The sequence below is a fragment of the Cibotium barometz genome, chromosome 24 (genome assembly GCF_041138505.1).
Source record: "Cibotium barometz isolate CiBa-2024 chromosome 24, ASM4113850v1, whole genome shotgun sequence".
Classification (NCBI taxonomy): domain Eukaryota; kingdom Viridiplantae; phylum Streptophyta; class Polypodiopsida; order Cyatheales; family Cibotiaceae; genus Cibotium; species Cibotium barometz.
Genome location: NC_141069.1, coordinates 41171860 through 41446764, shown reverse-complemented (window position 1 = coordinate 41446764; position 274905 = coordinate 41171860). Strand labels below are relative to the sequence as shown.

The 274905-nt window shown below is 41.9% G+C and overlaps 4 protein-coding genes and 2 pseudogenes across 10 annotated transcripts; 2 read left to right on the top strand and 4 right to left on the bottom strand.

Moving 5' to 3' along the window:
• Positions 1-51594: 51594 nt before the first annotated feature.
• LOC147625307 (uncharacterized) lies at positions 51595-150839 on the bottom strand. Of its 3 annotated transcripts, none has more exons than XM_086818635.1 (15): positions 150305-150839; positions 149676-149894; positions 135172-135409; positions 134880-135075; positions 134682-134736; positions 133481-133631; positions 133082-133381; positions 109032-109399; positions 108550-108735; positions 107975-108454; positions 85840-85950; positions 85445-85630; positions 84971-85333; positions 52106-52226; positions 51595-52020 (listed from the first exon to the last, which is right to left on the bottom strand). In XM_086818635.1, the coding sequence occupies exons 1-15, from the start codon at positions 150587-150589 to the stop codon at positions 51902-51904; spliced, it is 3378 nt and encodes a 1125-aa protein (XP_086674761.1). In that variant the 5' UTR covers positions 150590-150839; the 3' UTR covers positions 51595-51901. The 3 variants fall into 3 exon arrangements, with proteins under 3 accessions (XP_086674761.1, XP_086674762.1, XP_086674763.1); XM_086818636.1 differs by having other exon boundaries at positions 135172-135446; positions 150305-150803; XM_086818637.1 differs by lacking the exons at positions 51595-52020; positions 52106-52226 and having other exon boundaries at positions 84987-85124; positions 85259-85333.
• Positions 59175-60065, bottom strand: LOC147625309 (uncharacterized; annotated as a pseudogene).
• On the bottom strand, positions 87649-88474 carry LOC147625308 (uncharacterized). Its single transcript, XM_086818639.1, has 2 exons — positions 88100-88474; positions 87649-87976 (listed from the first exon to the last, which is right to left on the bottom strand). The coding sequence occupies exons 1-2, from the start codon at positions 88342-88344 to the stop codon at positions 87712-87714; spliced, it is 510 nt and encodes a 169-aa protein (XP_086674765.1). The 5' UTR covers positions 88345-88474; the 3' UTR covers positions 87649-87711.
• Positions 150840-163465: 12626 nt separating the features above from the next.
• On the bottom strand, positions 163466-165133 carry LOC147625306 (protein translation factor SUI1 homolog 2-like). 5 transcript variants are annotated; one of them, XM_086818634.1, is made up of 6 exons: positions 164946-165032; positions 164730-164778; positions 164267-164375; positions 163975-164180; positions 163793-163846; positions 163466-163704 (listed from the first exon to the last, which is right to left on the bottom strand). In XM_086818634.1, the coding sequence occupies exons 3-6, from the start codon at positions 164301-164303 to the stop codon at positions 163618-163620; spliced, it is 384 nt and encodes a 127-aa protein (XP_086674760.1). In that variant the 5' UTR covers positions 164304-164375; positions 164730-164778; positions 164946-165032; the 3' UTR covers positions 163466-163617. The 5 variants fall into 5 exon arrangements, with proteins under 5 accessions (XP_086674760.1, XP_086674759.1, XP_086674758.1 ...); XM_086818633.1 differs by lacking the exons at positions 164730-164778; positions 164946-165032 and adding an exon at positions 165107-165133 and having other exon boundaries at positions 163466-163693; XM_086818632.1 differs by lacking the exons at positions 164730-164778; positions 164946-165032 and adding an exon at positions 165107-165125.
• Positions 165134-215969: 50836 nt separating this feature from the next.
• Positions 215970-218905, top strand: LOC147625305 (uncharacterized; annotated as a pseudogene).
• Positions 218906-223035: 4130 nt separating this feature from the next.
• On the top strand, positions 223036-224785 carry LOC147625304 (uncharacterized). Its single transcript, XM_086818979.1, has 2 exons — positions 223036-223250; positions 223843-224785. The coding sequence occupies exons 1-2, from the start codon at positions 223077-223079 to the stop codon at positions 224368-224370; spliced, it is 702 nt and encodes a 233-aa protein (XP_086675105.1). The 5' UTR covers positions 223036-223076; the 3' UTR covers positions 224371-224785.
• Positions 224786-274905: the final 50120 nt, after the last annotated feature.

Here is a 274905-nt window from a genome sequence, read left to right as displayed (position 1 = left end):
TTAGTCACATGTCCGGATATCCGTGGGCGAGGCCCCGAGTGTGGGACCCTGCCCTACGCAAGATGTGCTACTTCCACTGCTAGCACCCCGAATCCGTTGCGCGGTGGGGATAGGGATCTCACAGTTGGTATCAGAGCTATTTGGCTAATGAGGATCAACCGAGAAGCCAAAAATGTCAAAAATTTATCAAGAGGCACTAAAAGGTTGTAATTGTGTGATAAAATGCATACAATTTGATATTCAAACTGAAATTCGTAAATCGGTAATTGGGTCTTCAGATGGAAGTACCGCAATTGTATGGAATCCCTGACTTGCTTGAGGCCTAGATATGATGGTATTTACCTTATAGTTCCAAGAACCATGACTACCCGTATATACCGAGGGTATAACTGCAGCTCTTTACTGGCAGTTATATCGAGGGTATAACTGCAGCTCTTTACTGGCAGTATATACGAGTAAATCTAAGACTTGAAATTATAAGCATTAATGCTATCCAGATGATGAATTCGAATGTGGTTGATATGATTTTTAAATTCTGGTTGAGAACTGATGAGTTGATTTGGATTCTGATTGAAAAATGATGATCCCTAAAATTTGGTTGAAATGTAATAAGCTGAGCGAAACCGCAATGAGGATGAATGGGACGAAGCCCTGTGATGATGTTCTTAACTGGAATGACGTTAATGACTTCAGCCAATCACTATGAGATTAGTGGATTGTGCTGGCACATTGCTATTATTAACTTTTGTCCAGTGGATCAAGTTAAGGGATGATAAATTAAAAATTTGAAAAATTGAAATCCCCATGGAGGACTGTTGGAGGCCTGTTCAGATGGAAAAATTCAGTCTATTGGACCATTATTGTGTTAAAGATACGAATAAGATATTCTGAATGAACTGTTATTTGATAATGTGTTCTATATGAGTATCTTTATCCCTTGATTCTGTGGGGAGCCGACCTATTTAAAGAACCCCAGAATCAATTGAATCAAAAATCAGATTGAATCATAAATAAAGAGACTTAACAAGAATTTTAGTATTGATAGGAACATGGACCAAGGTCGTCGTGGTAGAAATGTTAACCCCTAACTCGATGAAGAAGAGCTCGACCTGGATGTTCGTAAAACTCTTCATAGTTCGCAGCCTGGACCTTTCAAGGGTGAAGGGAAAAACTTGGGCGAGACTGTGGAGAAGTGGATCGAATCAATGGAAGAATACTTTGATGTCACCGGTTACAAGAGCAAAATGGCTCTTGCAAGGCTGAAGATAGTGGAGACAGCTTGAGTGGCGTGGAGAAACCACTACGAGACAAACCGTCTCAACCGAAATACCCAAACCTTGACCGATCTCAAGGCTTACCTCAGAAAGAGGTTTTGTCCCCCAGGCTTTCTTGAAACTAAGATGAATGAGTTCTTGGAACTAAAGCAGGAAAACCACACAATTGAAGAGTACCATCAGGCTTTTGCCCTTCTCCTTAAATATTCCTCTCAATTGGATGAAGAGCAGCTGATGGCCAGGTTCATTCGGGGAATGAACGAGCCATTAGATACTTTAGTCAAGAAAGCCAAACCTATTTCCATGGCCGAAGCAGTTCGGATGGCGAAGGATTTCGCCAAAGCCTTTGATGTCAAAGTCCCGCCAAAGCCAGCACCATCACCCTTCAAAAGGTTTTTATTCCCAGAAGGTGATTCCAACCTTCCTCCACTTAAGAGATATCAGGGTCAAACCAAGGATATGGGAAGTTCCAAAATGGAAGAAATGTCCTTTTCCCGAAACTCAATCCCCTGGAATTCAACTTCAGAAATTCCACCCTTGAAATGCTATAACTGTCAAGGATTTGGACATCGCAGTATGGGTTGCCCAACTCCTTTTGGATCAAGGTTTTCAGGGCAAGGAAATCAGGTGTCAAGATTCCAGACTCCAGCCATTTCCGTCCAGAGTAATCACGGTTCTATCCGCCAAAATCAGGGAAATCCCAGAGGTAGACCCTCTATCCAACCTGCAGTTTCAACCCAATCTAATGCAAAACCTCCAACTCAAAATAGGGGAAGTCAAAGAGAGTTGTTCCCAAATCGGCCGTCCACTTCCAAGGTAGTAACGCTGGAAGTGATTGAAGAAGAAGAAGAAGATGAAAAAGATCATACTCCACCTCTGAGATGAGGACATCTCGCGTTTTTTAAGTGGGGTAGAATGTAAGATTCCTCCCCCAGGCCCTCATGATGTCCAGTATCTTCCTCTGTAATCAATTCCCTCTTCAAAAATATAAAAGATCTTGTTTCTACCTGTTTTGGCCTAGAGAGAGAAAATATTCTAGAGATATAATATTCAGATTTTAAATATTTTTGGATAGAAAAATACCTCATCTTATTAAAATAAGTTTCCCTGAAATAGAAGTTCAAAAAGATTTTTAGAAGGTGCATTAAAAATTAAGTTGTTCAAGAGGCATTATCTTGGGGGTGAAGATTTTTTTTGAAATTTTAAATTAAGGTTCCTATGGACCAATAAGATTCATCCAAATGTAGGGAGGAGATAAATGAAGAAATAAAAGAAAAATCCCCCAAAAATGAGTAAATACTCACATAAGATGAAGAGTTGACTAAGGACAAGGTTAATAGTTAAAAAAGAGAGATATTTAGAAGTAATGATGCATTTTTGACACCTCTGCATGGGGGAATTCCCCTCATGAAGGAGGCGCCTATTTCACATGCTTGAATGAGTTTTAAACTCCCAAATAATGAGATATTTTTATCTCTCCTCTCTCCTGTTTCAACTAGATCCAAAAAGTGAGCAAAACTGACCTAAAAATGGTTAAAAATTGACCAAACTGATCTGAGAAATTCTAGAATCAGTTGGTTTGGTTAGAAGCTCACTTTTTTCTATAAATAGAAGCCCTCCCCTTTGTTGAAACTTAATAGTGTTTTATGCATTGTTACTCTGCTTCTCCTAAGCCAAGAACTGTGAATTTATTAACAATTCACTAGTTTTTGACATTTCCCTCTTCCAAAGATTGGTGGCCACTCTTGTTACAAACAAGAGTTGAACCCTCAAACCATCAAGCCAAAGGAAAGTTCCAAGAAATTATGTAAGTAGAGATTCTTGTATTTTTTCTTATTGATTTTATGTTTTCTAATGTTTATGATTGTTTGAAGTGATAAATGGATGTTATGCCTTGATCGAAAGGCTTTTCCCCTCTCTCTTCTTAGAATTAACCCTTATTTATCCTAGTTAAGTGAAGATTGTTGGAATTAAACTTTTTATAATGTTTTCTCTTTTATAAGTGAATTTTGATTAGTATAGATTACTTTAAATCAATTAGAGTTAATTTTTAAGACAAAATTAAGTAGAAAAATTCAAAAAATGGTCAGCCATACAAAGGAGGTTATGGCAAAATTTTTGGAAATAAGAATTATCTTTTTTTATGCTAAAAGAGTAATTCCTATCACTTCTATACTCTAAAAGTGTCATTTTCATGCATAGAAGATGCATATTGATTATTATTATTTTTATGCAAAAAGAAATAATTTTCTTTTATTATGAAAGTGTTACTTTCATCAAAATAGATTTTTATGCATAAAGGAATAATTTTCTTATGAAAGTGTTACTTTCATCAAAATGGATTTTTATTGTAAAAGTGTTACTTTTATCATATTTGAATTTCATGCATAGAGGTATGCATAAAAGATTATTATTTTATTGTAAAAGTGTTACTTTTATCATATTTGAATTTCATGCATAGAGGTATGCATAAAAGATTATTATTTTATTGTAAAAGTGTTACTTTTATCATATTTGATTTTCATGCATAGAAGTATGCATAAAAGATTATTTTTTTATTATTATAAAAGTGTTACTTTTATCATATTTGATTTTCATGCATAGAAGTATGCATAAAAGATTTTTATTATTTTTTATTATAAAAGTGTTACTTTTATCATATTTAATTTTCATCTAAACGATTATATGCATAATCGTATGCATATAAAAGATATTTTTATATTAAAAGAGTGATTTTCATCATAAATGATTGTATGCATAAACATATGCATAAAAGATATTTTTTTAAATATATTAAAAGTGTGATTTTCATCATAAGTGATTTTATGCATAAATAGGATGCATAAGAAAAATTCTTTTATTCTAAAAGTGTAATTCCTACTAAATTGGATTTATGTATGGAAAGATGCATAAAGAAATCTATTTTTAATTCAAAAGAGTTATTTTCATCAATTTTAATTTTATGCATAGAAAGATGCATAAAGAAATCTATTTTTAGTTCAAAAGAGTTTTTCTCATCAATTTTGATTTTATGCATAGGAAGATGCATAAAAGATTGATTTTTAATTCAAAAGTATCATTTTTCATTTAAAATGAATTTATGCATAAGAAGATGCATAAAAGATTGATTTTTATTTCGAAAGTGTTATTCTCCTTAAAATGGAATTTATGCATAAATAGATGTGTAAAGAAATCTTATACTAAAATAAGAATTCTCTTGTATTCTATAAATAGATATGAGGATGTGAAACGAATCAGATAGATGAAAATGAACGAGGAATAGATGGAGATGTATGTATGTGAAAGAATGGATGTAAGAATGTAGATGTATGTGAATGTGAATGTGGATATGAGAATGTGGCTATGGATGTAAGAATGTGGATGTATGTGAATGTGAATGTGGATATGGATGTAAGGATGTGGATGTATGTGAATGTGAATGTGGATATGGATGTATGGATGTGGATGTATGAAAGTAAATGCGGTTGTGAATGTATGATATAGATGTATGGATGTGAATATGTATGTGAATGTGGATGTATGAATGTAGATGTGGACGTATGAATGTGGATGTGGACGTATGAATGTGGATGTGGAAATGGACGTATGGATGTGGATGTGAATCCGGATGTATGAATGTGGATGAGGAAATGGACGTATGGATGTGTATGTATGATGTAGATGTGGATGTGGATGTATGGATGTGGATGTATGAATATGGATGTGGAGATGGATGTACGAATGTGAATGTGTATGTGGAATAATGAATGCGAATATGTATGTGACTGAATGAATGATATAAGATGTGAATGAATGAGATGTAATGAGAAATGGATATGATGAGACGTAATGTAATTTAAGAAAGTTAGGAATGGATGTATGTGAAGTGAATGAATCTGATGTGATGGGATGAAAAATGATGTATTTGGTTAAGAATGGATACGCATATGATTTGGATTTTGGATAAGTAATATGGATTGATGTGGAACAATGTGGAAAGACGAGAATTCAATATAGAAACTGTATTTGTGACCTGTTTGTAAATGACTGTTTTATGTCATGAATGCTGGGGAAGCATTTTGACCGTCTTGTGATTAAAGTCGTAGAGACCTAACTGATAAAGTTGCAACTGCTGACGGAGAGTCATTGGAGGACGTCTTGCGTAGCAAGGTCGGCCAAGGTCTTGACCAGCCTCGGTTCGATTTAAATGGTGAGCTTCCGGTACGGTGGATGAGGGATCAAGGAAGCGGCCTATGAGTGAAGCGCTAGGTGACCTGCGAGAAGGATCCTAGAGGGTGCTAACCATACAGTGCTCGGGCTCTGGATCGCCAAAGATACCCACACGTGCGTTGTGGAAGATATTGGAATAAGGAGTAAAAGTTATTTTCTGAAACCGGGCATGGATCTGGTTGATTGACCTTGCTGGTCCTCAAACAACGGATAAGTCCATGGCTCTTTTATATGGATCTGTTGGTTGATTTTACTGATCTTCCACGGAGATTCCATTTTGTTATGTGAATATATTGCCGGTTACTATGAGCTAGGAACTATCGAAAAGGCCCCTGAGTGAACAGGTGGTGAGCGTTCTGGTTGCCAATGATGCCATAAGTACACCGATGAATGAATGATTAGAAATATGGATTCAACCAGAGATTTTGAGGATAGTGATCAATGACATAATGGTCATAAAGTTAGCTGATGCTGAGAAAAAGGCAATTTCATATCGGGTGCGTAAGTGGTGTGACTAGTTTATGTTTGCATGAACATCCGGCTAGGGAGCCTGGGAACTCTTTTTCCTGGTACCCGGGACAAAACCTAACCAAATTCTAAATTGGATCCCATCACTACAGTGGTTGGGCGGTTGGCTAACCCATGGGACTGGATGGGGTTAGGCTGGACTGATGGATCCATAAATCGAGACTAAATTTCTGTTTAGTTCGATAGATGAAGTAAATCCCGGACAAAAATTGTTCTATGGAAAAAGGATCAACGGCTGTGCCTCTCGATGAGGAAAAAAGCGTTGGTCTCTATGATCCAAGTGCAATCTGTCCCTTGAATCTGACTATGGAACTTACGAGTTCGGTCAGATCAGTTCAGTTAAGTAAGGCTTTTGACTACGTTAGGGAAAAGCTATCCTGGTGGAATCGCCCGTGCTTTCCGGGCAAGAGAAGTTTTTCCAAGTTCGGTTTGGAAGAATCGAGGAATTAGTCACCTCTCCGGATATTTGTGGGCGAGGCCCCAAGTGTGGGACCCTGCCCCACGCAAGATGTGCTACTTTCGCTGCTAGCACCCCGAATCCGTTGCGCGGTGGGGACAGGGATCTCACATTCTTTGTGCTCTAGAGGAGGACCATATCTCCCTCACCCATTTCCTTATCCTTAAGTTAGTCATCAAACCACTATTTATGCCTTAGCTTTTCTACGATCATGCTGTACACGGCTATGAGGTGTGTTTCATCAAGCCTTTCAAGTTTCAAAAGTTGATTTCCGGTGAGTTTTTTCTGTACCGCTACCCTTAAGCTAGGTACTAAGAATTCCATAAGCATGACAACGTGAGTGCCATAGGTTAAATTGAAGGGTGTTGCATTTGTGGCTACTTTGTATGCTATGCGATTAGCCTAGAGTGAGGTTCGCAACTTTTGTTCCCAATCATTTCAGCTAGCCTCTATTGTCTTGGCCAGAATAGCACATAGGGTTGTATTCATGCTTTCAGCTTGGCCATTGGCTTGAGGGTAGTAGGGGGAGGATTTCCTGTGAGTGACTAAGAGTTCTTGTAGCAAGGATTGTATCACTTCATTGATGATGTGTGTGCATGCATGACATATGGTCAGCCAAGACATGCTATGAGCCTTTTCGCACCGTGTGACAATAAAGTCAAATTCTAGCAGAATTAGCAGGCTATCTGATGATTCTACTAGTGGTACATGGTTTATTTACAAGGTATAGGAAAGCTTGATGGTCCATAAAGAAAATGAACTTAGTCGCCAAAAGATATGGAAAAACTTTTTAACTGTGTAGACCATGGCTAACCCCTCCCTTTTTGTGGTGGTATAGTTTCATTCTGCCTTGTTTGGTTGGTAGCTGGCAAACCTAATAGGGAAATCCTTATTGTGTTCCACAGGGTTGAGCTAGTACACACCCAATTGCAAAGGCGGAGACACCAATGTGAACGTGAAATATGATTTATGAATCTGGAGACCTCAAGATGGGAGTGCTTGCCAAGGCTTTCGTCAGGGGGTAAAAGCATGTATAGGTGGTACCAAAAAGGAGTGTCTTGGACACTCCTTTTAGCCACCCCTTTGGGAGGAGAAAGAGGCTTAAATTTGAAATAGAGGCGGGCTTGAAAATGCAACTGATCATTCATTAAAGGAATGGCGTGCCCATTAAACGCTTCTGAATATTCTCTCTCCTCCAATCAGTCTGCATTCGTCCTACAATCCATTGGCCTGCCGTGACTCTCTCTCTCTCACTCTCTGACTCTCTCTCTCTCTGCCATAGCCTCTGCTTCCCACCTACACAAAAGGGCCTCTCTTCCCGCCTGAGCGCAAGCTGTATTCATCTGTACTATCTCCCTCTCTCCCTCTCTCTCTCTCTCTTCATGAAGACTACAGTTGTGCTTTAATGGTCTTCTTTGCAACAATGACCTCAGCTCCTAGCTCCCTCATAACTGCTTTAATGGTCTTCTTTTGCAATAACCTCAGCCTCCTAGCTCCCTCATATAACTGGCTCCACATGGAGTCTCATAGTGTACAGAATGGCAATACAGGCTCCGTATATCTTCCCCCATTGTCTATCACACAACACATCCCGAGAGAACTTCTGCCAGGTCTTCGAAACTACTGGGTTGCAAAGAAGAGGGAACAAAGAAGCATTGAGAAGAGGATGGCACGTACGCGCGAGGATGGTGACATTGATGAGCGAGAGGCAAAGAAAATCTGCAGAGCAGTTTCTCAGTGCTGGCGCAAACAAACAAACGGGCTTTCCGAGGGCCTTCAAACAAAGATTTTACAATAGCTCCTCTGTCATCCAACGTTCTCAGTGTTGCAGCACACGTCAGAGACAGTTGAGAGACTCATTTTCTCTAACATTTGTCATACATTATTTGAGGTGAAGACACCCCATTCAAATAATTAGTTGTTTTTAAAGCGGGCTACTGTCGTGGCATGCCTCAATGGCGCATCTGGTATTGACAATCAAATGAGTGGTAGAGAAGTTGCCAAGGCTTTAGGAGTTCATCGAAGGAATGTCATTGCGGCCAATTTTCGGCTGCAACATGAAGCAGAGGAAGGGTCACTTCCCTTGGATTCTTGTCACCGCACCGTTAATTGCATAGGGCAAGCACCATCACCAATGAAATCAGGGAAATTGTGTTTCAGTTTTGGTCGGTGGAAACTCGCATCTCCCCAAACAAGAAAGATGTTGTTTGAAAGAGGATAGGCAAGAGTGCGCATGTACTGCATCCAGTGCATCTACTCGATTTGCCTCAGGTATATCACTGTGTTGAGAGTGTGTTGTAAGAGCTACACAATTGCTCGCATATGATTGATAGTGTATTCGGATATGCTCTTCTATACGATACTGATTTCTAAATGTCAGTGGTTTAGAGTGCTTGACAGTACTAAAATTTTGTATGATAGGGCATTAGAGTGCTTTACCATGCTTCCAAATGTTTGCATGTGCCTCACAGTGCATTACAATGCTTAACCATGCATTATAGTGCTTTATGAAGCTTTACAATTGATTTCAGATGCTTTTGAGTGCCTTATGGTGATTCCAAGAAATTCCAAGTCATGAGTGCATCTTAGTGCTTCTGAGCATTTTCAGACCACTTCTGAGTGCCCGACAGTGCACTATATGGCTTAACCATGCTTTATAGTGCTTGACATACTTCTTCAAGTGATCACAAGTGCTTATAAGTGGTTCATAGTGGTTCTAAATGTTTATGTGTGCTTCTAAGTGCCCTTTGTTGCTTCTGAGTGCTTAATAGTGCTTCAAAAAGCTGCCAGTGGCCTGAGAGTTCTTCCAAATGCTTCCAAGTGCTTATGCTCGTAATGGCTTAACAGAGCTTCAGAAGTGATAACAGGAGCTTCTAACTGCTTCCAAGTGCTTGTAAGTGCTTCCAAGTGCATCTAAATGTTTCTGTGTGCTTGTAAGTGCTTGTAAGTGCTTCCAAGTGCATCTAAATGTTTCTGTGTGCTTCTAAGTGCCTTTTGTTGCTTCTGAGTGCTTAATAGTGCTTCAAAAAGTTGCCAGCAGGTGCCTGAGAGTTCTTCCAAATGCTTCCAAAAGTGCTTAAGCTCGTAATGGCTTAATAGAGCTTAAGAAGTGATAACAGGAGCTTCTAACTGCTTCCAAGTGTTTGTAAGTGCTTGTAAGTGCATCTAAATGTTTTTGTGTGCTTCTAAGTGCCTTTTGTTGCTTCTGAGTGCTTCAAAAAGCTGCTAGGTGCCTGAGAGTTCTTCTAAACTCTTCTAAGTGCTTATGCTCGTAATGGCTTAACAGAGCTTTAAAAGTGATAACAGGAGCTTCTAACTGCTTCCAAGTGCTTGTAAGTGCTTCCAAGTGCTTGCTAGGGCTTCTAAATGCTTGCTACATGCTTGCTAGTGCTTCTAAGTGCTTGCAAGTGCTTCCAAGTGCTTCTAGTGCTCGCTAGTGCTTCCATGTGCTTCCATGTGCTTCTAAGTGCTTGCTAGTGGTTCCAAGTGTTTGCTAGTGGTTCTAAGTGCTTCCAAGTGCTTCTAAGTGCTTGCTAGTGATTCCATATGTCTCTAAGTGCTTCCATGTGCTTCTAAGTGCTTCCAAGTGCTTCCAAGTGCTTCCACATGCTTTACTTGCTTCTAAGTGTTTGCTAGTGTTTCCAAGTGCTTCTAAGTGCTTCCAAGTGCTTCCAAGAAATTCCATGTTATTCCAAGTTCATCTAAATGGATCCTCAAGCTTCTAAGTGCTTGCAAGTGCCTGAGAGTGCTTTATAGTGCTTTACAACCATTTACAAGTGCTGCGCCAGGTGTGCAGAAAGTGCTACTAAGTGCGTCTAAGAGCTTTACCCAATGAGTGTCATACCTTTACACTAATTGAAAGTGCGTCATAATGCTTACCAATGCTATAGGTTGCTTCCGAATGTTTTATAATGCTTGATAGTGTGTCTAAATTTGTCTTCTTTGTCACAGAGGGACTTCTATATGCGGTTCCAAGTGGCTCATCCTAACATAAGGAACTCCCTTAGATGTTTTGAGGGTCTAAAGCCATACTTCGTACGCAAGTTGAAGGTCCACAACACTTGTTTGCTGTGAATACCATGTGCAGCTTGTCTACTTCAAGGAAGCTCTTAATCAGATGCGCTAGGGAAGATATGGGCTACATGGCTGGCCATGCAGTTTTGCAAGTGCCTTGTTTGCAGTTCTCATGATCGCAGTGCGCGGCCTCCAATGCCACATTTCCAAGCTTAACAGACCTGTGGGAGTCTATATTGTGCCCAAAACCCATTGACTGTGCTTATCACCGTAGACAATGTCTTTTGGGTACATGCCAACATTGTGGCATTAAACAGATCTCCTTGTGTCCACATGAAAAAAGCGATGACATCTCTATGATGACTGTCAAGCTTTTTGACGACGTTCCTACATAGGAAGTGGATGAGCGGTCAAGCAAAAACTCGAAAAGATCTTGTTGTTCGCTAAGTCAGCCCGAGGACTTTCACTTCTTGCTTCAAAGCAAATTGGGAAACTTCATCAAACATAATTATAAGTACAGATGGCAAGCTGAACAATTCAAAGAGTGTTTGGATAAATTTCCAGATGATGTAGTAGTGTCGGTAGTGGATTTTGCAGAGAATTACTCCTTCAAGGTGCAGAATGAAATTCAGTCAATGCATTGGTATTCAACTCAGGTGACAATCTTGGTCCACATTTCGTACCTGTGTGATGTGCTTGGTACCATTCGGAAGGCAACCCACTTCTACATCTCTGATGACAAAATCCACGACACTTTGTTTGTGCAGCACTGCTTTATTTTGCACAATGAGTGGCTGAAAGCTCAAGGATGCAGTGTCAAGCGACACTGGGTGTGGTCTAATGGCGCTGCTTCACAATTCAAAGCAAGGCGCCCTTTCTATTTTGTAGCCCGATACTTCAATATGACAGGTATTGAGATGATGCACAATTTCTTCGCATCCGGCCATGGAAAGGGCGAGCATGATGGGGCTGGTGCGGTGCTCAAAAGAGCTCTCACACAGGAGCAGCTGAAATCTGACGGATGGGTGTTACATAACGCTTCAAGTGTGGTGGCATTCCTCAACGCAACCCTCAGGAAAGAATGTCCATTGATGACAGGGAAGAAAGTCGATCGTAGATTCTAGGAGGTCAAGCTCAGTGATGTAGACAGAGATAGAGAGTGGGATTGCATGCGGATCAAAGGGTCTCGATCCTTCCACTGTGTCAACAGCTACAGTCAATCAAATATGCACGGGCTACGGTGCAGACCATTGTCCTGCTTTTGCCATGCGTGCATGAAAGGCCAATGGAGGAGATGTGTAAACAAGGACCACGTTGAGAGGTGACAGTACTTGCGAATACAACTGACTGTCAATGTTCAAAACGATGGAGAAGCATCCAGCGATGATGAGTTACCAGGAGCCCCCATGTATGCTGGCCACCATGACGACCTGAGTGATGCCTTGATGGATGGCCAGTGAATGCAGAAGAGCCAGGTGCAGACTTCTACATCTTGAAGTGCACTAAAACCAAGCACTTGACCCCATCAAATCTGAGAGGGATGAATGGCATAACCGTATTCAAAAGAACTCATTTGTCGTTGAGGGACTCTTCTACGACAAGGTAAATGGCCAAGATGACACCTACGTTCTTTTGGATGACAAGCCCCTTGCTTTTATCTACTCCCACTTGCTCCGATGCATTAGGTTTCCGATGTGCTCGGTAGAAGGTGAGCCTAATGTATATGAATTGTCAAATGATGTATTTGAACAAATCTATAATAGCATGCGCCTAGAGGAGAACTTGTAAGTTCTAACTTTCAAGCTAGCACAATGCGTCCTCCTAAGAAGCACTATTTCGCACGTTCAACTCTTTGACAGCACTTTCAGTAGTAGACAAGCACTTTAAGACCACTTGACAAGCACTTCTAGTACCTACACAAGCACTTCTAGGATCTACACAAGCACTTTCAGATTACTTGAAAAGCACTTTAAGTACCTAGACAAGCACTTTAAGTAACTAGACAAGCACTTTCAGACCACTTGACCAGCACTTCCCAAACAATTGAAGTACCTACACAAGCACTTGACAAGCACTTGGAGGCCACATGGTAATAAGCACCTGTCAGGTACTTTTAGTACCTAGACAAGCATTCCAGACCACTTGACAAGCGCTTTAAGCACCTTGACAAACACTTTTAGATTACCTGACCACCCAGCAGTTAGCCAGCACTTTCTAGTACCTAGACAAGCACATGTTTAGTACTTTCAGACCACTTGAGAAATTTTTGTCAAGCACTTCAGTACCTGGACAAGCACTTTTAGTATCTAGACAAGCACTTTCAAACCACTTGACAAGCACTTCAATACCTAGACAAGCACTTTCAAACCACTTGACAAGCACTTTTAGTGTCTAGACCAGCACTTTTAAACCACTTGAAAAGCACTTCAGTACCTAGACAAGCACTTTCAAACCATCACTTTCTTAAGAGTCCATAAAAGACAACCACAGTATAAACTAAAGAAAATGACACGAGATCGACACAAAATCGTTCTACACACAGTAAGGGCATGGTGTCATGGCAATGAAGGGGCTACAGGCAGTCCTCTGTAAAATGGGAAAAATGCCAGCAAAAGCACTTCTAATTTGCTGTTTTACTCTTTGGACGCTTATACTTTCTTTCTTTAGGATCCAGGTTGGGGGCTTCAATTTCTTTCATTTCCTCAACATTGTTCTGCACGATTCTCCAATTCGACCGTTGCAAGGCATCATCCTTGACATCAAAAGGGCACTCTCTGACAGTTTTTGCTTTGTCAGCACTTTCTGCCCACTGCATCACAAAGTCAGCCACATCCTGTTTCAAAAAATTTTCCCACTGCCCCTCAGTCTGCTTCTCCACTTCACGAAGGATCACATAGCATGCAGGATCATTAGAGTACATTTTATACAATGAGTCATCTAGCACAAGTGTATTTGTCTTATTGAATTTCGGGAAAAGATGCCAGAAGGTATCCAGGTTTTTCAAGAACATTGGCCTATGAGGAATATCAAAGCACCAACAAGTGTAAACATGGCAAGCGGTTTGCGACAGCCATCCACTCATGCATTTCTTGGCTTGAGGCAGGCACTTATCTATGGCTGTCTCCAATTCCCTGCCTCTGTGGGAGGTCCACACAAATACCTCTGCAACCTGACTCAATGCAAGTAAGAACACCTCTGCATCCTGTCGTACGTAATAGGTGATGTTCTCATCCTCACGGATTTTGGAAAAGTACAGCATTGAGACATTTGGGGGAATCTCTGTCCTGCGCTTATCGTGCACGCACAAAAGAACCTTGAAGTCAACAACGACTGCCAGGTCTCGAGAGTCATTGAAGCGTCGAAACTGATAGCGTGGAGGATAGTGCTCAATGTGCTCTACCTCATCAGTGTGGGTGGTAGGGTTTTCGAGCCAACAACTTGAATTTTAACTACATGCACAACAATTAAGATGGTCAGGACACGCACAGACACTGAGACAAAGGACTTATATATTATATTGCCGCAAAATAATGCGGCTTGCATGAGCAAAAAGCTACAAAGTTGCAAGAAGCTAAAGCTTCTTGCATGCTCGGGCTTTGGGGAAAATTGGGTTAGTACTTTTCTTGGGGTCCCGAAGAGGCCCATCCTCCACCTGCCTTTTCTTCTTCTTCTACAGCTCTCCTGCAACAAATTGGAGGGTCTCTTCCATATCTGGGTCCAACTCCTCTTCAGTATGTACACCTTTGTCGACGCGGCTTGGCTCTCCAGTTGGAGCACTAACATGACTTAATGTCTTAATGACATCAGTACTTGGGATAGCAATAGGAAATCAAGTTAGGAGCACAGGTAGTTAATATGATCACAATGATCATGGATAATCATGTCTGAGGATAACATGTTACAGCAACCAAAATTACCTTGTGTGATCTCAGAACCAGGTGTCTCCCTCAGCATATCAGTTTTTTCAGCACAGACTACAACCACCCACCATGTTTTTGTATTTCATCATCAAGGCATCTAGGTTGAAGGGGGCGTCCACATCATGCATGGACGAGGTGGAAGCGGCTGGGTCCACCCCCTCGCCAGCCTCTGGCTCACCTGAGACATAACAGACAATTACTGTACATATCAAAAGTAGCATGAATCCTGTCCTATGAAAGAGGCATGCCTTACCTATGGACTCCTCATATGCATTCCCAAGTGCCCAACATCTTGCTACAAGTGGTATCTCCCACGAACAGTCCGGAACAATGCACTTGGGCTCAGTCACACAGACAATGGAAAAGCAAAAGGGGTGGTACTTATGGGCACATGGCAGATAATAAACGCCGGCCGCATGTTTGCTTGACAGCATCTGGCTACAGGCCACACAAGATCCACCAATGAGGACAGTGTTAGCACCTAGGACAGACTTGGCAGGCGGGGTAGGCACTAGAAGGGCTCTCCCCTCTCTCTTCAAGAAAGTGCATGCCTCCTTCACGAAGGAGGCCTGTCTCCTCAGCTCACATAACACATGCTCCATTTCCTCAACCGAAGCTTGCACATAATGAAAAACAACCAGCCATCAGAACTTTCAAGCATGTGTAAGTGGTTTGAGCACCTGTCAGTGGTTTGTGCAGTGCCCTAAGGTCTAAGCACCAGTGAGTGGTCTAAGCACTTGCAAATGATGCAACCACTTGCAAGTGGCTCTTCCAAGTGTTCTAAGCACGTGTTAAAGGTCTTAGAAATTGTATGTGCTTTGTGATTTTGCTAGTGTTTTAAGCACTTGCAAGTGGTATGAGCACTTGAAAGCGGTATGAACACTTGCAAGTGGTCTTGAACTTCACTAGTGGCAAGTGGTATGAACACTTGCAAGTGGTCTTAGAACTTGTAAAAGGCATGAACACTTATAAGTGGCCTTAGCACTTGCAAGTGGTATGACCACTTACAAGTGGTCTTAGCACCTTCAAGTGGTCTAAGCACTTGCAAGTGGTATGAGCACTTGAAAGCGGTATGAACACTAGCAAGTGGTCTTGAACTTCGCTAGTGGCCTAGGCACTTGCAAGTGGTATGAACACTTGTAAGTGGTCTTAGAACTTGCAAAAGGCATGAACACTTACAAGTGGCCTTAGCACTTGCAAGTGGTATGACCACTTGCAAGTGGTCATACCACTTGCAAGTGGTCTTAGCACCTTCAAGTGGTCTAAGCACTTGCAAGTGGTATGAGCACTTTAAAGCGGTATGAACACTTGCAAGTGGTCTTAGTGGCCTAGGCACTTGCAAGTGGTATGAACACTTGCAAGTGGTCTTAGAACTTGCAAAAGGCATGAACACTTACAAGTGGCCTTAGCACTTTTGCAAGTGGTATGACCACTTGCAAAAGGTATGACCACTTGCAAGTGGTCTTAGCACCTTCAAGTGGTCTAAGCACTTGTTAAACTTCTAAGAACTTGCATGATTTCTATGCACTTGCTAGTGATGTAAGCACTTACAGTGGTATAACACTTGCAAGTGGTCACAGCACTTGCAAGTGGTCTCAATACTTATGAGTGGTCTATGAACTCGATGACCTCTAAGCACTTGCAAGTGATGCAAGTCAAACCAGCACTTGCGAGTGGTGTAAATGCTACACCACTTTCAAGTGCTTAAATCACTTGCAAGTGCATATATCACTTGCAAGTGCATATATCACTTGCAAGTGCTTCGACCACTACTTAAAGGATAGAAAAATGCTTGAGTTTTCAAAAGTACCTGCATAGTAGACACCTCCTCCTTCATCTCTGAAGCAGCAGACGTCACAGCACCAGAAGCCACTGAGACCACCCTCTCCAGCACTCCTATCTCAGCTTCCTTCTTCAAAATGAGAGCTTCATTTTCTAGGGGAGATGCTTTTAATATCTCCATGTCTGCTCTAAGTCTCTCCATCTCTACTATAAGCGGGGCATAGGCCGAATAGGTGCCTTCGTTGTGTAGCCACAAATCCCTCTTCTCTGCTAAGACCAATTTAGCAGAACCAACCTTCGCTTCAGCAATATGGGCCTACCCATCAAGATCTTCAACAATTCTACCTAACCATTCTATGTATAGGGGCTGGGATGCAACCTCAGTCGGTTTTGCAGGGTGATTAGACACTGTCAAGGCGTAGGAGTCAACAGCATGCTCTGTTTGTCCATATAAGACAGAAACACCGTAATCAGACATGAACTTCCTCACTTTGCTATTCAAACCTCCCCGTTGAGCCTTCACATTCTCCAAGACCATACCACCCACCACAACCCATGCAATCTTGTGACTTTCGGGTTGAGCTTTAGCAGCTGCACAATTCTCAAAGGCAAACCCCCTAGCAAACTTTGTCATTAGTTCCCCATTAGAGGGGGCAGCCTGGTACACTTTCTGATACAAAAGATGGCAAGCGTCGTATAGGTGATCCTGCACCATATGCAGGAAGACCTTTGTCTTCTTCTTTTCGGGAACTTTGAAGACAGTTAGCTACTCCTCTCAGCAGGTGGCAAATCCTCGACAGTAAGGTCTTTGGACAGCTTGCCCTCCATGCTCAAGCCGTACTCAGCATGCATCTCAGATGACGATGTCAATAAGAGAACAAGCAAACGTTAGTTCTCAAGGGGAGCATGCATTGACAAGAAAACAATGTGCAAATAAAAGCCAATGGAGGAGATGTGTAAGAAGGATATGTGCATGCAGCAGACATGGAAGAGGAGCACAATACCTTTTCGAGCGGACTTTTCTGTTGGGGGGCCGCATGTTGTCTGGGAAGCTTCACCTTGCTCCGGCATCGGTGAAGGGGTCTGCACGACTGAGTCAGCATCTGCAAAGGGTCTCTTGCACCTCCTAGGGGGGGTGTTCTTCTTGGGGGTGGGATCACTCATCTCTGCGCACACGGCTGTGAAACGGTGAAACCGTGAGTGATGCGAGGCAGCAGAGGGATAAATGGGCAGGAAGCTCACTTGGTGAGAGGGAATGCAGGAACGGAGCAAAGGGAGAAGGGGGGCGCGTGCGACAGGCCAAATCAATGCATGCTTAAAAGAGGGTGGCCCGTTTCCTTTTCATGACGGCCCACTATTTTCCATATTAAGAGAAGGGGGGCGCCAAATCATTGCATGCTTTGAAGAGGGGGGCCAATTAATTTTATGATGGCCCACTATTTTCCATATTACTAATTTTAAAAACACTAAGCTTCCCTCCTTTTAGGGGCTATTGGTGGTACCACCAAAAGGTGAAAAAAGTGGTACCACCTATACATGCTTTCACCCCAGGGTATCATATGCCTTTTGGCACTCTTCTGTCCATTCAAAGATTATGATGACGAGTCCATAGAGGGGACGAGTAATGTCGGCGTACATGAAGATGGTCATGGTCACGACTCCCCATCGTGGAATCTTTGGGCTGTGTCACATTCTCGTCATGTTGTATAAAACGATCAGTGACCTTGAAGGCCCTGAAGTGTTTGGGGACTTGTTTAGTCTCTTCGAATTTAGTGCTTTCTTCTTTAATCTAAATTTTGGCCTCTTTTTCAATGAGATCGCTAACTTTTTGTTTCGTGCTTTGCGCTTTAAGTTGGGAATCAGCAATTTCTTTTAGTTTTGAGGTGACCGTATTGACCGGAACGGGGACGTTGGTGAGCTCCTTTTGCCAAACTTGGTAGAAGTAAGCATGCATGTTGACAGCCCTAACATATTTCCGTCAATTTTCTTCCAACTTAATCAGGAAGACGTATGCATTTTTTTCGGAAAAACCGTTGGGTTTACGAGTTTTGTGCAAATGGTCTCCCAATAATGGTTCTTTGTCAACCACCACTCTCAGGCTCATGGTTTGTTGCATCGGGCATGCAAGCAGTGCTTAGCATATAGAGGGATGGGATTTTTTGCCCCTTAGCCACCATAGCAAATATGGTACCCATGCGCCTTGGAAGTATGTCCAAGGTAGAAAGGATATGCATCTAATTCATCGAGTCTTATGGCTTTGGAAGGGGTGCAAATTCTTCACTCTCTAGCTCATCATCGATCGTCTTATGGCATGTTTGGCACAAGTAAACTGTAGTGGATCGAGTCTTGTGACTGAATCTTCAACTAAAGGTCAGTCACTCATAGGATGGACTTTCCAAGTGCGCATGTTGACCTTTATCATTTGATCTTTCTTTCGGATGTAAATATGATCCATGTCCCAATCGTGGATCATTTTAGTTTCTCTCATGAAGGGACGTCCTAAGATGCAATCATAGGAAATAGGTTGTTGGCAAAAGTTCATCACCATGAAGTTGTGTCAGAAGTTGGTACTAGGGATCTTTATCTTCAAATCCCACAGAAGGGCTATGGGCCTTGCAGTGGCTCCATCATTAGCAAGTTTCACAAGTAAAGCCGTGTCATCCATGGCAGGTACTCCCCATTTCTCCCAGCATTGTTTAGTAACAATGCTCACTCCTTCTACTTCATCTAGGATGGCGGTGACTTGAAGGCCATATCAAAGGTTAGGGGTAGTGTTGTGTTGAGTTCGTCTCCTTCAAAGTATTGCCCTAGTTTGTTGACTTGGACAATGGGGTCATTGGTGATTCGTTGTGGTTCTATGAATTCATCCTCATCAGTTTGGTCAGAGCTTGCTAATTCCATGGGCTCTTGCATTCCTGCTAGGAGTCCTTTGATCCAATCCTTCAAATCTTTGCATAGACTCGGGCTGCGTTGGAGTAAGGTGCCAATGAGGATTTGGATTTGAGAAGAAAGGAAAGAGGAGAGACTTGCAATGTCTCTAGGAATGGATACAATTTCCTAAGCTAGATCACCCTTGATTGTGTTTCAGCTCCTGGTGTAGGGTATTAGAACCTGGACTTCCGTGTCCATTGTTTTTGGGTGATCATCTCTTAGGTCTTTAAGATACTCCGCAACCGGGTTTCCCTGGTGATGAGGAGTATCCATAGTTGTTGGTTCTACCATTTGAGGGGGTCTCTCAGAGGGTGCTTGATCATCAAAACCCTTGTTATATTCTTGGGTTTCCTCAATTGGTCTTACGTCAGGGATAAGAGGACATTCTCCAAGGTGTGCTATTTGAGGTTCCTCCTCTAATTGAGCTTAACAGTCCCTGACCAGCTCCTGAAGCGACCTTCAGTGTTTCTTTCTCTTCAATGGGGTTTGGATATTTAGCTAACTTCCAGGGCAGCTGGTGGGGATCTATTTGTCCTTTGACAAAAGGGGTTGAAGGTAGCATCTTCTCATCATCAGATGAGGAGGTCGATGCATTGGTGGTTGTCCCATTATTGGACCCACAATTTATGACTACTTGGCTATCCCCTTTGCCTATCTTCTTGGCCTTTTTCTTTCATGAGCGCCTTGTTGTGTGTGCTTGTTTCGGGAATTCCTTACGGGATAGAATCCGTGCATGCTCTGGGGCGCCCCTGCCTTTGCGAGGTCGATGCCTCAGTAGCAGCATGGGCTGCGGCCCTTCTTCTACTTTACATTATGGTAACTGCATTAAGAGGGACCGTATGCATGAAGCCATCTTGTACACTTGGCAAGTTAATGCTAGTGCTAGAATTAGCCTCATGTGCCTTCCCCATTGTGCTTGTTCTCAAAAGACAATCCTTATAAATATGGTCTATTCCACACCCTGTGCATAAGGGAGTTAATGTGGAGGTACTCACATGATTACTAGCCATCCCTTTTTTGATTGGACACTTAGCTATTCGGTGAGGTCTTGCACAATGATAGCATTGCATGGGTAGTCGTTTGGCCATGTTATTCAAGGCATGTCCCCGTGGGCTTGGGGTTGCTAGGTACATGGGGTACATTTGATCTCCCTCCATACATAGTGACTTAGGATCTGGGAGGGTGGACTATTTGACTCGAAGGGCTCAAAGGTGGTACCATCATTTGTTTCCCCCTCATCACCCTCTTTGAAGATCTGTGTCAAGGTTAACTAGAAAATGGGGGTGATTCGAGGTAGTGGCGACTATGGTGGTAGTACCGAGGGCAGTAAGGGCACTTCAGGTACCCTAAGGATTCCTCTCTCAGAGCCACTTCATAGCCTGGTTGAGGTGCATTGTGTAGTGCTGGTGCTAGCAAGGCCAACAGCTGTCTAGGGTTTACTGGCAAGGCTTGGGGTAGGGCTCATGCTTGCACAACTCTTTGGTGGTAGCAATTGGTGGTCTCATGATTGCCCCACCTTTGGCAGTAAGCACAGTAGAGAGTGGGTCGTAGTCTCAAATGTGAACACTCCGTGCTAGTATGGTTAGCTCAACAAATCAAGCACCATACTGATTCCCTCTTTGGGTAAAGATGAGGTTGCCCAACTTGATCCTGCTGCTCTCCAATTCTGAATCATTTGTTTGTTGCATATCAAGGCTGCTGCTAGCTATTGCACCTATTGTACTGAAGAGGACTCTTTCCCTTTCCCTTTGGATCTTGTACTAGTAGTTTTGAAGGATGCCTTAGATGTGCCCTCATGCAATTCTCGGGAGCAATTTCCCTTGAAATTTCCCTCAAAGTCTATAGCACTCTTGCAGCATTGCTTAAAGGAGGTGTGGGCTAGAGCGTATAGGGAGTTGTGCAAGGGTACATCTTCAAGGCCCTTGAGGAACCTCCCAATCAACCTTTTGTCTGAGAACTTGTCTCTGTCATTATACAGAAAGAAGAAGAGTTGGCGACGAAGGATTACCCCCACTTTGCGAGATGAGGACGAGAGGATGTAAGATTCCTCCTCAGCCTGAATATCAAATAAGCCTCTACTTCAATGCCTTGTAATCATTCTATGTTTTTGAATACAAGAAAATATCATTGTTCCTCGTATTGATAGGATCATGGATCGAGGTTGTTGTGGTAGAAATGATAACCCCCAACTTGATGAGGAAGAGCTCGACTTGGATGTTCGTATTGATAGGATCATGGATCGAGGTCGTTGTGGTAGAAATGATAACCCCTAACTCGATGAGGAAGAGCTCGACTTGGATGTTCGTAAAACTCTTCATAGATCGCAGCCTGGACCTTTCAAGGGTGAAGGGGAAAACTTAGGCGAGGCTGTGGAGAAGTGGATCGAAGCAATGGAAGAGTACTTCGATGTCACCGGGTGCGATGAGAAGAGCAAAATGGCTCTTGCAAGGCTGAAGATAGTAGAAACAGCCAGAGTGGCATGGAGAAACCACCGCGAGACAAACCGTCTGGATCAGAATACCTAGACATGGAATGATCTCAAAATTTACCCAAGGACGAGGTTCTGTCCTCCGGGCTTTTCGAAAACAAAGATGAACGAATTCTTAGAGAGTTTACCCAGGGGAGCAAAACTATTAAAATATATCACCAAGCGTTCGCTCTCCTCCTCAAATACTCGCCACCACCACTGGATGAAGAATAGCTGATGGTGGCCAGGTTCATTTGGGGACTGAACAAACCTTTGAATATCTTGGTGAAGAATGCCAAGCCAGTTTCCATGGCCGAAGCAGTGCAGATGGCGAAGAATTTTCGCCAAGGCCTTTGATGTCAAGGTCTCGCCGAAGCTAGCACCATCACCTTTCAAAAGGTTTTTAGTTCCAGAAGGTGATTCCAACCTTCCACCGCCTAAGAGATATCAGGGTCAAGCCTAGGATATGGGAAGTTCCAGAATGGAAGAAATGTCCTTTTCCCGAAACTCAATCCTGGAATTCAACTTCATAAGTTCCACCCTAAAACAAGGGAGTGAAATGCTATAACTGTCAAGGATTTGGACATCGCAATATGGATTGCCCAAATCCTTTTGGATCAAGCTTTTCGGGGCAGGAAAATCAGGGATCAAGATTCCAAACTCCAGCTCCTTCCTTCCAGAGTAATCAGGTTTCTTTCTGCCAAAATCAAGGAAATCCTAGAGGTAGACCCTCTAACCAACCCGTAGTTTCAATCCAAAGTAATGCAAGACCTCTACCTCAGAATAGGGGAAGTCAAAGAGAGATGTTCCCAAATCGACCGTCCACTTTCAAGGCAGTAACGCTGGAAGTGATTGAAGAAGAAGAAGAAGACGAAAGAGATCATACTCCACCTACGAGATGAGGACATCTCGCGTTTTTTAAGTGGGGTAGGATGTAAGATTCCTCCCCAGCCCCTCAAGATGTCCAGTTTCTTCCCCTATAATCAATCCCCTTTTCAGAATAATAAAAGATCTTGTTTCTACCTGTTTTGGCCTAGAGAGAGAAAATATTCTAGAGAGAGATAATTCAGTTTTTAGATACCTTTGGATGGAAAAATATCCCTTCTTATTAAAATAAATTCCCCCGAAATACAAGTTCAAAGAGAAATTCCCAAAGTGCATTAGAAATAAAATATAATGTGCACAAAAGACCTTAGCCTAAGGGTCTAAATTTTCTGAAAATTTTGGATTAAGGTTCCTATGGACCAATAAGATTAATCCAAATGTAGGGAGGAGATAAATTGAAGAATAAAAGAAAAACCCCCCAAAAATGAGTAAATGCTCACATAAGATGCAGAGTGGACTAAGGACCAAAGAAAACAATTAAAAAACTGAATTTTGACACCTTAGAGTGGGGATCTCCCCTCTTGAAGGAGGCGCCTTTTTTTCTCATCATTACCCCCAATTTTAAATCAATAAAATGAGATATTTCATCTCTCCTCTCTCCTATTTCAAAACTAGATTCAAAAAGTAAGCTGAACTGACCCAAAAATGGTCAAAAATTGACCAAACTGATCTGGAAAATTCTAGAATCAGTTTGCTTGGTTAGAGGCTCAATTTTTCCTATAAATAGAAGCCTCCCCCTTTGTAAAAAGTTTAATTGTGTTTATACACTCTTACTCTACTCCTGTCCTGAGCCATCTACATTGAATTTCTTAATAATTCAATTGTTTTTGGTCTAATCCTCTCCAAAGTGAATTGGTGGCCACTCTTGCTTTAAACAAGAGTAGAACCCTCAATCCCTCAATCCAAAGGAGAGCTTACAAGCTCCATGTAAGCTAATTTTCTTATCCATGTAAGCTAATTTTCTTACTTATTTATAATTTTTAAATCTATGGTTTTCTTGATTTTTATGTTTTACCATTGATTGAATTAAATTCAAATGCTATGCCTTGATGAAAAGGCCACCCCCCTTCTCTACCTTTTCGAGAAAGATAGTTAAGGAAAAATCTTATCAGACTCAAACCGTGAATCAGACTATGACCAAGAACAAACTCTTTTGTCAATTTTGAGGAAAAGAATGGATGTGGATGTATGTGAAAGAATGGATGTAGATGTGTATTTGAAAGAATATGATATGATGTAAAGAGATGTGATGTGACATGAATATATGTGGATGTGAAGTGATATGAATATATGTGGATGTGATGTGACATGAATATATGTGGATGTGATGTGACATGAATATATGTGGATGTGAAGTGATAGATATGAATGTATGGATAGATGTGAGTAGTCATACATGTGAACGATTGGATGGATGTGGATGAATGAGATGAGATGTGTATGAATGAGACATGATGTGGATGTGATGTAATGTGGATGGGATGAATGAGATATGATGTGGATAGATGTGATGTGATGTAATGTGGATAGAATGTATGTGATGAGATGGTGATGGAATGAATGTGATGGATATGAAAGAATGTGATGTGATGGATGTGAATGGATGGAGGTGATGTGATGTGAAATGGATAGATGTGAGTGAATGAGATGTGATGTAATGTGATGTGAATCGGGATGTGAATGAATGAGATGTGATGCCATGTGAATCGGGATGTGAATGAATGATATGGGATGTGAATGGATGAGATGTGATGTGTTGTGAATCCGGATAGATGTGAATGAATGAGATGTGAGGTGAAATGGATGTGATGTGAGGTGATGTGGATCGGGGTAGATATGAATGGATGAGATGTGAATGGATGAGATGTGAATGAATGTGATGTGATGAGATGTGGATATGGGTAGATGTGAGTGGATGAGATGTGGATGAATGTGATGTGATGAGATGTGGATATGGGTAGATGCGAGTGGATGAGATGTGGATATGGGTAGATGCGAGTGGATGAGATCTGATGAGGATAAATGAGGAAAGAAGTGATGAGATGGAAAATGATGTGATTGGATGAGATGGAAAATGATGTGATTGGATGAGAATGGGAATACATATGAAATGGATGTGGATTAAATAACGTGGATTGATGTGGATTAAATAACATGGATTGATGTGGAACAATGTGGAAAGACGAGAGTTCGTTATAGAAACTGTATTTATGAATTGTTTTTAAATGACTGACGGAGAGCCAACAGAGGACGTCTCGCATAGCAAGGTCGACTGAGGTCTTGACCAGCCTCAGTTTGATTTAAATGGTGAGCTTCCGGTACGGTGGATGAGGGACCAAGGAAGCGGCCTATGAGTGAAGTGCTAAGTGACCTACGAAGGATCCTAGAGGGTGCTGAGCATACGGTGCTCGGGCTCTAGGTCACCGAAGATACCCACACATACGTCGGGGAAGTTATTAGAACAAGGAGTAAGAGTTGTTTTCTGAATTCGGGCATGGATCTGGTTGATTGACCTTGCTAGTCCATGGCTCTTTTATATGGATCTATTGGTTGATCTTGCTGATCTTCAACAAAGATTCCATTTTGATTTTTATAATAAGTGAATATATTGCCGAGTACTATGAGCTAGGAACTATCGAAAAGGCCCCTGAGTGGACAAGTGGTGAGCGTTCTGGTTGCCAATGATGCCATAGATACACCGATGAAGGATTGATTGAAAATTAGGATTCAACCAGATATTTTGGAGGATTATGATCAGTGACACTATGGTTTCATTAAATGATTATTTTAAAGACAGTTGAATCTCTGAAAAAGGCAATTTCATATTGGGTGTGTAAGTGGTGTGACTAGTTTTAAGTTTGCATGAATATCCGGCTAGGGAGCCTGGTAACTCTTTTCCTTGGTACCCGAGAGGACAAAACCTAACCAAATTCCTAATTGGATCCCATCACTATAGTGGTTGGGTGGTTGGCTAACCCATGGGACTGGATGGGGTTAGGCTGGACTGATGGATCCCTAAAATAAGACTCAATTCTGTTATGGTATGATAGATGAAGTAAATCTCGGATAAAAATTGTTCTATGGAAAAGAATCAATGGCTATGCCTCTATGAGGAAAAAAGCATTGGTCTCTATGATCCAAGTGCAAGTTTCTTTCTTGATCTGATCGAGTGTCTTTACAGGTTCGGTGTCGGATCAGTTGGTCTAATGCATTTGTAGATAGAATATACAAATAAAGAATGTTCACATCTAGGGCCTGATGTATGTGCACATTATATACAGTTAGGAAATCATGATACTAGTATGTGCCATTACCCCTGCAGCCACAACAACCATCGCAATTTGCACAACTTTTGCCACCCTTGACATTACTAGTAGCAACCCCTTATCCATGGGGATGTTTAGGGAAATCATGGGTATAACATGCAAAACCAATATAGCGGGATGTGTAGGTTACCAGAGGTACCTATACCACAAATATTACTGCCCACAAGCACCCGTCATGCCTAAACTGATGCCTATTAACTAGATGTCTATAAAGGATTTGTCAAGATGATGAAGACCTCTCTAGGGAGCTAATGATGAGTGTTGTTTAATATGGCTTTGCACAGTGATTTTACTTGTCAAGATACATATGTTCACAAGATTTGGTCTGTAAGAAGTCACTTTTGCCTTTTATTTTTGAAAGATCCCTGTCCCCACCGCGCAACGAATTCAGGGGTGCTAGCAGCGAAAGTAGCACTTCTTGCGCGAGGCAGGGTCCCTCACTCGGGGCCCACGTATATACAGACAAGAGACTAATCCCTCGGTTCTTCCAAAACTGAACCCGGAAAAACTTCCCTCACCTGGAAAACATGGGCGATTCCTCTAAGATAATTTTACTCTAACGTAGTCAAAAGCCTTAACTAACTGAACCAATCTGACCGAACCCGTAAGTCCCATAGTCATATCAAGGAAAAGATTGCACTTGGATCATAGAGACCAACACTTTTTTCCATAGAACAATTTTTATCCCGGATTTACTTCATCTATCGTACCATAACAGAATTTAGTCTCATTTTAGGGATCTATCAGTCCAGCCTAATCCCATCCAGTCCCGTGGGTTAGCCAACCACGCCCAACCACTATAGTGATGGGATCCATTTAAGAATTTGGTTAGGTTTTGTCTTGGGTACCAAGGAAAAGAGTTCCTAGGCCCCCTAGCTGGATCTTCATGCAAATTTCAAGCTAGTCACACCACTTACACACCCAATATGAAATTGCCTTTTTCACATATTCAACTGTCTTTAAAACAATCTTTTAATGAAACCATAGTATCACTGATCATAATCCTCTAAAATATCCAGTTGAATTCTAATTTCCAATCATTCCTTCATCGGTGTACCTATGGCATCATTGGCAACTAGAACGCTCACACCTGTCCACATAGGGGCCTTTTTAATAGTTTCTAGTTCATAGTACCCGGAAATATTTTCACTTATAAAAATCCTGATGGACTCTCCGTTGAAGATCAGCAAGATCAACCAACAGATCCATATAAAAGAGCCATGGAATCATCCGTTGAGGACCAGCAAGGTCAATCAACCAGATCCAAGCCCGAATTCAAAAAACAACTCTTACTCCTTGTTCTTCGAATATCTTCCTCGACGCACGTGTGGGTATCTTTGACGACCCAAAGCCTGAGCACCGTATGGTCAGCACCCTCTAGGATCCTTCGCGCAGGTCACCTAGCGCTTCACTCATAGGCCGCTTCCTTGGTTCCTCATCCACCGTATCGAAAGCTCACCATTTAAATTGAACCGAGGCTGGTCAAGACCTCGGCCGACCTTGCTACGCGAGACATCCTCCGTTGACTCTCCGCCAGCTATTGCAACTTTATTAGTTAGGTCTCCACGACCTCATTCACAAGACAGTCAAAATGCTTCCCCAGCATTATTGACATGAAACAGTAAATTAAAAACAAGTCATAAATACAGTTTCTATAACAAACTCTCGTCTTTCCACATTGTTCCACATCTATAACGAACTCTCGTCTTTCCACATTGTTCCACATCAATCCACATTATTCAATCCACATCCATTTCATATGTATTTCCATTCTCATCCAATTTTCCAACTCATCACTTCTTTCCTCATTTATCCTCATCAGATATCATCCACTTGCATCTACCCACTTGCATCCACTTGCATCTACCCATATACACATCTCATCATATCACATCGCATCTACCCATATACACATCACATCACATTCATTCACACCTCATCCATTTATATCTACCCCGATCCACATCACCTCACATCACATCCATTTCACCTCACATCTCATTCATTCACATCTATCCCGATTCACATCACATCACATCACATATCATCCATTCACATCTATCCCAATTTATTTCACATCTCATCTCATCACATATCACCCATTCACATCTATCCCAATTTATTTCACATCTCATCTCATCCATTCACATCCCATATCATTCATTCACATTACATCACATTCATTCACATCCATCACATTCATTCTCATCACCATCTCATCACATACATTCTATCCACATTACATCACATCACATCTATTTCACATCACATCATATCTATTCTAATTTATTTCACATCTCATCTCATCTCATCCATTTCACATCACATCTCATTCATTCACATCCCAATTCACAACACATCACATCTCATCCATTCACATCCCATATCATTCATTCACATTACATCACATTCATTCACATCCATCACATTCATTCTCATCACCATCTCATCACATACATTCTATCCACATTACATCACATCACATCACATCTATCCACATCATATCTCATTCATTCACATCCCATATCATTCATTCACATCCCGATTCACATCACATTACATCTCATTCATCATATCACATTCTTTCACATACACATCCACATCCATTCTTTCACATACATCCACATCCATTCTTCACATACACATCCACATCCATTCTTTCACATACACATCCACATCCATTCTTCAAATACACATCCACATCCATTCTTTCACATACACATCCACAACCATTCTTCACATACACATCCACATCCATTCTTCACATACGCATTCACATCCATTCTTTCACATACACATCCACATCTTCACATATGCATTCACATCCATTCTTTCACATACACATCCACATCCATTCTTTACATACACATCCACATCCATTCTTCACATACACATCCACATCCATTTTCATCACATATCATGCACTTACAAACCATATCATTCATTTACATCCTGATTCACATGACATCTCATCACATCTATTCACATCACATCCATTCTGGCGTAAGACGGTCCTTTAAGAAAACAGGATTTCTAAGCAAGTTTTCAGTTTGATTTTCTTTTGAATACAAGGAGTATTTCTTAAATCAGTATCCCTAAAATGCCTTGATCGGAATTCTGAATTTCATACCAGAATTCCTCGAATTCTATAACCTTGATACACAGATCAATTTGAGGGGTTTCAAACTTAGTTTCAGATTTGGCGGAGTTTTGAGTGTATTTTTCTAAACTGGTCACACCTTCGTTCCTTGAAACTGACGAAAGAGTTTAGTCTTGGTCATAGGCTGATTCACGGTTCGAGTCGGATAAGATTTTTCCTGAACTATCTTTCTCAAAAAGGTTTGATAATTCAATTACTATTTTTCTGAATTTCTTTCTTTGAATATTCCCTTAACTGATTTCTAAATTAATTACGAATTCTAATGAGGAATAAATTTATCATTTATCGAAATATTTCGATCTCAATAGATCTCGTGAATTTTCTTTTTACAATTCGGGTGAATATAAAACGATAGAAATTTCTCTCTTAGAGTATTTAATTATTCATTTATCAAATACTCATAGAATTTAAGAGAATTTTAATTTTGATATAAAAATTCTTTATGCATCTATTTATGCATAAAAATCAACTTCAATGGGAATAACACTTTTATAAAAAAAATTCTTTTATGCATCTATTTATGCATAAAATCAAATTTAATAAGAATAACACTTTTAAAATAAAAAGAATTTCTTTATGCATCTTACTATGCATAAAAATCAATTTTAATGAGAATAACACTTTTGAAATAAAAATAAATCCTTTATACATCTTTCTATGCATAAAAATCAATTTTAATGAGAATAACACTTTTGAAATAAAAATAATTCCTTTATGCATCTTTCTATGCATAAAAATCAATTTTAATGAGAATAACACTTTTGAAATAAAAATAATTCCTATATGCATCTTTCTATGCATAAAAATAAATTTTAATGAGAATAACACTTTTGAAATAAAAATAATTCCTTTATGCATCTTTCTATGCATAAAAATCAATTTTAATGAGAATAACACTTTTGAAATAAAAATAATTCCTTTATGCATCTTTCTATGCATAAAAATCAATTTTAATGAGAATAACACTTTTGAAAAAAAAATAATTCCTTTATGCATCTTTCTATGCATAAAAATCAATTTTAATAATTAATATCAGTGATATCCATGCATATTCATAGGTGAATATGTACATGGAGTAATTAGAATATTTCTTTTAGATGCAAAAATGGTGGGAATTACTCTTTTGGAATAACATAAAAACAAACTTTCTTTTTCAAAAAAATTTAAAAAATTTTACCATAACCTCCTTTGTATGGCTGACCATTTCTCATTTTTATCATTCTATTTTAACTTAAATTAATCCAAATTAGATTCATAGAACTCTAATCTACACAATTTTCTAAAATTCAAGAGAGTAAACAATAAGAAGAGTTTAGTTAATCTCTCAATTAATCTTTCTAGGATTAAGAAAGGCTGGAATGTAAAGAAGAGAAGGGGGTGGCCTTTTCATCAAGGCGTAGCGTAGCATTTGAATTTAATTCAATCAACTGTAAAACATAAAAATCAAGAAAACCATAGATTTAAAATTCATAAATAAGTAAGAAAATTAGCTTACATGGAGCTTGTAAGCCCTCCTTTGGCTTGAGGGATTGAGGGTTCTACTCTTGTTTGAAGCAAGAGTGGCCACCAATTCACTTTGGAGAGGATTAGGCCAAAAACAATTGAATTATTAAAAAATTCAATGTAGATGGCTTAGGATAGGAGCAAACTAACAGTGCATAAATACCATTAAGATTTTACAAAGGGGGAGGCTTCTATTTATAGGAAAAAGTGAGCCTCTAACCAAGCAAACTGATTCTAGAATTTTCCAGATCAGTTTGGTCAATTTTGACTATTTTTTCAGCTTACTTTTTGGATCTAGTTTTGAAATAGGAGAGAGGAAAGATAAAATATCTCATTTTATTGATTTAAAATTGGGGTAATGATGAGAAAAAGGCACCTCCTTCATGAGGGGAGATCCCCACACTGAGGTGTCAAAATTTAATTTTTTAATTGTTTTCTTTGGTCCTTAGTCCACTCTTCATCTTATGTGAGCATTTACTCAATTTTTGGGGGGTTTTCCTTTTATTCTTCAATTTATCTCCTCCCTAGATTTGGATTAATCTTATTGGTCCATGGGAACCTTAATCCAAAATTTTTAGAAAATCTAGACCCTTAGGCTAAGGTCCTTTTTACCTATTTTCAATTAATTCTAATTGCACATTAGAAAGTTCTTTTTGAATTTCTGTTTCAGGGAAAATCATTTTAGATACTAGGAGGATTTTTATATCCAAAAATATCTCAATTTTGAATTACCTCCCTCTAGACATTTTCTCTCTCCAAGCCAAAACAGGGTAAAACAGGATCTTTCTTTTATTTCAGAGAGGAGAATAATTATAAGATCAGAAGGGGAGGTTCTTACACTTGCACACCTCAAAAGCTGGAGGGAGGAATCTTACATCCTACCCCACTTAAAAAACGCGAGATGTCCTTATCTCGCAAACTAGAGGACAACTCTTTCCCTTAAGATCCAACTGATTCTGGGGTTCCTTATAGTCTGGTGAACCCATCAAAATCTAGGGATAAAGATCCCTTATATAGAACTCATCATCAGATAACAATTCTTTCAGATCATATCATTCATATCCTTAACACAATAATGGTCCATTAGACCGAAATTTTCATCTGAACATTCCTTCATGGGAATTTCAATTATACAGGTTTTTAATTTGTCATCCCTTAACTTGATACACATCCACATCCATTCTTCACATACACATTCACATCCATTCTTCACATACACATTCACATCCATTTTCATCACATATCATCCACTCACAACCCATATCATTCATTTACATCCTGATTCACATGACATCTCATCACATCCATTCTGGCATAAGACGGTCCTTTAAGAAAACACGGTTTCTAATCAAGTTTTTAGTTTGATTTTCTTTTGAATACAAGGAGTATTTCTTGAATCAGTATCCTCAAAACTCCTTGATCGAAATTCTAAATTTCACACCAGAGTTCCTCGAATTCTATAACCTTGATCCACATATTAATTGGAGGGGTCTCAAACTTAGTTTCAGATTTGGCAGAGTTTTGAGTGTATTTTTCTATACTGGTCACACCTTCTTTCCTTGAAACTGACGAAAGAGTTTGGTCTTGGTCCTAGTCCGATTCACGGTTCGAGTCGGATAAGATTTTTCCTGAACTATCTTTCTCGAAAAGGTTTGATAATTCACTTACTATTTTACTGAATTTCTTTCTTTGAATATTCCCTTAATTGATTTCTAAATTAATTACGAATTCCAATGAGGAATAAATTTATCATTTATTTGAATATTTGGATCTCAAAAGATCTCGTGAATTTTCTTTTTACAATCTGGGTGAATATAAAACGATAGAAATTTCTCTCTTAGAGTATATAATTATTTATTTATCAGATACTAATAGAATTTAAACATAGAATTTAAGAAAATTCTAATTTTGATATAAAAATTCTTTATGCATCTATTTATGCATAAAAATCAACTTCAATGGGAATAACACTTTTATAAAAAAATCATTTTATGCATCTATTTATGCATAAAATCAAATTTAATAAGAATAATACTCTTAAAATAAAAAGAATTTCTTTATGCATCTTTCTATGCATAAAAATCAATTTTAATGAGAATAACACTTTTGAAATAAAAATAAATCCTTTATACATCTTTCTACGCATAAAAATCAATTTTAATGAGAATAACACTTTTGAAATAAAAATAATTCCTTTATGCATCTTTCTACGCATAAAAATCAATTTTAATGAGAATAACACTTTTGAAATAAAAATAATTCCTTTATGCATCTTTCTACGCATAAAAATCAATTTTAATGAGAATAACACTTTTGAAATAAAAATAACTCCTTTATGCATCTTTCTATGCATAAAAATAAATTTTAATGATAATAACACTTTTGAAATAAAAATAATGATAACACTTGTTAATGATAACACCAAAACTTGGCTAGAATAAGTTGGAGCTAATGGGGAAGGGATTAAAGTCAGAGTGGTCATGAGAATAGGTTAAGGGAGGATACTTAGGTGTTCACCATGTCCCAGAATGTTATCAAATTCTACAAGAATAGGGAGTAATCAAAAATCTCAGGGAGACAAGACTTGGAGCAATCACCACTATCGACTTTGATTATAATACTTTTATAATTACCAATTTCATTGGGAAAATTACCACTATGGACTTTGATTATAATCCTTTTATAATTATTAATTTCCTTGACTCTTTTGATCCAAATAATGACACAGGAAAAGTACTGAGTGGATGGACAAGTGAAAGTATTGCACACAAAAGAATTGGGTGGAAGCACTTGGATGGCCCAACAAACTAAGTCTAAAATATATTAACCTCAGCCCTTATGTCCAAGGATGGAAAAAAATTTATAGTGAAGAGTGAATCTTGGAAAATGCGAGCTGAGCATAGAATGCTGACATAGGTCAAATACTTAGACATGCATAATAGGGAAATACCTTGTTAGTTCTTGTTAGTTATATGTCCTAGCCTAGGGAATAGTGGAAGATTGGGCACACCAAATTTTCAAGGATATAAGAGCATATTACAAGGATCACACGGACTTTTTTGTTGCATTGAATTTTTAGATATGGAGCTAGAAAATCTCTAGGGTTTCCTCGAAGCACTTAAGAGCTAAATAAAGACGCTACATTGAAGTCACAAAAGTAGAAGTTGAAAAAGGAGAAACAGAAAAAGGTCACACTAAATAGATGTCTTCTCAAGTAAGCACTTTGTTAGAGAAGATATTGGAGGTCTCACAAAGCAAAACAAAGGAGGTGACGCTAGCCTTGATAGGACAGTTCGATCCAGTAAGACAATTTGTAGTGGAAAAATCAATGGTTATGGATGGAAAGAAACAGAGTTTACATTTGTAACTTTTCCTTTGAGCTTCTTTTCTTCTTCTTGGAGGGAGCTGATGGTCCCTTCAAGGGTTGGAGAAGGTAGATTCTTGAGAGTAGTGACAAGATTATCATACTCCTTAGGCATGCTCTTCAAGAGCACCAACAATCGCATCATCATCTTCTACTAGAGCTCCATTATACAAGTTGGGTTATAAGACTCCTTAGATGGTTGATATGGGTAACAAAAGAATCACGAGAATTCAGCTTTAGTTCAAAGAACTCAATCTTCAATGCTATCTTAGAGGGTCACAAAACTCCTCATATGTTTGAAATGGGTAGTAAAAGAATCACAAGAATTCCGCTTTAGTTCAAAGAACTCAATCTTTAATGCTATCTTAGAGTTCTTCCCTTTTGCACTAAACAAATTTTCAAGTTCTTCCCATGATTTGAGAGAAAAATCAAGGTTAGAGATGTGATGAATATAGTTGTCATTAAGTGCCAATGTAATAATAGGCAATGCTTTATCATCTTTAGTGACCCATGCAAGCTCATCACTAGTGGTAGAAGGTTTTTTTTCCTTCCATTTTACCACACTCCAAAGAATTTCCCTCATAAGATGAAACTTGACCTTCATTTTCCAAGTGTGGAACCCATTCCCATCCAAATTCATTGAGCGATATGTCATTATAAAAATCAAGGAAGGTCTTATCAACCGCTTTTTGGTTTAGTGGCTGAAAACTTTTGGCACTTGGAGCATAAGATAGGGGCCCAAATCAAGGGGGATTTAGAAAGTAATAGCAACTCATAAACTCATTATTTTTTACCTAAAATATCTAGAAAACCCAAAGTGACTAGTACTAATCACTTGGTAGTGGTGGGTAGAATTTGAAGAATACATTGGTTCTCCTCAATTGGTAGATGGAATGCTTCAAGATTTGAGATGCGTGTATCTTGTACCATCAGTTAATGACCCCTAAGAGAGTTTTGACCAATTCATTGAGAGGGTGCCATTTTTATGTTTTTGTCTTAATAGGCCATTTTTTAATGCAATTTGGTTACAATTGGGTTGAGCACTTTGAGATGCTAGTAGAGCTAGGCGTTAGCTACAATGTGATTTTAAAAGTTTTTCTAATGATGCTATATGGAGGGAGAACAAGGCAGAATACCACAAGCTGCATTTTTCCAAATGAGCTTATGGGCTAATGAAGATTAATGGAGCTAAATGAAGCTTAATGATGAGAAGTAGATATATCATGGATCAATGCTCTAATATCATGTAGGAAATTAGGGTTACTGAAGCTAATTTAGTTGGAAATGAAGATTAAGCATCACACATAGGAACAAGCTAGTGGAAATGAAGACTAAGCATCACACATAGAAACACGCACACACACACACACATCAACTATGAAATTCTTACTTTAAATATTCAAAATCTTCTAATCTCTCTCTCTCTCTCTTACTAGTGTTTTCCTCTCTCTAACATGCTAAATGGTGTACAAGAATAGGTCGTATATTGCCTAAAATAGGCCACAACACAGTGCCTAGGTAGAAGAAAAGGACTAGTTGTTTTTAGAAAAAAGCACTTAGGTGTTTTTTGCCCATAAAAGGGGAATCCTTAGATCATTTGTCCTCAACACATGGTGAAACCAATTGATGGTAGCCCATTTTGCAAGGATGCTCAGCCCGCTCTTTATCTTTCATGCATGGAGCACATGTGGGTCACCTTGTTTTGCATGCTTTTCTCTACTTTTGCATCTTAAACGTATGTTTTCTTCCCCACTTTTTTGAATTTCAAAATCGCACATATAGGTATCTTGTGGAAACAAACCTTTCTTTCTTCTACTTCTAGAACCCTTTATTATGGCAGCATGACTTCACTTTATTGGAGGAAGATCATTCTCAAGGGTTATGGGAACACATGGAGGTGCAACACGAGGTGGGTGGAGAAAATCTACTTTGAGGAGTAGATGGCACAACTTTGGGTAGAGTTTTGGGAAGATATCTAGTTTCTACGGGCTTAAGCGATTTTACTTTAGTGGGTTGTGCACAGCAGCTCCTACAACATTGACATTAATTACTCCTTGTTTTGCACTAGAGGCTTTTATGGGCGAGAAAAAGGGGAGGACCCAAGAGGTGTCTCTAGGTTCAAACGTCACTAGAACATACACTCTAAGCTCCACCCATTCTCGAAAGCTTGGAAGATTAAGATGGTTTAGGGTCTCCTAAATGAAAAATGTTAGAAAATATGGTCTCGTTTGACTAGTATCTAGTGGCATAAGTGCAAAGGCTATCACCCAGGTGAGTCATCAATGTCTGCGTAGCACTAGTTGAGCTCGATATCTCAACACGCTTCGAGCTCAACTCTACACACTACACTCCAAGTAAGCTCCTAAACATGTGGAGCTTCTCTATGCCTAATGCCTTCGTGGATGTCAACCACCTAATCCTCTGTGCTGACATATACCAGATCTACATCACCTACTAGAACCTTCTCCCTCACAAAGTGGTAGTGCACCTCAATGTGCTTCGTTCTAGCATGATATATTGGGTTAGTGTGGCCAACTGTATGCTACTCATGTTGTCACAATAAATGAAAAATTTCCTATCCACCATGGGCTCATCCATATCACCAAGTAGCTTCTAAAACCAAGCTACCTCCACAAGCTGCCCATAGCAGCCCCATGTACTCTGCCTCTGTACTCGACAAGGCAACTGTTGGCTGCTTCTTTCTACTCCAACTCATATCAACACTCCCAAATGAGAACATAAAACCACTAGTAGATCTCCTATCTGAAACACTACCAACCCAATCAGCATCTGTGTACCCATGTAGTTGTATCTCTATACCAGCCTCATAGAAAAATCCATAATCAACTATGGACTTTATGTACCTAAGAATTTGTCTACCCTCATCTAAGTGTGGCTTCCTAGGGGCCTGCATAAACTACCTCACAAGTCCAACACCATAGCTCAAGTTTGGCCTAGTAATGGTCATGTAGATTAAGCTACCCACTATGTGCCTGTACGTAGTAGGGTCCTCCAAAAGCTCACCTGCATCTTCGGAAAGCTTTATGTTATGCTCCAATGGCACTGAAATAGGCTTATAGCCTATCATACCATACTTGGACAACATGTCCAAGCCATATTTCCTCTACAATAACAAAATGCCATGAGGTGATCTCACCACCTCTATGCCCAAGAAATACCGTAGATCACCCAAATCCTTCATCTCAAACTTCTACTTCAAAAACCTCCTGACATCATGTATGTTAGCATCACTATCACCAGTGATAATCAAGTTATCCACATATATGACTAATAGCATGATCCCTCTATCTATCTTTTTCACATAAAGTGAAAATCTGCATTGGATATCTAAAATCCAATTGTAATAAGATACTCCCCGATCTTGTTTGACCATGCACTGAGTTCTTGCTTCAAGCCATAAAGAGGCTTTGTGTAACCTGCACACAAAATCTTGGTGTGCATCACTCTCATATCCTGGTGACTGCATTGTGTATACTTCTGCTTGCAAATCACCATGTAAGAAGGAATTATTTACATCCATATGATGTAAAGACCAATCCTTCGTTGTTGTAGCCATAGCACAATGATAGCTCTCATGGTTTCCATTATGGCAACCAAGCTGATTGTCTCCTCATAGTCAATGCCATAAGTCTGTGCATAACCCTTGGCAACCAATCTTGCCTTATACCTTCTCTCACTGAGCCATCAATATTATGCTTGACTTTATACACCCACTTACATCCAATTTCCTTCTTTTCATTAGGCAAAGGCACTAACTCCCATGTTGCATTTGCATCCAATGCTGCCATCTCCTCATTTATGACATCTTTCCATTTCTTATTTCCAAGTGTCTACTCAAAACAAGTGGGCTCAAACTCTTGTATTTCTTTAACCATGTAAGCATAATGATGGGCTGTATATCCATCATATCTCAACCTATCAATAGGGTACCCTTGTAGACCTGCGTACACTTGGGTCATGCCAGGTGTCCCCAAAACAGCCCTAATTCTCCTTACACTTGGAGTAACCACCACAGACGGAATGCCAAGCTCCTCATGAAGGCTCTACTCATCAAAGAGCCACTTCTAGAATCACCATCCACATATGAGTGACTTGTTGACAAATCAGGCAGAAAAGGTTGATCTACCTCTTCCTTCTCTTTGCAAGACGATTCTTTCATGATTATTCAGAGAGGGTTGATATCATCATGGTGATGGATGTCCAGATAGTGGATTACTCGGGTTGTTGCCTCAATGAAGGGATTTGGTGGAATCGGCGCATGGTGGGGTCGCACAGGCAGTAGCCGTTTATTGGCTTTTGGAACCTTTCGCCGTTGAGCATGCCAAGTAAGAAGGTGCCGTCATAGAAATTTTCCACTATCCAAAACGGTTCGGTCCACTGGACCTGTCCATTGGAGCTTCAGTTTTTCGAGATGCAAACCCATGTGAGACTGAAATAATAGGATTGGGTCTTCTTCCTTGAACATGCAGAACTTGGAGTGGCAGTCAACCCACTTCTTTCTTATTTTATGGATGACTGTGGTGACAAATAAACTCTTGAAGCGTGCTTTATCCAGCGTGAGGAGTTAGTCCAAGCGATGCTGCTGGGACTCTTCCGGGCTTAACATTTCTGCAATGGAAATGCGGAGACTTGGTACTAGGAATTCAGTTCATGTACAACTGCCTCTGTGCCATATACTAGTTTGAATGGGGTCATTCTGGTCGAGATCTTGTATGCTGTGCAGAATGCCCATAAAGCTAAATACAGCTTTTCATCCTAGTCATTTGCGATTTTGATTTACCAACTTTGTGAGAGGATCTGCTTGAGGATTTTGTTGGTTGAGTCAGCTTGGCTTCCGAGTAGTACAGGAGCATTTATGGATGATGAGATGCTGGGTGACCGGTTTTTTGATGACATCATTGACAAAATGCTTGCCCGATCGAACACCCGAAATGAGTGATTATCATCTCATAAAGGAATTTGGTAGTTGACTTTGCTGTGTTATCTCGAAGAGCACAAGCTTCTACCCATTTAGTGCTGTAGTATGTGGCCACTAGGATATACTTGTGAGTGATGAAACGGGCTAGTGGCTTAAATGGGCCCACAAAGTCGAGGCCCCATTTTTGGAATGGTTCCAAGGGGAGGATTGGGTTGTGCGGCATCCTGTCTCTATTTGTTAGTGACCAAGGCGTTGGCATACATCACACTACTTGGCCCACCATCTAAAGGCATCACCAAGTATTGTCAGCCACCAGAGTCCTGCTTGGAGGATTTTCCTTCCGGTGACTTCTCCAGATAAGTGTCCTCCACTAATTCCCTGATGAGCTTCTCGGAAAGGATAACTTCCTGCTCATGTGGTGGGATGCACCTTTAGAGAATTTGGTTAATTCCCTTGTGTTATAACTGACTGGCTATGACTTGGAATTGCCAATTTTGCAAACTGCAATTCGCTTCCACTGATCTCTGGAAAGAGTATCCTCCTCTCCATGAGACCTATGACAAAAAAAATTTAGCATTTCATCATACCATGTCTAGGGGATAGGGATGACTGTGTCAGTTGTGAACAACTCAGCATTCGATAGGTCATCCGTTACTCTGCTTAGGGCTTCGTCGAACTCCAATTGGGATAGATAATCTACCCCCACTGTATGATTGACACCCGAGGGGTGCACTATTATGAACTCAATTTCTTGGAGCATTAGCATCCATCTACCTAATTTTCTTGCTAAACTATGCTTATCCACCAAATACAATAAAGCGGAGTGATCCACATGAAATATGAACTTATTACCCAGTAAGTAGTGCCGAAACTTGGTGACTGAGTAGGTCATGCCAAGGGCTTCTTTGTGTGTGGTTGAGTAGTTCCACTTGGCATTGGAGAGCCTTCAACTGGCATAGTAGATAGGCTAGAACCATTTCTTCTTAGCCTCTTGCATCGGAACACTACCAATTGCCACACCAGAGGCATCCACAAAGATGTGAAAGGGAAGTTCCCAGTTTGGGGCTTGGACAATAGGCACTTTTGACAGCATGAGCTTGAGACGCTGGAACACGATGTCACATTCTGTTATCCAGTTAAAATTTTCCTACCTCAACTACTTGGTCAAGGTGTTTTGATCTACACCATCTATTGGTGTAAGGGAACCGCTACATGGGCGAGGTATCTGAGCATTCAACTGTGCCATCTGACTTGTCCCAAAAATATTCTCAGCTCTTTCTCATTGGTTAGAGTTGTGGTTTTTCGGATCACCTAAACCTTGGCTAGGTTGACTGCTATTCCTTATTCGGAGATGATGTGGCATAATAGCATTCCACTTTGGACAACAAAGGCACATTTGGACAGATTCAAGCTTAATATGGAGAGTCTGCATTTGGCCAAGAACAATTTTAGTTGCATCAAATGTTGAGATGTTTTTCCAAAAACACTCAAGTCGTCAATGAATACCTGCATGAAGGTGGTTAGAAAATCTACAAAAAACTTATTGGACCATGCGTTGAAATGTAGCGGGAGAATTCTTGAGGCCAAAGGTCATGATGTTTGATGCAAATGCTCCCCATTCTGTGATGAGAGTTGTTTTCTGCCACTCTTTCGGGGCCATTTGAACTTGATTATATCCACTGAACCCACCTAGGAATGAGTGCATTTCATGGCCTACATTTTTGGCATCAAGCAAGGAATCCGTGAATGGCAAAGGAAAAGGATCTGAGACGGTTGCAACATTCAGCTTCCAATAATCTACATAGATCCATAACCTTTTGTTTTTCTTGGGCACAATCATGATCGAGGACAACCATGTCACCCGATTAATTAGATATATAAATCCGACTTGTAGCAGCTTGTCTATTTCTTCCTTCACCCTTTTGACGTAGTTTGGGTTCATCCGCCTGGTATCTTTGTTGCTAGATCAGGATGGCATCCTCCTTCAGATTGATTCGGGGGGGCTGGTAGAAGTTGGGATCAATCCTTTTCATCTTGATGTACCTCCATGCAAACACATCCTTGAAGGATGTGAGCAACACCCGAATTTCCTCTCGGAACTCAGTGTCCATCTTGGCACTAACCCGGACTATCTTGGGGTCGTCATCAATTCCGAGGTTCATTTCCATTATTAATTGATCCTCTTTGACCCTCTTGGAGTGCTTGAGATCTTTGTCAAAAGCCTTTTCTCTGCTGCAATGAGCTATTGTAGGCTTGGAGTAGTGCCATCCTCGGCCAGAGCCTCATACAAATCTTTTTCTTTTCCTGGACTGTCCTTCAGTCCGCGGAGTGGACTGATCCTTGGGAACCTCATCCTTGATTGGATTGCTTGGTCGATATTTAGCCATTATCCGGACTATATTAACCTCAAACAAGCTGATCAAACTAGCATTTTGTTGGAGATACTCCTCCTCCTCTCGTCGAGAGCCCTTCTAGCATGTTGACTCCTTAAGCTATTTCCAGCCGAGATGGTTTCTCCACCTTCCACCTACTGCGCGGAGATCTTTAATTTCTTCTTTCCACTCCGGATAGTGATTATATCCACATCCCAATCTTGCTTGATCTATGCTTTCCGAAGCCAGGGTCTGCCGAGCAACATTAGGTAAGCACCTTTGATATCCTCCATCCGGAGCACCACAACTATAATCTAGAAAATCTATCTGGATACCGAGCTCAGGGATTAATCCAAGTGGTTGCACTCGCTGACGTTGATCTGCCATTTTGACAATGAACAACATGGGCTCCCATCTACTCAACCAAAGCATATGGCATGTTGCATCTCTGATAGGATATTTACTCTGGAACCGCCATCCAACATAACTTCTGCTATATCCACTCAACTTGACCTGGATCATTGGGATGACTTCATCATAGATAGGGGCTTCCCTTGGTGGGGTATCTGCCTTCTCAATATTCAGAGCTTCTAGGGCGGCTGCTTCTGCAAGGGTGGTGTCTCCTCTTCGTGAGGTTTTAAGCGACCTATCAGCTGCTCTCTGAAACTTGGCACCAATGTGAGTAACTATTCCACTGACATGTGTATTGGTTGCCGCTTCAGATCTTCCCATAGATTGTACGGCTGGTGTTCTGCTTCTGTCATCCTTCTTGGGTAATCCACCCGCTTCTGTGCTTCCACACATTCTTCTGACTATGGTGTCTCCACACCATGCATTGGCCGTTGCATCTTGACTAGTGAGGACACTTTACCTTCTTCTAGGCTCATCTCCGAGAATCTGATTTGTGATTCCACTGACTGTTTGGCCTAGGCTTTTTCGGGTCATTTTTTTGCAACGCCTCTCAAGCCTTCTGCTCTCTTCCACCTAAGCGGGTACTTTCTATCCGGACTTTGTGTTGTTCCTGCTAGGTGACCCCTTTCTGCTTTCCCTTCTTATCCGTGATCGGTTTCTTCACCGTCTCCAGAGTCTTGGGTTGCATGGATCTGCTATGGCTGATGATTCATTCGCTTGTGTGGTTAGTCGAGTTACTACTTGCTCATCGAGAGCTTAGATCTCCACCGTGTTTACTAGAGGTTAGCCAGATGCGGAAGCAATTCCTTATCTGTCTTCCCTACCTTCTTGCTCTTTGACCTAGCCTTGCGGTCTTCCTCCTCCTCCAATTTGTAGCTCTAGAACCATCGGAATTATCCTCCTCGTCTGAAGATTCGGATGAGGACTTTTTTGATTTCCTCTTACTCTTGGACTTTCCCTTGCTTTTGAAAGAGCCTACCAACACCCACTCTGCTCTGAGAGCTGAGTCTATGAGCTGCTCCATGGTGATGCTAATCAAGTCGGCACCAACAATAGAGCGTTTGAGCTGCGTGTTGAGGTCCTACACGAAATAAGAATTGATAATTTCCTCCACGGGCCAATTAGCTGCATCCAGTCTGCGGAGAAGTTTTCAAAACTTTGCAGCATAATCCTCCACTGTCATGCTCTTCTGGTTCATTCTGCACAGCTTATCCAGCACATGCACGGATGTCTAGTCTTCTCTGAAGCATTGAAGGAATGCATCATGAATGGCATCATGTGGGGAAATGGGCGTACTCATACTGAGCAACCCAAAGAGCGGCACTCTTCTGGAGTGTGGGGACAAAGGCGGCCTTTTTGAGGTGTTGGTCCACCAGGCCAGGTACATTGACATGCCAAGTGGTGTCAAACATCAAGATGTGAGCATTTACATCATCTGAGGATTCCCCAGAGAATTTGGGATAGTTCACAGTGATAGGTGGTCGCTACATCATGTTGTAGTGGAGGGGATGAGGCTGCGGGGTTGGTGGTGGTGGAGGTGGTATGAATAGTGGTGGTGAGGTCGGGGTAGTAGGGGTGAGTGGTTCTTCTTTGGAGTGGGATGCATGTTGTTCTAGTCTAGATTCGACGGGTTGGTCTTCAGGATTGGCGACAAGAATTGCCGAGCTTGGTTGCGCTCCAAGTAGCACCTTTCATGTGCTGACATGAGGGACGGATTTGAAAACAAGGGGAAGAGATTCAAACACAACGATGATCAGGTAGTAAACGAAATGGCAACAACAAGGAGCAGCAAAAAGCATCATGGTCACCAAAGTCTTGGTTGGCAAGGAAAATGACTGCTTATTCTCTCAGCAACCTACTGAGAGTCTCTGGCTATGCACACAGCATACACCAGGCAGATACGGATCTAACACAAAATAGACACAACACACAAACCACTGAAAACTGCTGGAATGACTACCTAATAAACAGTGCAAGAACATGATAACTTAATAAATAACTCTACTGACCATAACATATGAAATGGAAATGAATACACAAAGAAAAAACAAGAAGACGCATGTACAGAGAAGAAAGAACAAAAGAACGGTCTTGCTTATTTCAATCAAAAAGAAATATGATACAATCGACAGCCAGCCTTTACAAAGCTCAAGATCCATCCTTTTATATTGCCTGCTTGCAGTATCCGTCACAGTATTGTGATTCCTTTGGTGATAAGATGCCCCGGTTGGGTGTTAAGTAAGCGTCGTTCTTGTAATAAAGTACTCTAGTTACCATTCGGCTAGCCTTGACAATTGGTGGTGTTGACATGCGACTGTCTAGCTGCTGTTGTGCAGCACTAGTCCGCAGCGGCACATGCTAGCCTACAACTAATAATGAAGAACAGTAAGTATTCCTAACTCCTATCTAAAATAATTTTGGATAGTCCTCTACCTTATCTAGACTTATGATCTGTTTATGAAGACCAGTGCTCGATATATTTTCCCCACTTATACCATTGGGCATAGATAAAGCGCTTAGCTAGATGATGTTGGGTAGGTAGTTTGAAAGCACTAAAGTGTTGGGATTGACCGGTAGAACGACATGCCAAAAGATAAGCAAGCAACAAGAGAAAGAGGGGGAGAAATAAAGGAAGTGGGAAGTAGTAGAGAGAGAGCCCAAATTTTTGAAAGCACTAAAGTGTTGGGATTGACCGGTAGAACGACATGCCAAAAGATAAGCAAGCAACAAGAGAAAGAGGGGGAGAAATAAAGGAAGTGGGAAGTAGTAGAGAGAGAGCCCAAATTTTTCACAAAAAATTTTCCACATGAAGAAGCCTGAGAAACCCACACACATAAACACAATCAGGCACAAAAAGAAAAAGATGGCTAAGAGGAACAACAAGTTGAATGGGAATCTGCCAGGAATAACAAAAGTTGGGAAAGAAAAAATGAGTTGAGAACTTGTTATAGAACCTTATCTCTCAACAAAATGGTAATACACCTTAATGTGCTTTGTGTCCTAGCATGATAGATAGGGTTACTGGCCAACTATATGTACTCATATTATTACAATAAATGACAATGGCCCTATCCACAAGCTCACCCATATCAACAAGTAGCTTATGAAACTAAGCTACTTGTTAAGCTACCATAGCAGTGCCCATGTACTCTACCTCTATACTCAATAAGAAAATTATCGTAGCTATTTATTGATGTTCTAACTCATAGGAGCACTCCCAAATAAAACATAAAGCCGATGGTAGATCCTCTCTCTTGATTCCTTGCTTTCTTAAGAAATCACTAAACTTATTAGAGAAATATTCTCTCTCACCATCTGATCTTAGATATTTGATCTCCATATCTTTTTTATTTCTCAACCAGGTTTTAAATCTGTGAAAGTGAGCACACACCTCACTTTTATTCTTCATGAAGTAAACCCACACTTTCCTAGTGTGATCATCTCATCAACAATCAATGTAACATAGTACTTTCAACCTGTAATTATTGTAGTCTTGGTTGGTCTCCATATATCAAAATGTATAACATCCAATGGCCTTACAACACTAGACATGATTTTCATGTGGGAAAGCATGTTTGGCTTGCTTACCGAGCCATCATGTTTCACATACTTTATGCATCAACCTTAAACTTCGGCAAAATTGTAATAATATTTTGGGGCTGTATAGACTTCAGCCATTATATATTTACATAACCAATGCACTTGTATCATCATACGTCAATATCTATAATGACACATGTCCCATGCATAAACATCAATTTCCTCACCTTAGACATATTAACATCTAAAGTACACACCTTGCCATTTCTATTATCCTAGCTATGAAAATTTATGTAACAAATTCAAGTAGTAAATTAAGAAAACTCTCAATCAATACAATCACCCTGTATGACCCATTTGCAACCAAGCGGCACTAATTTTTAAAGTTTTCCACAAAGCACCCTGGGGTTTGAACCTCAGTTCCATACCTTGCTCAACCATCTATCCAACAGAGATCAAATTTTTTTAAAATATTAGGAACATGAAGTACATGTATTAGCATGTACTTCATTTTTCCATCCTACATAATAGAGAGTGGCACTTTACCAACATGCGCAATGGGGTGCGTAGTATCATCACATGTTTCCACATACCATAGTTTTTTCATTTTTCTACATATCTCTAAACCACTCATTATGATTGGTTATGTGGTTTGAGGCACTAGAATCTACATACCAAATATCTCCTGATCTTGACACATACCATGTTGTGGAGTAGGCCTTCTACTTAGATACATGTAAGATTGTCATTTAGAGGACTCGATCAAAATCGACACTTTCATAGATTGTCTACAAAGAACTTGCAGAGTTGAATGGGGCCCTAAAATGGCCTCGAATCCAAATTTTAAAATCTCTATGGTCCTACAGATCTCTCTGGTATAATATAATGCCCCTTTCTCACCTCGAAGGGTGTCCCAAGATGTGACACTGCACCTTACTGTTATACGTGTCTACTACTCTTGCATTACACCCACCTGCTGGCCACTCTTGTTACCTGTACTTAAAACCAAAGAAAAACATTTCCACACGCACTCCCCCACCTTGCCAGCATGAGTGCCAATGTCGAAACGGGACTGACGAAAAGAAAAACGATGGAAGTAGCAAAGCCACTTGCGATGGGCGAGCCATGCCGAGCCAACGGGCCGACGAGGTTGGCCCGACGGGATCATGAAACCGAGATTGAACGAATGATCCGAGCCTATAATGGCCATTGCAGATACATTAGATGGATGTGACCCAACAAGGTGAAATGCACGATGATGCACTAGACGGGCCAATGGAGCCGAGTTGCGTGGCGAGATAGAAGGATGGATTGCCTTGTGGCCCGATGTCCAGGTGCCACATTTTTGGATCCATGACACTTTATAAGTCTTTAACACATTAATAATTGGTTGGTGAAATATTAGATATACCTACCTCTAAACTCACGTCAGGTTGACTCACGTCTCTAGACTCATGGCTCATGTCTCACGTCCCCAAGCTTACAGCTTGAGGACACCTCACATCTCAAGGCTTACGTGTATTGACTCTCATGTGTTTGACTCACGTCTTTTTTTATGGGAGGATAAGCTTATTGAGTGCTCATTTGGCCTTATTTTTAGAGTGTTTTGAGATTTTTTGGACTTGATAGGGGATGCTTAAGATCTTATTACTAGTTAATGGTTATTATGTAAGAGATTTTTTTAATGTTTTTTTATTGCATGCTTCTAAGATACCAATTTAAACAATGCATGAAAAAATATGAAATACATGAACAAAAATTACCTATCCCACACCTAATAGACCTTAATGCTCATGTTTTCAAAGTGAATTCTTCTAATTTCTAAGCTACTCCTTAGCTCAATCTAAACCTTTTAGGCTAAAAAATTATACAAATCACCAAGAAACCAAGATTTTTTCCTTCCAAGGTATGAAAATAGTTTCTTAATTCATATAAACTTAAAATCAAATTAAAAAAACAATAACCTAAACATATCCAAGAATCCAAAACCATATGTTTTTCGAGTGTGACCTCCTAATCAACACCAAGCAATATTAGGTAATCCCAATAGCTTATGATTGAAAGGTAAACAGAGCTAAGCCCTAGGCTAATTCTCGGTCGAAGAGTGCCAAATAAGAAGAAAAGAGCTCACAAGCATTCTAGCAAGGAAATGATTGTGTATTGCTTATTGTCAAAAATGACACATACACAAGTGACTAGTTACTCTGTCTCTCTCTCTCTCTCTCTCTCTCTCTCTCTCACACACACACACACATTTTTGCTTTCTTTTTTTAGGGTTCGACTCCACATTGGTAGAGATGATGGCCTTTATTTTTATCAAATGATACATAAAGCGAAAAAGGAAAGTTATATTAAAATTAAACATGTACAACCTATTAACTTAAAAAATAGTGGGTGTACCTACGCAGCTAAGGACTATGTTACTTCAAAAATTGTAACTAAGGGCTATGTCAAAGATAAAAAAAGGCTATAACAATGTCTTTGTGGAAGAATACGTTTGAGCTAGAATGTCTGAGAGCAATAAGAAGGGAAAAAACTTCCACTTGACCTCTGCAAATGCTTTCTTATAAGGGGACAGATTCCACTTGACTACCGCAAGGAAGGAAGGTCTGAGAGCAAAACCAAGAGGGCAAAGACTTTCACTTAACCTCTACAAACAATTCCCTAAAATGGGGTTTTTTTGCATCGTTTGTGCTCAATATTCACATCAAGATATCCTTTATGATTTTTTTAAATAATTAAAATCAAAGAATCACAAGACAGATAGCCCAAACACTACTTAAGTAACAACTCAATGTTAAATTTTAGCTTTTAAAAAGCATATATTTTGACGCCAACATCAAACAAAACAATGGCACTAAAACAATTACAATTTTGGTTCAACTCACAGGAGAAGTAGACAGATACAAGAACTAGCCACGGTATTGTGCAAACCCAAGTTGAACTTGATTAATTACATACAAAGAGAACCCTTTAAATACTATGAAGTCCTCGTGGAGAGAATGCTTTCAAGCCCACTCTTTACACGTTCAAACCTAGGAACTCCTTTTATATTTCGTGTTAAACCAATATCGATGTATGGTGAGCCATATTAGGCTATGGACATCTTTCAAGTAAATTAGATTTAGATAGAGAAACTACAAAGAATGATGCTGTCATGCCTTATTCCTTATCAGTTCCCTATCCCATGTCACAATCTTACCAAAGTTTGTAGCACATCCAATGCTCACGTAGATACATTATTTCAATTGGTTACATGCATTATTTCAATTGGTTACATGCATCATTCACGAGATTCATCACAATGCATAGGCACTAGAGGACACAAAGAACTTACCATGGCAATGCCCTATTTTCCTCGTACAATTAGTTGCCCAACGTGACACTCATAGTTGATATGCACACACCAAATTGTAAGACATTTATGGAATTTCTATGGATGTTTTACCACCTTTCCAACACACTAAATTATAAGCAACCATACCAAACAAGAGAAAATAAGAATTATACTGATGATTTTGGCCTCAACTCAATACTATCCAATACAAAATTTGGTCTACATAGAAACCACTTTTTCACATAGGGTTTTTGTTAAGATGCCCGGATATTTGGGTATTCACTTCTCTCTCTCTCTCTCTCTCTCTCTCTCTCTCTCACACACACACACACACACACACACACACACACACAATTGGGGTGGGGGTAGGTTGTGTGTGTGTGTTTGTGTGTGCGTGTTTCATTGCATAAGTTAGCCACCAAGTGGAACTCACGAGGGAATGTAGAGAGCTCTAAAATTTCATGGTATGCTTTATATAGGAGGTCGAGATACAAGGCATGCTTTACTTCCTTGTTTAGCATACTATGAGAATTGGATTTTATCATTGTTTGTTCTTCGACAAGTTTGGTCCTTTATACATCATGTGAAAACCAAAGATGTGTGGCTCTCTCTATGTGCATGAGGGTGCTATCATAGTTTTTTCAAGGAGAGGTTCTCCTCCATGGATAATGATCAAATCATCATCGTGTATGAGAGCCATGCGTGGCTCTAAAAGTGCACGAGGTTTGTAGCATAGGGAGTTAGTCTTGAATTACCATTGTTGCACATGAGGGCAACTGAAGATTTCCTACTACTTTGTTTCAAGGGATTTGGGGAGACATATAGCAACCCATAAGACCACCTAGTGAGAGCTTGTTGGCTTGAGACCCACCCATAGAGAACTTGTCTCGAGATACCCTTGATGCAACATTCTACAAGCCCAAGATTCATGGATCCATATCTATAGCCTAGAAGAGATAAGAAAAGGGCTAAAAGAGATAGTAGTCAACCATTTTGTTAAGGCAAAGAAAAAGCTTTCATATGTTCCATGGATACATGGAGCATTCACCCTCTAGCCCTTCAAATGATGAAATAACTTTAAACCACTTTCTAGCTCTTTTCGTTAATCATAGTGTATGGGTTCCATAAATGTGTGGCTCTATATGTGTAGGAAGTTTGTAAGCATAAGAAGCAACTCTTGAAATACCATTGTTGCACAAATGAAGACCATTGCTAGAAACACTTCTTTGTTTCAAGGATTCATCAACATGGATTGAGGAAGGCGCATGACCCCACCCCATAGGAATACCCAAGAAAATCTTTGATGTGTGTTATGGGCACATGACACGTTCACCATCTAAGCCCTCAAAATATAGAATTCTTCCCAACTTCTTAGCCCTATTATTGGACATGCATCTTTAGCTTGGGGAACATATGTTCAAAGTTCACTAGTAATCACACATCTTTTTTGAGGTTAGAACACATTTCTTAAATATCTCTTTGTTGCAATAGCATTTAAAGAAGCTTTATTTTGAACGGTCTCCTTTTTTCATTCAAGCCTTAAGCAAATGTTGGTAGGCCTCTCTCTCTCTCTCTCTCTCTCTCTCAATCAATAACGTAGACAACTTTATTTCAAAACTCCAAACGAGGAGCTATCAAGCCACAAAATCAAGGGATTTCCAATCAAGCAAATGAAGAAAATATCAGATGATTAATACAGGCTAACACACAGGATAGCACAAGAATACCACCCCAGCCTAGTACATTATTAGGCACATGCGCTAAGTATACTAACTGATACACAGTTACTGGGGGGTAGCGCAAGGCCATATGTAAAAGTCGTGTTAACGCATACAAAAAATCTTAATAAAAGCTCCTTTTTTTCTCATTGGCTCTACAATTAACTCCCTACTTTGATTCTTGTATGTAATGCTCAAGGTGACAAAAGAGCAAGCACAGGACTCATAGCAAGCATAGGTGCAAACATAATAAAAAGTTGTGAGCTACGAAAACAAACTAGGAGCTAATTGTGTTGGCTTACGAGATTTTCATTGGGAGTAGAGAGCTTGGTAATCTGTGGGTCACGAGAAGGAATGAACAGGAAAAGTAGGAAATAGACACACATTATTCATCAACACTATCACAAAAAAGCTTAAAAACTAAGCAACAAGTCAAGTTTGAATCTCCTTCGTGACAGCAAGGAGAGGCAGTTTAATAGGCCATCATTAAAAACGGTGCGAGTAGCCCTTTGAGTAGGAAAGAATGAACAAACACTAGGTTAGGAAATAGACAAGTTACACATCAATAATATATTTTACAAAACCTTATAAACTAAGCAGCAGGTCAAGTTTGATTCTCCTTTGTGAGAGCAAGGAGAGGGAGTCAAATGAGCAATTCTTACATACCGTGCAAATAGCCCTTTGAATAGGTGAGAATAAACAAATAATAGGTTAGGAATAGATAAAAAGTCATACATTACCAAAGAAAACTTTAATACTAAGTAACAAGTTTGAGAAATGCGAGCTCAATGGGCCACCCAATGCTTCACCAAGCTCTAGGATGACCTTTCCATGCTCCTCCACAATACCAAAATACAGATCTCTGATAGGGAGGATTCCGATGGGCCATCCCAGACCTTCAAAGCTCGACCACAACAATTGAAGAAAGTGAAGCTGAACTCCGGGACAAGGTAATTCGTTAGGCCCTGTGCAGACTAGGTTAACCACACTACTGGATGAGTTCATCACACCCTGTACAAACCAGGCTAACAGCAACAGACAGTATTATATGCTCATGCACACCACCACCACCATGCCCAAGAAAAACAAAAATAGTCAATCTGATGATGGATGCTAGAACAAACATCCTAAGGGCTGCATGGTAATGTAAGGAGGGGTTCAATTTTAAGTTAGAGCCCCTTCTCTAAGGAAGCTTTATTGATGTTATTGCTGGATCATGAAAAGTTCTTGGTATAATTTCCTAGCAAACTTGATGTCATACTAGGATTGCCAGCGCATGGGGTGTTAATTTCTTAACACGTAATAGCTTATTACCTATTTATTTCTTAACATCTAATAGCTTATACTCCTCCCGATTCCCTATAGGACGTGCCAAAACTCGTCAATCACTCTCTGCTCTCATCTTTTAAACTCCCTCTCATGTTGACTCCCACTTTGAAATTCATATCAATTTCAGCGAGATACGCTATCCACAGATTGTTGCTCTCTTTGACCCTGTCGGAAATCAATGTCCTATAGGGAATCGGGAGGAGTATAAGCTATAGGGAAAGGCAAGTATGAATGATCATTTGTGTAGATACTAGCTTCTTGAGATGGCCCTCACAACATATAAGATACACAAAAAATTGCTGTGACTCTCCTTCAAAGCTGTAGAGTCAAAGCGGTGTATCACAAGCATGCGTTAGAACAAAGGTGATTGAGTAAATCCAAGAGATGGATCCACCTTTTTACAACAATATCCCCCTACAATGGAGATGGCCTGGCCAAAACATATGGGCAAGCTGGATCCATCAATATATGCAACTCCAAAACCACCGCATCCATTGGAGGCCCCTCATATTTTAACGGCCGCTCCCAGAAACCTGTACCAATCAGTCCCACGGATTGCATCAAAGATTGCTTGCTTTGTACATTCAAAAATTAAGTATGTGCCAGTTTAACGCATACCAGGTATAAGTTTCTGTTGCCTGTGTAAAATCTGTGCAAAAGGCATAGCAGCCCAAGTAGAAACAGCTACTTGATTTAATGGTTGAAACCCCAAAAAAGTGCCATCTCTTGAAAGAACAACCTTCAGTTCCCAAACTAAACCAGTTACTGACAGAAGTAGCTTCTCTCTCTCTCTCTCTCTCTCTCTCTCTCTCTCTATATATATATATATATATATATATATATATATATGTATATAAGTATATATTATATATATATGTATATAACATATATATATGTATATATGTATATATATATATGTATATATTATATATATAATATATACATATATATGTATATGTATATATATACATATAATATATACATATATATGTATGTATATATATATATATATATATATATATATATACATATATACATATATATATGTTATATACATATATATATAATATATACATGTATATATGTATATATATATATATATATATATATACATGTATACATGTATATACATATATGTATACATGTATATACATGTATATTATATATATACATGTATATTATATATATATATATATATATATATATATATGTATATACATGTATATACATGTATATACATATATATATATATGTATATACATATATATGTATACATGTATATACATATATATATGTATATATATACATATATATATGTATATACATATATACATATATGTATGTATATATACATATGCAGGCAGATGGGTATCACAGGAACTCCCTTCACAGATGCGGGGAAATATGAGGAGGGAACACCCCCTCATTCTGACATTAAAGGCCACAAATAGCGGACTGATTTCCTCAAGAACCAAGATATACTTGTGAGATGACCTCGCACCCTTACAGGAGGAATATAGAAGAACAGGAATGGCCCTCGTGATGGAAACTCTAAGGCCATCAACTGGGCAGTTTACTGTGATGGTAGGGTCATCATCACAGGTAAACTTCCTGCATGATGGCACCGGGTCTATGAGACCATACGCAAACCCCATATGACAGTTTGGATAGCAATGGCACTCTATGGTTAGATCCAGGAGGCTTTGCAGAGACATATACAGGAAGGGATGTTGTTTTGTACAGACTCAGCAAAGCCCTGAGAGACGGCTACCTGATGTGTCAGTATATGTATGGGAGTTGGCTTTTAGAGGACAGACACGCACCACCCCAGTGGTGCGTGGTTCAGGAGAAGTGGCATGCTTGTTTCAACCTCATCTGACACACATGCTCACAGTAGTCAAACAGGATGAGGATGCCCACTTTATGTGGGCATGGTTAGCAAGACCTGGCTTGAGAGTGATGCATATTGCAGTATGCTACTTCTGGCCTGAGAAAGTAGCATTTACACACAATGTGACAGAGAAAGGGGAGTCCTCCTATGTGCCATTATTTCCAGATATTGCAGACTTCTCCCAGCAAGGATAAGTCCTCTTGTTGGGAGACTTTAACGCACGGTCAGCGGGGGAACAGCAGGTACATATCTGACTTCCAGGTAGATGCCATTATGCTGTCAAGAGATTGACTAAGCCAAGATGGGCCTACAGAGGACCAACCAAGATACAGGAAGGTAACAGCATCTGGTAGACACTATGCATGAGCTGGTTATATATAATAATGGGATGTCCAGATGACCACAATCAGATGGCCTTACATGATTCCCACATTGCAGAGTCTCTAGTATGGTGGATAACCTCATGGGGTCTCTCCTCATACCACATATCTTAAACTTCACCACGTGCTGCTAGCCAAAATGTGAAAACAACATTTCTCACGAATCATCATTTTCATTTCCCGCTTTCTAATCTCCTCCCAAGAATTTCTCCACAATTTTTTCCTTCTAAGTTTTGATTTTTCCCAAATTTCCTTAACATCTACTCTACATTATATCCACCCCAAGTTCCTCTTCTGTTTCTCTCAACTTATCCCTCATGTATATTTAGTTTCTGTTCTGTTTCTCTCAACTTATCCCTCATGTCTATTTGGTTTACTTTTTGCTAGTGTACATAAGTCATAATCTGAGGTGTTATTATTTGTTAACACTGATTTGCAGCTCCTACTGAATGGAAACCCTAATTTAATGCTGCTATACACAATCCCTAATCCAAGGTACAGTTCAATAATCCCTATTTCCTAATTTATTGTTGCTGATTGGAAACCCTAACTAAAGCTATTGCACCGGCTTGATTTTGAGCATTTGAAACTGCCAGATGGCTGCCCAAGACAATTTGGGAACTCATGTGGGGCATTTGAAACTGCCCAAGAACCGTAGACAGATTTGGAAGCTCATTCGGGGCATTTGCAGGCGCCCAATGGTTGTCCAAGACCTACGGAAAGATTTGGAAGCTCATATGGATTGTTTAGAGATGGACCAAGCTGCTGCTCGGGAATCTTCACAAGCTGCCCGGCCTGTACGTGTGGTCATTCAGAGGACTTGTACCTATGTAGGGGGCTCTCCACCGATTTGAAGACTGTTGCAGCAATATTGAAGACTCTTGGAAAGAGTTTGGATCATTTGGAAGACTTGGATCGTCTTGAAGGTTGCCCATGTGATGAAAAGCATGTGACACTTGATCCTTATGTTGAGGAGTCCATACGTGCATTGGGAGTCCGTGTACACAATTAAAGACCCTTGATGAAGATTATAGAAAGCCCTTGAAAACCTTGTGAAGACCTGAAGGCTGAACCATTGGCTTTGACCTTCTTGGGAGTTGCATAGGGCTGCCCTACTGCTGTTTGGAGGTTCTCTAAGCTTGTGGCTTTGTTTCAAGGGTTAAGGCAGGTTGCCCAAAGCCTGTGGACAGTGGAAGCTGATTTGACCCTTGTTCAAGCCCAAGAGAGGAGGAAGAAGATGCACATGTCACATGCACCCATGCACTGAGGTGCCATGAGGCACACTGGCTGATCATCAGTCACATACTTGTGCAGAGCTAGTACCTTTTTTAGGATTATGTCGTACGCCGTGACCCCATTGTGAGCCCTTGTCTAGAAACCTGTTGGGCGTAGGTCTTTCCAAGCCTTAGGTGTCAGAGTCCATCACTTAACCCACTTGGAGAACAATCAGTTCATGTAGGTTACCCTAGCATTGATAGCAAGCATGTAAAAGCTTTTGTTAGCAAAGGGATTCAAGGCTCTATGCCAGCCCTATGAGCCGTGCATATGGGCCACCATGGCCAACAAAAAAAGGCATGCAAGTGAGTCCATAGTCACATGAAAACGCGTTTCTGGAGTGAGAAACACCGAAACCCCGAAACCCCGAAAAGCAAGAAACGTTTCGAAACGTTTCAGAAACTCTTGATTTTTTTGGTTTCTCAAAAAAAAAAAAGTTTCTCAAAGTTAAAAGGTCCTATTTTTTGGAACTTTAGCAATGCAAAATTATATCGAAAAAAATCCGAAACCTTGACGTTTCTTAGCCGAAGGCCGAAACGTTTTGCCCCGAAACCTCAAAAACCCCAAAACGTTTCTGGTGACTATGCAAGTGACCTATACCCAGTCAGCAGCTCTACAAAGGCTTAGACCACCAGTTGGGCAGCAGCACAACAGCCAACTCACACATGTGACTCTGTGGGATGCTGATTTGCTGGAGTCATGAGCATTTAAAGCAGGCCGACAGCCTTTTCTGATAACCGACCAGAAAATGGGTATGAATATATAAATGCTCCTCAATCCCAAGCATAAATTATCTCATTCTCACACAATTCAGCAGTGATACAAGTGCATAAGTATGTGTATATATACCAACATAAGACCATATGAATCTGAACTTACGAATAATTTCAAAAGAAAGAAGAGAATCACTAAAAACAAACAAATCGAAAATAGGAAAGCTTAATATAGAACACCCGAGAAGAAATAATAATAATAATAATAAGTATGTGTGCTTAAGTCCTAGGGCTAGTGCATACATCATCTCAGCCAAGCACTTCATTGTGCTTCAGTCCAAGGCAGCCCGAAGTTCTCTTCAGCATTCACCCTTCATTCTTGCATCTCCCTCCGCAGATCTGGATGTGCATAAGGCTTCCGAAGTGGCTTCACAGTTGTCTTCACTCCGTTTGATGGTTCAACCGACGTTGGGTCTACGTCATACTTGTGTTTGGCAGTCTTCAATCACCCGTCTTCAGTAAGTTTTGTACATTGTAAAGTTGTTCTCCAAAGCAATAAAGCAAATACTCTTGCTTGCGAGAGGGGGGCCTTAAGTAGGTAGATTGGGACCCAATCTCATGTCTTCTCTCTACAGCTCTGCCTCCTGTGAATAAAGATTGGGACCCAATCTCATGTCTTCTCTCTACAGCAATAAAGCAAATACTCTTGCTTGCGAGAGGGGGGCCTTAAGTAGGTAGATTGGGACCCAATCTCATGTCTTCTCTACATTCTCTCTCTACAGCTCTGCCTCCTGTGAATAAAGATTAAAGTGGATTGCTTCATGCTCACTAACATAAAGGTATAAAGAAGGCCTTGTTGTGCGTTACACGATCATACCAAATGCATGTTACATTGGTATCGGAGCTTTTGGTTGTGACCCAACTTGGCTACCTACAATGAGAGCATTCCGTGAATGGTAAAAGTGAGGTAAAGAAAAACCGGCCAGCCATTCACCATGTCAAGAGAGGAAGAAAGAAGCCATCATCCCAGAAGAAAGTGTCCACAAAAGGACACTACAAAGGAAGAAATGCCTCCATAAAGCACTAACATTTTCCTTCAAGTGTTGAAGGAACACTAACATTCTCTCTCTACAGCTCTGCCTCCTGTGAATAAAGATTAAAGTGGATTGCTTCATGCTCACTAACATAAAGGTATAAAGAAGGCCTTGTTGTGCGTTACACGATCATACCAAATGCATGTTACATTGGTATCGGAGCTTCTAGTTGTGACCCAACTTGGCTACCTACAATGAGAGCATTCCGTGAATGGTAAAAGTGAGGTCTGGAAAAACCGGCCAGCCATTCACCATGTCAAGAGAGAAAGAAAGAAGCCATCACCCCAGAAGAAAGTGTCCACACAAAGACACTACAAAGGAAGAAATGCCTCCATAAAGCACTAACATTTTCCTTCAAGTGTTGATGGAACAAAACACACTACTATAGGAGCATTCCTGGAATCCCACTAATTTCACATATCTAGCCAGGCTCAGCAAGCATTCAAACAAGGAGATAAGTGTGTGTTGATCTATGTCCACGCCCAACGATCTATTGTTCAACCAACAACACCCTTAGAGAAAAGGTTGGCATGTCTCCTTCCATGGTTCCAAGACATCGTGTTGAGGGACGACCTCCCACCAAAGCTCCCACCCATTCATCTTGAGAATCATCGCATTGAGTTGGTCCCCAGACAAAGCCACCCAATATTGGAGGGTGAACTAGAACAACAATTATCTTAGTTACTCCGGGCTCGATTTATTCGCCCATCATCCTCGCCGTTCGCTACACCCATCTTATTCGAGTAGAAGAAAGACAAGACCACAAGTTGATGTGTGGACAATAGGGCACTGAATAAGCTCATCTTAAAAGACAAGACCACATGTTTATGTGTGGACTATAGGGCAATGAAAAAGCTCACCATCAAAAACAAGTTCCCAAGATTGAGTACTTTTTGAAGCGTCTCAGTGGTGCTTAATATTTTTCCAAAATAGACCTCAAGAGTGGCTACCATCAAGTTTGGATTTTGACAGAGCTGACATTCCAAAATTTCTTATGTGAGCTTGTGAAAAAAGCTTGTAGTTTGTTTTACCGGTGGCAGTTCATGATCGCTCGACTCCTCACCTCCGTTCAACCATATACAAGTTGTCATCCCTTGTTTGATGGATTTCATAGTAGAAAGAGATTCCCATTTCTTCCATCGAACAAGACAAGCATAACTCAATAGAAGGAGTTTGTCTTCTTGAGAAGTACTTTTCGACAAGCATCCTAACAATCCAAGTGCATCAACTAGTACATGTGGTGGACAAAGTATCTATAACAAGTACTGTACATAACTGTTGGATGTTTTTCTTGGAAAGATTCATGAAAACTTTTCGGATCAAACGTGGCCATTATGAGTTCGTGGTGATGTCGTTCAATCTCACCAATGCACTAGTGACGTTTGATAAAATAATGTCTCAGGTATCCATGGAGCTCATTCAAGTGTATTCATCTTCATGGATGACATACTTATCTTTTCTACCACTGCAGAGCAGCATGAGCAGGATGCAAAGGACGTCTTGCAACTTTTGAGAAACAATGAGCTCTACATCAATGAAAAGAAGAGCGCATTTGGCCTATTAGAGGTCCGTTATATGGGATCATAGTTGTCACGGTACGAAAATACGATACCGTACGGGAATATTCGGTACGATATGAAATTTTGGGATACGGTACGATAAAATACGGTTTTTTTAATTAAAGAAAAACCTACAAACATAGACATTTTCAATTTGGAAGGGTAGGGTCTAGAGAAGTTGTTTCAAACCAAAATATCATTAAAAACAACTAAACAAGTTTGAAGTGACAAACAAAAGTACATAAAGTATAGAGGTGCGATGCGATCATGCGCGCTAGGCGCGAGTACAAAAAGAGAGGCTAGAGCCAAGGCCCAAGGAGAGACTAGACAAAGGCATCACTATCAGAGCTCTCGCTGAAATCATCCTCATGAGAAGAGGACACATCAGTGGTCTCGCCGAAGTCGCCGTCGCTAAGAAGGTTGCCCTCATCATCGAACTCGGGCTCTCTAAGCTCATGTGAGAAGCCAAAGGGAGCATCCTCATCTGCAAGAGCGAGTGTGGAGCTACCCGATCCACGCCGCACATAGGTATGCACTATGTCCCTGGGAGCACCACGAACCGTGCATCCAGGGCTTCCTACTTGCACTCCTCTGCCACTACCTCCACGCCCACGACGGGTGCGAGTAGGTCATCGATCAAACGACTCGAGCTCTCGATAGATCTCTGCATAGATCCTCTCCTCCTCCTCATCCTGCACTTTGTTTACACTCTGAAGAGTGCCTCCTATGAGCTTGAATGCATCCACATTCACCTACATTGTACAATGATCAAGTGACAAGCAATGTATTAGAATTTGGTTCCAAATTTCAATAAACATTGAAGTTTGAAATTTGAATGCTTATAACTTATAACTTATAAGTTGTAACTTATACTTGTCTTGCCGATTCCATCTTTTGCATTGCGTGCACCATGCGCAAGTTAGCGCGGCAATACACTAGCCGCTCTAACTGTTGCGTGCTCAAGCGATTACGTAACTTCGTGTGTACAAGTGAGTAGGAACTCCAGTTCCTCTCACATGCACTTGAAGAGCAATCCTGAGCTAGGATTCTCAAAGCCACCTTTTGGAGGCTTGAGAGCGCATACCCAAATGTCTCCCACCAAAAGAGGGGCTTCACAAGGGATTCCCTCTTCCAACAGGTAGTAGATGCAAATGCGGCTCCTCCCCTTTGGTCATTGTAGCTTATGACCTCCTCAAGGAACTTCCCATGGCGATCCTCCGGCAATGCTTTGGGCAAGTAAGCATCTCAGGCTTCAAGTAGCTCCACGTTGGTGAAGAGGGCGGGTGATTTGTAAGCCGGATGCAATAAAGCGGCAAGACCATGGATAGGTCTTCGCATCCACTTCCATCTCTTCTCCACAATGGCCAACATACCATCGCGCTTCTCCTCGTCGATGGAAGGAGAAACGCGTAACTCTGCTATGGCCTCTCTCATGAAGTGAACAAGAAGGCCCATGGTGGCTCCCTCCATGTCGGTCATCCGCAATACCCTATAGAAGGGCGTGACCGCAATGACAATAGTGCGGACCGACTGCCAAAACTCCTCCTTTAGGCAAAGCCGTTGCATGGCTTTGGCCTCCGCCGATTCTCGCTCATCCCACTCATTCCACATTGTGGAGACCACTGTTTGGCGAAGGGAGGATTTCACATCGTGGAGGCGCTCCAAGAGGAGCTACATGTAGGCGAAGCGTGTCGATGAAGGCTTCTTCAATTCCAACTTGCTATGTTTGCGGAACATGGCAAGCACCTTCACCTTTGTGGTGAAGAAGGTGACAATAGAGATAGCTTCGGTCATTACTTCCTTCATCCACACTAACTTGCCCATATCCTCCATGAGCAAGTCAATGCAATGGGAGGCACAAGGCGTCCATACTATGGAGGGATAGTCCTCCTCAAGCAACTTCCCCATCCGACGGCAATTTGAAGCGTTGTCGGTGATGACTTGCACCACGTTCTTCGATCCAACCTACATGTCACAATGCACATGAATGGATGCAATGAGCGTATGCGGTATGAGACTTGAGTCATGACTCGTGATATAGCCACATATGATCATATCACATATACTAAAGCCTAAACTTTAAAGACTTTAGTGCAATTTGAAAGTTGAAACTTACCTTCATGATGGCTTGCTTGATATGGCGATATATGAATGCACCCGATGTTTTCCTCCCCGCCTTTCCGGAATCCACGCCCCGCACAAAGTATGTGCCAAGAGGGCAAGAGACAAGTATATTGATGATGCCTCTCTTCTTCCGGTCACTCCATCCGTCAGAGAGGATGCTACACCCATACTTGGACCATGCCGCCCGCACCGGATTGAGAGATCTATCGATTCTCTCCCTCTCATCCACAAGCCTCTTCGTGCACATGTCATGATAGGAGACGCCGGTCCATCCTTCACATGGGCCCACATTTGCAATGGCTTTCACCATTGACTTCCATTGATCTACCTTGAGCACATGGAATGAGAGATTGCACTCACTAATGGTGCGTGCAATCTCTATATCCGCTAGCCGTTGCCGTTCTCGGAGATGTGATAGAGAAGAAGAGAACCCCCCGGTGGCTTGGGCTAGAGTGGCTTGCCTCATGGGAGACTCAAGCCTTTGTCTCTTTGAGGAGGCGGAGGCGGCACCGATGGAGGCGGCGGGGGAGGATGTATCACAAGGCGGGGAAATGACCTCATCATCCGCCCTTGAGCTTCTACCACTATCATAATCCACCCTTGATCTTGTTGTAGATCTCATCGGATATAGCAAGGGGGACTTCCTTGCATGGCGCAACTTGCCCCCCACCTTTCCAACATGTTGGAGAAGCCTAGTAACTCCACTTGTGTATTGTTTGCCACAATACTTACAAGTCCACCTATATGACTTGGACTTTCCATCGGCTTTCTCTACATGGATAGCATGCACATTGAAGGCTTCATTCTTCTCCCTTCTCATTGTAATAGAGAGAGAGAAGTTAGAAGATTCAAGAGATGGATAGGCTTGAGAGAGAGAGAGAGAGAGAGAGAGAGAGAGGCTTGAGAAAATGAGAGAGTGAGGCTTGAGTCTTGACTCTTGAGAGAGAGAGAGCCTAAAGGCTTGAGAGAGGGCCTATGGGGGAGAGAGTGGCTTGAAAGTTGAGAGTTGAGAGAGAGAGAGAGAGAGAGAGAAAGAGAGAGGGGGCTTGATGGTCACTTGAGCAAGACTCAAGAGGGGGGGGCTTGATGGTCACGACTCACTTAAGTAATGAGAGGCTAGAGCTTTGAGAGAAGCTTAGGGGGTGGGCATTTTATCAGCATGTAGCATGTCCAATGGGCCAAGCAAACACATGGGCCACAAAGCATGCCAAAAACGGCCAGCAAACGGCTACTACAACGGCTACAAAACTGCGAAAGAAACGGCGCAGGCGGCGGCGCAACGGCTAAAAACGGGCATATCGTACCGTACGAATTCGTACGGTATCGTACCGTACGAACCGTACCGTACGAACAGGTTCGTACGCGTACGAGAAACAACTATGTATGGGATACATGATTAGTGCTTCCAGTATTCATCTTGACCCCAAAAAGGTGTAGGCTGTACTTGATTGGGATTGCTCAAGAAATGGGTCTTTGCCAGAGCTCCAAAACCCATATGGACAAGTTTTTTGATCTTGCATCACCTCTCACAAATCTACTCAAGGGAGTAAAGACGCGCCGTCAAAAAGTGTCTGTTACGGACAAGGCTCTCGTGACCTTCCTTGCATTGAAGAAAGTGGCCTCAGAAGCACCAATTCTCAAGCTGGCATCATGGGATGACCCATTTGAGGTTATCACTAGCCCTAGAAATCTTGCCATTGGTGCTATTTTACAGCAAGATGACAAACCAATGGGTTATTACAACCGCAAGCAGAATGATGCTGAGAAGAATTATTTGGTGTATGACAAGGAGCTATTTGGGTTCATCACAACTCTGAAGCATTGGAAACCTTTCCTTTATGGGAGGAAATTCACAATGAAGACTAATCATTGTTAGCTCTGGTGTGAATAGCCCTACACATGAGCACTTCTTACCATGTGCTGGCAAGGGTTTTTTCCCTTCATGAACACTCTAGTGTGTCAGCCACATCAGCCCTAGGGCTAGGGCTACTAGTACTTTGTACTCCACTCATTTCATATGATTATCATCGAGCACTTCCAGCTATCGCAACTCGTATCTCTCACTCTCTGAGCTCGTGTGTGACTGTGTGTGTGTCTGCGCACAACATCTACTCCCTTATCCAACATTGGTATCAGAGCTTGGTACTAGAGCTGTGTTTCACAGTCTGGTTTCAACCACGCCATTATTCTCTAGAGCGGTATCATTATTTCGTGTCGTCGTACATTCTAGGTACGTTCATGCCCTTTCATACTTTGCAAGTGTCATTAATCTTCGTTGCCGTCGTTCTGGATAAGCTCTCACACTTTCCACAGATCTAGGGTTTCTACCTCCTCCTAAGTTTATAAGTGTTTAGAAAAAACCCGTATTTTATCATTCGTACTGTGACAACAAAGATCCTAGTGATGATCCGGACTCAAATGATTATTCTTTATAGGAGTTGTCACCTGAGTTGTCTCTGTGGGGCTGTTGCATTTGAGGGGGGACACATGTTGTGTATTGCTATCGGTGATGTTCGTGGTCACTTATGCACTTGACCTCTCAATTGTGCTATGTCTTGGAGACATACCTTTATGCAGTGATGCTTACTTATGGAGATGTATAACTATCTTTTCTTGCTTCATGTCCCCTTTGCAGCTCATTTACATGGATGCTAATGGAGTCAGAATGTTACATTGTCTTCAGCTTGGTTGCCTTGTCACTATGCATAATCCAGGGTTTCTTTACATCAATCTATGTGGGATCCCACATCCAACGTATTTTGCCATACAAACCATAGAGCATGGTGTTGCTGAGAGGTTGCTTTATCCTCTCATAGTAATGGCTGGATGTATGCCTTGCTATCCCCACTTGACAAATTTGTTATATCAGCATGCTTCCATTGGTGATTATCACCTTGTCGGCTTGACCATTAACTAAGGTTCCTTTATTGAAGTATTGGCATTCATTGGACCTTGACAGCTTAAGCATTATTGCTGACCATAGTGCTTACATCTTCATGCCATTATTTGGTACAGGTGCTGAATCAACTGAGCTTGCTTTGGCTCTGAATCAGCCTTCTACTGCTACTGACAATCTATCAATTCAGCAACCCAACTTTCCCATATTGCTCCAGCTCAGCCACACTTTGATCAGGATGCCATGGGTGATGCATAAATTGAAGAGGATGCAACAATTTGTGACTCACAGAGGGTTCCCCCGTTGATAGCAGTCAGGTCAGACATGCGCTGCCTCTTCACATGCATCTCATTTTCCTGATTCTTCCCTTGTTGCTTCCACATAAATGAGACGCCACTTTCTCCGTTTGATGCATTGGAGGACAATAATTGGGTTGAAGGGCTCGGGACATTTCAGCTTTCATTGTTGACTTACAACATGCATTTGATGTTACAGACATGGGGCTTTTGCATTATTATTTGGGTATCCAGCTTATACCAGTTAAAAACGGCATCATGCTATCACTTGAGGACTCTTCCAAGCCTTCTGATGCAGCCACTTATCAGCAGGTTGTCGGATGCTATCACTTGAGGACTCTTCCAAGCCTTCTGATGATGCAGCCTTCTCATGCAACCACTTATCAGCAGGTTGTCGGATGCCCTATGTATCTATACACTATCTGTCTTCATATTCACTATGCAGTGTCACAGTTAAGCAAATTTATGCATTGCTCCGGCACTCGGCATTGGCAAGTAGTGAAGCAGCGATGCGTTTTCTTTATGCTTGTCCACCTACACTAACACTGACCGGGCAGAATGTTATGACACTTGGGTATGTTGGCTTGGGTCAAGGACATTTTGGCCCAAGCAACCACCATTGTGACCTTCTTCACTAAGAAGGTGAAACCCTTGGCCATCTTCCATGTTCATTCGCGATTGGAGTTCGTGAAGCCCTCCAAAACAAGGTTTGCCTACATGTGGATTGTTTTGGAGAGACATGCCGTTCGTAGCGAGCTTCAACGCACGGTGGTGTCCCAAGAGTGGGAAGAATGGGATTCTCATCTAAGCCCTAAGGCTTATGCGGTGTAACGCAAGTGCTTGGATCCTTCCTTTTGGGATGATGCACAGGCCGTCGTAGTTGCGATGACTCCATTGTACCGAGTACTTTGCATGTCGGACATGGAGGGATCCACTTTGGGCCTTCTCACACACTTCATGAGAAATGCAATTGAGGAGCTCCAAGCTTGCACGACACTTGATGCAAGAAGGTTAGTAAGTTATTTTAATTCATGTACTCTTGTGTACATAGTACTTGTAACTTGTAAGCTTGATTTTAATTTTTGCTATGTATAATGTGGCATGTGCTTTAATAGGCTTGATGAGATCAAGACCATTGTGGAGAGGAGGTGGCAATGGATGCGTAGGCCTATTCATGGTATGGCTGCATTCCTCCATCCTCTCAACAAAACACCGGAACTCTTCTCTTTCGGTCCAATGTAGACATCTACATGCATCATGTGCTTGATGATGAAGCACAAATCAAGATGGACGAGGAGCTCATTGCCTACAACAACTTGACCGGGCAATCGTACACTCGTCCTACTTCTAGAAGACGAGAGGTGATGGTGAAGCCACTCTCATGGTGGGAGACGTATGGCTATTCCACCCCATCTCTACAAGTTTTGCCATGAGGATCCTTGCCCAGGTGACGGTCATTTGCCATAGCCTCTTCTAATTCTTTATTCTATTTAGTCATATTATTAAAATTAAAATTTTTTGTTTTTTGCTCTTACGATTGCTCTTCGGGTGCATGCGAGAGGAATTGGAGTGCATACTCCCTCATGCACACGAAGATTAGGAACAAGCTTAGCACATCCCAGTTAGAGCGCCTCGTATATTGCCGCGCTAACTTGCGGACAAGGTTGTTAGAGGCATCAGAGGCGTTTGGTACGAGGCGGGTATGGTACGCGCCTCGAAAGACTCGTATTTTTTAGAGACGTTAGAAGCGTGTTAGAGGCGTCATATATATATATATATATATATATATATATATATATATATATATATATATATATATATAGTGATAGATAGATATAATATATATAGTGAAAGTTGAGAGAGAGAGAGAGACTAGAGTGTGCATGTATGAGCCTTGAGGGAGGGAGAGAGAGGGTGTGTATGAGAGGGAGAGAGAGTGTGTGTGAAAGAAAGAAAGCTGTATTAAACGTCTGCAAAAGGCCAAAATGACCTATGAGACCAAAATAGTCCATCATCATCATCTGGATACATCATCATGATTCAAGGGTACAAAGTAAAATGAAATGAACTGAAATGAACTGGTAGAGTATAGAGAGAGCTCCAAAAGTGGGTATAAAAAACATCATTATCCTAGTGTGTTTGAACTTTGAACTTTGAACTTTGGGTCTTGAGAAAGGCTTAAGGGAGGGAGGGAGAGAATGAGGGAGAGAGAGAGAGTGTGTGTGAGAGGGGCTGCCTTGGGCCCTTAAAGCCCCCGTCTAAAGACTCAATCAAACCAGCGTCCATATATATATATATATATATATATATATATATATATATATATATATATATATATATATATATATATATATATATATATATATATATATATATATGGACGCCTCGATCAGGCAGTCGTATGCCTCGAACGCCTCTAACCGTTAGAGGCGCGCCTCATAACAACTATGCTTGCGGATGGTGCGAAATCTTCAAGAGCTTCATGTAATCAGAAGGAACAACTAAACACGGAAAATCTAATCAATCATGAAATCTGAAAATACACATATGCATACCAGATAAAACAAGATGACAAAGCTGTACATTACACCACACTAGGGGCCAGAACATGGGCTGACCACCACCCCCCCCTCCCCCTTTATGGTTAAATTACCAAAAAGGAGCTGCTTCCAATACAACTTTGCGGGTGCCCAGGGTTCACCACTAGCTGCACCTATTTCTTCCAATACAATATGAAAACAAGAAAAACATCACAATATCTGAATTTGCTGACAATTTCAACACAAGTGAGCATTCCCAGCATCAAGCACATGCAGGACAACTATGGGCACTCCCACATCAGCCCGGGACAACTCAACATCATCATCTTCCTCCTGTCTGGCTCATAAAGCAAGTCGACCAGCCCTCAAAGACTGTTTTCAGCACTCGACCAGCCCTCGAAAGCCACAGAAGAAAGCGACCAGCAGTTGTGCACAAGCCTGCAAACCTCCGGTCGGAAGGAAAACTGTCTAGAAACCAACGACCAGCTCTTCCTCCCTGTTTTTAACCTTTGTCCAGCCTCTATTCAAGCTGTAAATCCACCAGCCATCAGTGGAGAACATGCAAAAGGAGTCGGCCAGCCTCTCCCATGCATCCGGTGAACTTTAGTCGCGATGGATGGCTGTAGAAACTTGCCAACTGGCTGAAAACCAGCCGACCAGCCCTCATGCACTCCTGAAAAGCATGCACCCCCCTCCAATCTGGAGTTTGGTCAATAATAGAGGCTTCCCCGCTGAAAATAGCCCACACGTGTGCTTTTTTGGTCCACAAAAGGGTGCCTACATGAAGGGAGTCCAAATAATGTCTAGTGCCCGGTCTTTGGCTGCTTTTTATTAAATAAGTCCTGCTCAATGTGTACTCACTTATAAGTTGTCCGATCACTTATAAGTGAGTGTGAACCTGCATCCAAAATTATAACATGTAAACTCATAAAGCTGTAAATTGAGTTTTTGGGAATACTTACCACCTTCAAAACACATGTAGACCACCTGTCAGTCCCAAACAGGTGTGCACATACACGTCCACAGGGTGCCCAGGCGTCCCCGGCCCCATGGACAACACAGGCAGAAATCTCACGCATTGTCCAGGCAAACAAGACAAGTCATCCAAAGATAAAATCAAAGTCATGCACACACATGAGTGCAATTATATTGGAAGAAACACCCATCTGCTCAATTGTATCCGATAAAATGTCCAAGACTCATGATCCTTCCAGAACCTTCCCAAAACATAAATACACAAGATCTCCAAGATAGCTCCATTTGAGATAGTCTATGGCAAGGTGGTGCTTCCACCTATCTTACGAACAAAAGACGAAATCTTTGCAGAGCAGATGAGTATGTCTGTGATTTGGATACTGCGTTTGCACAGGTTCGGACAGCCATAGAAAGATCTCAAGCTAAGCAGAAAAAGGCAGCTGACAAACATGTTGGAATTAGGGTTGCAGGAATGCACACACAACTTCAAGAAGATGAGGAAGCTTGAGCACAACACAGTAGTGTATTATGAGTGCCAAAAATGAAAAGATTACAAGCCCTAGAAGATAATGGGCGTATATACAATGCACGGGGGAAAAAACCTCCTAGTGAGGGAAAAAGTGCCCCGGCGGTCCTAAGTGTGTTCACACACATCACTACTATAATATGGTAACAAATCCCCCCTGGAGTGATGCGGTGAACAAGAGCTAGCACTCATGTATAGGGAAGTGTCTAGCTATGTGGACGAATCCACAAAAGGGAGTAAGCCCAAAGCTTTGCGAAAAGCTTCGAACTTCTCACGAGGCAGAGCCTTTGTGAAAAGGTCTGCAAGGTTATCCTGTGTTGGCACATAAGCCAAACTGATCTCTCCTGCAGAGAGTCTCTCCCTGACATAATGGTAGTGCACCTCAATGTGCTTCGTACGAGCATGGAACACTGGGTTCCGCGCAACTGCCAATGCGCTCTGACTGTCAGTGAAGATGGTGGTGGCAGATGGCTGCCCAACACCCAAATCAGCCATAAGGCGTCTGAGCCACACACACTCAACCGTAGCTGTGAAAGCTGCCCTGTACTCAGCTTCACAACTAGAAGTGGCCACAGTAGGCTGCTTCTTGCTCAACCATGATATGCATGAGCTTCCAAGCATGAAGCAAAAACCACTCGTGGACACGCGTGTGTCATAACAACCAGCCCAGTCAGAATCTGAAAAAGCATGTAAATCTGGCGGCAATGATCCCCCCTTGGGATAAAACAACCCAAGATGCCGAGTACCACTCAAATAGCGAAAGATACGCTTCACTGTTTGCCAATGCTTAATGCCTGGGCTATGCATAAATCTGCTCACCTGTGAGACTGCAAACTGAATGTCTGGCCTCGTAATGCATACATAAATGAGGCAACCAACAGCTGTCTGATAGAGTGTGACATCAAAGTGATCTCCAGCATCATGAAGACTCAACTTCAAACCTGTCTCCATTGGAGTAGCAATAGGCTTGCAGTCTTCAAGGCCAAATCTCCGCAACAATGTTTCAATATACTTTGTCTGACACAAAGCAATACCTCCATCACACTGCTTAAATTGTATCCCCAAATAATGATGCAAATGCCCCAAATCTGACATCTCAAAAGAGGCATTCAAATCAGCCTTAAAATCAGCAATATGACTCTCATTTGGTCCTGTGAGCAGCATGTCATCGACATAGAGAGCAATGATTAGATGTACACCATCCACACGTTTAGCATACAAAGTGCTTTCTGTTGGACTATTCTGAAACCCATGTGCAGTCAAATATGCATGTATTTTTTCATACCAAGCTCGTGGAGCTTGCTTTAAACCATATAAAGCCTTTTTTAACCTGCACACTTTGTTTTCCTGCCCTCTTTGAACAAAACCACGAGGCTGCGATACATACACCTCCTCATGCAAATCTCCATTTAAGAACGCAGTCTTTATGTCCAGCTGATGTACATTCCAACCATTATGAGCTGCTAATGCACAGATGCTACGAACAGTGGTCATACGACATGTGGGAGCAAAAGTCTCATCAAAATCAATGCCCTTCTCTTGAGCATAACCTTTTGCAACAAGCCTAGCCTTATGGCGATCCACTGTGCCATCAGGCTTACGCTTCAATTTGTATACCCACTTAGTGCCAATGGCCTTCTTGCCAGGGGGCAAGTCACATAAAGACCATGTACCATTCTTCATAATAGCATCGTATTCTGCTTGCATAGCAGCCATCCAATTTTCTGAACTTTGTGCCTCATCAAATGAAACAGGCTCACTTTCATCGCACATACTAGAAACAGCCAATGCATAACAATCTGACGCATAAGAGGCACCATGAGAGCCAGAACGAGTGCGACTAGACAAAGGGGCATCCAACTTGCTGTCACGCAAAGTCTGCACCAGCCATCTAGGCATATTCCTAGAGCCCTCAATCTCTTGTCTCTCATCCTCAAGTGCATCATGCACATCTGCATCAGATATAGGCTGATCTGTGCCATCATTTAAAACCTGCATAGGCTGAAAAACTGCCTCATGAGGTATTGCACTTGACTGTGCACCACTGAAAAGAGGCAACAATGTATCATAGACATCACGTGAGCTGATATCTGTCTCCTTAGTACATGAAACCAAGGGCTGAACTGCATCTTCCACAAATACGACATCACGGCTAACCAAAATGCGCTTTGTCTGTGGATGATACAAACGATAGCCTTTGCTCTCAGCACTATATCCAACAAAAATACATTTGACAGCTTTGTCATCCAATTTTCTGCGATGTTGCACAGGCACTAATGCATATGCCAGGCAACCAAAAACACGTAAATGGCCAACAGATGGCTTGCGGCCATGCCATGCCTCATATGGAGTGACAACCTGTAATGCTTTGGTGGGACACCTGTTTAGTACATAAGTGGCACACATGACAGCCTCAAGCCAAAAACCATGTGGTAGACTTTGACTCTTAACCATACATCTTGCCATTTCCATGAGAGACCTGTTTTTTCTCTCAGCCACACCATTTTGCTGTGGTGTATACGGCACTGTACATTGGTGTTTTATCCCACGCTCAGCCAGAAATGCATTAAATTCTGAAGACATATACTCCCCCCCTCGATCTGAACGGAGGGTGCCCATCTTACTTTCTGACACATTTTCAGCCATAACCAAAAACTGTTTGAAGCACAAAAACACTTCGGACTTTGCCTTCAAAGGATATACCCATGCATGCCTGGTAAAATCATCAATGAAAGTCACGAAGTAAAGGTAGTTTCCAAATGATGGAGTTTGCATGGGACCACAAACATCACTGTGAACAAGCTGCAATCTGCGTTCAGCTCTCACTGATCCATCTTTGGGAAAGGAAGCACGCTGCATTTTACCCAATATGCAGCCCTCACAAACATGCTTGACAGGTGCCTCAAGCTTAGGCAAAGAAGACACCATTTCAGATTTCTGCAGGCGCAGCAAACTTGCAAAATTCAGATGACCAAAACGTGCATGCCACAGTTTTGCATTTGAAATAGCCTGCGTATCCATAATAGCACATGCTGAATCCTCTACACATTTGCCATCCATATTGAGCTTATACAGCCCTCGACATAGTGAACCAGATGCTACAATGATGTCACCACAAGAGAGATCATGAACAGTACATCTGTCATCCACAAATTTTATAACCAAACCTGTTTTGGCAAATGCGGAGACTGACAGCAAATTCTTTTTGATCCCTGGCACATACAATGCATCAAAAAGTGTAAAGGTGTTGCCATTTGCAACATTCAGCACAATCTGTCCAACTCCTTTAACGGGATAAGAGGAGTTATTGGCACAAGTGACAGTATTCCCTGTGGGAGCAGACTCAAGGAAAGTGAATAAACTGCGCTGCGAGGTGATATGCTTAGTGGCACCACTGTCAAAGTACCATACATCTGAATCTACTGCAGACATACATGTGTCATGCAAAGATGGGTCATAACTGCACTGCGCATTGAATGCCCATTCTGTATCTAGCACAACATTAGCAGATTCATTGTTAGAAGGAGAGGCATCTGCAACAGCCATACCAGCCTCTTTCTTCTTAGCCTCTTTCGCAGCCAGCTTAGGACACGCTTTGATGACATGATCATTTCCCTTACAGTACTTGCAAAATGTCTTCTGTTTGTCACCCTTCTTCTCATCTTTGTCTTCCTTCTTTGGTTGCGCAGCATTTGCAGATTTCTGCTTACTAGAAGAAAAGCCAGCTTTACCTTTCCCGCTTCTCTGACTAGCACCGAAAGCTTGATCTGCGACACGCATACTATTCCTGTTTTGCCTTGACTGGTCTTCTTGCAGCAAAACAGAAACTAACTCCTCAAATGATAAGGCATTGGGATTGCCTTTCATCATCAAGCGAAGAGTGGAAGCAAAACCCTGATAAGAATCTGGTAGACCATTCAAAACAGTCTGCACAAGTGAACTGTCTGACAGGATTTCATCTGCAGAAATGAGCTGCTCTTTGAAATCCTTGATCTTTGTCAAAAAGCTATCCATAGAATCACCTTCGTTCATATGCTCATTCTCCAACTGTTTTCGGAGATAAGCAACACGAGCCTCATTTCTTGCCTGATACAATGTGGCAAGTACATCCCAAGCATCCTTAGAAGTCCTGCAGGAGCGAATATGTGGGATAATGGTACGTTTGACAGACAGCGCAATCAAGGCATGAGCCTGCGCATCTCTACCATCCCAACGAATCTGCTCTGCTGAAAGTGGTGGTTCCTGAACAGCTGCTACAGCACTTGTGCCTGCACCATCATCAACAGTACCTGTTTCTGATGTGTTTGCAGCATTTCCAGCCACAATAGGACGTGCATCAATACCCTGCACAATATTCCATAACCCCTTTGCTACCAATACATGTCGCATCATATATGCCCACAATGGATAGTTGGTGCCATCCAACTTATCCTCAGCAGCCAACATGCGGAATACATCATTGTTGTCAGCCATGGCCAATGACTGTACTACTAGATGTAAATGCTGTCTGCAAGAGGTAAACCTGTATAAAATCGACCTGTGCTATATAGCACAGCCCAAAACAGACGAATGGGCACCTGTCCTGCAGATTTTAATCTTGACAGAAAATCTGCACAGTAGGACGATTTTGCCTGCGCAGTACTTGGAATGCAAAAACGGAGGGCGAAATGACTTCAGATCAAAATTCTGAAACGACCAAGCCCTACAGGCTCTCCCACGGCATATACTAACCTGCAGACGCTCGTGAAACCTCGTTGCAATCGGAGGAGATGAAGCGGCAGGTGCCGGTGATGCTGCCCGGGAGGAGGAAGCCTGCTCTGATACCAATTGTTGGAATTAGGGTTGCAGGAATGCACACACAACTTCAAGAAGATGAGGAAGCTTGAGCACAACACAGTAGTGTATTATGAGTGCCAAAAATGAAAAGATTACAAGCCCTAGAAGATAATGGGCGTATATACAATGCACGGGGGAAAAAACCTCCTAGTGAGGGAAAAAGTGCCCCGGCGGTCCTAAGTGTGTTCACACACATCACTACTATAATATGGTAACAAAACACAGGCGAGAGGTGGTTTTCAAGGAAGGTGATTGGGTATTACTAAAGTTTGAGAAAGCACGTCTTCGGAAGCGGCCAGGTAAAGAAGGCCAGTTTCCTAAGCTTTTAAACAGGTATTACGGGCCATTCCAAATTTTGCAGAAAATAAATGAAGTGGCATATAGATTGGTATTGCCCGATCATTGGAATGCCTTTCATGTCAGTTTGTTAAGGCCTTACATGGGACCACCTCCTATGGAACCAGTTTTGGAAGATCCACCTGAAGTGGATGAACTTGAGAAGGTATTGCAACCTGAGCAGATAGTTTTTCATAAAGAGCGCAAGCATGTAGGTGGCAAGCTAGTGCGCAGGTATCTTGTGAAGTTTAAAAACTATTCGTCTATGGATGCAAAATGGAGGGACGAGGATTATTTCGCGGATTATCCGGAACTTCTGAAGGCCTACTCGGAAGCTTTTCAGTTGCAATCAACTGTTTAGAAGCCGGGGGGAATGTCACAAAATTCGTTACAGCTTCTATTTTTCTATTGTTCATGTGTGGCATGTGGAGCCTGACATGACATACATGTATGGCTGGTGTAGCTTGACATGGTGTGTCTGTGTGGCATATGGAGCTTGACATGACAGTACATGTATGGCTGGTGTAGCCTGACATGATAGTACATGTGTGGCTTGTGGGGCCTGACATGGTGTACATGTATGGCCATGGAGCTTGACATGATGAAAAATGCACTGTGTTATTGTATGCAAATTCAACCAATGGCAAATACTTTTCCCAATCTGACTTCTCCTCAGATACATAACATTTGATCAAATCAAGCACAACTATAATGGAAAGTTGGATACTACCAAGGCACTTGCTTTCATAAGGCAATTTGAAATAGCCTTTTGCACTGAGGAATTTACTAAGAGTATGCATCTTAAAGAGACAGCAAGTGATTGGTGGATGGCAAAGCTTTTGGATAGGACAGCTACCCGTACATGGAGTGCTTTCAAAGCACAATTTTATGATCACTTCCTTCCTCCTCACTTTGAGAAGGATGTACGAAAGGAATGGGATTGGCTAACACAAGATGAAGGCGAATCCGTTTCTTCTTATGTTTCAAAGTTTTGGCGGATTCTTCTCAAGGTCACACCTTTCATGACGATTAGTGAGGACGAGAAAAAAAGAAAGTTTGAGTCAAGGCTGCAACGAATCATTCAAAGAGCCTTGCAGTGTACCCCCACAACACTTTACAGGAGCTCATATACTCGACAACTATTTCTGAGGAGTTGCATGGCAAGGGAGCATCAAAAAGACAAGAATTCAGCTCATACAAGGGAAAATTCAGAGCTGAAAATGAGCAGAAAAAGGGTGAACAGCCACCTAAGTTTATGTCTCATGAGTCCAAGGATGCAAAAGGGGGCTCAGAAAAGAAGCCGGGGGGTAAAAAGGATGATCCTAAGCTGTCTTTCTAGACAGTATATCTTTGATTGCATGAGAGAGGGGAAGTGTTTCTCATGTGGGAGCAAAGATCGCATGAAAGCTCAATGCCCCCAGAATCTCAAAAAGAATAATGTGCAGGATGCCAAACCAAGCGTGAATGTTATACCCGATGTTTCCTTTTTGATAATGCCTCAACAGATAACTTCATATCCATACAAATGGCTGCTGCTCTTGGGTTAAAGCCTGAGGAATTGGGCATGGACTTTCATGCAGATGCTGCCTTTGAGGGCAAGAAAGTTAAGGTCACTCCCATCATTGGGAAGCTTCGCATACAGATTCACGGATATTTGGATCATGAAGACTTCCTCGTGGCACCACTTACAAGATGCGATGTGTTACTTGGGATGCCTTGACATTCCCGTTTGGATCCCAAGATTTTGCACAGAGAAAAGAAAGTTATGTTTACTCATAGGGGTAGGAAAGTTTGTATTGATGCGGGTACTACTGGGAGTACCATACCCGTTGTAAGCCATATATCTATTTCAAAGGCAATAAAGAAATCAGCTTGTTCTTACTTGGTCTTTGTACATGATAATGTTGAGCATGATGCTGTAGCTCCCATAGATCAAGATAAGATTAATTTCTTAAGTGAATATGCTGATTGTTTTGCCGATTCACTTCCAGGACAGTTACCTCCAGAGAGACCAAAGGATCATTGTATTGACATAATCCCTGTCTCCTCCTAACCGGCCTCCTTATAGGGTGAGTGCTGCCCAACAAGAGAAAATCATGACTCAAGTAAATGATTTACTTAAGAAGGGGTTAATAAGGCCAAGTTCTTCGCCTTATTGTTCGCCAGTTTTACTTGTACAAAAAAAAGGATGGGACATACATAATGTGTGTTGATTATAGGGCCCTTAACAAGATTACTATCAAGAACAGGTTTCCGATTCCCCGAATCGATGATATTCTTGATAAACTTGAAGAAGCTGCTTGTTTCAGTCGCATTGATCTTAAGAGTGGTTACCATCAAATTCGAGTGGTACCTCAAGATGTGCACAAAACGGCTTTTCGAATATCATTTGGATTATATGAGTATTTGGTTGTGCCATTTTTTCTTACGAATGCTCCCACCACTTTCAATAGGTCCATCATTTTTAGACCTCACCGCAAGTTCACAGAAACTTTCTTTGATGATATTATCATTTTCTCAAAGAGTGAGGCTGAACATAAAGAGCATCTTGCCATTGTTTTTGAAGAGCTAAGGAAACATAAGCTTTTCATCAATGGGAAGAAGAATGAATTCTTCTTGTCAGAAATTCACTATTTAGGGCATATTGTTTCCAAGGATGGAGTATGCAATCCCGCAAAGATTCAAGCAATCAAGGATCAGCCAGAATTGCAGAATGTGCATCAAGTTAGGAGCTTTATTGGTTTATGCTTGTACTATCGTCGATTCATTCGACACTTTGCTTTCTTAGCTTCACCGTTACATGATCTAACGAAGAAGAAAGTAGCATTCCGTTGGTCGGAACCCGAAAAGACAGCTTTTCAGAAGTTAAAGGATGCCATCATATCAGGGCCAGTTCTTATTATTCCAGATTTGCATAGGCCTTTTGTGGTCGAGTGTGATGCATGTGGAGATTGCTTGGGGGCTGTTTTGAACCAAGGGGGACATGCAGTGGCTTTTGAAAGCCGTCGCCTGCAACATGCAAAATTGTATTTGCAGGTTTATGAGAAAGAGTTGTTAGCCGTTATTCATGCCCTTCAAACATGGAAGCATTATCTTTTGGGGGCTAAATTTATGGTAAAACAGACCACTAGAGTTTACGGCACTTTCTTACACAGCCTAAACTCTCGGAAAAGCATCTAAGGTGGGCAAACATCTTGTCCATGTTTCATTTTCAGATTTTGCATACCCCGGACAAGAAGAATTTGGTGGCGGATGCTTTGTCACACAGGCCACAAGTACATGCCGTAACTACCGCCTACCACCAAGACTTATCAGGGATGCCAGATATGTATGCTTTGGACACAGATTTTCACCTTATTCGTATTTGTGTAGTGCGTGAATTACGCCAAAAGGTTATGGAAGAGTGTCATGCTCCGCCATATGCTGGTCATCGTGGTATTCTAGCTACTACACAGGCTTTGGAAAGATATTTCTTTTGGCCTGCTCTACGCAGGGATATTGAAGCTTATGTGCGAGAGTGCATAGTGTGTCAGAAAGTCAAGTTTGACAGACACAAGACACCTGGTTTGCTTCAGCCCTTACCCATTCCACAAGAACCATAGGAAAGCATTGCAATGGATTTCATTATGGATCTTCTGAAATCGGCACATGGAAATGATGCTATATAGACTATTATAGATCGTTTTAGCAAACAGGCACACTTTATTCTTGTGAGGAAAACAATCAAGCCAGAGCACATGGCAAAGTTGTTCTTAGCTCAGATTTTCAAACATCATGGCATGCCCAAGTCTATTGTGGGGGATAGATATCCTCGGACTACCAGTTTATTTTGGTGGGCATTGTTTGATAATATGGGCACAAAGTTGAGTTTTTCATCAGTCTATCATAACTCACTACAAAGAACCTTAGGAGGATTCAACCGAGGCAAGAGACACCGGAAGATGCTATCTATGCTAAGCTCCATAGAGAGCTAGAGGAGATAGATATGCGCGTCATCCGTACTCGAGGTCGTGAGCGCCTTACTGCTAGTGGTTCTCATTCCACCACCACGAGCAAAGGAGGCATTAGTGTGGCGAGTAGAGGCTACCAGATTAGACGGGGAGGAGCTCGACCACCCATCCAAACATATCTTATGCTGCAGATGAGGATGCATCACTTGGTCAAGATGGAGCCCTTGAGGATGTAGATACTCGGAGCCCCGAGTATGATGATGATGGCAATCTCATCTCAAATGGGGATTTTCATTTAGAATCTAGTGAAGAGCCTTCTCCCAGTAGTGATGAGTCTGATGACTCGAGTGAGGCTGCTAGTGGTAGATCCAATAGTTCAGACTCTGGAGTCTGAGTGAATCTTTATGATGATGATGGCATGTAATATGTATGAATCTTTTTGATGTATGAATCATGAATCTATTGTCTTTTGAGTGTTCAATCATTCTTAATTTTTGTAAAATTAAATGGTGATATCGTCTACAGTCTAGACTCTACCATCTAAGGTCTTGAAAGTTGACTCTCTCTCTCTCTCTCTCTCTCTCTCTCTCTCTCTCTCATAATATATCTATCTATCACTATATATATATATATATGTGTGTGTGTGTGTGTGTGTGTGTGTGTGTGTGTGTGTATGTATATCATGATTCATTATGTATGTATGTATGTATATAAAAGACGCCTCTAACGTCTCTAAAAAATACCAGTCTTTCGAGGCGCGTACCACACCCGCCTCATACCAAACGCCTCTGCTGCCTCTAACAACTATGGCCAGCAGTCTTCTACCACCATTTTCACTAACAGAAGAGTGCATTAGGAGTCACGTGGACTCTGATTCTTCATGCGTGGACACAGCACATTGAGGTGCATTATCATTATGTCAAGGAAATGCTCCATACAGGAGAGATTGACTTGACTTATGTGCCTACACAAGCCAATGTGTTCCATAAATTTTGCATGCTCATTCCGTGCAAGCAGACGGCCACAGCAAAAGATATTACTCATATGTTTATCGGACTTCGGTACCACATTTGTGGTACCAACCAAAACTTTCCCCAACTGTGAGAACTCCATAATGTCCCCATGTAATGGTAAGTGCACTGACTGGCCATGCTATTCAACGTAAGGGGACTGGCGCGGTGCAAAATAACACACAACAATGTGGATGACTTTGTCACCACTAGGTTGTAGCCGTACCGAAAGATATCGTGCATCCTTGTTTACTCCAAACAAAACTTCCGCCAACTATAGGATGCGGAACCTAGTCCCCCTACCCACCCTCACATGACAACTCACCACCATACTCCACATCTACCACCACTTCTTTCATCTGCTCGCGGTGATCTAAAAAGAGGATGAGTTATACCGACTTTTCTTAGGGCCAAACTGCAAAGAGGCCTGGAGGAAACTCCGAGAACATCGCCCCCCCACACATATCACCTGCCCAAACACATGGCACTCCTATGCACACTCCCTCTATTATATCCCCCATTAGCCAACTCCCACCCCCCCCACCTCCACCTTCTTCACAAAAGGCATGGTCCTCAAGGCCATTCGTAGACTACGTAATGGGCGAGCCTAAGATCACCAGGGACTCACTGCCGAGTACATCTCACGTGCCAATCATACTCTGGCGCCCCTACTAGCCTACATGTTCAATAGAGCCCTTTGTGAAGGATTTGGTCTTAATTACTTCCCGTCCCTTCACATCCAGATTGAGCTTCACAGACAGAGGGGATCCTGTGGAGATTGTGTCATCCTATGTCTTACCTTGGTGTCACTTTCAGTGCACTGCCCACACTTCACCATGCTTCCCGCAGCACATGCCAGAGTGACACGGGGATATGCAGCCTTGAGATTGCTTGAGGGGCAGTGCATCCAAGGACATTTCCATGAGCCCGGGAGAAAGGGTTGGCTTTTTGTCACCGTCATCACACCAGCCTTGATGTATGGAGCAGCCTTCTAGGGGCCAGATTTATCTACTGAGAATTAGCAATGAGTTGAGAGGCACCGGGTCATGATGTTCTCCCGTATGATCCGCAACAGACCATCAGTCCCACACCAGGTTATCCAGGCAAAGTTTGCTGCAGCCCCAATGGTAGTGGATGCACTCTCTCAGACATACCTCCATCACATCAGTCACATGGATCCCCACAGGTACCCGAGGCTTGCCCTAGAGTCCTCGAGACAACTAGCACTCCAGGGCTACTCTGGAGTATGGTATGCCTTAGTTTCCAGTTGGTTCTCAATATATGGGCACGGACCGCCTACCACCCCTTCAATATAGTTTGGACTCCCCTTTTCTCCAACTCTCTCATGAGGACACCAACCAGGTTGTCCAGTTAGACTTCTCAGCCTCTACACCGACTGCACATGGATCACACCTTCGGAGCTCCCAACGAAGATATACTTCTACATGCTCACCAAGGATGGATTAATCCAGCAACCGGGCTACCTGAGTGTTCACATGTTCCATGCCATGTGGAAAATGGGACCTTTAGGCCACGTACTGAATTCGAAGAAGGAGAAATTCAGCCATCCCTCAATGATGAGCTTAGAGAGCAAATGAAGACCCTCTAGGAACAAAAGGAGAAGAAGGCAAACGAGGCAACCACATGGGCCAAGATGATTAAGAAGACACAAATACAAGTGGAAGAAGTTGGCAGCTGGATTAAGGTTGCCAAGAAGCAACGGAACCCACCATCATCACCAAACATCATCAATGACACACTCGAAGAGGAGAAAAGAAGGAAGATTAGGGCATTGAATGTGAGAGTGGTGGGATGGAAGGAAGGAGCCTCGCCGAAAGAGTACGCCATAGCACTATGCAGAAAGACGGAAATCTTTGATACCCCCTTCGTCAAGGCATGGAGGGTGGGCAAAGACACCACCAAGGAATGCGCACTCATTCTCAAGTTTGCGGGGTTGGAGGCGAGGCAAGCATTCCTTGCCAAAAGGCGGGCACTAAAAGGAGAAAAGACTTACGCCTCGAAGACGATCTCACACTAGCCCAGGTGGCACACAGGAGGGAGTGCATGCCACGCATCTTGGATGCACGGAAGGCAGTGTACAAAGATGGGAGGGGGTGATCATCACCGAGTGACGTGCCCAATGATGGTGCGAGACCTATGAGACCAAGCTAGAGATTGCGGTTTGGAACTCCAATGGCGCCCTGAGGACAGATGCAGGTCTATTTGAGGAGACATTTAGAGGGAGAGACTTGGTCTTATACATGGCAGTCTGTTCACCGCCCACAACCACGCACAGTAGGGGGTACCGGGGGGTCGGGAGGGGTGGATTTCCTATACAGGGAGGAACTTCAGCATGTGATACAGGTGGTTGGGTGGGATGAGGCTGCATGGATTTTGTGGGTGAGGATCCAGACAGAAAGGGCCCAGGACATCTACCTTGCAGTGTGCTACTTTCCACCCTTCACTTCTAAATATGCCACCCATTGAGAGTCCTCGTACCTGCTCCTTTATGATGACATTATGAAGTTTTCCAATCTAGGGGACATCCTCCTGGCTGAAGACTTCAATGCCTGCACCACATGTGCATAGGTACCCTTCTTTGAGATAGATGATCCCATGTACCAGGAGGTTAACACAGTGTGGGTACGGATCTGGAGCGGACATCACAGGATACAACAGCCCGCACAGACTATGGAGAGTATCTCTTAGCCCTCGGCGGGGCTCATAGGCTAGCCATTTATAATGGCCTAGCCAGATGGCCTGGATCCAACTCCTTCACCTCCTACCCCTTCGGACACGGAGCCACTACACTGGACTATCTAATGGGATCCTTCTCTCTAATCCCACTCATTCCGGAGTTTACCATCTAGCCTTGCCCTATCAGTGTTGTAGCCGACCATGCATACCTGGCCTTCTCCCTCACATACCAATACACCACCCAACCACCTGCTTTGCCCCGTCACCGCCCCAGATACCACTTCAACAGAGAGACCTCTTCCATCTATTTTGATCACGTCTACCGCATCCTCTCTGACCTCAACCCCCACATCCCACTTGATGAGCTTACCACAGAACTCGCAGCCACCCTCCATACGTCCGCTGCAGCCGCTTCCCGCACTCCCAAGCCACCCCTACATCACCAAGAGGGACTGTCCCACTGAATAGCTGGTAGTACAACAAGGAATGTCGTGATACCCAAGCCCGTCTACATCGGGAGGTGGCACTAGGATCCACCACTCACCAGCAAGCGCAAGTGATCTTCCAACGTCTTACACGGAAAAAGAAGAGAGCCTACCTAGCCAAGCTTGAGCAGGAGCCATACCAGCTATTTCTTGGGAGTGACTGTAAGAAGGCCCCGAGGATCTTCCAGGATCATTGCCTACCGACTCTGATTACTTCACCCAGCACCTAGCACACCTATGCCACCTCTCTCTACCATACCCTCCAGCAGCCGCCTCTCACCCATCCACCTGCCTCATCCCCCACACTCTTCCTTCTTTCACTTGAGTATGGTGAGAGATGCTATTGACAAGATGCAGACTGGGAGAGCACAAGATCATGATGGACTCCTCACTGAGCATTTCTCTCATGCTAGGGATAGGCTAGCCCCTTTACTAGTTCACATTTTTAACAGGGCTCTATGTGAGGGCTTCCCCACCAGCTAGTCATCGAATACAATTGTACCTATCTTGAAAGTAGGTGACCCCATGGACCCCAGCAACTACAGGACTATCATGATTGGTCACACCCTCACAGTGGATAAGTAGATCTATAGTACAGTTTATATATAGTGAAGAGCCGGTGGAGTATCTTACCTCATATGTATACCTTGGGATCACTTCTGTTGGACCTCAATTCTCGATGCGGAAGGCGGCCGAAGCTAGGGGATATGTACCCTTGGCTAGCTACAGAGGCAATGCTCACATATTCAGGAGCCGACAACGAAGCTTTGGCTATTTGATACTCTAGTTACGCCTGCACTATTGTATGGTGCCCCCATCTAGAGTCCCAGCTTATACCACAGGAGGAGACAGTGGAGAGAGCTGGCCGAGACAGATACAGAGGAGGTATATGGGTGGAAGCCGATGGAGAGGCCCCTAGTGGCGATGATCTCGCGCATGATTAGGAGTAAGCCATCAGTGCCACATGAGATTGTGTGGGGAGATATGGGGGCTGCACCAATAGTGACAGAGGCTCTATTCCAAACAGTGACATATTGGCATAGGCTATGGGAGCTTCCACTAGATAGATACCCCCGGCTAGCCCTGGAGTCCTTGAGACAGCTGACACTCGAGGTGATACAGAGTGGTGGTATGCACAGGTAGGTACTTGGTTTTGCATGATGGAAGCACTCCCCCCGTTCCAGTACAGCATAGAGGCCCCGTCATTTGCTCTCAGACACACAGAGGGGAATAGGGTTATCAGGAAAGACATTGTCAGATTGGATACTCAAAGGACATGGAATTCATCTAGTCATCCACTGGGGACAAAGATGGCCTTCTACACAGATCACCTCCGATGCCTAATAGAGGATGGTTTCATCATCCGCCCACGCTACATGGACACACACCTATCTTTTGGGGTGAGATGTGCGATCGGACAGATCCGCACCCCGTTCCACCAGCTGAGAGTTTAGAGTGCCAGATATGGCCCAAGGCAGCAGCTCCAGAGGACAGGATATGCCAGCTCTATCACACAGAGCCCGAGACAGAGGATCATTACATATGCCGATGCCCTGAATACTATGAGATTCGGGGGAGGTTCCACTACCTCAATCCGAGCTAGGTTCGGACCACTTTCCAGGATCATGGACTTCCGGATCAGAGATGCCTGGGACTTTCTTCTAAGAGCCCCATTAACACACGGAGTCCTTAGTGAGATCCAGATCAGCTGTACTTGCTGGAGGACCAGCACGGAGAGCTCTCACCGACTTCTTCCATACCAGCACCCTGAGGGCCTCTCCACCCATCATACCTAGACCACAGGCTTGTGCAGGAGCTCAGCCGAGAGGTGTGACACTCGACAAAGCCACTGCATTATGCAGAGCTCGACGCCCGAGACCCCATGGCCCTCGCCCACAGCCACGCCACTACAGGGGGATCTCGGCCATCATCGCAGGACCTTCTCATGCCAGCACAGTTTTACTACCTTGAACACCATGTCACAGCTGCCCATGAGGGATGTATTAGGGTGATACAAGAGCTCTCTGCTTATGTACCTACACCAGATTTTATAGTTCCAGATTTTTGTTATCTTTCTTTATTACTATTTTGTACCTAGGATGATGTACCTCATGGATATGATGTAACCTTTTGGTCTCATAGGTCATTTTGGCCTTTCGAAGACGTTAATACAACTTTCTTTCTTTCTTGTGTCTCTCTCTCTCTCATGCGTGGGACTATATCTACTCGAGTTGAGACACCATAGAGTTAGACTATTGAGGCGGCAGCCCAAGATGCAGAATACCACATACACATCTATTAGACTTTTTTCACCCCTACTAGAGAGCCTGGATGACACTCAGCTTATACAAAGATTCATTGGGAAAAAGCTAGACGTCCCCATGGAGTGAGCACCCTCCAGACCTGCTGCAAGCTGGCACCAGTGACCACGCACCCGAAGAGTCCTCCCAGACAGAGCACAGTCTCTATAGAAAGCCAAACGCCCCCACTCCCGGCAACCCAGACCCTCCACTCGCCACCTCCCGATCCAGGACTTGCATTATAGAGAGGCAGCCCCACAGGTGGTGGATATTGAGGCAAGGTACATCGTTCATGATGCCGAGGATGACACGTGATGAGTCCGGCCGGACACATGAGCTTCTTTTGATGCCTACTTCACTGTAAACACAGGGTTTTTACTTTTTTCATGTTGTCTTGACATCCAATTTATTCATGATCACATGTAACAGCTTTTTGGTCACAGACCCTTCAGGTCTTTCATAGATGTTAATAACATCGTTCTTTCTTTCTCTCATGCAGCTTACACCAGACAGACAGAGCAGGTACTGGTACTCACCAGTAGTGAGCTCATTTGACAGGCTTTCAGATGGATTGCCTCCCCCCTATCAGTATCGTCTTGACTCACCATTCTTGGATCTCTCTAGGCAAGTGATCAACCGCCTTGTTTGCCTTGACTTGACAATGCTCTACACATGCCACACATGGATAGCCCCACCCGAGCTCCCCACAAAACTCCAGTTCTACAGAAAGCACTTCCTGCAAGTTTCAGATAATGGATTTGTTGTGTGCCAAGATACCTCTATCAACACACATTGGCCAGCTAAGAGTAACATCACTGTCTACATGTTGAGTCCGCAGAGCAAGGAGATCCCCCAAGAGGGAAGGATATGCTGGGCATGCATGACTGAAGAAGTAGGGACAGAGGAGCACTTTTATGTAATGCTCACCGTACTATGAGATTCGTGGGAGATTCCAGTGTCTTTTTTGAGATGAATTTGGCCCCCTCTCATGAATTATGCACTATGCGGATCAGTGATGCTTAGGTATGTATCCACTAGAGCTCTGTCAACATCGAGAAGCCCTACTCAGACACCAAGGGGTCACAGCCAGCAGGATGCTTTTCGGACCTCCATTACAGACTTTTTGACTGCCTCAGCCTACGTTAGAGGAGACCACTCAGGCCCCACATGGACAGAGTGATTATAAATGCCATTAGGCATACCAGAGCGTAGGGTCCTTTGGCCCCACGCACTCATGGAGTCAGTAGAGAGACAGACTGATCACTTTTGGGGGCCAAAGATCCAGGCTTTCCACCCATCATATGCAGATCCATGACGTATTCCAGAGACACGGACCACAACAGGTGGACTTCATCACAGCTATGCACTTGGTCATTGAGCAGGATGGTGCTATCATTAAATGAGGACACCACATGGCTGGTTGGGTTAATCACATTGTTCATGCAGGACTCAAGTAGCATGTGGGTCATGTTCTTTGGGTAGCTGCTATTTTTATGTAAAATCTCTCTCTCTCTATCTCTCTCTCTCTCTCTCTCTCTCTCTCTCTCTCTCTTATATACATGTATAGAAAATCTAGTAAATTTATAAGAGCCCATTTCACCTGATAGAGTAGTGTTTCCTGTCTACTTTGAGCATTATATCTTTGCAAATTTTCGCTTTGTTTTCCGATAAGAAGATCATCCTTATTCTCACGCGTTGATTGAGACAGCTTGTCAAAATCAGAAGCCGCCTTGCCTCGTTCAAAAGCATTTTCACTGAAGGCACCAGGAGTTTCAAGCACTATTTCAGAGGACCTTTGAACAGCATTGGACTCAGCACTTTGATTCTCTGTCCATGCACCTTTTCCCACACAGCTTTGAATTTGAACATCCCATGAAAAGGCCTTTACCAGCTTGGTGACAACTAACTTGCAAAGGTATTCCATTTCATCTGCAGGTAACTGTTCATTGACTGGGAGATCTGGCTGCAATCAGCATGCTTTTGGAGGTAAGGTGAAAAAATATCCATTTTCTTTTAAAAACCTAAATTTAGGCATGTTTCTAATAAGAAATAGAAAAAAGGGGAAGGGGGGTACTTCTCTATTTCTGCCAATGAAAGGCAGCTCAGATTTTGAAACAGCTGCTACATCTACAGTGTTTAGAACCAGGTTGCCAGCCAACATTCTAGAAGGCCTTCTCATGCGTACAGCCACAAGCCATGCAAAAATGCCAGCCCCCAGAATGATGCTACCAATTGCTGTAGCTTCCAGAAACCTAGACATCTTCAATTGATAAAAAGACATCATGAACACATGGGAGCAAAGCCGGTTTTTACATGATTCATCATTTGGAAGTTTAATTACTTAGAAATGTTATTTCATGTTAACATAACTGGGTTCTCCGCTTTTAGTTTGAAGTAATTGACAAGAGCAGCTATCAGAATTCGGCAGCTCAAACATATACACACAGCCTTGAACAGGGGGTGAAGCACCTTACTCCGGGATACACAATGAAAATCCAGCATGGCCCCTGACTGAAAGTTTTTATCTGAAAGAGTAAACCTGTCCTCATAGTACAGGTCCAATGCACCTGCCAAATCAACCTGCCACCACAAAGTAAAATTTCCCAGAATTAGTTTCTAAAACTCTTAGCAAACTCACAAAATCACATTAAAATATTTCACTCAGATGGTCAACCACTTCAGAACAGTTTCACTTGCATCTCCGCAGCACCAAAACTTCAAACACATCTGAGGTTATCAAGCATAACTCCACTGTACAGTCAATTTTGAGACTTGAGCAAAGCCACAATAAAGATTTCAATGGTAAGACCGTTGGGCTAATGCAACTGTTTAAATGAATGATATGCTAGTGGAAGACTTATACACACAAATGCAGGCATTCCCGTATATTAAAAATGCGAGCAAAAGCTCCAAATACAGAAGATTGTTCCACAACTATGACTGTAAACCTAACCAAAAGGTTACCAAAGACAAATGAAGCCCAAGTTGATGCAAGTGCTGACATCTTTCCAAACGCTGGCTGAAGATCCACTGCACCCCGCTTTCAGACACATGATTCAGAGTTCTAGCACCTGCTTGACTGCTGAAGAATGCACAATGCTTTGATTTTAAAGTTGTATTGGTGATGGTGGTTTTGGGGGGGAAGGGGGGGGCGGGGGGGCGGGGGGGTGTTGGCGGGCTGATTTATGAGCCCAGAAGCCCCTAATATTGCTGGTTGATTGTTCGGGCAGCAGGTTCCCCACCACCTGTTGAACCCTAAACATTGCGACTGACAGCCCAAATGTGGTCCGGCCCTGCCTTGGGATCCCCCAAAGGAGGCTGCTTAAACAAGTGTTAATCCTGATTATACTTGTGCAAGTGTGTCGCATCAGAAGTAAACATTGTGGCACCTTTTCTAAAGCAACTAGACACAGTATATGACTTGGTATCCATGACATCCACACACAAAACAGGTCGTGGACCATTAATGCTCGTCGTGTGGCCTCCAAAACAGGCTGATGGCCATTATGGTGCTTGACTGGGCATTTGTGCGGTATATAACCAGTAGTTAGTCCCTCAGTTAGATGACTCATCATTCAGAAGTATGAAGGTCTATGAAGAGCAGCCAAGGCCTCCCACAAGCTCCAACGAAGGGTGGGAATCAGCAGGAGACATCTTCCATCAGCAAGAAGGCATCTTCAGCAGTATGCTATGCATGTAGCAGTGTCTTGCACCGCATACGACAACAGATCTGTATTTGAGTCTATGAATTACATTATATATATTCATCTTTTGCAATATGGTCACGGTCATGCTCATCCTCCTCACTAACACTCCAATCACTAATGCTGGCCTCTCCCTCTGGCTCGGGCTCTGCCTCTGCCTCTGCCTCTACCTCTGCCCCTGCCTCTGTCTCAAGGCCCCTGCCTCTGCCCCTGCCTCTGCCTCTGCCTCTATCCCTGCCTCTGCCCCTGCCTATGGTGCCGGTCCTCGTGCGAGTCTGATGTGCAAAAGAGGCTCTCTCTGCTGCAAGGAAAGCCCACACTTCATCTTCTTCGTCTCACGAGGGTGCACTAGCTCCTCCATGCGAATCTCAACCTTGAAAGTGTCGGGATTGATCTCATTGATTGCTTTCATTTTTTCCCTCTTTCGAAGAAGCTTCAGATTGGAATTGACAAAGACAAGACGCTTTAATTGTGCAGGCAACAAGCAATTTCTTTTCTTTGTGTGTATGGCCGCAAACAAGCTCCAATTTCTCTCACAAGCGCCGGAGGAGCAATCTTGTGAGAGAACCCTCATAGCAATGCGCTGTAGCTCGGCACAGTCACCACCATACTTCTCCCACCAACTGACAGGGTTAAGCTAGGCATCTTGAAGACTAGCTCGTGGTGAGCCAAAATCAACATCATGCATATCGCGAAACCGAAGAAGCTGGGTCTCGAGAAGATCTTGCGTTACTGGGTCTCTCTCCACTTTGGTGGTGTACTCTCTCCATCCCACATTTAGCTCGCGATCATGTCTCTGAGCATCTTGTCTCCAAAGTGGATGCAAGATGTGGCTAACAGCATGAATTGGACGATGAAACCAATCCCATCGTGTTTGCCATATCTCCTTGATTTCATCCATCCTATTGACATAGAAGTTTAGAACAAAAGACAATAAATTAGAATCTAGAATATATTATAAGAAAAAAGACTCAAGAGTCAAAAGCAAAGAACGACTTACATCCTACAACTTGCAAGTAGCATACCTATCATCATCAAAGAGGTTGCTTGCATTGAAGGCCGTGCCCACCTTCTCCATGAACTCGTAGATGAGGCCCATGGTGCATCCCTCCGAGTCGCTAAGGCGTAGTGCTGCGATCAATGGCTCCATGAATGCTACAATGCACTCCGCATCATGCCAAAAGACTGCCTCATAGATGAGATCCTCAAATCTTTTGCCCTTTTCGGTGCGGCTACCATCCCATGAAATCCATCTGTCATCCGTAATCATACGCCGCAAACCACGTCGACATTTTACCAATTTTTGGAGGACAATGAAGAGGTAGGCAAAGCGGGTACTTCAAGGCTTTGCGAGCTCCGTCTCACAATTTGCCCGATAGATACCAAGAGCTCGTTGATTTCTTGTCACATAGTTTACCATAAACTCAGCCTTCTTCACCACATCCGCCACCCATGGTATGGCTCCCACATCTTCAATTAGAAGATCAATCGAATGCGAAGCACAAGGAACCCAACTGATTTGTGGATAGTCTCTCTCCACTAGTGCGCCGGCAGCCTTGCAATTGGATGCATTATCTGTGACTACCGCAACCACATTCTCGCTTCCCACTTGTTCTATAGCTGCCTTTAGATGCCCATAGATAAATTCGGCTGTATGTGCCTCCCCGGAGCCATCTATGGCAGTCAAGAACATGGTGCCGAGACAACAAGAGACAAGGATATTTAAGAGAGGGCGGCGTTTGGTGTCCGACCACCCGTCACACATAATAGTACACCCATACCTTGCCCATGCCGCCCGTATTGGTGCTAGCTCCTTCTCAATGTCCATGACCTCTGCCTTCAATTCTTTGGTGCGAAGAATCTCATATGATGGAGGCTTGAATGTAGGCCCCGCATCCGCCACCGCACTAAGCATGTGTAGAAAAGCCGGCTTGCGAGCATGGTCAAAGGGCACATTGCACTCGAAGAAGTATTGCCGAACTCTTCGTCTTGCATTCTCATGCTTGATTTTGGCCCAACTTTGTTGAAGAGACTTCTTTGGCACATTTGGAAGTGGAGGGCTTGTGGTGAAAGATGGATGTGCACCACCGCTATGTGGATGAAAAGAGGCTAGAGCTCGAGAAGAACCGGCAACTGATGATGCGGGAACATCCCATTGTGGTGAAGTCTGGGAGGAATCTATGATGGAAGGTGCCGTACCTTGAACCTCAACTCGGGCTCTCTTTCTGGCACGAACAACACTTGGATCTTCACCCAATTTCTGAATGACATCGTCGGGAATGTCGTTGGGACACACATCAACTCCCTGGCCAGTAATGTGGAGAAGGTGAGCTCTAACACGCGGTGCACTGCCGGTGTAGACAATGTTGCAAAGCTTGCACCGCCAATTTTTGTCAGCCTTGTTCTCGATCACTTCATCCCATACCGCTAATTTCTTTCTCCCCATGTTGCGTCCCACACGAGTGCCGCCGCCCGCGTAGCCTGTAGGTAGTAATAAGTATGCATGTGTGAGTGTGTATGTAGATAGTATGTAATATGTATTGAGACGAGAGAGTATGTTGCTGCCTTGGGGGCTTGAGCAAGGGTGGGTGGGGAAAGGGGGGCGACCAGCACAGCAAGGAGGCGAACAAAGGGAGAGAGGGGGAGCGGGGTGTGGGTGGGGAAAGGGGGGCGACCAGCACAGCGAGGAAGCGAACCAAGGGAGAGAGGGGGAGCGGCGAGCAGGGGCGAACGAGCAGAGATGAGAGAGAGAGAGAGTACCGTACCGTGTGAGGTTGGAACTTGGGCGTGCAGGTTCGGGAAGCAACAGAGCGCACCAAAGTGCACGCGGATCCCAAAAAAGCCCAGGCATAACGTTAAACGTTAGCTTGGCAAATTTTTTAATTAAAAAAAAAACCTCACGTTTTTTTTCAAAAGGACGTTTTTTATCCAAAAAAACGTCCCGTCGAGTATTTTTTATAAAAAACGCGTTTTATAGCTGCTATGTGTGGATCAGCTCCTGCCAAATCGCCCGAAGAGTCTCTGCTGGTGGCTCCAGTCTCCCCTCAAAGGCCCTGAAACACCGGGCCCTCCAGGTGAACCAGATGGTGAGGCTGCTGAGGAGCTCCCATCGTAGATCCCTCTCCTGTGTCCAGCTGGCGGACGAGAAATCCGGTGAAGGAACAAGGCGAGGCTGGCCCCTAATGAATCTGATGGCCTGGCTGTCCTGCTCCGTCTCATAGCCCATAGCAGGCCCTGACGAAGTCGACCAAGCAGCGGCTCCCCATGTATACATACCCTCTGGAGAGAGGGGGGCCAGAATGCGCAGCATCCGCAGCCAAATCTGCTGCGCCTTAGGGCAGTCCCATAGGCAATGTCTCTATGTCTCCAGAGGGTGGCCGCATCGGACGCAGGCCGCCGGAAGACCGCTGTAGACAAGCCAGGTGCCAACTGCTGAGCCCCTGTGGGCGACCAGCCACCACTGGAAAGTCGAGATCGCGACTAGCCCAGAGCCGGGTCCAAAAATCCTCCAGGAACTCCTGTGAGAGTCCCTGTAGCCGCCAGTGCCCCGATGCAGCTGAAGAGACCATCCTCCTCGCCGTCAAAATATGTCGCCCCAACCGAACAATATACTGGATCTCTGTGGCCTCAGGGGATGCATAAGGATCATGCCACTCCTACTCACCAGGGTCCCACTGGAGCCGGGCCAAGGGGCGCGCTGTATATGCCCATATGCGCCAATCAGGGAGCACATCTGCAGGGTCTGGGTCAACATGCCACTTCCGAGAAGCAGCGGCCACTACCCGTATCCTCTGAAAGATCCACTCTGCAACCAAAGGCGACTCCACCTCCACTCTCTGAAGTCTACCCTCATCCTGGATCTCATAGTAGAGGCATCTGCCATCCTCAGTGCAAGCTCGGACAGCAATCAGGATCTCCAACTGTGTAAAGGCTCCCATCCACCGTGGCGCCACTAGCTCGAGAGGCGTGAACCACTCCTCTGTGAGTGCCTCCTGAATGTCATCCCTCATAATCAACCCCCCTCTGAAGTGACTCAGCCTCTCCACCTGGATCTCCTCTGGGAGGCTGCAGAAGGCCTGCCAATCTCCAAAGCTACGTGCTGGGCCTGCCGCCAATGGTCCCCAGGCTAGACGAGGCCGAGAACCCAGCATATGACCTTGCTCTGTGCGAACCGTTGGGCTCCAGATGAGCGGCTGTCTGGCCCGCTCCTCAACACAAGAAGGCGGTCTCTAAGAGAGCCCCGGTCTCAGCAACTCCCAAGCTCTCAGGATGCTCAAGGCAAATCTGTCCTCCCATCCTCTACTGAGGCCTGTCCTCCTCATCTCTATGAAGATCCATCGTATCTCTGGTGCCCAAGTGTCCCCTGCTGGGGGAGCCCGAGCCTGCAACCGCTGCAAAAGAAGCTCTTTCCAAGGCTCAGCGCCTGGAAGCAGCCCCCGAACAATAAGCTTCCCCAATAAGGCTCTACTCTGATCAACTGGATCTATAATGCCCAAGTCTCCCTCGGCCAGCGGAGGTGTAATAACTGCCCAAGCAACCTTTGCCCGGGCTGGCTGACCATCCCTCCCAGACCAAAGAAAGTTCCTGATCAGCCTCTGTACCTGGCTGATGCAAGAGCTTGAGAAGATCCAGCAAGACGTAATGTACCACATGGTCGCTAAAAGCACCTGATTTGCCACCACCACCCTAAGGATAGCCGAGTTGTACTCCAATACAAAAGCTTCTTCCGAATGCTCAGAAGAAGCGGGGCAATCTGCTGCTCAGGTGACAAATCTAGTCCAATCTGGCATCCCAAATATCGCACTGCTGTGCCAGGAGGAATCCATCTAAAACCCGGGTCTGGGCTCCATGCCGGAGTGGGAGCACTACTGATCCAAAAGGCCACTGTCTTGCGCCAATTGATCAATGCTCCCGAAGCTGCACTAAAAACCTGGACCGCCTGCTCTGCCCGATGAAGATTGGCCTCCTGGCCATGCAAAAATAAGCCCGTGTCATCAGCAAACTCAGCATCAAGCAGGTCCTCCCCCCGGACTGGGAGCTCGAGTCCTCTCAAACAAACCTCCTCTGCCGTCAGATACATGCTCATAGCCTCAACAATCAGCACCTGGCTACGAGCTGTGGAATACAGAGCCGCCACCCCTCGAATCCAACCTGGCTCAAAGCCCAGGCGAAGCATAGTGCCCTCTAAGAAATCCCAATCGACTCTATCGTATGCCTTCTCAAAATCGAGAAGCATCACGACCAAGTCCTCACCAAGAAATCTAGCTCGGGCCGTCGCCTCCCAGAAGGTGAAAATGTTGTCAAGGATACTACGCTCCTTGACGAATCCTGTCTGGGTAGCATAAATCAACTCCCCCAGGAAGGGCTGGATCCTCAAACTCAAGGCCTTTGCTAAGACCTTGTAGACAGTATTGAGGATCGTAATAGGTCTCCAATGCCGAATATCATCTGATACTCCCTCCCCCTTGGGGATAAGAAAGATCAAGTCCTCTGAAAAGCTCTGTGGCATCACCCCAGTGTCCAAAACATACTGGAAGCCCCTGCAGAGGCCTGGCCCCAAAAGGTCCCAATAGCGCATAAAAAAGGCAGGCGTCAATCCGTCCTCCCCTGGGCAACTATGGCGCGGAAGGACCCTCAAGGCCTCACCAAGCTCAACCTCTGAAAGAGGCTCTCCCAGAACTGTACGCATACGATCTGTGACCCTCCTCTGCACATGGGCCCACGCAGTCTGTCTGCAAGCATCCCGAGCCTCAGTGGCTGGCTCCGCTGAAAGCAGGTCTCTATAGAACTCAGTGGCAATGGCTCTGATCTCCTCGGGCTCAGTAGCTACCGATCCGTCCGGCCTCCCAAGCTGGCGGACTCCTGCTCGAGCATGGCGGGGTCCAATAATCTCAAAAAACTCCCCAGTCACTCTATCACCAAGCAACGTCCACTGAGAGGCCTGGCAACGATAGTAGAACTCATGTCTCTGCTCCTCTGCCTCTCTAACCTCCTGGCGTGCCTGGCTCAGCTGGGACGCCACCCACTCACATGCAGGCTGCTGCTCCTAAAGGCGCTGAAGCGAATCAAGGCTGCGTCTCAACCGATGCTCCCGCTCACGAGTCTCTACCAGCCGTATCAAGGCTGCTGCGTGCAGAAAAGAGCTAAGCTCGATGAGTCCCTGGGCACACTGGCCTGCTGCATCCTGGTTAGAGCTTTGACTATCATGCCATATCCTCTCAATGTCCTCAGCGAGACTAGGATCTGTAAGAACCCTCTCTAGGATCCTCAACTGCAAGCTGGTCTCCCATGTCCTCTCCTCAAGTGTCAAAATAACTGGCGCATGGTCTCAAAAAGAGGTGCCAGCGAGAATGCCAACGGAGCCCCCTCGCTCCCCTAACCTGTCGCCCACATAGAAGCGATGAATCCGTGATAGATTAGTCCCTCCCTGCCGGCGATCCGACCGAGAGAAACTAAGACTGTCTTGAGAGCGTGAGAAGGCCCCATGCTGCCATGCATCAGTGATCCTCAGTGACATGCAAAATCGCTCCCAAGCTGCAAGCTCCGTGCCGTGCACTGTAACATGACTGCCTCCCACCCTATCGGCCGGGTCCTCAAGCATGTTGAAGTCTCCCCCGACACACCAATGTGCAACCTCTGGCAATGCATCCGTAACCTGGGTCCAGAACTCTGCTCTGGCACTAGCATGGTTGGGCGCATAGACATTGAGCACGCCAAAGAGCTCATCATGCATCCTTAGAATGACATACTGTGCTCTACCAGGCACAATGATCCCGGGATCCACAATGGCCTGCCGCCATACATCCGCAATGACCATACATACTCCTCCCTGCCCACCCAAAGGGCCAAACCCTGCAGACCAAAAGGTGTCCTATCTACCAGGCATCACCGAACCATATCTCCAGATCCTGCTCTCCCCCAAGTGGTGCTCCTGCATCATCAAAATATCAGATGATCCTCATGGATGACCTGCTGAGATGGATGCTGTCTTAGCCGTACGGCGGGCCTTCGCTAGCGGCTTGGATGGAGAATAGTCCCCATCCAAGCGGCTACGAATCTGCCCACCCGCTGTGCTGCAAGAATCATGGATTAGGCGCCAGTGGCTGTCCCATGGCGACTGCCTCCCGCTCAGACAGAGCAACCTCATGTATGCATACATATCCAGGGTCACGTGCTAAGTCTGCCACTATGCGAACGACCAAATGACGAATCCCTAAGGCATCCACACTCCCGGGATCCAAGAAAAAATGAGCCAACTCCCATAGTCGGCCTATCACATCTGTCACCTCCAGATCGCTCACATGGTGAGAAAACTCAACTGCCTGAGTCTTCAAAGTGCTAAGAGCGAGCTCCAGAGTCCAATCCCGGTCGCATGGGCCACAGAGAGGGAATGAGAAGGCCACTGCTGAATCAAGTGCCTCCTCCCCGCGGGCCGGAGGTATCACTACATGCACTCTGATGGGTGCTGGCTCATGGGGGCCCTCTGCTCCAAAAAGCTGTGTGAAGGAGTAATCAAAAGCCTCCGAGCACTGTCTAGTGCCGAGACGACTCAGCCGACTGTGGATAGATGATATCCGTGAAGCCCGAGTCTCCTCTGCGGTGCTCGAGCAAGGTCGGTGCTCAGAGCCCTCCGGACTGCAGGTGAATGCCAGGGGACTACCAGGGCCTCCCGGGGAGCTGAGGCGGGCGGGGGGGGAGGAGGAGGGGGAGAAGGGGGTGGAGAAGGAGCCGCTGCCGAAACCGGAGCGGGGACGGGAGGAGGCGAAGGTGGAAGCGAGGCGGGAGGGGGGGACGGGGAAGGGGGGGGTGGGGGCGAAGGAGGGAGTGCTGGCATCTTCTGGTCCTCAGTCGGCGCTGGGGTCTCCTCCTGGAGGGGAGCAAAGCTGTTCCTCACGGGAACCCAGTGATGCTGAGACTGTGGCTGTTGCAGCATCGGTCTCTGGGCGTGCTGCTGTGGCTGTCTCCCTCGACGGCACCCCTGCCCAGGCTGCCACTCCGAGGTCTCTGTGGGCTGAGCAGGTGTCCCGCAGGCTGCTGCCGAGCCACATCTGTGGGCGGGCCATCAGGGGCCTACTGCTGCGGTGAAGGTCGGGGCCTCCTGCGAGGGCAAGCCTTGGCCAGGTGGCCGACCTGCCTGCAAATAAAGCACTGGTTCGGGAGTCCCGAGAACTCCACTCTCTGATCAATCCATCCCCCCCCCCCTATCCTAGGTAGCTGAATGACCTTCGGAAGGGAGGAGATGTCAGGAACCAAAACTCTGACTGAAGGTAGCCCAGCTGCTCTAGCCACCACTGAAGCTGCTGTGGGGCCAATCTCGAGCACCGAGCCCACCAGTGCTCCTAGCCTCGAAAGGAGCGGAAGGTACTCGCGGCGGAGTCCAGGGAAGCAAACTGTACATGGAAAAGGCGCTCTCCCTGCTCGGCCGCTGCTGGGTCAAAGCCATGCTGCCAAGGTCTGAAGAATGCCCGAGCGCCCTTGATGTCAAGGGGGCTCATGGCAAGGACCTGGGCCACGCTCTGGGCTGTCTCGAACTCGATCTGGTAGTGTCCACGGCCCAGTAGCTGAACGTCCAGGATCTTGCCCACATCTGCAAGCAGGCGAGCCTGGAGAAGATCCCGGATCTCCCCTCTGCTGGGGCGAGTGCCGACTATACGACAGATAGTGGAATGTGCCTAGAGGCATTGCACCTCTGCGACGAGGCTCGTTTCCTCTTCTGGCGAAAGAGAAAGCCTGATGGGGGTATCCTCAGGGGTGGGCGAGGGGGCTGCGGAAGAGTCCCTCTGACGTGGGGCAAGAGGAGCCTCCATCAGAGTCTGAAGCTATGGCGAAGGCGGAGCGAATGCGGAGAGACCTGCAAGAACCAAGCTGCACACGAAGGGCGGAGGGGGAAGGCGGAAGGTAAAAAAAAGGAAAAAAACCCCAGGGGCGGAAAAACCAGAAAGACAGGGAGGGAGGGGTAAGGCGGCGAAGAAAAACCCGGGGGGGGGGGGGGGGAGCAGCGCGATAGAGGGGCGGGGGGAAAAGAGGGCTGGCGAAGGGGGGGGACGGGGCGCTGAAGAGGGGAGGGGGGGCGCGAAGGCGAGGAGATTGGGGGGGCGCTTCAGGGCAAGAGAGCCAGGCAGAGGGGGGGCACATAAGCGAGGGCAGGCGGGAGGGAGAGGGCGCGTGGGTGGGAAGGGGGGAAGGGCGAGCAAGCAGCGCAAGCAGGGGGGGGAAGAGCGGGAGCTTCAGCGAGCGTTTTCTGACCTGAAGCACCAAAAGTGGAGTAATATTTTATTAATAAAAGTAAAAAGAGCGAAAGCAAAGGAAAAAAGAGGAAAGCAAAGGGAAAAAAGACAAAAGCAAAAGCTTGGGTAAGCTTTGGACAAAAAGCAAAGCCCTCTTCAAGTATAAAAAGGCTTGAACCTCTCTTATAGTACCATGAACAAGATCATTGAAGATTGAAGGAGATCGTGGAATGTATCTGTGGGCATCATTATGATCATGGAGAGCTTCTTCTTCGCCATCAACGCCTTCTCCAACTTGCTTTTCAAATGTACGGTTAGCCCTAGACTTGTATGGGCATATGCATGGGTGATACGGATGCGTGTACGGAGCTATACGGACAGAAACCCTAAAAATTTCAAAAACCCTAAAACTGCTTTTCGGATGTTTTTATCGCCCAAAAACCATTAAAACAGGTTTTATCTCAGTTTTCTTGCCAGAAAGAGCTTTCCCATGGTTTTCTTTATCGACAAAGTTGTAGGAGTTGTGGAGATTACTCATGGGAACTACTTGAACTTGGATTTGAACTTGGATATGAACTTGGACATAGAGCTTGGACATGGAACATAGAACTTCGACATGAACATGGAGAACTTGGACATGGGCATGGAACTTAGACATGAACATGGAGAACTTGGACATAGAGCTTGGGCATGGAACTTAGACATGAACATGGAATCTGGACTTGGATCTGGACTTGGACTTGGATTTGGATATTGGATCTGGTACTAGCCCGGTGAGAGATACTTGTGGGTTATCCCCGTGGTGTGCTCGGCATCAGAGATCTTGTGCGTCGACATCGACATCGACTTGGATATCCTACATTGGCATATTTGTTTGTTTTGTATCCATTGATTGTATTGGTCCTGGCCAGTGTGCCCGTGGATTGTTCCTAAATAAATTCCTGAAAGGGGACAGGGCCTGTTCCCCGCTCGATGTGGTGTACTGTGCAAGACCCCCATTCCCTTTTCTCTCTCCTCTCTCTTTATATTTTTATCTCTTGGACACGTGGTTGAGTCTGTCACTGCACGCCCCGCTGGGCTTACAGTGGTATCAGAGCAGGATTTCTCTTGAAGATACTTTCTTGGGGTGATAGAGCCATGTCGACAGCCATGTCATCAAAAGAGTACCATGACTTTCAGCAGTTTAGACAATTTCTCAGAGGCGAAGAATTCCTTGCATGGAGAACCAAGAGGGAACGGGACCAAAGAAGGGCTCAAATGTTTGAAGATTTCATCAAGGATCGAGCCACCGAAGCCGAAGGAGTTGAAGTTGCTAAAGCCAATCTTCGGGCCAAAGGAGTCACCATTGCAAGAGGATCTAGAGCTACCCATTCTATTTCTTATGGAGGATGCACGGAAGCTACTCCTAGGCGTGTTCTCTCACATGCAGCTTCCTCAGGACAAGTAAGGGTAAGGAAGACAAAGACGCCAGAGGGATTGAACTGCATGTAATCCACATCAATGCTCTGTAACTGCACCAGTGATAAGCATAAGAAGAGGTGGCAGATATACGCATGTGTAAAGGCAACAGGATCCAAAAGTCATGCCTGTGAGACATGCAATGTAAGCTGCAAAAGTCAAACTCATCAATGGAGGATCCGATGAGGAAAAACAGCAATGGTAGGGCTGATAAAAGTAAAAATTCAGCAATGGGAAAAGCTGAAAATGTGGAGAAAAAGTGGGGGCGCAAGGCGGGCATCAGCCAATGCTATGAGAGGATAGGTAAACTCTCAGCGATGCCATGATCAGTGGCATGTATGGCAAGTGTAAAGATGCATAATCCCACAATGAATAATATACATGTGACATGTCAAAACCATGAGAGCAAGCCAACACTGGCCAAGTGTGTAAAAGGAACTCCCAGTAAACATCGCATGTGAGAAAGTGACAATGTCAACACTATAGAAACAATCCCTCTGCAAGGGAAAACACCATAAAAGGCATCTCTACTAGACATCACATCAGAGAAAGCATCTAGCATAGACTAGCATAAGGGTCAACAAGCATAAGTGACCATGAGGCATCACCAACTGCATGTGGACAAGTAAAATCCCCCCCTGAAATGCATCTGCCAGACAATGCATATCATGGAGTACAGACTATAGAGCAGAGTCATCAAAAGCAACGGCATCAAAAGACATCTCTACAGGTGATGAAGACGTAAGGGTCAAGGCTGACACATGTGTAGCCAAATTGACCTAATCTGCACCTGTGGAAGAAGTTGCCAGCTTCTTCTTTTTTTCACTCTCAATACGCTTCCTGCATTCCTCTATGGTGTGCCCTGTTTTCTTGCAATAGTTACAACGCTTTTTCTTTTCAAGCTTGTCCTCTGTCTTGGGAGGCTCCGATGGGCTAGGTTTAGGCCCAGATCTATTCCCACGAAAGGGAGCAGCCATTGCTGACTCAGCAGACATCATGTTGTTCCTGTTGGAACGAGATTGCTCTTCACTAAGCAAGAGAGTCACAAGGTTGTCAACCAACATTGCCAACCAACAACCGCAAAGTGGTGCCAAATGCCAACCAACAACCGCAAAGTGGTACATTGCCAACCAACAACTGCAAAGTGGTGCATTGCCAACCAACAACCGCAAAGTGGTGCCAAATGCCTGATAAGAGTCAGGAAGTTACGCAAAATTGTCTGAACAAGATAGCTATCTGTGAAGACCTCATCAATGTTAATGAGCTGCTCTCGTAGGTCTTTCACATGCGTAAGGTACTAATCCATAGAGTCACCTTCAAGCATGCGGTCAAAGCTTGCCCCGAAGGTAAGCTACATGAGCCTCATTGCGACCTGAATATACAATGCCGCCAAGGTATCCCAAGCACCCTTTGCACGCACGAGAGAGCAATCAATGCATGGACCTGAGCATCCCTAGCATCCCAAGTATGCTAGTGCTGAGTAGGAGGAAGACGAGGAGGTGGACCTGCATGAGGGTGAGCGGGAATCACTTCACTTTCTGCTAGAGCAGGTGCAAGAGGACGCGCCTCAGTGCCATCCACATACAGCCATACATTTTTGGCAACCAAAACATGACGCATCATATAAGCCCACATAGGGTAGTTGTCCCCATTGAGCTTGTCCTCTTGAGATAGCATTCCAAAGAGGTCATTATTACCGTTGGCCATGATAGTACAGCAAATCTGTCACAAGTCACCAAGAGTAGGCAATGCCCAGCAAAACCGTAAGAATGCGGGAGATAAATAGCAGGATAACCAATGGACTGAAAGGGAACTCCTTCAAAACGAGAAATACATATGCATGTCCCAAATCTGCAAGTGTACTGCACGATGATGCAAAGCTATCAAAGTGTCCACAATGGCATACATATACTACAGCAAACCACCAATGTATACATGTGCCGTGAAAAACACAATCAGCTGACACCTCTAAGAGCTGCAAGTGCACAAATCCTGTAAATCTGCCAATGCGATTGTCACCTGTACCAAATGATATAATGCCCAAAAATTGAGGGAAATGCCCCAATGCCAACCAAATGTGCTTGTAATACCCAAAAAATTGGGGGAAATGCCCAAATGCCAACCAAATGTTCCTGTAATACCCAGAAAATTGGGGGAAATGTCCCAATGCCAACCAAATGTGCCTGTACTACCCAAAAATTTGGGGAAAATGCCCAATGCTAACCAAATATGCCTATAATACCCAAAATTGCTTGCAAATAGTGCCAATTTTTGCAAAATCCCCAAATTTCTAGTGCAATTATGCACCAAATCTGCTAAAATCAATGCCAATGTTGCAATTGCAGGCTCAATGGTGAAAAGCCCCAAAATTAATGCAACTAATTTGCTAATTTTTAGCAATTTTAGGTCAAAATTTGCAAATTTCACAAACCTGAAATCTGTAAGGGATTTGGAGTTGCAGTTGGGCAGCAGCAATAGGCAGGTGGTGTACAGATCTGAGGGCAAGACATGCAGATCTGACAGATCTGAGGCAGCTGCTGTAAGGTCGTACGGCAACGCAGGTGAAGGTGCAAGCGACAATCGATGCAGAGGCGGCGGCGCACAAGGCGGAAGGCGCTGTGCAGAGGACAGGCGGCACCAGATCTGGGGCGGCGTGAAGCAGATCAGGGCGGCCCGAAGTAAATTTGGGGCGGCTGACGGAGGCGCAGGCGACGCACAGTCGGCAAGAAGCGCACAGATCTGAGGTGCAAGGGGCGCCGGCAGATCTAAGAGGCCATGCAGGGCCAGATCTGAGCGGCGAACGGTAGCGGCGGATCTGAAGGCAACTGCAAAGGCGTCTAAGGGCAGCGACCTAGAGAGGCGGCTGAGGGCGGCAATGGCGGGCAGTTGAGGGCGGCGGCAGGGCGGCTACAGGGCAGGTGAGGACAAAACCCTAACCCTAACCTAATGCAGCAAAACCCTAATGCCAATAGGCTGAAGCTCAAGGGCTGAAGAGCAAAAGTGGGCAAACCCTAACCCTAACCAGGCTCTGATACCAATGTTGGGTAGGAGGGAAGCTATAGCCTGCACACACAGACACACAACCTCAAGCACAGAGAAACGTGAGAGTGCTGGAAAAGATGTACTCAATAATGATCTGAAATGAAAGTACAAGTGAGTACTAAAAGGCCTACGGAAAAGTGCCCAGCACACATAAGTGTGTTCACACGAGGAAAAAACCTGTGTCCTGTCACAGGGAAAAAGTGCCCGTGAGTAAGCTGGGTTCACACCTGAACTAGCCGGGAGTGGACATGACCAACAGCTCATGCCTAACCAATATGGTAGCACCAGAAAAAGTATGATTACCCCCATAAAAGATACAGAAACCCACACAGCAACCTTCCCTCCCAACAAAGGAATGTTGGTTGTGTTCTTGCAAGCAAACTATGTGCCGCGGAGTTCTATGTATGTAAAGCCCAAATCAGCCTCCATTTATTTGTTTGACAAAGGCCTTGTACATTATATGTCAAACATCTAAGTGGTGTATACATATTTACATGTTTTGTAATGGCAGCAACAGCTCTTAAGTTTCCACCAACACGGCTGCCTCGCTTCCCGCATAGCCATGCTCAACATTAACCATAGCATCTGAATCACTTGCATTTCTAGGGTCATGCGCAACATTTGCAAGAAGTAGTGCTTGGGTTTGCTCATATAATGGATCAACCCTCACAATTACTGACCAACACCCATAACATCATTAGCTATTTCATTAGTGTGGCATCCACTAGTCGAAGCAACCTCTGTCCAATTGCGCAAGACAACAGGTCTCGGTCTTCCCCTTTTGGAGTGGTTGCAATAGCACAATCGGACACTCTGACTGCATATCACCAAATTTGTCACAAGTGAAGCAAGAGCCAGCAAATATTCCCCATTTAAGTTTAAAAGAGACATCCTGCGAGGGCATGCCAATCATCTCCACCTCAAAGGCAACATCTAGCGGTGTGGGTTTATCAATATCACACAATATGCAAAACTTACTGACATTTCCATTTGAGCGTGGGGTGAATACAACTTTGCCCAATGCTTCTGCCAAAAATCGTAGTGCAACCCGGCAATAAAACGGGAAGTCAACTACCTCCACCCATGTGCCTTATGACACTCTGATAGTCCTTAATTGGCAGCCAAGGGTAAACATGCACTAGTTGCCGACCATAAAAGAAAGGCGATTTTTCCAAGAGTGTTTGCTTGTTATGGGAATCTCTGAATATCACTTCAAAAAAGCCACAGTCAATTTTTTGCACACTGGCTACAAAACAGCCCCCAAGCAACTGCATTGTCAAATTTTAGAAACACTAGGAGAGGCTCATAAGATTCACATACTTTAGTATATTCGGTGTGGTGTCGTGAGCGCATCCTGAGCTCCCCCTCGTTGCCTATGTCTACCTGCGCCCTCCCCTTTGCAAGCTTCGCCTCCCCCTCCTTCACTTCTGTACGCCCTCCTCTCCCGCTGTGCTGCCCTGTGGTCGCACCCCCCCCCCTCTCCCTCCGTGGCCTCTGCCCGCCTTCTTTTCTTTGCTGCGCACAAAGCCCCCCTCTATCCGCCCTATCCTTCGCCTACCCTGGCAGTGGATACCAAGATGGTAGCAGCTGCCATCCAGGGCCAGGCAGTCGAGCTCTACCAGCCACCTTCAGGATCTTCGCATCACCGACATTCTGGCCCTTGGCTAGGATGGAGCTTGGAGGTTCTGCTCAGCAAGGCCAGGGCGGGGAGATGGTAGTCTTAGTGGATTAGTGCCCACCTAGCACCTTCGCCCCCGCACGAATTGTGATTATTCCCCGTCTAAACCCTCGCCCAAGACTCTTCAAGTGGAGGGCATTTCTGCTAGTGCCGCATCACACAGAGACTGATATGCGGATTGTTACATGGAACATTCAAGGTTTAGGGAGGCCTCAGTGCTTTCATGGACGAGGTGTCCTACAAGGCGAGCTCCAGAGAGCCATGGTTGGGGGACCCATAGACATTTTATTCCTCCAGGAGCATCACCTCTCAGAGGGGCGCACCCGCAAATGCGGGAAGATTCTTCCAGGCAAGAGTCACACTTTTTGGTCCCCATCTTTCGGCCCCTCTGGGAGGCACAAGGAGGGGTGTGTATTTCTGTCAATGAGCAGCTGCTTCCAGCAATATCTGGCTAAGAAGTCATCGTCCCCGGACGTGCACAATGGGTTACCATTACTATCGGAGAGGATAGCGTTGGCTTCCTCAATGTTTACCCTCCGAACGCCGCTGCAGGTAGAGCCCTCTTTTGGAGCTCAGTACGGTAGGCCCTCCCTTAGGCTGACTTTTTTGGTGATTGGGTGGTGACTTCAACATGATAGAGGCAGCACAGGACAGACTTAGGGGTGGCACGGCCATAGTTTCAGGAGCACAGTACTCAGCCTGGGAGGAGATGGCTCTTGTAGTCAGGGGACAGGACCCATGGCATCTTCCAAAGTTTGGGCGTACAGCCTTAGCTTCTCGAGATCGGATAGGAGGAGCACCGGTACCAACCTCTCTAGTCTTGACAGATTTTACGTGGATGAGTGGGCTTGCAGCCGAGGGTTATGATTGGTATTTTGGCAGGCACTACATTTTCTCACCACGCCCCAGTTATTCTGTCCTTAGAGGACCCTTGGAGGCATGACAGACAGATGAGCTCAAGGATCTCGGATAGTCTCATTCAAGACCCAGAGATTTGCAGCAGGATAGAGCAGCTATGGGCAGGTTTGGATTTTCTTTCAAGCTCTGTTGCGCGTACAGTGGACAAGGGCTTAGGTGAGATGAGTTGTTTCTTGCAAGAGGCAGCCCAGAGCCGATTAGAGGGCTTTAGGGAGCAGGAGAGGAGTTTGCGGAGCTTCCTACTGGGCATTTTCTCAAGCATGCATAGGTGCAGATACTATGCTCACCACAGGACCCGCTCAGTCTTTGGGAGAGTAGGCAGGCCAACTTCACGAGGCACCCCCCAAAGACACAAGACAACGCATTGCTCAGATCTAGGGCCGGAAGTAGACCCTCTCCCATGGTGGACAGACCCCACTGTAGGATCCTCCCCCCCCCACGCCAAAGAGTGGTTAGGCTCCTTCACTCCCCGTGATATACGCAATCCTCCGTACTCATCTTGTCAATAGGTGCTCAGGGCCGGCTCACCCTCTCCCCCACTGAGAATTTCAACGGGCGGATCTTTTGAACGGGTGAGGATTATTGCTTACCATGATTACCAACTTCACATTACAATCCACCGACCAAGGTGACCCATGACAGATCTTGGTGACTTTGGCTCTCGAAGAGCCAACCTTTGACACGTTTGACACCTGTCTAGTGCAGACTAGGGCCAATGGGAGTGATAGACCCATCTAGCCTGGAGAGCCCAACCAGCCCCTTTTTTCTACTATGCGGCAATGATGGGTCATCAGATCTAGATGCATGAAATTGATGGTACCCCAGTTGCGGCAACTCACATGGCCTCCAAAGGCATCTGTCCCAGAGATTTCTAGAAGCCCCTGTGGGACATCTTTCGACCAAGAAAGATCACACTATTCCTTTCACACTTATTCCACCACAACCTCGTTGTCGGCACTTGGTTGGTTTTATGTACCTAGAGCGAATCCTCGGATTAGCAAGCCAACCCAACAAGGTTAGGGGACTCTGGGATTAGGATATAGCAGGGAGATACAAAGGCCTAAGGTTCATAATTAATAATACTAGGCTACTGGTAGAACAAAGATGGCAAGATTTTTACTCACAAGGAAAACAATAACGGCTCCAAAATGGTACAGCAGTTTGTTGAGCAACTTTTCAAGTTATATGGTTTACCTTGTGACATAGTGCATGATAGGGACTCAAAGTTTCCTAGACACTTCTGACAACTAGTCTTCCAAAAATTGGAGACCAAGCTGAGTTTGAGTTCCTTTGATCATTCTCAATCCGATGGGCTGAAGGAGAGGGTGAATCAAATTTAAGAGGATATTCTTCGTCCATACATCCCCAAGAGACCATTAGGCTAGGAGCAAGGTTGTTAGAGACGTCAGAGGCGTTTGGTACGAGGCGGGTATGGTACGCGCCTCGAAAGACTTGTATTTTTTCGAGACGTTAGAGGCGTTATATATATATATATATATATATATATATATATATATATATATATATATATATATATATATATATATATATATATATATAGTGAAAGCTGGGAGAGAGAGAGAGAGAGAGAGAGAGAGAGAGAGAAATGAAATGAAATGAAATGATATATTAACGTCTTCAGAAGGCCAAAATGACCTATGAGACCAAAAAGGTTACAACAATTGGTGGATCTGATACAATGTCTGTGTAAGAAAAGCTAAAAACAACTAAACAACTAACTGAAACTGAAACAACTATGAGGAAAAGTACGGTACTAGGAGCTCCTAATGGATAACATCAAAGAGAGACTACAGTGTGTACGTATGAGCCTTGAGGGAGGGAGAGAGAGGGTGTGTATGAGAGGGAGAGAGAGTGTGTGTGAAAGAAAGAAAGCTGTATTAAACGTCTACAAAAGGCCAAAATGACCTATGAGACCAAAATAGTCCATCATCATCATCTGGTTACATCATCAAGATTCAAGGGTACAAAGTAAAATGAAATGAACCGGTAGAGTATAGAGAGAGCTCAGAGCTCCAAAAGTGGGTATAAAAAACATCCTCATCCTAGTATGTTTGAAGTTTGAACTTTGAACTTTGGGTCTTGAGAAAGGCTTAAGGGAGGGAGGGAGAGAATGAGAGAGAGAGAGAGTGTGTGTGTGTGTGTGTGTGTGAGAGGGGTTGCCTTGGGCCCTTAAAGCCCCGTCTAAAGACTCAAACCAGCAAAAATATTTATTTATTTATTTATATTTTTTGGTGGACGCCTCGATCAGGCAGTCGTACGCCTCGAACGCCTCTAACCGTTAGAGACGCGCCTCGTAACAACTATGGCTGGGAGAGGCACATCCCGATGGTTGAGTTTGCCCATAATATTGCTAAGCATGCAGCCGCTCATTACCATACATTTATGCTGATGTATGGATACCAACCTAGATCTCAGGTAGCTATGGGACTCAAGGGTATTCATAATGATGCCGCTAGGGATTTCTTGGCAGATATGCAGGAGATGCTAGCCCGAGCTAGAGATTCTATCAAGAGTGCTCAAGATAGAGCACGGTTATATGCTTATAGACAGTGTTTGCCGAGGAAATGCTGGTGTATTTACGAATACCCAAGAGTTCAAGGACGTTACCAACGGGCAAGGTTGGAAAGTTTCCCCCTAGGCACTGTGGACCTTTGCGGATCCTTAAAAAGATCGGCAGAGAGGTAGCCTATAAACTAGAACTGTCTCCAAGTATGAAAGTTCATCCAGACTTTCATGTCCGCAAACCAAAAGAGATGCATGGAGCTGAGGATAGCATTGTGACTCCAATTGAGCTTGTTGAGGTTGAGGACTGGTCCTATGTTCCATATGAACTAAAAGCGGTGATGGGTTTCAGGGAAAGGCAACTTAGAAATAAGTTGATTCTTAAGTATAAAATTAAGTGGAAAGATAGGGCAGAGGAGGATTCGACTTGGGAGACAATTGCTAGTTGATTTCTCGATTTCCTTTCTTAGACAAATTTTGTTGCCAAGAGTGGAAATGTCTAGGGAGGAGAAGTATGTTATGTACCTCGAACTAACCATTGGATTAGGAGGCCCAATCCATCAGGGTTATGTGACCCTGGGATTAGGAAATAGCAAGCAGATACAGAGGACTAAGGTTCAAAATTAATAAAATTAGGCTATTGGCTGTCGATAGCAGGTTAGCTATTTATAGCGGCAATTATCACTATATGAGTGATAACTGCCACTATAAGTGATGCCTTGGGTTATTATTTGGCAGTCAATTGTGCAGTGCACTCTTGATGGATATGTGCTTGGACGAGCATTTCTACTCCTGCCGTGGACATGGCAGATCACAGATAGTTTTGCGGAGGGCCCGCGTGGGTAGGCACTAGTGGTATGGGATGCCAGTGCTGACTAGAGTCTGGCATGTATCTGTGGAGTGGAACTTTAGTCCCTGGTGGATCAAAGTACTGATCCTACGGTTGGGTAGTGAGCTGGCCTGCACCCCCTTTATTTGGTTTCCGTTGGACAGTGTTGAAAAGATCTTGGTTAGACAGGCCTCGGAGGCCTCTTACAGTTGGCCGTCAGAGGACGGCCAGCACACTACGCGGTGCAGCGATCCCACGGAGTCACAGTGGGGCAGTGTCGTTATGCTTTGGCACGCAACAAGTTTGGGAGAGGATCCTTCGCCTCTACACGACGGTATGGTCTGTGCCCCATGCCATCACCTGGGAGGCAGTAACCTGGGTGACTGAGACCAGCCTTGCTCTTTCCTATGAGGAGGCAGCAGGACAGGCTATCCGACTCTCTGACTGCAGGATTGATACAGTACCAACTGCTGACAGATCATCAGAGCCTTGGTCTCCGAGGACTAATCAAAGCTGGGAGATCATCAACAGCATAGCTGCACGGCATATATGACGGACCCATTGCAACGAGACCATTGAGGGCACTCTCAACCCCCGCCAGCCCAGCTGAGTCCATCCATTCTATTTGCACTGACATCATTCATACCCTCTGCGGCGAGTGCGGGAAGCTTCAAGGTGGATCAGAACGCATGCATAGACGGTGTGAGGCCTTCTGGTGCACATGGCACCAGGGCCCCTCTCTCTGTGATCGGGTTGGTGAAATGCCGCCGGTGTGACTATCCCCCCCCCCCCGAGGTATTTTCCTCCGAGAGCAGCCAGCCATGGAAGGAACCACCCTCCCCATTTTCTTTTACCTCTTATGAGGGTTCTGAGCATGTAAACTTAGCCTATGGCTACTGTTTTTAACTAATAGAAGGAACTTTTTTCCAGGGGGGAAAAAACAGGGCTCCCATACACCAAACAGAATCGTGACATGGCTCTTGTAACAAAATATTGAGGCAAAGGTATTAAAACAACCAGACAAGAGAGTAGAATGATCCAATTCAAAAACAAGAACTGTCAATAGCTTCCCCCCTAAAATGAGTGAAGGCAACTAGGGGTACACCGCAAAGTTATGAACCTCATTTCCAAGCACAACACCACCCCACCCCCCACCCCCCAAAAAAAGGGACTTCCAATATGTGCATGCTTAACCTTTTCAGTAAAAAGTTTTGAAAAGCCTTACCAATTGCGCATGGGTCAGAAGAACTTCTTTCAATTGCCCTGATATTGTGCAGCCTCCGACTACTTTGGCATCCAGCATACTCAGATCAATGTGTAACTTATGCATGGGCATGTACTCATGGATCCAATCCTCGGTGGCTTTATCCACACACCTTTTTGCAGAGTCCATTACCGAGGCTGGTGCTGGCCACCAAGAATGATCAGGCCTACTATAGCTGGTCGCATTTTCAAGTAAATCAGTTACATCTGCAAAAGATTTTGCTTGACTTTGGATCTCTTCTGTTGAAAGCATACAAAACCTCACAGGTGATAGTTGGCTAGGAATCCATCCACTTTTGTTCCATATCTTTTTTAAATAGCCTGAAAAGGTGCTGCCACTGGCATTTTCCTTTATGCCAGAGATTGCATACAAAGCAACGGCTTTGCCAAATTGATCAAGGGTGCTTTTGTTTGAGGCCTCAAAACTGCAAGCTGTTTGCACCTACAAACCAGAATACTGTGAATGTGGCACACTTGAAAAGGACAGATGAGATTGTATAGAATGAGCAAAATGCATTAAAAAAGGGTAACATTTACCATCTCTTCTCTCTCCAATGCACTCATATCCCTTGTAGTTCCAGGAGCATGGAACTCAATGTAGAACTTAGAAAGTTGCAGCATCTGGACAGCTTGAAAAAAGTTATGCACAAACTCCCTAGCAGATAATCCCTTTGGCAGCGACAACTTCTTTGCTCTCTCAACAACTTGGAGACTAGGTGCAAACTGCAGAAAAATGAACACTCATCATTTGCTAAGGATATATACGACCCAAAACAGGATTTGGCATATCATGCCTTCAATTTCCATTGTTGTCTTCTCAGCATACTCCATATTTTCATTTTCGTTATGCTTAGTTTAGGTTATAGGGAATGCCCTAAACATTTCCCACACACAGTACATAATGATCTCTAGTCAATATAAACCCAGTTCCACTGCTACTAATCACCACCAATCCAAAAAGTACAAGTTCACATCCAAAACACCTTTTTGCACAACAAAAATTACACCACATGGCTTACAAGTTTTGTCGAGACTGTACTGTGATCACCCAAGCTACCAGGGAGAACAGTTTGGAGCACTGTCAAACGTCGGCCAATCAACAAATTTGAAGCTGCCGTGAAGCTTCCATCTGATGCCATTGCAGTAAGTACTGATGCACGTAGAGCACTACCACAGATCTCTAGTGTGCACAAATCATTCCTGTAAGTCCTTATTATTGGATAGAAATCCTTGAAGCCTTCCATCAATCTCAGCATCTCATCATCACTATCCACACTCCATTTATCATCTGTCTGCCGTCTGAACCCATAGGTATTCTTTTCAGCAGCCCAGTCTGCCTCATGTTTACTGTCATCCGAAGCTGTGGCTGAGTCTGGGTTTGAATACGCTGCATGCAGATTACACCTGTTTTTTATTGCCCCAAGGGCCTATTTTACATTGTGGAAAAGAAAAAAAGAAGCATCATTCTGTGTTCTTTGAATAGCTAAGCATATACCCGGATCTCTTAGATATGCGGTGTTCCAATGTACATGACTGTTGATGTGAGAGTGCACAATATGAGTTTCCTGCTCATTTTTCAGCACATATATGCATTCTCTTTTGAGTATCTTCACCTAAGAAACCCCTAGGAAGAATGCAAAGTTCAAACCCAAGGTATCATGTGTCTGACCCAGGTGTAGTGACACAACAAGTAGGTATAAAGCAAGAGAACAAACGTGATCTCAAAGGTTACAATTTATCAGTATTGCAATAGGCTAGACCATTATTATCATTCTTAGGCAGAGAACACCATGCTTTCAATCTTCAAATGTTCTTGATATGCTTTTGAGCTCCAATGCAATCCATCCCCCTTCAAGTCTCCATGGAGAAGAGAGGTCATCAATTTAGGGAGGGCTGAATACTGGGATTTTGTTCCGCTGGGCTCTCGCACAACCAGCGAGACCGAGAAATGAAGAAGATCCATCACACAAGCCTCCGGCTACCTATCAGGTCCAAATCTCAATACATCTAACGGGTGGTTATACGCATCCACCTAGACAGACCATGCTTTCATGTTTACGCATATTTTAATACTCATGCAAAAGCTTTTGTTGCAATGTCAATACAAACTCGAAAGTGACTCCCTTTATTGTTTTTTGTTCTAACCCATGGCAGACTGGGTGTTCAACCTCTTTTGAGTACTCCCTCAAATTTACTAAGGAATTTTCAATTATCATTTTTTATGGGCCTATGTCTTTCCTAGTATATATAGGCAAGAATAAATAATGTTTACAACTCTCCATGATTGGATTACTGATTGGCAGAGCTGAGGATATCCCACATGAGGAGAGGACATGCACAGTATGCATCACAGGAGCAGTAGAGGATGAGGCCCATTATATGCTCAGTTGCCCGGCTTACTATGAGATACAGAGGAGATTCCACTGCCTCTTCCGAGAGGGATTCGGACCACTCACATGGGTGATACAGTTTGAGGATCAGAGATGCTTGGGCATGTACTTGATGGAGCTCAGACAACACAGGGATGTGTTGTTGAGGCAGCAAGCTGAGAGACAGCCCCGGCTCCAATAGGACACCTCACAGAGAGCCATCACAGATTTCTTTGTGGTACATACATCCACATCGGAACCCACTGCCCACAACAGTTCCTCTACTACGACATCAGAGCCCACCACCCGTACCCACGCCCCAGAGGAGTTCTTAGTGAGAGAACTCGATCCATTCTGCGAGCTACACGTCCCCGATCCAGAGCATCGGGACCCTCCACCACACAGACACAGATTCGTGAGGTTCTCCGCCGACATGTCACGCTCCCATCACAGAGGCCTGACATTCACTCCACCATCAGATCAATTCTGGCCTAGACGGGTTTTGTCATTAGCTGATCACAGCATATCTCACTGTACACATCATCTGCTTATCACATGTACTATCATATGTTTTTCATGTTACTTTTTCTTTCAGTTTTCCATGACTCAGTATATCCATGGTACCATTGTATTACTTTTGGTCTCATAGGCCCTTGGGGTCTTCTGTAGACGTTAATATAACTCTCTCTCTCTCTCTCTTGCGGTTACCTCAGATAGGGGGGCCGCCTTGTCATAGCTGATGATACAGATGCAGGTGGTACAGACGACCTAGCCCTACCAGCGATCGACGATGCCAAAGAAGTCGTACGCTTGTGCCTTGGTAACACCGACCAAAACCCTAACCAGTCAAAGCTCGAGTTCATGGGAGGTGTTCCTCCTAACAGAAATCGATAAGCTGCGAGAGGAGAATGGCAAGCTGAAGGATCAGCTCACCGAAATTGAAACCCGACTAGCCTCCCTTGAGGGCAAGCCCGACCCAGTTCAGGCAGTTCAGGAGCAGATTCATGCAACCAAAGCAGAGTTCATTGAAGCTACAGAAGGTATGGAGCAACATCTTACCGCAAATATCATGTCAACCATCAAGGAAGAAGAACTCCGAGAAAGCATTGCTGAGCATCTCTAAGTAGGTGGACTCCCAGAGGGTTGGGACAAGCAAGAAGTCAAAGAGCAAACGGAAATTGATGAAGATGAATACATCTCAGACATGGAGATTATGAGGAGGCGACTCAATAAGGCCCTCCCCCTCATTGACATAGGCAACCCATGGACCATTGTCAAGAAAGGGAAGCATGCCATTGCGAAAAATCACAACAAACAGGACAAGATCCAAGTTCTCCGACAGTCCAAATCATTACAGGGCATCAGGCTCTGGTTAGCTGATGAACTCACTCCCCTACAGCTTAAAAACAAAAGTGCAGAACTCACCAAAGTCCGAGCAGCCCGCCAAGCTCGAAAGTGGGTAGTCTACCGTGACGGAAGGGCAATAATCGAGGACTTCCGTAAGCCTAAACCCAATTGACTAGCATTCTAATGTGCCATCGGCATTTTTTGTATCACAGATAGTTGTTTATCATCCTAGGGTTTTCATTAATCTTTTGCTTGTGCCTAAGTGCACCCCGAAGTGCATTGTAATGACTGTGAGGTACCGGCTTTTGGTCCCATATGCCTTCAAGGCATTCCGTGGACGTTAATATGACTTTCTTTCCAGACAGTGTATCAGATGTCACATGGTTTAACTTTGGTCTCATAGGTCACTTTGGCCTTTTGAAGACGTTAATATAACATTTCATTTCATTTCATTTCTCTCTCTCTCTCTCTCTCTCTCTCTCTCTCTCTCTCTCTCTCTCTCTCTCTCTCTCATGATGAATGCTGGGCCACACGCCCCGTCTTAAGCATGAGGTACGGATTGGGTAAATCACGAAGCGCCAAGTGCAACGGATTTCTCAATGGCTGACGCAAGAAACGGGAGTTCTACGCTCCGAAAGAGGATGATTTATACCGACTTTTCTTAGGGCCGGACTGCAAAGAGGCCTGGAGGAAACTCCGATAACATCACCCTCCTACACCTATCACCTGCCCAGACACATGGCACACCTATGCACGCTCCCTATCCCCGATCAGCCACCAGTACCCCTACCACCAGATCTGTCACCAATTGGCCGACCCTCCAGATTTTGAGTCTCGTTCACTTGAGGCCAGGCCGGTGTCTCATGTGAAGAGGCCAGTATTTTGTTGACATGGACGAGAGCCAGACTGGTGCCACCCGTGTGTTAGCGGGATGGTGTCGTATGGACGGGAGCCAAACTGGTGCCACCCGTGTATGACCTGGACTGTGTTCGACCCATGGGATTGTCACGCCATGGAAGAGCCAGTATTCGTGCCGTGTTTTGCCTATGGGATTGTCACACCATAGGGAGACTCGTGCCTGGAACTGCGTCTTACCTATGGGACTGTCACTCCATAGGAAGACCAGGTTTTTATGTTTTACGTCGTGCCAGTTTTGTGCCGACAGATATTTTGTACTCGTTCCATGAACGGGAGATATGTCCATGTTACTATTTGCACATGCACACATGATTTGCATGTTTGAAACTGCTTTCGCATGACATGTATTTTTGTGTTTGCTTGCTTGACGTGTTACTTACTGAGCGGGGACGCCTGCCAGTGAGTCGTGAAGTCTGCTCTGTATTCTGACGAGTTTTGGTGCATGTGAACAGGTGGCAAGTATATCGCACATGTTGTTTTTAATATTTTATTTCTAACCTTTTGTTTTATAAGGTTAAGTGTTCACATTCATTTAAAAGTGGGCACCCCCTTTGGGCACCCATTTAGGGGCCAAGGTGGGGAGCCCCACTTAAGTGAGTGTGGGGGTGGGCATGGCCACCTACCCACACTAATCACCCACATGCAAGCGTGGAAAACACTAAGGTTAAACTTCACTTTAATTTTTATAAAAAAAACCTTCTCCTTCAAGCGTAGAGATCACCGCTTCCACCTTGTTACGTAAGACAACCGGCGCTTCATCTCTTCGCTCCTTCAGGCTGCGCTTGTACTCGGGCAAACCACTTCTACACTTCTGTACGGACTGCTCACGGGCTGCACTACCCTCCGTACAGGTGACTGTACTTGCAGCAGGTGTTTACTCTGCAGGCGGCCAAAACAGGCTGCGCATGCTCTACCTATTCAACAGGCGGCTGCCCCACCTGAAGCAGCCAGGCGGCTGTGGCTGTGCTCCTCCAAACAGGCAGCCAATACAGTAGCGCCTGTGTGTGTGTACACGACTCCAGATGGGCAGCCAAATAGGCTGCGCTGCCCACCACAGCAGGCGGCTGTGGGCTCATCTCCCGCGGCGGTGCTTTTACAGCTAGGTGACTGGCGGCCGAACTCTGCAAACTTTGTTAACAAGCGGCCTCATCTCCATCTTCTGCAGGCTGCTCATCCTCTCCTCAGGCGGCTGTACCTTCCATACGTGGCTGCTGCTCCTCCTGTTGATGTTTGGGCTCCTGTAGCCAAAAGGCTATAGTCTATTCCAAGCAGTCACTTCCCTCGACATGCTACTATACCTCGGTATCTTTCTCAAGTGACTGCACACATGGGTATTGGACTTCCTTCTGTCATCCACAACAAGTAAGTGAATTTTCAGATTTAAATAAAGTACTGTGTGTTAAATCTGCTAAGGGATTCATTCCCCACGGTAACACCCGTTCGGTGCCGGGTTGTCCAAGCTCTATTGGAGAACCTCGGTCCAAAGGTGCTGAGATCGGGAGAGTCAGGCGTTAGTACGAGAGCGCCTGTTTGTGCGTGGTCTCGGAACACCAGTGAGGCGCTCTTCGTGGAGTCCAGTGAAAGCACAGGACCGTAGAGACTCGACCACGCTAGTGGTCGTTCTGCTTCGAGCATCTACATCAAATTTCGACTTCGAGCCTATTTGTTTGGTACTGTTTTCATATGTACATGGACATCATCTGGTTCTTGGAACCCATGGAGCATTGTATTTGTGAAATACTCCCAATAAATACATCATATATTGAGGGGGGGGTCGGCCCGTTCCGGCCCCAGTGCTGGTGTCCATCTTTCCATTTCATTTCATTTCAAATTCAAGTTGTATTAAGTTGTTCATTTCAAATTTGTGGTTTTAAAGTTGTGCTATTAAGCGTGTGGGTGTCCAACGGAGTCTTCCCACTTGACGGGATCGGTTTCATTGGTATCAGAGCCCAGTTGTTTCCCTCTTCCTAGTGGGGAAACAAACCTGTGTACTGGACATCCCGCTTTTAGCACACTTTAAACACAATGGACAGCCAAGGCAACCCTTTGGAAGTGCCTAATTCGAGGGGTCCATCTAGTGCCTCTCGTGGGTCTGACGCCCTGTGAGGAAGACACAAGCCCCTTGAAAGGGTTAATGATAGTGAATCAAAGGGTCAACTGTCTCCAGGAAAGACAATCATGCTTGAACAAGAGCCTGATGCTATGAGGGCTGAAATGGAACATATGAGAAAACTTTTGCAGGCTCAAGAGCAAGAGTTAAAGTTTTTGCATGAAGATCCCCATGTGCAAAGTGCTATTGAAGCCAGGAAGGCTGATGCAATGGTAGATGTAACTTTCGAGTCCATGGCACGGGAAACCAAGGGAGTTGGCACTTGCCTACCTCCTCCGCAAAGGTGATATCAAAGAGGGGGATGACGGAGAGCTGAAATTCAGAAATCCACCTCGTTTGAAGCATGGAGATCCCACATCTCAAAGGCTGAAATCTTTTATGCAAAAAGGAAGAGGTGACAGTCACCTCTCGTCATGCATCTTCTCCACAAGGCACTAAGCCTGACAGATATATGTATGCCAGTGCTCATGGAGGGCATGAAAGTCACATGCATGCAAGACATGTATCTCATGGTAAGGGTGACAGGTCTGCTTCCAGAAAAATTTTGCCTTCTAAGTTGTCTCATGGAGAGACATTGCCATATGCAGGTAAGTCACATGCATCTGAGTTTCGAGTTCGTGGAGCACATGCCACTGTGCCCCATGAAACTTCTATGATGGCCCATGAAGCCCATGCAGATAGGGCTGCCCCATTGGATAAGGGAAAAAGAAAAAGAGAAGACCATGAGCCTCATGTCAAGAAGCTCAAGGAATTCAAAGCAGGTGACAAATCTGTTAAATTTGATGTCTTTCATGGTGAACATGATGCTTCTAAGGTGTTAGCATTTGTGGCACAGTTCGACATTGCTTTTAGCGATGAGGACTTTACTGAAAAGTCAAAGGTACGCCATGCTAGCATGTTTTTGAAAGGCACTGCTGCTCATTGGTGGATCACTGAAAAGATCACCAAGGATCCCATTTCCACTTGGAAGGAATTTAAAGACAGATTCTATGCTCAATTTTTGCCACCAAATGCGGAGCAAACTCTCACTCAAAAGTGGGACAGGCTGGAACAAAGAGACAATGAAAGCGTGCAACAGTATGTTAACAAGTTCTGGAAAGTGTTGCTGGAAGTGACCTTTATGCAAATCACTGAGGATGAAAGAAAGAGGAAGTTTCGTTCTGGACTGCAACCAGCATATAGATCGGGCATTGAATTGCACCCGAAACATACTTTGCAACAACTCACAGCTTCTGCTCTTGCTACGGAGCAATTGGTGCTCAAGATTAAACAGGATCAAGGAGGTTCCAAGGGGAAAGACAAGGCTGTCCCAAATCAGCAAAAGGATGGACAGCCACCTAAAAAGAACTTCCGGGACACCTACAAGAGTGCTAAAGCTGAAAATAACACATCTAAAGATCAGGGCCCAAGGAAGAACAAATTCGGCTTAACCCCGGAGCAAAGAGAGCAATATGCCAAGGATGGAAAATGCTTTTCTTGTGGTAGCAAAGACCACATGTTTCAACAATGCCTAGATCGCAAACCAAAGCACGAGGACAAGCACACCAGGGCTAATGTACATGCGGTTCCTGATGTGCAAGGAAATACAGGTCATGATGCAAAAGAGCGAATGGTTTGCAAGGCTTGGGGGCAAATCAAGGATCAGCCCGCCTTATTCATGTTTGATGGCTGTGCAACTGACAACTTCATCTCTATGCAAATGGCAACTGCATTGGGTATTGAGGTTGAGAACATGGGACCTCAGATTGAAGCCGAAGCTGCATTTATTGGTAAAGAGGTGCAGGTTACCCCATTGATAGGGAAGTTGCGTATCCATATCCAGGGCTACCTTGATAATGAGCATTTCCTAGTTGCTCCACTGAATGGATGTGATGTGTTGTTAGGCAAGCCGTGGCACCATAGGCTTGAGCCCCACAAAGACTACAAGTCTAATATGATTTCTTTTATGCATAAAGGCCGCATGCATTTTATTGATGCTGGCAAAGAAGGGGATTCCATCCCACTTGTATCACACATCCAAATTAACAAAGCAATGAAAAAGAGTCTTTCAGCGTACTTGGTTTTTGTTCGTGATAGCCTTGTGCCAAATCATCAAAATGTGGATGCTATGTCTAATGATAGGCTGAATTTTCTTTATGCATTCAACGACTGTTTTGCTCATTCATTGCCAGGTGAATTACTTCCCCAAAGGCCCGAAGATCATCGCATAGATCTTGTGCCAGGTAGTTCTCCTCCTAACAAACCCGCATACCGAGTGAGTGCTGCACAACAAGAAGAAATCATGAAGCAGGTAAACGAGCTTTTAGAGAAAGCTTTGGTTCAGCCCAGTTCCTCACCTTACTGCTCTCCTGTGCTTCTTGTTCAAAAGAAGGACGGATCATTCCGTATGTGTGTGGACTATAGAGCTTTGAACAAGCTTACCATCAAGAACAGATTCCCAATTCCGCGTATTGATGATATCTTGGATAAGCTTGATGGTTCGGCTTGCTTTAGCAGACTTGATTTGAAGAGTGGTTATCACCAGATCCGAGTGGTGCCACAAGATGTCCATAAAATTGCTTTCAGGACAGCCTTCGGATTATATGAATTTTTGGTAATGCCTTTTGGTCTCACCAATGCTCCTGCTACTTTTAATCGTATGATGGATAGGATATTCCGACCCCATCGCAAGTTCACAGGAGTCTTCTTTGATGATATCTTGGTTTTCTCCAAGAATGAGCAGGAACACAGAACTCATTTGGTCACAGTGTTCGAAGAGTTGCAAAAGCATAAACTTTTCGTTAATGCCAAGAAAAGTGAGTTCTTCCTTTCAGAAATTCATTATTTGGGTCATATTGTATCCAAAGGAGGAGTTACAATGGATCCTGCAAAGATAGAGACCATTCGCAATTGGCCCGAATTACAAAACGTACATCAAGTACGTAGTTTTCTGGGATTATGTTCGTATTACAGGCGTTTCATAAGGCATTTTGCTATGATTGCCACTCCTTTACATGATCTCACGAAGAAGAAAACTGCTTTCAAATGGACTTCAAAGGAACAGGATGCTTTCTTGTAGCTCAAGCATGCTATCATATGTGGACCCGTTTTGATTGTTCCTGACTTGCACAAGTCATTCGTGGTTGAATGTGATGCTTGTGGTGATTGCATAGGAGCTGTCCTAAATCAAGAAGGACATGCAGTTGCATACGAGAGCCGTCGTTTGCATGATGCTGAGCTTCATATGGATATCTATGAGAAAGAGCTCTTGGCTGTAATTCACGCCTTAAAGATATGGAAACATTATCTTCTTGGGGCTGAATTTGTCGTCAAGACAGATCATCAAAGCTTGAGATACTTTCTATCTCAAACAAAGCTTTCAGAGAAGCAGATGAGAATGGCAAACTTTCTTTCCATGTTTCATTTTCAGATTGTGCATACTCCAGGAAAGAAAAATGTGGTGACCGATGCACTATCCATGAGGCCTTATGTTGCTGCAGTCTCAATGGCCTCTCATGGCAACCTATCTGCTATGCGAGATTTGTATCATTTGGATGCTGATTTTTGCCATATATGGACTGATTTGATGGCTGGTCATTCACATGCCTCTTATGTTATCAACGAGGGTTATCTTATGAAAGATAATTGCCTATGTGTAGTGAAGGATTTGCGTCCAAAGGTTATGGACGAATGTCACGCTCCACCTTATGCTGGTCATAGAGGTATTATGCCCACTACACGCATGATTCAGAGATATTTCTTTTGGCCAAGCATGCGTAAAGACATTGAGGCTTATGTGCGTGCATGTATTACTTGCCAAAAAGTGAAATTTGATAGGCAAAAACCTCCAGGTTTGCTTCAGCCATTGCCAATTCCCTCGCAACCTTGGGAAACCATTACTATGGATTTTATTATGGATTTGCCGAGATCCCAACATGGGAATGATGCTATTTGAACCATTGTGGACAGGTTTAGCAAGCAAGCTCATTTCTTGCCCGTCAAGAAAACCATCAAAGCTGATCATATGGTAAAGCTTTTTCTTGCTAATATTTTCAAGCATCATGGTATGCCTAAATCCATTGTTGGGGATAGAGATCCCAGGACTACGAGCCTCTTTTGGAGGGCTTTGTTTGATAATATGGGTACTAAACTTGAGTTTTCATCAGCTTATCATCCCCAAACAGATGGCCAAAGTGAGGCTGCAAATTCAGTGTTATGTGGCAGATCAAAAGAGTGCATGGGAGAAATATCTTCCACTTGTTGAGTTTGCCTACAACAATACAATCCATGCTTCCACGGGAAAGGCTCCGTTTGAGATTATCTATGGCAGAGTGGTTTTGCCACCCATCCTTCGTACCAAGGATGAGATTTTTGCAGCTGATGAATATGTTCGTGACTTGGATGTTGCCTTTGGTCAGGTCCGGACAGCCATTGCAAGATCTCAGGATAAGCATAAAATGGCTGCTGACAAGCACAGAAGGGACATGGAAGTCAAAGAAGGTGATTGGGTTTTGCTGAAATTTGAGAAGGCTAGGCTTCGGAAGAGGCCAGGACGAGAAGGATCATATCCTAAGCTTTCTCCTCGCTATTATGGACCCTTCAAGGTGATTTTCAAGATCAATGAAGTGTCATACCGGCTTGCTTTACCTAGTCATTAGAAGATTCACAATGCTTTTCATGTGAGTCTATTTCGGAAATATGTGGGGCCAGATCCTGATGAGCCTGTCACAGAAGATCCGCCAGAGATTGAAGAGCTTGAGGAGATCCTCCAGCCAGAACAGATTGTTTTTCACAAGGAGAGAAAGCTACCTGCAGGAAAGCTTTCCAGGAGATACCTTGTGAAGTTTAAGAATTATTTGCCTATTGATTACCCACAGTTGTTGCAGGCATATCTTGAGGCTTTTCAGTTGAGGTCAACTCTTTAGAAGCCCGGGGGGATGTCACCAATTGGCCGACCCTCCAGATTTTGAGTCTCGTTCACTTGAGGCCAGGCCGGTGTCTCATGTGAAGAGGCCAGTATTTTGCTAACATGGACGGGAGCCAGACTGGTGCCACCCGTGTATGACCTGGACTGTGTTCGACCCATGGGATTGTCACGCCATGGAAGAGCCAGTATTCGTGCCGTGTTTTGCCTATGGGATTGTCACGCCATAGGGAGACTCGTGCCTGGAACTACGTCTTATCCATGGGACTGTTACTCCATAGGAAGACCAGGTTTTTATGTTTTACGTCGTGCCAGTTTTGTGCCGACAGATATTTTGTACTCGTTCCATGAACGGGAGATATGTCCATGTTACTATTTGCACATGCACACATGATTTGCATGTTTGAAATTGTTTTCGCATGACATGTATTTTTGTGTTTGCTTGCTTGACGTGTTACTTACTGAGCGGGGACGCCTGCCAGTGAGTCGTGAAGTCTGCTCTGTATTCTGACGAGTTTTGGTGCATGTGAACAGGTGGTAAGTATATCGCACATGTTGTTTTTAATATTTTATTTCTAACCTTTTGTTTTATAAGGTTAAGTGTTCACGTTCATTTAAAAGTGGGCACCCCCTTTGGGCACCCATTTAGGGGCCAAGGTGGGGAGCCCCACTTAAGTGAGTGTGGGGGTGGGCATAGTCACCTACCCACACTAATCACCCACATGCAAGCGTGGAAAACACTAAGGTTAAACTTCACTTTAATTTTTATAAAAAAAACCTTCTCCTTCAAGCGTAGAGATCACCGCTTCCACCTTGTTACGTAAGACAACCGGCGCTTCATCTCTTCGCTCCTTCAGGTACTCGACAAACCACTTCTACACTTCTGTACGGACTGCTCACAGGCTGCACTACCCTCCATACAGGTGACTGTACTTGCAGCAGGTGTTTACTCTGCAGGCGGCCAAAACAGGCTGCGCATGCTCTACTTATTCAACAGGCGGCTGCCCCACCTGAAGCAGCCAGGCGGCTGTGGCTGTGCTCCTCCAGACAGGCAGCCAATACAGTAGCGCCTGTGTGTGTGTACACGACTCCAGATGGGCAGCCAAATAGGCTGCGCTGCCCACCACCACAGCAGGCGGCTGTGGGCTCATCTCCCGCGGCGGTGCTTTTACAGCTAGGTGACTGGCGGCCGAACTCTGCAAACTTTGTTAACAAGCGGCCTCATCTCCATCTTCTGCAGGCTGCTCATCCTCTCCTCAGGCGGCTGTACCTTCCATACGTGGCTGCTGTTCCTCCTGTTGATGTTTGGGCTCCTGTAGCCAAAAGGCTATAGTCTATTCCAAGCAATCACTTCCCTCGACATGCTACTATACCTCGGTATCTTTCTCAAGTGACTACACACATGGGTATTGGACTTCCTTCTGTCATCCACAACGAGTAAGTGAATTTTCAGATTTAAATAAAGTACTGTGTGTTAAATCTGCTAAGGGATTCATTCCCCACGGTAACACCCGTTCAGTGCCGGGTTGTCCAAGCTGTATTGGAGAACCTCGGTCCAAAGGTGCTGAGATCAGGAGAGCCAGGCGTTAGTACGAGAGCGCCTGTTTGTGCGTGGTCTCGGAACACCAGTGAGGCGCTCTCCGCGGAGTCCAGTGAAAGCATAGGACCGTAGAGACTCGACCACGCTAGTGGTCGTTCTACTTCGAGCATCTACATCGAATTTCGACTTCGAGCCTATTTGTTTGGTACTGTTTTCATATGTACATGGACATCATCTGGTTCTTGGAACCCATGGAGCATTGTATTTGTTAAATACTCCCAATAAATATATCATATATTGAGGGGGGGGTCGGCCCGTTCCGGCCCCAGTGCTGGTGTCCATCTTTCCATTTCATTTCATTTCAAATTCAAGTTGTATTAAGTTGTTCATTTCAAATTTGTGGTTTTAAAGTTGTGCTATTAAGCGTGTGGGTGTCCAACGGAGTCTTCCCACTTGACGGGATCGGTTTCAAGATCCCTGCCCCACCACCTCCACCTTCTTCACAAAGGGCATGGTCCTCCAGGCCATCCGTAGACTACGTAATGGGCGAGCCCAAGATCACGAGGGACTCACTGCCGGGTACATCTCGCATGCCAATGATACCTTGGCGACCTACTAGCCTACATGTTCAATAGAGCCCTTTGAGAAGGATTTCCACCCTCTTGGTCCACCAACACCATCACCCCCATCCTCAAAGCCGGAGATCCACTTGATCCTAATAATTACACGATGATCATGATTGGCCACACATTGGCCAAACTCTATGGATCGGTGCTAGAGGTGGAGCTGAGTTCATTTACGGAGAGAGAGAGAGGGATGCAAAGCCTGAGGACAAGCGGCTTTCCGAGGAGCTACTCTACCCTTGACCACATTTTCACCCTCCATCACATCATCAAGGAGGGTAGAGCACGACGTCAGAGGATTTATTGTTGCTTTGTGGATTTCCGCAAAGCTTTTGACACTGTACCCTGAGCCCGCCTCCTACACTCTCTACAAGAGATAGGAGTCAAATCTGACATGATTTGGAGCATCATCGCTCTCTATGAGTCCGTCACTGGACGAGTGAGAGCCCCAAGAGGTACATCACAAGAGATTTCCAGCACCATTGGCGTGAAACAGGGCTAAACTCTATCACCCACTCTTTTTGGCCTCTACATTGATGAGAGCTCGAGCTTTATTGACGGATTAGGCGGGGCTGGTCCCACACTGGCAGGCATATTGATCCCCATACCACTTTATGTAGACGACATTGTCCTCCTCTCAGATTCAGCCAAGGGGTTTCAAAGATAGTAGGATGCCTCACAGGACTTTTGCACTCAGCGGGACCTCTGTTAACCTTGGTAAAACCAAGGTAATGGTCTTCAATACTTCTCGCCCCTTCACATCCACATTGAGCTTCACATATAGAGGGGATCCTATGGAGATTGTCTCATCCTATGTCTGCCTTGGTGTCACTTTCAGTGGCCCACACTTCACCATGCTTCTCGCAGCACATGCCAGAGTGACACAGGGACATGCAGCCTTGAGCTTACATGAGCGGCAGTGCTTCCAGGCACATTTCCAAGAGCTCAGAACAAAGGGTTGGCTTTTTGACACCCTCGTCACACCAACCTTGATGTATGGAGCAGCCTTTTGGGACCAGATTTATCCGATGAGGATTGGCAACGAGTTGAGAGGCCCAAGGTCATGATGTTCTCCCGTACGATCCATAGTTAGTGAACCATCAGTCCCACACCAAATCATCCAGGCACAGTTTGCTTCAGCCTCGATGGTAGTGGATGCACTCTTCCAGACAGTCACCTACCTCCATCGCATCAGTCACATGGACCCCCACAGATACCCGAGGCTTGCCATGGAGTCTTGGAGACAGCTAGCACTTGAGAGCAACTCTGGAGTATGGTATGCATTGGTTTCCACTTGGTTCTCAGTATAAGGGCTCCACATGGACCGCCTACCACCCCTTCACTATAGGTTGGACTCCCCTTTTCTCCGGCTCTCTCACGAGGATACCAACTAGGTTATCCGGTTAGATCTTCTTAGCCTCTACACCCATTGTACATGGATCACAGCTCCGGAGCACCCAACGAAGATGAACTTCTACAGAGATCACTTCCTCATGCTCACTGAGGATGGATTCATCAAGCAGCCAGGCGACCTGAGTGTTCACATGTCTCATGCCATGCGGATTGCGATTGGCCAGTTCCGGGTTTCATCCCACCGCCTCAAAGTGGAGACAAGTAGAGCTGAGCGCATGTTCAAAGCCGGGAAGCTCATACGGAGGCCTAGAGAGGAGAGGGTCTGTCGATTATGCACACACAGAGGTTGAGATGGAGGAGCATTACACATGCTACTGCCCAGTATACTCTGAGATCCCCGAGAGGTTTCACTATCTGTTTCGTAAGGGATTTCGTTCACTCTCCAAGATCATTGACTTCCCAGACCAGCGTTGCCTAGGTCTCTTCTTGCTTGAGCTCCACAGACACAAGGACAATTGCTTGAGAGCTTCGGCCCCAGCCACCCCGCCCCCTCCCCACTGAGTTTCCATGATGAGTTTCAATGGACAGTTTTGTATCACCCCAGTGAGATAGCTATGTTTATGTTTTGTTTATGTTTTAATTTCCATTGCACGATGAGATATGCCACATGGACATTCTTGTATCACTTTGGTCTCATAGGCCCATTGTTGTTTCAGTTTTAGTTAGTTGTTTAGTTGTTTTTAACTTTTCTTACACAGACATTGTCCCAGCCCCTACGCAGCAGGGAATTACTCTGTAGAGAGCAGAGACACTCAGAGCCCACAAGAGACAGAGGACACCTGGCTTTCGGACACCACGCGTATACCAGAGAGAGATGACAGAGATCAAAGCTCAATTTCACAGAGAGGGTGCGGAGCAACTGGCTCGCTTCAGAGCAGACCCAGGCATGTTCTTCAGGGAGCTGTGGAAACCCCTTCATTGATGTATACCATTCTATACCCCCAGTATGGTACAGGATGGAGCTAGCTAGGTTGCATATCATGATTGTATACTCCATGCATATAGCTTTGCATTCTCCTAGTAGTAGAGCTCCATCACCTCCCCCACTCATTGTACTTATTGCACACCCAGATTCAGCTTTTTTAGTTCAGTACTTTTTCATTTTGTTGGGATGACAGAGGATACCCCACACACGTACACTGATTTGTCTCATAGGCCGAGTTCGGTCTTTTGGAAGACGTTAATAAAATCTTTCTTTCTTTCTTTCTCTCTGTAGAGAAACTGATGGAGTATACACCGCAGAGATCTACAGCTTAATGAGTGCAAAGGATCCACAGAGGCCATTAGAGCAGAGCTCACACAGATCCTGACAGAGGCTTTACATACAATTGCAGCAACGGCCTTCCCACACACGCAGCCCACAGTACGACCACGTCCTGGGAGCATGCCCCAAAATAGTTGGTATGATGATGACTGTAGGGAGCTCAGAGCCCGGCTACAGAGAGAGAGGGCCACAGGTGTTACTACATATAGACAGTCACGCATCATCTTCCGATCCCTCATTCGGCGGAATAAGAGAGCATTCTTAGCTCGGCTGGAGAGAGAAGGCCTGGAGATTGCTTAGAGTGCACCCCCCGCCTCCGGCCATTACCTCTCCAGATACATGGGTCGAGTATGCAACCTCCCTCTACACAGTACCAGAGCAGCCACAACTACTGAACCCTCCAGAGCCTTGTCCACCCACTTCTACCTTCTTCACAGCAGAGATGGTGAGGAGGACCATCAACAGATTGCATACAGGGAGGGCACAGTATCATGAGGGCATTGTAGCCGAGCATTTCATACATGCTAGAGATATGATTGCAGACTTGCTAGCTCTCATGTTTAATAGAGCCATGTGTGAGGGGTTTCCTAGGACTTGGAGTACTTCCACAATTGTGCCGGTACTCAAGTCTGGAGATCCGAGCCTGCCGACTAACTACCGCACCATTATGATTGGTCACTTGCTGACCAAGCTATATGCCTCTACTCTTGAGCATGAGTTGAGCAGATGGGCAGAGAGACAAGGGGTCCGAGCTCAGAGACAGGCCGGTTTCAGGAGGAGATTCTCTACTTTGGATCATATCTTTACCCTCAGGGCTATCATTGAGGAGGGCAGAGCACATGGGAGGAGGATCTACTGTGGCTTTGTGGATTTCCCCAAGGCCTTTGACACAGTGCCCAAAGCTAGACTGATGCGCAGGCTGCAAGACTTGGGGGTTCCATGTGAGCTCATTTGGGGTATTATGGAACTTTATGAGACAGTAGTTGGGCAGGTGCGGACTTCAGAGGGTCTCTCCCAGCCAGTACACTCCACTATAGGGGTGAAACAGGGCTGCCCGCTCTCTCCGACTCTATTTGGGCTATACATTGATGAGATCTCTGATTATATTGGGACACGAGGGGACATAGGAGCCCAGTTGGCTGGCACTTGGACTCTGCTCTTATATGCTGATGATATTGTGCTTATACCAGACTCACCAGAGGGTATGCAGAGGCACTTGGATACTTTACCTGCTTATGCACAGGACAGTGGGCTCTCAGTTAACCTTGGTAAGACCAAGGTTATGGTGTTTAACAGATCAGCGCCTATTTTCACATATGGGTAGGAGACAGTGGAGTATGTTGACTCATACACATATCTTGGAGTGGTGTTCACTGGGCCCACATTTTCCATGAGGGGGGCAGCAGAGGCCAGATTGACTAGAGGATATGCAGCACTAGGAGGTCTAGAGAGGATGTGCTCACAGGTACAGTTTCAGGAGCCACGCACTAAGCTGTGGCTTTTTGACACGCTGGTCACATCGGCTATGCTATATGGAGTACAGATCTGGGGGCCTAGCCTAGATCGTCACAGTCGATCAGGACGCACATACAATGGATGGAGATCGATGGAGAGACCACTTGTGTCCATGATCTCCAGGATGATTCGGGCTAAGGCCTCGGTACCCCATGAGATTATCCGAGCCGAGATGGGAGCACCACCGATCGTAGTCGAGGCTCTTGCCAGATCAGTGTCCATTCATAGCACCTGGGAGCTTCCCCGACACCGGTATGCACAACTTGCTTTATAGTCCTCTCATCAGCTAGCCATGGAGGGAGACACTTCATGTTGGTATGCGTAGATAGCATCCTGGTTTGAGCTCCACGGGTTCAGCTTAGACAGACTTCCACCCTTCCAGTACTCTATAGAGGGCCGAGGCACCCTCTCTCACCTTGACACATTCTGAGATTAGCAGTCATCAGACAGGACCTCATTCAATTGGACACTACGAGGACATGGCTAGAGCCCTCACAGGAGTTAGGGACGAAGATGGCTTTCTATAGAGACCATCTTCTCCGCACCATTGAGGATGGCTTTATACTTAGACCGAGCTACATGGATACCCATTTGTCTCATAGATTGAGGTGCACCATTGGGCAGATCCGCACCTCTTCACATCAGTTAGAGATAGAGACAGGCAGATTTAGAGGCATACCTCCAGGGGACAGGATATGTCAGATTTGTTGGATAGAGCCAGAGACGGAGGAGCACTACATCTATCGCTGCACAGCATATTATGAGATTCGAGGGCGCTACCATTGCCTTTTCAGAGAGGGATTTGGACCACTGGCTAGAGTCATGGACTATTGTGATCAGCGATGCTTGGGTTTTTATCTCCTGGAGATCCGCGGGCTCAGAGAGTCCATTATGAGGTGCAGACGCCCGACTAGCAGGGAGTCCACACAGAGACAGATTACTGACTTCTTTAGAGGGACTACCCGGGAGGACACACAGTCGACAGCCCAACTGTGGGCACCCCGTGGGACTCTAGTTGAGAGAGCTATCCAGTTGGGCAGATCCAGACGCCCGAGGGTTCACAAATCCTTACATCAGAGACGGTGCCTACACCGGAGGATTCAGAGCATCATTGCGAGGCATCGGGCTCGTCCGACCAGGCATCTCGATATCCACGCCATCCGGCAAAGACCCATGCTAGAGCTCCTAGGATGATTACCACTCCAGCCATATACTGTTGTACTCACTGTCACTTTTGTACTCCCCCATATTCATGTATTCATGTAATCCATGTACCCCATTTTGACTAGTAGCATTAGCTTCCCACTCTCCCTAGTTGCTGCTTCCGGATGCTCCCTACTGATGTATTGTAGGGCTAGATACTTACCTTCATTTCTTTTCTTTTCCAGATACTGTATCAGATGTCATATGGTTGTAACTTTGGTCTCATAGGTCACTTTGGCCTTTTAAAGACGTTAATATAACATTTCATTTCATTTCTCTCCCATTTTCTTAGAGGGAGCTCCTATTTTGTTGGATGATGATCTCACGAGGATGCAGCTAGAGCATAGGAGAGCTTGCATGCCACGAGTCTTACACGCGAGGAGAGAAGGCAAGAAGGCCTTCTATCGAGATGGTCGGGTCATCATTGATGGCCGGCCCATGGATTAGCGGTTTGGGGCCTATGGGACACAGACCCGGCCACTGACAAAGATACACATGGCAGTATGGAACTGTAATGGTTCACTCTGGGTGCAGCCTGGACGACTCGAGCATGTTATGATGAGGAGAGACATCATACTTCTGACAGAGACACATCAGAGCCCAGAGAGAAGGCTACCTCGAGTAGAGGGATTCCAGTGGGAGTCATCATACAGGAGGACCACACGCCAGGGTACCTCGAGAGGGTCGAGAAGAGTAGCATTTCTATTCAGACAGGAGCTACAGGGGAGACTGAGAGTGGTAGCACAGGATCCAGAGGCCACATACATGTGGATCAGTTTACAGCTCTCACAGGACAGGGTTATATACATAGCCCTATGTTACTTTCCTCCATCAGGATCCTCCTATGTCATTACAGAGGACATGCCACAGGAGGAGGAGACAGGAGCCGCGCCATCCACTTAACTGCCAGAGGAGATTATGCAATATTCTACACTAGGGAAAGTATTTCTTACGGGTGACTTCAATGCCCACACACAGAGCAGACAGGGTGAGGTGTATGACTATGATGACATGGAGATCCTCCACCCTGTGGATCCATAGGAGATAAGGGCTAGTCGGGCATCAGAGGACATTATAGGGACCACTTACTAGAGTTGGGAGCCAGGCATCGTCTCGTTATTTATAACGGGATGCTACAATGGCCGGGATCAGGAGGGCTGACATGCTTCCCACATGGGGGTCATACACGGACCGGAGGCACGGTGGTGGACTACGTTATGGGATCTTTGGAGGCATCACAGCTTGTCACCTCATTCTCCATCCCACTCGTCCTATTGGGGCAGATCATACATACTTGGCATTTTCACTAGCCGGATCACCAGTATCACCAGCCCCCCACACATACCCACGCCACACACTACCATCTACTTCACACATGACATGGCAGACATATACACTGGCAAAGTAGAGGATGGGCTCCTACTCATGGATCCCCTCGCACCTATGGATACCATTACAGCCCAGCTAGCATCACTCCTACACACGGCTGCATTACAGAGCTTCCCACATCGTGTCCACTCAAGAGAGCCTGCGAGATTTGGGACTATGCCCCAGAACAGATGGTATGATGACCAGTGCAGAGCCCTATACTCACGGCTCCGCATTCAGAGAGCCTTGGGAACCATCACAGAGCAGGAGTCGAGGAGAGAGATGAGGAGACTTACTCGCCGCAAAAGGCTGGCCTTCGCAGAGATACACCATCTAGAGATCTTCCATTTCTTCATGAGTAGAGATAGCCCTATCTCATGGCGGCACTTCAGAGAGCCCCGGACACCGACACCCATTGCAGACCCACAGACATGGCACACATATGCAGAGGGCCTATACCACACCCCACAGCAGCCACCTATACCTCAGCCACCACAGGAGCCTCGACCTACCACAGCTAGCTTCTTTACCCACTCAATGGTAAAGGAAGCTATCCGCCACCTACAGCATGGACGGGCCGCCGATCATATGGGCCTCCAGGGTGAGCATCTCATATATGCAGTAGATTCTTTGGCTATTTTTCTTGCACACCTGTTAAACAGGGCACTAATAGAGGGTTTTCCTGCGGAGTGGACGATGCACACCATTGTGCCGATCCACAAAACAGGGGATATGCTCGATCCGAGCAACTACAGGACGGTTATGGTTGGCCACGTGCTAGCCAAACTCTATGGTGCAGTGTTGGAGCAAGAGCTTAGCTTATATGCTAAGCGAGCAGGTTTACGCTCATCAGGGCCGGCAAGCTTCAGGAGAGATTTCTCTACCACTGACCATGTATTCACTTTGAGATGTATGATTGATCAGGCCAGAGTGAGGAAGAGAAAGCTCTATTGCTGCTTTGTGGATTTCCGCAAGGCATTTGACACAGTACCAGGAGAGAGGCTCTTTCAACGCCTGCAGTCTCTTGGCATACCAGCAGATATGACATGGGGCATCTATGCATTATATGAGCAGGTTTTTGGGCAAGTCAGATGCCCAGGAGGTATGTCCGAGACTACTGGTAGCACCATTGGTGTGAAGCAAGGATGCCCACTTTCCCCCACACTATTTGGGTTATACATTGATGAGGTGGCTGACATCATTACACGGGGAGGCGGAGATGGAGTTGATCTAGTAGGTACCTCAGTACATATTATGCTTTATGCTGATGATATTTTTATAGTGTCTGAGTCTCCAGGAGGTCTACAGCAGCATCTACATGAACTCCATGATTTCTGCACACAGAGGGGTCTTACTGTGAACCTTGGGAAAACCAAGGTTATGGTCTTTCATACATCGAGACAGGGCACAAGTCAGCTGACATTCACTCTCGCAGGACGCCAGGTGGAGGTGGTGACATCATACGTGTACCTAGGGGTTACCTTCTCTGCAGCAGCCACGCGCTTCACCATGGGCTCAACAGCCACAGCTAGATTGACACGGGGATATGCAGCATTGGCTAGGCTAGAGAGACAGTGCCACCAGGCGCATTTTCAAGAGCCCGGGACGAAGGGTGGCTATTTGACACATCAGTCACACCGGCACTGATGTATGGAGCAGCGGTATGGGCGCCAGGCCTTGCTACCCATTGTTGGATACAGATAGAGAGACCACAGGCCCTCATGATGGCACGCATGATACGCAACAAACCGTCAGTACCTCATGACATTATCCGAGCAGAGTTTGTTGCGCCTCCTATGATGGTAGAGGCCATATTCCACACTATATGCTTGCTAGACAGATTCAGAGAGAGGCCACAGGACAGATTGTCATACAGAGCTTTTGAGGCATCTAGACAGCTGGCTGAGGCAAGAGACAGAGGATCATGGTATGCACAGGTCACACATTGGTTCTCACAGCATGGCCTAGACATGGATCATCTACCACCATTCCAGTATGACAAGGATGCACCACATATCCGTCTCTCTCATAGTGAGAGGAACGGAGTATTGAGACAGGACCTATGGCAGCTCTATACACGAGAGACATGGATATCGCCTACACAGCCTCTTCCACCGAAGATGCTATACTACAGAGATCACTTCATGAGTATCACTGATGATGGATTTATAGAGAGGCCTAGATACATGGAGGGCTTTTTACCACACGGCTCCCGAGTAGCTATTGGTCAGCTTAGAGTCTCATCACATCGATTGGAGATCGAGACTGGCAGAGTAGCACGGATCCCCCGAGAGGAGAGGGTATGCAGATTGTGTAGAGAGGAGGTGGAGAGTGAGGAACATTATGTATGCAAATGCAGAGCATATACAACCATGAGAGAGAGAGATGCCATTTTATTCAGAGAGCCACATTCCCTACGCCAGATCTTTGAGGCAGCAGACTAGCGCATACTGGGGAGATTCATTCTAGACATACAGTGTCACAGAGACACATCATTACACGCTCAGACAGCTCCAGAGAGGGGACGACAGACACAGATTACTACATTTTTTCAAAGATCCACCCCACTCCCAGCCCCTACACAGCAGGGAATTACTCTCCAGAGAGCAGAGACACTCAGAGCCCGCAGGAGACAGAGGACACATGGCTTTCGGACACCACGCCTATACCAAAGAGAGATGACAGAGATCAGAGCTCAATTTCACAGAGAGGGTGCGGAGCAACTGGCTCGCTTCAGAGCAGACCCAGGCATGTTCTTCAGGGAGCTGTGGACACCCCCTTCATTGATGTATACCATTTTATACCCCCAGTATGGTACAGGATGGAGCTAGCTAGGTTGCATATCATGATTGTATACTCCATGCATATAGCTTTGCATTCTCCTAGTAGTAGAGCTCCATCCCCTCCCCCACTCATTGTAATTATTGCACACCCAGATTCAGCTTTTTAGTTCAGTACTTTTTCATCTTGTTGGGATGACAGAGGATACCCCACACAGGTACACTGATTTGTCTCATAGACCGAGTTCGGTCTTTTGGAAGACGTTAATAAAATCTTTCTTTCTTTCTCTCTCACGCTACCCTGCTCGCACTGCGCACCCTTGCTGTGCTGCGCTTGGCGCTGCCTGTTCGCGCTGTGCTCCGCCTATTCGTACCCACCGCCCAAGCTGCGAGCTGCCCTACTCGCGCTGTGCTGGCCTGTCCTGTCCTCCATTGCCAGAGTACTCTCTCTCTCTCTCTCTCTCTCTCTCTCTCTCTCTCTCTCTCTCATTCGCTTCGCTTCTCTTCGCTGTTCACTGTTATGTTTACTGTTCGCTTCGCTTTCACCCCCCCCCCCGGCTTCGCTTCGCGGTTCCCTGTTCGCTTTGCGCCTCTGTGCATAGCCGCCCTCTCTGTTCACTACTGCTGCCCACTTCGCTTCCGCCTCGCTGCCAGGCTGGCGCTATGCTGGCACGCCTGCCTGCCCGGTAGGCTGTGCGCGTGCGCCTCCCTTTTCCCACGAACCCTGGCTCAGGCCCACAAGGCAGCAACATAACTCTCTCTCTCTCTCTCTCCTCCCTACCTGTGGGAAGGGCTACAGAGTAATTTAGAGGAATGGCCCCGAGTCTCCAAGAGAAACTCGAGACCCTCGAGACGGCAATAAAGGCACTAATCACGGAGAACAAGAAGACATCCGATTCCAACCTCAATGAGGTGGAGAACAAAGTACACCGGCACATCATGGCCCTCGAAGCACGGGTCACGGACCTTGAACAAGAGAACACAGCACTCAAGGAGGAGGTGAGTGCATTGAAAGTGGAACTGGTAGATATAGCCCACCAGCATATGTGATGCCTATACATGCTTGTCAGGGATGATGGCAATCATGTAGAGAACATGAGCAGCTTCTCAAGCATTACCTCCTCAACACTTGCTACAATCATTCCACTCTAGACTACCATTTGCCATGAAGATCTAAAGTTTTAAGAATAAATGTCACAAACCTGAATTCAAAGAAACCAACGCCATACTCCCCCAGTGAGGGGCCCACTTATTCAGATCCCTGCCATGAAAAGGCTGGGGATGAATATGCACATATTTTGTCAAAGATTGCTCAAGTGGCAAATTGATAAGTGAAGAATGCACATGAGTGTTTTAAGAATAAATGTCACAAATCTTAATTCAAAGAAACAAACCCCATACTCATATTCTCCTCCTTCAGATTGTTAAGTGAAGAATACACATGAGTTCTCTTTGACTCAGAATGGATAATGGACTACAAACAATGGCTTGGCTTGCCATGTAGCATTGCACACACCTTACTAGGCCTGACTTATCAATGACACTTTCCTTTAGCCATAGAATGGCTCCACACAACACCCAAACATATTCACAGATCAGACTCACAAATATTTCTTTACTGAGAAAGATACTTCATCTGCATTCAAAGTACAAGGAAACCGGCAGCTAACAGGAATTTCCTTAAAAAAGCGAGTAGTACTGCAAACTGATTAATACCTTTGTCAGGAAGAAACCGATCACTGATGTATCGATCTGCAAGCAATGCTGCCTCATTATCTGAGATTCGAACCCCATGGTGTGGCTCGTAGCGCTCACGCAAACCTCGAAGTGTAGAAACTGTCTCTTCCACCGATGGCTGGTCTACATAAACTTGTTGAAAGCATCGCTCTAATGCTGGATCTTTCTCTATGTATTTTCTGTACTCATCAAGGGTTGTTGCTCCAATACATCTAAACTCCCCTCGACCAAGCATCGACTTCAACAAATTCCCAGCATCCATGGCTCCATTTGTTGCACCTGCAACAAGACCTCACAACTGATATTAGATAAACCCCTTAAATCAGAAAAGAATCCATCCTAAAACATCATCATAAGTACATGGATGTATATATTTACCTGCCCCTACAACAGTGTGTATCTCATCAATGAAAAGAACAATTTGAGCATCTGAATCTGTAACTTCTTTAAGCACAGCTTTCAGCCTGTCCTCAAACTCTCCACGGTACTTTGCACCAGCAATTAGAGATCCCATGTCCAGGGATATAAGCTGCCATCAATTTGCAAAGATAATCTCTCTTCTCTCTCTCTCTCTCTCTCTCTCTCTCTCTCTCTCTCTATATATATATACACACACACACACACACACACACACACACACACATACACGTATGTACTATGTATGTGTGCATGTGTATGTATGTAGTATGTATGTACGTATGTGCGTATGTATGTGCATGCATGTATGTATGCACGCACAGGTGGGTGGATGAATGGATGTACGCATGCATGCATGCACACACTCTATAGTTATACTCCATAGTTATGTTAAACGGAAACAGAAACGGAATGGCAATTTTGAGGGGGTTTAAACGGGGAACACCATGTCAGCAAGGGAGTTGCAAAATTAAAGGGGGCGGAGGAGAATAAGAGGGGGCAAAGAAACACATGGAGATGAAAGAAACTGGGAGGGTATATGACGGGAGACTCCAGGAAAGGAGATTGGTGAGGAGAAAAAAAACAAAAGAGAAGCTAATATTGACTGAGGGCTTTTGCATGGGAATCTGTAGATGTTATCAGGAAATGGCCGACATGGCAAGGAAATGGCTGAAATGACTGCCGTTTTGGAAATGGAAACCCATATATACATATGGACACACTGTATATTATAGACATACATGCAAACATATGTATACACATACATACCTATGTAGAGATACATACAAACATGTGTGCGCGTACATATAGGCATTCTTACTCTTACACTCATATATATAGACATATATTCCCATACATACACATATAAACATATAATCCCATACATTCACATATATATAGACATAAATACACACTTACACACACACATATATATTATAGACATATATTCCCATACATACACATATATAGTCATATATTCCCATACATACACATATATAGACATACACACACAAATATAGACATACCACACATCATACAGACGTATATAGATAGATAGATAAATATGGATGCATACACAGACATGCAAAGAGAGTTAGCCAACCCCTTTTCAAGAGATCCAACTACAAAATAGAATACACTAGCTTCATGGTGAATCTCATACTGTTCTGTTCATCAATGCTTCTGGAACATCCCCCTGTACAATTCTTTGTGCCAACCTGCAAAAGCAAAAAATAATAATAACAAGTGATTAAAATTCTGATGTGCTACCGAAAAAACAAGATGCCTTTCATACATCATACTAGCATCTTCTTTGTACTTTTTCTAGCAAGTTAAAGGATATTCAACATCAAAGCCATACCCTTCAGAGATTGCAGTCTTTCCAACTCCAGGCTCTCCTATCAGAACTGGATTGTTCTTTGTCCTTCTTGAAAGGATCTGAATACACCGCCGAATCTCATCATCTCTCCCAATAACCAGACCTAACTTGCCTTGCCTAGCCATTCCAGTCAAATCCTTCCCATACTTTTCCAAAGCTTCATACTTTCCCTCAGGATCTGCAAAGAGGAAAAAAAAACACCTTATGATGACTGAAGAAACAAATACTTGGAACTCGAATGTGTACAGCAAGCCCTGGATTAAAAATGGCATACCTTGATCTATGACCTTCTGAGTCCCTCCAATCGCCTGTACAGCTGAAGCAAGGGCTTTTTGGCTGATCTGAAAATCTTTGAACAACTGCTGACCAAAACGCTTGTCTTGCACAAAGGCAAGAACCAAATGCTCAACTGATATGAATGAATCACCGTATTCCTTCTTGAAACCTCTAGCTCTATCGATTAACGCCTCCAAATCACGACCTAACATGGATCCACTGGTTTCACCAATAACCTGTGTCATGAGCAAGTAGCTCTCTAAGTCCCTTAGACTTAGTGAGTCGTGAAGATGCTCAGCAGGCAGCAATCTTAGCCCTTGTACATTGTGAATCGTGAAGATCTCACAAAAGAAAAAAATTATGTGTCCCAAGTAGGTAACAATTTTAGCCCCGCACATAACTAGTCATTAAGATGCTCTTTACATTGCTAAAAAAAAAAAGAGGAAATTAGCAGGACCTATATATACAAATGGAAAGTTCAAGTTTTTTTTAAAACTTATCAACAAACTTGAGTGTGATCTTGACTCAATGAGAGTCTACTCACAAAGCTTCAAAACATCAACTCCATCATGCATAATTTAATACACCCTGCTAGGTGTGAACATTCCTGAATACTGTCTTGTGAAATAGACAGCACGTCAACACTTAAGCAATGGACACGGCATTAAAGCAAATAACAAAGCTGAAAGTAGAACTGCACAACGACACCACTACTGGGGCTGCGAACAGGCCGACTCACCAGGCCCCCCCTCAATACTAAGTATTTTATTGAAGTATTTTAATTTGTACCAAGTTCCGAGGGCCTCAAGCCAAATAATCCATTTAAGTGCATTATGAAAGCATACTACCCAAAAAAAGTATTTGTCAGGGAAGTAGTCAATGTTGGACTCGTCCAAAAAAGTCAACATAACGTGGCCACCAGCCTCATACACCTGGAGGGCAGTGAACGCGAAACAGTCATTCCGAGACCACGCACAAATAGGCGCTCTCGTACTAGAGCCTAGCTCACACCCTCACAGAGACTGTGGCTCAAGCCTCCCTAGTACGAGTACACAAACAGGTACGAGTAAACGAACACGTATTGGTACGTGATGTCAATAGCAAGTACTCAAATAGGTACACTTGGTGCCAGTTCAAAGCACATACATCTAGTACTGTAGATGTAGGGTGATATTCAGCAAGTACTTGCAGGTACACTAGGGTTTTCAGCATGTAATTGCAGGTACAGTTAGGGTTTCAGCTTGTACTTGCAAGTACAATTATGATTCAGCCTGTACTTTCAGGTACAGTTAGGGTTTCAGCCTGTACTTGCAGGTAAAGTTAGGGTTTCAGCAGGTACAGCAGCTACACAGGCAGGTACATCTGTGGCTACAGCAGCAGGTATAGAGTCGGGTATTACTGGTGCAGTGGTACGAGAAGTTCAGCAGGCACACTGTACGGTAGGTAGCAGAGAGCACATTGAAGCTAATCGACTTGCAGATAGAGAGCAAGGGAGAGAAGCTAGTCGACTCTTCCCAATGGATGTAGGAAGGCTGCAAATCTGAGGCTGAGAGAAGGGGCTGATTGGGACTGTTCTAGACTATGTATGAATGCTGAAAATGAGTATGAATGCTGAGTTTTACCTTCACCAAGTGGTTGTAGCAAAATGATGCATATGAGGATGCTGAAAACTGTATGAATGCTGAAAACGCAAGGGGTTCTGTAGGCTGAATGCTGTAGATGCTGCGTTTTACTGACGGAAGGCTGAATTGCTCAAGCGTTGATGCTCCTATATGGTGATGAGGAAAACACTGAAGGCTGATGTGCTGAATTCTGCAATCGCTCATGCTCCTTGTGCTGAAGGCTCCAAGTGTTTGAGTTCTTCAAGGCTGATTATGATATGAATGATGAATGGATGATATGCTCAGCTATTTATATGGACAAATGATACTGGTCGGCTGGCTACAGAGCTGGCCAACTGCATCTATCCTGAATAAAATAGATAAATGACGTAAAAATGCCCAATAAATGTTGTAAATTATGGGAATAATACTGGATAAATTCTAATGAATGCTAGATGTTATCTAAAGGCTTCTACAATGGTCTAAATGCAGTGGATGAATGCTATGCATTATGCAGAGTGCTTTCTAATGCAAACCCTAAGGCTTCTACTGACTCTACATGCATGAATGCATCTCTTCAAGTGGGTTAAGGGACTTGGACTGACTAACTCACTGTCTAAGGCTGAGAATGACCTACATAGCTCGTGCACGACTTATCTTGGACTGAGGATTACAATGGAGTCATGGCGTACAACAAATATCATCCTAAAAGGTACTAATAATGTACAATGTTGCACTGATGATGATGAGCCATCTTGTCACCATGCATTACAGTGCAAAGTGCATGTGACAAGGGCATTCGCAAAGTTCACGGGTGGGCGTCCCTTGCCCATAAACTGGACATGTCATCACAAGCAGTCGCACCGAAACAAGTCACGCAAATCAGTTTCAAGCAAGCAGAGATGTATGCACGTGCATTATGCAATGGATATATCTCCCGTTCCTAGAACCTATGAATAGAAGGTCTTCCTGAACATGAAACTAGCTCAATGACAAGCCTAAATGGAGATCCCTGATAGTGGGTTTCACGCATAATTGTTACGAGGCGCGCCTCTAACGGTTAGAGGCTTTCGAGGCGTACAAGGCTTTCGAGGCGTACGACTGCCTGATCGAGGCGTCCACCCCCCCCCCCCCAAAAAAAAAAAAAAACCCGCTAGTTTGAGTCTTTAGACGAGGGCTTTAAGGGCCCAAGGCAGCCCCTCTCACACACACTCTCTCTCTCCCTCATTCTCTCCCTCCCTCCCTTTAGCCTTTCTCAAGACCCAAAGTTCAAACTTCAAACTTCAAACACACTACGATGATAATGTTTTTTATACCCACTTTTGGAGCTCTCTCTATACTCTACCGGTTCATTTCAGTTCATTTCATTTTACTTTGTACCCTTGAATCTTGATGATGTATCCAGATGATGATGATGATGGACTATTTTGGTCTCATAGGTCATTTTGGCCTTTTGCATACGTTTAATACAACTTTCTTTCTTTCACACACACACTCTCTCTCCCTCTCATACACACCCTCTCTCTCCCTCCCTCAAGGCTCATACATACACACTCTAGTCTCTCTCTCTCTCTCTCTCTCTCTCTCAACTTTCACTACACACACACACACACACACACACACACACACACACACACACACACACATATATATATATATATATATATATATGTATACATGTATATATATATGTATACATATATACATGTATACATATATATGTATATATATATGTATACATATATACATGTATACATATATATATGTATACATACATATATATATATATATATATGTATACATGTATACATATCTATATGTATGTATACATATATATATGTATACATGTATACATATATATATGTATATATATGTATACATGTATACATATATATATGTATGTATACATATATATATGTATACATGTATATATGTATACATATATATATACATATATATGTATACATGTATATATGTATACATATATATATACATATATATATGTATACATGTATACATATATATATGTATACATACATATATATATGTATACATGTATACATATATATACATATATATATGTATACATGTATACATATATATACATATATATATGTATACATCTATACATATATGTATACATGTATACATATATGTATACATGTATACATATATATACATATATATATGTATACATCTATACATATATGTATACATGTATACATATATGTATACATGTATACATTTCATGTATACATATATGTATACATGTATACATGTATACATATGTATACATATATATATGTATACATATATATATATATATATATATAAAACAGACGCCTCTAACGTCGCTAAAAAATACGAGTCTTTCAAGGCGCATACCATACCCGCCTCGTACCGAACGCCTCTAACAACCTTGGAACTTCCACGTCTTAGCCACACTATGGGTGACACAAGGCCTAGCCTCCTATAGGTGACGTGAGTCTTGGCCTCAATACGAGCGACATGAAGCTCCCTGGCCCCCCATACCTTGGCATGAAATAGGGGCATACCACTTGGGCCGCCAAATGGTGACATCCCCCCCCCGGGTGGGCTTCTAAACAGAAGACCTCAACTAAAAAGCCTCTAGATACGCCTGAAGAAGCTGTGGGTAATCTTTGACGTAGTCTTCATCAACCCATTTTGCGTCTATAGGCAAATAGTTCTTGAACTTTACAAGGTATCTCCCAGAAAGCTTACCGGCGAGTAGCTTTCTCTCCCTGTGAAACACAATCTATTCAGGTTGAAGAACTTCCTCTAGCTCATCAACCTCTGGCGGCTCTTCTGTGACAAGCACTTCTGGCTCTAGACTCACATGAAAGGCATTGGGAATCCTCCAATGATCAAGCAATGCAAGCTGGAAAGTAACTTCATTGATCTACTTGATCACCTTAAAAGGTCTGTAATACTTGATAGAGAGCTTAGGGCATGCTCCCTCCTTTCCTAGCCTCTTACAGAGTCTTGCTTTCTCAAATTTCAGCAATACCCAATCATTCTCTGTTACATGCACTAAGCATAATTGTGATAACGCACAACAAGGCCTTCTTTATACCTTTATGTGGTGAGAATCTTTAGCATCAACTTTAGAGAGTAGAGAGAGAGGAGAGAATGAGAATGCAAAAGACGACACAATATTGGGTCCCAATACTCACTAAAGCCGCTCCCCCCCCCCTCTTCAAGCAGGAGTATTTGCTTATATTATTCTTTGGAGAAATGCAGTACAATGCTAAGTACAAGTGATATGAATGCCCAAAGCAAGGATGAGGAAGACCGTACATCGGCTGAGTATCCACCTAGTCTGAGGCTCTCCTGAAGACTCTTATGGCCACTAATGCAAGTGCAGATAGCTGTAGGACTGCACATATGCTGGATGACTGTGAAGAGGAGCTTCCTTACTTAGCCAGGAGTCGACTGGATGCTGCAAACTTTCTGTACTTTGCTGAATCCCTGAATAAATGATGTGGGACTGAGGTCATGATTTTATACCACCTCCTGGCTGCAGTCAGCTGCCTATAGGGGCTGTCGACCTGATAAATTTTCCCACAACTAAGTTTAATGATCAATCGGCTGCTGTAAATGTTTCCCACAACTGGATAATGCCAGTAGGTAGCATTTAATGCTTGGTCGGGTAATGCAAAAAGCCCAAGACTGCAAAAAGGCCCAGTCGGCTGCTGTACCTTCCAGTCGGCTGCCCATAATGCTGGTCGGGCTGTATCCTGGTTGGCTGCTAGCCGACTAGCCACATAAGCCACCAAGGGGCTTGGCCGACTACTTGTCAAGGGCATGGTTGCCCTTTGCAAGGCTAGCCCAAGTTGGGCTGCCTTGGGGATGGCCTTAGGGCTGGCCCCCTTCTATGTGTAATGAACCTAAACATGCCTACATGCATCTAATGCTAAGGTTGACAACTACATGCTTCTTAATGATGCTTTCTCCAAGTGGGTTAAGAGAACTGACATCTGACTAACCTCTAAAGCTCAGAGACTGACTAGCCTCTAAAGCACAGAGACTGACCTACGTAGCTCGTGCCTGACTATCCCTAGACTGAGGGCTCACAATGGGGTCACAGCGTACGAAAAATAATCCTTAAAAAGGTTCTACTTCTGTATGAATGTTGCACTGATGATCATGCCACTCTGTCACTGTGTACCCTAGCACAAGGTGCACTGACATTCCCTCCTGCTTAACTTGGCGGCAAGTTTAGGGCTTCCAAGTAGTCCGCCAACAACTGGGGGTACTCCTGAAAGAACTCTTCATCCAACCAAACTGCTTCATGGGTTCCGCGGTCTTTAAACTTCATATAGAACTGTCGTATTCTTCGACCGGAACGATGCTTCCATCTATGAAGGAGAATCTGCTCTGGCTCTATGACTTCGGCTTCGTCTATCATATCATTACAATCTCAAACGGGGCCTTTTCCGTGGAGGCATGCACTGTGTTATTGTATGCAAACTCTACCAACAGTAGATACTTCTCCCAAGCTATTTTCTAATCTGCAACATAGCATTTGAGCAAATCCAGCACAGCTGAATTCGCAGCCTCAATTTGCCCATCTGTTTGGGGGTGAAAAGCTGATGAGAAGTCAACTTAGTGCCCATATCATCAAATAGAGCTCTCCAAAAGAGACTTGTAGCCCTGGGATCTCTATACCCCACAATGGATTTAGGCATACCATGGTGTTTGAACACTTGTGCCACAAATATCTTAACCATATGGTCAGGCTTAATGGTCTTCCTGACCGGTAAGAAGTGTGCTTCCTTGCTAAACCTATCAACAATGGTCCAGATAGCATCATTGCCTTTGCTAAGTACGAGACAAATCCATGATAAAATCGATTGCAATAATTTCCCTTGGTTGTGAGGGAACTGACAAAAACTGACGCAAACCACGAGCCTTTTGCCTTTTTAACTTGACTTTCTGGCAAATGATACATGCACCTTCGTATGCCTCCATATCTTTGTGCATACCTGGCCAAAAGAAATAACGCGCTTCTGGAGGCTACAAACCAGCCATCCTTCGAGGGACAAGAGTCATACTAGAATAGGAGTGCAACCGGCATCTAAGAACCAACCACACAAGCAGAAAAAAAAAACCTCTCTTTTTTTCTTGGTTCAATCTCTTTACGAAAAGGCAAAGCTCTAATAACACTGTAGCATGCTGAAGCTTATAGACATTATACTTTGATGATGAATATTCAACACCTTGGTTCCTAATGATTGCACAATGAAGCGGAGATAAGAGTGCGAGAGAGAGAGAGAGAGAGAGAAAAAGAAAGAAAGATTTTATTAACGTCTTCCAAAAGACCGAACTCGGCCTATGAGACAAATCAGTGTACCTGTGTGGGGTATCCTCTGTCATCCCAACAAAATGAAAAAGTACTGAACTAAAAAGTAGAATCTGGGTGTGCAATAAGTACAATGAGTGGGGGAGGATGGAGCTCTACTACTAGGAGAATGCAAAGCTATATGCATGGAGTATACAATCATGATATGCAACCTATCTAGCTCCATCCTGTACCATACTGGGGGTATAAAATGGTATACATCAATGAAGGGGGTGTCCACAGCTCCCTGAAGAACATGCCTGGGTCTGCTCTGAAGCGAGCCAGTCGCTCCGTACCCTCTCTGTGAAACTGAGCTTTGATCTCTATCATCTCTCTCTCGTATAGCCGTGGTGTCCGAAAGCAAGGTGTCCTCTGTCTCCTACGGGCTCTGAGTGTCTCTGCTCTCTCGAGAGTAATTCCCTGCTGTGTAGGGGCTAGGAGTGGGGTGGAGAGAGAGAGGTAGAACAAAGACAAGGTACACCTCATTGGGTCCCAAATACCCTCTGAAGGACCCCTACCAAGGATTGGTGTATTTGCTTTATTGGATGATGAAAAAGACTAACTTCTTCCAAATCTTCCTTTGTCACGTGCACTCCCATCAGGTGTACAAGTGGCATGGCATCATCAAGCATTACTCAGGACATTTAAGCATTATTCAAGCATTTTCAGCATACGCAAACATATGTTTGGGGCTGTTTTCAGTACCAACATCAGTACATTAGCCATATTCAGCACATAAAGGCATTTAGAGCATTTATGGCATGTAGTCGGGGCTGTTATGATCAGCCGACAGCACCTCTACAGCAGTCGACAGCATTTATGGCATTTCTTGTAGGTCGTGAGCATCAAGGAGCTGGCCGACAGCTTAATAGCTGGCCGACCAGCATCATTCACACATATATATAGAAGCGCATCATTTCAGGTCATTTATCTTAGATCAGTATCTCCTAGATCATCTTCTCCTCAGCGTTTCCTTCTTAGGAAACAAGGAGAGAATCAGTTCGTCATCTTCCATCAGCGTATTCAGCATAAAGACAGCATCAGATCTCAGCTTTTCCTTCCCAGGAGACAAGGGAAATCAGCGGGACAGCAGTTCACTCAGCATATAGTCATCATAGGCAGCATATTCAGTCCATGATCTCATCTCTCCTCAGCGTTTCTCATCCGTGGAGCAAGGGAGAGGCAGATCAGCAGTTTAGCCAGCATATTCAGCACATGGTTCATCATTCCTACCTCCTACATAAAGGGAAGCTGTAACTCGCGGCCGGGGGACTAGGGCCTTTGGCACACTTGTTGATACCATCAATGCATATTAAAACATTTAAACATGGCCACAGCCTTAAAACATAAAAGCTGGACAAAACATCCACAAATGCTGAAAATGGAGCGCGCACGTGTGACACCGCATAGAGGCCGGAATGGGCCGACCCCCCCCCCCTTGGAGTGTTTTATTACCCAAGGAGAATAATATCATGTACAAGCTTTGAGGGCCTTACTCTCCCCACCGGAGATGCCGGATTATCCATATACAAATGCCATAACATAGCCCAACACGAGGCTACCAAGCCGGAACATAGGCTGGAGAAATGCCGAGCCAACAATATAATCCATATACCTCCGTGAGGGTACTGATTCTTCCCCAAAAACCACGGGTCTTCATGCAATAGAGCTGGTACAGCAAGTACAACTCTCCATTCAGCCGATACAGCAGGTACAATGGCAGGTATAGTCGGTATTGCAAGTACAATGGCTGGTACAACCGGTACGATGGCTGGTACAATAGGTATAGCAAGTACAAATGCTGGTACAGCATGTACAGTAACTAGTACAGCAGGTATAGTGGCTGGTATAGCAAGTACAAAAGCTGGTACAACCGGTACAATGGATGGTACAGTAAGTACAACAAGTACAAGGACTGGTACAACCAGTATAATGATTGGTACAACAGATACAAAGGCTGGTACAACAAGTACAATGGCTAGAAATCATAATAAATGATTAAATACCCTTGCCTTCAGTATTTCTTCGCGATGGAAGCCTCCAAAACAGTCCCCAACAGCCGGTATTCTTCATGGGCAGCCTTCAAGAGAGAGAAAGAGAGTAGCCATCATTAGGGCAGCCTGTAACGGTGGTAGAGGCTATTGTGCAGCAAGAGAGCCTCCATTAATGAAGAGAGAGGGATCCAATTTATAGATTTGGGACTCCCATGAGCTAAAATGGCAAGAGAAGGCTACAATGACAAGTGGAGAGCCACACAATAGCTGAAGTGACAAGTGTGAGGCCACTTGTCTCACTTTGATCCACTTTCTAACAAGTGTCAGGCCACTTGTCTCACTTTGGTCCACTTTCTTGCCACATGTCCCAATCTAAGAGATGGGTCCTTCCATAAACTTTCTCTCTAAAAATATCCCAACTGGTAGACATTCTGTCATAGGCACTTTGCCAACTCTTGGTATCTGCTTAATTCCAGATGTAATGACGCGAACAGAATTTCCATAGGAGTCGGGCCATAAATAGCAACTCTCCTAAATTTTAGGAATGTGGTCCTTTGTATTCTAGGATAATCCCCCATTCCCAAAGTTTATACTTTCCAAATATTTAGACATCCTGGAGTCCACTAGCCCCCTTTCATACTTGGAAATGTCCAGGCTAGTGACATCCTCCCCAGTTTCTTAAAAATTGTCTACAACTTTAAGCTTCAAGTCATATATTCAAGATATAATCATGTCCCATCAAGTGGGTGAGACAAGACAGTCTCAATATAACTGAAGAATCCATGTCCCAAAGAAATGGGTGAGACTAAATAAGTCTCCATAATACCAATATCAAAATCATGTCCCAAAATAAATGGGCGAGACAAATCAGTCCCATAAGTCCAGATATCATAATCCGAGCTCAAAGCACACAAACATGTGCCAATCCACATGACCCTTGGTGTACACATAAGTCCCTTGCCAACCAGGTACCATGTCCACTTTACCACTTGCACTCCGTGTTGGTACTCTGACCACACACCTTGGATGAGAGGTAGGCTCAAGTAACAAGATTAAACAATCACTCGCAGGCATAGATAACCTGGTGTTCCATAAGCATTTTTGCTACACATAGTTTATAGGCATTTCGGCCACCAACTCACACTACCCTCTTAAGTGCCCATGTTCCCTTCCATCTGCTCTCTATTGTTCCACCCAGACATGGTAGAAACAATCTTCAACAGAGCACGTAGGACAAGAGAACACTACACACGGCATGTTGTGCTCGACACTACCCTCTGAAGTGCCCATGTTTCCTTCCATCTGCTCTCTATTGTTCCACCCACACATGGTAGAAACAAATTTCAAGAGAGCACGTAAGACAAGAGAACACTACACAGGGTATGTGAACCATGAGTTTCATAAGTCCAATGCATCCCAAATAAATGGAGCCAAAAAGAATAATCCATCCTAGTAAAAGGGAGTCATAAACATAATCCATAAACCTGAGGATGGATCCAAATCCCTAGAAAAGAAGTCCAGGAATCCATAGACCTGTATACCATAATCCTTGTATACCATAACTCTTACCACATACTCCGTGCTAACCACACACCTTCGAGTAGAGGTGGACTTTACCCATAAAAGCATCATATCCATGAGATAACCAAAGATTTCTTCTCTATAAACTCGGACAGATTCGTCCATAGAAATTCCTTGTGAAGCCCAATATCTATATAAATCTCGTCCAAGAAAGAAATCTCCATAGATATAATCCATCCCAATAAAGGGAGTCATAAACAATGTTTCCCTGAAACCATCTCAAGGCAAACAACACCAACTTTCTCCTTGCATGGCTATACAAGGATTAGTGAACATCAAAAACACTTCATAGTAAATAGCAAAAGCACCAACTTTGCAAACTCGAAGTATACTTAGCTTTTCTTTGCCAGGTTGGTCATGAAGCCAAAAGAAATATCTCGTCACCGTATCCTTAAGATATCCTGAGATATATCTCCATATAGCTTGCTTGTAAGCTTGATAATATAATCCACAATATCCATATGGAATAGAGCTGGTACAGCAAGTACAACTCTCCATTCAGTCGGTACAACAGGTACAATGGCTGGTACAATCGGTGCAGTGGCTGGTACAATAGGTACATTGGTTGGTACAGTCAGTACGGTGGTGGTACAATAGGTACAGCAAGTACAAATGCTGGTACAGCATGTAGTCAGCAGGTGCAATGGCTGGTATAGCAAGTACAGAAGTTGGTGCAACCGGTACAATGGGTGGTACAGCAAGTACAAATGTTGGTACAACTGGTACAGTGATTGGTACAATAGGTACAATGGTTGGTACAACCGGTACGGTGGTTGGTACATCAAGTATAAATGCTGGTGCAGCATGTACAGTGACTAGTACAGCAGGTACAGTGGCTGGTATAGCAAGTACAGAAGCTGGTACAGCCGGTACAATGGGTGGTACAACAAGTACAACAAGTACAAGGATTGATACAACCAAAACAATGGCTGGTACAGTAGATACAAGGCTAGTACAGCAAGTACAATGGCTAGAAATCATAATAAATGATTAAATACCCTTGCCTTCAGTATTTCTTCGCGGCGATGGAAGCCTCCAAAACAGTCCCCAACAGCCGGTATTCTTCATGGGCAGCCTTCAAGAGAGAGAGAAAGAGAGTAGCCATCATTAGGGCAGCCTGTAATGGTGGTAGAGGCTAGTGTATAGCAAGAGAGCCTCCATTAATGAAGAGAGAGGGCTCCAATTTATAGATTTGGGCCTCCCATGAGCTAAAATGGCAAGAGAAGGCTACAATGACAAGTGGAGAGCCACACAATAGCTGAAGTGAGCCACACAATAGCTGAAGTGACAAGTGTGAGGCCACTTGTCCCACTTTGATCCACTTTCTAACAAGTGTCAAGCCACTTGTCTCACTTTAGTCCACTTTCTTGCCACATGTCCCAATCTAAGAGATGGGTCCTTCCATAAACTTTCTCTCTAAAAATATCCCAACTGGTAGACATTCTGTCATAGGCACTTTGCCAACTCTTGGTATCTGCTCAATTCTAGATGTAATGACGCGAATAGAATTTCCATCGGAGTCAAGCCAAAAATAGCAACTCTCCTAAATTTTAGGAGTGTGGTCCTTTGTATTCTAGGATAATCCCCCATTCCCAAAGCTTGTACTTTCCAAATATTTAGACATCCTGGAGTCCACCAGAACCCTTTCATACTTGGAAATGTCCAGGCTGGTGACAGAAGCCGGCATCGAAGGGTGGACCTCAGCATTGGAGCAGGGAACAGTCCTCAGCATCAGCATTCACCATATCCCTCTCATCCCGAGAAGGAACTTCATCTAGGACAGCATCGTAGATCTATTTAGATCTCATTGTAACCCATTCATCTAATATAGCTGCATTGCATTGCATTGACACTATTTGTCTATCTCCTAAGCATCATTAAGTGAAGTTTAGTCAGCCTAAGGTTGTGATTACTACGATCAATCCCTCACATGTCACATTGGTATCAGAGCGTCACAGGGTAACCAGCCTTGGATCATTTTCATTCCATCATTCATTCAGTCAGTCATCATGTTAACCGCTTCCGCACAGTTAAACCCAGTTCTCAAAATCTTGCAGGCCATCCATAGGGATTTCCCCTTAGGCATGCATTAGTGACCCATCCATCTGCATTCTTGCACAGCATATAGGGTTGCACATGGCTTGCATAGCAGTCATCCTAGCAGTCAATCTTGCATCTACAAGGCATACATGTTTTGCCCATGAGTTCTCTGGGGAAGAATGACATCCATCATAAAAGGAGTAAATAAAGTTTTGGGCTTCGACTAGCAGCAGAGCAGGGGGTTCTCTTCCACATAAGAAGATGGAAGTTTGCTCCAACATCGCCTCAGGAGGTTCAGAGGTTCAGGAACAACGGAGATGGTGGGTGAAAGGATTCCACAGACAAGTCAGGGGTGACTCAGGTATTTCCAAGCAGTTTTAGCAACATTTGCCATTCAATTCCCGCAGTAGACAAGTCTTTGGCTCAAAGGATTCAACTCCTACAGTCGACCTCAATCCCGACACAAGAAGTTAGAAGGGGGCAGTGGTTTCAGTGGAGAAGGATCACCAGAGGAGTCGAAAGGTTGCCAGGTATACCACCTAGCAACAGTTTAGCAGAGGGGAATGTCACGTGCATACCCATCAGGTGTACAAGTGGCATGGCATCATCAAGCATTAATCAAGACATTTAAGCATTATTCAGGCATTTTCAGCATACGCAAACATATGTTTGGGGCTGTTTTCAGTACCAACATCAGTACATTAGCCATATTCAGCACATAAAGGCATTTAGAGCATTTATGGCATGTAGTCGGGGCTGTTATGATCAGCCGACAGCACCTCTACAGCAGTCAATAGCATTTATGGCATTTCTTGTTGCCCAGGCCTTCTAGGCCTGGTCGATAGCCAGCCTATGCCTATTAGGTTCTGGCCAACTGGGCCCTTGCCTCCTAGAGGCTGGCCAACCATCAAGTTGAATACTCTCCATGCTAAATTAGTCATCCAGGGCAAAGAATTTGTACGCAATTTCATGGTTGCCCCTCTTGAAGGTGCAAATATAATCTTAGGGATCCAATGGTTTCAAAGTTCACACCAGATGTTGATTGGGACCAACACACATTCCAGATTACCTGAAAATTGAAATGTGTCAAAGGCTCCCATGATCATTAAGTGTGAACCATAGATACCTAACTTTCCAGTCACTAGCCATATACAAGCTAAAAGAGAGATTCGGAAAGGTGCACGATGTGCGGTGATCTATGTTCAATCCACCCAGACAATGACGAGTGCTTGGGAGGAGTACCAGAAGATCTTTCTTTGGAACAACTTGCCTCCCAAACTTCCCCCATCTAGACCAAAGGACCATAAAATTGAGCTCCTCACACAGGTTCTGAACACCCCAATAAGTTTCCATACCGCCTGAGCAAGGCCATGGAGACGGAGTAGGATCGTCAGCTCCATGAACTGCTGCAATCCGGTTTCATACGCTCTAGTGTGTTTCTCGGGATTAACGGATGCACATGACATGCATAGTACAGACTAGATACTACGACATCCCCACTAATGTCATCAATGCCCAATGGTGGGTGTAAAACTTGGTATCAATATATGCTCCCGCACACACACACACACATAAGAGCATAAATTCATACAAGGTCAGTGTACTAAGTTTCTATCAGAGCTCTGAAGATACAAGGCAGAATCAGCCACGAAGCCTAGCACTAAGGATCATAACAAATAGAAAGAATTATTACAACAAAAAGGTAGTTGATAGGGCATATGCACCACTAAAGATAGAAAGAATTAACACTATCAACCGGCTGCAACTTGGACTTAAACTTCACAATGTGAAATTTGCATGTCCGCTAATTCGGTATAAAACTTCACAATGTGAAATTTACATGTCCACTAATACAGCTTGGAGCCACAATTACTTCACTTGAAGAAGTAGACTAGGTACAACGAGGCAAGAGGTAGTAGCTCACTTTTGGCTGCCTCTGAATGTATCTCTCAGTAGCTTTAAGCAGAGAATTGTTATCCACATTGACCTTTGCAAAAATGCACTGCGCTAATCCATTTCTTTGTTCCAGTAATGCCTTCATCAGATGTTCTGTCTCCACAATCAGTTGCTTGCTTTCCTTGGCAACCTCAGGGGATGCTACCACAGCTTGCCAGGCCATCTCTGTGAAATCTGTTTGGCTTATCTGCAGGCAAAGCAAATAAACGCACGGGATAAGGCGTCAGATGCAGCTGAAAGCTAAATGCAAAGCATGCAAGGAGGCAAAGCATATATAAGCATATGTTGTTAATGCATCAAGGGTAGAACCAAAGCATACTAATGTGTGAAGAAACCGAACGGCAATGCACGCTAATGTATGCTTAGTATAAGCATTGATCTGGTTAATCATACATTTGCTGAAGGCCAATGCAAAGCAACCTAATCAAATGGCAAAGCATGCTAATGTCTGCTTGATATAAACAATAATCTGGATAATCAAGTACCGAATTCCCCACGTAGATTTCTGCTTATTGTAAGCGTTAACATGATTTGAGGATGCTAAGCATGCCATAACCCAAGTAGAAAGAGATAGTTAGTCCTGTTTACTTGGCCTACCTCGCAGCAAATGAGCCCGCGCAAGCTTCTCTTCTCTCGCCGGCCCGGTGGCTTCAGCGGCCTGCTCCAAGTAAAATTTCCATGTCTGAGGCCCACGAAGCTCTGAAAGATGGCGCCTTTTCTCCTGTTAACTGACAAGGCAACTCTTCCCCTCTGTGTCGCCCTGGCCACCGTACAAATACCTCGCCCCGAAAAACCTGACACTCGATTATCCGAGGAAACCCTGAACTCTGAGGAAGGAGAAGACGCAGAAGTGGAAGCCAAGCTAGTGCTTACAGGGGCCATGGAAACGAAGATAGGCTCACAGCGGCAATGACCGGGGATACAACTTTAGATGGAATCACAGAGGTTGACTGGTTGTCTAGCTATGGAGTCGCAGAGCTCGAAAGCACTTGGTATGACGTATATCGATTGATTGGTGCAGAAGAAGAAGAAGATGCTTTCTTGGCTATGGCATTTGGATCGACCGATAAAAGAAAGCCATGGAGTCTGTGTGTTTTATCGAATGGTTACACTCGGTGTGCACGAATTGGGACTGTTACACTATATATATATATATATGGCATTTGGATCGACCGATAAAAGAAAGCCATGGAGTCTGTGTGTTTTGGTCTAGCTCGTGTCGAGAGTGTCGAAATGCGAGGGTGTTTGCCACACACATGCTTTAAACGAGCTTTTTTTTCACACTACTATCGAATGGTTACACTCTGTGTGTGCACAAATTGGGACTGTTACACTATATATATATATATATATATATATATATATTAGTACTGAACCTTGGCGTTGCTTGGGTATGTAAAAGACATTAAGAAGCAAAATGCAGGAATGGAAGTGAGAATACAAAGGGTCAATCGAAGAGATTTTTTTTTCTTATTTTTTAGAAATCTATGATTTCTTTTTTCTCTCCTCTCCTTGTGCCTCGGTTGTCCATGGTTAATATGTAATAGATATATGTATGTATATAGTACGGCGTCACTCTTGGCCTCGCTATGACATGTTAATGTTGTTGATGGGTGTATGTTGGCACTATAATTGTCTATAACTTTCCCTCTATGTGATGACCTCAGAGCCTCCAATTACCCATACAAGGCTCTCTGCAACTAACAAACTTTCCTTGGATAATTTCCTTAAGGACACACCTACACATGTCCTAAAAGATATTTCGATCATAAAATATGTACCAATATCAAACTCCAATGAAAATTCTTGTCCTTATTTGATCATTAAGGCCAATTATGCTCAAATATCATCAACTCTTTCATAGGCATGAGGTCTCATGCACCACTTGGAATCTGTGTCCAAGTGTGCCTATTTCATAAAAACCAAAAACCATGACCCTATTTTATAAAAAGCCAAAAAACCATGAGCCTATTTTAGAAAAAATCCATGAGTCTAGCTAGTCATGAGAGACGTGAGCTAGCTAGTCGACATTAAAGCCACTAGATGTGAGCCTACCCAGGCGTGAAGTGAGTCCAGCTCACTAGACCCACGTGAACATATTTCACTCAAAACCATGTGAGCCTAGCCAGACGCGACATAAGCCCACAATCTATGTGAGTCCACCAGATGTGAGCCCCCCATGCAAGAGATATATTTCTGTCAACAAAAAAAAAACATTCAAAAACTCAAAAAATCAAAATTCAAAAAAAAACTTTATTTTTGCAAGTTGGAAATTACACACGTATCTCAATCTATTCAAACTTACTTGGGTGGTAATCTCAGAGTTGCAATGTCTCCTTAATAGGTTATTTTCAAATAATGACGAAATCGTACCTGCTCAAACTAGACACCAAACGCTAAAGATCAATTTTTTGAGAGAAACCTTTTTAATGTGAACCTGGTTCCAGCTAATTATTTGAAATGATAATCCAGTCATTTGTGGTGCATCAAACTAAGTCAAATGCTTTTTGGAACTTCTTCCATATGTTTATCTAGAATTATGCAAGGATTGCATTACCTCTTTTGAATCTTTCCAAAGGGGTGGAGAAAGGTAAGTACAAACCTATGAAGTGGATGGAGAAGCTAGATGAATGCTTTAGTGATTTGAAACATGAGGCTATTACAGCTCCTATATGCTCCAAATTGTGAATTAAGTAAACCCTTTGTGGTTCAAACAAATGCCAGTGATTATACTATTGGGGCAGCTTTCTTTAAAGAAGGGAGGACAGTTGCTTTTGAGAGTAAAAGTTAATTCACACACACATTAAATGGCCAACACGTGAGAAAGAGCTATATGTTGTTAGTTTTCCTCAAACCCACCCTACTTTTGATCCCATCAAACGATTAGCACTACTTCCTTGTTAAGAGTCCTTCAAATCTACTCCAACCAAATTTCATGAAAATTTTCATAGTCCACATTATTCCATGGAAGCTTGATAATACACTTGAATGAGAGAGTTACTACACAAGGTATATTATGTGCAATCAATATGGGTTTTGATTAGCTTGATGCTATCCTAATTTCACACATAAAACTTAGCTCAAGCTTCTCTATAGCACACACCCCCGCCACCTCTTTCTTGCTTAATTTTCTTCAATCTTACCTACCTATGATTGATATGTCCACACACACTTTATCCACTCAAAGTGTCCACACACATTGGCCTTGTGTTCTGGCCATTATTGCTAACCTACACACAATTAGTCATCATCCTAATGTCTAGGCTCATAGCTGCAATCAATGTTAGTACTTGGACCCATCCACTATATAATGCCATGTGTCTCTAGGGATGTCTTTTGAGCTTGATATCTCAACACTCCCCCTTAAGCTCAAGTCCAGCTCCTCATGCACACAACAAGCATGCCGCGCTAAACATCTCAAACTTCTCTACACCTAATGGCTTAGTGAATATGTCAGCCACCTACATGTTTGTATAGGTCTGCTTTACCATAGTATACTTCATGGAAAATAAGTGTTCCTATTGATTTGCTTTCCCATAGTATGCTTCATAGCAAATAAGTGTTTCTATTGGTTCTCTTTCCCACTAATAGATGCATAATTGCCTTGTAATTTACCATTTTAATTATGAAAATAAGGGTTCCTATTGGTTCTCTTTTCCCACAATTTACCATTTTTCTGACCTTCGTTCTTCTTCAGAAAATCAATTTCATAATGCCCTTGATTCCCACAATAGAAGCATCCAATTCTTTGGGCTTTTTGTTGACCATTTCATCATCCTCTAGGGTTCCCCTTACCTCTAGAGCCATATGAGCCTTTGCCTCTACCAAACATGTTTGTTGTTGTTGTTGTTGTTTTCCATTGGCCCACCACTTCTAGCCTACTTCTCTTCCTCATCATAGATCCCCCTACTTCCTCTACCCCTTTGTTGAGTAGAAGACCTTCTCTCTAGCATTGCCACTACCACTTGATGACGTACCACCACCAAGTTTAATCTCCTTGAGTAATGATACCAACTCCAAAAAATTAGGGAAGTTTTCCCTAATTGAGATCGTTTGATACTCTTTCCTAAGGCCATCCATAATTACAAGATCATCATCCTCCATAGGGGCACCAATAGGGGGATGGTCACCGAGCAAGCTTGGTGGAGGGAGCTTTTCTTGCCTTTCCTCTCTCTTTATTTGAACAATCTCTCTCTAACTATTGCCACCGCCATCTCCTCCCACCACCCTCTCTCTCTCCTTTTCCCATCTTGCCTCCCCTCCCCCCCTCTCTCCCCTTCTCTTTGCTCTCTCTCTGAGTCTGTCACTCTTTCAATCCTTCCCTTTGCTAACTCTCGCCTCCCCTCCTCTCTTTCTCTACCCTTCTCTCTCTCTCTCTCTCTCTCTCTCTCATTTTCTCAAACTCCTCATTTTGCTCTTGCTTGCTTAGGAACCTCCTCAAAAGACAAGATCTCTCTTTATCTTTCCTCTCTACCCTTCTCTCTCACTCTTTGCAGTCCCTTTTGTTACTCACTCTCTTTATCCTCCCCCTCTCTTTGCTCTCTCTCTCTCTCTCTCTCTCTCTCTCTCTCTCTCTCTCTATATATATATATATATATATATATATATATATATATATATATATATATATATATCCTTCTCTTTGCTTACGCTCTCTATATTTCTTTCTCATTTCCCAACAAAGCTTACTTAACTCATGTTTTGTATACAGATCCTTGAGTCTACAAACGCTTCACTACCTTATTTATCCACACAATACAGAAAATGTCGATTCTTTATTGGTTTGTACGTATATACAAATCTTGCAAAACCCCAACATGCGTTGCTCTCGTCCTCTTTCTCTTGACACAATCATAAGATCATGACACAATCATAAACAATTGTTACAAATAAGATCATGACCCAATCACTTGAATATTCACAAATAAATATGTTTATTGCACTACAATGAAATCTTCATCAAGACACTCTCCACTACATCCTAATCGGAGTCAATACAAGCAATGTTCATGCTTAAATTTTTTGCTACCATAGCACAATCTCCACATCCAGCATAAAGCTCTACTAACACTTGCCCTTACTTTACATGATGGCTCAACAAGCTATCCCAAAAGTCATATCCACGCTGAGATCCACCTGTAAAGAAAACACCTCTCTTAATTCCACTTGTAAAGAAAACACCTCTCTTAATTCCACCAAAAAATGTAAGGCCCTTATTTAGGATTACATGAAGAGTTAACTCCATACATCACCATGCTGTCCCATCTGGGCGTCTACCCCAGTGCATCATGTTGTAAGGATTAATAATATAATCAGGTGAGAAAGATTGTGTATGGTTTTGTCCAAGTATGCTCGTGAAGGTAGCACTGACGACGATATATATCTGCACAAGAGTAGTAGATGATTAATTTTTCAGCAAAAAGTGATGCTCAATGGAAACCTCTAAGATTAGTGTTGCTTACCTCTTGTCCAAAGGCCCTTTTAATCTGCATTGTACATCGCACATTCACCAAGGTGTCCAAGGAGAAGTCAGAACACTTGGCATGAGCTATAATGGTTGTCACTTGATACATAGTATCGATAACAATAATAGAGCCATTGTCGTCTAAGATGGTCTCACAAATCTGAAGTAATGTATACACCTCTCCATCTATGTGGCATTAATTAGAATGACATACAAAAAAAACTTAAGCATGACATACACACACGCAACATATGCACAACAACACACAAGGTCTTAATGAAGGGAAAATAATCTCATCACTCACATGTGCAGAGATTCCATGATGGGACAATGTCATTAGGGAAACCATAAACATAACCTCCTGTGGGCAATCTCACTCGGTTAATAACCATCGTACCGGTCGCAGCTGGCGCACCCATAACGTTTGCTAATCTACTATATAATAATGGTATGAAAGACAATTCGACATATTTTCGTGAAATATTGCCACTATTAAGTACGGCTAGTACTATTGCTACGTGCTTGGATTATTTCAAACAGGAGAGGTTGAATGCTTTTGAATCTATCGTATTAACTTCACCTTCCACTCGCAGTATGCTTTTCATGGTCTTGGCCTGCGATTCAATTGCCATGTACTTAGCTATCGAGCCTTAAAGTTCATGTTTTCATGTGATCGCAGCCTTGAAGAGAGACTCTGAATTTTCCACGGAACTTCACCTTCCACTCGCAGTATGCTTTTCATGGTCTTGGCCTGCGATTCAATTGCCATGTACTTAGCTATCGAGCCTTAAAGTTCATGTTTTCATGTGATCGCAGCCTTGAAGAGAGACTCTGAATTTTCCACGGAAGCCGGCCTAAAATATTCCATTTCAGGTGCATTCCCCTCCGGAATATTATTGTTTGGGTACGACTGGCCAACCACCGATATATGGATATACATATATTCATCGGACACACCTCGCCAAACATCCCTCAGCGATGGCGACGAGCTATGCCTTAATCTCCTATGTGCGACATCTCAAAACCTGGTTGGGATAGAGATTCCCCTGGTCTCATTGGTGGAAAGAGTCCTCGGCGTAAAGTTAAGATTAGAAGTAGTGCGAAAGAAATATACTCGGAGGAGGGTCCCGAGGGTGTAACCCAACAAGGGCAACGGGAGGGTGCGGAGAAGCCCAATACTTCAACTAGAGGAGCAACCTTAGTTGGTTCACTAAACCCCAACCCAGCGCTACATGTTCTCCTGGGTCCCTAGAGGATCCCTCAAGTGCCCTTGTCCCGACTTCTCCCCGGGATAGGCGTTATCGAAGACAAGCCAGGAATGGCCGAAGTACTACAATACAATCACACACTATGTTTGTATTGACACCTTTAATAGTAAAGTTCATGTCTCTCACGTTGGCCTTCAGCAACATATCAAAGACATGTTTTAGCTCCACTGTTGGTTTAGAAGTGCACGGCCTATCTTCAAAGGATCCCCAACACATGCCATCATTTTTGTAGAATGATGTCCTGCCACACCGTGTTGAGTAACCTTATACATCAATTGTTATCACATGATATAAAAGACACACCTTTAATAGTAAAGTTCATGTCTCTCATGTTGGCCTTCAGCAACATATCAAAGACATGTTTTAGCTCCACTGCTGGTTTAGAAGTGCACGGCCTATCTTCAAAGGATCCCCAACACATGCCATCATCTTTGTAGAATGATGTCCTACCACACCATGTTGAGTAGCATTATACATCAATTGTTATCACATGATATAAAAGACACACCTTTACAATCATTTCACATGTGGTCACAATTGATTATTACACATGTTAACGTTGAGGCTTCTATAACAGTAGAGGAACTGGCACTTTGATGTTTGCTCTGGGAGCACCGAGAACTACTGTCATGGTACGTCGAGACGCTCTTATAAAGCGTACCATGACTAAGTGCATGCATCACACAAATACTTTACATTATCATTACCAACGAGTAAAGTCATACCTGACAGATTCATTTGGATTGGAGTCAGATCACCCAGGCTAGGTGGATGAATTGGTCATAATGGTGCATTTGGCGCTTCACCTCTTGCCAAGCTTATCTGAATCCATAACTTAATTTATGTTATCATACAAACAATAATATCAATGAACCACAAGTGAAAGAGTGCCCTGCCTATGTCGTTGCATGACCAACTTCTTCTATAACAGTAGAGGAACTGGCACTTTGATATTCGCTGGGAGCACCAAGGACTACTGTCATGGTACGTCAAGACACTCCTATAAAGCATACATTTTATAAGTGCATGCACCACACAAATACTTTACATTATCATTACCAATGAGTAAAGTCATACCTGGCAGATTCATTTGGATTAGAGTCAGATCACCCAGGCTAGGTGGATGAATTGGTCATAATGGTGCATTTGGCACTTCACCTCTTGCCAAGCTTATCTGAATCCATAACTTAATCTATGTTAGTATACAAACAATAATATCAATGAGCCACAAGTGAAAGAGTGCCCTGCCTATGTCGCTGCATGACTTACTTCTTCAATTTTTGGGGTTGCCTCAATCTTGCGTGTGTTATCATCAGAATCGCTTTCGTCATATTCTGATAGAGAGGTATCAGAGTCGTCCTCTTCCTATAGTGACTGCAAAGATATACAAGAGATGCCCATTATTCCTTGACTTTCCAAGTGGCAAATTTCCCAAGAGCGAGAAGGAGATGTATACTTGGGCTTGTAAAGCAAATTATGAATTATAAAATTAGATATTTTACTTTAATTTAAATATTTTTTCTTATATCTTTTCGAATGGTGAATTCTATTATGAACCCTAGAAGTCTACGTGACAAATCACATGTTCAAGGCAAAGGTAAAGGTCTTATGAAAGATGAAGGGGATGATGAAGATGAAGAGGATGATGATGATGAAGGGAAAAAAGTGCCAAAAAGGATGCAACGAAGGGAAAAGGAAGGTCTCGAAGTTGCTGTTATGTATACATAGTGCTTTCATGTTTTGGATTGCACCATTCTTTTAAGTCATTAGTGAGCGCTCTATTATTATCTACTGTAGACTTTTCACTTTTGCTCTTTCCACCTTTAACTTTGATTTTTTATTGTAGACCTGCCCACTGTTGTTGTCATACATTTTGGTGAGCTCTCTTATCAACTATAGACTTTTTGTCATGTGCAAGACATGTGCAAGACCGATCCCAAGACTAATCCTGAAGGGCAACAAGATAAAGAATAAGGTTAGAACTAGATTTTGGAGCATTTGTTACTGACGAGGGAAGAGTGGTGGTGGACAAAAGACTGATGTCGGCTAGGTCGTGGACAAAAGCATGACTCTTTGCTCTGCAATTCGATAGGTCTTGTCCCAATTCATGCGCTGGCCGACATAACTCCTTTGTCCACCACCAGTCTTCCCCTACCAATACCAATAACAAATGCTCCATAATTTGGTTCTAACCTAATTATTTATCTTGTTTCCCTTCATGATTAGTCTTGGGATCAGCCCTGCACGTCTTGCACGACACTTTCCACTTTGGCTCTTTCTGCCTGTTTTTTATTTTCAAACCTGTACAGTGTTGTCGCACATTTTATATTTGTTGCAATATTTCCTTCTCTGTTATTGCTACAGTTATTGGTTGGTGTACAATGTTGAGGACAGATACTTATAAACATTCATGCCTAAGGTGTGATCACATTGGTTGTGGTGGGCAGAAGGGGTGAATACATAACTGTGGTGGAGGAAGTTAAAATCGGATTGAGATGGTGGTGTGAAGGTATGCGAACATATTTTGAAAGGGTGGAATTGGGAAAATTCTAAAGATAAAGTTAGATTTGAATTAGAAATTATGATAGAAGAAGTGGAGAGCAAAACATAATAATTGTTAATGAGGATAGAGGAAGTGGTGGTGAGGACTAAAACAAAAGAGATTGTGGTTGATGTTTTAGTGGAGGTGATGGCCACAAAAGGGGAGTGGTTTGGTGCAGTGGCCTCTGTTCTATGCATTTTCTACTTAGGGGAAGTGGTTTTAGTTACCCCAAAAAATGTATTTCACCTTGTTCTAGTGTGTAGCCATTGGCACTGAAGCTGTGGCCAAAACTAGTGCGAGGTACCATTGGCGAGCATGGTGACGCAGAGATTGGAATAGCAAGGGGAAACGAGGCAGGGGACATGTGATGAAGCTCTGGCACCTTAGTCTTTTGTGTCAAGTAACCCTATAAGGTGGGCATTGATTATGGTCCTGCTGCCACCTTTTGTTGGAATTTGTTGGAGTTCCTTCTACAATTTATGTGCAAGATAGTTAGACATGAAGCATATCAACAAGATACTTTATTTTGCCATCCTGCATAGACAAGGGAACTTTGATACCACACGATAGGGTGCCCTTATTATCACATGTTTTTACATAACTTGGTTTTTTCAAATCTCTTAATTCTCTGAAACACTGACCATGGTTGGCCATGTGGTGAAAGACACCATCCGAATCAACACTATATATCTCCCAAATTCAGTGCATCTACAGTCGTGGAACTAAGCATACGCAAGAAACATCACAAAACTTTTATCACTTCTATCTTCAACTTTCTTGACAATGCATAGTTCCCTTGCTACAACTTCCCATATAGCAATCCTTTGCTATATGCTCTCATTTGTCATAGTATAGCACTCTATGCTATTTCTGATTTCTTTGCCATTCACCTTGGCCTCTTTGGCTCCCCTTGTCTCTAGTGTAGCCTCTTCCACATGTTTGCAAATTGAAATCATGATGTTAATGTCCATGATTTTTATTTCCATATCGACGTGCACCTCAGTCTCTAGATGAAGATCTACCTCTACCTCTACTTGTGTCTACGTAGAAGGCATGCTTCTGCATATTACTGGAGGATGATTTATTCCCAACATTCATCTCCTCAGTGATTAAAAGGATAATAAGGTTTTAAAAGTTTGAGAATTTTTTTTCGAGTTTTTAAAAAATATCCAAAACTGATCATAATCTTTTCCAAGCCCATTTTAAGTGATCGATACCAAGGCATGATTATCAACTGCTAGTGCTTCAATGAGATAAGGATATCTGTAAGTCTTTTATCTTCAATGACTAATCATTAATACATAACTTTATATTTCTTCACATATTATGCAACTTCCTTAATAATGACTAATAATGACTAATCATTATTAATGACTAATCATTATTACATAACTTTATATTTCTTTACATATTATGCAACTTCTTTTACTTTAACTACATCTTTACATATTATGCAACTTCTTTTACTTTAACATCTTCCTAGCCTTGTGATACTTATGATGTACAGCTTAACCAAGGTATCCCACACATCTTTAAGTATAGAACCGAGCACACTACTAGAGAGCCAACACATAACTTTACTAGCCCTCTTTAACTATATCTTTCAGACGCTTGGACTCCTTCTCATCGCACGTAATAAACTCTCAATATACTTTTTCCATGAGAAAGCTTGTTATTATGAACTTCCATAGTTGTCCTTATCGAGCTTTTCACTCACAGTCTAAGAGATTATCAAACATTGTTACTTGCAGTAACTTTCACCTGCACCAAATATAGTATTCTGTAGGCCAAACAAAACTTAGAATAATTTCTACACTCATCTCTCTCCTACAATCTTTGGTAATCTATCTAGCAGATATACACAATTACCAATGGTACTATAAACCTGTTATGCAACCACTTTATGTGATTAACATACATGTGCCAATCTCGAAATATGTAGACATTTCAAATCAACCATTTTGTACAATTGTTTGCGTAAGATATACAACTAGAAATTGTCATTATGGAAATTTCTGTAGTGTGTGAAAACCTTGCAAGACCAAACTAGAATCCGAAATGACTCCGAATGACCAAAATAGTGGCAATAAGACCCCTTGAACGTCGCAACACAGCATACACAAGGTTTTTGCTTCGATTAAGAGAACTCCCCAAAAGATGATAGTGTCCCATTCTGTTGTGCCTATTGCTCATCGCCTCACTGTCCTTGACTAGCAACCATCTGCAAAGGTTTGCTTCTAAGTCAAAGGTAAAGAGATGGAGTTACCCTTACCCATGTACCGCTTCCTTTGCTTGCCTCAAGAGCTCGTTACATGAACCAACACTTTGAAACTGTGAGAAGAATGTGGAGAAGAGGGTGAGCTTGAGCTCCTTGCATGAAACCTTTTTCACACATGCACACAAGTAGACAAGCATACAAGGACAGAGATAGATCATTGAATTTTCATCTTTCTTCTTACTTCTCTATAAGCATAACATAAAGATAAGAGTACATACTTTACGAGATAGTACTCTATTATTAAAACATACAAGGTCCATAATATGAACCCGACTATGTGGACTTGTGTTATAACTATGCCATGACTCTAGTAAATCAAAGTGACTATCATATACCTTGTAAATTACTAGCACCATAATCTTACCGATTATTCTAGGAAGATAAGTGCAAAGGTATCATCTTAGCGTGTCTTCTATATCTACACTAATTGAGCTCAATATCTCAACACAATTGACAATACAAATAGTGATGTATTTGGCAAACTGATTTTGCACCCTTGTATCTACTACTAAAATATACAAGATCCACAGTGTAAGCCTGACTATATGAGCTACCGTTATAACTATTTCACAACTCTAGTAAACCAAGTGGTTGTCACACATCCTATAAACTACTAACTGCACTTGATGTGCAGAGATATCATGTTGGTGTGTTATCTATATATGCCCTAGTTGAGCTCGATATTAACTATGCAAATAGTGTTGCATTTGGCAATTGATCTTGCACTCTTGTATCTATTCATTAGAATCTATCCGCAAGAAAATGTACTACTGCACTTTGATTACACAGAGTGTGGTGAATACTGAATGCAAATTCTTATAACAACGTGCGTCTTTCAAGTGGGCTTGCAAGGTTAGGCTTCTAAATTTATCTAAAGTAGCAACCGCATGTTACCAAGAATCTCACCAATCATGCTAAGAGGATGTGTGGAGATATCATCTTAGTGTGTCATGCTAAGAAGATAAGTGTGGAGATATCATCTTAGTGTGTCATGTATATACATACTAGTTGAGTTTGATATCTCGACACAATAATAGTGCTACATTTGGCATCCGACCTTGTACCCTTGTATCTACTCCTCAAACATACAAGGTCCATCATGTTAGGAAATAAGTGCAAAGGTATTATCTTGGCGTGTCTTCTATATTCACACTAGTTGAGCTCGTTATCTAAACACAATCAACAATGCAAATAGTGCTACATCTGGCAACTAATCTTGCACTCTTGAATCTATTCATTGGAATCTATCCACGCGGAAATCTAGTACCTGGTTACTTGGAGTATAACACAAACACTTATAACATCCATCCGCCTTGCAAGTGGGCTTGCAAGATTAGGCTTCTAAAATTATGTAAAGTAGGGCTTGCTGGTGTATCTACATGAAACACAAACTCATTTGCTAGCAAGCAATAACGAAACTTGGAGGGTACAATATTCCAAGTGCTTCACTTTCAATAATTGATTAGTTTCTTATTACTTTGGACAACCATCTCTCTTCTGCTTCCTTCATTAGCATGCTCCAGCATTGATGTCAACATGTGTGATAGAGGATGGCAAGAGCCTCCTGAGGAAAGGATTGAACCTCAACACTGGTATACCCCTGCCTACGTCTACACTCAACAATCCCACCCTCCATGCAGTACAGAACCTAAATAATTACAAGACAATCTCCGCATGCATCTGTAGCGTGCTGTATGTGATCATGACTCTCAATTACAACAACAAGTGTTGGCTATTCTTTTGGAGGAACAGATCTAGATCAGTGTTGCCGTTGTTGTTGCCTATAGAGTACAAGTAGCTTATTTTTTAGTATGAGCAGTTGGCCAGGCATTTACCAATGACGGAATAACCTTTTGGTGACATAACCAGCCCACGCCCATCATCAGATTCTGACAAACAAGACAGACAGAAGAGACATGTAAAGCGTTCACTAGCTATGAAAATTTATGCAGCAAATTCAGAGAACCCTCAGTCAATACGAGCACCCTGTATGACCCATGCTGCATTAGTCCTCAGCTTACTGGCAACATATATTATACAATAAGAAGCAAAGGCAGTCAACATGTCCTAACAATCATCATGCTGTTGGCTTATTCTCCTCATTGTGCATCCTTGATAGCAATTGAACACAACATAGCAATGCAGCATTGGTACTGGCAGCAAACAATCGCATTATGATTCAAAGGCACAAAACTAACAAAGTTGCTTAGACAGAACCTAGAAGTAGGTAACTTGATTGGTAGCCTTATGTGCCATACGCTGCAAAACTATAACAAGTCTGAACATATCAAGCCTGTAACACCTCAAGCTTCTATATCTTTTCGTGATCTTTAGAAAACAGTCCAACTAGGCCACGGATCAAACGTCCCGGATTGAAGCTAGTGTGGTCTCAGAACCCATGGATCTTGATGTTGTCCTTCTTAACAAGCCCACCCTGAAAAAAGGCTACACAAGTCTCTGAATTCATCTGGAATAGTGTCGTCTTCAAGACACAAAAGCAAACAGGCCATGAGCACGGACACACACAAAATACCTGAACAAGAAACTGAGACACATTCTTTCGTTGGTCACCTTGAAGCTGAATGACCTGCTCCAAATTTTGGTCAAAACTCAGTTAACCTGGCCATTAAGAACGAATAATCTAGGCAAACCCATTTAATCGGTTGATAGGAAAAAATAACATATTGCCTTATCCAGCCCCTTGGCTCTTCCTACCTGACCCAGTTCAGGATCCTGGACTACAGTGCCATTGCAGCAGAACTCCTTCTTAAAGTCCTTGAGTATCTTATTGTAATTGTACTCTTTCTTGAGACCCTGCACAGTTGTCAAGCTTTTCCTGCCGTTGCGCTGCTGGATGCGCACATGCACGTACTCCTTCATCCCGGCACCCGAATCATCAGTGTTCGCATCTGCGAAGGGGTCTGCAAGGGTGTGACACAGTCAAACTTGGCCCAAATCAAGCCCAAAATAGTAATCTTTTAAAACATAGGTAGAGAGAAGGGCATACCAAAAGCACCTACGCTCTGGAAATCCAGATCTGACATGAACCTTAGCTGACTGTAAACAGGACTCGCACAGAGCTGTTTGAAGATGTTTTTAGAGTCCACTTGCTGGCTCTGCACAATACGGTAATTGATGACGAGATTCAAATTAACAGATGAGTTGGGAACAAAGGAAGTAATCAAAGCTTCTTTTGGCAATGATTCAGGCATGCATCATAAATAACGGCTTCATTAAGAGCAGGGAAACCGCAGACTGATGTCGTCTAGAGCCTGGATAATGATTACAGAACTGAGATGAGCCAGGGTTTGTTGATACATAGATGTCCCATGCTCGCTAGGGTTTTGTGAATGGGTTGTTTATACGCACGTGGGTTGATGGTTAGGGTTTGTCAGTTATGTGGGTTGTTGGTTAGGGTTTGTCAATTACGTGCGTTGATCGTTTATGTTAAAATCAAAACAATACAATACCCTGTAGAAAGCCTGCCTAGATTCCAATGTGTCAGGACCTGTAGAAACCCTGCGCAATACTGTCCAACATGCTCAGGATCTAAAATTTACCATAGCACAAAACCCTAAACAACACTCTTGCCAAATTATCAAATTTGAAAGTCCTGGATTACATCTACATTCCAAATCCTAGTGAGGATATAAAAGAGGGTGCAAAAGAAGGGGTCCAGAGAATACCCTAGAAGCCCAAACCAAAAAGAATAGAGAGGGTACAGCGCAAATCCTACAGAGACAGAAAAGCCACGGCAAACTCTGGCACAGCCAAACCAGAACCCTAAAATAATACAACGGATTAGATCAAAAGATATGTCGCAGACCCAGCAGAACGGACTTCTTACCAGGCAGAGCTGCTCGGACAAAACGATGATCTTTTTTAGAGTTTGTGCCCCCCTTTGCTTTATAAACAACACCAGCGGTTCTTTAATCACTGCTTAAATCTTCCCTACATGCATGCCGACTGTTCATTTTAAGGAATCGACATTAACCGATTTTCACAATATAAAATGTAGGCTATAATATATATGTGCATACATATGTATGTGCGTACGCAAGTGTGCGTGTGTATATGCATCTATCCATGTGTGTATTTGTGTGTGTGTGTGTGTGAGTGTGTGTGTGTGTGTGTGTGTGTGAGTGTGTGTGTGTGTGTGTGTGTGTTTGTATATGCATTTATGCATGCGTATGTGTGTTTATGTGTGTGCAAGGCTGGAGAGCATACATTATTGGAGTAGATTGTTTCGTGCTCCGTTAGGCCTTCTTAAGCCATGGAAAGCTTTATTCTTGTCACAAAAGGGTGTACATTTCATGAAAGATGTGGTTAATGATGAAGGCTGTGTTATCTCCTTCCCAACAACTCGCCCGAGGTATGGGTTAAGCATGCACTACATGTCTCTATGGCATCTCATACGCACCCTCTTACAGCCTCTTCAGTTAGTGCCTCCGCTAAATCATGAGGAGCATTTGAAGGATTGGTGGGTCGCTCCACCACAAGCTATAGGGTTACATGAACTAACAGCTAAAAGGGTCTACATCAAACTGGTTGCTCCTCCTTGGATCACGGATCATGCTAATGTACTTTGAACAATGCACAAAACAGCTAAATGGTGGGGTGGTTTGTTAATCCCATTTTTGGATTAACAAGTATGCTCCTCCAATTGAGGACATTAATAAGTGTCATGTAAAGGCACTATAAAAGTTGTACATTATGAGATATTGGCCACCCAAGGCCTTAGTTAAGTAAGTTTTGGGTACCCAAGTGTAAATAAGGGCCAAATGTATATAAGGCATTTTCTCATAAAATGAATAGACACAATCCCCCTTTGTGCTATTGAGAGCTTTTCTTTATGTCTTGAGAGAGAGCATTCTAGTCCTTGTGCCTCTTCTATGCTTGTATGCTTCATGCTTGTGTGGGAGAGTGAGAGAGAGTGATTGCCTTATGCGATGGTGCGAGTGACTCTACAGTGACAATGTGGAGGTGGATCTTGGAGGGTTAAACATAACAAATGAGCTTGGAGGCCTCAAGGGACTCAAGTTCGAAGCATTGGTAAGTGCCCTACGACAGTTAAGTTCTATTGCTCTTCCCTTAGGTGAATGCATTCCCTCTTGGAGGTGTGGTAGCTCATAACATTTTTGGCGCCGCTGCTAGGGAAACACCTTTGTTTCTTCCTTCCTCTTAGAGTTTCAGCTCCCATTGCATAAGATTCACGATTTCCTTTGCATTCTTGAAGTGCATTGTGTAAGAAATGAATGGATAAGATTTGTGTCGAAGTGAAAAATCATGAGAAATTGGTTGTGTTTATTGTGTATTTTGTTGAGATATCGAGCTCATCTAGTGAGGCGGTGGACACTAATGACCCGCTTGGGGGATAGGCCCCACACTTACACCACTGGCATGGTTGGTGAGATCGTGGGTGATATGTGGCCAGTAGGATGACAGGTTGTGTGATAGCCATTCTAGAGACTGGCATAGTTATAGCGCCAGCTCATTTAGTTGGGTTCACACTATAGAGAACCCTAAGAAGAAGAAGATTTTCAGCCTCTCACCTTGTGTGCTCTCCTTTAGGGTTTTGTGAGTGTGTGTGTGCTTGCAAGAGCTCAAGCTCTCTTCTCCCCTGCATCTTTTCATGGTATCAGAGCCTGGTTCATACTAAGGGCCGAGCTGCAAGCAAAAGAAGCATAGGATGCGGTACGAGGGTAAGAGCTTCATCTACTCTTTCCTATTTGTGTTGGCGACTACACCCTTATTGGGAGCTCTACGGGAGGCACCGGCAAATGATCTCTGATTGAGAAGCTTTCATCACAGGAGTAAAGCTATATGGCAACTATACTGTCCTATTGGATAGAATTCTTCGGGCTGAAAACGCGTTACGACCTCCGTTTTTCAGAAAGCAGGCAATTTCGAGCACTGCGGGTAAGTCATCGATTCTCTGCATAACTCTGTTTTAAGAACTGCAAGACAAATTGGTTGTGGAGACATTGTGTGTGCTGCAAGGAGGTCAGCCATTGGGTGTATGTATGCACATTGAGGTCACTGGTTGTGATATTTGAGTGTAGTACAGTACTGCTGCAGAAAATACAACAGTTTGTGCAGGACAAACCAGAGTGCTGTTTCTGGTAAATTTGTGTGTTTGGAAAGATATCAAACGATGGCATAAACCAGATTGTTACTAAGAGAAGCTTGATAAGATCAACTTCCATGCTTGGAGGTTCAAGTTGACAAATTTCCTGATGGGAAAGTGTTACTGGGACTACATAGAAGGTGAGAATGAAGAGGCACCGGAGATACCGGAGATCAATCCGACTGTTGCAGATGTGAAAGAGTTCAAGGATTGGAACCAAGGAGCCAGAAAAGTTATGTATTGGCTCTTTATCAGTATACAGGACACCATGATTTGACACATACAGGATGCCAAGTCCCCCAAGGAGGCGTGGGACACCTTGGTAAAACTCTATGAAACGAATACCAAGGTGTGAAAGATACAGTTGAAGAATGAACTTCATACTGTGGAGAAAAAGTAGAGAAAAAGAGTATGTCTGTGAATGACTATGCATTGAAGATCAAGGGTATTGTGGAATCCCTTGCATCTATTGGCGTTTCAGTAGACGTTTCAGTAGACGATGATGATAAGGTGAAAGTCTGTCTACGTGGTCTCGGGCCACAATACCCTTGATCTTCAATGCATAGTCATTCACAGACATACTGTGGAGAAAAAGTAGAGAAAAAGAGTATGTCTGTGAATGACTATGCATTGAAGATCAAGGGTATTGTGGAATCCCTTGCATCTATTGGCGTTTCAGTAGACGATGATGATAAGGTGGAAGTCTGTCTACATGGTCTCGGGCCACAATACAAGGCGTTCAAGACGTCTATTCAGACTCGGGAAAACATTCCCAATTTCACACATTTGGTGTCTATGTCGATTATAGAAGAGAAAAGCTTGGGTGAAGACCAACAGTCTTCACAAAACAAAAATAGTTCAGAGCAACAGGCCTTCTACACAAGTTTAGGAAGAGGACGAGGTAGAGGAGGCCGTGGACGCGGCCAAGGAGGTGGCCGAGAATAGGTAATCAGAATTATGGCCAACAGCAACAACAACAGTCCCAGAATTCACAACAACAACACGCAGGTGGAAGAGGCCAATTCAGAGGCAGGGGGAGTCAAAGAGGTTGTGGGAATTGGCAAAGGCAGCATAATGATACACATGGATGCTTTTATTGTGGTAAGCCTGGACATGTGCAGGCAGATTGTTTTAAGAAGCAGGCTGAGATACAAAATAGAAAATTGCAGCAAAACAACTATGCATCCTCGAGCAGAAACAATGAGAATAATGAAAGGTTGTTTGTTATGCAGCATGTTGTTAATGCCATGTCTGAAAATGTTGAAGCAGCACATAAAGATGATGTATGGTACGTTGATTTAGGTGCTTCGAAACACATGACAAGTCATGAGGAGTCGTTCAAGGAGATGAAAAACCTTGAAAGACCAGGTTTTGTGGAAACAGGGGATGACACTGCTCATCCAATTGCCCATGTTAGAGATGTGCCACTGTCTATACAGGATGGCAAAGTGAAGTACCTTGCAGATGTACTTCATGTTCCGAACATAACAAAGAATCTGGTTTCAGTTGGCCAAATGATTGAGCAGGGTTTGCAGGTTCGGTTTAACCCTGATGGTTGTTATGTTGAAGACTTTAAAGACAAGTGCAGGTTGGTTGCAAAAGACAACAGAGTGGGCAGAATGTTTACATTGAGTGTAAACATGCCTTAAGTGAGTGCTACGATGTTTGCAAATGGTTCAAGAATTGTTGCAAACATAGACATTTGGCATAAAAGAATTGGACATGTGAATGTTCAGAGAATGAAGTCTATGCAAACTAAAGGAATTGTGACAGGGCTGCCACAAAGTTTAAAGTTGAAAGTTGTTTATTCTCCTTCTGTGTTACTCCTCATGGCGTATCCCCGATTCCAAAGAGGGACACAAGTATCCTTGATGTTCAGTGATACTACCAAGGTAGCTATTGGGACCGTTTTGCATGTAGACCCTACCATGGATATTGTCCATGGAATTGCTTTGTCGCATGGTCGATAGAAGATGTTGAAGTGGGAGAAGTTCCTCTTCCTTTTTCCCTGGCAGATGGTGATATTAACAAGTTAAAGCAAACCAAAGGATACATCATTGTGTGGCCAGCCAGAGATTGTGTAAGTCTTATTTTATCTCTCTCCCCTTTTCCAATTATGCTTTTTTTCGTGATTTTTTTTGAGAGCAATCTATCTTGTATATGTCGATGTGTTTAGATTGTTACAAACACATCAAAGGAAACCCCACATCTAAAGCATGTAAAGAGCACGCCTACCAAGCAACAAAGCAAATAAGTGACAAGTACCAAGAAGAGGAAGATGATGATTGGAGTCTTCCTCGAAGGAATCCAAGTCGAGTTGCTAAGTTTTCGAAGAAAGGTGCTTCTTCAAAAATCATTAAAGAAACAAAGGAAGTAGGAGAGGTGGATAAGGGAATTGAAAAAGAAGGCGAGAATGAAGAGAGTTTCATAGTGACTCCTACAACTCGCTTGCGATTAGAACTCCTACAAGACAGTCTTAATAGAGTGAAGGTAATTGTTAACCACTTTTCATCAAATCTTACATAAGGTATCTTTTGTATTACCAAGCATAATGTGTGTGTATACATGCATTGCAAGTGGTGAAATCCACTCCTTTGCCACCTATTCCCTTATGCAAACTTATACCTAACCCCTCTATACGAAAGAGTGCAGTTTAGGTACAAGAAGCTGGCAAGGGAATTTTATATGAATGGCTATGTTGCCGATAGATGTAGGTTCATTTGCTCCATCTTCTCGTCCCATAATCTTGTTAGAGAAGTGACCAAGATGATGCTATTGCATGGGATGACATTTGGCGATTGAAAAATCAGGAGTTCGAGAATATGATCAAAGGCACAGAGTGGGAATTCATGAGCATCAAGATGTTGTATGTGTGGAACGGCAATCATCAAACTAGCTTTCCCAAAAAATAGAACATCTTGAGTTTCAATCCGATTGATTCAAACAAACAATTATCAAATAAAACAATTGTAGCAATCCACCAACCACTTCTCGAGCCTCTTGGAAGAAAAAATGACAAAGGTGTTGCAACAACACACCAACACATAACTTCAACAAGGAAAGAATAGAATTATAGACGATTAAAGCACCGCTAACATTGACTCAGAGGAGCCAATGAAAGTTTACGAGCTGAGCAAGGACACAATGCAGGCACCTACTGCAAAATTGGGAAGATCATACTATGCAATAACTATTAAAAAACATGGATTTAGAGCTTTTTATAGCCATGGAGGTGATGATAAAGGTGAGCTAAGGCGGATAGAAGTGAGAAGAACTTATCATCTGTACTAATGAAGCTTTAGACTCAAGTTCAGTTAGCCTACAAGTGACACAAGGATCCCCATCGTTCGCTTGTCAAAATACACTCTCATGCATTTGTGGTCCGGTAAACTCATTGGAGACGACCTTCACTTATAAAATATCTAACAATAAATTGGTAGAAAATTATTCCATAAGCATACAAACCATCACCACACACATGTTCATCAAGCGTAAGTACTCCAAGAATCACCCTGCCATGCAAATCAACTGCAACAAATAAAGGAAGCTGCAAGCATACATCAATGTGCACCAAATGTATTAATATTTGAAATGGCATCACCTATGATATAAGCATGACACAAAAACAATCCAGGTCCCCCCGAACTATCTAAGAGAGTAAAATAATATTTTTAAGAGGGCTTAAAATACATTCTCATAGCATTCCCTCTTACTTGAGTTTGTAATTTTTCTCAATTACGGGTTTAAAAATAACAAAGGATCTCGGGGAAGACATGGAATATTTCTCAAGCATCCATCTCGCATCTTCACGAGGATGATTTAAAAAGTCAATAAATATTTGATATATTGATTGTCAGTGTATGGGTTGATATAATCTACTAGTTAATGATAGTATATGGAATCAAAACTTCTTCCTCACCCTCAATAAGAGATGGATCCTCATATACAGGATGAGTGGGAAAGTAATCCCTTTTTAAGCAAACTAATATGGAATGACTTATGAATCTACCTAATGAGAAGGTAATTCTAATCTGTAAACAACATCATTAATTTTGTGAATCACCTTAAAAGGTCTATAAAATCTTGGGGTAAGCTTAACAACTAATAATTTGTCAACACTCTTAAGTCGATGTTTCTCAATTCTCAAAAGTACAAATTCTCCACAAATACAAAAGTTTTGTTTTTTCTTGCATGGCGCTCTCTTTGCCCAAAATAGAGAGCTCTTATATATTAGATTACTTGGGGCTAGGGAAAACCTTTTCCAATAATAAACATAATAACTTGTGTGCTTTCACCTCAATCTTCCAAGTTCTCTTCACCTATAAAATATCCAACAATAAATTAGTAAACAATTATTCCATAAGCATACATACCATCACCACACACGTGTTCATGAGACGTAAGTACTCCAAGAATCACCCTTGACCCTGCCATACAAACCAATTGCAATAGATATAGGAAGTTGTAAGCATACATCAATGTGTACCAAATGTATTAATATTTGAAACGGCATCACCCATGATTACTAACATAATTTGGCATGATGCATCAAGGCATCCCCGAATTATCTAATAGGGTAGAATAATATTTTTAAGAGGACTTAAAATACATTCTCATAACATTTGGTATAAATAATTATTCCATAAACATACAAACCATCACCACACATATTCCTCAAGCATAAATACTCTTAGAATCACTCAACCATATAAACTAACTACACACCAAACATAAGAAGCTGCAAGCATATGTCAATGTGTACCAAATATATTAATATTTGAAATGGCATCACCCATGATATTAACATAATTTGGCATAATGCAAAGATAATCCAGGCATCCTCGAATTATAATAGTATTTTTAAAATATATTCTCATAACAATAAGATTGATACTTGTACTCATAGAAAGACTTGAGATATGTTGATTGATTCATTGCTTGGAAATGACCCCTTTTATATAAGGGAGGTACATAATGGCTTTTCTTTCTCATGTGGGATTATTCTTACTTACTCATGTGGTAGCATGCTAGGTTGACACTCACTCCCTATAGCAAGTCTTGTGCTCCATGGTACCATTTTTCTCAACACCCCTCCTTGGTATGATATTCTTAGGCTACTACAAGGTGGTTGGATATGAGATATTCAATATGTCATCACCCCCCGTAGTGTCAACATAATTACTTAAGGTGGTAAGGTGTGATTTCTTACACCCTCCCTTAGTACCAACATGGCTACTTAAGATAGTTAGGTGTGGTGGATAAAGAGAAATGAGAAGAGATGGGTGTCTACTAATATGGTGACTCCTTTTCTAATATGTAGGCTAAAAGATAGGCTTGGATTGTGAGGTTTTATTGGATTTCTTACTTAGAGGAGTGAGGTGCTTGTGGTCTCCTTTGCTTTGCTTAATGAAGACCTTATGTGTGGTTACCGTCATGCTTCTTCATGTGGCTTCGTCCTTGTTGTTTTAACGCTTTTTCTCATCCTTTCTCTAGCTAGCTTCTTCTTGGCTCTTGGTCTTTGCTCCATGGCTTGACTCTTGGCTCTTTGATAGCTTTATTGATGTGGACTTGATGCTCTGTAACTCTTATTCTTGATGCTTGGTGATTGAGTTTTACTTCTGTGGCTTGCAATGTGGTTTCACATGCACTTGTGCTTTTGGCATGCTTAGGATAGTGATTTATACAACTATGTTTTGGTTTGTGAGGAGATGCTTTGCATGTGTATGCATGTGTGTACACTTTTGTGCTTGCTCAAGAATGTAACTCTTTTCCAATGAGTTTGCTCATGCACTTAGGATAGTTATTTATACATCTATGCTTTGGTTTGTGAGGAGATGCTTTGCATGTGTATGCACATGTGTGTACGTTTGTGAGAATGTAACTCTTTCCCAATGAGTTTTCTCATGCACTTGGTGTTTCTTGCCGAGGTCTTACTAACAAGCTTTTGTGTTGCTTTGTTAACAGTGTCTAATCTCTTACAATGTAGTGAAAACAATACATATAGCAATGAGCTAAAAATGACTAAAGTACCTAAATGCAAGAATTTTTTTTTGCCTAAATTGACTAATGAAACTAGGTAGAGTATGATTAAAAGTTGTAAATAGATATTAGTAAGGTAAAAACTTGGAGGGCGTAATTAAGGAAATCAAAAAAGATTTTGATGGGCCCTTTTGCATACAGTGATTACCCTTAATGAGATTAACTTCCGCAAGTCCAAAATTTTAGCTCAAATGTCCAAGAAAAATGTGCACATGTTGTTTTTCTTGGATTGCTTCTCCTGGCTCGCTTGCTGAACTAAATGCTTCAAGATTTGGTTTGTGGATAGCTTATAGCATGAGAAAAACACCCCTAAGATAATTTGAACTAATTGTGAGCAAGGAGGACAAATGGGTCGAAAGACCAGTCAGCACCTGCAATATAGATTTCACACAAATGGTGGTGAATTGGACTAGATCCTATGGTGGAGGGGGGTGCCTAGATGAGGGGAATAAGCTCTTGAAGTTTGAAGAGAAATCGTGGAGTGAGCACTCAGCAATAAGCTGTGCAAGCTCAACCACAATTATAATATGTAAGGTTATGATAATGTGAGCTAATTATGGAAGATTATCATTAATAGGTATAAAAAACTCAGAGGGTAATGAAAAGCTAAGCTAAAATGCTAGCTATGGAGAGCTAACCAAACTATGATACCATGTTAAAAAAACATGGATCTAGAGCTCTCCATAGCCATGGAGATGATGATGAAGATAGAAGTGAGGAGAACTCATTATTATATATATTTATAAGTATGTTTGTGTGCTAATAAAGCTTTAGACTCGAGTTTAGTTAGGTTACAAGATTGAGACTTGTACTCATAGAAAGGCTTGAGATGTGTTAATTGATTCATTACTTGGAAATGACCCCTTTTATATGAGGGAGGTACATATTGGCTTTGCTTGCTCATGTGGGATTATTCTTGCTTGCTCATGTAGCAATACGCTAGACTGACACTCACTCCCTACGAAGTCTTGTGCCCCATGGCACCATTTTTCTCAATAAGAATTGGAGGAAGAGAACGGCAGTAATGCAGGTTCCACCTCCCACATGCAAATCATTCATTTCCCTTCAATTTAACAAGCCTAGACATATATGATTCTCCAGACATGATTCTAGAGAAGTGAACATATAGACATGAGTCTAGAGGTGGGAACCTACTCATATACATGAACTTGCACATGCAAGCTTACAGACGTGAGTCTAAAGGCATGAACCTAGACATATGAGTGTGTAAGCATAATAGCCAAAAAAAAACATATCTGAAACCATTTTCAGACCTACAACAACACTAAGGACCTTTGATGCAAGCTTGATTTGGGTTAATTATTGGAAACAACAATACAGTCAACTATAGCAGCACATCAAACCACACTACCTCAAAGCCACCAGCCTTTGATCCCAGCAAAATGACTAGTACTCAGCAAAGTGCTCTCCCCTGCTAAGAAGATTAGACTCCTTTGGATTCACCTTAAGCGAGGAGCTTTGGGAATAAATAAGAAATGAGCCAACGAAACACATATGTGAATGGAGGAACATCGGAACCCTTAGAAACAAGAGTCGCCACCCACAGTCCTGCAAGCTTTGGATTCACCAACTGGCTCTATAAAAAACACCTTAAATTTTATAAAGAGGGCTTTGAATTGCCCTATTTTTGAGCATAGCTCTAGTGGAGCAGGACCAGAATGAGGAACCTCAAAGTTTGCTCTGCAATAGGAAGCGGTCAAATGTTGATGTGTTTCAAAAATTTAGTGTCGATCCTGAGTTGGGTTTATCCCAAGCTAACCATGATCGATAAGCAACCCAACACTTGCACTTATGATAATTGAGACATGTATCTTTTATTGTACCACTAGGGATAAGTGTTCCACAATACACTTAACAGCAAGTGTACATAGCACAAGGAAAAGACGTGATCTTCACAGAAGCCCAAAGCCCCTTAACTAGGGAACCAAGTTCTAGTTCTTCTCCATTTGAATGAGGAAGACGGAACCCGGGGAAGGGTAAAGAGCTAGCTTTTGGGACTACCTCGACACAAAGGGATCCAAAAGGACATTCACAAAATGTGTCCTCAGCCCACAAGCGATCCTATAACCTCAAACCTAGACCAGGGAGGGCAAGGGCCATTAAAAATCGCACAGCCCAACCCCATAGGGCAAGAGATCTGGTAAACTAAAATAGAGGGTTTTGCACAACCACCTTCTTATGCCCCCTCCCCTGTCCATGTGAATACATAAGGAAAAGATCCCTACCCCCTCTGCGCATCGAATTGTGGGGTGCTAGCAGCGGAAGTAGCAACTTCTTGCGCAGCGCAGAGCTTCCCACTCAGGGCCTCGCCCATGAATATCCGGACAAGAGACTAATCCCTCGGTTCTTCTAAAACCAAACCCAAAAAAAAACTTCCCTCACCACCCAGAAGGCATAGGCGATTCCTCCAAGAAAAATTATTCTAAGGTAGTCAAGAGCTTTAATTACCCTTTTGCACTCCGACCAAACCCGCGGGTCACATGGCCGGATCAAGGGAGGAGCTTGCACTTGGATCATAGAGCAACGCTTTTTTCCCCGTCAAGAGGCATAGTCGATTCTTTTCCATAGAACAAGGATTATCCATGATTTACTTCAACTATCGTAACTTGAACAAAATTGAATTTTATTAAAGGAATCCATCAGTCCATCCTAACCCCATCTAATCCCATGGGTTAGCCAACCGCCCAACCACTGTATTGATAGGATCCATTATGAAAATTTGGTTATGTTTTGTCTCCCAGGTACTAGGGAAAAGAGTTCCTAGGCCCCCTAGCCAGCTCTCATGCAAAAATTAAATAGACAGACTACTTACACACCCAATATGAAATTGCCTTTTCTCTGATTCAACTATTTCCAAAACAGATTTACAATAAAACCACAGTGTTTCCTTCCTAATCCTCAATATTCCATTTCGAGATCGAATTTCCTACTTTTCCACTTTCCATCCCCCCTAAGATCCAATTTTAGTCATTCCTTCCTTAGCGTACCTATGGCATCATCGGCAACAACCAGAACGCTCACCACTTGCTCACTCAGGGGCCTTTTCAATAGTTCCTAGCCCATAGTATCTAGGAGTTTAATCACATAAAAATCATGTGGACTCTCAGTTGGGGATCAGCAAGATCAACCAACAAGATCCATGTAAAAGAGCCATAAACTCATCGGTTTGAAGACCAGCAAGGCCAATCAACCAGATCCATGCCCGTGTTCAGAAAACAACTCCAACTCATTTTTCTTCTCCCTGACGCACATGTAGGTATCCTGAGTGACCCAGAGGCCGAGCACCATATGGTTAGCACCCTCTAGGATCCTTTGTAGGTCACCTAGTGCTTCAGTCACATAGGCCGCTTCCTTGGTACCTCATCCTTTGTACCGAAAGCTCACTATTTTAATCAAACCGAGGCTGGTCATCGGCCAACCTTGCCACACGAGACGTCCTTCATTGACTCTCCGTCAGCTATTGTTGCAACCTTTTCACTTGGTCCTCATCATCAACGACCTTATTCGACAAGGTAGTCAGAATGCTTCCCCAGCATTCTTGACATAAAACAATCTTTAAAAATAGGTCTCAATTAGAGTTTCCAACAAACTCCCATCTTTCCACATCATTTCACGTCATTTCTCATCATTCCACATTCTTCTACATCAATTCTCATCGCATCATTCCACATCCATTTACATCGTCCTACATCCATTCACATCCATTTACATCATTCCACATCCATTCGCATCCATTCTCATCATCCTATATCCATTCACATCATTCCTACATCCATTCACATCATTCCTACATTCATTCACATCCATTCACATCATCACATCCATTCACATCATCCTACATCCATTCACATCATTCCTACATCCATTCACATCATTCCTATATCCATCGTCATCCATTCACATCATTCCTACATCCACTCACATCCATTCACATCATTTCTACATCCACTTACATCAATTCACATCCAGTCACATCATTCCTACATCCATTCACATTCATTCACATCATTCCTACATCCATTCACATTCATTTGTATAATTCCTACAGCCATTCACATCATTCCTATATCCATTCTCATCCATTCACATCATTCCTACATCCACTCACATCCATGCACATCATTCCTACATCCACTCACATCCATTCACATCATTCCTACATCCATTCACATTCATTCACATCATTCCTACATCCATTCACATTCATTCGCATCATTCCCTACATCCATTCACATTCATTCACATCATTCCTATATCTATTCACATCATTTCTACATCCACTCACATCCATTCACATCATTCCTACATCCATTCACATTCATTCTCAAAATTTTCAAAATAAAATATGCTCAATATTCTTCTTTTTAAATAAAAGATTCATGGGATTTACAAAATCAATTATACCCATATTTACTCTTTTAGTATAAACACTAATTCATTTATCTAAATGAATTATTTTCATAATTCTCCTAAATTGAATGATTCTATAATATTTGTGCATAACCTTCTTTATTTTTCTAACTATAATGCTCAAAACTCCACTTTTAGCATAAAATTTATTTATGCATGTACATATATAAAGATAAATATAACAAAAAATCATCTTTTCTCTATTTAAACAATTATGCATAAATACTATAAAAGTGTTTTCCATAAATATGACAAAAATCATTCTTTTAGCATAAAAATATCTATGCCTAGAATATGATGGGAATTCTTGTTTTTGATTTATTAAATTTATGCATAAAAATAAGATTTATCTTTTTTCTGGAAAATTTTACCATGGCTTCGCTGCAACTTCTGAGAATGTTCAATTTTCTAACTTTAAATGAATATTCATAATTGAAATATGATAAGAACTCCTCTTTTAAACTAAAATTTATTTATGCATACATAACATAATTATAATCATAATTATAAGCATAATTACGATTAAATCTCTTGATTATTCTTAGATATCCATTCCTCATTTCCAAAAATATTAGCATAACCCTCTTTCAACTTAAAATGAATTAATATGATTTTTCTTAATCACAAACAAGCTTAAAGAAATTAATCATCATTTTTAACTAGATTAAAATCATAAAAATACCTAATCTTTTTCTCTAGCTTGTCAAGCCTAGGGTTTTGTTTAAGATAATGAGTTTATCATTAAGAACCATCCTTCTAACAAGGATCTAACCATAAAGCTGATTAATCTTTCCAAAAAGAGAGTTTTACTAATAAAAATACTATAATTAAGCATAAAGATTACTATTAAACCATTTAAACATTATGAATCGTTAGAAAGCTTGATTTCAAGAAAAAACCATTTAATTGAAAGCTTCCCAAGCATTAGAGGGGTTGGGAAAGGAGATAACCATTGAGAAAGATAGAAAAACCATTGGATTAAGGCTTACCTTTGATTTTGGCTTGATTCTTTAAAGAAAGAAGTAAAGCCCACAAAGCAAGCTTTGGCCACCAAGTTGGGGAGGGTAATCTCCAAGAGAGGATGGAGAATTGTGAAGCTCCAAAGCTTCCAAAAGTAGAGGCAAAATAGAGGGATAATAGAATTACACTACAATGAAGATAATACTGGCATGTAATTACTCAAAGATGAAAATACAAAGGAATGAGGGTCTATTTATAGGTGAGGGAGGCCACTAACCGAGTCCAACTGGGTTCTAGAGGCTTCCAGCTTCAGTTTGACCCAATTTGGACAAGTTTTGGACCAGTTTGGCTCCCTTTTTGATCTTGTTTTGTAGAAGGAGAGGGAGAGATAAAAATATCTCATATTTTTGAATTAAAAATGCAAGGTAATGATGAAAAAAAGGTGCCTCCTTCATGAGCCCTTTCCCTCCTTATTACTGAGGTGTCAAAAATTGATTTTTTTACTAATAAACCTTAATTTTTAACTAATAAACCTAGTACTTGGTCAACTCTTCATCTTCCTTTCTCTCTCCCACCCTCCCTTCTCTCCTTCTCCCACCCTCTTCCCTCTCTCTCTCTCCTTGTCCTTCACTATCCTCTCTCTCCTTCTCCCATCCTCTTCCCTTCCTTTCTTTCTCCCGCCCTCCCTCTCTCCCTTTCTCTCTCCCACCCTCCCTCTCTCCTTCTCCCACCCTCCTTCTCTCTCATCTCTCCCACCCTTCCTCTCTTTTTGACCACCTGTAGTTAAAGGAGTAGGGAATGGAAAGCTTAATCTCCTACCTTATTTCTTGCGCGGTTGGTTTTCTATGATATACTCTGGACAATGTGATGAGTTATCTTCCTCAAGATTTATAACTGTGTATTTTCGACGTCGGATAACAGTAATGTTATCACCAAAAAGGTTTGGTTGCGCGTGCATTGGTGTGTCACTCACTGCTTCCCCCACCAATCTGCTAGTTGCTCGATGAACTTGAAACTTTTGATGTTTTGGCCTTCTCCATCAACTTTGTTATTGTAGGGCCTTCTCTGTGATATTTGCCTTACATGAATGCATGCTTCTTTGTGGATTGCAAGAGGGGATTAGCGAGGTCTGAAACAACTGCATCATATAAAGAGATGGTTCCCATGAAACCCTCTCCTGCTAACTAACTTGCATGCTTCGTTTCTGCTAGATTAGTGGTCGGCATGTACGGCACACAAGCATCGTCGACATCCTATAACAGGAAATTAAGTTAATTATATCATCTAACCACATTCTATAACCAGATAGTTAAGGTAACAATTTAGATCCAAAATACAAGCTATTCTTTTCAAGAACCAAGGAAACAATACTTACCCCTACAAGATGTTTCCTCTAATGGGGATATCTAGTATGCCACCAACTAGGCCAACAATCCATGGCTAGTAAGTTTGCATTAGTAGCGACTTTACCGTTCATCCACCACAATCTAATGTGTCTGTATTTTAAAAGTTCCTCTTCCTCACTCAATGCACAATGCCACTGATGACATGGTCGCTTGTGCTCTTCCTGAAAATTCCTAACTACATATTGTACTGTATGGATGTTCAAGCTCTTCGTTCCCAATGAAAAAGACACGAACGCATGACCTTCCAATATATTATCTTGTCCATTGTTATAGACAGTCCTAATTGCCCTCCAATTGGCTCCAGCCTCATCAGCCCCATGAATCCAAAAAAATATGGCTTGGAGATGCCTTTCGGACCACAACATTGCTAATCATCTCCCAGAAAATCACTTGTGCCACTATGTCCTCCTCTTTCATTTCACAAGTTGCAATTGTCTCATGAGCTCTTGCAAGCTGCATGCCATCATACATCAATTGAAAAAGGACTAAAATCAAGATCATTTTTTTCAAAAACTTAACAAGACCAAACTCTACCTTGGATCATATATATGTGCAGCCATTGTTGTCCATCCTTGCACACGCTTTTGACGTGATCAAAACAAACCCAAGCCTTCCTCAAATCCCCGTCTCCTGTTTGGTGCATACGGTGATTCACCAGATCTAAACCCGATGCAAGCCTTGTGGTTAACATTTTAAACACATAACACCGGTCTGACACATCCAAAGCTTGCCCAAGAAAATGACTATCATGGAAGAACTCAAAAGCACATTGTCTCTTCAATTCTAGGATACTTGACTCTGCTCCTTGCATTGAACTATTGATCCTAGAAGCATGCACCATCCTCCTCCTGAATCTAAAAGAGAATTGGACCAATTAACAAACTATGTAAACATTCATTCACAAGAATTACCAAACAATTAAGATCAATATGGAAAGAAAATTACCTTTGACATTGAATTAGGGGATGCATGTGTTCTAATAATAGTGATAACTCCATGTTGCTAATATTTGATTCGTTCTTCGTATGCTTCTTATGACAACTGCATCCAATACGAGTTGTTTGGTGATATCCATTTGTATCTTCCTTGGACCACTTGTAGAAACCTCTGAAACTCCCTCTTGCACAAGTTCTCTTATCTTTTGCAAGTTCTCTTATCTTTTGCAATGCATGCCTTGATGTGCCCCTTTGCACCTCTTGCACAAGTTCTCTTGCACAAGTTCTCTTATCTTTTGCAATGCATGCCTTGATGTGCTCCTTTGCACCTCCTACAAATGTTCCCCTTGATGCATCATCAATCTCGACATATGTGGATTAGCAGGCATATAATAGTACACCGTAGCACTACACATTCTTCTATATGTAGGTTTGTTCTTGTTATGGGAATAGATTTTAAGCCCTCTTAAAAATATTATTCTACCCTCTTAGATAATTCGGGGACGCTTGGATTATCTTTGCATCATGCTAAATTATGTTAATATCATGGGTGATACCATTATAAATATTAATACGTTTGGTGGATATTGACGTATGCTTGGGTCTCCAAAGTTTGTTTCAGTTGGTTCGTATGTAGGAGTGATTCCCGGGTTACTTACGCTAGCAAACATGTGTGTAATGAAGGTTTGTATGTTTATGGAATATTTATTTCACCAATTTATTGTTGGTTATTTTATACATGAAGAGGATTCCGAGGATTGAGGAGAAGTCGCACCAATTTATTACTTAGCACACCATTTTTGTAACAAGCTTTGTAAATACATGTGCTAGCTTGTGCACATTTTGATTTATTTTGTAAAAGTTATAGTTTATCAAGCATAGACTTTATCTTTAATATTTGGTAAAGCGTGATATGCTTTAAACCCAAGCCTCAATTTATGGGCACTCTATTTTTGAAGATAAGAGAGTGTCGTGCAAGAAAAGCACCCCTTTTTGTATTTTTGGAGGCTGTGGCCTAAATTGGAATAAAATATCTCGTAAATACTCATGTGTGGGGAAAAATAGACCATACACACATGAGGGGGTATGATTGTAACCAATCTTGGAATCGAGTCTTTGTGAGCTAAGTATTTTCATTTATTTTTGAATATTTTAATTATGGTCATGTGATTTCTTGCAATTTATTTGATTTCTATCTCCCTAGAAATTTAGATCCCGTGTGACAGTGGTATCAGAGCTAGACACCTAGGGAGAAGGGGATAAAATTGAGTGGTAAAAGGCTAAATTCAAAGGTGAAGGATTGCCTCTATTAACCAAAGGGTAATAACCAAGGTTGAGGAGGGTGGTAAACCATTTTCAGGAAACCATGAAACCACTCTAAAATTGAAAAGCGGTTTTGCTAGATTCTTGACCCCCTTTTTGGATCCATCCTGTATGGATGAATTCTAAAATTGAAAGCAAATCCTACTTAGCTTTTAGGTTAACAAACCAATGCGGGAGGAAGAAACCTATAATTGACGGTGTGTTAATCTCCAAGAGTCATATTATGGGAGTATATGCACTCTGGAAAAATTTCAAAAAATAGATTTAGTTAATTAAAATTTTTTCCTTCTTCCTTCCCTTTCCAACTCACGGCCTGGGCATTGAGGTGATTAGGTCACCACATGGTATTGGATTACTACAGAGACAGTATGGCTTGGACATGTTGTCCAGGTATGGTATGACAGGCTCTAAGCCTATCTCAGTGCCATTAGATCAGAATGGCAAGTTGAGTGCAGATTCAGGAGAGATTTTGGAGGATCCTACTATGTATAGGCACATAGTAGGAAGCTTGATCTACATGATGATCACCAGGCCATATTTGAGCTATGCTGTTGGGTTGGTGAGTCAGTTTATGCAGGTTCCTCGGAAGCCACATTTGGATGCATTGAAATGCATATTGAGGTATGTGAGGTCTACTTTGCATTGTGGACTATTTTATGAAACTGGGATAGAGATATGTGTACATGGGTACACAGATGCTGATTGGGCTGGTAGTATGACCCGCCTGGGGGATAGGCCCCACACTTACACCACTGGCATGGTTGGTGAGATCATGGGTGATATGCGGCCAGTGGGATGATAGGCTGTGTGATAGTCATTCTAGAGATTGGCATAGTTATAGCGCCAGCTCATTTAGTTGGGTTCACACTATAGAGAACCCTAGTATGTATTTGGTTGAGTACCTTTTCATATTGTGTGTACTCTTATCTTTGTATATGGTGTGTTGAGTGTTGTGTGAAGAAGAAGAAGATTTTCAGCCTCTCACCTTGTGTGCTCTCCTTTAGGGTTTTGTGAGTGTGTGTGTGCTTGCAAGAGCTCAAGCTCTCTTCTCCCCTGCATCTTTTCATATTTGTGTGGTGGAGTGGTCTTGGAAGAGAGCTTCATTGTTTTTTCTAGTTAATTTTGATGTTTACATCACTGGAATCATCAATGTGAACGAGCAGGTTGGTGTTCTATTTTTCTTTCTTTTCAAAAATCCACAAAAAATTAAAACGTAAGGAGCCATTGGCTATGTCTTGAACTTGTATTACACTCCTTTGGTGTGGCACAATCATTTTGGAAACAGTTAGATAAGTATTTTGCATCCAAAATCACCCTAGTGAAACTACAGGAAAATCGTTCATGACGTGAACCATTTTCTGCAACTTCATGCCATGAACCGCTCCCGGCATTAACACCGTGATTAACGTCGCAATTCACGAGACTACCTTGCCAAAAATATGTAACCTTATCTTAACACCTTTGACACTAAGAGGTCTGATAAAATTAAAAATCGTGAACGTGCAGAAAATCGCTCATGACATGAACTATTTCAGAGCACTTCACGGCGTGAAACATTTTCATTTCATGATGTGAACCATTTTAGAACCCTTCATGGCGTGAACCATTTTTAGTTCACGATGTGAACCAATTGCTTTTCAACGTGAAACCTTATCTCTTCACGATGTGAACTTTTTCTGCAATTTCACGCCTTAATCAAATCAAACTCACGAACTTAGTATGGTCAGATTAAGGCTAAGGAAGTCTTAAGAAGATTGAAAATCATAACAAGGTAACGTGGAATTTTGAGTCCAAAAGTAAAAAATTTAAACATGTGAAAGTGTAGAAAATCGTTTTTCATGACGTGAATTTCCTGACACTTCATGGTGTGAACTGTTCTCTGCAATCTCACAGCCTTAGAAACAAGTTGACAGAATTTGACCAAAATTTAATTGGGGCAGCAAAATAGCTTATCAAATCATATATACATGCACTTGAGGTCTGGAAAGCTCACCGGAGACGACCTCACTCTGACGATAGTGCATCAAATCACCCAGGATCTTCCTATCAAAAGAGTGTAGGTTCAGGCCACTCAGTAAGCACTCAATTGAGTGTCTTAAGGAATCGGATCACCGTTGAAATTAGTAGTGAAGAATCCATGGAAGAAGGGCTGTGATGTTTGGGGAGGGAAGAGGAGAAACCTCACTCTGACGATAGTGCATCAAATCACCCAGGATCTTCCTATCAAAAGAGTGTAGGTTCAGGCCACTCAGTAAGCACTCAATTGAGTGTCTTAAGGAATCGGATCACCGTTGAAATTAGTAGTGAAGAATCCATGGAAGAAGGGCTGTGATGTTTGGGGAGGGAAGAGGAGAAACCACCCTCCCCTAACTAGATCCAACGGTATCATTGATATAGCTCGGGGATTTTTGGTCTCCAAACTAGCAGTGAGACAAAGAAGTGCAATCTGCGGGCATGGGTCCATGAACCAGCGCTGGACTTGGTCCAAGGCCAAGAAGTGCCTATCCAAATGTTAAATTCGAGGCTCTCAAACACACTGGCAACCCCCGAATGAGAAGAGACATGGAAAGTGAGGCCAGGACTGGTCAAGAATTCTTTTGAACCTCAGAGAAAGTAGAGCTAGATCTGAAAAGGATCGAGGTAGAATGGCAGCTACGAGAGTTGAGCTTAAGGAAACAAGAGCTCGATACTCGAAGGGCTAGAGCCAAACAGAAAGAGATGGGAAGTGTAAACTTACCCCAATCACGGGGTAAAGAGCTGAAAATAGTCATGGAAAGAAGTGAGGGAGAAATTCTAAACTTAGAACCCATTAATGAAGAGCCCAGAGTGGAGGAAGGATTTGTAACCCTAGAAGAAGAGGATAATCTACCAAGAGTGGTGGGCGAAGTCGAAGACCGCCACCTGTACACCAAAAAGGACATCGAGCAGATGATCAATCATCCTACGTTCATACAGGACATGGAACTCTTAATTCTGTAAAGGCGTACAGAGGCGGCTAATGATGAGCCATTCCAAAGTGAAGTGACAGGACCATCCCATAGACTGGAGATGCCTAGAAGAGCCAACATAGGAAGAGGAAGAGAGGAAGAGGTCTAGGTAGGGGGGGAGCAATTCCTCAAAGACCAAGGGTGGATCCAACCATTGATCTTAATGCAGCCATAAGGACGGATCTATTGAATATGGCCATGAAAATGGGCCGAGGAATGGTCAGGGAACTAGGTACTGCTCTAGAATCCCGACCCTCCCAAATGAAGCCACACATCATTTCCAAGCTTGTTTAAAAATTCTCTGGGGATGGGGACCCTATTCAACATGTAGAGATTTTTGAATCCACATGCAAAACTTGTAGGCCAGTCAGTGATGTAACAATGATTCATGCTTTCTCACTGACCCTAGAAGGGAAAGTGCAACAATGGTTCCGAACCCTCAAACCTGAGGATAAGGTTAACTTCACACGACTCACGAATGTGTTTGTGCCCAGCTACGTGAAAGGCAAACTACAGGAAAGGCTAATTGATGATCAGTTATTTCCTTGCTTCCGAAGAGGAGTTAGAGACCACAAGATGCATGATTTATATCCCGATCGGCTACTCTAGATGCATGTTGCAAACTAGCAATTGAATATGAAGATAATATGTTGGAATTGCCACAACCGGAAGATGTCAGAATATCTTCGGCAATAACGACTTCACGTGTTTCAAGTCACCAAGAGATTGGAACTCGGAGCAAGCAAGTTGGAAACATGACTGTGTGTGGACGAGCTCAATAATGTAATACTGGAGAAATTGAAGGTAAAGGAGGGAAGAGAAACATCTGGGCATGGGCATACCCATCTTTACCCCCGTAGGGAATTGGTATGGTGCTCTATGTGTAGATTGAATCACACTACCACCGAATGTCCACAGTTAAGAGCAAGGCCACTACTCTATTGTGCACACTGTGTCAAATTAGGGAATCATGACACTTCCATGTACAGATATCCAAGGTTCCAAATAGTTGCACAGGCTGCCGGCACCTAGAGCTCCATTGGCCTTACCAACACCACCTGTGCAAATTACTGTAGCTCTCTGCAGGACAGCTCAACTCTTCCTATTTACCTAGGGGGATGTTTTGGGTACATGAAACTTCACCTTTGCCATAACCTGCTCTACCACCACAACTACCACAGGCCAAAATCAACCAAGTATTGATTGAAGTCCCATCAGAAGATATTGATATGATGCGTGAAGTAGAACTTAGTGGAGAGTACTATGAGGAAGCTACGGAGATCGTAGAATTCTATGTCCTACATAATAACACGCCAGTACTACCTGTGTTTCAAACCATGGTATAGTGGAAGGGAAAGGACATAAACTCAAACATGAGGAGAGGACCGCTACAATGTTTTGGTTGTGGTGGGCCGCATCGAATCGCTGAGTGTCCAAACAAGAATGTGCTTCATATGCACCAACCCCAACAATTGTCTGCTCTGCCCAATGACATGCTAGTACTTCCAAAGTTCGAAATTGTTGCACAGCTACCGGCACCTAGAGCTCCATTGGCCTTACCAACACCACCTGTGCAAATCACTACAGCTGTAGGACAGCCTAACTCTTCCTATTCACCTAGGGGGATGTTTCGGGTACAGGACACTTCACCTCTACCACAACCTGCTCTACCACCATAACTACCACATGCCAAAATAAACCAAGTATTGATTGAAGAGCCATCAAAAGATATTGATATGGTGTGTGAAGTAGAACTTCGTGGAGAGTACTATGAGGAAGCTATGGAGATCGCACTAGAATTCTATGTCCTACAGAATAACACGCTAGTATCTATGTTTTAAACCACGGTACAGTGGAAGGGAGAGGACATAAACTCAAACATGAGGAGAGGACTGCTACAATGTTTTGGTTGTAGTAGGCCGCATCGAATTGCTGAGTGTCCAAACAAGAATGTGCTTCATATGCACCAACCCCAACAATTGACTGCTCTGCCCAATGACATGCCAGTACTTACTTGTACTACATGTGGCATTGATCATTTGATCAAGGATTGTCCATACCACACAAATGGTTTGACTTCCACTTCTAACCAGGCCATCGTTTGGACCATTAGTGTGTAGCCTGGAAATATCACGCCACTCAATGTCTTGACACGAGCCCAAGCCCAATTGGGGGACAAGGGAAAAGACCGAGGAAATGCGACCACTTCTAGAACTGGCTCGAGAAGAAGAGTGAAAAAAGTGGGTGAGGGTGACACTAGGGCCACAATCCAAGATGGATCTGAAAAAGATACAATCAACACCGGAGCCACCTAATCGAGAGAAGAAGGGGATCAAGCGGTCAACCAAAAAGAGCCTGACCTAGAGGTGCAAAGGGAAGGACCATCAGCCCCTAAAGGAGTTGGGGAATACCCAAATGCCAAAGAGGAGATAAGGAAGCTCGAAGAAGCCAGGGCCTTAGTAGAAGAGTATCAACGGCTTCATGAAGCCAAGTTAAGAGCTAACCAGGTTAGGGATACAATGTTTCCAAGAAATAAGCCAACAAGGGAAAGAGAATTGGCCGTACCTACTCCAATTCCAGAAGACACAGAAAAGGGATCTCAAGGGAACACAATGTCAAGAATGTTTGAGGAAGATACGCAGGACGAGTCCATCCATTCATTCCCAGGGATGGATACGAGACACACACATGGAAGGAACCCTTAATTGCCAGAGAACCCAGAGACATAGGCAGCCTCGCGGTTGTACTGTCCACTTCTATGCAAATGCCATTGGGGCAATTGCTATGCAGTTCACCAACATTATGGGCAGACATAAAGGAATGGGTAGAAGGTGGACTAAGGCCAGTCGTCGACACTACAGAGGATGTTTTGTCACCTCTGGTAGAAAGAACCTTAAAACACATAAGGGAAAGAACGACCAGAGTCGTCAAGATACTAGTTAATCAATTGGGATGTTATTACGAAAATAATGACACTAATGCTACAATCCTGATTTATCATAAAACGGGTACTAGGCACTGGCTATCCTAGATGGTGGGGCAGGGGTTAGCATTATCACAAAATGGTGTTGGGAAAACTGGGGAAAACCCAATTTAAAAAGAGAAGATCTAATCATTAAAATGGTAGACGAAACATCTTCAAGGCCCATTGGGCTTTTGGAGAATGTGAAACTCAAACTCTATGTTTCACTCTACAATCATACACTTGTCGCGTAATGGACTTTCTGTGCCAACCAGACTCATATGACATAATATTGGGGAGACCCTTCATGAGGGAATCCAAATTGGTGCACGATTGAGCATTAGATCATGTGTATGTGCGTAGGGATTTACAAATTTTAAAGATAGATCTGAGAACGTGGAGAGCACACCCCATGGAAGGGAAAATGTTTGGTAATGATTCGATCACACAACTGAGCGGACCACATCCGTATGAATATGCCAGCCCACGGTGGAAAATTCCAAAGAGGAAGAGGAAATGGAAATGTATGCATCACTTCTTCCTTCGGATTTCAGTGAAAATTGGATGCATGTGCTAGCTACCATAGATGTGATGCAACCCAGAGGAACCCAATATGTAGAATCTCGAACTATTCCCACTACCTCTATCTGTATGGTCAATTGGCAAACCATTGATGAGGAATCAGAAGAGGAGGCCTCTAGCATAGAAGGTTCTGGATCACAAGGCCATACTAGCGCCCAACGCCTTAGAAGATGGCGAATATTACAAAGAAAACCCACGAATGCCCAGTGGCTGAGATACCTTGAGGCCACTAAGGTATATGATGAGTTTTCTAAGGATTGGGATGAAGAATTGAGTAAGATATCACTTGAAGGGAAACATAAGGAGAAAGTCATCCTTCAAGAGCCAGAAATGCCTGAGCTTACGAAAGTCGGGCATCGAAAACGAAACAAAGCTTTGGCAAAAGCACATGCTAAAACAAAAACAAGAATGAGGATAAACCAGACTTGCTTTCAGTACCAGACCACTTCAAAATCTGCACTATTGATTGACGAATGAAAAGTGGTCCGACTGACGGCAAAAAGGGTTAAGGAAGATGGGCTGTCCACATCATACGATGGCCCAACTGAAGTCAATGAAGTTGATATTACGGGACCAGGGGAAGAAGCCAAACCTGCTTATATCGCTAAGGACTTGACATGTCAACTAAAGAAAATGGGCTTATTACTCTCCTCAAGGAGTTTAAGGATTGTTTTGCCTGGAACTACAAGGATATGAAGGGTATACCACCTAAGGTGGTGCAACATACGATCCCAATCATGGAAGGATCAAGGTCAACCAGGCAGAAACCATACAGATGAATCCTAAATATGCGGCAATTGTAAAGGAGGAAATCGATAAACTCATGCTGTAGATTTCATCTATGAGATAGAACATATGGATTGGTTGTCACCAATCGTAATAATAGTGCCAAAAAAGAATGGGAAACTTAGGGTATGTGTCGATCTTAAAAAGGGCAACACAGCTACTAGGAAAGACCATTATCCACTACCTTATACGGAACATGTTTTGGAGAGAGTGGCTGGTGAAGAAGCTTACAGCTTCTTGGATGGATTTTCAGGCTACAATCAGGTGTCTATAGTACGAGAAGACCAGCATAAGACAACTTTCAATACAATGTGGGGGATGTTTACATATAAAGTCATGCCTTTCGGTCTCACCAATGCCCCGGCAACATTCCAACGATTGATGTGCACAGCCTTCAAGGACTACTTGTTGCAGAAGTGGTTGGAGGTATTCATTGATGATCCGTGTGCACACTCTTGATGGGCAAACCATCTGGCTTGCTTAAGGAAGGTGTTTGAGCGATGTCGATTATATCGTATATCCCTAAACCCTTTAAAGTGCCAATTTTGGGTCAAACACGGTGTGATATTAGGACACATTGTCTCAAAGAACAGTATATCCACGGATGACAGCAAGGTCAAGTTGATCTTAGAACTGCCACACCCACTAATTACAAAGCTACTCAAAGATTTATGGGCCACATTGGGTATTATCGTCACTTCATAATCTTCTATGTTGAAATCGCCAGGCCATTGTACAAGCTACTCATTGTCTTTGAATGGACTGAGGAATGCCAGGAAGCATATGATTGATTGAAGCAGGCATTGGCTAACGTGCCAATTCTAAGACCCCCCAATTGGGACCTCATATTTCATGTGCATATCGATGCATCAAACTCTGCTATTGGATGCGTACTAGCATAGCCCGGTGAGTTCAAATTGGACTATCCAGTCTACTTCTCTAGTCGTCAATTTAATGATGCAGAGGTGAATTACACCACCATAGAGCGAGAAGGGTTGGCCATGGTTTCTGTAGTCAAGAAGTATCGACATTACATATTGGCTAACAAGTTTGTATTCTTCGTGGACCATCAGGTCTTATTATATTTGGTGAACAAACCTTGCACCACGAAAGAATCACACACTGGTTGCTATTACTATTGGAATTTGACTTTACTGTCACAGTAAGGAAGGGGACACAACATGTGTTGGTCGATCATATGTCAAGAATTCCAAATGGAAAACCAACAACTAGTGTTGATGATGACCTCCTTGATGCTTGTTTGTTTAAACTGGACATGGCAGGACATACCAGATTATTTAGCTTATGGTTTTTCACAAGAAACACCCTTGAACAAAGCTAAAATGTGGCGGCTTATCAAGCTTGCTGCACCTTATCAATTAATTGTGGGAGAACTGTATAAGCTAGGTAACGACAATGTCCTAAGAATATGTGTAAGAATATGTGTGAGAGACGATGAGCTTGTCAACGATATTGGATGAAGCTCATTCAGGGATAGCCGGAGGGCATTTTGTTGGAGAGATTATGGTCGCAAGGTACTTCAAGCAGGACTATGGTGGCCTAGGTTGTTCAGGGATGCCATAGAATTTGTCAAAAGGTGCGAGGAATGTCAATGATATGATATCATGGTAATTATGGTCGCAAGGTACTTCAAGCAGGACTATGGTGGCCTAGGTTGTTCAGGGATGCCATGGAATTTGTCAAAAGGTACGAGGAATGTCAATGATATGATATCATTAGCACTAATAAAGCTAAGATGCAGAGAATGGTAATTACACACCAAGAGGAAATGGTACAAGTCACCCAACAGTTATAAGATAGTCAAAGATTGGCTGCCGAAAGACTTCAAAGAATCACAGAAGCTCAGGGAAGGGAGGCTACACCGAACGTGCGCAAGAGGAAGCAACAAGGTGCTTCGAGGAGTTGGATGCAAAGATGGTTAGAGAAACAACCATATCAAACCTCCTTTTAGCACCAATGACTCCCGTATACAAGAATCAGAATGACAAATGGCGATACAGGACCGAAGTCAAAGACTAGTACCTCTACAGATGAAATGCGCCTACTCCTTGAGCGAGCCTTGAAGATAGGTTAGTTGCCAGTAAATCCTCGGGCCCCTCCTCAAACTCTTACTCTTTTTTGGTTTACACTAACCCTCTCATTGCTTCAATATGATATAAATATGTATGAGGACCTAAGCCTAGGTGAACTAACCCTCATTAAGCAAAATACTGAGCGTGATGTAGATCCCACTATCATTATGGGAATTTTGTGAGGGGATGTAGTATTAACTAATCTGTAGGATATTTACTTTTATCCATTGCACCCTATTGTGCTAAATCTTTGTAGTTGGTGTCAGGTGCTCCAAAACTCTGAAATCCTGGACAATAGTGTTGAAAAATTAGACCTGTTTGTTCCAAGTGATATTCCCAAATCACCGGCCAACTATAAGGTGGTAGCACAAAGCTATCAATAGATTATAAGCCATGGGTGGCTAGAAGTCTACAATACTCATTAGAACTTAAACTTATGTGAATCTTCCTTATATCACCCTTTTGGTATTCTAAAACTATACCATAATATCTACAAACCTTTAGAATCCATGTTAACCAATTTCCTCTACACTTTTGATAAAACACATATATCGAATATCCTAACATAAGTTCTGAGGACATCACTGAGCTCCAAGATTTTATGAAACTCCACAAGCCTAGCCACCCACCCACCCCCCATGGTCAAGAAGAGACACCCTATACATCATCTAACCCTACTTACCTCGTGTATTCTAATGTAGCCAGTAAATTACTTAATTCATATCCTAATGCTCCGCCTACTGACAAGTCTCAAGCAGAATGCATTTTTTCTACTCTCTCTTCTCAACATATAGAATTTCCCACTAACCCTCTCACCCTCGAGGAGGTACCGGCACCTGACCCGTCTCCCCCATGGCAAACTCAGGAGGTATGACATACTCTCCCCCAAGACAATAATGAAGCTTTTAATGATGATACTATTTTGGAGTCCTTGTCTGGTGTAAAATATGAAGGCTTCATATGAGCTGGCAATCCACTACTAAAGCCAAAACTAATGTTCAAGGTGTTAATGCAAATAACACCGTTTGAGCTAACTCGAAGGATTCTACCAGAGGCCTACTTTGATGTCACACCAACAAAGCAACATTATGTATCGTACCCTCTCCGAGCACCTTGCCCAGAATTAGAAGAACTGCTACCTTTGGTTGGAGAGAGCACCTCGTGGTCTAACGTGGTGGCACAGCACACCATTGGCTGACCTGTTGGAAATCAGAGTGGTAACATTTATGATCAATTATTACTTCCGTAGGTGGATGAAAGCTCACCCAGTCCACACAAGAGGGGGCTATGCAATAATTATCACAGATGATGCACACCCGAAGTTGGACAATTTTGGCATACAACCACAGACTGGAGGAGAAAGGAATTCCTAACAATCCCAGAATACAGCAATGTATATATGTGTGTGCCACCAACTCAATGAGTTGGACACCTCTAGAATTTCAAGAGGCCAAGCAGCGAGATTTGCATGTCTGTTATAACTTCCCAATCTTCATGCCAACTACATTTACAGACATAAGGGAACAAAGAAACAGATGCTGAATTAAATATAGGCATGGCGTCGTATCTCAAACCCAACAATTTGGCCAGTGTTAGATTCTTAAAATTTCTCGTGGTCTTGATTGATTAACCCAAGGAACGATATGATGGGTATGAAGCTGAGCAACTGCAATTTGACTTGAATCAAGGTCCATCTGACAGAGGCATGATGCTGTACTATCATCGCCTAAGGTGTCTTCCTGCCTCATGCATGTCACATTCGAGGACATGGTCGACATTGGGTTCTAGATATCACACTCAACATTCAGAAGAACCCTAAAAAAGCTTCAATCACGCCAAAACTTCTACCGTCATGAGTTCAGCGACCAGGTCTTTCGACCTCGGTAATAGGTTATGAGGACAGAACCTACATCAGGTAGGGGGGGAAGTTAATCTCATTTTGGATTAATAAGTATGCTCCTCCAATTGAGGACATTAATAAGTGTCATGTAAAGGCACTATAAAAGTTATACATTATGAGATATTAGCCACCCAATGCCTTAGTTAAGTAAGTTTTGGGTGCACAAGTGTGAATAAGGGCCAAATGTATATAAGGCATTTTCTCGTAATGAATAGACACAATCCCCCGCTATGCTATTGACAGCTTTTATTTGTGTCTTGAGATTGAGAGAGAGCATTCTAGCCCTTGTGCCTCTTCTATGCTTGTATGTTTCATGCTTGTGTGGGAGAGTGAGAGAGAGTGATTGCTTTATGTGATGGTGCAAGCGACTCTACGGTGACAGCGTGGAGGTGGAGCTTGGAGGGTTGGGGCTTAATAAGTGAGCTTGGAGGCCTCAAGGGACGTTGAGCCACTTGTTTGTGTAAGATCCCTATTCCCACCGAGCAACGGATTCAGGGTACTGGCAGCGGAAGTAGCGCTTCTCGCGTGGGACAGGGGTCCCACACTCGGGGCCTCGCCCACGGATATCCGGATAAGAGACTAATCCGTCGGTTGTTCCGAAACTGAACCCGGAAAAACTTCCTTAACCGGAAAGCACGGGCGATTCCACCAGGGTAACTTTTTACTCTAACGTAGTCAAGATCATTTCTGATCGAGATGATCCGATTACATCTATAAGATACTTAGTCAATTCAAGGAAGAAACTTGCACTTGGATCATTGGGATCAACGCTTTTTTCCCCATTCAAGAGGCACAGCCGTTGATTCCTATCCATAGAACAGTTTCTGTCCGGGATTTATTTTTTTTTTCTATCGTAAAAACAAAAGTTTGAGTCTCGATTTACGGATCCATCAGTCCAGCCTAACCCCATCCAATCCCATGGGTTAGCCAACCGCCCAACCACTGTAGTGATGGGATCCAATTAAAAATTTGGTTAGGTTTTGTCCTGGGTACCAAGGAAAAGAGTTCCAAGGCCCCCTAGCCGGATGTTCATGCAAAATAAAACTAGTCACACCACTCACACACCCAATATGAAATTGCCTTTTTCAACCAGATTCAACCAGTTTAAAACAATCCTTTAATAAAACCATAGTATCATTGATCACCATCTTCCAATTTATCCAATTGATTCTTAATTTCCCATCATTCCTTCATCAGAGTATCTATGGCATCATTGGCAACTAGAACGCTCAGGAGCCGTTTCGATAGTTCCTAGCCCATAATACTTGGCAATATAATCACTTAACATGATGGACTCTCGTTGAAGATCAGCAAGATCAACCAACAGATCCATATAAGGAGCCATGGACTCATCCATTGAAGACCAGCAAGGTCAATCAACCAGATCCATGCTCGATTTCAGAAAACAACTCCAACTCTGTTCCAATATCTTCCTCGACGCACGCGTGGGTATCCTAGGCGACCCAGAGCCCGAGCACCGTATGGTCAGCACCCTCTAGGATCCTTCGCAGGTAACCTAGCGCTTCACGCATAGGCCGCTTCCTTGGCCCCTCATCCACCGTACCGGAAGCTCACCATTTTAATCGCACCGAGGCTGGTCAAGACCTCGGCCGACCTTGCTACGCGAGACGTCCTTCATTGACTCCCCGTCAGCAGTTGCAACTTTACCATCACGACTTTAATCACAAGACGGTCAAAATGCTCCCCCCAGCATTCTTGACATAAAACAATCATTTACAAACAGCATTTACAAACAGTATTTACAAACAGTTTACAACACAATTTCTATTTTAACTTTCATTTTTCCACATTATCCTTCATCAATCTACATTACTTATTCCATATTCCATTTATATGTATACTCATCCCCTCACATCATTTCTATCTCATCACTTCAGATTCCCTCACATCGCATATCGTATATTCACATCCATACATCCACATCTATATGCGTACATTCACATCTACATGCATACATCTACATCTCTATGCATACATCCACATCCACATTCACATTCACCTCCATACATCTACAATCCACATCTATATGCGTACATTCACATCTACATGCATACATCTACATCTCTATGCATACATCCACATCCACATTCACATTCACCTCCATACATCTACATCTACATGCATACATCCACATCTCCATTCACATCTACATCTATACATCTACATCTACATGCATCCATCCACCTCCACATCCACATCTACATCTATACATCTACATCTACATGCATACATCCATATCTCCATTCCCATCTACATCTATACATCTACATCTACATGCATCCATCTACCTCCACATCCACATCTACATCTATACATCTACATCTACATGTATACATCCACCTCCACATCCACATCCGTATCTATACATCTACATCTACATGTATACATCCACATCCACATCTATACATCTACATCTACATGCATACATCCACATCTCCATTCACATCTACATCTATACATCTACATCTACATGCATCCATCCACCTCCACATCCACATCTACATCTATACATCTACATCTACATGCAAACATCCACATCTCCGTGCATAATAAAATTCTTTTAATTAATCTAGGATGATAGTTCCTAGAATATGGTAGGAAGTCCTCTTTTTATGCTTTGAATGAATTTATTTTATGCGTAATTTCTATAAAAATTTTGCCATAGCTCCGCTACTATGACTGATAAATCTCAATTTTTTTTCTAAGGGATAAAGCTCATTATTAAAGAAATAATTAGAATGGTCTCTAATTGGATCATCAATCCATAATGGTCTCTTATTGGATCATTAAGAAAACAATTAGAATGGTCTCTAATTGGATCATCAATCCATAATGGTCTCTAATTGGATCATTAAGAAAACAATTAGAATGGTCTCTAATTGGATCATCAATCCATAATGGTCTCTAATTGGATCATTAAGAAAACAATTAGAATGGTCTCTAATTGGGTCATCAATCCATAATGGATTGAATCATCAATGTGCATAAACTAAAAGCATAGCAAAAAGCCATTAATTTGGCCTCAAGCATAGCTTAATCTTGGATTAAGGAAAAGCTTTATGAAAAGCTTCATTTGGATTGAGAATGGGTCATGAGTATGACCATTTCTTGAGTGAGAGAGAGAAATTATAAAAACCATTAGAATTTAAATATAAGTGGAAATTAACTTCTATAGCATTTATTAAATTATGTAACTCTTCACTACTATTCACCAATTAACTTCAATAGCATTTAAAAAAAACCATACCAATTAAACTTCTCAAGCTTGAGAGGGGTTGAGAAGAGAGAATCATTGAGAAATTATAGAAAGATCAAAATTCAATATACTTACCTTATGATTTGCTTGATTCTTTATTCACGGTAGAGGCCCCCAACCAATCAATTGGTTTAGTATGTTGATGGAGCCACCAACCAATCAATTGGTTTAGTATGTTGATGGAGCCACCAATGGGGATTGAAGAAAGAGAGAAGTATCAAAAACTAGTGAATTATTAAAGAATTCACAACTCTTGGCTTAGGTAGAGTAGAGTAACAATGCATAAGACACTCTATATTTTGGCTTAGGTGGAGTAGAGTAACAAGCATAAGACTCTATCTAATTTGGCTTAGGTGGAGTAGAGTAACAAGGCATAAGACAAAGCATAAGACACTATATATTTTGGCTTAGGTGGAGTAGAGTAACAAGGCATAAGACACTATGTTTTTTGGCTTAGGTGGAGTAGAGTAACAAGCATAAGACTCTATCTAATTTGGCTTAGGTGGAGTAGAGTAACAAGGCATAAGACAAAGCATAAGACACTATATATTTTGGCTTAGGTGGAGTAGAGTAACAAGGCATAAGACTCTATCTAATTTGGCTTAGGTGGAGTAGAGTAACAAGCATAAGAGACTATATATTTTGGCTTAGGTGGAGTAGAGTAACAAGCATAAGAGACTATATTTTGGCTTAGGTGGAGTAGAGTAACAAAGCATAAGAGACTATATTTTGGCTTAGGTGGAGTAGAGTAACAATGCATAAGACATTATATTTTTTTCAACAAGGGGAGGCTTCTATTTATAGGAAAATTTGAGCTCCTAACCAAACAAACTGATTCTAGAATTTTCCAAGTCAGTTTGGTTGAATTTGGACTAGATTTGGACCTAGTTTGGTTACTTTTTGATTCGGTTTGGTTCCATTTTGATTTGGTTTGGTTCAAGAGAGATGAGAGATAAAAATATCACATTATTTTTGAGTTTAAAACTCATTCAAGCATGTGAAATATGCACCTCCTTTAAAGAATTCCCCTTCCTTACATATGTGTCAAAATTTTATTGCTCATAGTTTTTTACTAATAAACCTTGTACATTTTCAACTCTTCATCTTATGTGAAATATGCACCTCCTTTAAAGAACTCCTCTTCCTTACATATGTGTCATAGTTTTTTTTACTAATAAACCTTGTACATTTTCAACTCTTCATCTTATGTGAAATATGCACCTCCTTTAAAGAACTCCCCTTCCTTACATATGTGTTTATTTACTAATAAACCTTGTACATTTTCAACTCTTCATCTTATGTGAAATATGCACCTCCTTTAAAGAACTCCCCTTCCTTACATATGTGTTTATTTACTAATAAACCTTGTACATTTTCAACTCTTCATCTTATGTGAGCATTTACTCATTTTTGGGTATCTTCTTTTACAAATTGGATTTATCTCCTCCCTACACATGGATTGATGCTATTGGCCCATAGGAACCTTAATTGGACCATAGTCTAAAGATTTATGAAAATCTAGACCCTTAGGCTAAGGTTCTTTATACCTATTTCCAATTAATTCCAATTGCACATTGGAAAATTCTTTTTAAATTTCTGTTTCAGGGGAGCTCATCTGAATTATAAGAGATATTTTTCTATCCAGAATTATTCAAAATCTGAATATTCTCTCTCTAGAATATTTTCTCTCTCTAGGTTAAAACAGTCACAAACAAGATCTCTTATATTTCAGAAAAGGAATTGATTACAGGAGAATATACCAAACATCAAAAAGGGGTTGGGGGAGGAATCTTACATTCTACCCCTCTTAAGAAACGCGAGATGTCCTCATCTCGCAACTTGGAATAATTTCGCAAGATGTACGAATATGAGACTTAGAGAAAAATTTTAATCACGATTAACCACCAAGAAAAGTCTTAAAGAGAGCAAGATTCAAAATAATAACAAGATTTAAACTTTATTCATTCTCGGAACTTATACAGTAAAGATAGAGAAACTCTTTACACTTCCATAAGCCCGTCCATCATATGGTCACAAAAGCAGTCCTCACAAGCTGCACAAGTATAGGGTAACTCATCTATGGGAATGATTCTGCTGGTTATTGCCGCACCTATCTCAGTGGTATGAGGTGATCTAACAAAAGGACCTCTGAGAGGCAAGCCAAAAACGGGGTAAAGGCATATCTTCTCATGAGGAAGAAAACACGCCAGTAAGAAGACCCGCTCAGAAAACCCAAGATGCCTTGATCTCATGACGCAGTAGTATCGGGGACCCAAACCCAAGGCTTCGATAACCATGGCCAAGCGGACATTGTTACGAAAGTGCTGCTGTCCTCAGGGTGTTACCCTAGTTATGTTTTGATAGGTCCGCCATTTGGTCTGCGCTACAGAAGTTCCTAGGTGAGGAAAAAGTGAGCGCTCATACTGTTCTATAAAGTCTTTCTTCACAGACTCTCTTGCGTCTTGAAGGTGAGAAATCATCAGGGATAAAACTAATTCCTGTTGCCAAGCCATGAAGGAGATTAAGAAAGAAAGGAGATTGATGGGAGTAAGATTACTGTGAGTGACAAGTAAAAGTTACGACTTATATAAAGGAAGGAGCTAGCGTAACCTAGAAGCCAACGGTAACTTGCCACTGAAGTTTTACCGTCTTTCCATGATTTGAGTTTGACACATTTTTCTATAGAAGGCATTAAGAATTTTGAGATGAGGGAATAAAAGAAACTTGTAGGCTAAGTCACCTACTTTCATTGAATTCAGATATAAGGGTCACAATATCTGGGGGATAACTTCTTATACTTCCCAAGAGATAAAGAACTTCTTTTGGGTCGTACTCGAATGAAAACCAAAACCTTGGTATCCAAAACACCGATTCTCATTTCTAAACTCATTGTTCTAAATCCTTAAAACAGGTGGGACTCCTGAGAAGTATTCTAGGGAAAGGGTCTTCCTTTTTTAAACAGAAACTTTCTTTTATTTTAGAGAGGGAATAATTATAAGATCAGAAAGGGAGATTCTTACTCCTGTATACCTCGAAGGCTGGGGAGGAATCTTACATTCTACCCCACTTAAAAAAATGCGAGATGTCCTCATCTCGCCAAGTAGAGAACAACTCTTTTTCTTAAGATCCAATTTATTCTGGGTTCCTTATATTCTGGTCAACCCAACAGAACACTGGGATAAATATCCCTTATATAGAACTCATTATCAAATAACAATTCATTCAGATCATATCATTCATATCTTTAACATGATAATGGTCCATTAGACCGAAAAGTTTCCTTCGAAACATTCCTCCACGGAAATTTCAGTCAAGCAAGTTCTCAATTTGACATCCCTTAACTTGATCTACCGGTCAAATATTAACAGTAGCAATCTAACAGCACACCCATTAACCTCATAGTGATTTGCTGAATTCATTATCATCATTCTAGTTATGAATATCATTACAGGGATTCGTCCCATTCCCCCTCATTGTGGTTTCATTATATTTCAACTAATTTTTTAAAAATCAACATTTTTCAATCAGCATTTTCAATCAGAATCCAAATCAATTCATCCATTCTCAAACAGAATTAAAAATCATATCAATCACATGCAAAATCATCATCTGGATAGCATTAACGCTTATAATTTCAAGTCTTAGATTTACTCGTATATACTGTCAGTAAAGAGCTGCAGTATACTCTCGGTATATACGGGTAGTCAAGGCCCTTGGAATTATAAGGTAAATACTATCATGTCTAGGCCTCAAGCAAGTCAGGGATTCTATATAATTGCGGTACTTCCATCTGAAGACCCAATTACCAAATTACGAGTTTCAGTTTGAATATCAAATTGTATGAATTATCTCACACAATTATAACCTTTTTGTGTTTCTTGATAAATTTTTGATATATTTGTCTTCTCAATTGATCTTTATTAACCAAATGCTCCGATACCAACTGTAGAATCCCTGTTCCCACCGAGCAACAGATTCGGGATACTAGCAGCGGAAGTAGCGCTTCTCGCGCGGGACAGGGGTCCCACACTCGGGGCCTCGCCCACGGATATCCGGATAAGAGACTAATCCGTCGGTTGTTCCAAAACCGAACCCGGAAAAACTTTCTTAACCGGAAGCACGGGCGATTCCACCAGGATAACTTTTTACTCTAACGTAGTCAAGATCATTTCTGATCGAGATGATCCAATTACATCTATAAGATACTTAGTCAGTTCAAGGAAGAACTTGCACTTGGATCATTGGGATCAACGCTTTTTTCCCCATTCAAGAGGCACAGCCGTTGATTCCTATCCATAGAACAGTTACTGTCCGGAATTTTTTTTTTCTATCGTAAAAAACAAAAGTTTGAGTCTCGATTTACGGATCCCTCAGTCCAGCCTAACCCCATCCAATCCCATGGGTTAGCCAACCGCCCAACCACTGTAGTGATGGGATCCAATTAAAAATTTGGTTAAGTTTTGTCCCGGGTACCAAGGAAAAGAGTTCCAAGGCCCCCTAGCCGGATGTTCATGCAAAATAAAACTAGTCACACCACTCACACACCCGATATGAAATTGCCTTTTTCAACCAGATTCAACCAGTTTAAAACAATCCTTTAATAAAACCATAGTATCATTGATTACCATCTTCCAATTTATCCAATTGATTCTTAATTTCCCATCATTCCTTCATCAGAGTATCTATGGCATCATTGGCAACTAGAACGCTCAGGAGCCGTTTCGATAGTTCCTAGCCCATAATACTTGGCAATATAATCACTTAACAAGATGGACTCTCGTTGAAGATCAGCAAGATCAACCAACAGATCCATATAAGGAGCCATGGACTCATCCATTGAAGACCAGCAAGGTCAATCAACCAGATCCATGCTCGATTTCAGAAAACAACTCCAACTCTGTTCCAATATCTTCCTCGACGCACGCGTGGGTATCCTAGGCGACCCAGAGCCCGAGCACCGTATGGTCAGCACCCTCTAGGATCCTTCGCAGGTAACCTAGCGCTTCACGCATAGGCCGCTTCCTTGGCCCCTCATCCACCGTACCGGAAGCTCACCTGGCTCTGATACCAACTGTAAGATCCCTATTCCCACCGAGCAACGGATTCAGGGTACTGGCAGCGGAAGTAGCGCTTCTCGCGTGGGACAGGGGTCCCACACTCGGGGCCTCGCCCACGGATATCCGGATAAGAGACTAATCCGTCGGTTGTTCCGAAACCGAACCCGGAAAAACTTCCTTAACCGGAAAGCACGGGCGATTCCACCAGGGTAACTTTTTACTCTAACGTAGTCAAGATCATTTCTGATCGAGATGATCCGATTACATCTATAAGATACTTAGTCAGTTCAAGGAAGAAACTTGCACTTGGATCATTGGGATCAACGCTTTTTTCCCCATTCAAGAGGCACAGCCGTTGATTCCTATCCATAGAACAGTTTCTGTCCGGGATTTATTTTTTTTTTCTATCGTAAAAACAAAAGTTTGAGTCTCGATTTACGGATCCATCAGTCCAGCCTAACCCCATCCAATCCCATGGGTTAGCCAACCGCCCAACCACTGTAGTGATGGGATCCAATTAAAAATTTGGTTAGGTTTTGTCCCGGGTACCAAGGAAAAGAGTTCCAAGGCCCCCTAGCCGGATGTTCATGCAAAATAAAACTAGTCACACCACTCACACACCCGATATGAAATTGCCTTTTTCAACCAGATTCAACCAGTTTAAAACAATCCTTTAATAAAACCATAGTATCATTGATCACCATCTTCCAATTTATCCAATTGATTCTTAATTTCCCATCATTCCTTCATCAGAGTATCTATGGCATCATTGGCAACTAGAACGCTCAGGAGCCGTTTCGATAGTTCCTAGCCCATAATACTTGGCAATATAATCACTTAACATGATGGACTCTCGTTGAAGATCAGCAAGATCAACCAACAGATCCATATAAGGAGCCATGGACTCATCCATTGAAGACCAGCAAGGTCAATCAACCAGATCCATGCTCGATTTCAGAAAACAACTCCAACTCTGTTCCAATATCTTCCTCGACGCACGCGTGGGTATCCTAGGCGACCCAGAGCCCGAGCACCGTATGGTCAGCACCCTCTAGGATCCTTCGCAGGTAACCTAGCGCTTCACGCATAGGCCGCTTCCTTGGCTCCTCATCCACCGTACCGGAAGCTCACCATTTTAATCGCACCGAGGCTGGTCAAGACCTCGGCCGACCTTGCTACGCGAGACGTCCTTCATTGACTCCCCGTCAGCAGTTGCAACTTTACCATCACGACTTTAATCACAAGACGGTCAAAATGCTCCCCCCAGCATTCTTGACATAAAACAATCATTTACAAACAGCATTTACAAACAGTATTTACAAACAGTTTACAACACAATTTCTATTTTAACTTTCATTTTTCCACATTATCCTTCATCAATCTACATTACTTATTCCATATTCCATTTATATGTATACTCATCCCCTCACATCATTTCTATCTCATCACTTCAGATTCCCTCACATCGCATATCGTATATTCACATCCATACATCCACATCTATATGCGTACATTCACATCTACATGCATACATCTACATCTCTATGCATACATCCACATCCACATTCACATTCACCTCCATACATCTACAATCCACATCTATATGCGTACATTCACATCTACATGCATACATCTACATCTCTATGCATACATCCACATCCACATTCACATTCACCTCCATACATCTACATCTACATGCATACATCCACATCTCCATTCACATCTACATCTATACATCTACATCTACATGCATCCATCCACCTCCACATCCACATCTACATCTATACATCTACATCTACATGCATACATCCATATCTCCATTCCCATCTACATCTATACATCTACATCTACATGCATCCATCTACCTCCACATCCACATCTACATCTATACATCTACATCTACATGTATACATCCACCTCCACATCCACATCCGTATCTATACATCTACATCTACATGTATACATCCACATCCACATCTATACATCTACATCTACATGCATACATCCACATCTCCATTCACATCTACATCTATACATCTACATCTACATGCATCCATCCACCTCCACATCCACATCTACATCTATACATCTACATCTACATGCAAACATCCACATCTCCGTGCATAATAAAATTCTTTTAATTAATCTAGGATGATAGTTCCTAGAATATGGTAGGAAGTCCTCTTTTTATGCTTTGAATGAATTTATTTTATGCGTAATTTCTATAAAAATTTTGCCATAGCTCCGCTACTATGACTGATAAATCTCAATTTTTTTTCTAAGGGATAAAGCTCATTATTAAAATAATTAGAATGGTCTCTAATTGGATCATCAATCCATAATGGTCTCTTATTGGATCATTAAGAAAACAATTAGAATGGTCTCTAATTGGATCATCAATCCATAATGGTCTCTAATTGGATCATTAAGAAAACAATTAGAATGGTCTCTAATTGGATCATCAATCCATAATGGTCTCTAATTGGATCATTAAGAAAACAATTAGAATGGTCTCTAATTGGGTCATCAATCCATAATGGATTGAATCATCAATGTGCATAAACTAAAAGCATAGCAAAAAGCCATTAATTTGGCCTCAAGCATAGCTTAATCTTGGATTAAGGAAAAGCTTTATGAAAAGCTTCATTTGGATTGAGAATGGGTCATGAGTATGACCATTTCTTGAGTGAGAGAGAGAAATTATAAAAACCATTAGAATTTAAATATAAGTGGAAATTAACTTCTATAGCATTTATTAAATTATGTAACTCTTCACTACTATTCACCAATTAACTTCAATAGCATTTAAAAAAAACCATACCAATTAAACTTCTCAAGCTTGAGAGGGGTTGAGAAGAGAGAATCATTGAGAAATTATAGAAAGATCAAAATTCAATATACTTACCTTATGATTTGCTTGATTCTTTATTCACGGTAGAGGCCCCCAACCAATCAATTGGTTTAGTATGTTGATGGAGCCACCAACCAATCAATTGGTTTAGTATGTTGATGGAGCCACCAATGGGGATTGAAGAAAGAGAGAAGTATCAAAAACTAGTGAATTATTAAAGAATTCACAACTCTTGGCTTAGGTAGAGTAGAGTAACAATGCATAAGACACTCTATATTTTGGCTTAGGTGGAGTAGAGTAACAAGCATAAGACTCTATCTAATTTGGCTTAGGTGGAGTAGAGTAACAAGGCATAAGACAAAGCATAAGACACTATATATTTTGGCTTAGGTGGAGTAGAGTAACAAGGCATAAGACACTATGTTTTTTGGCTTAGGTGGAGTAGAGTAACAAGCATAAGACTCTATCTAATTTGGCTTAGGTGGAGTAGAGTAACAAGGCATAAGACAAAGCATAAGACACTATATATTTTAGCTTAGGTGGAGTAGAGTAACAAGGCATAAGACACTATGTTTTTTGGCTTAGGTGGAGTAGAGTAACAAGCATAAGACTCTATCTAATTTGGCTTAGGTGGAGTAGAGTAACAAGGCATAAGACAAAGCATAAGACACTATATATTTTGGCTTAGGTGGAGTAGAGTAACAAGGCATAAGACTCTATCTAATTTAGCTTAGGTGGAGTAGAGTAACAAGCATAAGAGACTATATATTTTGGCTTAGGTGGAGTAGAGTAACAAGCATAAGAGACTATATTTTGGCTTAGGTGGAGTAGAGTAACAAAGCATAAGAGACTATATTTTGGCTTAGGTGGAGTAGAGTAACAATGCATAAGACATTATATTTTTTTCAACAAGGGGAGGCTTCTATTTATAGGAAAATTTGAGCTCCTAACCAAACAAACTGATTCTAGAATTTTCCAAGTCAGTTTGGTTGATTGAATTTGGACTAGATTTGGACCTAGTTTGGTTACTTTTTGATTCGGTTTGGTTCCATTTTGATTTGGTTTGGTTCAAGAGAGATGAGAGATAAAAATATCACATTATTTTTGAGTTTAAAACTCATTCAAGCATGTGAAATATGCACCTCCTTTAAAGAATTCCCCTTCCTTACATATGTGTCAAAATTTTATTGCTCATAGTTTTTTACTAATAAACCTTGTACATTTTCAACTCTTCATCTTATGTGAAATATGCACCTCCTTTAAAGAACTCCTCTTCCTTACATATGTGTCATAGTTTTTTTTACTAATAAACCTTGTACATTTTCAACTCTTCATCTTATGTGAAATATGCACCTCCTTTAAAGAACTCCCCTTCCTTACATATGTGTTTATTTACTAATAAACCTTGTACATTTTCAACTCTTTATCTTATGTGAAATATGCACCTCCTTTAAAGAACTCCCCTTCCTTACATATGTGTTTATTTACTAATAAACCTTGTACATTTTCAACTCTTCATCTTATGTGAGCATTTACTCATTTTTGGGTATCTTCTTTTACAAATTGGATTTATCTCCTCCCTACACATGGATTGATGCTATTGGCCCATAGGAACCTTAATTGGACCATAGTCTAAAGATTTATGAAAATCTAGACCCTTAGGCTAAGGTTCTTTATACCTATTTCCAATTAATTCCAATTGCACATTGGAAAATTCTTTTTAAATTTCTGTTTCAGGGAAGCTCATCTGAATTATAAGAGATATTTTTCTATCCAGAATTATTCAAAATCTGAATATTCTCTCTCTAGAATATTTTCTCTCTCTAGGTTAAAACAGTCACAAACAAGATCTCTTATATTTCAGAAAAGGAATTGATTACAGGAGAATATACCAAACATCAAAAAGGGGTTGGGGGAGGAATCTTACAGTTTGCCTAAGCATGGGGAGAGTGATTATGACTGCAAAAGCGGGTTAGTTCCTAAGGCTTTCCTGAATCTAGACAGTATTCCATGTCTAGACAAGACGAAACTTATCATAGGATTGAACACTAAATAGACAGAGATGAAAAGAGAGAAAACAACAATAAGACAAAGACCCATCCATTCTTGAGTATTATAGTACAATGCCTTAGCCAAGAACTCTACTCATGAACTACTCACTCAACTCTCTTGTTCCCCTATTCAGTACCGTTCCTCTCCTTTGGGCTCGAGTGAACCTGACATGAGTATTTCTATCCAGACAGAAATGCACCCCTCTCCTACAGTCTCAGCCAGGTAGATCAAGTCTACTCTAACTCTTCTATCCCCTTATCCGAATAAATTCCCTTTTTCCTTTTTAACCACGGGTACTACCCGCTCATCAAAAAGCTGTTATTACAAGTTTGTTACAAAACTCGGTTTGTTGCACAATGGTCAGTCCAGTAGTGATTTGGGTGACAGTTAAATGGGCTGATTGGCCACCAACACCTAGCAATCATGGTGGACGTTGCGCCAGCAAAGTCCACAATTGTTGTTCAATTTTTTTTTTGGTGTCCGGATAGCCTCTAAGTCCGGATCCTCCCATCCAGACTCCCTATGGCATGTGCCAGCCGTCTTCGTTTGGCACCTCTTCTATTGCAATACCCTTGAGATGAACTTGATGGGGAGATCTTGGGCGTACCTTGGTTGTATGCATGTCCTCTCATCGGCCCTTTGGAACTACACATGTGCCTCTAGATGCCTTGCCCTTGCCGTTTTTATTGCTTTCACAACCATGCCTACTGCAAAGGCATGGGACTCTGTTTACTCTAGGGTGATGATGTAGTCTTCAAATACTATTTGCTCTGGTTCCTTTGGCCTTCTTCTCCCACCCCGACTCCATTTCCACCCATAGGGTGGTGTGCCTGCAGGTTCAGGCTTCAACACTTCCCTTTTCCTTTCTGCATGTTGACTCCTTTTGGTGGAGGAGCTTTAGTAGACTCACTCTTTGAATGAGCTGTTGCCTCCTCACCCGGATCCACGAGTCATAAGAGACCATTGCTTCCACATACTGCTCGGGATCCGGGGGAGGGGCTTTTTCCTTGTCCTGATGCCCTTGCTTGAGAGCTGCCTTGGCCCTGTCTTTCTATCTCGACACTTCCAACTGGTTCATGAATTTTGCAATTTCTTCCCAGTTGGAAGGTCTAAGGACACTAGCCTGCTGTGGGCAGTCTGGATTAAAGTTTGCATATATTTAAGGTAGTTTCCTTCCAGATGCCCATGCTCTTTTGGCCCAATTCCTCCTGGACTCTTTTCTATAGGTCTTCTTTTTCCCCCTTTTTCCTTTTTGCCCAGCCTTGGAAGTCCTCTATCATTTTATCTTTTGCTCATACTTCCTTGGCTTGCACGCTCCTCATGGCGTCCATATGCTCTTATCATTTCTTGAGGTCGGCCTAGGCTATTTGCACCTCTTCTCTGTGCACGCTTCTCATGATGTCTAGCTTCTCTTCTCTTTTTTAGAGGTTGTCAATTCGACATGTAGCTCATTCACTGTCATTTTTCCTCCTCTTCCTCTTGTCATTCTTGCAGGCATGGCAGCCTCTACATCCTTCTTGAGGGCCTTTATTGTTAGCTCGTCCTGCCTCTACTGCTCTTTGAACTCTTCAACCAAAGCCTCTAGCTCTTCAATTTGTGCTCTGAGTGCAATGTCGTCATTTCCTTCTCCTCTAGTTTCTTCGTCTCACTGCCAAGGCATGTTCCTTCAGCTCCTTGTTGGGGATTAGGTCCATTGATGACTTTATATACGACAAGTTCTTTCTCCTTCCCACGTGTCTGCGCAGTTGGCTTCTTTTTGCTCCCTTAAGTAGGAGGGTGAACCTCCTTTTCTAGACTTCCACTTCATTTTTTAGTTGCTCATTTTCCTTTTGTAGGTGTTTTTCCTTGCTGGCATCTCCCCCACTGGTTTCGGCCTCCTTGCCCTCTTGGTTGGGTGCAGTTTCCAAAGCTTTTGTCGGTTCCGGGCTTGTTAGCTGGGTTGGATTTGACTATTTGGATCCTCCCTCTGGATTTTCGTCCTGTGAATGGTAGGGCACCATCTATCTATAGGAAGGTGTTGGGGCTTACATTACTGTCAATTTCTATATATATTCTCCACACACCTCCTTTAGATCCTCGATGGCATGCCCTTCCCATTGCTACATCTTTTTTACTTCCAGGTCGTAGACTTCTAGAAATTCTTGGTGTCCAAGATAGCCAGCTTCAGCCTTGACCAGCTCAATCTTATCTCTGTCAGCCCTGGCCTGCACCTCCTTTATGACCTTGACGTGCTCCTCTCTGATATAGGCAACCTCGCCTTCTATTGCAGCTTCTTTCCTTGGTCTTGTCCAGGTCTTCTTACAATTGCACATATGCTTGCTTATTCTGGGCCATTGCCTCCCTCATCTTTCCCATTTCCTCTTTGATCTCCTCATTGGCCTTCTAGAGGTCCTGGATCTAGCTCTACATTTCTTCTAGGAGTCCGCCTCCATCCTCCTCCTGTGCAGCTCCTCCTGCAAAGGTTCCTATTTGCTTCTCACTATCTGGATGATAGCATCCTTTTCTTTGATTGTCGCCTATAGTTTGGTCATCTCCTTTAGGCCATCTGTCATGTAATGTTGTAAGTAGCTGAGAGCTTCCTGCACCCAGTTTGTGTCAATGGATTCCAAAAAATTTACAGCATTGGTGGCAAGGAGATCAGAACTACTCGACATCTCCATGATTTTCCCAAATCCCTTTGACAATCTGACCATGAGTGCTTGCTGCACCATTTGTGAGGCTAAGAATAGGCAACGGTGACACGACATGTTTCCCTTTCCATCCATGCGCCCTTTTTCAAGGCGATAACCTCAATTTTCCCACCACCTCCATGCTGCTACCAGCTAGCTCCTCGATTTCTATGCACATTGCAATCATATTTACATGTGTACATCCTAATTTTGGATTTTGCTCTCTTCTATTTTTATTTTCTCCAGAATCTTTTCAAAATTTTGATTCGTGCTCATGACTGGACGCTTTTGCTTGTTGGACATTCTGTGGATCTGGATTTGGATCTAGACACCTTTTCTTAAGTTCTTCGAATCTGGATCTAGATCTAGACACATTTTTCTTTCTGGACATACTTTTCTTGCTAGTTCTAATATTCTTATGTAATAAGGCTTCAGCCTATACCCATTCACTAGTTTCCTCAGCATGCACAAAGAAATATCCTCATCCATTTATGCAAGAGACAACTATGGACAACAATGGTTATCCTGTTTAAAGGAGGAAAAATGATGGGAGAACTGTTAGAGTGAAGAATTTTGATATTGATAATAGATGGGTTGTTCCATGTAACCCTTTTTTTTAAAATCAAAAAGGTATGATGCACATATAAATGTAGAAATTCGCTCTACTATATCTGTAGTCAAGTATCTTTACAAGTACATATACAAGGGCCATGATAGAGAAAATTTAAGGTTTCAGTCAGTACAAGTAGGTTTAGAGGGTCTCGGTGGAGAAGTTATTGATGAAATCCAAAGGTATCTAGATGCATGATATGTCTCTACGTCAGAGGCTTGCTAGAGACTATTTGAGTTTGACTTGCATGATGAGAAGCTAGATGTGCAATGGTTGCATGTGCATACACCTAGAGGTCACAATGTCATGTTTTGAGATGATGACAATGTTGTTAAGGTTGTTCAAAGGTAAAGTGTGGGAAAGACCACACTCATTGAATGGTTTATATGCAATGTAGAATATCCTGATATAAATGACACATTATACATTGATTTACCCCAATATTGGGTTTGAAAATCATCCTTGAAGAAATGGAATAAAAGGAAGTGTGGAAACACCATTGGCCATATATATTTCATAGTTCATTATGGAGGTAAACAATACTATATACGTTTGCTCCTGACTATATGTAAAGGATTCAATGGTTGTGTCCTCCCCGCATTCAAGGGAGCATGTATTGCAAGAGGAATATTAGAGGATGATGGAGAACGGGTTTCATGCATGGAAGAAGCATATTTTGTACAAATAGGTTTACACTTAAGATATCTATTTACACAATATTGTTGTTCAGAGAGCTGTCTTCTCCTCAAATATTATGCGAGAGATTTTGAGGGACGATGGCTAAGGATTTCTTGCATGGTTTAACAACAAACATGGGTCCATTCAATGGGATCCAATATTTGGCTGAAAATTATGCCTTTCCTTGTTGCATCTAGAAGAAATGCTTCATATGTTGGGACAAACATGGTTGACTTCCTAGAATGCCTCAAGGGAACACTTTTACTCCTTGAAGAGAGAACTTTTGACATGATTGAACAATTGAATTTATCTCATGTAATGGAGGAAACATTAAACCATTGCCAACGAATTACCTTTCATAATGTGTTGCAAGAAATTACTATGGGCAAGGTGACATTTTTTTTCCTTAATGGCCCAAGAGGATTAGGAAAGATATATTTGTATAATTGCATCTTGGCACAATTGTGTGGGGAAGGGTGTGTTGCTCTAGCTATTGCATCCTGAGGAATTTCTGCTCTGTTGTTGGTGAATGATCGAATAGCACACTCAAGGTTTAAGGTACCATTAGAATTGGACAATTATGCAACATGCAACATCCTTGTGCATGGGAAACTTGCAGAGGTTTTGAGGATTTCTACGCTGATTGTTTGGGATGAGGTTCCCATGACACATCGATATGCTTTTGAGGCCCTAGATAGAACCTTAAGAGATATAATGTGTGTGGATTTTAGGTAGATTTTTCCTGTTATTATAAAGGGCAGGAGGGAAGACATTGTGGAGGCGATGTTGTGTTGTTCCTTCTTATGGAATTATGTAAAAGGCGTAAAAGTTGATTGAAAACATGCGGATACACAATGATGAAAGCAATAAGGAATGGATCATGAATATCGGTAATAGTACAAATTGTGACAATGATAATAACATTGTAGAACTACCAAGAGATATGGTTTTGTAAAATTCATAAGTGAAAGACTTGGCCAATTTGATATATTCAAAGTTGAGTATCACAACAAATTATGCTATGTACTTCAGTGAGTGTGCTATCTTGGCTCCCAAAAATAGTGAGGTTAATACTGTGAATAAGACTACATTGGATGTTATGCCTAGTCAAGCAACGTAATATTTTAATGTTGATTCAATTATGGATAGTGAAGAGGACTCTTTTTTGTACTTTGTTGAGTTCTTAAATATTCTCAACCTTGGTAGAGGTTTTCTAGCCCATTGCTTAGACTTAAAACTTGAAGCCCCTATTATATTGCTCTGTAACTTAGATCCAAGGTGAGGGCTATGTAATGGTACAACTATTGATATGCAAGGCATTTCACTCAAAGGTGTTAGAAGCAGAAATTATCACACGTGGTAAAGTTGGGAAGAGAGTTTTCCTTCCTTGAATCAAATTTATATGTTGCAAAACAAATCTATCGTTTATCATGAGACACATACAATTTCCAGTGCATTTGGCATTCGAAATGACTATAAATAAGGCACACGGACAAATAGTGTGTGTTGTTGGGGTTATATTTGGCCACACCTATTTTTACACATGGGTAACTGTATATTGCATTATCACATACACGAACTTTTTAAGGATTGAAGGTTCTACTTACAAATGATGATTTGAAAACAAGCTCTTCTTCTGAAAGTGATATGCTCAAGATGACCAATATTGTTTATGAGGAGATATTGGATGCTACTAGGTGTTAAAGTTAGGTACATATTTGGATTCTATTTACATTTATGTTGGTGCATGATTATGTATGTATTTGTATGTACATGGTAATTGGTTTTTAACATAATAAGCATGCTGATATATATCAAGACATATCTATGTATGTGGGTATGTACTTGAAAAGTGTGGGTATGTACTTGAAAAGTGTGGGTGTATAGGCATAGCCAATGAAGCATCCACATCTAGGACACCTTCGGATCCATACAAATGGCACTCCCTACCAACCACCAACTTTGCTTTTGTAGGATCCTGATGCTTACAATATACCACTACTCTTCATCCACCACACTCTTTGGCATGTATGACCTCTATCATGGATTCTAACTCTAAATGAGAGTCGAAGGGAGAGAGAGAGTAGAGGGAAAGAGAGAAAGAAAGAAGGATGAGAGAGAGAGAGAGAGAGAGAGAGAGAGAGAGAGAGAGAGAGAGAGAGAGAGAGAGAGAGCAAAATTAGTTTTCTTTTTAATGTGTATGTGTGTGTGTGTGTGTGTGTGTGTGTATGTGTGTGTGTATATCTATATATATATATATACACATACACACACACACACACACACACACACACACACACACACACATATATATTAATATTATTTTATATACACATACATGCTAGAATACACTCACACACACACGCACGCATGCACGCACGTATAATTTATTGATTATCACAACAAATTATGCTATTCAGAGTTGAGTATCACAACAAATTATGCTATGATGTATACTATATGAGGTTCTCTTGATTCCAAAAGGATTAACACCATCCACACCCAATCCAAGTCTCCAATGTCTAGGCTCTTCCTTGAAGCTTGGCCACATTTCCTCGATGTGCTTCCATGCAGGAGTGTCTGCGGGAATACTCATCTTTCCATCATTGGATCGATGAGAGGAATGCCATGACTGATTGATGAAGACATCCTGTATATTCAAAAAAGAATAAATAATTTTCATCTTTCTATGTGTGTGTAAAAACTTTTCTGTTTCACGTCTATAAGTACGTCTATAAATGCGTCTACTCTACAGAATAGACGCATTTATAGATGTGCTTTTAGATGCGTGTATAGACGTGCAAATAGACGCGCACTGTGGCAAAAAAGATCAAAAATTCAACTCGAGAGTGTTTTGCTAGTATTTTGGCAAAACACAGTTTTTTCAAAAAACATCCTGCTTTATTTCTAATCCTCTCTCACCCTCTCAAGCTTCTAACCCTCTCTCACCCTCTCAAGCTTCATCACCAGGCTGCAAATCTGCTTTACAAAGAACTGTTGTGGAGTAAGAGTTTACCTTAGTACATACCTTGGTTGTGATGAGTCTCTTTCTCTTCTTCTTCTTCTTGCTCCTTTTCTTCTTGTTCTTCTTCTTGCTTTTGCTCTTGCTCTTCTTCTTGAACCCTTAATATTTTTTTGCTTACCTTTTTGTTGGTTTTGTAGGTCCTCTGATCCTCTCTTTCAACATCACGAAAAAGAGGTAAGTGCTTTCATATCTTTCATTTCTTTCCTCTATTATTATTGCACCCTTGGGTGCTGGGGATTTGTTTTGTAGGTTTGCGCATAAGCTTTATGCATAAGCCTTATATATGCATAAGCTCTCATGCATAAGGCCTCATGCATAGCCTTATGCATAAGGCCTCATGCATAAGCTTATGATGCATAAGCCTTATGCTTTAAGCTTTATGCATAAGCCTTAAACATAAGCTTTATGCTTTATGCATAAGCCTTATGCATAAGCTTTATGCTTTATGCTTAAGGCCTTATGCTTAAGCTTTATGCTTTATGCATAAGCCTTATGCATAAGCTTTATGCCTCATGCTTTAAGCTTTATGCATGTCTTATGCATAAGCTTTATGCTTTATGCTTAAGGCCTTATGCTTAAGCTTTATGCATAAGTCTCATGCTAAGCTTTATACATAAGGCCTCATGCATAACTTTATGCATAAGACCTCATGCATAGCTTTATGCATAAGCTTTGTGCATGTCTTATGCATAAGCTTTATGATTTATGCTTAAAGCCTTATGCTTTATGCATAAGCCTTATGCATAAGCTTTATGCCTTATGATTTAAGCCTTATGCATAAGCTTTGCTAATCTTTTGCTCATCCTTTTTTTGGTTTTTTAGGTCCTCTAATCCTCTCTTTCAACATCACGAAAAAGAGGTAAGTGCTTTCATATCTTTTCTCTTTCCTCTATTATTATTGCACCCTTGGGTGCTGGGGATTTGTTTTGTAGGTTTGCGCATAAGCCTTTATGCATAATGCTCATGCATACTTAAGGTCTTATGCATAGTGCTTTATGCATAAGGCCTTATGCATAGTGCTTTATACATAAGGCCTCATGCATAAAACTATGCATAAGGCCTCATGCTTAAGGCCTTATGCATAGTGCTTTATGCATAAGCCTCATACATAAGCTTTATGCATAAGGCCTCATGCATAGTAGTTTTATGCTTAAAGCCTCATGCTTAAGGCCTCATGCATAGCTTTATGCATAAGGTCTCATGCATAGTTTTATGCTTAAGGCCTCATGATTAAGGCCTTATGCATAGTGCTTTATACATAAGCCTCATGCAGCATAAGCTTTATGCATAAGGCCTCATGCATAGTTTTATGTGCATAAGCCTCATGCTTAAGGCCTCATGCATAGCTTTATGCATAAGGCCTCATGCTGCATAGCTTTATGCATAAGGCCTAATGCATAATGCTTTATGCAAGGCTTGCATAACAGCTTGCATAAGGCTTGCATAACGTATAGTGCCGGGAATGAGATGATTCCCGACTTGCATAACGGCTTACATGGTTTCTTAATATTTGTTTATTTTTTGTGTTTTGAAGAATGAGATGATTCCGGAGGTCAATTGACTTAAAGAGCTGGGAAGTCTTCATTTCATAATATTTTTTTAATATTTTCTTTGTTTGTATAGATGTGGCCTAGGTCCTCATCCTCTTGTCCCACATACCCACCACCCACAGGTTAAGGCTCTCATCGAGTCTCAAAAATGACGGTTTGCTAGGGAGGTAGAGGGCATCTTTGGCTATACTCCCAACCCCGAGCAGTTGTTGGCAGCCTATGCAGTTAGGTACCCCTTTACCATCATGTCTGTCTGCCCACAGCCCAACAGAGTTCCTTGCAAAGCACTTTACCCTTGCTAGTAGGCACTTCACCTGCCTTTACATTCACCCCTTATCCGTCAGCCCCAGTTAGTGCTACAAAATCTCCTACACCTGCACCTTCAGGAGATGTGACACCTCACAGTCGTCATGGCTCTCATGAGAGTGGTAGCCATTGTCGTAGGGAGGGTAGTCGTGGAGAAAGTGGCGGTCGTACCTCACGCCGCACTAGCACTGATAGTGGAGGTAGAGGAGATAGAGGATGCCTAGGGAAGTGCTTTGAGGGTGGGGATAGTTCTTCAGAGTCACCACCACATCATGGTGATATATCATATTATGATATCACAGATGTGGACGGCATAGTTGATGACTCTCGTGGGAAGGAGGTGGTAAACTACTTGCGCCCGCCAAGTAGTTTTTGCACACTATAAAGATTGCTTTATACATTTTAAGCAGCAAAGGGAGAGCCTTATGGATGATTTCATTAAATCTATCCACAAGAAGTATCCTAATCCTCATAATCAAAGGTTTAATAGTAGATGGGCGCAACACAAATCAAAGGTTTAATAGTAGATGGGCACCACACAAATCAAAGACATACTTAAGAATAGGAGGTCTCTAGTAAGGAGACATGCAAAGGAGGAGAAAGCCCGAATAGATGCTGGTCAAAATGGACACGACAAGCTATCTACTGCTCATAGGGACGAGTGGAAGAAAGCCAAGAAGGGGCTCCAAGAAGGAGTAGTGAACCACCAACAAAGAGAAGCGTGGCGAATACAAATGGAGCGATATGGATCGTCGCACTTCGGATCTGGAGGTCGTGCATCATGGGAGGCCAAGTTTGTATGTATAGTGAAACTTCATGTCTTTTCTTTGTGTTCTCTCTATTTGAGTTGTGTTATAATGTTTGTCTTGTGATGTAGCGTGACATTGTGGGTAGAGATCCTACCTTAGCAGAGACTGGCTACCATCGTCACCACAGTAGAGGAGATACATGGGATTACCTTCACGATGATGAAGGGATCATCTTCGACGAACAATATAATCGAGCAAGGAGAACACGAATGCAAGTAATACTTTTTGTTTTTATTTACAAAACATGTTTCGACCTTTATAATACTTTCTATTTTTATTTATATATATCTTCACTTTGTGTAAGCACAAGGTGGACAAGATGACTTGGAGAGTGATGACTCCTCCGAGTAGTTTTCCTTGTAGTTTTTCTTTATGTATAGTTTTGGTTTATGCAACTATGTTTCTTTTTCAAGCCTCATGTGGCTATCATCATGCATGGACAATTTCTTGGATATAAGATGAAATTTTTCATCTTCTTTATGCATCTATGTTTTTATTCAAGCCTTATGTGGCTACGATCATGTATGGAGAAATTTTTGGATATAAAATGTAATTTCTCATCTTCTTTAATTAATATTCGAAGTGTGTTCACAAATATTTTTGTGTATATCTATCTTTAATTTAAGTTTTTATGTTGATATCTTTGCTGATCTTGATTCGTCTATGTACAAGTAAGCAAAACCTTAAACCAGAGAGCTACCTGTGTAGAAAATGTAGCTGCATGTGTAGAAAATGCAGCTGTACATCTGCACAGGCAGCTCTTTGAATTTTTTTAATTCCAGAGCGCGTCTATAACAGAGGCTATAAAGGCGTCTATATGCGCATTTATATCAGTATAGATGCGCTTATAGACGCACATATAGACGCGTGTCTATAGACGCGATTTTAGATGCGATTATAAACGCGCCCGTAACATTTTAAAGCACGTTGTCAAAACACGTTTATAAATGTGCCTATGGTCGCTTTTCCTTGTAGTGATAGAATTCATAACGATCAAGGTGCTACCAAATTAAAATTTTATTTCCCATCATTTGGCAATATCATCACAAATCTTTTGTCCTCTTTACATATATTTTAACTTAGCGTAACATTAATATAAGTCACCCTAGGGTTGGTAAAATCATTCTCTTACTTTTTGCTATAAGATGAGAGCATATGCTTACATTTTAACGTATGTCATATTGCGTTTTTCATGTGTGTGTGTGTGTGTGTGTGTGTGTGTGAGAGAGAGAGAGAGAGAGAGAGAGAGAGAGAGAGAGAGAGTGAAGACAATTTTAATATTCCATTTTGTAATAATATTGATGCATGAATATTAAGTATAAAAGTTTTAAAGTAAATTTCTAATAAATAATGAATTATTTGTGGTTCAATTCTCTATATAGGCAATCTATTCTCTATATAGAAAATTGAATTATCTAGATAATAGCCCATATTTCTTATTCATTCTCTATATAGGAAATTGAATTACCTAGATATTGGCCCATATTTCCTATATAGGAAATTGAATTACTTAGATATTGGTCCATATTCTCTATATAGGAAATTGAATTATCTAGATATTGGCCCATATTTCTTATATAGGAAACTGAATTACCTAGATATTAGCCCATATTTCCTAGATATAGAGAATTGTGTAAATGGAGAATTCTATTGTCTAGTTATATATAAGAAATTTCCATCTACATAACTAGGAAATATCTCAAAATTTCCTATATATCATGAAGTTATAGGGAACCACCAAAAGTTCCTTGTGACTACGCAACAACATAATGGCCGCCACACTGCTGGCAACTGCGGTGCTCACGCTTTGCTCTGTCGTTGCTATATTAGTGGGCAACAACGCGCAACAGATAAGCTTAAGTCTAGGATCAGACGAGAGACTTGTGACCAACTCCCTCAAGCTTGTGTTTATGTTGGGATGCTTCTTGATAGCCTTTCTGTGCAATGTGTAGTCAGTGAGATACTATAGCCATGTGGGCATCCTCATCAGCGTACCTCAGAAGGGGATGAATGCAGCATATGTGGACATGGCCATCATAAGGGGTGGTCAATTTTGGGCCATTGGATTGAGGTGTTTCTACTTCTCAGTCCCCATGTTCTTGTGACTCCTCGGCCCCATCCCCATGTTCATGTGCTCGGCCCTCCTCACCCTGCTTCTTCATTTCTTAGACATGGCCAAAGATTTTGAGCAAATCATAGATGTTGAATCGACGCCCACCACCACCAATTGAGCATGATGGTTGGGTCCTCAACCTTTCCTTATCCCCCTCATTTACCTTGTATCGATCCCCCTCATTAACCTTGCCTTGATCCTCATACTTCTTGGCTTCATCCTCTCAAACTTGCCATTCCTAATCCTTAGCCGCCGCCACAAGCCTCCAACCTCAAAGCCAGAGGACAAGTCCCATTAGACAGCCGCAAGCTTGCAACCTCAAAGCCAGAGCACAAGTTCCATTGGATATAGCATAGCCTAATGCAAGCTAAAGCTAATATGCATATGCATAAGCAAATAACTATAAACAAAGGATTGTTTCTAATTAGAAACAAAGGGTATGCATAAGCAAATAATAAGAAACAAAGGATTGTTCTTTATTGTGAACAGCCGTTGTATTTGTGATTGTTTTGGATGCTCTCAAACAATGCTTGTCATAGTTTGTTATTGTTTTTGGAAGCTCTCCAACAATGTTTGTCATAGTTTGTTTTGGATTCAACTTAATTGTCTTACAACAATGTGTGAATTTTCGTATGCAATTGCTTTTGGATTCCCTCGGCCTGGTTGACTTACAACAATGTGTGAATTTTTGTATGCAATTGCTTTTGGATTCCCTCGGCCTAGTTGACTTACAAACAGTGTTTGAATTTTTGTATTCAATTGCTTTGGATTCTCTCAAAGCAATGTGTGCAGTATTTTTAAGGAAGCTGGTTGGCCTCTAGAGTCCTCTCTCCATAGAAATTACTACTACCTCTTGCATGGCACATGGAACTTGGGCTACATTCTCTTACAAGCATCAAATTATAAACACACTCTTTGAAACACCCCAAAGCAAGAATCAGACTTGAGTGTCTATCCGAGATCCACTTACAAACAATCCATTGGTCACCAACACATCATAAATACCATGCGAAAAATAAGTAAGTTAGGATAGCACTCTCCGCTTGACCACCATAGGCTCCAACACATCATAAAAAACATGAGGAGAATAAGTAAGTTAGGATAGCACTCTCCACTTGACCATAGGCTCTAACACATCATAAATACCATGAGGAGAATAAGTAAGTTAGGATAGCACTCTCCACTTGACCATAGGCTCTAAACTGTATACATGAGGAGAAGAAGTAAGTTAGGATAGCACCCAGCTCAACTATATCCAAAATTCTCCTAACAAATCCATCTCTTAGTCTCTAGTCCCACAATAGGTACTCTACAAACAATAATATGGTCATCATCGAAACTAGGGGAAAACACCTCCATGTTTTATTAATTTAAAATAAGCTTGAATTGATCAATATTGATTTTACATTATTTTTCATTTAATTTTAACTCAAAGTAATCAATCTAGGCATAACATGCAATCACAAATGCATGATAAAACACCTCTGATGAGTAAATACAAATACACATATCCAAGGAAATTATACAAATAAACTCATGTACTAAATTCATTCCATGACATTCATTCAAAAAAGTATAAAAATGTAAAGTATAGTGTGCCATGGTCATTTAAATGCAACAACACAAGAAAGCCTTTACGCAAATCACTAATGCAAAAAAACTCCACTAACAGGTGACGAAAGCAAATATATATTTTTCCATCCCCTTTCAAGCAAGAAAGAAAATATACTTTAAATATCTTGTATGTCATTTAATAATAAAAATTATATCAAATAAATTAAACAAATTAAATAAATTCATCTTTTAAAAATCAATTAAAAGCTTGAAAGTCTTAGCTAGGTTTTGACAATGGTCCTTAAGTTGATGGAAAATTCAAGGTTTCTTATAAGTGGAATTTTGGTTTCTACTTAAGCTTTTGTTGTGACACACGTCTCACATGCGTGGAGAGAGAGAGAGCCTAGAGAGGTTTGAACTTTAGACAAAAAAAGATTCTTTATTCGGTTCGAAAAGCTTAAAAGGCTCAAATGTGGCTTTGAAAAGGTGGAAAATATTTTGATAATTGTAAAGCCAAAATAAAGTTTTTGGTTTCATTAATCTCAACCTTTAAGGTTTTGTAAAAGCCTTTTACTAAAGAGATATAGTTTTGTAAAAGAGTTCCATTAAAGAAAGTTCACATATGGTGGCCTTTGTGTAAGGTTAAATCAGGGGTTTACGTAAGGTTGAAAAGATAAATCAAATTTGCAAAAGGAATACTTGAGTTGTTGGCTATAATTTCCTTGCAAGGTCCCATCAGTAGGGTTAAAAAGATAAATTATGGGGAACTTATTTCCAAAGGGAATACTTGAGTTGTTGGCTATTCCCTTGCAATGTCCAATAAAGTTCATTTTTTATTTCTTATGCCTTTGGGAAGAAATACACATTGCTACTTGAAACTAGTGGTCAAAAAGTCATGTAGGATGACTAGGCCATTGTCCTCGGGGGGTGCATTGCTAGAAAACCCTAGGTATCACACGTGTGTTCAAGAGGTATTAAAAAACCCCTTAACTAAAAATTTCCCCCCAATAAAACACCCCCTCTTTACTTATGAACTAAATGATTTTTTTCTAAAGTTAAATTAAAAAACTCCTCCTGTTAATGTAATCGTGTTAATTTTTCTCAATGTATCTAATTAAAAAACCCCTCCTGTTGAACTCACGTGGTACACTAACATTTTTTGAGGTGAACCCCCCGACCATTGTCATTGTGCATGGTGTACGATTGGCGTGTCTTGGCTTCTATCACTTGAGTTTTCTTATAGATGGAATCCTTATAGAATGTGTGGCCTTGCAAATTGGAGCCAAAGTTCTGTAACATGTAGGACACCTTGACTCTAGAGCTTCAACATCTTTAATTTTCAAACTTTGATAAGTGGTAGCTCATATTATAAAGTGAAGAGTTCACAAATAACATTACATACACAAGCACTAAAACTTCCAAGTAGCATTTAATCCAACGTAATTCCACTGGCATTCCCAAGGAAAAGTTGAATGAATTTTCCCAACACAAGAAGAAAATGTAAGGTGTAAAACCATATTACCAACCTTATAAAAAGCAAATAAAAATCCAAAGATTTTAAACCCTTTTCACTGTCTTTATTTCAAGAGAACTCTATTGCTAGTTAGTGTACAAGAGAAGTCTTACTTAAATATATTTAGAGAGAAAATTTATGCAGACTAAAAAATTCATCAATATCACTATCATCTTTAATACCTAATCGTGTATAGTCAACAATGCAATTGTCATTGGTTACCATAATCACGAACAAAAAAAACTCTCCCCCCCTCTCTCTCTCTCTCTCTCTCTCTCTCTCTCTCTCTCTCTCATAGTCTTAAAGTTTTTAAAACTCTATTTTTATTGCATGGTTGGATAGAAAGAAAATCACTATCCTCTTTTATACCTATCATGTAGAATCAACAATGGAACTATCATTGGCTACCATAATCATGAACAAAATCTCTCTCTCTCTCTCTCTCTCTCTCTCTCTCTCTCTCTCTCTCATAGTCTTAAGGTTTTGAAAACTTTATACCTATCATGTAGAATCAACAATGGAACTATCATTGGCTACCATAATCATGAACAAAATCTCTCTCTCTCTCTCTCTCTCTCTCTCTCTCTCTCTCTCTCTCTCTCTCATAGTCTTAAGGTTTTGAAAACTTTATTTTTATTGCATGGTTGGATAGAGCACAAAATATATGTATGTTTTTTTTTGCTTTTATGGCTTGTTGCTCGATTGGAGATAAAGTTTGAGAGTCACAATGGCAAATTTGTTCTAACATCGTGATATCTCTAGGGACCTCAAACCCATGAATTATCACTATTTTGATTGCATGGCATGTAAAACATATCGTTTTTTCTTTTTACGGCTTGTTGATCAGAGCTTGTGTGATTTGAGACTTACAACTGTTCTTTGAGATTGAAATTTTTAATACCTTACAAACAAATTCTACATTGTAAAGTGGCCACTACAACCTAATTGCTAATGTGCACATGTATATAAATGTGTGTATATATATACATTCACTTGTGTATATACATGTATATAAATGTGTGTATATACATGTATATACATTCACTTGTGTATATACATGTACATATACGCATACATACATATAAAAACGCACGAGGTTGTCACAGAGAAATAAAATTATACAAGTGCGAACCTTTTGCCATTTTGTGTATGAGTATGAACCTTTCACGCATTTTTCCAGTTATTTCCTTTCTTGTGTATCGGCTTAGGCATTTGTACAAGGATGGAGAATGCATGGAACCATGCTTATCTAGACATGGCCCTTGTCCCTGCAGGGCTGCTCATGCTATTGATATACCATGCGCAGCTTCTGTACCGTGTTTGCAAGTTCCCCACCACCACTGTGATTGGCGTCAACCAGATTATCAGACAAGCCTGGGTCCGCACCATGATGGCGGTACTTAGTCTCCCTGCAAGCCTCCTTTCTTCACTCTCTCTCTCATTTTTTTTTAATTTGCACGTTTCAATGCTTTGGTTTTCGCTATTATGCTGTAATTAGGGCTAATAATAATGTCAGATGATTGGGTTGTGGTGAGGAAGGCCAAGACGAGTTTATTTGTAATTTCAAGCGGGGCTTTACTGCGGATTGGCCAGCTTGAATGGATTGTGATGAAGGCCAGAATTAGTAATAGATGAGGTTTAATATTCGTAATTTGAAGTGGGGCTTTACTGTAAAAATTGGTCAAGCCGGCTGAATTAAGCATGTTTATATGGTGGTGAAGACTGAGATTATGGTTGAAGGGGGTTGATTTGTTGAGAAATTAGAGCGCGGTATCAAATTATGCTATAGATTATTTGGTGATGAGGGTTGTGGCGAAGGCTGAGAAGGCAGGTTATGAGGAGGGGTAACACAAAGTATGCAGTGTGTGTGTGTGTGTGTGTGAGAGAGAGAGAGAGAGGAATACAGTCGGTAATTCTGTGCATGCGCAGTGCGAATTCTAACTGAGCTTTGTTTTTTTTTTTTGGTGCATTTTGGACGGATTTCACAGGAAGGCACGAAGAACGGGGTGTTGGCAGTGCAGACACTGCGCAACAACATAATGGCCGCCACGCTGCTGGCAACTGCGGCGCTCATGCTTTGCTCTGTCATTGCTATGTTAGTGGGCAGCAACGCGCAGCAGATAAGCTTAAGTCTGGGATCAGAAGAGAGACCTGTGAGCAACTCCCTCAAACTTGTGTTTGTGTTGGGATGCTTCTTGATAGCCTTTCTGTGCAATGTGCAGTCAGTGAGATACTACAGCCATGTGAGCTTCCTCATCAACGTACCTCAGAAGGAAATGCACGTGGCGTATGTGAACAGGGCCATCATAAGGGGTGGTCAATTCTGGGCCGTCGGATTGAGGTGTTTTTACTTCTCAATCCCCATGTTCTTGTGGCTCCTCGGCCCCATCCCCATGTTCATGTGCTCGGCCCTCCTCACCCTGCTTCTTCATTTCTTGGACACGGCCAAAGATTTCGAGCAAATCAGCAGTTTCTCAGATGTTGAATCGGCGCCCACCACCACCACCACCAGCTGAGCATGCTGGTTGGGTCCTCAACCTTGCCTTGATCCCCCTTGTTGCCTTCATCCTCTCAAACTTGCGCCGCCGCCGCCGCCGCCGCCGTCACCGTCACCGTCACCGTCGCCGTCGCCGTCGCCGTCACCGTCACCGTCACCGTCACCGCAAAGCCAAAGCGACAAGTCCCATTGGACATCCGCAAGCCTGCAACCTGAACGCCAGAGCACAAGTTCCATTGGATATAGCATAATACCCTAATGCAAGCTCAAGCTAATACATAGATTCTATACGCATATGCATGAGCAGATAATTTGCAACAAAGGATATGCATAAGCAAATAATTAGAAACAAAGGATTGTTCATTATCGTGAACGGCCGTTGTATTTGTATTTGTTATTGTTTTGGAAGCTCTCCAACAATGTTTGTCATAGTTTATTTTGGATTCCCTCAACCTAAGTGTCTGAATTTTCGTATGCAATTACTTTTGGATTCCCTCAACCTAATTGTTCAACAACAATGTCTGAATTTTTCGTATTCAATTGCTTTGGATTCTCTCAGAGCAATGTGTGCGGCATTTTTAGGAAAGGACGCCTCTCTCTATAGACCGTCACACCCATACACTACTTTGTCAATAACACACTGTCTCCATGCACTACACGCATGGCACACGCAACTTGGGCTACATTGAGTACAAATTATGAACACACTCTTTGAAACACCCCAAAGCAAGAATCAGACTTGTCACTTACTTGAGTGTCTGTCCAAGATCCACCAACACATAAGTCCACCTACACATAAGCATAACTCTCAAGCAATCCATGGGTCACCAACACACCATGCAAACCATGAGGAGAATAAGTAAGTTAGGTAGGCTCCAAACCATATACATGAGGAGAATAAGTAAGTTAGGATAGCACCCAGCTTGATCATATCCCAGATTCTACTAAAGAACCCATCTCTTAGTCTCTAGTCCCACAGCAAGTACTCTACAAACAACATGGTCGTCATCTACAAACAACATGCAGGTCATCATCTACAAACAACATGGTCATCATCGAAACTCGAGGAAAACACCTCCATGTTCTATTAATTTAAAATAATCTTGAATCAATATTGATTTTACATTATTTTCCATTTAATTTTAACTCAAAATAATCAATCCAAGCATCACATGCAATCACAAATGCATGATAAAACACCTTCGAGTAAATACAAATACACAGATCCAAGGAAATTCTACAAATAAACTCATGCGTATAAAGTATTAAATTCATTCCATGAGATTAATTCAAAAAGTTATAAAAATCTAAAGTATAGTTTGCCATGGTCATTTAAATGCAACAACACAAGAAAGCCTTTAAGCAAATCACTAATATTGCAAAAAAACTCCTCTACCATGTGACGAAAGCAAATATATTTTCCAACCCCCTTTCAAGTGAGAAAATTTTATATTTTTAAATATGTTGAACATTATTTAATGATAAAAATTATCTCAAATAAATTAAACAATTAAATTAAATAATATTTTGAAAATCAATTAAAAGCTTGAAAGGCTTAGCTGGGTTTTGACATTGGTCCTTGAGTTGATGGAAAATTCAAGGTTTCTTGTAAGTGGAATTTCGTTTTCTAGTTAGGGTTTTGTAATAACACACATTTCATGCATGGAGAACGAGCATAGAGAGGCTTCTTTAGAAGAAGAAAAGTTTTTTATTCGGTTTGAAAAATTTTAAAAACTTAAATATGGCTTTGAAAAGAAAATTGTAAAGCCAAAAAAAAGTTTCTAGTTTCATTAATCTCAACCTTTAAGGTTTTGTAAAAGCCTTTCACTAAAGAGATACAGTTTTGTAAAAGACTTCCACTAAAGATAGTCCACATAATGATAGCCTTTGTGTAAGGTTAAATCAAGGATTTAAGTAGGGTTGGAAAGATAAATCAAATTTGCAAAGGGAATACTTGAGTTGTTGGCTATTTCCTTGCAAGGTCTTGTAAAGTAGGGTTGAAAAGATAAATTATTGAGAACTTATTTCCAAAGGGAGTACTTGAGCTGTTGGCTATTCCCTTGCAGGGTCCAATAAAGTTTATTTTCTATTTCTTATGCCTTTGGGAAGAAATACACGCTCCTACTTTTGACCTTGAAAAACTAGTGGTCAAAAAGTCATGCACACGGCAACTAGGCCATTGTCATTGTGCATGATGTAACAGTGGCATGTCTTGGCTTCTATCACTTGAGATTTGTTGTAAGTGGAATCCTCCATCATTTCGAGGCTTCTCATAGTCCTAGGGGCCACATGTGGCCTTGTAAATTGGGGCCACAAGTTCTCTAATGTGTAGGACACCGAGACTCTACAGCTTCAACATCTTTGATTTTCAAACTTTGAAAAGTGGTAGCTCATATTATGAAGTGAAGAGTTCACAAATAACATTACATACACAAACACTAAAACTTCCATGTAATGTAACTCCATTGGCATTCCCAAGGAAAAGTTGAATGAATATTCCTACAACAACAAGAAAATGTATGCCTAGAACTCCCACAAAATGTATGGCTAGAAATGAACTCCCATAAAAGCAAATCTCTATCTTTATTTCCAAGGTGTAAAACCAAATAACCAACCTTATATAAAGTAAATGAAAATCCAACTTGGTTTTAATCCCTTTTCACTCTCTTTATTTCAAGGTTTCTCTGAACCTTGATTTCTTTTTTGAAAGAGGACCAAACACTTATCTTTCTTTGCTTTTCAAGCTAAAAGTACTCTAAAAAATTAAACATCTCAAGCTAAAAGTACTCTCTTAAACTTAACATCTCTTATAGTTATTTGACGCAAGGCATCAATGTGAATCTCACACAAGAATTTTTTATGTTGTGAATAACCAACAATTTCATATTATAAATGGTGAAAGCGATACACATGAATTAAGCTTCGATTTCCCAAAGCAAGAAATGCACTTACCTCACTGCTTGCCCATTAATATCCACATACACATAAGTATAACTGTGAAGAAAGTATGTGTATCTATGGTCACTACGTAACAAGGATTTAGGCTCCAAAAAGCTACCCTTAAGCTAGCCTTAAGCTAGAGACCACACAATCGTAATATCCTCAAGGTGTCATAACCCATACCCTTAGAAATGCATGTGTATCACATGAATTTAACACCACAAGGAGTAGTTTTAATCCAAATTTATAAAATTATAGGTTTTTTAGAATACCCCTTCAATGCATGTGATATATAGATTTCCCATCCTCACAACTATCACTGATGTGATTATCCATAGAGCTAACATACCAATACCTAAGCCCTTGGGAGGCCCCTCTCCCAAGGTTTGAGTCCCACATAGAAACTCTCTCCATAATAAGCCATAACCCAATTATATAATTCAAACCTTGGGAGGCCCCTCTCCCAAGGTTTGAGTCCCACATAGAAACTCTCTCCATAATAAGCCATAACCCAATTATATAGCCCAATAATAAAATTCACACTAGGTAAATTTTTGGCCTCATTATGTCCAAACAAAGGGACATAATACTCTTGTTGATAACAACTATTGAAATGCATGTTATATGCGAATCAGCCCCTCTAGGCTCCACCTCTTTTTCTAGAGGGAAAACCTCTTATAGTTGCACCTCCTCTAGGCTCCACCTCTTTTTCCAGAGGGAAAACCTCTTATAGTTGCACCTCCTCTAGGCTCCACCTCTTTCTTTGGTGAAACCCTCCTAGGACATTACCCATGCTTGCTCACTTTTTCTTGACTTTTCATTTGTGAAAGATGAAGTTGCCATCTTGCATGCTTGGGCTTTCTCATTTGTCCAACCATGAGTGTCTAACCATGAGACTTTTGTTGCCCATGGTCGGATATCTAAAGGGCCTTAAAGTAGCATTGAGCTCACAATATCAAATGGAATCATGTTTTCCACACAAGTTCAACCTCTCATTTATCAAGTGGTTTACACACACACGTTTGGAACTCTTACTTGGAACCTTGTGTGCATCTTTTTGAAATATTCTTTATGCCTAGATGTGAGAGTTGTTTGGCATGTGCTATCATCCCTACAAGTATGACTTATTCTAAATTCTAGGTTATAGAATTTGCATACTTATACTTGAGACATATAAATTGTCACAACTACTTCATTGATGATGACATGAATACCTTTATATATAGCTTATGAACATGTCTATAGTGGAGTGGAAATCTACAAAATATTTTGATAGCATAATATTGACTCTCTCTCTCTCTCTCTCTCTCTCTCTCTGCATATATATATATATATATATATATATATATATATATAGGTATGTATGTATGTATGTATGTGTGTGTGTGTGCGTGCGTGCGTGCATGTGCATGTGTGTTTATGCATGCATGTGTGCATGTGCGTGTTCATTGCATGCTTTAGAAATTTGGTGTTTTGCCTTGAAATTATCATTTGCAAAATTTTAAAGCATGCAAAGTTATGAGCATTTCAGTTTGAATTTGGCACAAAAATCTACAAATCTTGTAAAAACAATCCTAAAATTTGAAGTTGCAATTTTCTAGACCTTTTGTTGGAGAAAAAAATGAACACCTATCTAAAGGGATGGTTATGGATCTCATTTCTAGCTCCTTCTAGGCAAGCTTGATTTTTTATGGGCGTCATGCCTGATTTTGGGCATTGTGGCATAAAAAACTTTTGAAAAATAGTTATTAGATGTCAAAATTTGCACATAAATACTCGAAAACTTGAAAAAAATAGTTTTTAGATGTCAAAATTTGCACAGAGATTCTAAAAAACTTGCACTGTTCATGGTTTTACGTCAAATGTTTGAAGAAGAAAGGTGCTAGCTAAATGGCAACACTACTTGCATGTGTGTAATCAACAGTGGGCAAGTGGCCATTATTTGAACCCATTGCAAATGACCACCGACCGCGTGGGAATAGCCCAACGATATAATCAATTATCATGTGCCCAGAATATTAAAAAAGTAAACAAATGCTAATTAGAAAACGCATCTAAAGAAGAGACTGCGCAGTTGCTTATAAAATTAATAAATGGTAAACGTCGTTTCTTTCCCATTTTAGAAAAAAGTATGTAGGTGATTTTTCCCGGTCTGTCCCGCCCGTTAAAAAAAGGATTTTTAAAAGAAAATGTATAAAAATAACCCATTTTAGTGGTTTTTTTGTGGCGTTTAACCAAAAAAGGTGCAAAAAGTCCCTTAAAAAATCAACTAAATTAAATTTCCGATCCATCGATCCATTATTATCGGGTTGAATCTATTTTTGTGCGCTGCAAGGAATATTTTCCATGGGTATTAAAACCAATTGTTGCCGCCTACTGTCTCATCATGGAAAAAAAACAATGAACCAAAATGAAAAACGGTTATCAAATTTTGAAGAAACAGAGGAAACTACACAGTATTGATTATGACCATGTTGAGAGAAACTAAAACAAGGATCTATGTATAATACCGAGATTGTGTGTGTGTGTGTGTATGTGAGAGAGAGAGAGAGAGAGAGAGAGCGAGAGCGAGTGCGAGTTTGCCAGTTCAAAGGGAGAGTAAAAGAGATGGAGAAAGTTAGAGAGAGAGAGAGAGTTAGAGAGAGTCAAAAAAGAGAATGAAAGTTAGAGAAAGTGTTAGAGAGAGAGAGAGAGAGAGAGAGAGAGAGAGAGAGAGTTAGAGAGAGAGAGTTAGAGAGAAAAGGGATTAGAAAGAGTAAGAAAGAGAGTTAGAGAGATAATTAAAGATAGGTAAAGAGAGTGAATGTGAGAGAGAGAGAGAGAGAGAGAGAGAGAGAGAGAGTTGCGAGTTTGAGAGACTTAGAGTAAGAGAGAGAGAGAGAGAGAGAGAGAGAGAGAGAGTGTTAGAGAGAGAGAGTGAATCAGCCAGTTCGAGAGAAATGGATAGTTACAGAGAGTAAGACATAGAGAGAGAGAGAGAGAGAGAGAGAGAGAGAGAGAGAGGGGGAGAGGTTAAGAGAGTAAGTTAGAGAGAGTGAGAGAAAGATAAAGAGAGTAAGTTAGAGAGAGAGTGAGTGTTAGAGGGAGAAAGAGAGAGAGAGAGAGTTCAAGAGAGAGTGTGCTACAAAGAGTTAGAAAGAGAGTTGGACAGTTTGAGAGAGAAATACATAAGAGTTAGAGAGAGTAAGAGAGAGAGAGAGAGAGAGAGAGAGTTGGCTAGTTCGAAAGAAATATAGAGAGTTAGAGAGAGCGAGAGAGTTAGAGAGAGAGAGTGAGTGTTGAAGAGAGAAAAGAAAGAAAGTCATATTAAACGTCCATGGAATGCCTTGGAGGCATATGGGACAAGAGTTCTTACATCATACTGATACAATCCACTTCGGGTAAAAAGCATAATAGCAATGAAAGCGTAAAAACAAATAAATGAAGATGGTCCTAAGATGGTTTAGGACTTCGAAAATCTTCGATCCACCGCTTGTCCTTCCCGATAGACTGCCCACTTACCATACTCACGGGATTTTCAAACTTTATCAAGTTCAGATTTCCTATCCTTCAGTTTGCAGCAATCCACAATGTACTACCTTTGAGTTCTCTTGATTAACGAAGAAACCACTACCTTTTCCTTCTTATTCAAGAATTTAAGAGTTGCCATTTTTCCTTTTGCTACTACAATACTCCATGGCGATCCTATGTTGATTGGTAGAACTTTGGCTAGTCTTCATTGTATTAAGTTTGAGTCTATGATGTACTTCTCTTCATCTCCTGCTTCTGGTACTTCTTGTTTATCCCATGCATCTGGTGAACCGCCCACTCAAATTTGATCGCTAAGGTTCTCTCATAACTCATTTTATTTGATGGTTAAAATGACATCCAGCTTTATTTCTTCGTGCATTGTCTCTTTGGATGCTTTGAATTCCTCTTGCACACCTTTGATTTCTTCCTTGACAATTGTCGTTGCTTGCACTCCATCCGGCTTAGCTTCAAGTATGGCAAGGTGAAACTCTACTTTGTTTAAGTTCTCTCTTAGCACTACATTTTTGCCTTGTAGCTTGTTAATTTTCATGAGAAGGTATCTCTCCCAATCACTTTGAAGGGTAGAGGGCCTTGAATCCAAGGCAAGTGTCACTGTCGCAAAGCTTTTTTTTGGCACTATCGAGATGCTCGTGTGCTATGAAAAAAAAGGTGCTGTGGGAATCAACTTGAGCAAAACCCTAATCCAAAAGAAAGGGGTTACCTTCTGGTGGCTACAAGTGAATACCAACCAAGCGGGCACTGTTATAGTGCCACTTCTAGTAGCAGATGGGTGCTAGGTTGTTGTGGGTGCAAGAGTTTGAGCTATCAGGCTGGGAGCGTTGAAGAAGGGGGCATGCCGCTAAAGAAGAGGCATCGTTATTGTTGTGCTGTTGGGCGTCGTTGTTGTGTTGCTGGGCATACTAGATTCGGGTTGAAGAGGGTGCCGTTGTTGTGGGTAGGACTTGCTATGAAGAAGCCGGGGGGTGGGGGGGCATCGCTTCTAGCAGATGGGTGCTAGTTTGCGGGTGCAAGAGTTTGAGCTATCAGGTTGGGAGCGTTGAAGAGGGGGGCGTGCCACTTCTAGCAGATGAGTGCTAGGTTGCGAGTGCAAGAGTTTGAGCTATCAGGCTAGGAGAGTTGAAGAAGGGGGCGTGCCGCTGAAGAAGAGGCATCGTTGTTGTTGTGTTGCTGGGCGCCATTGTTGTTGTGCTGCTGGGCATCGTTGTTGTTGTGTTGCTGGGCGCCATTGTTGTTGTGCTGCTGGGCGTACATTAGGGAAAAAGGGAGCTCATTTTGGGGCCCTATAAGAAATTCACTATTTTTTGATTTATTTCTCTCCTAAAAGACCTCAAAAATAGTAAAATACGGAAACGTGGCTCAAAACTGTCAGTAAGGACTACCGAACTGTCAGTTCAGAAAGGAATAAGAAAATCTTTTGTCTAACTAACACGATTTTGCATTAAATATCTCCTTAGTTTTTTTTTTTGTTTCCCGAAGATTGCGCATCTCTTTTGACGACGTGTGTAGGTCTCTCATAAAGAATCCATCACTGAACTTAATGATTGCATGGATACCGCCACACTTCCACGATTCATATTACAAAAAGACTATGAGATTGACAAGCAAACTTTGCAACCTCAGAAGCACAAAAAATGGCCGATACTAGTGAGTCACAATCTCAGAAGAAGCGATTACACCATCTTCACATCGACCTAGAAGAACAATATGCTCCAACATAAAAAAGACGAAAGGATACAGTGCTGAATGCTCAACAACGGGAAAATATGAGAAGAGAAGGGCTTCAACATATTGACTTATGGTGCGATGGAAGCATATATCCAAAATGTCTAGTAAAAAACTCTACACCTCCATTTGTCAATCCAACCACACTACTGAGGTTTGCGGGCGATGGACAAAATGGACTTCTTGGTTATATTTCAGCGTAGTCTACATTTGCAGAAACATATAAAACGATGTACCTACAAGAAAAGGGGGCCAGGATGCAAGAGATAGCCATTCGTGCAAAATTGGAGCAGCAAATTGAGGAGCATTCAAAGAGTAAAAAAGAGTTGACAAGAGCAAGAAGGAAGAGAACCGTGCTTGGAGATAGACAACGAAGCAGGAAGATTAAAAACATTGCAAATTTGAAGGCTGGGACTGGTGGATGCAAGCGAAGAATTTAGGAAGCAAGGCTAGTTTGAAATTTTTCATTTTTTATACTCAAAAAGACTCTCAAATGACTATATCTATTTTGTCCATTAACGCAAAACAAGAATGGAGGTGTTGAATAATATAGGCATATTGTGTTGTTACTATAGGAAACTATTGGAGCCTGCAAAAGAAAATATGGATCCCAACCTTCTTCCTGTTAAACAAATGAAAGGATTGCTTTCTTGTGGTGTAGCAAAAGGTTTGATTAAAGAAAAAAAATACAAAACAATCAAACGCAATGTTGTAGAGGACTTTATATCCAATAATCAAGTTGATGGCACTACAATCCAGGAGGCTCTTGATATTAGTGGAGTTAGCAGGAAGGGATATAGTTCGATTTTCCATGCGATATCCTCAACTTTGAGAGATCAAAGGATTAAATGAGTTTTACTGCCAAATCCAGCAACCGTGTGGAGGATAAGAGGTCATTTGAATGAAAGTATAGATGAGTTTATTGGGCAATATATCCATATTGAAGAAATATTTTATGGTGATAAAGGAACCACTGTGTATGACCCTTGGAACAATATATTTGTAGATCTACAACAACTTCAAAGAAGAATGGTCGAGTTTTATGGAATAACATTTGAGGAGTGCAAAGGCATTTTGAAATTTGTTATCAAACTGGATGAGTGTGAGGTTGTAAAGGAAAAGAAAATGGAAAGGATTACTATTACATTGATGAATGGAGCACTTGATACATCATTGACTGAAGCGAGTTCGAAGTATTTTAGTGTGCAGTCGAAGAAACACATATGGTCGTTAGGCTCGTTCCAGGTATGATCATTTTTTGTTTCGTACTTGATTTTAGTCATTGTTTTCAAATCTTTTATAGTAAGACTTTTGTTTTCTATAATCACAGGTGAAGACAGAAGACCATGAAACACTAGATTGGGTGTTTCACCACACGAAAATACCAAGAATAATTAAAAGACAAGTGCAAGGAGAGAATCTCCATGTTGCAGGAAAAGGTGATTTTCAAGTAGAGTGGCACATGGAGGGGGATCTTAAAACACTTAAGTGCATGTATAACGTTAGTAAAGGAGGCAACTCAAAGTCTCCTTGTCTTTACTGCAAAGAATCAGCTCAAGTAATGGATTCCAAATGGTGGAAGAGAGCACCTAATAGAGATAAAGTTGACCCTGACTTCAAGGCCATTCTTGACATTCCACTATGCAATGTTCACATATGCACATTGCATGCTCTATGTCGAATTATTGAGAAATTGGTATTTTTATATATTGGATTTGCTTGGAAACTCCGTCCCGAAAAAAATAGAAAGGATGCTCTTCAAGCATTGGAAAAAGTGTTATTCGATATAGGTCTGCATGGAGGTGATGTTCATATCACAAAGGATTTTAAAAAGTCTACCAATGGCAAGGAGGTACCAATCAAGCCCTCTATTGGTGGTGTTAAGGCAAGAAGATTCTTGTCTCGACCTAAAAACAGTAGTAAGCAAGTAAGGCAAGGTAGAACAGTTTCAAGGATTAATTATGGATTGTGGAAGCAAGTCCATAATGCCGTGAAAGATCATGAGGCAGATGGGGAAGCACGAAATGTGAAGGCAGAGGTGTGGAGGTCTCTTGATCAACTCTTCATGTCCTGTGACAATGTAACATGGACAAAGAGTGATTACAAGAACTTTGAAGAGGCGATTAAACATTTTGGGAAGTCAATGAAAGACGCGTGGACAGCCTGCAATATAACTCACTACATGGTAAAGTTCTGTCTTCTTCTTTTACTTAAGTGTGATCCTCTTTTTTTTTTTATAACTTACTATGCATTCTTATGTCTCTGTGAAAACAGCATATCATCTACAACCACCTTCCCTATTTTGTCAAAAAGTATGGATGCCTAGCAATTTGGTCTACCCAAGGCATGGAGAAGTCTCACTACATGGCACGTAATGCATTTTTTAGACACACACACTACGGAGGGAGTCAAAAGGCAAATAGTCTGAAGGAAGTCTTCCAATGGTTTTACTGAGGCATTCTACAGAGGCTGCATGCTAAAAGAAAAGTTGCTAGTTCCAAAGTCAAGCTTGCTTTTATTCTAGCCCAAAAGCAAAGACGAAGACAAACTTTGGACAATTCAATGGCAGCAGAGAGACATAGACAATGGAGGGATTCGAAGATATTTAGAAACCATAAATGGACAAGTAAACATGAATAGCAGTTTGTAACTTATTGGTGTTATGTCCACATGTTTTTAAACTCAATCAATAGATTTTTATTTTGTGGAACAAGTGACTCTTGGTGTTATGCCTATATGTTTTGAGACTCCATCAAAAGTATTTCTTTTGTGAAACATGTGATCTATATTAACAAGCATCAATACATCCATGAGCTACACACAAAAAATTCAATCAATACTACTTAATTATGCTAGACACACTATTGATCCTTACCAATAAGGTACTGAGTGTCAAACGCTTTTAGAAGCCATCGAGTGTGGGAAGAGTACTGAAGTGTCGTACGGTGATGGGACAAATGCAAAAGGGTACTGATCGTCCGTACGGACAAGGAACTGATGAGGATCAAAGACTTTGTACAAATCAGTTCAACTTCAACATAATGTTTGTGCTATATTTGATGACTAAATCCTATTACTCCCAGGACCTGCCAATCGGAACTCTATTTTTGATCTTGATTGGACTCTTTTTCTTCCTTGTTGGCTTGATGTCGACTGTCTAATTATCAATGCTTGCCTCTGTTGCTTGTCTGGGAGGGGTATCCTTGTCTTCAGCTATCTCCACGTGTTCTTCTTCTTGGATTGTGTCGCCTGATGCAATCATGGGTGGCTCTCGAAACCTTATGAGCTTGTGTTTTCCATAGCCCTCCAAACATTTGGGCTCCTTAACACCACATGCTAATGCATAAGAAGTGTAAGACAAAAAGTAAGAGGTCCTAGAGGCCTGCTTATTCACATAATCCCCAAATATATCTATGGCAGACAACCTCTCTATTAAAATGATCTTTTCCTTTTGCCATGAAAGATCATGTCCACCTAAAACCCTAGATAAACATTTAAAGAAGTAAACAATGGCTTCTCCATTGTTGCTCAACTGCCTATGGTAAATCAAGATCTTAGCACTGCCTAGATCATGAATATAATGAGCTAGGCTTGACATTTTGCCAAACCCAGCCGGCCTACTTCCACTTGTTCTCTGGAGGAATGTGTCATCCTCAATTTGTAGCTGCCACATATCAAAAGATTGGAGTGAGATAATAACACACAACTACAAAACATTTAAACACAAGATAAAGTATTTGATTTGAAGTAACAAGATCATACCTTCTCATTTTCATCAGCAACAAGAAGTTCATCTTTCCAAAGATTTATTCCTCTCCCCTCCAGTCCAGCCTCTTCTTTAAGCTTTCCCTTGTATAGTGCTGAGAGATTCATAGCTTCCTGTGTGAGCTGGAAGGAAGCTTCATCTGGCTCTTGGAACTTTTCAGCCTCTTTGAAACAAATAGTAAGGGCCTCTGCAGGATCAAAAGTCGTTTCCAAAGCCAGTAGTGAATGGTCATCCTTTATGCCAACCTCCTTGTGTCAAGCCTTGAAGCCTGGGCAATAAGGGAAATGGCATAGTCCTCCCTCAAATTGAACATACACTCTATATCATGGAGGAAAACATAATCTTTACCACTAATCAAGACACCTGGAAGCATGGGCACTGCATAGTTGCTGCTCTGAACATCAAAATATTCAACTGGTTGTGCTGCCCTAAGAGTTTCAATCCTCAGTTGAACAAGGTCAAGAGTAGCCACTTGCAGCCCCTCATCCTGGAGGTTGATATCTTCTTCCTACTTTGCCATTTCTGTTGGCACAGGAACATCCTCTTTTTCCTCTGCTGCTACAGATGTGTCTTCTTCTTGCAGCCCCTCATCCTGGAGGTTGATATCTTCTTCCTACTTTGCCATTTCTGTTGGCACAGGAACATCCTCTTTTTCCTCTGCTGCTACAGATGTGTCTTCTTCTTCAGCCTCCTGCCCTTGCTCTTCTAGAGAGTGCTGATGGAAGACAATGTACATAAGGAATGCCATGGTTTCCTCAAGCACTCTACACTTTCTGGTGTGCAAGTTACAGCTGAATTTATATTCCTCAGGCAGGCTGTCAAATCTTCTATTCACATGGTACCTCAGCCTGTCAATGGAGACAATATGATTTATATGCACAAAAACCTTTTCACCTTCCACAATTCTTCCTGCCTCTGTCAGTTGTTTGAAGGTATCCCAATGGTCTGAAAGAAAATCTCTGTAATGCTCCAGTACTACAGAGCTCATAGTGAACTCCCTGTTGAAAATACTGTGGTATATGTGGAAGTTCCTCTAAGCCTTGCACTTGTGAAGAAAGTCAAATAGAAGCAAATCTGGAGATTTGTCCTCTTCTGGTTCCTTTTGTTTTGAAAGGGAAGACTCAGCTTTCTGCTCCAATCTCTTGCTTTTGCCTGAACAAAAATTTATATATCATGAATTCTATATGATGACATATGCAATCAGGGAATGTATAGGATATCACCAAACAACTCTCTTCATGAGCACACATGACTCACCTGGTGATTGCTGTGGTCTAAGTATAGCAGCAGAAAAGTCCAGCTACCCCTCTTGAAAGGAGGGGCCTGAGAATCAACTGTTCCAAAGCAAAAACTTTTCTCATCATCAAGGAAGAAATCCCCAGGGCCAAAGAAAGCAAAACAATGAGGAAGAAGTGAAAACCAAAAGGGACACAGGAATTTGCAAGAAAACGCGATGTAGGGCCATTTGGAAAATGTCAAGTACTCTCCTCGCATTTTGTTGCAAATTCTCCATTTCTATTGATATCCATCTCCAATCAAATGCTAGGATCATCTCACAGTGTCCTGGACAGTAGATGATACTAGGAAGAATTCCCCAGGGCCAAAGAGAGCAAAACAATGAGAAAGAAATGAAAACCAAAACTAATATAAGAATTTGTAGGAAAACGCGATATAGGGCCATTTGGAAAATGTTAAGCACTCTCCTTGCATTTTGTTGCAAACTTCTAGGTTCTATTGATATCCATCTCCAATCAAATCCTAGGGTGATGTACCAGATTCCTGGGCAGTAAGATTCAAGAATTCTATGGATGGAAGAAATATATATCAAAAAACATTGAAAAGAATATAGATCTCTGACCTTTCTTTTCCTTTTCCATGCTATTGGAGTTGCACTGGTGATTCTTCTGCTCTCTTCCAAACTTGAGCTGCAGCCTAGGTAACCTGGAGATCTGGCAGTGGTAGTAGTCTTCAGGCAGGTTGCAGTCTGGATGGAGTGTGTTGGGTAGGAAGGGATCAGAGGGGGAAGGAAAAGGATGATGGGAGGGTGCTGGCAAGGATGAAAGACGAGGAGGGAAGAGTGTTTATGGATCTGATTATGAAATCATGATTGGCACAAGTTTCAAGGCAAAAAGTGCCATTCACACGTGCCAAGTTTCAAACTCCAAGAGATTTGGGTCCCATCCACACGTGTGAAAAAATGACTCCATTCCACACGTGTGGTATTTATTAGCTTCTTTGTTTGTATTTTGCACTAATCTATTCCCTCCTATTTAATCTCTCCTGTCTAGGCCCTCCCCTCTCAGCTCTCTTGCCTCTCTACCTCCCTACTTTGCACCATCAGCATCCTGACCAGCAGAGCAAAGGTTCATCCCCAGCACAGGGTACTCATCACCAGCACATCACACCTACAGATAGCTTCCAGGTCAGTAAGACTCTCTATATCCTTTTCTTCTTGTTTAATAGTATATTAGGATAAGGTACTGAGTGATGTGATGTAGCTTAGATATTAGGATAAATATTATATGCATTCCTTAGCTTTTTCCACTGCAACCACAAGCAGGAAGACTTTTAAATTGGGCTGGTTGAGTGAGAGATTGATCACTTCTTGCCTTCCATAGACTCAATCCATCTTGCACCAAGTTGCAAACACAGTGAAATGACTGAAGGCATGTTCTAGTATGCTCCCTCATGAATTTGTAGGAAAACGCGAGGAGAAGGCTTTAGGAATTTCAAACAGCCCAAATCGCATTTTGTTGCAAATATAAAACTGTTGCTTCATCCACCCCTATCATTGTGATTTTGTGTCTTTCTAAGCTATCCAAGGCTGTACACTCCTTGCATAAACTCAATCCATATTGTTTTTAGTTGTAAAGACAGAGAAATCACTATAGGAATGTAATAGCATGTTACTTCAGGTATTTGCAGGAAAATACGAGAGTGAGCTGTTAGGAATTTCAAACTGTCGAAATCGCGTTTTGTTGCAAATTTATAAATGTTGCTTCATCCACCCCTGTCATTGCCTTCTTGTATCATTCCATGTTCTCCATGGCTGTAATCTCTTTCCATTGCTTTGTATGCAGCTTGTCAGAGTGATGGCAATAACCAAGTCAACTGCAAGGAGGGCTGGCAAGGGGCCAGGGCTTGCAGCAGCAGAGCTGGGGCAGGTATCAAGGAATTTAGTGTGCCTCCAAAGGGAAGAGTTGCACATGGCAGGAAGGGGAAGCCAATGAGCTTGCTCCAGCAAAAGGCCAAGAGATTGAAACATGGTGCAGGTGTGCTAAAGGAGATTAGGAAGCAACAGAAAGCTATAGGCTTTGCAATCCCCAAGACAGCTTTTCAGAGACTAGTGAGAGACATATGTGATAGTTGGCACCTTGGTTTGAGGTGGAACAGGACTGCCATTCTTTCCTTATAGGAAATGGCAGAGGATTACTTGGAGAAATATTTTGAAGATGCAATGCTGGTAGCAGCCCATACTCATAGGGTAACTCTGTTGGCCAAAGACTTCAACACTTTGTCCAGAGTGAGATGGAGGTATGACAAGCTGGTCCATCTTGTGGAATGGCAGGACATCAAAATGAGAGACATATTATTAATTCCACCTACAAGAAAGTTGAAGGTAGATGAGGTTAAGGTTGTTGAAGTAACCCACTCAAAGAGCACCAGAGGGAAAGCTGCTTATGAGGAGTCACTGAAGCAGCAAATAAAAGAATCCAAATCTGTTATAGATCTGGAGACTGTACAGATGGAGCTACAGATACAGAGAAGGTTGCAGGAGCTGGGCCCTAACATAGTTGTCCATATTGAGGATGAAACTTCAGTGAATAATTTTGACTTAACAAAACCATGCTTGCAGCATTGGCTCATAAGAATGAGTATTGCTCAGATACTATCATTCTTGCAATGCTCTAGTAAGTGTCTTTTATTTTACATTTGTTTGCAAAACAATCCTTCTTGTACCTCCTTTACACCCTACCCTAATTATTGTTTGGTCCAATGCAGCATGATGAGAAGCTGGCTTAACCACGCTGTACAGCATACATATTATTGATCCTGCCATTTCCTTCAAGTTAAGAGATCCAAAGGAAACTCCCATGGATATTTCCAATTGGTTTAGACACTGCGATTTTGATGTTGTCGATATTTTGCTACTTCCATACCATAACAAGTATGTGGGTGACTGCTTCTTTTGGGATTTTTCTTCAAGATTGAGAACTCTTGTAGCCTTTGATTTCTTAATGCTTTTTTCCTTACGCAGTGACCACTGGAGCTTTGCTTCTATTGACATCCAGCAGAAGCAATGCTTTTTATTCAACTCTCTTAAAAACACACACAGAGAGCTGAAATTGTAAGTGGTGTGTGTGCTATTTTTAACTTTAAACTTCATTATTTTGATTTAATGCACACTAACTGAATTATATGTATTGCAGTTTTATTAGAAGGCTTCTAGATGCATTGGATCACTGTTCTCCTAATGTCAATCTTTTGGATTCAATAGAGCCATTAGATTTAGAGGTAGAAAGTTGTTCCCTCTACTGATGTCTATTTCATGCTATGCCTTTGAACTCATTGAATAATTTTGTTTTGTTCAGATATTAACAGTTTCTAACATATCTTTCCAACTGTACAGACACCACAACAAAATGATTCAAGTAGCTGCGGGCTGGAGAGTGCTGATCAGTGCCAAATATACACTTTCAAGCTATTTTGAGATAGGACAGCCAGAGCTTGTAAGAAAAAATACTTTTCATTTAGCTTCAAAATAATTGATATTGGTACAAAGTGTTCTAAATCATCATATCTCATTGCAGATGAGAGAAGATAGCTTCAGCTCGAACTATGTATATAGTTTCAGAGCTGATACAATTTGGAAGTTTTTGAAGTATGCCTCCCCAAACCTATTGTACCAGCTACTGTCGAGTTGGGTGAGAGCTCTAAAGTCCGAGAAGGTGTCATACACCTTGATGACACATATTATGCTGATGTGGTGCCACAGGAACAAGGACCTAGTGCTGATGAGGAGAAGCCACAAGAACAAGGACCTAGTGCTGATGAGGAGAAGCCACAAGAACAAGGACCTGCTGCTGCTGATGTTATTGAGGGGAAGATGGAGCACCAGCAAACAGATGCTCCAGGGGCAGTAGAGGAGACAATGGAGCAGCACCAAGAGACTGTACACGACAGGATGGAGCAGCAGAAAACAGATTCTCCAAAAAAAGATGATACGGTGAGCTTGGACCATGTAGAGCAGCCTCTGGATCAGCCTGTAGATAAATAGAAAATGGTTGTCAAGAATATGTTCTACATATATAATTAAACACTTCTGTACAAAATTTTACTTTATTGAATATAATACCTTTGTTTATGGAGTCTGTGTTATCTCAATTTTCAAATTTTCAATGTCTTTGCATTTTATTGAACTCTCTCTTCTTTTGAGCACCTGCAAAAAAGCAATATGAAACAATAGGGTAAAGTAAACTAATAGCAGTGCTTAATGAGACTAGGATAAGTCAGATGGTGTACCTTCTTATTGTTGTAGATAAATAAAAAGTCCTTTGAAATGTCTCAAACAGAATGTCATTGCGCAATTGAGCTAGGGAGCAACATTGTCTTAATGAGATATTGACTAGCACATCACCATTCTCAATAACATCAATATCAAGAAGTTTATTTTCTGCACCAAAAGAATCTTGATCCATTGGGACTAGTTTTGTACCTAGCATTCGACTGCGCTTATAATAAAAAGAAAAAATAAAATTTTGTGATGCAACCATGTACTTCAGTTGCATAGAAGGTTGAACAACCTCACAAAACACTGAACTACATGTCTTCTTATCCCAACCTTTATCCAAAAATTGTGGCATGCATGCCAGACTTGTTGCTTTAACTGTGAACATTGTTTTTTAAACCTTCACTGGAAAGGTATTAAACAAGTCTACAAAAACTGTGAGAGGCATGCATAAAGAAATTTTTATTATCCTTGTGGTAATATTGGGCCTCAGAGCTTTCTATACTTCTTTGAAAAGCTTGGCCCTATATGCCTCTGTAACACTAAAATGTGGGAGAGGCCAATCCACTGAATTCCATGCCGGAAGGTCTTGGTTTCTTAACACACCATGTGTGTTAGCATTGTCCAGCAACCAACTGATAAAAATGATCAGTAAAAAATATACCCGATTGAGCTAGCTCTGTTGCACATCGACCTTGGTATTGTTGTTCTCCTATCGATCCATGCAAAACATCTATAAATCCCAGAATACAATCGATGTTTTACCATGTCTCATACGATGAAGGGTATAAATCTGAAATAAAATAACACAAGAATGTCAATAAGCAAAGAAAGAAAGCTTCATCTTAAAAATCCATACACCTCATAAAGAACAAAACCACAATAGAAAAATATACAATTAGGCCTGTGTTGCGGAAGATCATTTGGATAGTCTCGCAAGACAAGTTCTTTATGCATGTACACATGCTGAATCAAAACTTCTTTCACCAATATCTTCCCTCTGGTGATTTTAAAATCTCGTACTCTTCCCTTCCATGACGCCAAGAAAATGTTTTTTGTCTGGGGTCTCTTTCTTTTGCTAGGTTGCATGAGCACCCATGCTCCTTTCGAAACACTAAACCTTTCCCGATTTCCTTCCGTTTTGACTGTACTTGAATTCTCTACCGAAGAAATAGAAGAAGCAGGTCGACGGGGTAAGGATGTGTGGTATAATTCTGCCTTTATAGCATTATCATCCACAGAGCGTCTTCCACAAGAACGGCCATAGTTTTTATTCACCATGGAGACCTTGTGAATCTGTAACAATAGCAAAGTAATGTAAACAAGATAACAAAGTGAAGTTTCAAGAAAGAGAAAGTGGGCAGACAGACAGTTGACAAGAAACATCTTACTCTAAGTCAAACAGGATCAAGGGAACAGTTTTGGAAAAGAAGAGGCTGCTGCACAATGAGGCAGTGGTGTAGAATGGTATACCTTTCGAAGGAAAGGCAGCACAACATTTCAAAGTTCAAAGGAAGGTGGAAGCGGGAAGGCCCTTGTCAGAGAAAATGTCAGACTAGATTCTATCTTCATGTCCAAAGATCTTGTGAGAATAAAAAACCAATCTCCACATTAATGTAGCACGCTTGTACCTACATAAAGTATTGTTTCTTTTATCTATTTTCTCTTATTTTTGTGAATTTCCAACGTTACGTTGGCCCTCTGTTGATTGGTTGAGAGCTTATTTTTCCAAACCGTAAAAGGCCCCAAAATGAGCTCCCTTTTTTCCTAATGCTAGATTCGGGTTGAAGAGGGCATCGTTGTTGTGGTGGGTAGGACTTAGGCTAGGGGGGGTCATCGCTACTGTTGACGAGTAACCCCCCCATCTAGGCAATGGGCCTGTGGAGAGAGAGAGGGAGGGAGAGATTATGTGAGAAAGAGTTACAAAGAGAATTGGCTCGTTTTAGAGAAATAGAGAGAGTTAGAGAGGGTAAGAGAGATTGAGAGAGTTAAAGAGAGAGAGTTAGAGAGAGAGAGAGAGTGTGTGTGTGTGTGTTAGAGAGAATGTTAGAGAGAGAGAGAGTAAGAGAGAATGAGAGAGAGAGAGAGAGAGAGAGAGAGAGAGAGAGAGAGTGTGTGTGTGTTAGAAAGAGAGAGTTAGAGAGAGCTACCACATGGTGGCTTCGATCTACCCCACGTGACAACTGTCCCTTTCTTCTCTTCTATACTACTACTCTTCTTCTATAATCTACTATATATTGTAGCATTATAGGTAGCATTATATGGTAGTGATGTGTGTGAACACACTTAGGACCGTTGGGGCACTTTTTTCCTCACCTAGAAGGTTTTTTCCCCTGTGCATATGTACACCCTCTTATCTACTCATTTTGGGGTGTGTACCTGTGTACTTATCTTTTGTTTTTGGCACACATTTGTTGATCCTAATCTAGTGAGTTTCTGTGCTCTCAAGCTTCTCTATCTTGTGTGTGTACATTATTGCAACCCTAACCCTAATTCTAACAATTGGTATCAGGGCTAGCTTCCTTGACACTTGATCTAGTAGTCTGCCTTCCTCTTAGGAGAAGAAGGTATATACTGTAGTGTGTTGTATATGGAATTTTTGGGGTGAAAATTATGTATACTCGTCCTATTTCACAACTACCAGTGCAACCAGGTGCTGCAGGTACATCTGAAGTAGAATCTGATACAGATGTGGCTCCTCCACATGCACCACCAATACCTGATACAGATGTGGCTCCTCCACATGCACCACCAATACCTCCCACTGCTGCTCAAACGAGATGGGATGGAAGAGATGCACAGGCACATGCATTGGTTGCACTTTCTATGAAGCGAAGCATTATTTCTCATATTCGGTCATGTAAGACTTCAAAACAGGCATGGGATGCACTTGCTTCATTATACCAGGTGCGCAATGAAGCACATGTTGCATATCTGTGTAAACAGTTGGAGTCTAAGCACATGAAGGAGGGGACGCCTCAATGGACAACTTCTTGACCAAGATCAAAGATTTTAAGAAGCGGCTTGCTAGTGTGGATGAGATATATCCTGATAGTACATTGGTGGCCACAGTTCTCAATGCATTACCGGATTCTTATAGAGTTTTGCCTCTACCCTTAGACTCATGATGATGAAGGGAAATCCAAATGCCCTTACATTTGATAAGCTGGCTTCAGTACTCTTGCACAAGAAGAGCAGTCTAGACAAAACAGATCTAATATGCAAGTTGGTGACCAAGCTTTTGTTGTTGCCAATCAAAAAGGCAAAGGTAAAGCTTCTTCGCATGGTGGCTATAAGCCAAAATCAGAATCCTCAGCAGGTAAGGATGCAGAGAAAGAAGGTGATAAGCCTAAAAAGAAGGGAAAGTGTCACTATTGTAGGAAACCAGGGCACTACATACATGAGTGTAAGAAAAGTCTAGAGAAGGAGAAAAAGAAAGAATCGGGCATGGCTATGGCTGATGCATTGCACCAAGTGCAGAGAAGAAGGAATCTGCAAGTTCTGCTCAAGATGATTGGGCATGGACTGTACATTGCAATTATGACCCTTCTGTTCATGATGTATGCATGTCAGTGGCAGAATCGGATGCTTGGTACTTTGACAGTGGTGCTAGTAAGCACATTACTTCACAAAAAAATTGTTCTCATCTCTGGAATCTATCCCAAGTGCAGGAACCGTCACATGTGCAAATGGTTCCTCATATCCTGTCAAAGGAGTTGGTAGAGTTGTGCTCATCGCTAAAAATGGGGGCGCATTTACTCTTTCTACAGTTTTATATGTGCCAAGCATTAAGAAGAACTTGCTGTCAGTTTCAGCCTTAGCCTTGTCAGGCTTGATGGTGAAATTTGTGGATGACAGATATACAATTCAGGATAGAAATAATGGTTATTCTATCATTGCCTTAGGTACCTTGTTTCATGGCCTATAAAAGATGGATGTATTTGAGAAGTTACGGCATGATGCTTGCTCAGTCTCTATGACTCGTGCTATGAGTGATGCACAATTAGCATGCATGATTTGGCCATCTGAATTATGGTAGTTTGTTATGCCTTCAAAGGTATGATATGGTGTCTGAATTATGGTAGTTTGTTATGCCTTCAAAGGTATGATATGGTGTCTGAGTTGCCAACTCTTGAGACCCCTACTAGACATGTATGTGAGGCATGTATTCTTGGTAAAATGCATTGGGCATCATTTCCAAAAGATGGATATGCGAGAGCTGTTAAGAAATTACAGCTTATACATAGTGATGTATGTGGTCCTATGCAGACACCATCTATTGGGGGATATTTGTACTTTGTCACTTTTATTGATGATTAATCAAGATATGGCTGGGTGTATGCATCAAAGCAAAAGTCAGAGGTTTTTATGTGCTTTAGGCACTTCGTATCCATGGTTGAAAATGCATGTGAATGTAAAGTTGGCACCCTTCATTCAGATCGAGGGGGGGAGTATATGTCTAAGGAATTTCATGCATATATGGTTGGAAAAGGCATAAGGCATCAATGTATAGTGCCATACACACCTCAGCAAAATGCTGTGGCTGAGAGAAAGAACATGTCTCTTATGGAGATGGCACGATGTATGGTGAAAGCCTAAGATTTACCTCATGGTTTTTGGTTAGAGGCAACTATGTGTGCAAACTATGTGTTGAATAAATGCCCTACCAAGGCCTTGCAATCTAAAACTCCTTTATGAATCTTGGCATGGCAGGAAGCCTTCTGTGGCTCATTTGTGTGTTTTTGGTTGTCTTGCTTATGCTCTGATTCCACATATGTTGTGGAGAGACATAGTTTGGAGTACATTCCACTACCACCGTTATCTAGCCAGGAATGGTATAATCCAGCTTAGACATGTCAGAAGCATGTAGGGTAAAGATAAAAACTGATGTTCATGCTGCCATGAAACCCTCCACAGGCTCTAGAGATGTGCATCTAAGTTGGTTTGTTCCAGTTTGTTTGTTTGCACATTTGTTTGGATCTGTGAAGTAGTAAAGAAAACTAAGATTACGTATCAATGTAAGTGCTGTTGAGAGATATAATCGCGGTGTAGTGTGTATGTGGGAAAGCACCCTAGAGGTGCAAGATATTGTGTGTATGTGTGTATGTGGGAAAGCACCCTAGAGGTGCAAGATATTGTGGTGAGATGGAATGCCACATGTAATATTGCATGGTGTGTGAGAGTTGACCAAAAGAGTGGAAAAGGAGTTGCCACATGGATGATGATGTGTAAAGTGGGATAAGGCTTGAGAGCCTATATCATTGTATGGTTCATTGTGATATGCAATACAAGGGAATAGTGTTGAGTGTGCAATCTCTCTCCCTCTCTCATGGAGTTTTTAGTGTGGTTTAATCCACCTTAATCTTATGCTTAATCTATGTCCTTCACCATGATCAATCCCATTTCTAGAATCTTAACATGGTATCAGAGCCAAATGGGCTCTTGGTCATGGTGTTTATTATGTATATTAGTTTGGTTGTGTGTTTGCTTTGATTAAGCATTATTTTCAGCTTATTATGAAAAAAAAAATGCACACTCATATTATCATTTGGATTTGCATTTGTGAGGATTTGAGAGAGATTTGGAGCTACCATTCTCAAGTTTGAGAGGAGATTTGCAACAAGGAAGTTGCATAGAAGCTGCCCAAGAGAGTTGTAAATGGAGTTTTGCAACAAGGAAAGCCCGCTCATCATCAAGAAAGCTGAAAATGGAGATTTCAGCATTATGAAGGCTATGGAGTCTTCATCATCATCAAGGAGAAGCTGCCAACAAAGTTTTGTGAAGGTAAAAGTGTGATTTTGCCTCAAGTTTTTGTTATTGAGCATAGAAGAAGGGTTGCTGATTTGTGGGATGAGAAGATCCCATGGTTCTTTGCATTTGGGCAAAGAGTGTAAGAGGTGCAAGCGTGTCAATTTGGTGGCAAGCTATAATGGGCTGATTTGCAGCTCATGTTAGAGCATGTTGAAAGGCATGGCTCACAAAGTTGCTCACGGAAGATGGGCAACAATGGTGGAAGCACTTAATAGCTTTCACATATTTGGCACCTAGAGATTTCTTGTGAGAAATCTAGTTGAAGCACCCTTGGAGTGGTTTCCTTGTGAGAGAAGCCGCATGGAAAGCTTGCTTGTCAAAGATGGAAGAGGCAAGCAATTATGGAGCTCATGTGTGAGCTCAACATGGCCATGTAAATGGCTATGATGAAACCTTATGAAAAAGGTTGAAGAGGCAAAGATTTGTGCATCAAGAAGGATGCATTCATGAAGCATGCTATGGTAAAAAGACATGCAATTTAGAACTCAAATGGGAGCTCAGGAATGGCCATATTGGGGGCTACCATGGCACCTTGGTTTGGAGACCTTGGAGAAGCATGCATAGCAACAACGAAAGAAAAAGATCTCAGGAAGAACGGCTGGCAGATGGAGCTTCACCAAAACATGTAAAAGAAATGAAGAAAATGGAGCAGCAGCACCTTAGAGAAGATGGTGCTTTGGAAATACAAAGATTAGCAATATATGGCTGCAAGACGAATTGTGCAGCATTGCAGAAAGGTAAGCAACTAATAGTAGCAAAATAAGAAAACATAAACAAGAGCAGCATTGGAGTTTGGCCAAGGTAGCATTAAGTACAGAAAACCAGCAGGCAACAGGCAAGCGCAGCAGCAGAAAAAACAAGCAAGCGAGCTGCAGCCAGTCTCAGTAGCGCAGTTCAGAGGAGGTAGTCAAGCAGTAGCACAGCACACCAAGAGCTGAAGAAGAGGCTGACGTACGCCAAAGACAAGGAGGCGGGGGCTGTAGTGGCGACCTTCGATGATAGTGGCTAAAGAGAAGAAGACAGTCATAAGGAGAAGCCTCACGCCATCAACGAATGAAAGTATTCTGCTACCCAGCTTGTGTGACAAACGAACCAAAAGGTTGCCAATGAGATGAATGAGGAAGAGCAGGTGTGCAGAATTCAACCTAGTATAGATGCTCGCCATAAGAATCCAAGCGCAGTAAATGAGGGTGTTCAAGGCCACCTGCAGCATGTGCAGGTTCAGAGAAAACGCCCCGGGAACAGTCAGCAGTGCAGCAACAAATTTTTTTTGGAAAATACAACCTTTCAAAACTTCAAAGGGTCTAATTTGATAAAGCCCTTGTTCACATGCTTTTTAAGAAGCATGTACTTTGCAATTGATTATATACTCACATGAGTTCCCCGCCCGGCTTTGACCAAAACGCTGTGTAATTTTTTATTTTGTTTCACCCAAAAATGATGATGGATAAATCATCCACAAGCATGCGTGCTCAAAACGGAAAAAATTTTGTAATCATCCATGGTATGAGGGTCGCCCTGCCCGAGCTCACCTAGAAGCTCGAAATGGCTGTTGTGTGATGTGTGCAAGAGCGATGCACATGTGAGGTGCATGCGCATGGGTTGGTTCCCACCCGAACTTCCATGTTCAAATCGGACTCAGTGGTTCCGCTGTGAGCAAGTCGGCTCAAAATGGACTAGGTGTCTAAGATGGTAGACACACGCAGAGGTAGCGATTGCGGTTGTGCAATGCTACATTGATATGGGTGATGAATGATGGGTGAGTTGTGGAACACCTCGATTAAGAGGGGGTGTTGAGAGATATAATCGCGGTGTAGTGTGTATGTGGGAAAGCACCCTAGAGGTGCAAGATATTGTGGTGAGATGGAATGCCACATGTAATATTGCATGGTGTGTGAGAGTTGACCAAAAGAGTGGAAAAGGAGTTGCCACATGGATGATGATGTGTAAAGTGGGATAAGGCTTGAGAGCCTATATCATTGTATGGTTCATTGTGATATGCAATACAAGGGAATAGTGTTGAGTGTGCAATCTCTCTCCCTCTCTCATGGAGTTTTTAGTGTGGTTTAATCCACCTTAATCTTATGCTTAATCTATGTCCTTCACCATGATCAATCCCATTTCTAGAATCTTAACAAGTGCCCATCTGAGGATTGGATGACTCAGTTATTACTAGATAAGTCGTGTGGAATCTCAAGAGAACTCACCATGATGATATCATTGAGTGAAGAATCACTGTGTCAGATGTTACCTTTGTTAAAATTACAACAATGTGATGAGCTATGGTGGATTAAATGCTAGAATCAACATCATTAATAAAGAGATTAGATGATAATTAAGATGTGATTAGTGAGAAATAAACTGATAGCTTAATGTAGGCATGGATAATAAAAAACGAGCAAATTCTCATTAGGCCAATGCCTCAATTTATAGAGTTTACATCCAAGCATCTAATCCCACTGATTTCTCCTTGATTTACTCCACCTCTTTTGCTTGATTCTCTCCACCTCTCCCAGAATATCTCCACCTCTTTTGCTTGATTCTCTCCACCTCTCCCAGAATATCTCCACACCTCCTAAATCTCCTCATGCTACCCTTTATTCTCTCCCAGTAGATACTTCTCACCTTTTCATAGGTTCTCTCACATTAGATTCTCTTTTATAACCTCTTGCCAAGGGCTTGTTCCTGCACACACCCTATTCACTTGTATATTTCAACACCTCCCCTCAAGTGAATACTCCTAGCACACCTGGACCCTATACCAAGTTTCCCTCTTACTTGATAGTACGCGACTAGTGCCTCAAGTCCCTAAACTCATCGTCCTTGACACTCTCTCTCTCTATGTGTCCAAGGCTACTACAAGTGCTCGTGACCTTAACTAAAGTGCTCACATATACATCTACCACATGGCCTACATCATCGGTGGCTCAGAGGTGGTTTTACTCTGTTGGGGCAGGTTACATTGGGTTGTGGGGTTTCTCTCTCTCTCTCTCTCTCTCTCTCTCTCTCTCTCTCTCTCTCTCTCTCTCTCTCTCTCTCTCTCTCTCTCTCTCTCTCTCTCTCTCTCTCTCAGAAAAGATGATCTGACTCCACTTCCTTAGGAGCCTCCATGAAGTTTGCCGATGTTGTTCCTTCTCCATTGGGTTTGCTGTAGCAGTCTCTTGCCATGTGTCCTGGCTTTCTACAGTTGTGGCAAGTGAAGGTCCTTCCTCCTACTCTGCCTCGTCCTCGTCCTCGTCCTCGAGAGAATCCTCCTCAGGTAAAGAATGCTTTTTCTTCTCCTACTGTTGAGTCGAGCCATTTCTTCTCTTTGACTTTGGTCTCTTGCTCTAGTAGAGCTCCTTCTATCTCGTGTAGCTTCAATTCAGGTACATTCTTTAGTGTTGCTACAATGTTTTCATATTCACCTTTGTCCACACTCTTCAGAAGCACTGCTAGTGCCTCATCATCTTTTACCTTTTTGCCAATAGTTGCCAGTTGTTGCTTAATGCTTTTATATCTGTTCAAGTGTGTGATTAAAGGTTCACTTTCCTTCATATTCAATTTGTAAAATTGCATTAACAGATTTATCTTTGAATTTTTAGCTTGTGTGCCAAATAATTTATTAAGTTCATCCCATGCATCCCATGCATCTTTTGCCATTGTATTCCTGTGATGTGATGAATGATTTCATCGTTTAAACTGAGTGCGATAAGTCCCAATGCTTTTTCATTCCTGCTCTTCCACTCATTTTTCCCTCTCACCTTTGGGCATTCATCTCTTCCCTCAACTAGCCCCCACAGATTTTTCCTCTCATGATGAGCAGATACATGGTTTTTGTCTGCCATGTGTAAAATTGCTCCCCATTAAATTTGGCTATCTCTTGTGCCGTATGTTGAGATATCGAGCTCATCTAGTGAGGCGGTGGACACTGATGACCCACTTGGGGGGGATAGGCCCCACACTCACACCACTGGCATGGTTGGTGAGATCATGGGTGATATGTGGCCAGTGGGATGACAGGCTGTGTGTAGAGACCTTGGCATAATTATAGCACCAGCTCATTTTAGTTGGGTTCACACTATAGAGAACCCTAGTATGTATTTGGTTGAGTACCTCTTCATATTGTGTGTACTCTTATCTTTGTATATGGTGTGTTGAGTGTTGTGTGAAGAAGAAGAAGATTTTCAGCCTCTCACCTTTTGTGTTCTCTTTTAGGGTTTTGTGAGTGTGTGTGTGCTTGTTGCAAGAGCTCAAGCTCTCTTCTCCCCTGCATCTTTTCATGGTATCAAAGACTCATCTACTCTTCCCTATTTGTGTTGGCGACTATACCCTTGTCGGCGGGGCGGGAGCTCTACGGGAGGCACCAGCAAATGATCTCTGATTTAGGAGCTTTCTTCGTGGGAGTAAAGCCATAGGGCAACTATTTCGTCCTATTGCATAGCATTTTCAAGCTGAAAATGTGTTTCGGGTGCGTTAGGACCTCCGTTTTTCAGAAAGCAGGCGATTTCGAGCACTGCGGGGACAAGTCATCGATTCTGTGCAAAAGTATGTTTTAAGAACTGTAAGAAGACAGATTGGTTGTGCAGACATTGTGTGTGCTGCAAGAAGGTCAATAGTTGCCATTGGGTGTATGTATGCGCATTGAGGTCACTGGTTGTTGTGACATTTGAGTGTAGTACAGTACTGCTGTAGAAAATACAGCAGTTTGTGTAGGACAAACCAGAGTGCTGTTTCTGGTAAATTTGTGTGTCTAGCAAGATGTCAAATGATGGCATAAACCAAATTGTTGCTGAGAAGCTTGACAAGAACAACTTCCATGCTTGGAGGTTCAGGTTAATAAATTTCCTGATGGGAAAGGGTTACTTGGACTACATAGAAGGTGAGCGCATGAAGAGGCATCGGAGATACCGGAGATCAATCCGACTGCTCTACAGATGTGAAAGAGTTCAAGGATTGGAACCAAGGAGCCAGAAAAGTTATGTATTGGCTCTCTATCAGTATACAAAACACCATGATTGGGCACATACAGGATGCCAAGTCCCCCAAGGAGGCATGGGACACCTTGGTAAAACTCTATGAAACGAATACCAAGGCACGAAAGATACAGTTGAAGAATGAACTTCATACTGTGGAGAAAAAGAGTATGTCTGTGAATAACTATGCATTGAAGATCAAGGGTATTGTGGAATCCCTTGCATCTATTGGTGTTTTCCTTGCATCAAGGGAATCCCTTGCATCTATTGGTGTTTCAGTAGATGATGATGATAAGGTGGAAGTCTGTTTACGTGGTCTCGGGCCACAATACAAGGCATTCAAGATGTCTATTCAGACTCAGGAAAACATTCCCAATTTCACAGATTTGGTGTCTATGTTGATTATAGAAGAGAAGAGCTTGGGTGAAAACCAACAGTCTTCACAAAACAAAAATAGTCTTCACAAAACAAAAACAGTTCAGAGCAACAGGCCTTCTACACAAGTTCAGAAAGAGGACAAGATACATGCAGCATGTCGGTAATGCCATGTCTGAAAATGTTGAAGCAGCACATAAAGATGATGTATGGTACGTTGATTCAGGTGCTTCGAACCACATGACAAGTCATGGGGAGTGGTTCAAGGAGATGAAAAACCTTGAAAGACCAGGTTTTGTGGAAACAGGGGATGACACTACTCATCCAATTGCCCATGTTAGAGATGTGCCATTGTCTATGCAGGATGGCAAAGTGGAGTACCTTGCAGATGTACTTCATGTTCCGAACATAACAAAGAATCTAGTTTTAGTTGGCCAGATGATTGAGCAGGGTCTGCAGGTTTGGTTTAACCCTGATGGTTGTTATGTTGAAGACTTTAAAGACAAGTGCACGTTGGTTGCAAAAGGCAACAGAGTGGGCAGAATGTTTACATTGAATGTAAACATGCCTGAAGTGAGTGCTGCGATGTTTGCAAATGGTTCAGGAATTATTGTAGACACAGACATTTGGCATAAAAGAATTGGACATGTGAATATGCAAAGAATGAAGTCTATGCAGACTAAAGGAATTGTGATAGGGCTGCCAAAGTTTAAAGTGGAAGGTATGCAGAAAATATGTGAAGCATGCAAATTTGGAAAGCAAATAAAGCATGTATTTCCACGTGACAGAAATGTGAGCAGAAATGCACTAGATGTTGTGCATTCACATGTATGGGGTCCTACGAAGACCATGTCTATGGGAGGCTGTAGGTATTATTTATGCGACATTTATTGATGACCACACAAGGAAAGTGTGGGTATACTTCATGAAGGAGAAGAGTGAGGTGTTCACTCATTTTCAAAAATTCAGAGTTATGGTTGAAAAGCAAACAGGAAAACATGTAAAGTGCCTAAGGTCAGATGGAGGGGGAGAGTACTTCTCCAATGAGTTCTCTGAATTTTTGCAGAAGAATGGTGTTCAGAGAGACAGTTTACATACAGATACACTCCGCAGCAAAATGGAGTTGCTGTGAGTGAAAAAACAGGCACATTGCTGAGATTGCATGAGCATTGATGGGAGAAAGAAGAATATGCTGCATAGCTATTAGGCTGAGGCTATTTCTATAGCAGTTTACATCATGAACAGGACTCCAACTGCAGCCATACATGATGTAACTCCAGAGGAGAGGTTTACTCGCGGAAAACCTGATTTGTCTCATCTGGAAGTCTTTGGATGCATTGCATATGTGCATGTGCCAGATGAGCTGAGAACTAAGCTGGATCCAAAAGCTGAAAAATGTGTGTTTATTGGGTATTCCCTTGAGCAAAAGGGATACAGGTGTTATAACCCTGCTACACATGAGTTGAGGGTGAGCAGGGATGTTGTTTTTGATGAGATGATCAGCTGGTATGCTGCTGAAAAAGAAGCTATTGGGGCTGATGTGAGTGGAAATGTGGTTGCACAGAATGCAAGTCAGCAATCACAGTCTTTGAGTGGACCAGGAGAGTCCTCATCTAGTGGTTCAGTTGATAGACCATGGAGTGGTTCAGTTGATAGACCATGGAGTGGCAGGCTGTGTCATAATACCAGTCCTGCAAATGTGATTAGTACATCACATAAAGGCAAAGAGAAAGTGGTTGAGCCCCTTAGTATGCCTGACATTTCTGTAGGGCATTCTCATGTTGATGGAGAGTCTAGTGGCTCAGAGACTTGATGAGGATCTTGGGATACCAGCTATGAGAACACCTGGTGTAAATAAGGCTATGGAAGTCTTTTGATGAGGATCTTGGGATACCAGCTATGAGAACACCTGGTGTAAAGAAGGCTATGGAAGCCATGAATGCAAACCTGCGAAGATCTGGGAGAGTGAAGAATCTTGTGTAGAGATTTACCTATGATGGTTATGTGGCACATCACTATGCATACATGGCAAAAGTTGTGTAGGTTGTAGAGCCCACATGCATTGATGAGGCTGTTGGAAATGTGTGTTGGGAGAAAGCTATGGATGAGGCTGTTGGAAATGTGTGTAGGTTGTAGAGCCCACATGCATTGATGAGGCTGTTGGAAATGTGTGTTGGAAATGTGTGTTGGGAGAAAGCTATGGATGAGGAGATGGATGCACTATATGGAAATAAGACTTGGGATTAAGTACAATTTTCTGAATGTAAGAAAGCCATTGGATGCTTCGGGTGTACAAAGTAAAACATAACAGTGATGGAAGCATAAGCAGGTACAAGGCTAGATTGGTAGCCAAAGGATATACGCAGACATATGGCATTGATTATGAGAAAACTTTCAGCCCAGTTGCCAAGATGGCAATAGTGAGAGTTGTGATAGCAGTGTGGTTGCGTCAAAGAAATGGTCTTTACATCATCAGATGGATGTAAATGGAGATTTGCAAGAAGAGGTGTATATGTTGCAGCCACATGGTTATGAGGATGTGAGTCACCCCCAGCATGTTTGCAGGTTGAAGAAAGCCTTGCATGGCTTAAAACAAGCACCAAGAGCATGGTCTGACAAGATTTCTGAATATCTTGTCACTATTAGCTTTCATGTAGCCAATGCAGATTTCTCGCTGTATGTGAGACACAGTGATAGAGGGGTTGTGCTTGTTGTCATCTATGTAGATGACCTGATCATTATGGGGGACCATGATGCAGAGATCTTTGATGTAAAGATCTTTCTTAGACAGAAGTTTGAGATGAAGGATCTGGGGGAGCTCAGATATTTCTTGGGCTTTGAGGTGATTAGGTCACCACATGGTATTGGATTACTGCAGAGACAGTATGGCTTGGACATGTTGTCCAAGTATGGTAAGACAGGCTGTAAGCCTATCTCAGTGCCATTGGATCAGAATGGCAAGTTGAGTGCAGATTCAGGAGAGATTTTGGAGGATCCTACTATGTATAGGCGCATAGTAGAAAGCTTGATCTACATGACGATCACCAGGCCAGATTTGAGCTTTGATATTGGGTTGGTGAGTCAGTTTATGTAGGTTCCTCGGAAGACGTATTTGGATGCATTAAGACGCATACTTAGGTATGTGAGGTCTACTTTGCATTGTGGACTATTTTATGAAACTGGGACGATAGAGATATGTGTTAATTATCCTAGAAATATAAATATGATTTATGATTTCTTATATTTTAATGAAGTGTCATTAATTTTAAGTCTATGGATATAAGTATAAAAATAAATATAACTTTAAGTATATATTTAAGTGCAAATAATAATATAAGTAACTTTGTAAATAATAATAATAATAATAATAATATGTAACAAGAAGTAGAAGTATGATTTATGATTTATTATATTTTATTGAAGTGTCCTTTTTTACTAAAGTATAAACATAAGGTATTAAAATAAATATAAGTTTATAGATATTTTAAGTACAATAATAAACATAAGTATAAATTGCATCCATCCAACCTCACGAAACCCAAAGTCATGACCCACCACTAGCTTCATTGAGTGCCATCACCATTGAAGGGGTGGAGTACCTCCTCATGCAGGATGTGTCGGAGCTCTTGGATTTTTAATGAAATAAATTTTACTCCATTAAAATTTTAATAAAATATATATTACTTTATTAAAGTTTTAATAAAATATATATTACTTTATTAAAGTTTTAATGAAATAATATATAAATTTATATTTATAAGTATAAGTAGGGGTTATTTTCATTCACTTATATTGCATTCTCTATCTCTCACTTTCTATCCACCTTGCTTGTTGCTCCCTTTACGCCTTCACCATGGCTTCTCATCATGATGCGTTCGCATAGTGGATGAGTGAAACCCATTAACGGTCAGATATGTGGGACCAAATTTACCCTAGGTTTTATTATAGTGTTGAGCTAGAGAATATATTTAGGACTCTAGAGCCCGATAGCTCAATGCTTGTATTTTTTTGTGCGGGATGTGATGATATCACATTTTTTATCCCTGACTCCACTGCTCGGTGGATACGCCTAGAGTTCCTCTTCTCCATGAAAAGTGGTGACAACCATAGAAAGGTCGTGCAAAGAGCAGTTGCACATGTCCCCCCCCCCTCTCCTTTCGATCTACCTATGTGCCCCTCACTTTTGAGGAGGCAAACCTGATCGATCTCATCGAGCGGGATATTGCCTTTGCTATTTATATATTATGCTCTAATTTTGAAGAGGAGAGTGATGAGGAGCCAGTGGTGCCTCTTCTCACCTATGAAGAGAAGGAGCCAGAGGAGACAGTCCTGGATAAGCAAGAAGAGGAGGCACGTAGCTTGTCTTTGGACTTGTAGACTATCCACTAGGAGGCAGCCCATCCTACTAAGAATGCAAAACTTGCATCATTGAGTGCCATCACTATAGATGGTGTTGAGTACTTGCTCATGCAAGATGTCCTTGAGGTCTTGGATTTGAGGGAGGAAGAGCTCTACTGCCACCTTGTCCGGGATGTTGATGAAGACCTCATTGACTTTGACACTGTGGATGTCCCTCCACAAGTAACTGAGATTGGCCAATACGATGGCACGAGCATGGATGATGTCTCTGCAATCATCCACATCCAAAGAAGTGCTACAAAAGCTCCTCCTCCTGAGTATGATATCTCAGATACAGAATTTGAGAGGCTGCAGGAGGAGCTCTTTGGACCTCGACCATGCATTGACCTCTTGGACCCTGTACATGGTGATAGAGCGATCCCTGGGGCAGACCTAGATGCACCGGACGGGAAACTGAATGATGAGGCTGAGAAGGTACGTATTTTTTTTTTAAATCTTCCTGAAAATTTTGGTGTAGGGTCTCAGGGGCCTGGGGGACCCCACACATGTTATTTGGGATGCATCCAGGCCCTCCAGGCGAGGATGGCCCTAAATTTGCAGATTTAAGGCCATCCTTGCCAGCCTTCGACTGGCATGCTTGGAGGGCCCCGATGCATCCCAGATTACATGTGTGGGGTCCCCAGGCCCCTGAGGCCCCGCACAGACAATTTCATCTCATTTGAAAATATATTTTTTCATGCAATTGTATTTTGGAATAATTTTTGATATTTTATTTTTGCATGCAAATATTTTCTTCAGGAAATTGTCTATGCCGATGAGTTTGCATCAAGAGCTGGTGAGAAAGGGGTGACGGAGAAAGAGTCCAAGATGCAGCTTTGAAGGAGTACATTGGCAAAATCTTCCAAGACATCATTGTCTTTCACAAAGTATTCTCCCCTGATGGACAAGTCTCTCTCTCATGAAGATCAAGGCTTTAACAAAGGGTGGTACATTCAAGTCCATGTGCCTGTGAAATCAAGCTTAGAGAAGGTGGTGCTTGTGAAGCGCTGCAAGCTCCTATATTTGTTCAAAGATCAGCATGGAGGGAAGATTCATTCACTAGTTGGCCTGTGTGAGATCCCGCTGCCCGCTCTGTGCATCGGATTCCCAGATGGTAGTAGCGGAAGTAGATCTCTCTTGCGCGGGCAGGGTTTCTCACTCGGGGCCTCGTCCTCGAATGTTCGGGCACGAGACTAAGCTGGTGGTCCTTCCAAAAACCAAAACCGGGAAAATTTTCCATGCCCGGGAAGCGGGGACGATTCCACCATTTTTATTTATTAACGAATTTTTCTAACGAGGTCAAGGTACTAAACTAACCTTCATTTGAATAAACCAGATAGAAGGGAAACTATTACAGACTTAATTTGAAGGAGTCAATGCTTTTTTCCTGATTGAATTAGGCACAGCCGTTGATTTATTCTTTAGAGAAGTCTTCAGGATTCTAACTACTCGAGTTCTAAGCATATTCCTATTAATCAATTTTATTATTAAAACTCTACTGATTCCAGCCTAACCCCATCCGGCCCATGGGTTTTAGCCACTGCCCAACCACTGGAATAGTAGAACCAAACAAGTACTCACCCACCCATAATTGAATGCCTTTCTTAACTTTTGCTTTAGAAAACAGATACACACACACTCCTCTTTAAATTTTAACTTATAAAACAATCCATTGACAAACAATTACAGGTTACACATGTCATAACTGAAAATTTCCATTGAGTCTTTGTTTCTCACAAAACAGTATCCCTCTGGACTCTCCGTTGAGACCAGCGGGTCAACAACGAGATCCAGTTAACAGATTACAATAAACAGGGTTCTGGCGTAAGACATTCCTTTAAGAAAACATGGTTTCTATGCAAGTTTTCAGTTTTAATTTTCTTTTGAATAGAATGAGCATATCTTAATTCCGCATCCAAGACTTCTAGATCACAGGACTGGATTCTCAAGCAGAATTCCTTGAATTTTGAATTCTTAACCTTAGATCAAAATCAAAGGTCTCAACTTAGTTTCAGATTCGGTGGGTTATTGAGTATAGATTCAGGAATTGGTCACATCGTCATTTCTTGAAATTGATGAAGGAATTACGTCTTGGTCAAAGTTTGATTCAGGTTTTGAGTCTAGAACGGTTCTTCTTGAACTATCTTTATCAAATGGTAATATTTCAATTACTACTTTACTAAATTTAAAACTAATTATTTACCAATATTCATGGGAATTAGTCACATAGGATTAAGAGAACTCTTATCTTGATATAAAAATTCTTTTATGCATCATTTTGTTTTTTGCATAAAAATCAATATTAGTGAAAGTAACACTTTTACAATAATTTTTTTTTCTTTTATGCATCCTTTTATGCATAAAAATCAATAATAATGAAAGTAACTTTTTTGTAATAATGTTTTTTTCTTTTATGCATCCTTTTATGCATAAAAATCAATAACGATAAAAGTAACACTTTTTATAATTAAAAAAATATTCTTTTATGCATGCTTTTATGCATAAAAATCAATAATGATAAAAGTAACACTTTTCTATTTTTTTTTCTTTTATGCGTCCCTTTATGCATAAAAATCAATAATGATGAAAGTAACACTTTTATAATTAAAAAAAATTCTTTCATGCATACTTTTATGCATAAAAATCCATAATGAAAGTAACACTTTTATAATAATAAAAAAAATTTCATGCATACTTTTATGCATAAAAATCAATAATGATAGAAGTAACACTTTTATAATAAAAAATAATTCTTTTATGCATAAAAATCCATTTTGATGAAAGTAACACTTTCATAATAAAAAAATATTCTTTCATGCATACTTTTATGCATAAAAATCAATAGTGATAAAAGTAACACTTTTATAATAAAAAAATATTCTTTTATGCATAAAAATCCATTTTGATGAAAGTAACACTTTCATAATAAAAAAAATTATTCTTTTATGCATAAAAATCTATTTTGATGAAAGTAACACTTTCATAATAAAAAAAATTATTCTTTTATGCATAAAAATCCATTTTGATGAGAGTAACACTTTCATAAAAAAATTATTCTTTTATGCATAAAAATCGATTTTGATGAAAGTAACACTTTCATAATTAAAAAAAATATTCTTTTATGCATATAATAATAATAATAATCAATATGCATCTTCTATGCATGAAAATGACACTTTTAGAGTAAAGAAATGATAGGGATTACTCTTTTAGCATAATAAAAGATAATACTTATTTCCAAAAATTTTGCCATAACCTCCTTTGTATGGTTGACCATTTTTTAAATTTTTTTACTTAATTTGTCTTAAAAATTAACTCTAATTGATTTAAAGTAATCTAGACTAATCAAAATTCACTTATAAAAGAGAAAACATTATAAAAAGTTTAATTTCAACAATTATCACTTAACTAGGATAAAGAAGGGTGATTCTAAGAAGAGAGAGGGAAAAAGCCTTTCAATCAAGGCATAGCATCCATTTATCACTTCACATAATCATAAAAATTAGGAAAGCATAAAAATCAATAAAGAAAATTACAAGATCTCTACTTAAATAATTTCTTAGAGCTTTCCTTTGGCTTGATGGTTTGAGGGTTCTACTCTTGTTTGTAACAAGAGTGGCCACCAATATTTGGAAGAGGGAAACGTCAAAAACTAGTGAATTATTAATAAATTCACAGTTCTTGGCTTGGGAGGAGTAGAGTAACAGTGCATAAACACTATTATTTTTCAACAAAGGGGGAGACTTCTATTTATAGGAAAAATTGAGCTCCTGACCAAACAAACTGGTTCTAGAATTTTCCAAATTAGTTTGGTCAATTTTTGACCATTTTTAGGTCCGTTGAGCTAACTTTTTGGAACTAGACTTGAATTAGGAGAGAGGAGAGATGAAATATCTCAATTTTTAAAGATTTAAAACTCAATTGCACATGTGAAGTAGGCGCCTCATTCATGAGGGGGGAATCCCCATTGTGAGGTGTCAAAAATCTATTTTTTTAGCTTTTCCTTTGGTCCTTAGTCCACTCTTCATCTTATGTGAGTATTTACTCATTTTTGGGAGTGATTTTCTTTATTTCTTCTATTTATCTTCTTCATACATTTGGATGAATTTGATTGGCCATTCAAAACCTTAATTTGAAATGTTTTGAAAATCTGGACCCTTAGGATAAGGCCTCTTGAATAAATTATACTTAATTTCTAATGCACCTTTTGAAAATCTTTTTGAACTTCTGTTTTGGGGGAACTTATTTTAATAAGAAGATATTATTTTCCATCCAAAAATATTCAAATTATAAATATTCTCTCTCTAGAATATTTTCTCTGTCTAGGCCAAAATAAGTAGAAATAAGATCTTTTATATTTCCGAAGAGGGAATTGATTATTACAGGGGAAGATTGTGGACATCTTGAGAGGTTGGGGAGGAATCTTACATTCTCTCCCACTTGAAAAACACGAGATGTCCTCATCTCGCAAACTGGAGATAATCTCGCAACAGATCAGCTTCTTTCTCCCAGGTGGCATCTTCAAAAGGATAGAACTTCCATTTGACCAATAATTCTCTCAGAATTCTATTCCTGAGAATCTTTTCTCGAACATCAAGGATTTCTTCGGGTTGGAGTTCCATTTGTCCTTGGGTTGAAGAAGTTAAGATTTCATCATCAAGCACATGATTCGGGCTTGGTATATACTTTTTAAGAAGGCTGCCATGAAATACATTATGTACTTTGAGATGAGGAGGCAGAAGAAGCTCGTAGGCTAAGTCACCTACTTTCTTTGTAATCGGATATGGCCCACAATATTTGGGGGATAACTTCTTGTACTTCCCAAAAGAGATAAAGAACTTCTTTTGGGGTGTACTCGAATGAAGACCATATCTGCTTCTTCGAATTCTATGTCTATCCTCTTCTTATCTACATACTACTTCTATGTCTATCCTCTTCTTATCTACATACTACTTCTATCTATCCTGGGTAGCTTTTATATCTTTACGAATTGCCTGCATCTGCTGCTCCATGTCATTAAGCATCTGTCTAGACATTAAGAATGTTGCCATATATATAGGGAGTGATGTGTGTGAACACACTTAGGACCACCAGGGCACTTTTTCCCTCTTTAGGAGGTTTTTTCCCCCGACTTGTATATACGCCCATCATTCTAGGGCTAACTTATCTTTTGTACATTACTTGTGCATTTTTGAGAGCAGGAAGGCAAGACGACTAGCATAGTACTTCAAGAGTAGTCATGCAAACTATGAGGATAGGGCTGAAAATGAGCAGGCTAGAGGTATGCCTAAATGGCTGGTGCAAACCTTGCGTGATAGTAAAATTGATGCACCTATATCTAGTCGTACTCGTTCAGGTTTTCAGCATGCCTCTTTATGCATCAGATTGTTATGCTTTGGCTGTGTCTAGTATGTGTGAAGAGGAAGAACCTCTTTCATTTGATGAGGCACAAAAATCAGAAAATTGGTTGGCTGCAATGCAAAGTGAATATGATGCTATAATGAAGAATGGTACATGGTCTTTGTGTGATTTTCCTATTGGTAAAAGGCCATTGAATGTAAGTGGGATTTTAAGTTGAAACAAAAGCTAGATGGCAGTGTTGATCGATATAAAGCTAGACTTGTTGCAAAGGGTTATGCTCAAGAAAAGGGCATTGATTTTGATGAGACCTTTGCTCCCACTTGTCGTATGACTACCATTCATAGCATTTGTACATTGGCAGCTCATAATGGTTGGAATGTACATCAGTTGGACATAAAGACTGCGTTCTTGAATGGAGATTTGCATGAGGAGGTGTATGTATCGTAGCCTCGTGGTTTTGTTCAAAGAGGGCAGGAAAACAAAGTGTGCAGGTTGAAAAAGGCTTTATATGGTTTAAAGAAAGCTCCACGAGCTTGGTATGAAAAGATACATGCATATTTGACTGCACATGGTTTTCAAAATAGTCCAACAGAAAGCACTTTGTATGCTAAACGTGTGGATGATGTACATCTAATCATTGCTGTCTATGTCGATGACATGCTTTGGGGATATAGTTTAAGCAGTGTGATGGAGGTATTGCTTTGTGTCAGACAAAGTATATTGAGACATTGTTGCGGAGATTTAGCCTTGAAGACTGCAAGCCTATTGCTACTCCAATGGAGATAGGTTTGAAGTTGAGTCTTCATGATGCTGGAGATCACTTTGATGTCACACTCTATCAGACAGCTGTTGGTTGCCTCATTTATGTATGCATTACGAGGCTGGACATTCAGTTTGCAGTCTCACAGGTGAGCAGGTTTATGCATAGCCCAGGGTCTCAGCATTGGAAGGCAGTTAAACGCATCTTTCGCTACTTGAGTGGCATCATACATCTTGGGTTGTTTTATCCCAAGGGGGGATCGTTGCCGTCAGATTTGCATGCTTTTTAGACTCAGATTGGGCTGGTTGCTATGACACAAGAGTGTCCACAAGTGGTTTTTGTTTCATGCTTGGTAGCTCATGCATATCTTGGTTGAGCAAGAAGCAACCTACTGTCCACAAGTGGTTTTTGTTTCATGCTCGGTTGCCGTCAGATTTGCATGCTTTTTAGACTCAGATTGGGCTGATTGCTATGACACAAGAGTGTCCACAAGTGGTTTTTGTTTCATGCTCGGTAGCTCATGCATATCTTGGTTGAGCAAGAAGCAAGAAGCAACCTACTGTGGCCACTTCTAGTTGTGAAGCTGAGTACAGGGCAGCTTTCACAGCTACGGTTGAGTGTGTGTGGCTCAAACGGCTTATGTGGCTGACTTGGGTGTTGGACAGGAGTCTGCCACCTCTATCTACACTGACAGTCAGAGCGCATTGGCAGTTGCGAGAAACCCAGTTTTTCATGCTCGCACAAAGCACATTGAGGTGCATTATCACTATGTCAGGGAGAGACTCTCAGCAGGAGAGATCAGCTTGGTCTATGTGCCAACACAGGACAACCTCGCCGATCTTTTCACAAAGGCGCTTTTCTTGGTGAGAAGTTCGAAGCTTTCCGCAAAGCTTTGGGCTTGCTCCCCTTTGTGGACTGATCTACTTCGGGCATGGCACTTCCCTATACATGAGTGCCATCTCTCGTTCACACCATCACTCCCAGGGGGGATTTGTTGCCATATATATAGGCAATGATATGTGTGAACACACTTAGGACTGTCGGGGCACTTTTTCCCTCTTTAAGAGGTTTTTTCCCCCGGCTTGTATATACGCCCATCATTCTAGGGCTAACTTATCTTTTGTACATTGACACAATCTAATACATTGTGTGTTGTAGGTTCTCCCCTTCTCTTTTGAAGGGTCCTAGCTGAGTCCTATGAAGAGCCTTGCGAACATCAGGGTGGTCAAGCTCGTCATCTTTAGAGAGAGGGTCTGGCTGATGACCACGGTTTCCTCGTCTCATGATTCTGCCAAAATTTATATATTATTAAATTTTTATTTTGATATCATCCACGAGATCCTAAGACTCGAGGTTCAGAAAACAATTTCTTAAACAAGACAATGATCTTATTAGAGATCTATGACATATGTCCGATAATAATTTTTTTCTTTATCAGATCGTCCATAAACAATCACTTATACAACAGGGAATTTTTCTCCAAAAAATATTTCTTTATTTATATAAAAGTTGCAATATGTACATAGAGCAATTCGGCTCCAGAATTCAAAATCTCCTCGGGAGACGCATATGACGATGGTACTGGGCTATAGCCATGCCCTAATACAAACATAGAATGACACCACGCACCATTTTCAGCTTTAACAGAATCATTACCAATGAGAGGTTATGCCACAGCATTGCACGCCGGTCACAAGAGGCGTGGACATACTGCCCTGCAAACCACTTATGCTGTCGTCTCTCCGCTGGGTCAAGAAAATATAAATCCTCGAAATGGCTTGCGAGTCTTGCTCGGCTTGTTTGAGTCGAAGCGGAAGAGATGAGATGCTCAAAGGCGAACGCGGTCATGTCTTGTGACACTGGTGGGTGAGGGTGAGGTCGGGAATACCGGATAAGTATGGAACTTCCATCTATAATTTCCAATTCAATTTATAAGTTTTCAATTTTTTTGAAGTTTATTCAACATAATATTAGCAAGCGAAAACATTATTTCTCAAAATTTTAAGCAATTTCTGCTACTGTTACGTAAATTTTACAACAGCGCTCTGATACCAACTGTGAGATCCCGCTGCCCCCTCTGCACACCGGCGGATTCCCCGGATGGTAGCAGCGGAAGTAGATCTCTCTTGCGCGGGGCAGGGTTTCTCACTCGGGGCCTCACCCTCGAATGTCCGGGCACGAGACTAAGCTGGTGGTCCTTCCAAAAACCGAAACTGGGAAAATTTTCCATGCTCGGGAAGCGGGGACGATTCCACCATTTTTATTTTATTAACAAATTTTTCTAATGAGGTCAAGGTATTAAAATAACCTTCATCTGAATAAACTAGATAAAAGGGAAACTATTACAAACTTAACTTGAAGGAGTCAACGCTTTTTTCCTAATTGAATCAGGCACAGCCATTGATTTATTCTTTTAGAGAAGTCTTCAAGATTCTAATTAACTACTCGAGTTCTAAGCGTATTCCTATTAATCAATTTTATTATTAAAACTCTACTGATTCCAACCTAACCCCATCCGGCCCATGGGTTAGCCACCGCCGGGCTACTGGAATAGTAGAACCAAACAAGTACTCACCCACCCATAATTGAATGCCTTTCTTAACTTTTGCTTTAGAAAACAGATACGCACACACTCCTCTTTAAATTTTAACTTATAAAACAATCCATTGACAAACAATTACAGGTTACACGTTATAACTCAAAATTTCCATTGAGTCTTTGTTTCTCACAAAACAGTATCCCTCTGGACTCTCCGTTGAGACCAGCGGGTCAACAACGAGATCCAGTAAGAGATTACAATAAACAGAGTTCTGGCGTAAGACAGTCCTTTAAGAAAACAGGGTTTCTATGCAAGTTTTGATTTTCTTTTGAATACAATGAGTATATCTTAATTCCGCATCCAAGACTTCTAGATCACAGGACTGGATTCTCAAGTAGAATTCCTCAAATTTTGAATTCTTAACCTTAGATCAAAATCAAGGTCTTAACTTAGTTTCAGATTCGGTGGGTGAATTGAGTATAGATTCAGGAACTGGTCACATCGTCATTTCTTGAAAAATTAACGAAGGAATTACGTCTTGGTCAAAGTCCGATTCAGGTTTTGAGTCTAGAACGGTTCTTCTTGAACTATCTTTATCAAATGGTAATATTTCAATTACTACTTTACTAAATTTAAAACTAATCATTTACCAATATTCATGGAAATTAGTCATAGGATTAAGAGAACTCTTATCTTGATATAAAAATTCTTTTATGCATCATTTTTTTTTTGCATAAAAATCGATATTAGTGAAAGTAACACTTTTACAATAATTTTTTTTTCTTTTATGCATCCTTTTATGCATAAAAATTAATAATAATGAAAGTAACTCTTTTGTAATAAAAAAAATTCTTTTATGCATCCTTTTATGCATAAAAATCAATAACGATAAAAGTAACACTTTTTATAATAAAAAAAAATTCTGTTATGCATAAAAATCAATAATGATAAAAGTAACACTTTTCTATTAAAAAAAATTCTTTTATGCATCCCTTTATGCATAAAAATCAATAATGATAAAAGTAACACTTTTATAATAAAAAAATATTCTTTCATGCATACTTTTATGCATAAAAATCCATAATGATGAAAGTAACACTTTTATAAAAAAATATTCTTTCATGCATACTTTTATGCATAAAAATCAATAATGATAGAAGTAACACTTTTATAATAATAAAAAATCTTTTATGCATAAAAATCTATTTTGATGAAATTAACACTTTCATAATAAAAAAATATTCTTTTATGCATAAAAATCAATAGTGATAAAAGTAACACTTTTATAATAAAAAAATATTCTTTTATGCATAAAAATCCATTTTGATGAAAGTAACACTTTCATAATAAAAAAAAATTATTCTTTTATACATAAAAATCTATTTTGATGAAAGTAACACTTTCATAATAAAAAAAATTATTCTTTTATGCTTAAAAATCCATTTTGATGAAAGTAACACTTTCATAATAAAAAAATTATTCTTTTATGCATAAAAATCCATTTTGATGAAAGTAACACTTTCATAATAAAAAAAATTATTCTTTTATGCATATAAAAATAATAATAATCAATACGCATCTTTTATGCATGAAAATGACACTTTTAGAGTATAGAAATGATAGGGATTACTCTTTTAGCATAATAAAAGATAATACTTATTTCCAAAATTTTTGCCATATTCTCCTTTGTATGGCTCACCATTTTTTAAATTTTTCTGTCTTAAAAATTAACTCTAATTGATTTAAAGTAATCTAGACTAATCAAAATTCACTTATAAAAGAGAAAACATTATAAAAAGTTTAATTTCAACAATTCACTTAATTAGGATAAAGAAGGGTTGATTCTAAGAAGAGAGACAGTTCTTGGCTTGGGAGGAGTAGAGTAACAGTACATAAACACTATTATTTTTCAACAAAGGGGGAGGCTTCTATTTATAGGAAAAATTGAGCTCCTAACCAAACAAACTGATTGTAGAATTTTCCAAATCAGTTTGGTCAATTTTTGACCATTTTTAGGTCAGTTGAGCTAACTTTTTGGAACTACACTTAAATTAGGAGAGAGGAGAGATGAAATATCTCAATTTTTGAAGATTTAAAACTCAGTTGCACATGTGAAGTAGGCGCCTCATTCATGAGGGGAGAATCCCCATTGTGAGGTGTCAAAAATCCCCATTGTGAGGTGTCAAAAATCCATTTTTTAAGCTTTTCCTTTGGTCCTTAGTCCACTCTTCATCCTATGTGAGTATTTACTAATTTTTGGGGGTGATTTTCTTTATTTCTTCTATTTATCTTCTTTATACATTTGGATGAATTTGATTGGCCTTCAAAACCTTAATTAAAAATTTTTCAAAAATCTGGACCCCTAGGATAAGGCCTCTTGAATAAATTATACTTAATTTCTAATGCACCTTCTGAAAATCTTTTTGAACTTCTGTTTCGGGGGAACTTATTTTAATAAGAAGAGGTATTTTTCCATCCAAAAATATTCAAATTCTGAATATTATCTCTCTAAAATATTTTCTCTCTCTAGGCCAAAACAAGTAAAAACAAGATCTTTATATTTCTCAAGAGGAAATTGATTACAAGGGAAGATGCTGGACATCTTATTTGTTGTAATTCCTCCTACTGACTCTGCTGAGCCTAGTACTAAGAGGCGCATAGTTTAGGGTTTTTGTACTTTCTTCTATGTCATGATGTAACAGTTTCTATATTAATAAAAATATATTTTTGAAGTTTTATTATATTTGTGGTGCGATCAACAAATAATATTTAATCATTAATTTGAAATTGAAATCACAATACAATTATGATTGCCAGATGTAATCAAGTAGACACTTGGCAAGGATCAAAAAAATATTTTTTCATTAAGATTAGAAGCATTTACATCATGATCACATGAGATTATATTGTGAAATATACATGAGATTATCCTAAACCCTAAACTGCAGCTCATCACCATAATCTTCCCTCCACTTTCGCATGCGTAGAACTAGCTGCATCTCTTTGTTAGTGATGGTGACTCTCTTGGCATGGACTGCTGCATACACTATGTCACTATATATGTCCACCAAAAAAGCTTCAGTAGCCTCTTGAGGAGCTTCCAAAGCTACTGCTGTCCAATCGTGTAGGAGCCTCACTATTGTCGACTCGACGATGTCATCGAGATAGTCGGCTTGCGTTCAAATCATCCATAATCTCCCTAACGAGGCGATGAAAAGGCCTGCAGAAGGTCTACTATCTTCTGATACTTTCTGATTTCTCGAAGAGCGACGGTGCCGAGTCTCCACCGACGTTTGCGATGTGTGGGCGATGGTGAGGGCCTGACCGTCACGGGATCAACACTCTTGGTAGTCTGCTTGGTGCGAGCCATGCTCTTGAAGAAGATAAAACAAGAATAGAATGAAAACGAAAGACTCTAAACTTATATTTATAACTTCAAAAACTGAAAATATAACTTATATTTATATTTTTATAGAATGAAAATAAATAACTCTTAATTTTTTTTAGTAATTTTTATTATATTTAGTAATTTCCTTATTTATAAGAGCCCCTCTGATTCAACATTTCACTACTTCCCTAGGGTTTCTAGAACTTCATTCCATATTTAAAGTAATCTAATTTTTAGAGTAATTTTTATTCTATTTTTTTAGTAAAGTTAAAATTTTTAAAATTTCTAAATTCATTGAAATTTTATACACTTATAGTCTTTTATGCATACATGTTGTGTGAAAAATCCTAAATCCATATGAGGCCTGTGAACAAAAAAATAATGCTTTCAATAAACTTTAAAAACTATCTGAGAGAAAAAGATAATAACACCCAAGATATTGAGAAAGAAACATCAAATTGTACTTGTATTTAAAACACTTCTCATAGATTACAAGTACATTGAAACACAGGTTTACAATGCATCATAAAATTACTCAAATCATATTATCCATATTCAAATTGAAGGCATCGCCATTATTACGAACCCTTCGTAGTACAAGTCTCAAATCTTCTCATAGATTACAAGTACATTGAAACACAGGTTTACAATGCATCATAAAATTACTCAAATCATATTATCCATATTCAAATTGAAGGCATCGCCATTATTACGAACCCTTCGTAGTACAAGTCTCAAATCCTTGTCCATAAGAGTGATGTGCTTTGTTACGAATAGTTGCCAACTCACCATCATGTATGAGGTCCACCGAATATGCTTCAGCTACTTCTTGAAGAGCTAGCAATGCTTGGGCTGACCATCGCTACACATTGTTGACTGTAGAACTAAGTCTTGCATAGAACCTATTACTACGAGACATTTGCTAGAGATCTTGCAATATCTCTCTCACCAGTCTTGCAAATGGCGCCCTCGGTATGATTAAGTTTATACTTTTTTGATACTTCTTGATTTCTCAAAGAGCAGTAGTGCCTGGTCTCCATCTACGCTTCTTGTGATGTGGCGGATGTGGATGCGTTGTACCTAAGTAGTGCCTCCTGGATTGTCAAATTGAGTGCGTTCACTATATCAGTCTCTGTTGGTATATTGACTTGGGGCTGTGTTGGGTGAGTCTTAGTATGGTTCCTCTTAGCACTTTGCTTGGTGCGTGCCATGCCTTGAAAGCTAAAAGACTATAAAATGTAAATGTCTCACCACTTATAAGCACTTAAGTAATAGTTTAGTCAACTTTAAAAATAACACAACTATTCACACACAAGTATGCATATACTCTCACACATAAAATCATTTAATATTATGGTTAGAGTTAATAAGATTATGGGTGATATATCACATTGGTTTACAAGCTCTATGTGAAAGCCATTTTGGTTTAGTAGAGTAATAATCATCAACAAAAAATTACAGAGTTTCAACTTGCATTTGCTCATTTGAAACACTTGACTCTCGGGTTTTCCACTTGCTTCCCTCTCTTTCTTGAGTTCTCAAGCATTCATCATGTTTCTCTCTACCTGATGAATTCTCAAATCGTGCCTTTCTAACCTCACATATGATTCTGTGTATTGCGTGTGATCCATTGGACATAGGTTTCTTCTCCTCTAACCTTATTACTATCTTTCTATACTACCATAGAAGTAATTGTTTCATTGGATTGACATCATAGATTCCACCTCCATGAGCAGTTGTCTTTTGAAAATCACATCGTGCTTGCCAATGAGATCGCTCCATGCCCTGTGTAGATCATATCGCTAAAATTCCTTTATTTGCAAAGTAAGGACCATGAGCATGCAATATATGCTACATCAATAAATAACGTAATCATAGTTAGTCTCTAAAACCATATAAATCAATTGTAATCAATAAATAACGTAATCATAGTTAGTCTCTAAAACCATATAAATCAATTGTAATGTCATACTTATCATGTAATGTGTTATACTACTTGAAGTCCAGGCTTCAACAATTGATGCATATCAATCACCTCCTTGAACTCCTTGGAATCATCTGGTCCAAATATCATCTTCTGCAAAAGCACTGCCAATTTGTCTCAAGAGCAATCCACACATTTGCTTTTGCTACTCTAGTCTTTCCTCCATTGCTTCGATCAGGAATGGCCATATGTAATTTTTTTTCATGCTTCATATTTCTCTGGTTGTTGTACTAGTAGTTCTCCATTTTCATTTCGTGGTATAGAGAGGAATTTCCTTGCTTTTGAGCCACCAAAGCAAGGCTTGCATGGTTCATTGCCGCTTGCTCCAAACTTTTTTTCATCCTTCTTTATTTCTACCTGGCCTCGATGTAAACCCATCCCAGATAATACTTTTTCCACCCTTTTACATTTTTCTTGGGCATCAGAAGCTCGTTGCATTTTATAAGCAAAACACACATATTCATAAACCAATTTGTCTATGATCCTCACTAGTGCATGCAAAGTGCAAAAGTGTACTCTTGTCAAGGGGATGTCAAGAATAGGATCCCACTTAGGATCTACTTGTACCATTTGGCCCCCACGGCGAACAAATTGATCACGTGTAGGAAACCCTTCTCTACCTATTTCTTCCTATTCTTACCTTTCTTTCTAGAATGCATACAATATATACAAGGAAACTCTGCATTTGCATTTGACACACGAAACATGCACTTCAAAGTTTTGAGATCTCCAGCAAGGTGCCATTCCACTTGATACTCACCATAACCTTCCATGTGCAAACTTTCACCACATGATTTTGAAATTGCATTGTATTAGGTATCTCTATCAAGAAGTTAAAGAAAATCTTCAAAATCTCATGATCTTCCTTTGGTACTTCAAATGCAACAAGCCACCAAATTTCATTCTCAGACTGTACACTAAAGTAATCAGGATGACCAAGCAAGATGTTAGGATCCTGTGCTCTATTCATGAGAGTTAGACTAACACGTTCTAACTTCTGACCTTTGATAACCTCACTTTCATCAAGCTTCAAAACAAATTTGAGCTTGCCTCCACAACTGATATACTGTAAAATTTTACCATTAGAGATTGTAACTTGCATACATCTAATACAAAATTGTTATTTGTGTGTGCAAGACAAACGGCACTTCCTTTGACCCATACTTGCATATATGTCTATGACATAAGTGCATTGGCTCACCAATTAATTGTTCCACCTTACTGTTTAATGATTGTCGTGCTTGCACCATATGAAATGGTTTAGGAAGAGGCAATACCCTTTTCTTTTGCAACACTTTTTTAAACCTTGTATCTAAATGTTTGTATATCATGCCATAAGACTGAGAACTTATTCCTACCTTATCCACATATTTCCTACATATCATTTGATGTGAAGGAATCACTTACCTCTTGTAAGCATTGTATGATAACTTCATCACCAACTGACTTAAACTTTGGGCATTGAAGCGCGGAATTCCCCATATCTTTAGTGAGTACCATTTCAATTCTTTGATTCACTTCATTTTTCTAGATTTCTAAACATCTTTTGCATGTTATCACGTTGTGCATATATCCTTCTCTTGTATTGTCCACCTGTCTTTGCCAACATGTACATAGGTTTATATGACCTTTGGTGTTCACGTACCTCCCGTGTCGTTGTGGGCCCATAAGTGACATTCTTCTCTAGCATTGTCTTCATCTTCTTATTGTTGCTAGCCTATAAACCATTAACCTGGTTAATCAAACTGGCATTTTGCATTACCATGTCATGTATAATATCTTGCAAAACATTGTTCTCTTCTTGTTTTGCCAACAATGATCTATCAAGTTTCATGATCTGTTGTGCAGAAACATGGGCTTGGGTTGCAAGTCTCCAAGTATAACCCTGTAACCCTTCATTACCCTCAAAAACATACTTGACAAATGATGTTAGTCCTGAGAATTGGGGAGATTGTTGTGTAATAGGATCAGGTGCATATATAGACCCATCAACCCAAAGATCTATATGTTTTTTCCATGCTATTCTGTGTAATTGCATCACCGATGGATTCACATTGAAACCTCAATTCTCTTGTACAATGGGGCATACTCTTCATCTAGCTGGAAGTGTATACCTCTCTTCTTAGAGCTTCTTGCTTCCTAAAACATAAAAAAACTAGAAACACTTAGATACATCACTATCTCATGACTATTAACACATGTGTAACTTAACACCAACTTTAACACATATTATTATTAACCAATAGTAATGCACATATTATTATTATTAACCAACAATAAAACATATCTTACTATTAATTTTATTATTTACGAATAGTAATGCACGTAACCACCAATAGGAAAACATAACTTATAGAACTCAATTGAACATAACCAACATCAAAACATTGCTAACCTCCATTTTTGTTCTCTGTTGCTTCTCTCTGTTGGCTCTGTGTTGTCTCTTTGTTGGCTCTGTGTTGTCTCTTTATTGCTTCTTTCTTTGATAGCAAGATTAATGAAGAGGGAAATGGTTTGTTGGCTTCAAGAAAATGGCACCAAAAAATCAAATCACTCTTCATTCTCTAGCTTTGTAGTGAACAAGTGCAATAGAATAGGAGGGAAATACAATTTGTTTGGAGATGGAGGAAAATATAAACTGTTTGGAGATGGAGGGAAATACAAACTGTTTGGAGATGCAAATTTGAAAGTAGAAGAAGAAATGAGCTATGGAAAGAAGAAACGACCTAAAGAGAAGAAGAAGCTCTATCACAAAAAAAGAAAAATTCGTAATGCACTATTCTCTAAAATAATAAATCTAAGCATATTCTTAAAATCTTAAAAAATGATTCTCTTCAAATCTTTATAAAAAAACATAAAAATGCACCAAAATGTAGATAAAGCACGGATCTACGTACTTGTAAAAAGAAATTATGAAATACAAAGTACAAATCAAGATATTCCATTTAGCATTTAAGAATGTCATATCTTTTGAGATATTCAAAACCAGCTCAAATAAATAAATAGTTTTTGAGATATTCAAGTTTTGAGCAGGTCTGGAACAATTCTTGGACAGTCAATAAAATAATAAGTGAATCTATTATAAAACTAATATTTTGAGATGTACAAGATTCAAAAAGAGAAGAGAGATGAGCAATATTATAACATTATTTTTGCACTTTTCCTTGATTCATAGAAGAGAGAGAAAGCCCTTAGAGGGTTAGTTTGTGAGTCCAAATTTTTCCTAAATGATATATATATTCTTATTAGAGGGTTAGAGAGTTAGAGAGAGAGAGGGGAAGAGATAACAAGCGAGAGAGTATTAGAGGGTTAGAGAGAGAGAGAGAAGGGGAAGAGATAACAAGCGAGAGAGTATTAGAGGGTTAGAGAGAGAGAGAGAGGGGAAGAGATAACAAGCGAGAGAGTATTAGAGGGTTAGAGAGAGAGAGAGAAGGGGTTAGAAAGAGAGTTAGAGAGAGTGAGAAGGGGAAGAGATAACAAGCGAGAGAGTATTAGAGGGTTAGAGAGAGAGAAGG

What these genes read in the sequence shown, in the direction of transcription:
- LOC147625304 (XM_086818979.1), top strand. Translation starts at nt 223,077, where the DNA reads ATGGAGAATGCATGGAACCATGCTTATCTAGACATGGCCCTTGTCCCT. An exon ending in GGGTCCGCACCATGATGGCG is followed by an intron (nt 223,251 to 223,842) that starts GTACTTAGTCTC and finishes CGGATTTCACAG; the next exon opens with GAAGGCACGAAGAACGGGGT.
- LOC147625308 (XM_086818639.1), bottom strand. Translation starts at nt 88,344, where the DNA reads ATGATTACGGATGACAGATGGATTTCATGGGATGGTAGCCGCACCGAA. An exon ending in AACCTCTTTGATGATGATAG is followed by an intron (nt 87,977 to 88,099) that starts GTATGCTACTTG and finishes CTATGTCAATAG; the next exon opens with GATGGATGAAATCAAGGAGA.
- LOC147625307 (XM_086818635.1), bottom strand. Translation starts at nt 150,589, where the DNA reads ATGGCCCCTGTAAGCACTAGCTTGGCTTCCACTTCTGCGTCTTCTCCT. An exon ending in TCAGAAGGTCATAGATCAAG is followed by an intron (nt 135,076 to 135,171) that starts GTATGCCATTTT and finishes TCCTCTTTGCAG; the next exon opens with ATCCTGAGGGAAAGTATGAA. An exon ending in AAGACTGCAATCTCTGAAGG is followed by an intron (nt 134,737 to 134,879) that starts GTATGGCTTTGA and finishes TTGCTTTTGCAG; the next exon opens with GTTGGCACAAAGAATTGTAC.
- LOC147625306 (XM_086818630.1), bottom strand. Translation starts at nt 164,471, where the DNA reads ATGCCTGAATCATTGCCAAAAGAAGCTTTGATTACTTCCTTTGTTCCC. An exon ending in CCAGAGCGTAGGTGCTTTTG is followed by an intron (nt 164,181 to 164,266) that starts GTATGCCCTTCT and finishes ACACCCTTGCAG; the next exon opens with ACCCCTTCGCAGATGCGAAC. An exon ending in TGTCTCAGTTTCTTGTTCAG is followed by an intron (nt 163,705 to 163,792) that starts GTATTTTGTGTG and finishes AGACTTGTGTAG; the next exon opens with CCTTTTTTCAGGGTGGGCTT.